This window comes from Simochromis diagramma, unplaced genomic scaffold (assembly GCF_900408965.1).
Source record: "Simochromis diagramma unplaced genomic scaffold, fSimDia1.1 OVJJ01000005.1, whole genome shotgun sequence".
In the NCBI taxonomy this organism is placed as follows: domain Eukaryota; kingdom Metazoa; phylum Chordata; class Actinopteri; order Cichliformes; family Cichlidae; genus Simochromis; species Simochromis diagramma.
In genome coordinates, this window is record NW_024387097.1 from 1501502 (window position 1) to 1789859 (window position 288358).

A 288358-nucleotide genomic window follows, 5' to 3' on the forward strand; every position below is an offset into this window, starting at 1 on the left:
TGTAGAAATATAAACACAAACCCAACAGCAAGGCTGAAGACGTCACAGTGCCTACAGGGATTCATCTGTAGAAATGGGGGCTACAGTGCTACAAGCCTGCAGCTCATCACTGCGTCTGTTACCTGCTGGACAGCTTCGGCTGTTTGGATCAACATAAATTCAGCTCCAGGCTTTTTTCCTGGTAGCTTTATGCCTAGCATGTTGTCTTAACAGGGGTTGTATATAAGCAGCAGTAGATGGTTTGTGGTTTGCACTTTAGCTTCATATAAAAGTTATGCACAAGGACTGAAATCACATCAGATAATCGTTGTCCAAACACTGGGAAAAGGGCATTAATTGGTTTGTTTGTACTCTCTATTTGAGAATAATTTTATTGCAACTGAGTAAGATTCATAAGAATGAGTGGGGAGATGTGCAGGAGTAACATGACAAACAACACCACATAGGCTAAGACAACTGGAAGGTGAATGATCAGCTGTCCTGCTAAAATATCGAAACATTTTTACCCCCAGTACTCAGGTAATACTGTAAGACCAAATAGGTCTTGGGCCACAGTCTATTACAGTCTATACGATTACAGCCATGGCCAAAATGTCAGGTGGTAGAAACTTTGATTGATTTAGATTCTTGGTCAGATTAACATAATCAGGAGTTTTCTGGTGTGGATCTAAAATGTAAATTTCTGCTGCCTTCTTCTAGTCTCAGAAATATCATTTTTAATCTCAGTAACATTTAAGCCAAATAAACATGTGGTTATATAATAGTTATATTACAGGGAATGACAGCAACTCAGCCACAATGTGGTAGGCCACATAAAACCAAAGAGCAGGGTCAGCAGATGCATAGTGCACAGAGCAACTTTCTGCAGAGTCAGTTGCTGCAGACCTCCGAGCTTCATGTGAGTAGAGAGCTTCATGCAATGGGTTCCCATGGCCGAGCAGCTGCATCCAAGCCGTACATCACCAAGCGTAATGCAAAGTGTCGGATGCAGTGGTGTAAAGCACACTGTCACTGGACTCTGGAGCAGTGGAGACAGGTACTTGTCTGGCTGCACTGTGCCAAGTGTAAGGTTTGGTGGATTACGGTTGTTTTCCAAAGTTGGGCTTGGCCCCTTAGTTCCAGTGCAAGGAATTCTTAATGCTTCAGCATACAAAGACATTTGTCACATTTCAATTTGAGTGAACAGTTTGGGGATGGCTACTTCCTGGTCCAGCATGACTGTGCAACAGTGCACAAAGACATAGTTAAGCAAGTTTGGTGTGGATGAGCTTGACTGCCCTGCACAGAGTCCTGACTTCATTTAGAGAGGAGACTGTGAGCCGGGGCTCCTCATCGAGCAGCAGCGTCTCACGAATACGCTTCTCTAAGGCTGGTCAAAATTTCCCATAAACAGCTGCTGTAGCTGATTCATCCAATAGAGATAAGTACACACTCTAATTGTATGTTACCCCACCATTCATAGCTCAACCATTCTATTTCTACAGTAAATATCTGTACCATTGTATTCCATTAAATCTATCGGCTTATAAGCACACTACAGTAATTCTGTGGTTTCTGTAAACCAGAGTAATTTCAGGGACTTTTGTTCTCCTAAATGAAACATCTACATAATCAACAAACTAAAACAATGTAAAACTAACTGTTTTAAGTAGTGTGGCTGAAATGTTTTGTGTGTAAGTGATTGGTTTACTGACTGTTGGTAAATATAAATATAACTCCAGGAGCACAACAATAGTCACTTTCAGATTTCTGCAATGCTGCAAATCTGTGAGGGCTGTTTTTCAAGGCTGGGACAATAATTAACAGAAATGAAGCTGGTTCAGCCTAATTTAAGAACTACAGCAGCTTTTGTTCAACTTGTTTTATGAATAGTTTTTCTGAGCCTCATCTACTAAAGCACATTGTTCATTTTCCTTTTTTATTACCTTGTTCATAGCTGTTTTTCTCATTTCTTCTTATCTTTAGTCAGGTATAAATATTGCTTTGTTTAGAATTGTGCAACATTTGTCTTTGTTATTATTACACAAAGTAGCGTTATTGAAATGTGATGACAGCATCAGTTTCCAACAAGTGGAGCTGGGTGTGAGATTGCTTTGAATCCTTGATGCAATTCTGCACAGTTGATTCCGATGTTTCAGTTTTTCACAAAGCCTGCCATTCATCACTGGCAGGGAGGCTGAGAGACGCTCGGACCAAGTCTGAAGGAAAGACACGAGGGAAGAAAACTAACTGGCAAAGGACAACAGAAGTTACAGAACGATAAACAAACAGGGAAATGTGGCTACAAAAGGAAAACAGGGAGAAACACAGTGAACTAATAAACTCTGATATAAACAGTAAGTGCGACTGACCGTGACGGGCTCAGACTCTGTTACCGTGGGCTCTTTAGTCAGTTTGTTTTAGGAATTGATAAACAAGTGACACTTCATATGAGTTCACAGACGTTTTGTCTCCACCCCGATGAAAAAGGCTGGAAGGTGTCAGGCTGGGTGAGTGGCTGTGTTTTTTCCTTGTTTTCACTCGCAGCCCCGCCTTTGGGCTCTCATCAACACACCTGGTGGGCTCACCTAACAGCAGTCCAGCCATCACCAGCCAGTGTTGAAGGCCAGCAGCTTATCTGCCTTCCAACAGTTTGTCTGCTGACCAGTTAGTACCAGTTAGCTCACTCTGGTTCTTGCATTCTTTGTTTTTTATGTCTCGTCTTGTTTCTGCCTGTGCCTCTAGTGTTGCTACGGAAACATTTCCGGTCTGAACAGTGGTCTCTCTGGATATTTGGATCCTGGACACATGCTCAGCTTCACTCTGCTCACCTGCCTGCCCTCCCGCCTCCCTCGTCTTGGGCTGTTGGACATTCCCAGGTCCATCTCTCAATTCCTGCACAGTCGTCAAGGATGCTCACCCAGCCACCTGCAGCCGTTCCACTCCCGGGACGCTCTCCACCTACTTTTAAAATAAGTCACTTGGTGTTAGGTTATTTAGTTCATCCTCACCCCGGTTTCCCCTTCTCAGCTAATCGTTCTCTCTTTCCATTCCAGAAGCCCTACGCCTGTGTTACATGTTTCCTCCCTCCCGTGAATAGTTTCAGCTCTATAGTTCTGTCCCACACAAACATTTCCCTGTGAGACTTTTTCTAAATAGTTTCTGTGTTTGGCGTCTCAGCCTGTCCGTGTCTCGTTCTGCCTCTTTGGGTCCACGTTCTCGTCATTGGTAAAATCCTACCCTAAGTCTAGGCGGGGTATTAAAATGTATCTTGGGTGTTAAGAGATTAAACTCGAGCTTGAGCTCATTGAACAGATACAAAGAAAACAAATTCTAGAAACCAAGAATGTAAATGTACGCAGTCGGACTAGAAAGATCTGGCACACACATGCCCTGATCTCCAAGAGGCTTTGGCAACATGCTGACTGTACAGCTTGCTTTAATGCACAATAATGAATATGAAGCAAGACATTGCTAAATGTTCACTTTATCTTCTTATTTATGTAATATTACTTCAGTGATTTATTAAAGTCCGGATGCTGCACAGCTCTGTTGTTCCTGATTACTGACAGATGCCTACTCCCCTCACACAACCAACAGATTGGGCTTCTTTCCTTGCCAGAGACGTTTGATAGATTTGGAAAGGGACTCGACAGCTCCGTTTGTTTCTTTTATTTATCTCTGCGTGTGCCAGACTACCTGTTATCTAGTCATCATCCTCACATGCCAAAATCAGTGGGTGTTTCAGAACATCTTTGTCTGTGTTTCTCCTACAAAATGTTGATGCGAGGTCCTGACACAACCTCTCCTCCTCCATAGTTTCCAAAGGCCTTCATTGTGTGTAACACAATGGCCTTCTTTGGTGTGCTTCTCACTGCCTAAACCTCAGGGAAGCCCCCCTTTGCAGAGAACATGGGACATTATTGAGTGTGTGCCAGTTCTCTTAGACGAGCTCAGAGAAGTGCTTCATAATTGGATGGTTACTCAGTATTAAAGAGGATTTCATGAAGCTTGGGGGATAGAAAGAGGACTGATTCATTACACATTTCAGTGCATCTCTAGAAAGGCTGGTGCCACATACTCACTGTCCCCTCTCTGCTCTTACATCCTGTTCCGCTGACCTTTTCTTTCTGCTACAGGAAATAACCCAAAAGGGTTTTAATTGAAGACACATTGCCGTTCTTTACACTTGAGCAGTCGTGAGTCCTATTTCCGTTTACACTTTATTTTGAGCACGAATGTGTTTGCAATATGTTGCATACTTTAACTTTTCTGTCTTCTGCTAATAACTTAAAGCTTAACTTGAAAGATCTGTCACATGGCAGGGATCTACATTTCTTTTTGGAAGAAGACGCAGCCATACTATTGTGTGCAAATCACAAATCCACAGCTCGCCAACCATCCCGTCGTTTATTCTCTCGTCTTCTAATCACCAGCAGAACAAAGCCGGAGTTGGACAGTTTTTATTTCGGTAAAAGCTTTTTGTGTCCCAAACATGAAAATTCAAAAAAATAAAACATGTTTGTTGAATGCACAGGGTGAAGATCCATCTGCTTGGGTTGGACTACATTATCAAACACATCCCTGCTGCTAATGCATTTGGACTGATTCAGTCTGTCATCACGAAGAGTTTTTCTTTATACCTTTGAATTTGAGGGGCGTGCTTAGGGTATGGTGTTATTCTAGGACTAAAGATTAACGCCAGAGTTCATATGTTTGTCTTCTACACTCTCAGGCGTGTTCAGCTGAGTTATGCATGGATGTGTATGCCTTTATGTTTACACAGAGGTCCAGATAAATTGTTGCAGGGCTGGGTGTGTATCTTTAAATGTGCTTGAATCACGCAAAGGAAGTTCCTCTTAGTGAAGAAAGGCCACGGTACAGTGGAGGCCTGTAAGGGGGAGTGCCACCTTAAATGAAATCAATTCCACCCATCCACATTAATGTTATTGCTCAATAGTATAATGTCTGGCTCCACGGTGCAACATAGGAGACCAAAGGTTTTCTAGTAGAGGTACCGTGACGCCACGATGCTACATGATGCTAATAATCGGGAGGCTGACATGAGCAGGAGCAAGTCAAGATTTATCCTGATTTCAAATTGTCAGCATTCATCACTACAGCATGTGTGGACATCATTATTCCATCACAACATGTTCAGATTTGTGACAGAGTTCAGGACTGGACACACTATTAGTGCCGTACTCATCAAAGCTACAGGCTTTTCTTACACCCGTTAATGAACCTCGCTATACGGGCGTAAAAATGAACATCTGAGTTCACCAACAAAATGAGGACCACATGCATGAAAGTACCACACCCATCATTCAGCTCAGTTTATTTCTGTGTCTCCCTCTAGAATTGCATGACGTGGAGCTCGAATTGGAAATGTTTAAATCTGCAGCCAAGATGCAGACAGCAGGCCCTTATTACCATGACCTGGGGCTCCTTATGCTGTATTTTGGGACTTCAGATCAAGTGCAGCATGGTGAACTTTACCCAAGAACTAAACACAGCTCATGAGAGCGATGTTCTCCAGAAATCAGAAGATCTGAGTCACTGGTGGTCATCAGCCTTCAAGAGGAGGTGCAGAGGGAGGGGCGAGTCCTGCCGTGGGGTTTAACTGGTCGCTGTGGAGGGATTTACGAGGTTTACAACAAACGGTTATAATGGGAATTTTATTTCATGGCAAAGACACACACAGCAGGTTGTAAGTGCTATGTTCATGTTGCATAACATATCTGTATAAAGACTTGAACTAATCACTGCAAATGGCATTACAGTTATGACTGAACTTGCAGAGCTCCGAGATGAAGCAAACACGAACGCAATCTTCTATAAAGAGTTACCTCATGGGCTTTAAAGCTTATAATCCTCAGTATATGTTGTCAAAACAAACAAAAGACAAAACATTCATGTTTTAATGAAGACGGCACAGCTAATGGTGACTGATCACACTTATTCCTTTCCACTGTTATAAAAAAATACTCAATAGTGGTCATAGAGTTGTCATTAAAGTGAGTAAAGCTTCATATTTCTTTTATACAGAAATGTAACCAGATCCATGGAAAGAGAAAGCGGTATGCTATTGTCAAACACACTCCTGAAAATATATACAAAAAACTTTGTGTACATTATTTGTTTTATCTTTCATATTTGACACATCCCTCAAAACAACATCAAAGAGACAGGAAGCACCGTGAAGTCGGACCGACAGTCAAAGTGGAGTCACGATCAAAGCGCTCGGTCTCGGGATGGATAAGATGGCAAAGTGAAGAGAAAGTATTTCACAAAAGCAGAACTGTAGAGACAGAAATAATCTCATTGGTTGAGTTAAATGCTAAAGGGGGGAGCCTGACAACCCTTTCATACAAGTGGTGGAATCTTGGATAGCAAACACTTGCTGAGATGTTGGTGGCAGAAGCCGATCTTTCATTGTAAAGTTCATCAGCACATCTGTTGTTGGCTAACTGGTGAATTACCATAGATAGCAAGTTAATACCTAACCAGGTTGGACTTGTGGCACCGATGAAGGCCAAACTATTTTATTCTTTATGCTACAAGTGTTACTGGGCCCTCCTCTCTGTGATGTCCCGCCACAGGTTCCTATCCTGCTTCTAAAACATGCCAAAATGATCTCCGGAATAATATCAGGACATTACTTGGAGTTTTCTAAGAGACACACTGCACTTATGTAACTGACTATATAACACCATAAATACTACGCCTGCTTTTAAGAGCAGGTTATACTAAGATTTATAAAGAAACATTTATGACTAAAGCTAAGCTAATCTATTATGATCCATCATTCTGAACTGTTGAAAAGCACCGGTTAATAGGTTGGCACTGCCTTACAAAAGTTTAGCCAAAGTTAATATGAGTCATGCAAAACAAGAGGAATGTTCTTCCACCTTTGACAGTGTAATCGAGTTAGGAGTGGAGAATTCGGTCAATAAACTGGAGGAATGACTTGCACAGCACATGCACACTGCTGCAAAATGTACTCATTTTGAGTGTCTGTGTGATGAAGAAACAAACAAAGCTGTCTATTTGAAACTTTCTCTGGAGTAAAGCCTGCCAGCCTGCTGACATTTGATAAGTGAACATCTCTGAGCTTCTTGTCAACTTTAACTGAACTAGTGAGATTATTTCCACTGTTCCCTGTCCTTGCTATTAACATATTGTACAGTCATATCCCAATACATGTTGGAGGCAGATGTGCTTCTTGGTACACTTTGAGGTCTGCTGTTTGAATAGCGTGCATCGTACTGGAAGGCTGGTGTAAGTTCGTCCTTTGTCCCGTTGAGTCCAATATGGCTGCTTCTAGGTTGTCGAATACTAAGAATCTTCTTTCCATTTAGGTGGCACGCAGGCGAGTCTACTGTTAGCAAACCTGTAGCGCAAACTAACTACACTCACTCGTCAACAAAGTTCACCCGATATGTGACCTGGTGGCCATTGTCCCAGGCGTACAAAAGCTTTTCCTTTGGGTTGTAGTCAATCTGGGTGGTGAAGGAGTACTCGTTGGTAAAGGGCAGACGTGGGATGGCTTCAGTGTTGGTGTGGGTGTCATAAGCATAGCTCACTTCACCTTCTTTCTGGTTGTACACATTGACAGCATACAAAACGCCACAGATGATGAAGCAGTTTCCATAAGAGTTCCTCTTGAGGCCCGTTGTGTAGGTGGTCTCCTTTTTTAAGGACAGGTCTCCTGGATCGAGTTTACTGATGACGATCACCTCTTGGTCATTGTAGTCATAGTCAACAGAAGGATAGATTACCCACAGTCCACTTTCATCCACTGCAAAATCAATGTCGGAGTGGCCCCTCCACTTCCAGGGGGTGGTGTCCTCATAGACGACATCGTGCAGCTGTGTCCACGCTGCCACGTAGCGCATCCTCAGGTCGTACTTGATGATGTTCTTGGTGAAGGCCCGGTTATAGTAGAAAGCTCCGTTGTAAACCACGTGACCTGTGCCTATCCAGTTGTAAGGCAGTTTGAACAGGTTGCTCCAGCGCCCTGAGGTAAACGGGAAGATTCAAACGTTAGCTTTTGCTTATTTAGTAGGTAACCATAGTCCTAAGTCTCCTTTGCCAATGAGCAGCACTTTTTCCTGCATCGAGTCCAAAAACTCAAAGACTGCTGCACTGCATATATATAAAGAACAGATTATGTTTACTTCTAGTCAACCTCTCAAAATCTACTAGACTGCTAGTAACTCATCAGACAGACACAGGGTCTGGATTAAGTTACTGTCCAGCCCTTTTTATACGACTTTTCCACAGAACATCCAAATAGAAAACTTTTTAACCAAAGCTACAATGAAATATTGAAAGTAAGCGACTTCATTGGGTGGGTTTTTTCAACCCTAACCCTCGATGCACTGGTGGTGAGAAGTTGTACTTTTTTTGGCCTTTTTCAGCTTTGATAGACTCAGTGAAGAAAAGACAGGAAAGCAGGGGCAGACATGCAGCAAAGGGCCGGACCCAAACCCGGGCCGGCTGCTCACGGCTACATGGCGTGTAGTCGTCCGCTCAACGCACTGAGCTAAACCGGCGCCTGAGGTTGTACTTAACACTGGAGCTCGGCTGCATTAGCATATGTCATGTCTATATTTAAAGTAACAACGAGTACATCTAATTTCATGATTTTAAGAGTTTTTGTTGCTCAGTATATAAATTCCAAATTCCTTTTTTACCAATTCAGCTTTGATTCTGTATTTATGAACTTAATAGATACAATAGTATGCTTTATTATCATTTTAATGGTCCAGGACAGGAGATTTTGGAAGACACATTAAATATGTTACAATGTATAGAAAATAGAGATGCAACCGACTGATACATCTTCATGTTGCAATGGAGTGACTAATTAGCTTTCACATCCTCTGCTGTATATATAATTTCCCCAACTGCTATCCTAACCTTTCAACCACATGTCTAATTTTGATAATGATGATAACTGAGGGCCAGTGAAGGACAAAAACAGTGCGTCCCCCACCCCGTTCCCCTTCATACACATGTGCACACACACTAGGCCCATCCCTGAGGCCATACACGTAATCCTCCTCTGCTGTGCCCAGTTCAAAGGAAAGGCCAGAGCACATGTCAAGGAACAGCAGGCATCACCGCCACTCACCAAGATACCTAGTCATCCGCACACAGCTCTGAGCTCACCACGCTGCAGGACGCCTCACATGTAAGTGCGTTTAGAAAGCCCATTGTCCAACCACATCTAGATCAACAAGTCAAATCCTAAAAGGGGAGATCATCTTAACTCTCTTAGAGAGTGTAATCCAATTCCTCTGTTGATTTGGATGTAAAAGGAGTGGATTTTCCCACCCACTGGAGCCATGAAGCAACCAAGCAGCCTACATTCCACAGATCTCATCAATCTCACAGAGCTCATTGGATTATCAGCATGAATCAGTGTCACAAATGTTAGAACAAAAAACAGCTATTAGTTAAAGCAGTTACACAAGTATGTTAATAATAATAATGGATTGCATTTATATAGCGCTTTTCGGGGCCCTCAAAGCGCTTTACAACACCACTATTCATTCACTCTCACATTCATACACTGGTGGAGGCACAGCTGCCCTGGGGCGCACTGACAGAAGTGAGGCTGCCATATCGCGCCATCGGCCCCTCTGGCCATCACCAGTAGGCGGTAGGTGAAGTGTCTTGCCCAAGGACACAACAACCGAGACTGTCCAAGCCGGGGCTCGAACCGGCAACCTTCCGATTACAAGAACACCCAACTCTTGAGCCACAATCGCCTGTTGGGATCACATCATTTAAAAGACGCAGTAAAGGTATCTGTTCGTGAACACTGTAGCACAGACTAAGACATGGCTAACTTTACATTTCTAAAGAATTATTTTCACCCTGATTGTAGTGGCTGCTCAAGCTCATTAAGGCATACATAAAGGTGAGAACACGATTAAAGTAATAATTTATTTGTCTGTTTTTTTATCCAGGCTTTGGGTCTCGGATAGGTGCAGGACAATAAATGTTATTAGCTTAGTCATGGGCTGAGGATGCAGAGGCATAATAGAAGTGATGGCGGTGTTGTACAGAGTACTGTCACCTTGTTTGAAGTTGTCCAGGCTCCGGAACTCCACGAGGTTGTTGCCATAGTAATAGTTAGTGACGTAGATCTTGGAATCCTTGGCCAGGGGATCCTTCATCCAGGCACCCTCATTGCGCCCGTAACTGTGCTGCTTCTCTGGCAGTTCAATCGATGCTAAAGTCCCCTCACAGTTGAGGATCTTTCCTGAAAGTAACATAAGCAGAACATTCACCGTGTACGCCTGGCAGAGAGTGACTTGCATTACCATGGGCTTAAAGCAATTTCACGCACAGACATGTGTTGGCAGAGAGAATGACCCAATTTTCTGCTGCTATAATCGTCTGTGTTACTGGAGTCAAAAGCCTGAAACCCAGAGCATGCTGAGCTCAGTGAGGATTCATGACTCACCTGCTCTGTGGAGACTGGGTCGGCTGTTGTTATTGGAGTTGTCGAGCATTAGCATGATAGTCGGAGCTGGTCTTTCAGATGCTGGTGCACTCTGAGTGGACACGGTAGTGGGTACCGAGGTGGTGGAAGGTGTGCCGCTGGTGGTAGTGGTGGTGGTTGCAGTTGTAGTGGTTGGAGCTGCTGTGGTTTCAGTGGGTTCAGCCACAGTGGACTCGACAGTTTCAAGGACTAGCTCAGCTTCTCTGTCCTCAGACTGGTTTTCTGTGACGTGATGGACTGTGTATGTTTTGGCAGAATGGTCTGAAATGGAGGGCAGAAGCACACGAAGTGACACGATCGAACAGAAACATTCCTTTATAAACTTCTATAGATTACATACTGAGTAATTTACTTTGTATTAATACAACATTTAAGTAGTTGAAGTTATTGGATTAATTTTATTATTGCATTTAACTCTGAGTGAACGTGGTGTTCCCCTCACGCTGCAACCAGCAGTAGACTGAATATGAATATGAGTCACTGAGCAGGTCCCAAAAGTCTAGATCTAAATCTGTACACTCCTGTGATCACAGTTGGAACGAGGCTTGTTTCCAGACTTGTTCTGGTTCAAGCCCGATCCACCCTTCAACCCACAGAACCAAAATATTTTGCTGCTAATATCCCAGTGCCAGACACCACAGGAGATTCTCTCCGCATGTCCAAACTGGTCAGAGCTCAGTCTGCTACTGCATTAATTTGTGTCTAAAGAGTAAAATGTTACTGGATAAAAATATGTAGCTGAAAACACAAACATAAATTTAAGAGTGCTAAACCTGCTCTGCAAGCTAGCTGCTGACAAACTGATTTGAAGTCACACAAGTACAACTATAACTAATATAACTAATATAACTAATATAACTAACTTCCAGTTGAATCATTTGTATATTAAAGAAACAACACTAACACTGTTTGCTCGTCTTTATGTAACTAAATATAGTGACTTCTGTGACGCTGTGAAAAACGTCCAACACTAAAACTCCACAGAGTTAGCTTTCATTGCAAATAAAGACTCCAGTGAGACTGCAAAACAAGGAAAGGCATCCCTCAGGCTGTGTGGTGACAGGAGACGTTAGCTATTTATAGCTGTAAACAAACAGTTTTTTGGGTTGTTTTGGCGATGGTTACTTTTGGGCTAGGTAGGTATATTGAGTTTTACCAAGAGTTTTTAAACCATGGATCGTGGCACATGCACCGTGGATACAGCTCGTTGATAAAGGGACAAATGTAACAGCCTGCAGTGCTCCAGAAGTTCACATCAAAGGCAAATTCTGTATGAATGATTCTGAATAATGCTGTCTGAGACAGGATATGAAATAAACTGTTTACCTGTTTAACCAAAACTACCCATATCCGTTGTTTCAGTCCTCTTTGTTGGGTACGATGGAGTGTTGTGCCTATTCTGAAGTTCTAGAGTAGAGATCATTAAATGCTGTATGAGCGTTAAAATCCTGATGCTTAACTAAAACAAAAACCAAGCATCAAGCATTAAATGACATATGCTTGACTATACTAGCACACTGTTGTCAGTGTGAAGACAAAGAAAGCCCATACTAAAGTAAGGTGCCAATTAAAGATAACTTCTGGGTTATTATATTGTGAAAAATCTTGCAGTTGGCAATGAATGTTTCAAACATCATAGATCCATCGAGGATTATTAAATGTCTTCGTTATTATTATACATTTGACCATAAGGGGGAACCTCAGAGCTTTTAATTAATCCAAAAATCACGGTTTGAAATAAAGTGATTGGTAAAGATCCCTTCAGTTTATGTTATTTCTACCAGAACACCCGGATGAAGCTTTAGAAAGACGGGAAGCCAATAACCATGAAAAATTCTTCTCAATATCCACATTCTCATGGCTAAAGATGAGAACACTGTTCATAAAAGAGAAGTGGAAAAGGAGGGAGAGTTCAGTATTTAAGGTGAGAGCTAGAGAAGAATAGATCAGAATGTCAATTTAATTCAAACTGCAGTAATTCTGTTATAGTTTTTTGTTTGTTTTAAATTCGGATGTTCCCCTGCAAAAACACAGTGACGACATTATGACAGCTGTTTGAAATAATGGCTGGAGTTTGAGAAATGTAGGAAGTAATAAAGTGTGCTCAATAGACCACATGAAATGCCCCCACAACCTGAGGCTTAACTAGGGGATGATTCAGGGTCACCTGATCCAGCCTTACCTGTAATACCACACAGAGTAGATAGCTCGTTAGCCACATGTTTGTGAAAACACCGACGTTTACTTTGAAAGTGTTTCACATTTGCTCTTTGTAACCAGCGCTGTTTCCTGTGCTCATAGTTATAGCATTAACTTATATGGTACATATGGTATTGATACGGTGTGTCTTAGTCTGCCTGCCCATCAATCTGCTTATTGGTTCCACTTGCACTTGTGCTGCAGTCAGGTGATTTTAATTAGGAACAGTGTACAGTGTGGATATGGACATGCTTTTACTTTTATTGCAGAAAAGGATGAGAGGTGGTATGAGAATGAGAATGGTAAAGTGCAAACTGCATCCATGACAGAAACAACACCATTATGCTGCTAACAGCTTTTACAAGCACCTACACAGACAGCATGCTAACACTAAGCTAGCCAAGAGCTAGCCAAGCTGACCCCAGGCCAGCAGTCGAGCAGCCAAAGACCATGCGTGTGTCCTCATTAGGACAGGGGTTTGTGCTGGATTCTGGGACTGTAGCCTATTAGTCAGTGCGCCCCAGGGTGGCTGTGGCTACAATGTAGCTGCCATCACCAGTGTGTGAATGTGTGTGTGAACGGGTGGATGACTGGATATGTAAAGTGCCTTAGGGACTAGTAAAGCACTATATAAATACAGGCCATTTACCATTTTTACCATTTATTAGTTTATATTGTTAAATGGTAATTATGAGAATGACAATGTCTATATTCATGTCATTACATTACATTAAAATGTTCTAAGTAATATGTGTAATGCATAATGCTTTTTTGAATAATGACCCCAACTCCTATAACAACAACAATGGGAAATATCTGTAAAATGCACAAACATTTGACTGCAGTGCATGAAAATTATGTGCAGAAATGTGATGTATTTGATGTGCTGCTTGGTGGTGACTGTCAAAGCAAAGCCAGTGAGAACCCAATCGATGAGAGAATCCATAAGAAATGGAATAAATAAGTGATAAGAGATAAATAAGAATAAAAATAAGTGAGAAATAATGGAATATAAATTGCTGAATTCTTATCAGTTCCCATCCACACTGTATACACACACTCTAGTTCTTCATCAAAAACAACAAATGTTTTGCTTCTTTCCTTATAAATTCAAACTGCTGTTGCCATTAGTAAAATGTACTCAGTCTCCTTCTGGTCCTCACACAGTGACTTTGGTCCTGACAGACAGATGTGGGGAGCAGTGCTACATAAGCAGAGACCTTAACATGCTCTAAGCATATGGAGCCTATGGGCACCAGTGGCAACAATATTCTGAGAACATTACCAGAATCCTTCAGAAAAAATGAATGCTGGGTAAGTGTTCGAGGACGGGGCCTTCATCTGTGTTTGTAAAGCAGATGGGATACACACTGCACTGCATAAAAAGAGCCTGTAAAGTGCTTTGACATGGTGATGAAGATATGCAAGGCCAAGGCACATGACGCCACGCTCTAAAGAAAAAGCATTGCCATACATCAGTCTCAGTCTGGAACTACTACAAGGTTTCAATGTCCCGTGAGGTCAGCTTCATAGTTAATATGCAAATGAGCACTGATTAATGACCGTGAGTACCATCCACAGAGAGTTGGTGAATGGCTGCAATCAGGGATGTAGACTTCACTGAACACCAGTTCCACTGAGAGGAGAAACCTTCATGCAAACAGCTGCGGTTCTCCTGAAGGTCACGAGGCGCTGGTTCCAAAGGCGACGCCGTCTCCACAGACCCCCGTGTTGAAATGGCAAATTTAACAACACTCTGAACGTGTTTACAAAATGGTTTTGACCTTTTTTCGTGACTGGCAGCTTTTGCAATCAGAATTGCGACTCTGAATGCAACGTTGTGCCAAACACAGTTGCTCTTCTGTAAATTCTCTCCGGGCTCGTCTTGTTGGTTTTGACCTTTATGGATAGTTTCCTCCACCATAACAGCTGCAGAGTGGGTGACTCAAGTTATCCACTTGGATAAGAGTGACGTTTAAAGGAAACTGTGATTGACAGGTGTGCTAACACAAACTGCGTGTCACTGTAGCCAAATGTGCCGAGCGCACAAAAAGCATCAAGCTTTCCCGGATGAATAAAGGTCCCTGCATCCGTGCTGCAGATTATGGAAATGTAGCCGAACAGCGATTTGACAAGAGCGGGTGGGCTCTGTCAGATTCTCATACATGGCAGAACACAGAGTGTGACAACCTTATGTGCGTGTGCCCTGTGCAAACGCAGCATACCTATTCACTCAACTAGACTTAAAGAGGATTGGAAGGAGTCAGGAAATGTTTTCTCTGCACTGGTGAGGGTCCCCTCACGTTATTGTGAGAAGTGAAGCAGAGGCATGTCATGGACATGGCAGCATTGCATTGAGACAGCATTCCATCAGCTCCATGTGTTTTGTCATTAATAGGTTTGGATTTCCTGCTGGCTGAGAGTGCACCAGCAATCCAATTGGACACTCGCTGGAACAGCTTTGCTTGAAACAACACCGGAATAAATCTTGCATTATGGGGATCACATGTGCCACACAGTGATGGATTCCCAGTTTTATTAACTCAAGTGTAGAGTTTGCAACACAATTACAGCCTTATCTCACACTTATTTAAAGATTCTCAGGAAGGCTTTCTGCTGAAACCAAATGGAGCTCGTACACGCTCTGGTTCCATGACTCTGGCTGCAGGCTGATCCTGATCCAGGAAAGTATCATGTGGGGTCAGATTAGATTGCTGAGGAAACTAATTTGGATCGTTTTCAACACCCACAGTGGATCACACACAGATGATCGCACACACATGGGAGAGCAAACTCAGCTAAAGTGTGAACACGCTGTTTGTTTTAGCTCGTGGAGGGCGGCGTTCTACGAACACACCGCTACACTCTGAGCGTGTACAGAGAACCAAAACCCTCACCTCCTCTGTGCTCGTCCTCGTCAGCTTTGGAGGCCTTGTAGTACGTGATGCCCCTCACCACGCCAGGCTGGTGGCCGACCACCTTGGTTTTGACTGTGGGATCAGGCTTTACCAGTTTCCCGTGTTTAATGACCTCTTTCTTGGGCTTGACAACCTTTTCTTTGGGAGGTTTGGGAGGAGGTTTAACAGCAGGGCTCTTTTTGTTGGGTATTTTTACAGCCTCCTTGGTTTTTGTAGCCTGGAAAGAAATTCACATTATGTCAGGATATTAGTAATAGTGGCCTGTGTGTTTTATACGTGGCTGATTAGTTCACCCTTCAGGTGTAATGATAGTAAACGTAATATAACTGATGACTAATCTTACTACTACTGCTCTTCTTTCAGAGGTTTACTACATCCTTCTTTTCCTCCATATTAATGTATCTCTATGTTTGTATCTCTCTCTTTCTCTCGTACAGTCAAACGTTTGGACACCATCTCATTTATTGTTTTTTCATCAACACTATGAATGAACACACATGAAATATGAAAAATGTTTTATATTTAAGATTCTTTAAAATAGCCGCCGTTTGATTCCTGCTTTGCTCACTCTTGGCTCTCTTGATGAGCTTCATGAGGTCGTCACCTGAAATGGTTTAACAACAGTCTTGAAGGAGTTCCCAGAGATACATTGGGTTTAGGTCAGGTGACAGTGGAGGTCAGGCCTCCATCGCTCTCCTTCTTGGTCAAATAGCCCTTACACAGCCTGGTGTGTTTGGGGTCGTTGTCCTGTTGAGAAATAAATGATGGTCCAACTAAAAGAAACCAGAGGACGGCGTGTGGCTGCAGGATGCTGTGGTAGCCATGCTGGTTCAGTGTGCGCTCAATTTGGAATAAATCCCCAACGGTGTCACCAGCAAAGCCCCCCACACCATCACTCCTCCACCTCCATGCTTCACAGTGGGAACCGTGCTTGTAGAGACCATCGTTCAGCTTTTCTGTGCCACAGTAAGACACGGCGGGCAGAACCAAAGAGCTCAAATTTGGACTTATAGGCCAAAGCACAGATGTCCACTGGTCTAATGTCCATTTTTGTGTTTCTTGGCCCAAACAGATCTTCTGCTTGTTGCTTTTCCTTAGTCGTGGTTTCTCAGCAGCTATTTGACCATGAAGGCCTGATTCACACAGGCAAACATGGAAACAAGGCAAAGGATGGCTACTTTGAGGAATCTCAACTATAAGACATTTATAGAGTTATATATTATCGATTTATTCTTTGCTACATAATTCCACATATCTTGCTTCATATATTTGATATCTTAAGTTTGTATCTACAATGTAGAAAGTAGTAAAATGATGTCCAAACTTTTGACGGGTACTTCCTGATAACAGTGGTTACATTTTGCAACTCTTTTACATGCAGTATTCACACACGTCCTTCAGCTTCTAGTTAAAGTGTTGTTTCAGCAAACGTCCCCTGAGGAGACCCATAAATTCCTTTAAGAACGATGCACAATATTTTCTCAGCAATGTTTTCTTGAACATGGTTAATCAGAAGCAGTAAAAGTACAATAATACAAATGTGACGCAACAAAGATTCCAAACTGTTTGTTTTGTTTGGATTATGACCGATATTGTAGCTAATCCAAGTTTGTAATGCCAGAGAACTCCGAAGGCTCTGATGACAAGGACATAACTACGGGCATGTGTTGAGTTTAATTTAATTTAATAGTTTTGTGATTTAACTAATAACACACTGTCACATACCCGTGCTGGCAGCAGCACAAAGACACACTGAAAGCTTAGACTGTGTTCCTAACCTGTGCTTTGCTCTCAGCTGAGTCTTTCTGCAGCAGCTGCAGGCTGAGGCTGGAGATCTCCTTCTTGATGCTCATCATAATGTTGGAATAGTTCTCGTATCTCTTAAACTGGTTGGTGAGGCTCAACATGCTGTCCCGGACGAATTCATTCTCACGTGTAAGGTTTGTCTTGATTGTCTACAACACACGATCATTAGTGTCACATTTCTCTGTCCATGAGATTAAAAAAGAAAAAAAAAATCACAAAATCCTCAAAATTCCCAAGCCCGTGCATCCTGACCGAGACTTTGATTATAAATATGTCAGTGTGGGTTTTGCCTACCTCTTCCAGGGTGTTCATCTGAGACACCACCTTATTGATGTAGGAGTGGACTTTTAAAAGATCCATGCTGTAAAGCGTTCCCTCGAGGAGGTCCACCATAGATTGGAGCTGTTCGTTCATACGATAAAAGGAGAAGAAACGTCATTAATCATCGTCTCCTCGTGACACAGCTGACAGCTTTATGTGCTTCTGTTTGACCACAGTAATCGCTGAAGTGCCCTCCAAAGGCATTTACTATCACTCTGCCTGAGTGCTCTCATCCATCTCAGTGCTTTATGTTTGTGCTCTACTCCTAAGTGCAATCATATTAGGTTAATTCATTCTTCCAAGTGGAGCCGGAGACATCAGAGTGGCCTTTAGGTTCATGTGGTACAGTGGGCTTCCTCTGCTTGTCCCATTCTGTGCAGAGATGGTTGTTATTGCTTTGCTTTTAGTTACATTTTGCGAACTAAACAAACTGAAATAACTGAAATAAATGCTATTTTGTTTTCTGCAAAATGACATTGATTACATTTACTTTCTTCATGACTTCATCAAAACTTAACAGGAATTTCAGTGTCTGAATTTCCTGACTCCTAGTGGGGGAAAAACAGGCTAAAGAAAACTGTGTTTTTGCACAAACACATGCTGTGACTCTAATAATCACGGTGACTGTATGCTGCATGATCTCACCTTTAATAACTCCGGGGCCTGTTTCTTCAGCTTCTCCATCTTCCACTCGTTCTCACAGGGGTTGAGGGAAGATGGCGGGGCTGTGCACGAGCACTTACAGTCTGATCCAGAGCTGACCGTCTCCACTGTGTAGAAGTCCTCCACACGTACACTGCCACTCTTCAAGCGCAGACATGCATCCTTGCTCAGAGGGCGCATGATGCACTTACAGCGGCAGTCTGAACCTTCTGACGTCATGCGAACAGGCTCGGTCTCTCCGAAAATCTGAAAGAAACAATGTGATATATGTCCTTTTCAAAGCCAAAGAAAGAGAGTCATTTTCTGTGGCGTTGTGTCATATATGTCATTAGGTACTTTACATACACGAAGTGGAAAACATCTTCGCTCTAATCCTGCCTTGAGCGAGCTGCTTCTGCATTACTGACCTGGATGGTACTGTTATCTACCACCCTTTTTTGGATTCAGGAGACAGACACTATCTCTACTTTCAAGATTAGGCTTCAAACTTTCCTTTTTGCTAAAGCATATAGTTAGGGCTGGACCAGGTGACCCTGGATCCTCCCTTAGTTATGCTGCAATAGACGTAGGCTGCCGGGGATTCCCATGATGCACTGGGTGTTTCTTCCTCACTCACTATGTGTTAACAGACCTCTCTGCATTGAATCATATCTGTTATTAACCTCTGTCTCTCTTCCACAGCATGTCTTTATCCTGTCTTCCTTCTCTCACCCCAACCAATCGCAGCAGATGGCCCCGCCCCTCCCTGAGCCTGGTTCTGCTGGAGGTTTCTTCCTGTTAAAAGGGAGTTTTTCCTTCCCACTGTCGCCAAAGTGCTTGCTCATAGGGGGTCATATGATGTTGTTGTTATGTTGTTGTTGGGATTTCTCTGTGTGTGTTATTGTAGGGTTTGCCTTACAGTATAAAGCGTCTTGAGGCGACTGTTGTTGTGATTTAGTGCTGTGTAAATAAAACTGAATTGAATTTGAAATGTTGCGTGTTACTGTTCCTTCCTCTACCAGGGAATCCACAGCTTTTCCAGTCATCCAGTCTAATCCCTGCTGGATTTTAATGAGTAACAAATGGTTTTTTTAATACAGGGAAACAAAAGGAAGGGAAGGAAACTGATCTTGAAAAATAACAGCGTGTTTCCCTTCTCTGGAGTTTTAACGGCTGTGACTCACAGGAAGCCTTCTGAGACAAACATAAATCATTCGGCTTCATCACCAGCTGGCTTGCTGCTGCCAAGCATGATGCCAATGCCTCTGGCAGGCCTTGGCTTACTTAAAAAACAAGAAGCAAAATACGGCAGCCAGAGCAGACATTTTCAACCTGAGGCTGTGCAAGCTGACACGAGGTGAGAAACCTTTCACACTGGAGTTCACCTTCAGATTTACTGGATATTTGATTAAACATTCAGGTGGTGATGGTGACTTGGCAGTCTGAGCTCTCACACTGAAACATTTACACTCAGTTGTTGCACTAAGAAAGTTCTCCACAGTGTTCAGTCATGCCATTATAGCTGCTTGACATTCTGCTTAATGTCCATTAACACCAGATTGCCTGCAAACACAGAGGGACTGCGAGCTGTCAGAGTACATCAGCCAATTCACTCAGATTTACAGCTTTGTGCTACTGAGTTTAGCCATCGGTAAAACATATAAAAATGACACAAAGTCCAAGACTCCCCACATTTAATTTTAAAGCACATGACAGTAAGCAAAGGCTCATTTTTTTTACCTTATTTAAGTTAGCTAGGTATGTATGTAGCATTGGGTCCTCTTAACTTCTAATTAATCGATGGCACTGTAGCGATACATGTACAGCACACTGCAAGCTGTTAGCTGATGCATGACAACTGTTACGATCTGCGTCTTTATTACTAGCAGAATGAATGAATTGCAGCATTTTCACGTCTAAATTCGAATAATTGTTTTCTCGCTGTGGTTAAAAAAGTGTTTCTCACTCTGCAGAATTGTTTTTTCAGACCATAATTCAAAGTTATTACTGCTGGGACCATGTGTTGGAGGAGGTCCCGCCTGTCATCCCTCCCTAGAGAGATTTAGGGTCTGCGATAAATCACAGGACAGGTGCACATGTGGGATCACTTTGCTGAGATTCTTCATTAATGAGCTGTGGTTCAGCCCTCACATGACTGAGCTTGGAGGGAGGATTTGATCCTCCGACCTCACGAGCCAACATCTTTGAGTTTAGTGTCTCTTTTCTAAGCTTCGATCTTTGAAAAACACATTCACAGAAAGTCTTTAAAGTGTTCAAAGTGTTGCACCTGCACGCTTGGAAAGTTACTCTCTGACCTGATCAGTTTATTGTTGTACACGATGCAACATCCAGCAGCTAGCTGTAAGTCAAAGACTTATACTATGACACATTTACTTTGTCTGTAAATGTGACAAAAGCCACCTCATAACTGTTTATATTGTGTAGGCGTAATGCTGATGTTTTATGGACTACTGGAATTGTCACAACACGGCTTATCTCATGCACCGCCGTCCTCAGATAACATTAGCTAAGACAGCTAAATCAACTCAATGGCAAAACACTAATAAGACTGGACACAATTCAACTGGACCCCAGATGTGAGAAGCTTTATTTTGTTAATGTGACATTTTTTCACAAAGTTGGTAAACGTTCAGTCGAATTCAGCAGAATTTGTTGCATTAAGCGTGAGGTGTCACAGGCCGTGGATCCATATGTGACTGTAACAGCTCGTCATCTCACGGACTGCTGCACACTTGTGAGGGTTAGCATCAGTTGGACGCAGTTAAGCTGGACATCTGTGAAAGGTTTGAATGACAGCGCTGTCTAGAGTCTGTCTGCTTCACGGTCCCAGATTAAAATTAGCTGAAAAAACCCCAGATACTGATGAAATTCACCGTTTGCAGTTTAAAAAAGGCGACACAATATATCACAATGTGTTATTGACATACTCGTCGGCCTGCTGCCTGTACAATCACTTGTGCGGATGGCTCAATATGATGTTCATGTTGTCTGTGTAGATGTGTCTCTCTCTCTAAAGCTAACATGTTTAATGTGAATACAGACGATTACTGGTTTGGTCAGAGGAAAACAGTTCATGTATTCATTTGTCAGCGTTTCCATTATTTGCATCTGACTGGCTGCAGGTCACTGAGAAAGACTCCTGGTTCTACTTTGATGGACTTTCATGTTCGGACTGCAGGAATCAGCAGGCTGACCACATGAAAATAACCTGCACGTTTCCTCATCTTTACATGCAAATGAGACTGTGAGGTATTAGTAAATATTTAACTTTCTCCACTGATTATTCTGGACCTTGCTACAATATAAAACACAGCAAGTCGTCTATTTACATAAAATCTCACGTATTTTTTATGTTTTGGTCGATGGTATATTAATGAATTTGTGACTGTTTGTCCTGGTCGAAGCACAGCTTTTGAAGTCTTTTTGTAGTGCAGCCGCAGGCTTAGTGATGGCAAAGAGGGTTAGTGGTAAAGGTGGTGGTGGGGGGGCTCATTAGTGAAGGAATGCAGGCCGAGTGATGGGAAAGGTGTAGAGGGTGTTTCGTTTTGGGGAGTGGATGATTTCCCCTACTCTACAGTACACATACTGGGAGGGGGTCTTGATATGGGGCAGGACTCCTGTGTGCAGAGCCCAGGTAATCCTGACCCATGTCAAGTGTAAAGGCAGCAGCCTGACAAATCACACACCCACATGAAAATAGAACGGATTAGCAGATTAAACTTCTTTAGCAGGGGCTCTGCCTATGGCCCCGCTGAGCTGCATTGTTCAACCCCAGCTTAACACCAACCGCTGCATAGCAACATCAGCTTTAAGGTGGAGAAATTCCAGCAAGATTGACTTTGGTGCCTGGTTTAAAGTCAAGAAGGACTGAGCCATTATCTTGTGGGCTTTTTTGTGGCACCTATTGTGAACAATTTGAATCCCTCTGCCGGTCAGAGCAGCTGCTTCCTCCATCTGTCAAATCAGATGAGCCTATATGCCTAACTGACCATCCAGCATCCCATGCCAAGCTGACCTATCAGCATGGGAACAGCCAACACAATTAGCAGTGCTAATAATTAAGAGTACAGCGCATTTAACGCATGCTTTGAGCTCTGAGTCTTTGGCCTTGACCTATCAAGTGCAGTCAAGTTTCAGGTCAAAAAGAACACGGCTCAAATGTGAACTCACGTCTGCACGATGGGAGGAAAAGAGCCTGCACACTGCAAGGAGCTCTATTAGATCAACTGCTGCAGCCGTTAACAGCTAACGTGCCCTGACAGTGATGAAGCGAAACCCCAATTGTGCTCAGGATTGTTTAAAACACACAACGTGCTACACAAAAGGCCGCCGCATTCATTAGCCAGTGTTTCGGGAGCACCGGCCTGTTGTATCTGCAGCTGTGCCCGTACAAACAAGGATATCCTCCCCTTTTAGAGATCTGCCAGCTGCTAATCACTGGGACAACTGTGTAGTGAAGAAGGCAGGCATGGCAGGTACAGTATGTTCAGCTGCATCTTTCATCCTCCCGCAAACCCAAACATCAGCACTCTGTCTGTCATTTTCCCACAAATGCCCAGAGAGGGCACCGTGAGTTCTAACCCTTCAAGATTTATAGCAAGAACTACGCCTTTAAAATCCTCATCATCTCCTTTCAAGGGTACTCGAGAGCCAAAGTGTGATCCATGTTCCACTCCGACCTGATTTTTAATCTAATTAGCAGTACTGAAGACACACAGTGCCAATACAAAAATTAACCAGGTATTTTTATTAAAGCCTTCAGTCTGGAGATGAACCTTGAAGTCGCTGGTTCAGACAAAACTACCAGCATTAGCGTGCGGATGTTAATTAGCTCAGCACAAAGTGTATCAAGCACTCGCAGCTTTTAGGGGTACACATCTACATTCCTGCTGGATCTGTGTATCTGAGCAAATAACACTTAAAGCTTTCAGTCTCTACTCAAAGACATATACACCTTCATGAGTTTCATTTCAGCCACAGTCATTTTACAAAAGCTCCGAAAAGTACTAAACACATGTTTTTATGACACATAATTATTTTGTCGGTTTTTAAGGGTGCAAATCCGCTGAAATCTCACAGATGCAAATCAATCTGTCATTGTGGCACTATCGTAATAACTTCAAGTACAAAGACACACTTCCCTAATTATTAGTGTCTGCTTTGTGACTTCAACCATGAGTGGAATGATTGCTGTTGCCAAAGCCTTTTCTCCAGATGATTTCTCACCCCAGATGTTTATTGGAGCCATTAAGAGCTGCAAATTCCTTCAGTGTTCAGTGACACAGATCCTCTACTCCATTTTAAAGCCATTTATTCAACAAACTGATTCAACCGTGAAAAACAAATGCAATGCTTCGGTGGTATCAATGTGAATGCTATTTTTACTTGAACATAATATTCCCACAAATTCTGACCTTTACATGGAAGTAAAGCTATATTGTAACCTGTGCGCTTGGTTTAGCAGCGTTTCCTCACAGTGAACAGGTTTCCACACAGTTCTTCAACAAAGTAAATACGGTCAAGTATGGCTAGCATTAAGGAACTCAACTTTAAATGACAACTTAGAATTAGCCACTAGTTAGCTTAGCTACCTAGCCATGACCGTGCTTCGCTAAAAACCTAGAGACTTGCAGATCTGATATTTAAATGAGATATCAGTCTGATACTGACCCAAGAAGTTTGATTAGATAATGATGAGGACAATGAATCAGTTTTATATTCTTTTGTCTTTATTCTGCAATGCAACAGCAGAGCTAACAGCAGAGCTAATGTAGCATAGAGGAAGCTAACAGTAGTTTACAGGTATTTCACGCTGCAACATCAACATCTTCTGTTTGTGTGTTTGTGAAAGTTTTTGACTTGTCAGCAAACTGTAGTTAAAGTGTGCTAAAATAAAAAGATCCAAGCATAACCACGGATTACTTTTAGCTTATCTAAAAAGTCAGACTATTGATACGGTGCAAAACTTGTTGGTAAGCTTTTAACATACTTACGTAGTTGTCAATGTGATTAAATGTTATTTCACTTTAGCTGAAACAGGAGAAACAGCTGCGACTGTAGCCTGTAACTCTGCTTTGATGTGAAATAAAACCAGTGCAAATGTATTATGAATGATTTATTTTTCCCTTCCTTTATTGTGTGCCTGTTTTCATTTATCTCACTAATAAATTGCAATTCATATATTCAGATATTTGTGTTCATTTCTTACATGTACAGATGATTAAACACTGATATCAGATCAGTACTGGGCATCGACAGCAAAGGTGTCGTTATTGGATCGGAATCGGAGAAAGCTGGATTGGGCCCTTCCTCAACAAAACCAGTACTACTATTTGTTAATACTTGGCATCTCTTCTATAAATAATTTAAGGAAACCTGCACTGACACAACAGTGAAAAGAGCAACACCGAAGTCACATGACTTTAACCCCTGCTGACCTCCTGTGTTCAGTGTCATTAAGTTGAAGGTTCTCAACAACTTTTCTAGTCCTAAAAGTTTCACAGTTTAAACGTGGACTTTATGTTCCAGGTGAGGGAACCAAAAGTGCAAAAAAGTCATCTCCTTCCTGCTGTAGGTGTCCAGACGACTAACTGTAGGATGGATGCAGCTTCTGGGTCTGAAAAGCAAGGAGCCTTTAACTTGGATTGTTTTACCACCAGCAGGTGGTGACTCTCTGGTTTCAGGAAGGGTTCTGCTATTAAAGACGTCTACGGGAAAATGACCATCGGTTATCTTGCTCTCAGTGAGCTCAATCTCTAGTTTCAGGTCTACGGATTAAAATACTGAGATTATTTGGTCAGTATCAGAGTCAGAGTATGCTCACTGGGTGACGACTTCATGAACAACACTTTACTATTTTCTTCAGTAGGAGAATTTGCAGATAGTGAAATAAATCGGAAACATTTTTCTTTGAATCCTCTCAATTACAAATTGAGCTGCACACAGGGTGAAAAGGGTCTAACCCTTGTAATGTTTAAACATATGAAACTATTTAATTTATCTTTAAGAAAAGGGGCAATAATAAGAGAACCATGTGTACCAAGCAAAATCACATCTTAGTCAAATTCCCGTAATGTACAGAGCTGCAGAGGATGAACGAGTCGGGGGGAGAATAGGTTTTCTTCAGCCTCAGTGTGACAGACACACGAATCTCTCATTTCCCACAGCTTTGTTTTAACCACAAACAGAGACTTGACTGTCTGCAGACTGATAATGTTGACTCTTCATCAACCTCCATGTGACACCCCCAATTAAACAAAGTTGTGTTGGCATAAGACAGCATGACAGAAATGTCATTTCAGGCACATTTGAAGACTACAAGGCAAACTGCAGCACCTGCAAGTCCATAAATATTTAATCGTGCCCAGGCTCTGACACTGCCTAAATGGCACAGACTGTCTCGCTGAGGCAGACTCAGCACCCCGCGCTGCTCTTTATTCCTCCCTGCCCCCTAGTTGACCTTGTCCTGATTGTCCTCAGGTTTGTTTACAACCAAAATAAAACGCAGGTGCATATGCCGGTTCCCACGCCACCCTCCGGTGCCCTCGCTGCTCTTACTGAAAGCACCAGTCTGACTACAGTAACAAGGAGTCAGCCATGACACTGCTGCTGCACAATGAACGAGGCATGACTTCATACTGATATAGAGCTAAAATAATAAATAAATGGCATCAAACTGTTTGTGTAGATGTCATAAAAATCTTTATCATTTTCTACTTTTGATGTAGAATTGTTGAGCAGTGGGAGACAGCTGTAGCTCAGGTGGTAGAGCAGGTCATGTACTAATCACAACGTTGCTGGTTCAGTACTTAGCTGCCCAAATGTGCATGCCAAATATCCTTGGGCAAGATACCAAGTTTCTCCCCGATGCATCCATCATAGTGTGAATGTTAGAAAGCACAGAAACAGTGCTTGTAGGAATGGATGCATATTGCTATATAAGAATCAGTGCACTTACAATTTAATAACCTTACTTAGAGGATAAATCATAAAAATAAGTGCTACAAAAATCAAGGCGATGCTAAAAAAACCTGCAATTCCTAAAGTGACCACTTGAGGCAGAGTGCATCCATCCATTCTCTTCCACCTATCAGTTTTTAGGACCGTGCAAACATTGGGTGGACATTCAAGTTCCACACAGAAAGGCACTGGTCAGACCAGCGCAAACTGGGTTTTTGGGGGGGGGAAAGCACAAAAAAAGTTCAGTATTAACAAACAGTGTGCAGTTACAAGAGGAAGAGGTGGGAACTTCTATATATGTGCCTGACCCTGTTGCATATATATTTCCAGGAGTTCCTTTCTCAAGGGGCAAAATATAGAGAGGGGAATATTTAAATCAAGTATGCAGTCTCATTTATTAACATTTGCATCACAGAATTCACTGCTAATTGCACCAAAAAACAGCATGTCTTGCTTGTGCTTGATATTGGAATGAACTGACTGCACCTGTGTTAAGGAAATAGTGCAACGTCTGTAAATCGCCTGTAAAACTAACCCCACCTATTTGGGGGTTGGACTCACACACTATTTTGTGTATTTTAGCACTTATTAGTAGGTATCTGAGCATGTCTGAGGTACTCACACAGTCTATAAATGAATCTTGTTAATTAAGTGTTCTAGTGTTAGCTGATAACAGTAATCCATTCACATTTCTGGCTACAAAGAGCCACGGCCACAAAAACTCCAGGTTTGGAGGAGGTGAAGAAGGAAGTTCAAAAGCCAGTGTAATGTCACAGCACTACAGCGACCAGTTCCACTGTTACATCCAGTCGATCTTATCATAAATGTTTATCATAAGTGGACAACACATTTTAAAGCCTCAACACCAGCATTTTTTTAAAATGTTTTCTGAACAAGCCTCGGGACATTTTTTTCCAAGCCAGAAATTCCAATATTTAGATGCAGGGGACTAATAAAATACCAGAATTTCATTCACTAAACCTGAAGCACAGACTTGTTGGATGGTCAGTTCCATTAAAATGCTCCAAAGCACAAACATACGAGAGAAGACCGGCGGAGTGACTGAAATGATCCAAAGTAAGATTTAGCAGCGTTCACCTACAGATGCCCGTTGACACACCTCTCTATCAAAGTGACAATTTCCCTAACTTTGAGCCTTTGTATTAAAAAAGTGAGAAATGTCCCAGGTGTCAGACGTGTTCATGTGGTCAGTTCTGGTAGTCTATGGGGACTGGCTTACTTTTGGAACTAAACTCAAGTCCATTAGAGGAGCAGCGGGTTTGTGCTCTTCCTTATTGGCTGTTTTTCAGCCCCAGTGATTGCTCATTGGTTACTGACTTTTCACCAAGTACTGTGGGTTGTATCAGCTGTTACCTAATTTATACATTTTGCCACAAGTAAGCAGACACCTGCTTATTCCACCTATATTTACTGTTGAAAGTTCCAAAATGAGTACGCTGCTTTGGAGTTTCCACTCATCGAGTTGCAGGCATTTCTTCAGCTTTAAGGTCAACATGAAAGATTCAGACGTTATGCTTCAAATGTTAGACGAGTTCTTCGGTCAGCTGGGAAGAAAAACATGTTTATGTTCTGGCTTTGTGTATTGAAATGGTGCAAAGTGACACAACGTTGAAAGCACTGATGGCAACATTATCACTCCTCTTCACTGGAACTCAGGAAAGTGTTGCCAGTACTGCTACTCCCAGTGTTACACCCTGAACTGCTGCTATGCATGTACCACTTGTACTAATAATGGGTTTTACTCTTCACTGACCTACACTGGTGCTAAAGGGGCCACCCTGATAGAATCAGCAGCAGACGATTGTTGACAGTCTCTCTCTCACACACACCCAGACAATCGTGCCTCTGGTCCACAGGCATACTGAACATATGCTATATCTTCTGGCAGTGTGTGTGTGTGTGTGTGTGTGTGTAGCTGGATTAAGCTGAGGGAGAGTGAGGGCTTACTGTAGTCCAGCAGCTGTACAAACACGGCAGCCAGATATTACCGTTCCCTCACTGAGTGCCATCTCTCCCACACTCTGCTGCCACAGTCCTGAGCGCACTGGAGGTGTCATTACAGGCACCTATGGTTACTGTTGTCGCACAAAAGCCCTCATTGGGAGGATTACCTCGAGTCACAAACAATGACACAGAACCCGAACCATCTGCAGACCTTAGACAGGAAATTTAAAGCCCCGGCTCGAGGGAGGTGTTCGGAGCCACTTATTTGTCTGTCTGAGAGCCTCCGTGAAATGGATCACAGTCAGAGGTGCGCATGAGCACAGAGTGAGCGCTGTTAGAGTTTGATTTGAAAACGCGCAGAAAAGTCCCACAAAGTAAAGTGGTCTGTTCTTACCTTGCTCTGTGAGGACGCATTTTTACACAGAATCAGCAGACAGGCCAGCAGCTTCGTATAGCTCCACATTTTCTCTCGTGCGTCAGTTTGTGCGCATAAAATTTAGAAATCCAAAGCGGGAGGTGCTGCAGGCATTCCAGAGCGCTGCGCCTATTTCAGCTCCATTTCCACTTTGCACAGAACACGTACAGTATGCGTGAGCCTGTGCGTGTGGATGTATGGATGGCTGGATGTTGGTGCGCACTCTGTGTTCAGCCAGGCGCGTAGTGTGCATCATCCGTCATCCGCTATCTTCCGCGGATGGGAGGGGTTTACACGCTAATACCCATAATGTGTGTGTGTGTGTGGTTGTGTGTGTTCACTGTGTAGAGGACGGAAAGCTTCGGTTTAAAAATATGTGCTTAAAGAAAAAAAGTAGAAAGATTGTTATCCATGGCCACTAAATTAAACTACTTTATAAGTGACTGTGATCTGGATTTGTAGCTTTCCATCCGTGCATTTAACTGTTCTCTGCGTCGCTCTTTGCAAGTTTAAAGGCGGTGATGAAAGTCGCATAGATTTTCACAAGAAGTATACACTTGAATGCCTGTGGCGCCACCGTCTGGACATTGATCCGCCGCATTGTTGAGTACTTCTGTGACTGTCGGGGTGACAGTCCCGACCTACCCGTGGTCTTGTAGCTCACCATCTTCAGAGGATTTTTTGTTAAGCCAATTAAATGAATCGTTCAAGCATACAACACATTTTGTGTGAAAACATATCAGGAAACCTCTGGGATGATTTTGTGCTGCTGACATGAAGCAAAAGACAAAGTTCTCAGACGAGCTTCTGAGGCTGACGGTAGTTCACCTGCCTGATGCTTCAGCCTCCGGTGGAGGAGCAGTCAGCAGAGACATCTGCAGGACATGAGGGAAACAGCATGTTTAACAATAGCTGTAGATAGAGCCAATGCAGACTACTGATCCTTATTTAGGTTTCCTTTGAAAACAGCAGAAATGTCCCACTCTGTTTGAGGGGCAGGAAAACGAACTGTATGCACGTTTTTGTGCGTCTAACACAATTATTACAGCTTGTATTTTCAAATTAGTTGTTAGACTTTTTGTTTTCATGTCAGTTTACTTTCTGTTTCCAGAGCAGGTTTGCTGATTTCAGTGTAGTTTTTAAGTATTTCACTGTTAGCTTTAGTCTTTTTAATTATGATTGTATACGTCAGAGGCAAGATTAAGGACATCAGTGCAAGTAATGCAATGAAAATCATCTCTTTCAAAGCCACTGACTCACACACATCTCAATAAACACCTCCATCAAAGCCTAATCACTAACAGATATCATAACCTCCTTTTTCGTTTTTATTTTTTTATTTTTGTTGCTTTTCCAAGTTCAGAAAAATGTTTGTTTATTTTTTTTTCAAGACTCAAGTTTTTATTTTTATTGCAGTGAAAAAAAAGTGTCCTTCACATCTAGCTTTGGTTAACTATGAGAAACTTGGTGTCTACATTTTCCCCGTCTGAGATCAGGTTGAAAAAACCTTAAAGAAAAACAAGTCTGTTCTCTGTTTAAAAGAACCTTTAAAGCCAGGAAGTATCCTGGGTACACAGATGAGTATGAGTACCAGTGCAGAAAAGGAAATGATAAAAGAAGATAAACAGGACCCACAGAATTCCAATATCCACTCGCCACTGGTTTCCTTGAAACCTTGGAGGAGTGTAATCAATCTTTCCCCCCATTTTAATTCAGTTTTAAGTTAATGTAAATTCTTTTGTGGGTTCTAAAATAATGAATTGTTCCAAAAGTGTTTGTTGAAACATTGTAATAAAGTACTACTGAGCACATCTTATTCCACGCTATTGTTTCATGCTTGTTTTTGACAAACCTTAATCTGTTACCTGGAGGACTCTGATAGAAATCCTGTTTTGTGTGTGTGTGTGTGTGTGTGTGTGTGTGTGTGTGTGTGTGTGTGTGTGTGTGTGTGTGTGTGTCATATAAAACCCCTGATGATCAAAGCGGCTGAAACAATAGGAAACTAACACTGCACGGGGATTATCAAAAACAAGGCACAAAACCTGAATACTACTGTGCATCTAATCACACTCAATTCAGTTCACAACAACAGACTGTGTGTCAGGTGCAGCAATATTAGAGAGAAAACCCAAAGTGATGCGATCCTGTCTGAGCAGCACTTGATGGCGAGTGGAAGGCAAAGCTTTTTTTTTTTTTTTATAAAAGAACCAAAAGTACAGACCAAAGTTACTGACGTGTAGGAGTGGCAGTGGATTTATCACAGCTGTTTCTACATCGTGATATTTTCAATTTAAGGTTAGTGGGACTTATAAAACATTATAAACATTAAAAAAAAAGGGAGCTGGCTCTCAAAAAAAAAACCACATATGAGGAGAATAACTTCCACTGGAAAAAAAAATACAACAACAGCTCTGAGAAAGACAACAAACTTTAAGCTGTTTTTAATCCGTTTTGATTGGTGAAATGTGAAAATGCTCTTTATACATTTATACTTTTGTTGTCCCTCTTCCAACTGTTAAGGACACATTTTTTCTTTCAAACTCTGCAGTGGCTTTGCGCTATTATCACATAAACAGAGACTTTAAATGGTTGGTTGTAATAACATTGTTTTTGAGTCAGGTTAAATACGCCAAGTGACATACGTTTTAACGAGCTGCCAACAAAAACACGTCGGGTAATATTAAATGTTATTAATTAATTATTAAATAAAGCGTAGGTTAATTATTCGCATGAAGAAACGTTTCTCTGGTACGGTGGCTGGGAGCCTTTCAGCTAGCAAACCGCTTTTTCACACACAGAGACTTTGTAGAGAGACCATCAGAGGGCGCTGTAACCCCCAATTTATTCCTCGCCCTACCGTCTCCGCAGGATGGCAGCAGGCCTTTAACTGGTGGGCAGGTCACTTTGCTCCTCCAAACAACAAAAGCGCTAGTGTTTAATTACAACAACGCGGAGTACACTCAGAGAAACGTAGCCAAGGTTAGAAAAGTGCAAACATATCTTTCTTAAATTGCAGATGCAAAGCCGGAGACACATTTGGATCAGTGAACTCACCACACACTAGGACAGTTTATTGTGAGCGCACAGTGTCCTCAACACGTTTTGGTTTTCAATTTTCGTGTAGCTAGCTAGCTAGCAGCAGAAGCTGATTAAAGCCCCGTTTTTAGTGTGAAATAGACCCGAGAGTCCCTACCCGAAGTCTGCTCTGCACAGGCCCGTCCACCCAGCCGCCTCCTCGGTCATGCTGGTTGTCACGGTTGCTACAGAAACGCTAAACTACTGTGAACCGATTACATTAAGCTCGCACTGCAGTGACTCGTGGCCACTATGAATGTTGGTGTTTTTAATTACCAAGCTGTATGATACTGCATTAGTGCACCTTACAGCCGAGGGCACAGTGACTTTATTGGGCGAGCCTGGACCTTCGAGGCCCGCCCGAAACCCGACGCTGACTCAGCGAATGTGAAACATCTGTCTCTGGTTACTAACCGAACAGCTGTCCGGTAACTATGATTAGCATTATCATGCTAGTTTTCGTCTTGTCGTGGTAAACGCTGGCCTTCAATTTTACCAGAGACCAGAACAGGGCGGTTACGAAACTTCATGTCCCACAATTCCTTCAGACCAATAAGGCACGCTTGTTACGTAATATCTGTTGTGTGTTTGTGCTGCTTTCGCGTTATGTCGGAAAAACCACAATGCAAAATATTAAATAAACAAATCAGCAACAATGCTGAACAATCTAACGCTGAATAGTAATGAAAATAAAACGATGTATCTGTTTTCAATTAGATTTAAAATAGATTTAATAATAAAGAGATCTCACCTCATACTGTGCTTTGGTATGTGTGAGAAAACAGTGATGTCTAATGTTTTCATTATGAAATAAACACACTTACATAAGTAATTCATTTTGATTTGTTCAAAGGTCTAACAAAAACTGAGTTTATTTGAATTATTTAATGAGCATAGTGAAGATGATTTATTTCAGTTATTTAATTATTTGCTTAGGAAAGCAACTTTTGGGGCGTATTCTACCAAATCTGTGTCAGGCTTATGTTCTGGATGTTTTTCAAATTAGTAAAATGAGCAGGAAGTATCTAAGTAACTTGACAAAAGCTGGTCAAATTCTCTAAATGCCTGGAAAAGTTGATTTAGTGCTTCCTTTCTTGTGTTATTTTAGCAAGGATACACAGGACAACCCTTTACAAGAGAAGGAGATAATGCACTTGTGGCCTTTTCAGTCATATGTGCTGGGTTTCCTGTCACATAAGAAACAGGATTGTAATCTTGAACAGCCATTTCATTTCACTTTTGTAACTGCTAGCCAATATGTCAGTGTTTTCACAGTTTGAATTTTCATTTTTTTGTAACTCTTTCCAATAAATATTTCTGAAATACTCAGAATGTTTTTGAGACCCTAAATACAAATCGATTACAGAACTGGTTAAAAAAAGATTGAAGTAGCACATAATGTGTTAGTAACTGTGCTTGGGCAACCGGACAGATGGACCTGGAGTAACACGTCAATGTTTAAGTTGAGTCAAGCCTAACTACAGACAATCCAGCAACAGTCAGTTATCAATCACTTGGTTTCTCTGAGAATTATACTTCAAGGAGTTTAATCAGACATTCCTCCTCCTATCAGACACATATTTTGGAAGCTGGTAGGTGAAAAATTCATTTTCTTGTAGTGAAGGTTCTCAGTCATCCAGGTCATCGTAGTCAAAGGAGCTTGCAAAGAAAAGAAGTCCAGACGCTTTTCTTTGCAACCACCTTTGACCATTTTCTTGTAGGTTTTACTTTCTGAAAACTATGACTTGACCTACTCTGCTCAGTTCCAACTCCACTCCTGAACTTTACTAGGATAGCTTAGCTATTTATCTTATACTGGGCCTTAGTACAGCATCCTCTCTTAATCAAGCTGTTTATTTCCTTTCCTCCTTCCTTCTGATTGGCTGGCCCTAAAAATAAAACTTGTGGTAAGTGGGCTTCTGTTTACAGTTGGAGCTGTTTGCCTGCCCATATTAGGGAGACCTGCTATCATCATAAAGTGTCTAAATTAGAAATAAAACTGCCTGAAACTGAGTGTTTAGAGCAGTGTGAAGTCTGAGTTTTTGCTTCTCAGATCTGCACTGACTTCATCACTTGAGCATCTGAAACTACACCACTAATGTAAAGAAATAATCAATCATAGATATGAAAAAATATTGTGTCGTTATTATGTGAAAGGATTTCAGTCATAAATATAAGATGATGTGACGTTTTGCATAGAAGCCTTTGTCCAAGACTCCCATCACCACTAATTGATTTAAGAAGCTGCCGTCCACCACCCTCCTCGAGATCCTCAAACGCACCATCGGTGGGGGGTGTGGATCCAGCTATTCCTTGCTGACTGGAAGCAGGAGGGTCAAAGCATGGGTCCGCGGTTCGAGTACTGAGTCAGTCAAGCTAAACACGGCGACCAAAGCAGCGCCAGCTTCACTTTAGACCGAAGCGCCAGTGCTGTCATCCTGCCCCTTCACCCCCACGCGCGTGGTTCTTTCTCCGCGGCGCGAAGGGGCGACGTCGGACTCGAGCTGACTCGGGTTCAGTCCATGCAGGAGGATGGAGATACAGAAGAGGGCGACTGGGTTCGACTACCCGGAGAGAAACGACGCCAAGCCAGTAAACGGTAGGCAAACCTGACGTGGAACAGCCTCCTTCGCGTCCGCACACGAGCACACGTAGCCCGGCTGCTGCTGTCCAGGGCACCGCTGCTCACCTCAAAACATGAGCGCGTGGCTGTGGCTGTGTGATCAGCGCCTCATCACTGCTGCTGCACGAGCCTTTCACGTGCACCGCAGCCTTTCTGAAGCGGCGCTGATGAAAACGCGCAAGTTTAAAAAAGGAGCAGCGGGACAGCCGCGTGATTTTATTTTTATTAGACTCGGAGACGTTGGTAACGAAGTTAGCAGTGTAGCACGGGTGAGTTTGTTTCACTGGTGGACATGACTTAATCGTGTGTGTGTGTGTGTGAGACACACAGAGAGAGATGGCGCTGGGCTCGCTGGGAACTGAGGTCGGAATGTTTTTATTTGGAGGTGGTCAGTCAGGCTCGGGAAGATCGTAAAAGGTGAACTTTTGAACTTGGAGAATGCCCCGAAGCCTTTAGTCCTTTAAGTCCTCAAAATCCGGCACTTCACAGGATGGCAAGAAGGCCATAACAGAGGATGCAGAGGTCCACCCCCCTACTGCACCGGTCCCGCTGACTTTTGTTTACAGTGGCACGGTGCTGCTGGAAAGGCTTCTTATTCAGTGTGCCTGATACTCGTTTCTAATATTCTGTGATGCTGACCAGCTCCAGGCTCACACTAAGCCCACAATGCCTTGCAGCAGACTGTCCCAGGCGCCAGTCCCATATCGTGCCCCCGTGCGGGTGGCTGAAGATTTATTGACATTTCCAAGATTAAAATTCCTTTAACCCTGCCAGCCCTGAGGACCTCAACGTGACTTATGGATATCGGGGTGGACTTTGTGTTCTGATCCACTTAATAAGTCTCATTATGAAGATTTAAGACTGTTTAAGAAGCACGTTAGATTGAAATGTCCCCCTAAGAATTTCCCTTAGATTTCTTAATTTAATAGTAAAATTAATGCATACATTTTTTAGGCTTAGTTTCATTTTAATACTGAAATTATTTGGTGAATATACCCAAAAGTATTTATTAATTTTGATTAAACATGAATAATTTAATATTTTTTAAAGTATGTTTTGTGGTGGGGACTGCTGCTTGAGTCGTTTCAGGCGCTGTCTTTGTTTCACTGAAACACATCCTCTGTGGGTTCCAGCAATAATCAACAGAATAATCAATAATGACAACAACAGCCTGAGCAGTTCTACAGATTAAATCATTTTAATTTTTCAATTGTAGCATAAAAACACGAGTAAAGAAATACACCCCAAAAAATAAAAAGTATTTCGTAAAACGTTTTGAAATCATTTTAGGCTCGTTGATAATTCTGTAAATAATGTTTTTTCCTGCATATTGTTAGAATATGTCTCGTCAAAATGTTTATTTCTTCATCATGTCTTAATTCATTAATACCTGGTCTTAAAATTCAGGATATGGCAGGAATTTCTAAACGCCACACATGACTGAAGGAAACTAATAAACACTTAAAATGCACAGATAACCGATTATTCCACGTTCCTGTGGTGGTCAAACACAAAAGTTGATGATTAAAAATGAACGTTCAGCCTTCAGCTGTCGTTCACACTGTAACACCAAACTGTGAAACAAACAATACTTAATATTACCCATGAGTCAGTATCTTTAAAAAGACTGATAGCAGCTGATTCAATGGTCAGTGTTATCTTTGCAAACAAAACGGCTTATTTATCATTTCTAATTGTTTGCAGAGTAGAAAACAGTAGGTAAACAGAAATGACAAACAGGAGGAAATACATGAAAATAAAGTAACAGGCTGAGTATTTGTAACAGGATTTTACTTTGAATGGTTTTGGCCTGATGTCACTCAGCATCAGCTCGTATGTCCACACATCCCTACTTTCTCGTTTCATTTGAGATTTGATCTTGAAAGTGACCACTTTGATACTTTTTCATCAAAAGATGTTTAGCAGAGTGAATATTGTTGTTTACTTTAATGTGAGTTTATTTAGTAAAGTAATAGAAACCACTTTGAGATTTTAATCAAGTACTTCCAGCTCTTCACTGCAGTTTGTTGCTTTTCTGTGTCATATGGAACAGTAAACAGCGCATGTGCCCCCCCACTCCCCTGCCCCCAACACACACACACACACACACACACACACACACACACACACACACACACACACGGGAAGATAGGTTTGATGCATGGGTGAAGTAGACTGGCATGAACTGGTTGAAACAAAGTGCTTTGTCAGCCCCTGCTCTGCTGGTACATTTGTTGTGTGTGTTTTTCCCTTGGGGCAGAGTGAAGGGGGTAGCTGGCAGTGGGTGGGACAGGGACAGGATACAAACACCACCCCCACCATCCCACCCCCGATTCTTGAATGAGCCAGGAGTACAGTAGAGGAGTGTGGAGTGGAGTGGAGTGTGGGGGTGACAGGAATGTAGATGTGATCCATCATGTTGTGTTTTTTTTTCTTAAGAACACTTCCTCTGCTGCCACAATATCAGTGTTAGCATCAGCAGACACACACACACACACACACACACACACACACACACACACACACACACACACACACACACACACGTGTTTTCATTCAAGTTAATCAAGAGAAAAAACAAAAATCATTGCAGCGCCTTCAGCATCATAGTGATTCTTGTCTTTCAGTCAAGCCTTTTTTGAACACACTCCCCACCAGGTGGTGTCGCGCTCGTTGTGTTTAAAGAAAGGAAAAAAAGATAAATGTATCAGAGAGTGATAATACAAAACCAATATCATGTATGTTTCCGTTTCTAATGAAAAGCTCATTTCCCTCTGTGGTCTCTGTGGATGACAGACTTCACTGTGCTGTAAACTGAAGCTCGGTTTTCATGAAGCAGGACAATAATTTTCTCTGTGCGACTCGTGAAAAGCCTCGAGTGCACTTTTACTCTGTGGCTGTGAGTATTTTAACATTAGATGGTGAGCGTCCATATGGACGTCTGTTTTGTGACGTGTGGACTCGCCCATATTGACTTAACATCACAGCGCACCGTCTGCATTCCAGGCGGTGGTTTATAAAGTGTAGCAAGAATGACTGCTTGGCTGTGGGTGTCTGCAGTGGAGTGTAACCAAAGCATCAGGTCTCTCACAGCTCGCAGGTTCAACTCTGTAAGTTTTAACAAACGAAGATGTGTTATTAGAAGATCCTGTAAGTGCTGCAATAAATGCACATCGCTGCAGCGAAAAACAAACAAATAAAGCAGGTGGCTTTATAATGTGACGCTGGTATAGATCAGCTTCATCACACAGGCCTGTGGTCAGTGAGTAGACAGATTTCTAAAATGATGGAGTAATACAAAAACCTACAAAAATGTCCTGTTGCAATTACATTACAAGTACATGTTTGGTTTTTAAAGTATATATTTGTTATGAAACATTCAGAATCTGTGTTTATATTTATATATTTTTATTTTCTTTATATATCTGCAGCTGTGATCACCGTGATAGTGCCCTCAGTCGTGTCCAACGTAGAAATATCTCTAGATTTTCAGGTTTTCCTGTCTCGCTGCTGCGTCTCTCCTGATAATATGATAAGACTTTAGTAACAACATCAGGATCTGTTTGCTCTTTCATGATTATCCCACATACTGAGAGGACATCTGGCCTGATTGGTTTAACCTTCTATTTAGATGTCAGAGGTCATTACAGCTAATCTCAATTTGATTCTTGACCCAAGACAGCGTGCGTGGAGTACAATCTGATTACATCTTCTGCAAAATGCTTAGTATAACTCAGATACTTTTTTCACCCTTACAGGGAAACATTCACCTCCCTGATTTCATGTTAAGATGAAAGAAACCTATTAAAGAGAAGTTAGTCGAGTGTGAGCGGTGAAAACTGAGTCCTCATCAGTTCCAGAGGTCTAAATGCTGCAGTTCCTTCATGCTGATGGTGCTGTTTCCAGGCAACACATATTGCGGGTCAGCTGGTGATGGATGGGATGAAAGACAAATAATGGGGAGATTAATTAACACCATTTCAAAGGAACTAAAAGAACATGTTGGATGGATTAATTCAATTTTTAATAATGTTCTGGTTTGTTGTTCCAAAATGTTCCCCTGCAACAAGTGAAATATTTTAGTTTGGTGCTCAATTATTTCCATTTGCTTTCAGGCCCTTAAAAAGATCTTGTCTCATAAAATCTTGATAAATATTTTCCCAGTTCCCTGTGATGGTCTAAGCCTTTTCCACTTCACTATGCTATTTTCAGTTCACAAACACTTCCAGGGTTTTTTCGCCCTGAGCTCTGAATCTTCTCCTGAAGTTCTGCTTGTTGTTTTCTTCTTGTGTGTGCTGTGATGGACATGTTGGGGGAGGTGGCGGATGAGAGCTATGGGAACGGCAACCAGGGATGTTGCTCTTGAAGCATTAATGGCCCTGGTCTCTGCTGACCTCACCGTAACCCAGGAAAGTATTTACAACCTTCACTTGATCCATGAGGTATGGGGCTGGGACTGCTCTCTCACAGAAGTTTGCTGCCTTGATCCTGGCATAGGCTGAGCATCTAACAGCTGCTAATGAGCTGTGGGGGAGGATGACGAGGGAGGACATAGCATGCTGCTGTGAACCATATTTTGAGAGGGAATGTATTACAGTAAGTATAATTGGTCTGAGGCTGTTGGCAGTGCTTTTGCCAAGCTTCTGTTGTTTTTGACACGAAGCCTGGGCCAAAGGCTGTAAATGGCTTCAATTTGAGTTTGAATTTGGGTGGAAGATGAGTTTATAGGCAGCTGTAAAACACTGAACTTGGTATGCAGAGTAGGGATCCTGTAAAGCTGCAGTACTGAAGGATGCAGTTGTCTGGGAAGTTATAAAAGAGCAGCTGAGGAACTGCAATATTTCCATTTTAAAGGGGAAAAATAGGGGCTTCTGTTGCCACTCACTGCAGCTAGGTGTCACTTACTGGGATATCTGAATCAAAGATTCGCCTAAAGCAGCCAGTGACACCCTGGAAGTCTTTAGGGAAATATGGGTATTTCCTAACTGGTTGGCAGGTGTTTGCTGGAGGTTGCAAGCTGTCACTGGGTGAAACTAGTTGCAAACAGTGTGCTGCAAAAACCTTGTGTTCTCATTTCCAGCAGGTTGCTGTTTTCATCCGTAGTTCACATAATAGATCACAACTTGTCTACAAATGCTTGCTAATAAATCAGGGAGCATTAGTGAAAGTTTTTTTTTTTTTTTTAGATTTCTAGAGAGGTCCTCACAAACTGTGGGATAAAGTTTCTGTCCAAACTAAGTAGCAGAGGCATTACAGAATTAATAAGAGGCTTTGGTAAGGTCAGCTATGAGCTATATTTACCTGACAGCAAGAAAAAGAAACATAAGGTTTTCCACATTATCCTGTTACAGGAATTCTAGGTTCCAACGCAACGGTCCATGCAGCAGGTTAGGCAGCACTGTCTTTGTCAGGAGAAGAAGAGGGAGAACAGTTTTCCCCACAAACAAAGCAGAGCTGGGTTTAGTGTCTAACAAGTCTTCAGGCATCCCACCAGAAAAATCTAAGAACCCTTCTTTACAGTTGTTTCAGGAGGAGTCTGGTTTCACAACACAGGTGCAGCACAAAATACACCTGAGGGAAAATGTTCCAGCCTCCAGAAAGTTCTACAGAATTCCAGCTGCAGCTTGGGTAATTGAAACATCAACAAATGGTGAAGCCTAGTTATGCTAGTCCTAAAAAAAGATGGATCAGTGTTCAACTTTTAGCCGTTTTCCACGAGTACCCACTGGGCTTAGCTCCGCTGACTCGACTTGACTTTTAGGTTTTTCCATTAGGTGGTAGTACCTGATACCAGGTACGTTTTTAATACCTACTCTGCCAGAATCCCAAGCCATCTGATTGGCCAGTTAGTGGTGTCACTCTTGAGTCCTGCACAAAAATCAAAACCAGCATTTTTTGAAACCCAGCAAGAAGTGAAATGGCTCTCCAAAACCAACACTGTGGTCCAGCGACGGTGTGCAGTCCTGTACCAACAGCTTAGAAGCAGGTATATCATCGCCTTGATGTCCACCATTGTTGTGTGGTTTGTGTTGCATTGACATTTTGGGACGTTCAGCTGAATCTGATTAGCCGAGTGGGTACTAGTGAAAAAAATTGGAATTAGTCTTCAAGTTTGATCCCTTACCTGATACCTCGCATTGACGAACTCTCGGAAAGGGTGATGAGAAGCTGTGGCCCCAGCACCAGAGACAAGGAAGGTGACAGCCTTCAAACTCCTTTTTGGACTGTTTCAGTTCAAGTTGCAGCAACCTTTCAGCATCTCATGGACCAGGTGTTGATGGATCTGTGTGTTCTCCACCTCAGATTTGCTGGCTTCACGAGCAGTCCTAATGAATGTAATCAGACACAGAGCCAGGTGGAGTACCTTGAATATGAGGTTGGACATGGACAAGTCAAGACTTTAAATGGAGAAAGTGGAAGTCATTCATGCATACCCAGTGCCCACAACAAAGAGGAAGGTGCTGGCTTTTGTAGAACTAGTGGGGTGGAACACCAAGTTTATTCCCTACTTTGCAGAAAGGGCAGCACCTCCCTGGGATCGAACCACCAAGTTTTTGATTAGTACCTGACCTGAGACTCCTAAACTGCAGCCACCCCGTTCTCTTCTTTTCTTTTTTTCTAAACAGCTCAGTAGTCCCCCCCATGCTGGGAGTACTGGTCATAGGTGACTGGCAGTGGAACCATAGTCGTGTGAAGCTCAGCACAGGACACTGATTGTTTCACAGTCAACAGACAAGATACACACAGAGCTCTGTGCACATCGTCAGGAAAATGCTAAACGGTGACTCTTCTCATTACTTCAGCACACATGCGTTGAGTAACTTCAAGCTGGTGGTTATGAACGGACTCAAGAATGCGTACACTGTAGTAATGGAAATATTCTGAATGCAGTAACTTCCTGCTTTGCTTGTGTGAAACATTAAAGCAGTATTCACATGCAGAACGTACATAAAATATGTAAGTTATTTCTTGTTAGATATTATTTTCACTCCTGAAATAGATGAATTTACTGCATTTTTTCTAACTTAAAAGTGAACTAATGAAGAAAAACTTCAGACTCTTTGGCAGGACATTAACTCCGCTGCTACAGAAGTTTTATTTATTCAGCACAAAGTAAGAAAAGGCTGAAAAAGGCCAGTTTCCCAGCTAAAACTTTTTTTTGTCATTTTAACATTAATTACGAGGACACATTATAGCCTGCACCAAATCCTGATTAATCTTGTTCCTGTTTGGTGTAAGGCCTTTCTTGAGAATACTGTAAAATGTTCTTAATGAAGAAGCAAAGTTTTAGCTTTTTCATTCCTGTTTTAAACTCATTTATATTGCTGTTCAGCCTGTTTTTGTACCTGTAAATCAGCTAATGCCGATGGATTGGAATGGGACACATGAGCAAACTTAACAGTTGCAGGTTTTGGTTTTGTTCAGGGGTGGGCGTCGGCGTTACAGCAGTGGTGGTGTTGAAATGTTCTGTCAGTTAACTGACAGACGAACGCTGCAGCCAACTAACATGATGTTTATAGGTTTAGTTTCGTGCTGGTGTAACCGGACTATCGCCTCATTTTTAGTGTAAAAATGTGAAAGTGCGACACATGTGGAGCATCCGTACAGTGCACACTGAACCTTGTGGCTCCATAAGCAGACTCAACTGTTTCTGCTGTTTTGTGAGATGATTATTATCAGATGGCTGCTGCAGGGCTTAGTTCGCACAGTGCTTGTACACTCACCGGCTGTATGAGGCAGTAAAACTCTAACCCCTGGTATGATGAAAGGGAAGTTGCTCCTTTGAGCATGTCAGCCCGCAGTGATGGTGCTCCCCCCCCCCCGCCCTCTGACCCCAGCCTGACCCCCAGCGTGACTGCCGTCGGGATTACCACAGATAAACACAACGTTCACCAGCTTCACGTGGATGAATGCTCTATGAAACATTTATCCCACTGTTTCATGTCTAAAGTGGGTAATCAATTCAGTCTAATTATATATTGATGAATAATAATAAAAATAATATCAAATGATAACATGTATTGAAATAAGTGGAAAAATACTTTTATCAGCCAGTTCTCTTAGAGATGCTTGTGTGGGGAAGATCTGACTATATCCTCTGTTTCTGAGCTCGGACCAGCCCGTGTGGCACCAGTAACCATGCCACCTTTACCGTCACCTTTCTCCCCGATTCTGAAGTTCTTTTTGAATTTCAGCAACCCCGTGTCTGTCTTTATTCTTTAAACTGGGGTCCTCTACCAGAGGCCTGGGAGCTTGAGCGTCCTGCACAGCATCTTTGCTGTTCCTGGACAGAGATCACGGTTGTCCTCTCTGGGATCTGCTGGACCCACTCTCCGAGTTTGGGAGTCACTATCCCAAGAGCTCCTATCCCCCCTTCAGCTTACACATCTTCTCTAGCTCCTCTCTCAGCACTTTGTGTTTCTCCAACTTCTCATGTTCCCTCTTCCCGAAATTGCCATCACTTGGTAAAAGTACGTCTGTTACTACAACCTTCCTCCTCTGCTTGTCTACTAATACTGTGTGGGGTTGATTAGTCATCACCGCTTTGTCCATCTGTACCTGGAGGTACTACAGGACCTTAGCTGGTCACTCTCAACCATCCAAGTGGGCACTTTGACCTCAGGACATCAAGACCTTACTCAGCACAGATGTTCCTCTATGCTATGCCAGCCACTCAGCTACAGCGTTATATGTCTGCCCTGCCTGCCAGCTTCTTGCACCCTGCTGTGATGAGCTGCATTTTCTCAGGGCCATCTTCGGTCTTGCATGGTGTGGTAGACCCCAGCCTCTATCAGTCTTGTGCTTAGAGGTTTTTCCTGTGCCGCCATGATTAGTGCCTCCAGCGTGGCTGGTGCATGCCGTGCAAAGGCCTGTGCTTCTGTGGCGACTGGCGCTCTTCTTTTTCGAGTTTCAGTGGCCCGAGTTATTCACCAAACTGTTGTGGTCATCTTCCTGATGTGCTTCTGGATCTTTGTTGTTTCATTCTGGATCGTGCTTCTGACACTCACTGGTCCTTCCTGGGTTTAGCATAGAGGCTGTTGAGCTCGGAGTGAGACCCTTCATACCTGATAAAGAGCTTTCTTATGTGTTTTAAGGCAATAAGATTACAGATATACAGCAACTATGTATATTAAAAAATCTATGTCAGTACGAAAGAGCTTACATAATATCACACCTACACAAAATGCTATTATGGTCTGCTCTACACATGAAAAGTCAAACATTTGTGGAAACTCCTAAAATATCTGGATCTTAACAGATCTATAGCCTGTGCAGGGCTCTTCTAGCTCTTCTAGCTTTCAAAGCAGAGACCGTGTTACATTAAAATGCTGCTGGTATCTTCAAACTGTGCAGTCAGGCACGGAGGAGAATCTGCTCTCCATCATTTCAGCCAAAGCATGTGCTGAGAAGTTGAGGGGCACTGGGACAGCAGCATCACACGGTCACGGAGAAGCAGCAGAGAGGACAGAGTAGATGCTCCTGTGTGCTGTGTTACACAACAAGGTCAAGGGTCATGTGTAGAGGTCAAAGGGATGACCGCCAAGCAGCCTGTGAAGGCAGCCCTTGAGTTCCTTAACAATCTGTCAAATCTAATGGAGCACTGAGCGCTCAGGCTGTCAGACTGAAAGTCAGATTACTGATTGTTTTTTGAAAGGCTGTGTTTGATTAAGAGTTGTACCTGTGGGGAGAAGTACGAGAGGCTTTAGGATCAGGTTTTTATTTAATAAACTTGGAAAAAACTGTTGAAAGCATCCTATTTATAACTCTGTCTGCCTTCACTCTTTATTTACCCGGAGTTAATAGAGGCCGCCTGGTCTTCTTTGGTAAGTTTAGTTCATTTATTTTATATTTACTGTGGAATGCAACAACGGTTTAAAGTGAAAAACACGATTCTTCAAGATTATAATGAAGTGAAAACTGATATTCAGCATCAACAAAATATCAGTAACAATCTGTGTGAAATATGAACTCTAATAACTGTGTGCAAAGTTTGTGAGCCTTGTGCTGTCAGTTTTCCATATACTGTCACTTTTATACAGAAACTGTCCGGGTGTTTTTGTGTGGTAGATACTAAAGCAGTGCTGTCCACCTGGAGACAGAGACCCCCTTTGCTCCGCTCATACGGCCACAGCGTTTTAATTTTGAACTTCCTTAGGTGGCTGTAGCTGCCTTAGACTGTCCTTCGCTGCTGTTTGTGGGGGAAGTGATTGGTTGAAGCTGGGTGTCGGTGGGCAACCTGATGTCAATGAAGCCCCAAGTAGATGAGCACACGGGTCTTCCTGGAACTCCTGGCGAGCCCGCTGTTTCTGCTGGTGTTTGCCACATGATTCTTGGTGAATTATGAAGCTGTTGGTAACAGAAATGTCCAGGAAATAATGGTAAACTGTAATGTGCCGCCTCCTGGTTTTCCTGTGGACTGAGTGGCTCCTCAGCATCAGGCCTGATGTGTCCACTCCTCCCATGTAGTGATTTGCTCAAGACAAACTTTATCCTTCATCCATGTCACTTTCCTTCTGTCTTTCACTTTTTCTGTCAATTGACAGTAAAAATGGTTCTTCACACCTGCCTCTCGCTGCTCTGTGTGTAGGGCTGCCACCATTAGTCAACTAGTCACGATTACGTCGACTATCAAAATCGTCAACGACTAATTTAAGGTGTTTGTCACATAGATACAAAATAAGCTCAGAGATTAAGCAGGTGTTAAACACAGGGTGCTTAGTTTATGTAAAACATGCAGTTTGTTGCTGTTTTGGTTTACGTGCTGAAAATGGTTTTATTTGTGTATATTCATGTGTTAGACTTGTACATAGTTAAACATGTATGGATCAAATAATGTTGAATTCTGTATTTGTAAGCAATGAAATTTGAAATAAGGGGGTAGGAACAGGACAAGCTCCTGTTCGAGCAGATGCATTCTGTACACATAGACATGAAAACGTGATGATTTTGAAGGTTTGTTTTTTCTCTTGTTGTTTGTTATATTTGCATGCTTGAAATAAGATTCTATCTATCTATATAAATTTTAAATTTCATTATTCTTATTATTTTTTTAATTTCAGTTCCAACAGTGAATAGTTTTGTCACTTGTCATTAAGTGTGATTAAAGTGCCAAAGTAAGTATCCACAGCTGGCCTGTGCAACAACCGATGCAGAGCCCATTAAAGATACTTGAAGCACTATTTTCGTAATTCTACTGTTTCAGTAACCCGGCCTTTTCACTGTCACTTTTGCAAACATTATGATGAACCTGGAGAAGTGTTTACCTTTGCTGGCCGAGGCTAAAACGGCTTCATTTGATCGTACTTTGCTTTCTGCAGGGATAGGTTTGAGGGGTCATGCTTCTTTCTGATGCTGATGTTTATGGACTAGAATTTAATACATACCTACATACTCTGGATGTGTCGGGATGATACTTCAGTCTGAAGCCTGGAACACCTGGGGATCGAACCACAGACCTTCCACACCTCCCATCATGTACATTCTGCTTGTTCATTAGTGCTGCACGGTCGAATGATGCTCTCCTGTCTCCTTTTAGCCAGCAGGCATGTGGATATGAAGTTTATGACTATTCTGAATCTGCCTTATGATTCCTAAAAAGTAGCGTATGTAGACCTGCAAGCTGAATGTTTGTACTCTTAATTTCTTCCATCTTTTTAAGTTCATGATACGTTTGATGAAACGCTCGTTTTAACATGTTTACTACAGGTTTTCTATTAAGTTTACAAACACAGATTCAACAGGCTGTGCACGCACTGGAAGTACCTTTGACCCAGTGAATGTACAGTTAGACTTAATTAGCGGCCAGCTGGATAGGATGATTCCAGTAAGCAGCACGGCTAAAGCCAGGTGGTCGTATAACAGTGACAGCGTCTCCCCTCTCCGCTTGGTTATAACCCATCTGCTCCTTCAAGGCTATCTAAGGCAAGCTGAAACTCCTTACTGTTATGCATGGGTGTCTCTGCTGGAGGTGGGGTGGGAGATCAAGTGGTGCCCATGGGGTAAAGCAATCCTCTCTACTCTGACCTCTCAGCAAGCGCAGGATTCATTATGTCCTGCTGTTGTGGAGTGAAAACAATGGTCTATCTGTGGTCGGCACTTCCTCTCATCCATCTTCTAGTCAGGGTGGGTGATTGATTAAGCAGAGAGCCGACGTCACACAGCCCACAACTGTATTGTTCATGTACATACCAAACGAGACAGTCATAACCTCGTCATAGCAACATGCTCTTATAATCTTTGAGTTTCTGTAAATGTCCTGTAATCTTAGTTGTAGCGTCCTCAGTAAGTAAACCCATCACGCTCAGCCTGCAAGAGATACTGAGAGAAAGCAAGTTTTCATGAAATGGGTAAAATTACTACTGGATACTGTCTGATATCTGTCAGCAGGATAATATGCAAGTAATACAGTTTTAATCTGCTGACAATTTGGAGTCAGTGTTGGAGTTAGGATACCTGTGTATATGGGATTTTCACCTCTTTGGAGTGTCCACGTTCCATAACGTGTAGAAGTACATGTATGTAAGTGCACACTTGATTAAACGGGGAGCATCTTCTCATTTCTGAAACTACATTTGTTTAACATTTGGCTAAAATGGAGCCTAACCCCGAGTGTTCCTCCAGCAGCCTGGTAGATCTTTATGGCGTTATTTCCGTGCCTCTATTCTTAGCGCACGGAAAAAACATTTTGCAAGTACAAATGTTGCATTTTGAGGAGAAAATTATTTAGAGTGAAGAAAAGTTTAATTTGAGCGAACAAAATTCATTGCTGCGTGCAGGAAATGTTCAGTGTTTGCTGTTATCCACACAGTAACAGCCCCTCTCGCTCAGTTGTTGGCATTTGCCCTCAATAGAATAGAATAAGATGAACAGAACAACATTCAAATGGTAAATGGCCTGTATTTATATAGCGTTTTACTAGTCCCTAAGGACCCCAAAGCGCTTTACACATCCAGTCATCCACCCATTCACACACACATTCACACACTGGTGATGGCAGCTACATTGCAGCCACAGCCACCCTGGGGCGCACTGACAGAGGCGAGGCTGCCGGACACTGGCGCCACCGGGCCCTCTGACCACCACCATACAATACAAGTACTAATAAGTAAGTAATTAATAAGTACTAATAAAATACTTTATTACATAGGAAAAAGTCCACTTGGTGCTGTTGCACATGGAGGAGACAATCATCCATTTTTATTTATTTATTTTTTCAAATTGCACAGAAAAACCAAACCAGTAGGACCACACATCATATTTATCAGGATCTCATGATATGTTTAATGGGCCGATGTGGTTGTGTTTGCAATGATGCTAAAGAGCAACACATACTTAAATTCTAGTTCATTACTGCCGTCCCTGACCTAAAGTAACAGTTGTTACCACTGGAAATAATCTTCCTGTTTCGCTGCCTTTGAATGTAAAGTCACACTTGCTGACTTAATCAGGTGTGTTTGTCATCACCTGGCTGTTACTGATCAATCTTAAGGCTGTACTTTGTTTTCATAGGACTGCATAGAGTGATCCTCGATAAGCACGGTGCGTCTAAAATAGCTGTTAGGTAACAGTTGAGGTTTGTTTGAAATACCGACCAATAGAGCAGGGCGATATGGCCAAAAATATTTATCACGATATATATTTGAAAATTTGCGATAACGATATAACCGATGATATAATTGATGCAAGACAAAATACAACTCCACAACATTACTAGCGCAAAAAGACAACCTTCCATTTATTTTCACTTAAACAAGAAGCTGGTTTTTATGTGCATTAAAGCTTTATAAAAATTTAACAGTGCAAATGCAAATTCCTTGCTGAAAGTTTAACCAAAAGGCATTTCCAGTAGAAATGGGCTGACATATCCTGAGCATAACCATGTATAATATCCACTGAAGTTAAAAAGAGGTGCTTTGCAACATTAAACTGCAGTGTGCAGTACGCATTTTTCGGACCATAAGGTGCACGGGATTATAAGGCACATTAAGCGAAACAAAGCAGTCAGATAAATCACACTTTATTAAACTCATTCTTCTTGCTTCCTCCACTTCTGTACCATCGATTCATTAATGCAAATTGATGAGGCGACTTTTGTTGTGATTTGGCACTATATAAATTGAATTGAATTGAATTCTCTGGCAGCTGCTCTATTCCCATGTTGTTGCAGTATATTGATGACTAACCTCGTATTGTAGATGGATTATCTCAGTTGTTCTCCTGACTGAAGTTTGGTCCGTTTACAGCATCCTGCCATGTGACTGCATTTGTCTCTAACTATCAGGAACTTTAACGTTAACTTTTATAAGTGGAAAAGTGTTAGTGTTGGTCCTCCAGCTTCACTGTTTATGTTATGCTAACATAGCTGTGTCGCTAGCGATCACGTAGCACATCATTATATACCAGCTAGCCCAACTTCAGTAACCCTACAAACGTCACTGCTGTTTAGTTTCCTGTCTTCATTTATGTTGGAAGTGATAGCAGAGCTGTACGTTTGATTTTTTTTTTTTCAGAAATCTCTCAGTCAGAACATGCTATATCATGCTTAGGTAACTAGCGAAACTAGCGAGCTAACTTCCGCTAGCTTCCTGCTAACTTCTAACTCCGTAATGTAATAAATTTTGTTTTCATGGATGCCTGGAAGTTAAACTTCATAGTTACACCTGGTAAAGCAGCAATGCTGATCGTTTTATTAAAGATGAAAGAATTTACACAGTTTTTAACTCTCAGTGATGCTGCAGTGTTCGTTTGACCTGAAGAGACGGAGTTTAGGACCCAGATTACTCCCAGACTTAAGAGCATCTTAGTCCGACAAATATGACAATAACGACATTTTTACAAACCAATTCTGGTTCATCTGTTTCACTCAACAATCGGCCATGTGCGTATGAAAACAAAGGCACTGCGCATGCGCGTTTTATTCATTCTATCGCAATATTTGATTTTCCTATGTTGCTAACATTATACCGGTATTACCGTGAACGGTATAATATAGCCCAGCCCTACCGACTAATGCCTGCCAATTAAAGAAAAAATGCCGCCATCTATCCTCCCTTTCTGTGATCACACAAAGAGTTAGGAATGAGCAGGCCATGTGTGCTGATGTAACCTTCCAGTGTTTTGTATGCATATGACAAACCATATATTTCAGTCTCCTGTCAAGTTGAAGGTTAACACTGTTTGCTGGCAAAACACTGAAATATTGACCAAAATCTTCTTTGTGCTCGATGCAGTACCTGCAATAAAAACCCACAACGTTGACTTTAGGGCATCAAAAACTGAAAAAATGAGCCTTTTATGAGAAAATAAGTAGATGACAAGTGTAAAACACATTAAAAGGAAGAATGGAAACACTGGGAACCTAATGCACTTAAAGAAGTGGCAAACAATGTGCTGTGAACTGTGTATTATAGTGGCATGTGGGTCATTCAGAAAGCTGTGGATACTGTTGTTTGCACGTGTCTGATGAGACGTCTTCACACAGGAACTGACTTGGAGTGATGTGATGACATGATAGGAAAAAGTGACAATTAATGACTTGAAGCGATGATGGACAAATAACCGCGAGTGGGTCCCAACTCCAGCCTTTCAGCTCCTAGTGGAGCGACTAAGATGACTGTCAGTGACAACAAAGAATACAACTCATAGAAATATAAGGGTAAGTACTTTGGAAGGTTACCTAGGCAACTGGAGCTTGTAATGTCAACAAGGCTTAAATGTAACTTGACTGACCGTACAGTGGCCAGGAGACGCTGAATGACTTCATATTAGAGATGAGACTTTTTCCACTCAGTCATTCCCCGAAGCCTTTTTACTGCGGTATTCTCATATAACAAAGTGTTTGCCTTTAAATATTAACATTAAAGTTGAACTGCCTGAGCGTCACGACAGACGGCGATCTGATAAAAGTGGTCAGTTTTTGTGTCTTTATTAGCAGGAGGCTGCTGCAGTCAAAAGGGGGCAGGGATTATCCTGTTAATGGGCTTATTCGCGGTATTCAAAGAAACACTTGTGACCTCGCTCATGTGGCCAATGACGGGTTATTCTGACATTATATACTCTCCCACTTTTCTACATCCCTGTCAGTCTTTCCCGTCTTTGCAATGTTCAGTCTTTTAAAGCGGCCGTTCCAGTTTAGCATGATGTCCCAGAATGCTGCTGGGTGGGTTTTTAGCAATGAAATCAGAATGTCGCTAGTCTGGTTGGCATGGCAGGTAGACACTAAACTACTCGGATAACAAACTGGCGTTGCCCTCCGCTGGCCATGTGGAACCCTAGCCCATCTGGGACAGAGGAGCTGGGATGCTGATGGACTGATAGAGTTGCTGCATGAGTGCTGTGAAACCCCGGGCAGTGTAGTGGCTTCAGGTTGAGGATTTCTGTAGGTTTAGGGGACCGGTGTATATTTAATATGGAGGAAATGTAAATCTTTGCGGTGTCATGAACAAACATGCCCAGCCTTCTCAGGATGGAACAGAGCTTATCTTGTATTGTAATAGACGTTTACAGTCCTGGCTTGGAATACTACTTGCTCACTGCAATACATAAGCAGTGAAATCATTACAAAGTGAGGCTTTCTTCTTTGTAACCACACTTTAGATTTTTGAGCCGTTTAGATTACATGCAAGTAAGATGTTGTATGTGACACTCAGTCATTGCTTGTTCTTATTTAGAGGTGTCAGGCTGGTATAACATTCATATATTTTAGCCTGTTGTTGTTTGCAAATGCAGAAAAATACATTTGCTCAATACAGCTCAGAGCTGCCCGTTCTGATAGGCTGATGCAGTATTGAGCCACTTGTTATAAACCTTGCATTGAGCATGTCTCCATCCACAGGGGGACAGGAGGCCGTATGTTACTTTGATAGCGAGCTGATTAGCCCTGAGGTTGCAGAGGTTTTAAAGGTGAAAGGTTAAAGATGCAGCCTTTCATTGTCCGCACACAATGGGCCACGGCGGAGCAGGCTCTGCTGCATTGGCTGCTGCTGGAAGCCTTTCCAGCCTCAGGCTATCACGGTCAATAAGCCGTCATGAGGATTAGCAACAGAGACCACACACTGGAGAGCTCTGCTGCTGGTCTGTTATCGACAGACACGACAACCGAAACACGACTTGATCCCAGTTAGCGCTGGGCCAGATCATACCATTCACAGTAATACCGGTATAATGTTGGGCAACGATAACAAAATGAAATATGGCGATAGAATATGGGTAAAACGTGGCGGAAAAAGCATGGCGCCGATGGCGAATGAGAAGAGCGAAAGTGGATCGTTGAATGAACCAGATGAACCAGAACTGGTTTGTAAAAATGCTGCAGCTTCACTGGTGTGGAACTGGTTTAGCTTTCGTCCGTCAGATACACAACAAAGCACTATTTTTGGTAGCGCATGCTAGCGGGCCGTCGTTATTACCGTGTTGTTTGGAAAATACGGCGCACTTAAAATCAATCCTTTGATTTGTCTGAAAGTCGACAGAGCCCCTTATAATCCCGTGTGTCCTTATGTATGAACTCTGGTTGTGTTTACTGACCTCGAAACGATTTTATGTACACGGCGCTCGAAAATCTGTCAGATGTTTCAGTACGACTTTGCTGAGCTACGAAGCCGCACCGCTTGATGGATTGTCGGAGCATTACGGCTATCGTAGGCGGAGCCTCGCGGAGTGATACGTACTGTGCTTCAACATAATATTACCGTATTGTGTGTGTGTATAAGCTCTTTTTAAGTTTTGTGGATATTACACATGGTTATGCTGAGGATGTGTCGGCCAGTTTCCACTGGAAATGCCTTTTGGTTAAACTGTCAGCGAGGAATTTGCACTGTTACATTTTTATATAACTTTAATGCAGATAAAAAAACAGCTGCTTGTTTAAGTGAAAATACATTGATGGGATTTTTGCACTAGTAAAGTTGTGGAGTTGTAAAGTATTTTGTCTCGTGTCAATTATATCGTCAGTTATATCGTTATCACAAATTTTCAAATGTATATGGTGATAAATATTTTTGCTCTACTCCCAGTCACATAAACGTTGTTGTTAAGAGCTGACGAGAGAGCAGAAAGAAAATTGGAAAATGATGTGTGGCAGGACCGCTGTGCTCTCAGCGTGGCCTTTTACACACACACTGGCCGGATATTGAAAGAAGACTTTCCTGCAGCACATGATAGTGTTTTAGATTTTAAATGTGTTGTTCTTGCTTCCAAACACCCACCATCTCCAATAATCTCATTCAAATCTGTAGTGACTTATACTCAGACCTCTCGTACGAGAGGTCTGAGTATAAGACAAATGCAAACAGAGTAGTAGTCAGCTATGCTTAGGGTTCCAGAAACAATGGTTATTCAGAAAGCAGTGAATACTGTGAATGCTGTGCCCTAAGACACGTCTTCACACAGGAATGGACTTGCAGCGATGTGCTGAGCGGACACCATAGAGGAGAAAAATCTAATTAAAAAAATGAACGACTTCACGGTGGTGCTGGGTCCCAGGTTAATCTTTTCAGCTTCAAGGTGAGCGCCTAAACTGACTGTCAGTGACAATGAAGAATACACTGCTGTGTATGTAAAGAGGGATGAGTACTTTAAAAGGTTGCCTAGGCAACAGGAGCTCGGATTGTCAACAGTGGTTGTAGTGATGAACGATAGTCTGTGGACCACGCCGGCGCTCCAATCAGTGTTAGTTTTGCTCATCCCCCATTATTCATCATTATAATGATAATATGTTGATACGACACTCAAATCTTGCTTGTTATAGTTTTCATGTTGAATCTCCACACGTGACAGATGTGAGTGTGGCTGCATCTGCAGAGACTCACTGGGTGATTTTGTGGCCGTGTGTGATGAGGGCACGATGAAGAGTGCAGGAGACACAGGTGGGAATCTTTTGGAAGAAACAAACAAAAAAGCGACAAACCCTTTACTGTGGTATTCTCATATAACAGAGGGGGTGTTTTTAACCCTTTAAAGCCGGTCGGAGCGGGCACGCTCCGTTTTGCTAACTATTTTTAAATCCCGGTAGCACTGCAACCACATAAGCTAGCGCAATAATTTTTTTTGCATATGAAACCGGAGGAGTTGTACTTACATCTTATGCCATCAGCTTGCCCTCGGTCACAGTTTCCTTCCACATATGGCTTTGAAAAACTGCATAAAAAGCGCTTGCAGGAACAAAAACATAATATTCCAGAAACACGCTTTGCCGATCCGATCAGCTGTTTGTAACACTTCCTACGTCCATCAGCACGAACTCTCGCATGTCCGCCATGACCTGCCCGAAACCGGACGTGACGTCATTTTGCGGAAATGTAGTTTTTTGCCTTCAGGGCCTCATGGGCCTATACTGGTGTTTTTAAAAGTTATGTTTGACTTTATGACTTCCTGTGTCGTTTCTGGGATGCTGAGGACTCATATTGCACTGCTGGAAATAGTTTATTTTGATGCACATGCTGTTATTTTGCAAATTTGCATCATATTTATTTTCGTTTTTCCTGCAGTATATAAAAATTGGTGTATTTCAAAAATAAAACTATAAAGACACTCAAAATAAATTTCCTGTGGTGGGAAACTATTTTGTGCAACTTTTTTGTATTTACAGTTTTGAGGGATAAGCCTCTTAAATTTCTCTAACTAGAAATATATGTTAAAAAAAACAAAAACGATTTTAAATGTTTTTGTAGTTTATTGCACGTTTTTGAAATTTATGTAATTACTATGCACTTAATGCAGACATATCATTAAAATTTGGGCTGTAATGGTTGTATTGATGTATAGCAACTTGAAATGCTCCCAAAAATGACACTACAGCCTGTAAAAATATAACATAAGCTCTGGTGGACTATGGCAGGTCTTAAAGGGTTAATTATTAACGTTGGTTTCTAACTGTAATAGATCTCCTGCTTTTGTTACAATCTTATGGGCGACACCAGTGGACGTGGAAACATTTGGCACTGACGCTGTGTCTGGATACAGCTTCACAGAGCTATAGTCGTGTTAATTGCTGTGAGCCTCACAAATGGAATCCCACTGATGCCCATTGTTGTGTGTGGGGGTGTGTGAGGAGTTAACACAAAGCACTTTTAACCAGGCTACTGTTAACCATCTTTAATAGATAGATGGTTTTTATTACTCATGTATGTTTTTGAAGTTTTGGATGCCAAAAGACATTTTGTGTCAACAAAACTGTAAATGATAAATATATTTGTCCACAGTTCCATTCTCTGATTCGTGCTGATGTGGAGACAACGTTTCAAAGCCTGAACCCTAAAGAGCAGTAATAAAAAAAAAAAAAAACAAATAAATAAAAAACCCTCTCAAGTGAAAAAACGTGACTTTTTTTTTTTTTTTTTAACAGGTTATCAGCGACTCGTTAATGATGAGGCTTATCTTAGGTACATCTGCCACACCTACACATGCCTCTTATAACTAAACTGTAATTGTAAGAGATGTAAGATAAAGACAGTTGGTGCAGTCACATAAAAGTATGTTGTGGTCCTTCAGTCGACAAGTTCCAAATGCTTTGAGTCACATGGCAGAGATATAATGGCTGGAGGTGAACTTCTCTGCAGTTTGAGGTGACATCCAAACTTCTTGTCTCACTTCAAAGCTGCAGCTCCTCAGAACTGTGTGGAGGTGGGGAACTTGTTACATGGATGTTACATATGTAACGTATGTTTGTTCGGCTGACTGAGGCACGCGTGTGTTCGTGTGTGTGCTTCAGGGAGAACATATGCCCTGGTGTTGGAGGGGGGTTGGGAAGGAGGGGTCAGGTGCAGGCAGCTGGCGTGTGTCGGGTCAAGGGTCTACAGCTGTTGATAGCAGGGTGGTACACTGACACAGATGGGGGGGGGGATGCACCAACATTCTGCACCAGTCTGGATGTGACTGATGGAGCTCGCTCGGTGCTATGTAAGTGAGAACCAGTCACTTGGTGGTTGCACAGATGGCCAGGCTGCTGCAGGAGGTGAGACGGGGGAAAAAATGTGGGTCTAATAAAGCTGAGACAGCAAGTGGGTAACTAATATGAAGCAAACAGACTGTCGTGGGGTTAGGGGAGCCCGATGATGTGTCAGGCTGTGCATAAAAGATCCATAAAAAATGTTTTCCCACTGTGTGGTCCAGCGCTGTCAGCTTTTACTGTTGCTACTAGTTTGGTGGAGACTTCGAGTCTTTGCGTACAACAGTTCTTCATACATGGACGCGGTGACACGTGAAGGAAACGTGCTGTAAAGTGCTTCCTACAGAAGCAGCATCAGATAGGAAGGTAGGGAGTATTCCCTGATCAGGGTTAGGGTTTGTTTCATAACTAATGACTGAAGCCTGGTCTCACAATAACCAAGTTAGCAAGTCAAAATGAATGATAGTGAAAACAAACGTGCACGAATGAACACACATAAGATAAGAAGGTAAGCTGTATTAAAACTACTCATGTTGTGTTAAGTGTTGGGGAGTTGATCAGAGTTATAATAATAATATTTTGGTTTATTTTTACTTTTTATAATGAAACTTTTTTAGCTTTAATGTTCTTAATGATATGAATGTTAGAGGTGAATGTGCGTGGCATTAAAGTTCAGATGTTGCAGCGCTCTGTGATGGCAGGTGACTCACAGGAAAGCACACAAACTTCATCAGGTTGCTTGTGAAAACTAAATTGACCAAACTGAGATCAAACCAGAGAAATTTCCTCCACATTTTCATGCTAACACATTCCCCACATCACTACAGCTCCACCACCAGTCTGTAGTGCTGATACAAAGCAGGATGGATCCCCGCTTGGAGGATGTTTATGACCAATTCTGATGGTAACTGTCGGATTTTTTTTTCCAGTAGAAATTGAGATGTCAGACTGGGCAACATGTTTCCAGTCTTCTATTGTCCAGCTTTGGTGAGCTTGTGCGAACTGTAGCCTGAGTGTGAACAATGATGGTGAGGTGGCTGTGGTCTGCTCTTAGGTCCACTCGGTCGCTGTTGTGTCACACCTCTTTGACACCACACACACACAGTGTAAGGTCTGAGTGGGTCTGCCCTTTATTACTCCATGTAACTGAGAGTGGATCAGTCTTTGGAGAACAGGCCGTTCATTCTGTTGGTCTCTGCTTCCTTGGTGCTCTTTCTGTTTCAGATTTGTGAGTACTCTGTACTGCCTCAGTTACTTTGTTTTGTTGATTTTTATTTTGGTTCACTATTTTTTGACGCCTAGTTTTAGTTGACTTGGTCGCCTTGTTGGTGATCATCGACTGCATGTAGCTTTCCAGTCTTACAGTGGGAGCCCCTTAAAACTGCATTCATCTTAAAGGCCAGCAGGGGGAGACTCCTCGAGCTGCCAGATGTATTAAAGAAGGCCCCTGCTTTTCTCCTGCCGGATGACCTCACGTAACACTTTCCTGAGGAGTGCACGATCTTCATCATTAGTTTAAATGCAACATTATGCTTATATTGTAAAGTCTCAGTGGAGCCAACAGGTTGAATAAAACAGTATATGCATTACTATATGATACTGCAACCTGTGCTGCTCCTCACATGCTACTTAGTTTACAATCACCAAGAGGATCACAAAGAGTTTCCTTAGAGGCTTCACGCTGAGTCTTTTATAATACAGCCTGTTGTGGTGGGATTTGTCACAGGGGTGAGCATGAGTCACGAACCAGAAGGAAATAAGAGATCATCTCAATCTATTTACACAAAAAACAACACAAAATGAAGGAGATCGATGCTGAGTTTGCTAAAGTAAGACATGAATTTTAGTGATGAGGTTACAGGTGAAAAGATGTTTAAGACACTGGACTGAAACATTCACACATCCATGATGCAAGTCTCCTTTTCCACTGTGAGATCTAGGATCAGAAGATGGATAAGCTATCTTTATAAAAGCATAATAGTCTTAGGCTGTGGTGTTTAAGCAATATTCTGTTGGTACTCAAAGGTGTGTGAAACCTGTACCACTGATATCAAACAGGATGGATCCACACTTTTATGTTGTTCGTGTGAAATTATGTCTGATTGTTGCAGTATCAGACCTGGCAACATTTTGTGGTGAGCTTGTGCGACAGTTTCTTATGCTTAGCTGCCTGGTGTGTTCTTCTGATGTTGGGGGGGTTTCTCTGCATGCATCCTCATCAAGCCGTGTTCATATCTGCAAGGACACACTGTGATGGGACTTTGTCTGTAAGCCAGGGGAGTGTGGCCACAATCTAGTTCAGGTAGACTACTCTCTCCTCTGGGCTCAGCTCAGCATGTCTGCTCTGCTCACTGTTGTTCCCACTGTGCTGTAGCCTCCAGACTTCCAGCTTAAATGAATGGACTGGCCTTAAATGGCCTTTGTGCTCTACCTGAGCACTCAAAGGGCTTTATGTAATTTGCCTCATTCGCCCATTCGCACAAGCTTTCTGTCTAACATTCACGCACATTGGACATGTCCAGTACACCAGAGAGCAACGTGGGGTTGGTATATTTGGCGTGCAAACCAGAGCAGCTGTTAATAGACGACCTGCTCAGCTACCCTGAGCGGTAGCGTTGGTCAGTGTGGATGTGTGGGCTACAGGCACAACACAACTGCCAAACTAAAAGAAGCCAAACTTTGTGCTATAACTTTTGTGTCTTACAGCAGTTAATCGCACGTTGGAGTTTGAATCCTTTTTGTTAATATTATCATAATTGCCAGTACTCTGTAACAATTGGAGCACTAACCTCGCACCTCTTTTCTGCAGGTTTTTACAGCGATCATCAGCTTGAAACTGAGCACAACAACATGGGTAAGTTCATAAACCTGCACTTACCTCAGATTTCAATCTTACTTATCTTCCCTTACTTTTCTGTTTAAGTACTAATGAAAAATATTTAGTTACATTTGCCCCCAGTATCTGTTTACTCCAAAATACATGAACTTTTCTCTGGTCCAACAACGCTGAACCTCACTTTTAGTTTCTGATCTTGAAAATGATCTTTGGACAAAGATCTCCCTCTAGTGGTAAAGTGAAATGTGAAATTAATAAATGGGTTCTAGTTTCCAATCAAAACCACAAGAGGGGGGTATAAACCCAACGACAGCCGCTTCCATCCACACGAGCATGGAGAGAGAAATCCAACAAGTGGAAATGAAATGTCTAAACACATTTACACGTTTCATAAAACAACGAGTCTTGATGGTCTGCTTCAGCGATGCGATCTCAGAGAACTTCAGTAAATGAAAGTAATCGACGTCTTTGTTGTCTTCAACATCTCTGCGCGGTGGACGCAGTGCAGAGATGCAACACGAGCTGCAGAAATGTGTCGGGAAGACGTGACTCCTGGTTTCAGGGGAAGCTGGATGCAGGGGGACAGGGTGAGGCAGTGGTCCAATGTTAAGGTCCAGGTTCAGATGAAGTTCACTCAGGACTCCCCTGGCTGCCATTGCAGCGCCAGGTGGCACCATGGAGAGGGTCATAGGTCATGCACAGTTCAAAAAGCGCTGACCTCACCGTGACTCCACGCTGACCTGTTTGTGTGCAGCTCTGCTCTCATAGTTCCTCCATAAACCTGCAAGAGGAAAAAGGGGTGTGTGTGTGTGTGTGTGTGTGTGTGTGTGTGTGTGTGTGTGTGTGTGTGTGTGTGTGTGTGTGTGTGTGTGTGTGTGTGTGTGTGTGTGTGTGTGTGTGTGGGGTCACTAAGAAGTAGAAGGAAGCCGAGAGGAACTATTAAACCTGCGCACACACTGAATGGTGGGCATTGTCAGCGTGCTGCAGGAGAAGGCGTGGATTTATGAGACCAGGCATGATTGGGTTGTAAACTTGACGAGGTGGGTTCGCTCTGTTAGCTCTATTCTCATCCCAGGATGCTGCAGTGCACGCACTGGGCAAGGGTGACGCAGAGGTCAAGGGGGGCTGCAGAAAGCCTCCTCCGGCTTGTAAATGCTGTGACAGGGCTGGGAATTCACAGACCTCCATTCAGTGACCAAAAAAAGCCAGGTCAGGGACCGAATAGCTGCGCTAGCAGCAGCTGTTTCCAACACGAGGCCAGTACATGAAGTCCTAATATCAACTCTGTTATCTCAGAAATGTTTTTTCTTCACTAGAATCTTAATCTCTGAAGGTGAATCGTGTTGTGGTCATGAAGCAGCAGATGGTCATTTATTGGAGATGGATTTGTGCACCATGGGGCTGTAAACCTACGACAGTGTGCTGTCCTGGCCACAGATGTTCAGAGCTCTTTGGGGAAGCGTAAAGAGATGAAGTCCATTTAAAAAAAGAAAGAGCTGCACACTTCATCACTCACACGTTCATCTCCATCAGTTGGAAGTTAACTGTTTAAAAGCCAAATTCATGCAGATCTCTTGAATTCGTGCGGCAGTGACATTTGATTTGATTCTGGGAATAACTGAGCGTGTCAGAGATGAACCTCGGGCCAAAAACACCGAGTGTGTTTGGATTAATAGAAGGTCATTCTGTCTTGAACAGGGAGCCAAGTATTACTGGGAATAATATTTTCATGTGTAAGGATCCCGGCTGCTGCATTTGAATGTCCTGAACTAGTTCTACTGAAAGTCCAGTGCAGTGTTACAGTAATCTCACCTGCTTGTCATGAATGCCAGGTCAGAGTCAGGTTTTTTAACTTGATATATTTTTCAAGTAATAGAAAGGAGGTCTGGTGGCCTTATTAATACGATCATCAAAACTTGAATCACAGAAATGGAAGTTAAATCTGATCAAATTTAGACAAAGAGAAAGTCTCGTCTCCAAGTTTTGACACATGTGCAGTTAATGTGAGTGCAGCTCATTGTGAACAGAGGTTAGAAGATCAGAGTAGAATGTAGCTCTGTAGCAGCAGGACACATTATGACTCTTCATATTATTACCAAAATACTACATCAAGGTTAAAGAGTAGTAGACCAAGGACAGACCCTTGAGGAACCCCTGACTGAAGCCTGTGCAGATCTAAAGTCATCGATCGAAATATTAAAAGTTCGACCCTTTAGCTGTGATGTAATCCAACCAGGAAGCTGACCTGTTAAAGCAACTCATGAAGTCTTTGAATTAAAATGAAAGGGATCAAATAAAACCACGACTGTGAGTCACTGCTGGTCCTCGGTGACTTTAGTAAGAGCTGTTACTGAAACCTTATTGGTCCTTATCATTACAGACTGTGAGAAGTTCTTCATACAGCTGTTTGTAAATGTGTTTTTTTTCCAAATATTGAGCTGAGAAAGACGGTTTAGAAATATCTGTAAATACTCATGGCTCTGGAGTAGTGGAGTGATTACAGCACATTTGAGAGAAACAGAGCTGGGTGGATGGGATCTAGATTTGTAGGTTAGCAGGTAGTAGGGGTGGGGAAAAAATCGATACTGTGTAGTATCGTGATATTTTGTTTGCTAATAATGTATCGATACAGGGACAGCAGAAATCGATATTTTGTTACAAAAAAAGTTTTTGTGGACTGGAACACGCTCTGACTTCAGAGCATGTTGATCCTTTTTCTGAGCAAGAATCCTGACATTCCTTCACTGTCCAAATGTGGTTAACTTGGTTTTTTTTTTTTGGCAGCGATAAACTAAATTTAAGACATGTTTTATTTTAATTAAGTTTAAAACTTTTTTATTTAATGTAAAATTATATTTTGTTTTAATTTACTTTCAAATTCTTCAGCTGCTGAAGGGGCTGCATAGTTTTCATATTGCATAGTTCAGAATAGCTGTAATTGTACCAGATGGTTGCGTTCAGTTAAGTTGGACTAGACTGTAATACAAACCGTTCAGTTTGTCAACAATAAAACTGAAATGAGAGAAAGACTGAGTGTGAGACTTTGATATTAGATAAAATGAATATTCATAAAGTTTACCTTTATGTACAGAATCTGAATATCGCAAAATATTTAAAAAAAATTGCAATAATATCGTATCGTGGGATGTATGGTGATTCCCACCTCTAGCAGGTATGTGGACTCACAGCAGTAGTTTGATAAGAATGTGAAGCAGTGCTGGATAAACTAGAACAGCACACATGACCTCTAACACTACAACATTTGTTGTGGAAGAAAGAAGCGAATTCATGACATTTATTTATTTGAAGAATTTTGGTGAATGTGGTTTTGGAGCCATTAAGTCGTTTAAAGATGGATAAAAATAAACGACTGAATTAGACTCGTTATTGTTAATCAGCTGGAAGCTGATTGGGTGATGGGCCATTTCTATAGGTTTCAAAATGAATTTGTAGTTTATGTATATTTTCGATTTTAAACATAGTTAATTTCGTGTTTTGAGCTCCACCTCCAGTCGCCCTGTGCTGACCCGGTCCTCATTCTTCCCTGACCCCCTCCCCTTCAGTGACCAATGGCTTATCAGTGTCCTTTGGTGATGGTCTGTGGTTTCGTGGTTAATCATTACCAGGTGGGGACGGGACTTTCTCTTCTCAACTTTGTCCCTGAGCAGTTGGACTGACTGGATCTGTGCACACAGTTTCCCACTCAGTCCTGTAACTGTTCTACTCAAACTAGAAACAAAGCAAAATAATGTAATAGTTTAAAAGTCACTCTGTGTTTACTCATATGGAACATTTTTACCTCACGTTTGTTAATGAATCAGTGACCTCTGCAGTGGTGCACATTACAAATGATGAAGGTAAAACGTCGACATGTAGGGCGGTTTCATGATATTTATAATATTCCAATAGTTGTTGCTTTGGCTCAGCTGTTGGAGGACAGTCCTGCGTGCAGTCCTTTCACTTCGTTGTTCTCATTGTTCGCTCTGATGTGCTAAAATATTTGCAAACAGTTACAGTGTGACAGTGAAATGAACGGTCATAGAATAGCAGAATACTGTGTGTTTACATTTGCTGCGGCCTTTATCTTCCTGGTGCTGCTGCCCATGCACGGGCAGTGTGGGAGCTGATCATCAGTAGTCTGGTATCAAGGACTGTTAGCAAATGAGAAGACGTGGAATACATTTCTGGAGTTGTCATCTGACAAAATAAACTCTTTACACACCGTCAAAGCTGCTTTTCATCTTTCTGTTTTACTAATAGTCACTACACAAAAAGTGTCACGAGTTAAAGGCTCTGAGGGAGCTGCAGACCAGCGCTGTGTTGCTGTTTCGGACGATGAGATGTGAGAACTTCAAAGCCGATGCAAGAGATGTGCCAAAGCAGCTGACCTGTAATGTAAACGTGCCTCGTGAATGCGACACTGCACAGCACACACCATAAGGGGGCAGTAGATCCCTGCTGGACCCCCACGTGACGTATGATCCCACGTGCCACCTGGACCCAGTGAACTCAGCACCCATATGGAAGTACTTGGCCTGTGCCCAGCACATGCTTCTCCTTTGTCCTCACATAACTGGGCTAACTTCATATGGCTGTGTCCAGAAGTCATTCAGGATCACCAGGTTTTGATTTTCCTGCGTGCTACAGAGCAGAGCAGCCAAACACTTGCCCTGCTTCAGATGCCTCCTCTTTATTCCCTTCAGCTCACATAAAGTGGATTTCACCGTTGGCGGGGCTCTGCTGCTGCCCTCTGTGCTTTCTCATCGTTTTAGCCTTTAATAATTTACGTTGAGCCTAGATTTCGTTCGCTGTGCCTTTTTTCTTCCTTCGCTTGATGCGAGCTGCGTTGGCGTTGGACTGCAGGTCAGCCTGCGGAGTGTTTCCAGGTCAGGGAGAAGTGGGTCACGCAGTTCCCAGTGTCAGTGCCTGTAACTTCACAGTGTATGATGACAAAGCCCGACACCACAGGGATAAACAAGCACAGTTTGTGTGGCCCTGATATAAGTAGCAAACGTCCGCCGCGTGCAGGCCTCTGTAGATAGTCCTCTTTACTCACAGTTGCAGAGAACCTGCGCTGACATTTCATTTACTCATTTATTTGTACATGAATCCCTCATTGAATGCCAGCACAGTTTACCTGGAGCTTTAGAATTGCAGCAGGCTTATAGTGGCTCCAGTTTATAGAAGACGAGTGTTTTCTGCTGCAGCCGAATCCCAGATAAGAGGATTTCTTTAAAAAGGTCGGCATTTAGATTTATCCTCTCTACGCTCATCTTCAGTTGTTTTTGTGCTCAGGTCAAAGTATTTAACTTTTCAGCTCTTTCTTTCATAACATATCGTAATATTTTAAACATGGATATGTGCAGAGTTTATGCTGCCTTAGTAATAATACACAGATATGTACGCAAAATGGATCTGTGGCCCTCTGCTGTTTAGTAAACCAGTAAAGACCCAGGCTGCTCCTCAATGCCCCCCCCAACACTTTCCCACTGTAAATGTAAAACACACACACACACACACACACACACACACACACACACACACACACACACACACACACACACACACACACACACTTTGGGGTCTACTCTGGCTGGAAAAACATCAGTGTGTTTGAAATTTCCCAGCATGTTAACATAACCTTACAGGGCAGTTACAGCATTCCCACATGTCTGCGTCTCCTCCAGTGACATATGGAAATAAGGCTCAACCCTTAAAAAAGTGTATATATTTAATCATATTTAAGGTGATTATAAACTGAAGTCATAATATATTTGGGTGCTGGTTGTGTAATTACAAAAGCCCCCCACAGCAGCCATGTCCGTTCTGTCCCTGACAGGCTCGCTTCCAGCCTTGGAATTCCTGGAATGTCGTGAAGTATGACTGACTTTGTAGCTCGTTGTATTTCCAGCCTGGCTAAAGGAAACGAGGCGACATTAACAAACAGGAGCAGAAGTATCGCTGAGGCTTTCAGTTAGTAAAGGAAAACTCGGGTTGTGGAATTCAGCGTCTGGATCGTGGTGGGAGGACCGCTTTAGGCGACACTCCGAGCCCCCTGCCTACGCTGTGACTGCCCGCACCGAGGGAACAGTCGCCACAACATAACAGTAATGCTAAATAAATGCAAAGCGGCGTCCTCGATGTTCACACAGAGCCAGGATTCAGGGAATCACCAAACAATCAGATGAAGCCTGGAAAAAAGAAAAACATGCTGTTAGTCATTGTCAGTGATGCATCAGTCACACGATACAGTGACACCAATAATAAACCAATGATACGATCGTACAGGGAGTGGCTATAATTCTTCCTTTCAATGACATGCTGTATTCTACGATATATTAATGTTCTTAGATTATCCCATGTCCGAGTCTTTGCTCGCGTCACTCTGCTCATGTATGGAAAACCAAGTTTCAGTAAAATTCCTTCTTCCTGACTTTTCTGAGCATTTATTCTCTGATGTTAAGAATTCTCCCCTCACATGTGAGCACGATTAAAACCCAGTGTTTGTACTCGCAGGTGCTGGGACTGTGACAGGCCCACTGTGGGGAAAACAGTCTTAAAATCTTGTCTGTTTGTGGGGTTTTTTGTTATGCGTCTTTTCAGACTGTGATCCATTTGTAGAATGAAAGCATTGCTCAGAGGCCTGGAACAAACCTTCGCTTGCTCCCTGTGATCAACTTACATTTTGAATTTAATTGCCATAAAAAAGACAAAAAAGTAGTTTTGTAGATGCTTTTGACTTTGATTTTCCCTTAAACCCCCCATCAAACCTCTGTTCATATCAGAACTTTTCTGCTTCAGTGAGACACCCTGATATGTATGCATAAATATACATGTATGATATGTATGCATAAATATACATGTATGATATGTATGCATAAAAATACATGTATGATATGTATGCATAAAAATACATGTATGATATGTATGCATAAATATACATGTATGATATGTATGCATAAAAAAGAATCTAGTAATGTTAAGAAGTTATTATAGTGATAATAACGGATTCATTACTGCAGTAAGTCTAATAGCAGATGTTGTAACAACACACGGTGGATTTTTATGACCAGAATTACTGTGATAAAAGTCAAAATGTGATATTGTGACAGTCCTTTTGTTAGAGATGTGCTGTTGTGTGGTGACAGTAATTGTACACTAACGGCTGCACAACAACAGTGGATAACAACGCATACAAACAGCCATGTGACGTGCTCGTTGTGCAGACGGTGCAGTATACATGCGGACATTCTTAATCCTGGCTTGGTATGCTTTCAGAATTGCGCAACAATTTAAACTAAGTGATGCACTACGCATGTAATATGTGCATGAAGTTCTAGAACAAAGGTGTATGTGTTGTGTATACCGACTTCATCTGCCAAGGCAGCATTTGAAGAACTTGCTGCTGGGATCCAGCCACACAGAGAGTTTCAGGATTTATTAGTCCGGCTAATAAAAGGTTCTGAAATCGCATGTTTAAAATGACCGTACTCATCATTAGAGTCCTTGTTGCTCTGAATAGTTCTTATGAACAGAGGGCTGCTGGGTAATCAGCAGCTCAGGGTGTGTCGTGTCTCCGTTTAGCCAAAGAGCTCGTTCCTGTCATTACTGTGGAAGCGTCACAGCTGGATGTTATTTAAACCTGGGTGAAAATCATGACAAATCGTGGCTCTACACACCGCCAGCTGTTAACAATAAACTGGTATATGTTTGAAAAGGTGTTCACAGGGCAGGGTCAGTGATGGCTATTTAAAATAAATCTTATGTACAGATGCACGCAGGGCTTCTGTGTGTGCATTCCAGTACATCCATTACTCCCATGTTACTGGGACTTAAAGTAGCATCTGCTGCTGCTTTGGCAATCTCAGACTTCATGTGTGTCACAATTACTTCTATGAACAATTATATTGCACAACATGAGCTCCCCTCCACAGGAGCCCTGCCCCGGTCACATTCATGGCTTTATTAACTGATCCGTTCCTTCGTTTGATGAACCCACCTTCTCTTCTGTCTTTTTCTTGGAGGCCTTCTACAAAAAAGCTTCTTCTTTAAACCCAGTCGTGGTGTTTGGGTAACGGGGTGTTTGAACCGCAGTCTGCATTCATTGATCAGTGAGTTATTCTGCTGCAAACCCACCGACAGCAATGAATGTTTATTGCAGCCTTAAGAGTGAGCTCCTCCAGGGGTGCAGCTCCTCTGAGGTCTGTGCAGGAGACTCGATGGTGATCGGCTTGATCCAGAGTCCGTGTGCAGATGTGCAGACTGTTGTTTTGTTTCTTAAATGTTGCAGTTAATAAGAGCAGAACTAAAATGCATCATGGTAGAAAATCCAGAGTCATTTGTGCTGTGGTGTCCCTCAAGGTACAGTCAACGGTCGATGGTTTTCAGTCAGAGCTCAAACTCACCGACAGCGTTGAATGTTCCCCACGGGCACCAGAGAGTGACGACATTTGAATATGTGTTGAGTTGTAAAGTTGTACGAACCTGCAAATAGGACTGTCACGATACTTCGAACTTGATACTAATATTCAGTAAATACTTGATACGTGATGACATTTTTATTATCACAGACGGGGAAATGACAAACTTAAGAGATCATTTTCAAAATATAGATTAGAGTAACACTTGTCTGTCCAGATCTATTGAGCCACAGCTTTGTCATCATATTTTCATCCTGATCAAATACAGTCGCTCGCTGTTTCTGTCTGGTCCTCCGTAGCATTTTCTCTCTTTCAGTCGAGGACTTGAAGAGATGAATAACATTTTTAGATATGAATAGTTGTGAATTAACGCCGCCTTCAACTGAATAAGCTGAATTTATCTGAATCAATGTTGCTTTTTTGACTGTTAATGTTACAGAGTGTCAGTCTTTCAGTTTGTTTTGCTAATAGTCAGCAGAATACTTGAGAAGCTAGTTGCAATGTGTCAGCAAAATTAGCGTGTGTGCCGTTTCTTTGGTTAACTCTATCAATAAACATTGAGTTTATTAGCATTGATTTCTTTTAAATGTTACTATATGCTAGCATTGCAGAAACGATAGCCATGAAGTTAGCTACTGTACTGTACTTCATTAGCCTGTGGTTGCTAGCTGAGTAGGTAAAATCATTGATAACAGATCTTCTGGGGAAACATTGTTTACCTGGCGTGATATCGTTAGCTCATCAGACGGTGTATGTTGGGTCGTAGCTACTGCTAGCTCTGTAGATAATATTAGCTAATGAGTGAACAATTTCTAGCTAAATAAAAAGGCTGGAGTATCTGGTTATTACAAAGCTTATAGCTAACATAATTAGAATATGCGGCTTATCTAATCCGATTTAGGTCTTTGACAGACCTGACCTCACTGTAGTAGTTTCTTACAGTGGGCAGTTCTGCATTTATCTGATATTTATTTGTTTCAGCCTCGGATGATCCTGGAGACATTGTGTGGTTTATCTTCGTGCTATTTTGTCTGTGCTAAATGACTATAACTCGTATTTGCCAGGTAGAAACAGACCAGCTAGAGTCCAACCCTGACTCAGTGACAGGATGGACTTCTCCATCTCCATGTTTTGGTCTCGCACTGAGACTGCAACGCCCTGCGATGTCCCAGCAGCCAGAGGTTTGATCCTGGGACGTACACCTCCTGCCACAGCTCTGCACTGCTGCTGATGCATGAAATCCTGCAGCAAACTGTGGCCATGACAAACCTGCACGGGACTCACTCAGTGGGTTATGTGGACACAGAGTAACTGCGTTTGTGTTAACAGGTCAAAAAATGAATCCGTTTAAATCTGCAGGGTGCTGCTGCGAGCCCCTCTCATCAGCGGTGTTACTTTTGCACGGACAGAAAGAGCAGAGCTGGCAGCAGCGCCGGAAGCTTCCATGCAAAGACCAGCCTGTGCGTTTGCTCCACCTCAGCTGGAGTCCCTCTTTAAAGGGTTAATATTGTAATAATATATGAAATGTTGCTGCCAACTGACCTATCTCAGGAATCTTATACTACTTATTGAAATTATTTTAGTTTTAATAATAAACATCAGCAGCTGTACGGGTGTGCAAACATGCTGTTCTTTAAAGGGTTAAAATCCCAAAAGTATCATTAAATACGAGTCGTTTTTAAAAAACTGATATTTTCACAGCTTTTTTGGGGAAGTTGCCGTTTTGTGGTCACGAGTGTCAGATGTCTTTTTTATTTTGACGTTAGATTATTTGCTGCGAACATACAGCAGTTTAAGGGAAGGTGTCTGTCGAAGAGCTCGAATTAAACTACCTCAAACTCTGAGCAGCTGGATAGTTACTGTCTGCTTATTGCAGCTCTTTAATGAGACATGCAGTACATGTTAAATTATTACCTGTCGGGTAGTAAAGAGCTTTTGAAAAATCCATATTTGTCTCACACAGACACACGTCTTCCCTAAAACTGCTCTAACGTCAGGTGTGCCAGTCGTTTCTGTGTTATGTGGTTATAAAGGTGAGAAATATTAACTTTGAAGGTAATTTCCCACAAAAACGACAAGCTGTGCTGTTTCACAAGCCTCGGTGTCTGTCAGTGTGCGCTGCTGTGTTTGTCTTGGCCTGCGTGGAGCGCCTCCATGCCAAAGCACGTTACCACCCTTGTTGGCGTGCAACCTCGAGTGACGGTGACGAGAAGCCGGCAGGAGCGAGCGAGGAGAGGCGGTGATGCAAAGGTTGTGGTTTCCTTTAATAGCCCCGCAGACACGATGAGCGCCATCGTCTTCGTTTTCACTAAACTACCGAGAAAACTGGAGTGTCTGCGCTGAGCCGGCGCTGCTGTCACGTTCAGCCTGAAGCAGAAAAGAACAAAAAAGGAAGCCGGGGTAAAAAATCAGACAAGTTGCAACTGAAAAGACAAAAGATAAGAGTCAGTCAGGCTGGTGGAAGGAGGCGAATGAGCGTGATCAGAGAATGCTGCCGTGCCCCACAGCTGAAACTAGTGCACTGCAGTGTTGAGCTAGTTAGAAATTACTGTTCCCTTTACCCTGCGCTGAACCTCAGCTACTGGGAGTGCGCCTTCCTGTGTTCGCCTCTTTGAGGTTGGAAAATCATGCAGTCATGTTTTATTAATGCTCTCTGTGTGTCTGTCTCGCGCTCCGTCTTTCTCTCCCGTTTTGACTGCTTCCCCACAAAAGTGAAGAAGAGATTTGGAACAGCGTGTTTTATTTGTTCTGCATCCTCTTTTCACGTTGAATCGAGCCGCTTTATGTAGGTTGAGGTTTTGATTTGGAGGGGAACTGAAACCGGTTAGCGAGGTCGGGAATATATGATGCAACTCATTGTGCAGAGATTTGTTGCAGTTGTGCAGGATTAGTGTTGAGATGGTGGATGTGCACATTCTCCTGCTTTCTGCATAATGAATGATCACTTTGGGAAGAGAGGCACGATTCACTCTCTGCCACTTTGACACAGTTCACTGACCGTGGACGAGACATCACTGGAATTGAGAGTTGTCGCCCAAAATCATCGGAAACCTGGAATTCTGAAGATTATTTGTCCGTAAGAATTAAATAAAAGGACCAACACGGCGTCACTCTGATAAATAGGTAAATACTTGTCTTTATTGGACCGTAGCTTGTGAGTCACTTGGTATTCCCACGTGAATTTATGAGCCGTGGTCAGGCAGACGAAACGGTTTCTTTTCACTGAATAAATTCTCCCTCGTCTACCTAATTTCCTGCAGTGTGTTTGCTCTCAGACGAGGTGGGAAGTAATAATTTTTCAGGCCCCTTGGCTCTGGCTTCAATGGCTTCCCCTCCTTGGCATTTGGACTTTTTGGCTGCGAGCCCGAGATGCACAAAAGCTTTCCCCCACTCGACTCCCACTTCCTGTGTGTTAAGGGGCTACGCATCCACGCCATCACCTCAAACCGATGACTTATTGAACAGTTTTAGGTGTGGTTGCACTTCCTTTTTTTCCTTTGAATAACACTCCTACTGGCGTGGGTATTATCATAACTGAAAAAGTTTGCATAACTGACAAACTTTAAAAAGGTTTAGGGTGTAAAAATAGCCGAGGGCGAGCATGAGAGGCTGACGGGGCCAGAGGGAAGAGTGCAACAGTGTGACTGAACCAGTGTGAACCCTGCGTCGTCAGCACATTCCTGGGGTTGGACAATGAGAAGCACACTGTGTACTGAGTGGCGCTGCCTGCATAGCTGGCTGCTGTGCAGCCAGGAGTACGTGCTGCCTGAAGGGAGGCCAATGCAACACAGATGCACAAAATTCTGCAAAATGCTCGATGAGCTGGGGAAAAGTGACCAGGGTGACTGTGGCACTGTCCCTTTGGTACCGTTAACCCTGCTGAAAAAGCCCGATGACCTAAACACTCGCTTAAATTGAAAAACGTGGTCTGTGTGGAAATCTGTTCTTAGAGTAGAACAACAGGCCGTGATTTTTATTGGACTGGGATTCGTTCGATTTAAGGTAACTGATCCTGGATTAGAGGCTGAATGATTCCAAACTCCTGGAAACTCACAGTATAAAATCTTCTTGTGCCCTTTTCACAAATGCAAGGACCCATAAAACCGAACGTATTTAGGAAACGTGTAGTATCGGTTCCTGCCGCTGACCATCCAAAACTGTCCTAACATGTGCGCGTTTCCTCTGACAGTACAAATGTTATGCACCTAGTGTAACTGTAGCCACAGTTAACCCAACACTCCCAGCACAGCTCCAGTGCTTGTTCAAAAATAGGCTACTCAGGCTGGGAGCCTGCCAGCATATGCTCTCACACACTTTCCCATTCCATCAAGCCTCTTGACAATGATCATTATACAGTCCACCGGCGCTGGGAGACATCTCCTAATGGAAGAGCACGAGGAGATTAAATCGCTAAAATCACTTGGGCTGCGAATGATCCTCTTGGTGGGCAAACTCAATCAAACCCAACAAATATGCCTTAATTGCTGTGTCAGTCGCAAAATAGGCTTAAAGTCAGATTGGACGTTTTAATATCTGCTCGATTAAGAAGTTTTATAATGAGATGCTGCAGTGCAGCGGGGTCACTCTGTATCACATTTAGCTGTCACGCGTTTCCAAAAAGAGCCGTAATGCTGGCTTCATGCCGTGCATTCGGGATGATGTCACTGGATTGCTCTTATATTGAAAACTGACGGTTCAAGTTGCTTTGATTGGTAAGAAAAATGAGCAAATGACATTTTAAACATTATTTTTGGTATTAATTTGTCTGCTGGCAGCATCGCATTCAAAACACAGGTGCACAAACGATGCCAGAGAATCTGTGTACAGCGTCTTATTAATGCATTTGGTTTTCGAATATTACGTTTAACACGTTTGGGACGTCACAGTGAAGTTCAGTTTGAGTTGAGTCGGTCAGATCATAGTCGTCTCTGCACTACAGTATACCAACATCTACAAGCATTAATCTGATTCATCTAAACTTTGTTATGTTGTTTTGGAAAAATGCAAACGTGTCGAGGTGGTGAGACACTCTGCAGCCTCGACTCTAGAAAAGCACACAAAGATGTCGTCATTTTGCATAATATTTAAACATTGTGATCGTCTGTGACAAAGGTTGGTGCTGCGTCTCAAAGCTCTGGGCTCGGCCGATTTCATGGTTCAGTGTTTGTCTACAAGTACAGGTTCTCAAAATATTTTCTGTGCATATTTCTGAGGATCTAGCAGACGTTTACAGTCGTTCAAAAGCATACTTGCTGAACTTGCAGCGTCCATGCCAGGCCCGCTCCAGTGCAGGGACTTCCTCAGGCGGAGTGCCAAGCCTTTCCAGAAACTCCCTGCCTCCACGTGCCATGGATCATCTCGTCATGGCTCCAGGGGTTTCAGCGCCTATTCCTGCTGCCAGTCCCTTCCTCGGCATTAACCCGTGACTCTTTCTTACCTCTCCCCTCCATCTCCTTGTCAGTTCCTCGTCGCAGCAGGCTTGCATCCTCCCCTTTTCCCTGCTGATTGGCGTGCTTCTGTTTTCCCTCTCTCTGCCTCTGCACCTTTGAACCCGGCGTCGATGCACTTGATCGCGTCACGTCAGTCTGGCTGCGGCTGACTTATCCACTTCTGCAGCACGCCTGAGAGAACTGCACTGTATGTCACACTGCTCTCTCTTCTCCAAAGCTGTGTCGGCTCATTTCGGTCGTGAGCACCGAGGCTGATGAATATGTATCTGCGGCTCCTTCTCGCAGCAGTTTTGAGGATCTCTAACAAAGCGGGATGAGAGAGCCCTTTGTGGCTGTCTGCTGGATTTAACCGTGACATTTCTCTGTTGCCTGCTGCCACTTTTTATCTTCGACAGACTCTATTCCCAGGTCGCGCTCGCGCCCCCCTTTGAACGCTGCATTGTCAAAACTCAGACCCGCAATCCGCATTTCAGCTATGATGTATATCGTTATTAGCGTCTCTTTGAGCCTTAGTTGAGTCAGAAATGTTTCACTAACAACACTGAAAGAAACCCAAAAAGCTCACTTATGGTACATAATCCATGTTTTTTAATATGTGGAGTCGCCGCAGTGCAGTGGCGGGAACTCGAGGATCAGCGTTTCCTCTGCACTCCAATTCGCTGCAGTAAATCGCAGCGAGCGGTGAACCAGGCCGTCGCCATCTTCGTCATTGTCGTCGTCGTCGTCGTCTTAAACCACCTTCTGCACCCACCCCACCCACAAACAGCGGCTCAGAGCGAGGCGAGCGAAAATTGTGATTTCATATTTGTGTTATCAGTGGGAGGCAGCAGGGGAATGACCTGGATACTGCCCAACCTTTACTCCCGCCCGTGCCGCCTTACAGCCAGGCGCTGGATGGAGCTCGCCCCGTGAGCAGAGCTGCTGTGGGACGCAGTGAAACACCTCGTTGTCACACCAGTGATGAGGGCGTCTTTACTCTGCCGTCCCTCTTTCCTGCACCACCCCGTCCTCCATGTTTAGCGCCGTTCTTCCTAAGCTAAACCGAGCCACCGCGCTCCGTCTGTATTTTGTCTTCATTTTATTTCTATGAAGCCACGTTACCCGAACATCACAAAGCATTGCGCCCCTTCCCAGCAGGGGATTGTGGGGACACTGTGCCCTCAATGCGCTGCTCTGCGCTTTGTGCTCTGTTGACCCGATCAGCTCCGCCTAAGCCTGAGTTAAGCTCATCTTTTTTGTCCTACTGTATTTATGAAAGACGGGCGAGCGTCGAGCAGATATCGACGTTCGTCGGACGCTGCGGTATAACTCGGGGACGTCTGAGTTGGAACGCCGCAGAGGTCGGAGTCGGCTGATCCTCTGCGGTTTGACGGCAGAGTTGCCGAGGCCGCTGCTTTTCGGATAGTCGCTCGGGGACTTAACCCTCCTCCTTTGGCACCTTCCCCCTCTCCCTGTGTCTCGCTCTCTCTAGCAGAGGAAAATCTCTGCTGAATTTGTGTCTCCTTTCAGATTTCTAAGAGGCGTTAAACCTTTCTGGATTAAAGAAGCTAATCTGACAGGCAGAAGATTGTATTAGTCTGAGTGTTGGCAGAGCTTTTAATTTCTCCTCTCCTTTCATCCCCCCCATCCCGACTGCCTCTCCTGCTGACCTGCTCGATGGTATTATTGTGTTTTTCCTTTTGAATTACAGCAAAAACATCCACATCTTCCCGCTAGTCACGCTCCTCTTTCCGTCTCGCACGCTCTCTATCCCACTCCTTCCATATCTCGCCTTCCTACCTCTCTTTCTCTCCGGCTCTTCCAGCAGTGACAGCATACTTGCGTGAACCCATGATTTATCATTTGCTAATCCGTGCTGATTATGGAGCTTTCCACGCGGCCCTTATCTGTTGCTGAGCTCGCTTTTCACTCCGTAGCTGCCAATTATCTTTGAGGCAGCCTGCAAACAGACCTGTCTCTGTCAGCCAGCTGCACAAGCGCCACCGAGGCCTCTTACTCTGTATACACAAGTGTGCGTGCACCGGAGCGCTGCCGACAGCCTCCCTGGGCACATGTATTTTTGGTGCTTATTGAAATGTCAGCACTGAAAAAGCTCAATAAGGTCTCGCCGAGCCCCACTGCAGAGGGGAGGGACGGGAAGATTGGAAAAGTAACCTCCATCATGCACACTCAAAGCTGGAGTCTGAGACAAAGCCACTGCACCCTGAAGTTTGCGTGTTAGTGTATCAGCATCAAGGTCAGGAGGGATTCGTGCGAGCTGCCACCTACGCAGTCAGGATGGGAGAGCTGGGACGGCGATGCCTCGTCGTGACTCGCCCAACACTTCCTCTAGTTGAGCGGCGGCACGGCCAGCGTTGGCATTTGACAGCACGAGGTCATCGAGGGGAGCGAGGCCTTGCCCGCGGGGAGGGTATGCAGATCACGGCGGTGCTCAGCTGACGCGGCGTCCAACCGTCAGCGTAATGGGAAGTGACATGCACATCAGAGCAATGTGGGTCAGAGCTCCAGACGACCAGCCCACGGCCTGTATCTGCTCTGCCTGTCTAATCTGCTGCAGCTCGACCAGACGAGGCTCCCTAATCGACCTTGATATTCAGTGAGCACACATTACCATCTCCCCTTGTGCTTCAAACACACTCACGCACACACGAAGGGACCATCTGAGACTTTTAAAAGAGTCAAATGTAGCGGGGTGCCGCGGTACGACGATAATTAATTGTCAGGGAGGAAGGAAACAAGCGCGGCACGCTTGGCCTCGGGCTCTGCAGCCGTACGCGACAGAGTCTGTTTGGACTCCACGATGTTCACGAACTCACCGAACGTGCGTTTATCCCACCGTCTCTGCTGCTGTTCCTTTGATGTGTTTAATCTCCATTTTTTAAATATTTATCTGAGAGGCGGGATTCAAATGCCGGGCCTGCAGTTTTTCTGCAGTGCGATGTGGACTGAGCTGTGTGTTTTCCTCCAGTGGCTGAAAATGGGTCGAATGGACACACAGCTTAACAGGATTCCCATGACATGGTTGGCGTCTGAAGGGAGGAAGAGGAAGGGAAAGGAAAGGCCAGGGAGGGGGCGTCAGTAGGAAGCAGCGGTGTGGGGAGGGGAAAATAGCAAACTTTTTTGTGAGTGTTTGCTGAGCACCTGTGTACAGAAAACAACTCCATCCTAGCTGGAGGGTAATGACACATGTGTTGAGAGGGGGGGGGGCTTGAAGTGTTTTGACATTTTCAGCTCAAACAGGATTTTTTTAAGCAGAGGGAAAAGGCCCAGAGGAGTTCAGCCTGCGCAAATCTGCCTCTGCCTCATCAAAGGCTGTAATTTCCTGTTCATTTCGGGCCCCCTTCCCCCAACCCCGAGCTCTCGTCTGCTAATCCCACCTCTGCAAAATGCCCCCACTGTCCCCCCCAATCCCGGGGCCCTCCTGCTGGTGTCCTGCCTGCCTACGCTTCAGCCTGCTCCGCTCCGGGCTGGGGTCTGGGGAGGCGATACGCTTTGTGTCAGCAGGCTTGTGGCAGAGCGTCAACAAATCCTCATTGTCCCGCGCGGGAGTGGTGACAGAGGAGGTGGATGGGAGGGGTGGAGGAGGCATCGCTGTCTGGTTTCTATTCAAAGCCACACATACACACATGTGTGTATGTATATCGCACACACGGGCCTGCGAGGGCACAGAGGGGTTTACACAGCTCCAAGCTTGGGACCAAAGTCCATCCAGAGCACAGGTCGCACTTACACAACCGCTGCCTTCCTGAACTGATCAGCCAATCAACAAGTGATAACCGGACCCGAAGCACCAAGAATCCTAAAAAACACAAAGAATCCCTCGAGTTCACGTTATCAGTCTGTCAGCACAGGACTCTGTAACATGCGATCCTGTAACAGTCAACAAAGTCCTCGCATGCAGACAAAACCCTTGTGTTAGCAGCTGCATGTGGGCCGAAGAGTGTAGTTTCCACTCAAAGCTCGTGTTGATTGGAGGCTACAGAGTGTACAACATCAGCTGCCGGTGGTGAGGGCTGAGATGTGTATCTGGCTAACAAGACTCTACATGTAGAGGCATTTCACAGAGCGACTCTGTGCTCGTCCACTTCTGTATTTGAAATTAATCTTTTCCAGACCGCGACTGTTTTGTTGTCACCGTCGGTTTTAGCCCTAAAGCGATTACACTCGTCTGTAACAGCTGCTTTTTCTTTGTCATCACCAGCCCAGACTTTATTTTAGCGTCTGTATGTGCGAGCTGGTGTTAAGCCCGTGTGAGGGCTGTGGATGTGTTTTCCTGCAGCAGCCATGATGCACATCTGTGATCCGGGGAGATGTTTTTGTCAGTTGTTGCTACCCCTCACGCACGTAGCTTTTTTTTTTTTTTTTTTTTGCAGTGGATTAAAAGCTTTGGACAAAAGCAGACCGGGACAAAAAAAAACTGGGACGGCCTGCATTTCCTGTTACCAAATGCATTCCAAAACCAGCGACCCCCACGCGAGCCGGCGGGGGAACCAACGAAAAAGGGAATAGAAAAAACCAGCCTGTGTGAAATTGCAGTTTCTCTTATCCTTCCTCTTTTGTCAGCATCTATATTAAACCACCTCCTACATTTACTCTTCCTTTGCTGCCTTTCTTAACTTATTGACATTTTGAATTGGACAGCGTCAGTATTTCTTCTACACAAAGAGAACATTTAACTGTGACGGCAAATTATTTTTAGCTCATTCAACTGATGCATCCTCTGCCTGCTGAATGAGCAAAGCATTCTGGGGGTTTCTCAAAGCGGGAGAATTGCAAGGTGAGCACACCGAGAGGCGGTCATGAAGCAAAGCGTGGACACCCCCTTAACCCCGACCACTCTAACCCTCGTGCTAAAGCCGGGGTGTCACCTCCCTTCCCCTCACGGAGCAGCAGCAGCAGCTGGCTGACCCGTCCCTCCACTGCAGCCTCTAATGGCTGACCTGCCCTGTCTGGCCGGCCTCTGCTTGCTTTTGTGCGCCGTCTGCCTCAGTTCCTCCCCACTCAAACACTGCTGACGAGCCCCGTATTCCCACAGAGCAAGCTGAGGTGAAGAAAAAGGAATATCCAGACACGCAGACACGCAGACGCTTCACAATTTGCACACTTTGTCCCGCACACACAATCCCTCTGCCCCCCCTAACACACACACACACACACACACACACACACACACACACACACACACACACACACACACACACACAGCCTCTGTCTGCTTTCACAGTTTTGGACGAACCGTACCAAGCACCAGGTAAAGAGTGCTGCTTTAGCTGGAAATGAAAACATTTCTTTGTCTTGTTTTTACTAGTTTAACAATTGTTTAAATAAAATAGCAGCTGTTAGTTTGAGTGAGATTTTGAATGGACTCGTGCTCCAATTTGAAAGTACAGCAGAAAGAGTGAAAACATGCTTGAATCCGTCACGCTGGAATTGAAAAAGACAGACGAACAGTTCAAATACTTACGTCAAGTGCGACCAAAAGTTCAGCGGCAGCGTGAAACTGTGGCGACGTTAGGAGGGAAAAAATCAAACGCGAGAGCAAAAAGCTTCCATATGTGAGGAGAAAGCTCATTTAGACGGGCTGAGAATTCACTGCTGAAATGAGTTGAACGGGTTCCTCTCGCTCACTGTCTGCATGTCTCTCCCACACACACACACACACACACACTCCTGACACGCAGTCTTTCAGCGTGATCTCTCTGCCTCTAGTGGGAACTCAGCCAGTAGTTTGCAAATACAAGTGCCTTACAAATCTCTCCCCCTCTCTCGCCCTCCCTACCTCCCGTTCCTTCCGTGCTTTTACACAGATAAACAAGCACATGCATTCCCACATGCATGCACCCCCCACTTCCTTCACACACACACACGCGCACACACAAGTCTGGCGACGACACAAGTTATTGAACTGCTCCACATTTTCTTGCATGCACTATATATGAGGCGGTTGACGGACAGCAGCACATAGTCATGTGTGCAGCCAGGGCTGCTGCGATTGGCTGGAGGCCTGGGAGCCGAGGGGGGGAGGCGGAGGATGGCTGCGATTGGTCCGAGCTCAAACCATTGAAAGCAGAAGATTTTCTCTGTTGAATGGCTGCTGCTCTGGGTGGAGCCTGAGTGACACTGCTTGGGGAAAAAACCTGCATCCGGAGAGTTTTGTGCCTTTACTGGAGTGTTAACAGCTGTGGATGAATGCTGTGGAAGTGCCACAGCTGGGACACTCAAACAAGGTGGTTTTGGACAGAAAAGACACGTCTGAAATGATTAATCAAACATTAGATAGCGCTCAGTTTAATTCACATGTTTTCTTTTGCATTAGTAAGCTTTCTAAACATGCATCATTCATTTTACCATATTTGAAAATGTGCTTTTACTTATTTGTTTTTACTGATCAAAGAAGGAAACAAAGCTGCCACATTAACGATTGGCTTTGGTCAACGCAATGTTAAGAATACATCGTTGATCGATAATGCTGGGGCTGCACCGGTATGTCTAATATCAGAAACGGTCAGTATCGACTTGGGTTTTATTGATATGGTTTTTACACGGCTCGAGGTTCTGTGCTGAAGAGCTGAAAGTCATCACATTAAAGAGGGTTTGTTTCTTTAAGTGGGTTCAAATAGAACAAAAGCAAATACAGGAAGAAGATGAGCATCAACACTTTTGTTATTGTTATTCCAGGTCAATGCACATCAAAGTAATAATATTTATCTGGCTGTCTTTCATTTACAGATGCAATGCTGCTGTATTTTTGAACCCTGACAAAAACAACAGAAGGAGGTCATGACGTATGATATTAATGAGCCCGATAATCCAGTGGCTCCCACATAAACAAGAAGATTAGGAGTTGTAAAGCCACCAGTCTCAAATGTGTGTGGTTATGTTGTAGTGTAGGTAGCTGTAGTGAGCGATCATGTGGAATGGCGCTGTGCTCTGGTGCGGCATTTATCAAACTGTGGCGGCTGCAGACTTATCAACATATGCGTCCTGCTGCCTTCAGATGGCTGCAGGGATTTTCTGAGCTGCAGAAGTTTTTAATGCACCATAACCAGCTGTGGTCATCACATACTCCAGAAATCACTGGCTGATGAATTCATACTGATTTACTATCATTCCTGCTTGGAGAACATTGAAAGTTTTGATGGCAGAGGCATATTTTCTAGCATTAGGTCATTTACAGATTAAGCTTTATTCTGTTATTTCTGCTCCAACTGTTCAACTGAGATCATCAGAGTGGAAGCAAAGTCACGTTGTCCCAGAGCCACAATATCTGTTTTCTCACAAGCACCAATTAAGATGACCTTCATTTGAATTACTTTGCACCTGTTTGTGCCTCTTCCCTCACCTGCACGCCGAGCTTGGAGCATCAGAGCGTCACACACGTGGCTGCATCCAGTTTCAGGAATATCCTAAACTGTTACAGTGCTGCGTGTCCATTCCACGTATCCGTATCAGAGTCTCCACAGTAGGAATTTAAAACGCAATGTAGGTAACAAAGTCAAAGGTGTAAAACTATGTAGTGTTTCAGAATTGCATTCAAACTCTTTAGAACACTGAATGTAAATGGACGAGTTCTTATATCGACCTTTTCTACTATATCCGAGCACTCAAAGCGCTTTACATCACTGCATGTGTTTTGTAACATCTGTCATTGTTAGTGGAAAAACTTACCCCATGACTTACCCCAAGCAGACATATTGAAACTGTTTGTATCCTATGTGTGATTTTTGATCATACGTAACGAAGGAAAAATCTCTCGTAAAACCTTGTCATCCTGTGGATGAACTCCAGTTCTACTATTTATATATGTATATATTAGGGGTGCAACGATACACAAAATTCACGGTTCGGTTCGGTTCGATACTTTGGTGTCACGGTTCGATATTTTTTCGATTAAAAAAAAAAAAAAACGTTCATGCCTTTTTAATTTGTCATTTATTAAATTTTCACGGCACATTCTGCACCACATCTCTGTGCGTTCATCATTTGTTTGAAGCCAGCTCACCTCCTGCAACTACTTTTCCGAGAATACGTGCTTCTTTTGTGGTTCGGACTCCTTCTGACATTTCTTTGGAGGTGGAGGAACATCACAGTAATTGCTTAAAGGAGCTTCTTCAACATCTTTAAGAGTTCTAAACAAATGTCTGTCCTCCTCCTGAAAATCTTATGTACGCAAACACGCGTTGCAACTTCTTATCTTGTGCCCGTTTTTTATTTTGACAGCGAATGCGGACCACTTATGTGCAGCCCTGGTTATTTAGCTCGTCATATTGCAGCCACAGAAATTCTTTTGTCCATGAATCCATAAAGCTGCACTTTCTTTTTGCCTTATAGTCTGATTTGTCATAACTTGGATGGATGGATGGACTTGGAGGATGTGGAGGGTGAAGGTGACGGTGGTCCCCGTGGTAATCGGAGCACTAGGTGCGGTGACTCCCAAGCTAGGCGAGTGGCTCCAGCAGATCCCGGGAACAACAGCGGAGATCTCTGTCCAGAAGAGCGCAGTCCTGGGAACAGCTAAGATACTGCAGGACCCTCAAGCTCCCAGGCCTCTGGTAGAGGACCCGAGCTTGAATTATAGAGCACCCGCAGGGGCGAGATGGGAATTTTCTTTTTGAATTTATATAATGTGTGTGTGTATAAATATAGTTGCTTTAGTAAACCAGCCTTATAAACACTGAAGCACGCAGCATGAAAGACAACGGGCCTTTCTTAAACTCTTTCTGAAGCTGGATGTTGTGTGTTTGTGGCTGTTTTGACTTTTTAAATCAGGAATGATTTCGCTCGAACAAACGTGCCGGATACACAAACTCTTATCAAGGTTTTGCTGTTACTCAGAATGAGAAGGACATTTGTTTGAGTGGCAGATTCATTTGTTGTTGTAATGAACTCAGTTCTTTCATTGTTTTCACCATTTCTTTCTTTCTTTTCTTTTTTTTGGCTGACTACATTTTTACAGCTGGAGCAGAGTTTTTGAAGTTGTTCTTTTTTGTGGATGTTTGCGTAAATTAAAATTTCACCAGACATTTAAAACCATGCTATGCACTTATTATGGTTTGAAAAGGATTGGGATGAGTTCATTGCCAAAATGCTCGCTGTAGTGGAGGTGGTTAAGGAAGATCTGGAGTTTATTTAGCCTGAGCTGGTTTTTGCCCATACAGCACTTGGTATCCTGAGGTTTTTGAGAAAATGTGAGTTTTTGCAAGAAGGAACAGAGCTCGGTTTGTTACGGAGCTGGATTTCCTGAAAGCAGTTTCTTTGAAGGACATGACACAGATTTCTCCGTTTGTCTCTCCTGGTGACTCTGTGGTTTCGGTCTTTGGCACATTTGTGTGGCTGTGTTTCACCATCTGATGGATGTTGTTCTGTGACGTGAAGCTTGGTGATTGGTGTGTTTTCTGGATCTCGCTTTGGCCACACAGAAGGGAGAAGACAAGAGGAGAGTGTTTGACTGTCTAAGTTTGGGTTTGGGCAGGCTGTAGTGATGTTGGGAAAGGTCAGATCCTTATTTAGGCACAGGTGGGTCGTATTGGGGTCTTCAATGTTCCAGCTAGCTGAAGTAAGTTTGCCACTATCCATCCATCCATCCATCCATCCATCCATCTATTCGCTTCCGCTTATCCTTTTCAGGGTCGCAGGGGGGCGCTGGAGCCTATCCCAGCTGTCATAGGGCGAGAGGCGGGGTACACCCTGGGCAGGTCGCCAGTCTGTCGCAGGGCCAACACACAGGGACAGACAACCATTCGCTCTCACATTCACACCTAGTGGCAATTTGAATTATCCAATTAACCTATCCCCACAAGCTGCATGTCTTTGGACGGTGGGAGGAAGCCGGAGTACCCGGAGTGAACCCACACAAACACGGGGAGAACATGCAAACTCCACACAGAAAGCCCCCGGCCTGATGGTGGAATTGAACTCAGGACCTTCTTGCGGTGCGGCAACAGTGCTAACCACCGTGCCCAAGTTTGCCACTATTTCACCCAAAGCAAAGAAACCATCTCTGAGGTAGCCGTCACATTAACTTGTCCAAACTCTTCTTTTAGCGTCTGCTCTGTGTGTTTGTGGCTCATTTTGATTTCTCTTATATTTTTAAATCTTAGCTGGTAGATCTGTTTGCATTATTTCTTCCACTTTATTTTTGGTTCATTTAGTTGACGTTTGAGTTTATGTTTAGAGTGAGGACACCACATCCCTCAGCCTTGTCGCTGGATTCAGTTCCCCTCCTTTCGTTTACTTTGGTAAACGGCCCTGCTGACGTGTTTGTTCGTGGTTATTTATTCATTTTTTCCATTTAGCAGACTCTATAGGTATATTTATGAAATGCATTTTTGCATCGATGTGTCCTCGCTCTCGTAGCAAAGCAAGTGTGCGTGTGTGTACGTGTGTTTTCGCCTTCCCCCTGAGTGATGACGGCATAGCGCGGCCTGGAGCGCAGCCAAGTGCTTTCATTCACACATGATTAGATCACTCTGACCTGGATAACACGCAGAGCTCCACACTCGGCAACACGCTGCTGCATAAGCCTTTTGTTTGGCTTTAACAAAATACCTCCCCGGCTTCACTCGCCTCCCAGTCACACCCGAGTGATATTAAAGCGTCAGGACGACAGAGTCGATCCACCGATCCACTTCCCTGTCATCTAAATAACGTGCGTGCCGTTTCCTCACCTGAGCTGCGTCCTTACCCGGCCGTACGTAGACCCCAGAGATTCTGTTTTTACTTGGGTCATGTTACGTTTGAGTCACAAAACACAGCTTTGTTGTCATTCTTGTGTCTTGTTGTTGTGTTGTTGGCTTGATGCTGTCTGGAGATGTTAGGATGCGTCACTGTCCTAGAAGTTTTTGAAGACAACTCCGTCGGAAAAATGAAAGCGTCTCGAATAGGGCTGCCACAAACCATTATTGTGATAGTCGACTAGTCAGATCATCATGCATTGGACGTAAAACGTACAGCTTATTGCACCAGCAGCATCTGCTCTCATATAACTATCATTAGCTTACAGCTTTAAGTGTTTAAGGTGCTAACTAAAAATAAAGACAAGATGATAGTTTGTTAAATTTTAATGAAATTTGCAGATGTTCGTGAAGTTTAATAAACTCCTTGCTATCTAAAATATAACAGGACACCGGAGTAAATTCTGGAGCATCTCACACTTCTGATAATCAGCTGTCTGCTTGACGTTTATTCAGCTGTGTAAAAACTATAATCTCAGCCAAACCGATTTACTTATAAACAAATAAAATACTGAAAAAAGACAAACAACATTTTAAGTTATCTAAGTGACTCATATATCATGTTTAACCTGAGTAGCGAAAGACGGCGGTGGGTTTGAAAACGATTTGCCGGGAGTCCGGTGTTCTCACGGCTCTAGTGACCCTTGACCTCCCGGCTAGCTATCGAGCTAGTGGGTAACAGACGTCTCCGAAAACGTCGGAGCGCTTTTGAAAATATGTGGTGTCTTGATAAACTGAGCAGATATTTGAGGTTTGCACAGCTACATTCTCGCCTGAAAATATGTTAAACGTTTATTTTGTGACCCAGAAAGAATAATAAGAGTAATATTAAAACTAACTAGCTGCCGCCATTGTTGGAACGTCCATGATCTGACTAGTCGACTTTCACATAATGGTTTGTGGCAGCCCTAATAGACAGATATAGATATAGACAGATATTGTTGTGATTGATAAGTTGTTAGTCGTTAGTCCTCGAGTGTGCAGTTTCACAGCATCAAGGTAGTGCTGGTGAAAACTCATCCTGAGACTTCATGATGGGACTTCAGTGAGTGATGGTGGCTGGTTCACGTGTTCTGTGCTGTCCATGGCTCTAAGATACAAAGTTTCTTCCATTCAGACCAAAGTGTGCTGCTCTCTTCACTGAGTAGGAGGCAGAGGACAGTTAGTGTAGGTTTGTGAATGGACTAATACACTCTTTTCTATGAAATTAACAACTTTCTGGTAATTTCAGAGTTGGAATAGCCTTGAATTCAAAAACACGTGCATGGCTTTAAGAGGAAAGCTTTTATTCAGAGCATCAGTACGAGCCAGAATATCCTTCAGCTGTGCTAACAGGCTGGATAAGCCTTTAACACGAACACGTCAGGTTGGGTTAAAAGATGTGCTGCTAGAATACAGTCGAGACCTGCTGAAAATGTATTCAAAAAATACTTTAATCTTTAAGTTGTATGAGTGTTTGTTTTCATTAATAGCTGATATTTACATTTGTGATAAACTTGATGTTTAATAGAAATGTTTCTTTCTTCAAAAGTGATTGCAAAGTGATTTTAAAGCTTTGAGTGGTGTGGATATTCAAACTGTTGTCCTGCACTCACACGTAGAGAGTCGGGAAGCTACAGCGTACCACGAGAACAGACACGTGGATGCTTTAAAAAATATTTTCTTCTGCTTATCTTTCAGAATTTAACATATGATAGTAATGATCATTTAATACATTATAATAGTTGCTCTGGTCATTTTGGTAAATGCCATTTAACACAGTAGAGACACAACAGAGAGACATGCGGCGCTTTGCGGACGAGCTATTTCAGCCGCTCCTTTGATCGTCACCTTCAGTCTGAAACGGTGGAAGTGTGTCGTCATGACAGCGTCTCTTATCTTTTCCATTCTTTCTTCGCTTCAGTTTCCAGTGTTTGTGCTAAGCTAGCTTAAAAACATCCTGCTGAAAGTTTTAAAGTTATGCTAATGGTATGAAAACTGCAATTTCACAGTGACGTTTTCCTTTTTTATACGTGACAACGGCTCAGTTTGCATCTCCTCCTTTAGCAGTCGACACTACGCCTTCACATTAGCATGTTTTTCTGTATCGAACACGGCATCTTTTTAAGGGATCAGTTAATTACCCTGCCGGGCCTGTCTCTGAAACACCTCTTTGTTGTGCTAATACGCTCTCTATGATAGCATCGCCATCCTTAACCTTCTCCATGTGTACAGATAACCCAGAGGGGGTGGAGTGGTATATGTAGGGTGCTGGGAGTTGGGTAGTGGGGGTCGGAGGGGCGTCGTTGCAGCATGTCCTCCAGCTGTGCCTGTGCGATGACAAGCCCGTCCTCTGCCAGACTAAACAGAACACGCAGCTTCACCTGCGGGGCTTCCTCGATGCCTTTTCCTTTCCTTTTTGTGCTTCCTCTTGTCTTGTGACTTTGGTGAGGATTTGGGGCGATGCGGGATCACAGGCACATGTCTGCATTGCAAGCTGTAGTTAAAGCAGCTGCTGTTCCCTGCTGCAGTGCGATTGGTAGGTTGGTCTCTCACCAATGTGCACTGGCCTGGCTGAATGCACTGAACCAGGTTTTTTGTGCCCATAGCAGTTTCAAGGGAGTCATGCTTGATCTTTCTGGGCCACATGGAAACTAGGTCAGTGTGCTGCGCTGTCAGTCATGTCTCACTCGTGTAGGTGTGTGTGTGTGTGTGTGTGTGTGTGTGTGTGTGTGTGTGCAGAATAAAACTGTAAAATAGGGCTTTTACATAAGGATGGGATGGCTTCCACAGATATGCAGTGTTGCTATTATGGAGATTCTCTCAAACTGCAGCACAACTTCCTCAGCCCCCTCCGTACGCTGCCACATAGGGAGTGAGCAAGATAGAAAGAAACAGAGGGTGGGGGGGGGGGATGAAATTCTCATGCTTGGTTCAGATCCCTAAGAATGCTTGGGAAAGCAGGATCTTATTATCACAGCAAATTTGCAATGTGCAGAGTGGAGGAGATTAGATGCGTCTTGCCTTTGAAGTGTATTTTCCAACCATTGTGTGATGGCAAATTCCATCAAGTGTTGGAGGCAGCCATGATAAGAGGCACGGGTTATGAATGCTGCGCCATTAAAAGCTGTCATTTGAGCAATAAGATGAAACACTCCCAAACTCCTGCTAAATGGAAAAAAATCTCGCCTCATTTGGGCTCTGTCATTCATAACTGTCTCGGATACTAAAATAACAAGGTGCCTCGATGGCCTGGATGAATGTGTCAGAGTGTGTGGACTGTGGATTATAGTGTATATAAATGAGTGGGTATTGGCTTGTGAATAGGGGATATTTTCCTCTCAATCAACTCTGTTTATTTATTTATTTGTTTACAAAGGACTGACTGAGGGCTTATGTTTCCAGAGATCCTACTGGACTTTGATCAGGCTGCCTTGGTATGACCTCAACTCTTTGACCTTCACTTTGAGCACTGCGGCGTCCGGGAGTTTGGTGTCAGGACATGCCCAGTGTCACCAAAATAAGTTCCTTCCTCCCAGACGCACTCCTTTGCTCCTCAGGGGCTGCAGAGTGAAACGCTGCCTGAAGGAACCTGCCTTAGGAGTGATATCAGCCCGGGCCTCAGATACTGTTGCAGCCTCAGACCAAACACAAACAGCACAGAGCTGCAGGAGGTGTCTGAACATGCACGTGTACATACTTCCAGCACAGTTGGTCTACTTTGTCTTTGACATCAAAATTGTGGCGTTCTGAGTTTGCAAAGTGCAGAATAATAATTGATTAAATCCTTTTATTTTTCATTCTTTCAGCTTTTAGCGCTCGCTGGTGGTGATCCTTTAGCTTATTAGTGGCTGTGAACGATGGATAACTTCTGATTCCCCTGGAAACAAATCTTTTGTATGATTGAAATATTTGATCCAAACTGAAATCTCACAGGAACTGAATGATCAAGTTTTTACAGTTAAGTCTAAGATTTGTTGGGCAAAAATATATATTTTAAAAAATGTTCCTCTGTGTACAACCCCAGTAGGTTTTAAAACAAAGAATTTTAAAACAAAAGAAGTTTTAAAACAAAAGTTTAGCATCAACATTTTAGGAATTACAGCTGTTTTCGTGAGGCTCAAAAATTAGACAACGTGGCCAAGTGAGGCCTGTCTCCTGATTATTCCAGGACACTTTGGGCAGATGACACATCTGGAGCTGATGCCATGATCCAACTCACGTTCATTATGTTGCCACTGACATCACTGACAATATGATGCCCAAAGAGATGTTGGGGCAACTGGAGGAGGCTGTTATTTAGCTTAAAACCCAAATCAACCTCAGAGAGGCGGAGACAAATCCAAAATCTGCTACCTTCTTTAAAAAGAGGTTTGGAGTGGATAACTGTGCAGCACTGAAAGCTCGGGAAGACCACAGGAAAAATTAAGAAAAACCCCTTTACAACATTTAGCCAAGTCAAGTACAACAACTGCATCTGCTGTGCAACCAGCTCCCAGTTTGGACTCGTTAGACTACTTTCCTTTATGATAAAGCATATAATGGATCAGGTGGCTCATCGTCCTTCCTTAGTTACGCTGCTGGATGCCTAGTAGGGGTGGGGGAAAAAATCGATACTGTGTAGTATCGTGATATTTTGTTTGCTAATAATGTATCGATACAGGGACAGCAGAAATCGATATTTTGTTACAAAAAAGGTTTTTTTGCTCTGACTTCAGAGCATGTTGATCCTTTTTCTGAGCAAGAACCCTGACATTCCTTCACTGTCCAAATGTGTTTAACTTGTTTTTTGGCAGCAATAAACACGACAGTTTACTTATTTTAATTTAAGACATGTTTTATTTTAATTACGTTTAAAACTTTTTTATTTAATGTAAAATTATATTTTGTTTTAATTTACTTTCAAATTCTTCAGTTGCTGAAGGGGCTGCATAGTTTTCATAAATTGCATAGTTTTCATAAATTGCATAGTTCAGAATAGCTGTAATTGTACCAGATGGTTGCGTTCAGTTAAGTTGGACTAGACTGTAATACAAACAGTTCAGTTTGTCAACAATAAAACTGACTGAAATGAGAGAAAGACTGAGTGTGAGACTTTGATATTAGATAAAATCAATATTGATAAAGTTTACCTTTATGTACAGAATCTGAATATCGCAAAATATTAAAAAAAAATTGCAATAATATCGTATCGTGCGTTAAGTATTGTGATAATATCGTATCGTGGGATGTATGGTGATTCTCACCTCTAATGCCTAGCCTGCTGGATGCCTAGCCTGCTGGATGCCTAGCCTGCTGGATGCCTAGCCTGCTGGATGCTTCCCATGAAGCATTCAAAAAGTGCTTTGAGGGCTCAGGTAGAGTAGAAGAGCACAATACTCACCATCTTCAAGTCTGATGTGAACAATTCAGCGTCACGTGTGATGTCAGAGGACTTCACACACACTCAAATAACAACGTTTAAAAATCAGTGGTGGATGAAAACTAGGATTGAGAATTCATAAGAATTTAGCAATTCCATTATCGATATCACTTCCTTATCAGTTAGGTTCCTTATCGATTCTCATTGGCTCTTCTATGAGCATCACCAAGTATCATGTCAATTCATTGCCTGCTGTATGGCCAAAGCTTTGTTCATGTTGAGGTCATTACTCAAAGAAGTCAGAATTACACATGTTACACAGAACACTTTTCCTAAAAGTAATGCAGTATGCTACTTAATTACTTCCAAGAGAAAGTAATTGATTATATCACTCGTTATTTTACTGTCATGTTTCTCTTCATAGAACATAAAGCCGACAGCTTGAAAACCAGCACAGACTTTACAACGACCCCCACAGCGCTGTTCTACTCTGAGCGCTCAAAGCTTTAGACAACTTTATACAGTCACACAAGCACTTTTTCTGAGCTGTTAAGTGCTTAACTATCTAACATTCATACACATGGGTTAGTGCCTTGCCCAAGGATATTTGGCATGCAGACTGGAGCAGCCTGCGATCGACCCACCAACCTTCCACTTAGTAGCTGACCTGCTCTGCCTCTGAGCTACAATCACTCCATGATTCTACTTTAGAATCATGAACAGGTAGAAACACATGATGTTTTCATACCTGTTGAAGTTCAGGATCTGGCTGCCTGGCTGAGGTCGGGGTTCACTCTGGGTTCTTGTTTAGCTTAGCGTTAGCATGCTCTCTGTGCAGGTGCTTGCAAAGAGCCAAAGTTGTGTTAGCAACATATTGCAGTTTATTGTCTCGGATGCTTGGATTCTGTTTTTTATGTAACAAAAATAAAAGTAACGTGCACGTGCATGCTTTACACCGCGTTCCAAATTATTATGCAAATTATATTTTTCTCAGATTTTCCTAAATAGTCGATTCAAATGACAGTCGGCATAGTTTTGCAGTCATCAGCCATTAGAGTAGAATTCATATGTTACTCATCAAAGCTGCCAATGAAAACAGTATGTTTGTCAAAAATAAAAAACTTAAAACGCTCTGTTCCAAATTATTACACACACAGTTTCAAAACATTTTATAGGTTGTAGAGAATTGAAAATGGTCATTTGTTAAATTTGCAGCATTAGGGGAACATATTCACTGAAATCAAAAACATCTAAACAGGTCAACTTGCATATTAACACAGGACCCCTTTTACAATTCTTGCATCCATGGAACTTGTGAGTCTTTGGAAAGTTTCTGCTTGAATGTCTTTGCAGGATGTCAGAATAGCCTCCCGGAGCTGCTGTTTGGATGTGAACGGCCTCCCACCCTCTTATTTGTTTGCTTGAGGATGCTCCAAAGGTTCCCAATAGGATTGAGGTCAGGGAAGAATGGGGACCACACCATGAGTTCCTCTCCTTTTATGCCAATAGCAGCCAATGATGCAGAGGTGTTCCTTGTAGCATGAGATGGTGCACTGTCTTGCATGAAGATTGTTGTGTTGCAGAAGGCACAGTTCTTCTCTTTCTACCATGGAAGAAAGTGGTCAGTCAGAAACTCCACATACCTTGCAGAGGTCATTTTTACACCTTCAGGGACCCTAAAGAGGCCAATGAGCTCTCTCCCCGTGATTCTGGCTCAAACATGACTCCACCACCTCACTGCTGATGTTGCAGCCTTGTTGGGACATCCACCACTGCATCCATCTGGACCATCCAGGGCTGCGCTGCACTCATCAGTGAACAACACTGTTTGAAAATGAGTCTTCTTGTAGTTCTGGGCCCACTGCAGCCGTTTCTGCTTGTGAGCATTGGTTAGAGGTGGTTTATGCACAACTGCAGGTCTCTGGAGGATCCTACAGCTTGATGTTTGCAGCAGCTTCAAATATGTGTTTGCTGCTTTGTGATGGCCTTTTAGCAGCTGCTCTCTTAATCGGATGTATTTGTCTGAAACCTTCATCATTGTGCCTTTACCTGCACGAACCCGTGTGTGCTCTGACTCAGCCACAAATCTCTTACATTATGGTGATCACGCTTAAGTTTTCGTGAAATATCTGAGGTTTTCATTACGTGTCCAAGGCATTCAACTATTTCATGCTTTTCAGCAGCAGAGATCATTTTTCATCCCTATATTGCTTGAAAACGGTGACCTGCTTAATAATGTGGAACATCCTTCTTTAGTAGTTTGTCCTTTAATTGGGCTCACCTGGCAAACTAATGCTACAGGTGTCCGAGATTGTTTTCAGTGATACAAAGAGTCCCGAGACACAATTTCATCCATGGGTTTAATTGAAAAACAACTTATTTCATCTGTATGACACTTAAACACAATAATAATTAGGAACGCGGTGTAGACTGTGACGCTGTTCCTGCAACACACAACTGAAATCAGCCGATTGTAGCGCAGCTGCAAGAACTGATAAGCAGGCTCAATAGACAGGTTGACTAACAATTGTAAGGAATTGGACTCCCACTTAATTCCCATTCCTAATGAAAGCCAGTGTTGAAATCTTTTATTTAAATTGTCGTATCTGTGGAGGAGGTCAGGAGAGAGGTGCAGCAGGGAGTGTCTGCAGCTCTGTCACAGTGTGGAGATCCTCTGTCACTAAGTTGCAAAGATTGTTTAACATTTGCTTTAAAAAATCTATTTTTTGCACATCAAAATCCATGTTTGTGCTGTTTCTTCACATACTGTGTGTATGTATAATGTGTGCTGCAGCAACAGTCTAGGGTCCTCTCCCTACTCTGGCTGTGAGCTGCACATGTGTGACACACTGTGTCTCTTCATTGAAAGTTCAAATTGACTTGATCAAAGTAACCCGATACTATGAAGACTACGTATGTTGGTGTGGCCTCAACCGAAGCCTCAGAAAAGAGTACTCCCCCACATACTTGTGCTAAAATATTGAGGTGGTTTTTGGGGAAACCTTCCCACCGAGCTCAGCTTCGGTATTTTTAGACTAAGCAGAGGTCTGAGAAACAACACTCGCGATCCCCCACCCTTCTCCTTTTTCCCGTTTCTCGTCTCTGGAGGGACTCGTCTGTTCCCTGCTGGATGTTTTTCTTTCTAAGCGGATGAATATGAGGATGATGTATAGAGTTTCCTCAACCATGTGGTGTAAATACGGTGTCTGCATCATTAAAGGCTTTATGAACTGTTTTCTGTTTTAATGTCTCCACACTGACAGCTAACTGATTTGTCCCAGGTGTCTCCATCGCTGCTCCCATATGTGTGCGTATGGAAAAATGGCCCGTTCCTTCTGTTTTCTTGTTGAAGTGGAACTATCGCAGTGCTGTATGCACATCCGAGGGCCCGCATGCACAGAATAATTCATTTGATGCTTTGATACGCGATAATGGACCCAGTAAGGTATTATTCATACGCCCCAGATCTCTTTGGAGAGTATGGCTTCTACAAAGTGTCCCGCTATCTTCCTGAGTGCCCCCCTCCCCTCTTTTAAGACTCTCTCGTCATTTATTATTTAAATCCCTCCATAATTCATCCAGCGCCCGCCAATACCCCCTTCTTTGCTCATTCTTCATTTAGTGCAAATTAGCACGAGCTCTGAATGTGCATTTGTGGAAAAGCAAACTGAAAGAAATGGCAGCGGGTCGGTCCGGTGGATACAACTCGATGCTTATTTCCTCAGTCCTGCCTGTGATGTGATGCCATGTGACATATTGAGTCTAATTTGTAGCCTAAAGAAGCAAACAGCTGTGGCCTATTTTGTTTAGCTGTTGTTCGGGTGATGTCACCGTTTGTGCCTCGTAAGGCTGCCTTGCTTTTGGCAGTTGGTGTGAAGATGTCAGGAGAATTTTGTTAAGCTGCTGATGAAGAGGACAGGGGTTGTGTAGCCTTTAGATAAATCGGATAAGTCAACCAAGGCGGTTGTGTGCAGTTTGGAAGACATCTATTAACCAGTGTCACAGATTCACACACACATTGTTGCTATATTTTCCTATGTTGGACCGTTGGGACGTTCATAGAAGCCACAACAGTTTTAGCCCAGGAGGTTGCTGCCGGCATATAAACGTGGACGACCACGAAACTGAAGCTAACCCGAGCCAGCCGTCACATCTGTGACCCCGATGCTGTTGTCGTTTACTTTCACTAAACAAACGAATCACTCAAAACTCCTGCAGCTGTTTAGCACCCACAATACTTCCTGTTTAGAAAGTTCAAGGTAGCGTGTATAATGAGCTCATCAGCAAAACTAGAAACACTTTTGGACACTGCTGTCATTTTGCAGTTAATTTCTGGTGGAGCGACATCAGAGACTGCGCTGCATGCAGTGGTGAACTCACGATATACTGTATATTTTTGGTCTCCACCTAACCGGTTGCAGCAGATGGTTGCCCCTCTCTGTTGAGGAGAGCTCTTCCTGTTAAAACGGAGTTCTTCCTCCCCACAGTGCCCGAGTGCTCCTCATTAAGGAGCGTCTGATTGTTGGGTCTTTGCTCTGTTGCGGGTGAGGTGACTGTAGGGCTGTTCGATGTAACGATATATATCGTGTGTCGATATAAAAACATCTGTCGTTTCATTTTACGCTATCGTTTGTTTCGTGGTGTCACAAAATAAACTGTTTACGACAATATTTTTTCATGGTTCTGATGTCACTGTAGTGGCTTTATTACTTTCTTGAAGTTCTCTCTTTGTCTTATTTTTTAATATAACCACACTACGGACAGAGACGCGCCTGTTTTTATGCGTTGTCGTTAGCAACAACGACGGCAAAACCATTGCGTGTCCGCTGGTTTAGTTTCCACATTAACCTTTCACAATAAAGTTCAAGATCCTGTTGAGACTTTTCAAAATAAACTGAATCACGTGAAAGAGGCAGAGTATTTACGGATGAGAAGTAAAAAAGAGCCGCCAGGTGCTAAAAAAGAAACCTTAGACTCAAACGTTAGAACGGGCTTTTCCCCGCAGCACGCCGTGTAAGAAATGCTCACAAAGAAAACGGCGCCGTTACAACTTATGTCTAAAAATGTATCGTTTCATGCATCGTTAAAACAGCGGTCCCCAAGCCCCGGGCCTCGGACCGGTACCGGTCCATGAGTCGTTTGGTACCGGGCCGCGAGAGTTGAGGCTCAGGTGTGAAATGTATAGTTTTCAGGGTTTTTATCGGTTTTCAGCGTTATTTTGTTATCGTTTTTATCGTTTACTCGGTTTTCCTGGGTCTTTCACGTGTGTTATGAATAAATTTTCTTTTTTTTCGGTACCGGTACTAGTTTTATTTTGTTGTATTTATCCGCGACACCTTAAAGGCCGGTCCGTGAAAATATTGTCGGGCATAAACCGGTCCGTGGCGCAAAAAAGGTTGGAGACCGCTGTGTTAAAACCCTCGACTCCAGGTACGCGACGCCCAGCTGGAAACACTTCACCAAGTCGAGCTGCCCGAGAATCACAGAATTTACAGAAAATGTTACATTCTTGTGATTTATATCGTTATCGGACGATAGATGTGTTAATATCAGGATATGAGATTTTGGTCATATCGCACAGCCCTAGGTGACTGTTGCTGTAAATTATAAAATTGTATTTAAAAGTTGAAATGAACACTGAGCAGTATCAGAGCCAGGGCTGCACATCGGTTGATTATTGAAGAATGTGAATAATAGTTTAAGGGGATCTTAAACGTGGTATTACAGCGTTTAACTGACTGCGTTTCATTTGCTCGCAGAGAAATGAAGAGTCTGTTTTGTTGTGGTAGTTTCATTTTAATGGAAAGAGACATAATATCGATCAAAAATCCAGAATTTAAAAAAACTTCTGGGCAAACTTTAAATCATTATTTCCGTCTCTGCACTGAAGCACATGCGTGACTTAACTGCACAGCAGCGAACTGCTGAACTGGGTTCAATATTCATACCTGCTCCTTCCTCCTGTGCAGGTCTCAGCACGTCAGCCTGCGTCCCTGCTTAGACATAACATTACTGCTGAAAAAGCCGACAGTCTCACTGCCTAAATATGCACTGACGGTCTATATCTGTTGATCATGCATATTGATAAGAGTTTTGTTTTCTGTGTCCACAGATGCAGTCGGGGAAAATAACCTGGGTAAGTGGAACATTTTGGGAGAATTCAGATACGCTGTACTGAAAGTTACTGTAAAGATAACACGTCAAATATCAAACGACTGAAATACTGTGGTTGGTTTTTCCACTCCTACTGCCAGTGTTATTACTACAGCCAGCATTAATGCTGGTACTAGTATTGATACGTGGCATTAATTCACCTTATACAGCACACATCGTGTTGGACCGTGTAGCTGCCTTAAATAATAATTTTCAATAAAGTCGTCCAGTTACGCTCTTTTCTAGCCTTTGGCGTCACGTCTGCCCGGTGACACATTCACCGGCTCACACTCTTCTGTTAGTATTATTGGACATTAACTCAGCTCAGACTCAGGTACCTGGTCCATGCTTGATGGGGGCTCACTTTGCTGAGATGTCCAACACTGATCAGCATAGTCAGTGTAGAGCTCTGTCGCGTTCTCTCTTTGGTTATTTATTTGAGAAAAGATCACATTTTATTTTGAAGTGAACATTTCCTTAATGAGAGATGTGAGTTTGCTGTTTTTGAACGACGTCACGTTGGACTACAAAAAGAGAGACTGATGCAGAATGTAGAGTTTTTAACAACACATGGATTTCTAAATATGTGTTTATTTAAATCAGAGGTAAATGTGCTCAGTTATGGGAGAGCAGCCATGTTTAAAAATGATAATTTGAATGGTCATTATGTGACTATGAGACATGCACAGAAACGTTGACTGATGCAGAACAGGAAGAGACGTCTGAGCTTTTGACCGAGCGTTACATCCAAGAATGGAGCAGCCACAAAAACAATAAAACATTTTGTAAATGGGAGTTAATCAAAGAGTCGGCCACGCTTATATAGCCTGTACAAAATAAACATTTGAGAATATGCCATGCAAACTGTAATACGACGTAGACGGGACACTGTGGGAAATGTGGAGCTTAGTCGAAAAACAATGTGGACAAATTGGACTTGTTCTCCTTGACTGTGGACGAGAGCTGAGATGCTGGTGACGCAGCCCAGGTCACCTCTGCATGTCAGATATCGAAGAGTTTAACGTTACAGAAGAGCTAGCAGCAATGCTCCGAAAGGAGGATGACAAGGAGTGATTTGGGAATAAAGGAAAACTGCAGATGAAGAATTTGGACTGCAAGCAAACTAGCATAGCGCTTTGTATAAAAATAGGATTCATTTTTGTTTAAATGTTAAATAATGATAGCGTGATGGCCTGTTTCACATTTTCATCGCCTAATTGTAACGTCTACTCTTCTGCTTCTACTAAGCAGTTTATAAAGAGATAAACAGAATGGAGTCCAGCTGATTGGTGCCACAGTTGTGGCACCAATCAGGTCCAAACTGATCCAAAGCAAAGGCCAGCATAGGCGGGGTGGGGGGCGGAGACCAGTGTCAGGGGTGAATTGTGACAGAAGGATGGCAGCAAGAGTGAAGGAGAAACCTGCTGTGATAGATGGTCCTAACAAAGACACGGAGCTGCCCGGGAGGAGGTCCATGCTCAAGGATTGGTGTGGTACAAGAGGAGGCTGGAGATGACGTAAGAGGACGTACCGTATTTTCCGGACCATAAGGCGCGCTGTCGATGAACGGGTCTGTTCATACATAAGGCACCCTGGATTAAAAGGCGCATTAAGTGAAACCAAACAGTCAGATAAATCAAACGTTGCTCAACTCATTCCTCTTGCTTCCTCCACTTCCGTACCATCGATTCATTAATGTTGAGCTAGCGAGCTAACTTCCTGCTAACTTCTAACTCCGTTGAATTTAATAAATCCTGTTTTCATGGATGCCTGGATGTTAAACTTCATTGTTACACCTGGTAAAGCAGCAACACTGATCATTTTATTACAGATGGAAGACTTTAGACAGTTTGTAACTCTCAGTGATGCTGCAGCGTTCGTTTGACTTTAGGACCTGAAGTAGACGGAGTTTAGGACCCAGACTCCTGACTACAGCAGCCGTAATGCTCCGACTATCCAGCATGCGGTGCGGCTTCCTAGCTTAGCAAAGTCGTACCAAAATGGTTTTTGACAGATTTCTGAGCGCCGTGTAGCACATAAAATCAGCTCAGTGAGCACAACCAGAATTCATACATACGGAGCACCGGATTATAAGGTACACAAGCTCATACGTATAAGGTACACTGTCGATTTGTGAGAGAATTAAAGGCTTTCAAGTTCACCTTATAGCGCGGAAAATACAGTACATAGAAAATAAACAAATAAAAAAGAAATAAATATAGAAAATGAATCAAAGACAATAAAAACACACATAATGTAAAATACATATACATACTCCCATTAAGCTGTCTAAAAATGCATAAAATAAAAAAGCAAAATTCAATTGTAGTAATAATGTGAAGTACAGTTTTATGTGAAATGCAGATGTTTATTGACAGCTATAGTGTAAAGTACCAGGAAATAGACCTGCTCAAAGCTCAGTTACCTGAGTGGTTACTCTCCTCTGTGGGTCACATATGCTGTGGGTTTGGCCATTACTTCATTTAACTAACTCAGACTTTTAAAACCATCTTTGCACGAGAGGATTCACATTCATCAGCACTCAGTGGTGACACGTACAACATGGGACGTCTGTGATCGTAAATCCACAGAAGGTTATGCACATTATATAATGTGTGGTGTGTCAGAGCTGCAGGTACAGCTATTTAAATATTAAAAGCGTCACTTCAGACCTCTTCTGTGCAAGTAGGCAGCAAAGTGGAGCTAACTTTGGCATCTGGAGGAGCAGCATTAGCACAAAGCAGCTGAATATTCAGTTAGTTGGGTAGATGAGTTCAGCTTTCCATATGTAAGAGCACAGTCTTGGTACTGATCAGCCGTCCATGTGCTCATGAACAGCTGATTATATCCCTGAACTAAGAAGCATGCTGATGATGACATGTGTCCAGTGTCTAAAGGACTTTAGAGTTGGTCACTGCTATACTTGTGTGTAGTTTGCTAGTAACAGCACCTACTTCCAGCACGCTGTGTCCACACTGCTGCTGTTTAGGAAACATCCACTGGTTTGTAGTTGCAGGTTAGCTTTGGTTAGGTTTCTCAGATTAGATCATGGTTCTAGCTCAAATCCAGCCTTTCAATTACATTATCAATTTCTTAGAAAGCATGTCTGCCAAAAAAAGCACACGAACAACAATGTTTACTGCCGGTACCAGTTCCCATCACGTCCCCTGGGAGCTGCATGCAGGGCTCCTAAAGGCCGAGGTGAGGCGCAGCCAGCCCGTTGCCTCTTTGTCTCCACGCTGAATCCAGCGAGACCGGCGTCTCCTGGTGTCTCTGCCTTTCTGATTAGAGATCTCCTTGGGGAGTAATGACAGAATTGTGCTCCTGTCAGTTCCTGCTGCTCAGAGTGGGCTAATAGTCATGTTAGCGCATGCAGCATGTCATTAGCTCTGCGCTAGTAGCCCAACGAGGGGCGAGTCTGTCATTTTGAGGCTAAATCACAGGGCGGGTAGGCCGGAGATCACAGTCACAGCGGTTCTCTGTAGCTCCAGTGTTTCCGCCCACCCTCCTCTGCCTCGCTTAATATGCACCGACTTACACATACTGTATTAACTCTGAGGAATTACTGCGACGTGGGCTGGAGAAGGCAAATGGAAGTCAAAGAGAGCCACTCTGATGGCTGCTGATACAGCGATCATTCAATCAAAATCCTAATTTGAAACACACTGCTTATTTCTGACTGTGATTGGATGATTCATGGTTATCACTCGGATGATTAGCAGGCTTGCGTAGCATCTATCAGAGCATGGGCTAATCTGCTTTGATTATTAGCCTCTAAGCCTTCCTTCCACGCTGGGCTTGTCGGGTACGGAGTGATGAGAAATTGCGCTCTCCTCGTGTTTGTATTAATCTATCTGCGCTCACTCGCCAAACTGATAATTGCACGGCCCAGGCTTCAGATCAGCCCCTCCCCCGAGGAATGTTTTCCTGTAGCCTTAAACATGCAAACATTCCTTTGCACTCGTGTGTAACGTTCCAGCGTATCAATCAGTTTTTACAGAGTAGATAAAACTTGCACATTCTTACCGTGACAAACAAAATCTCCACCCCTGTTGGGTTACATTAGTTTCAGGTGTTTGGGTTTGTTCTGCCCGAGGGATGCTAGTCTGGTTTGGCTCTTCCCCTCTGCGGTTTCTACTGACCGTCAGTGGACGTGTGCACCGTCAAACCTGAAGAAAGTCTGCTGACGCTTCAGCGTGCAAATCAGCCGTCTGCATGGAGCGTCTGTTACATGTATGTATGCCATGGCAGAATGCTTCTGTGCACAATAAAAACTTCTGCACATTTTCCAGCTCATTGGTCACAGTGGGCTTTTAATGCTAAGCACAACTTGCCCCGCAGCTGAAACTTTATGGGGAATAAGCTGAGCATGATATATTTAAAAAAACGTTGAAGCCCGTGGCTCCATAAGAAGATAAGAAGTGGATCTGTTTTTTGATCCACGTGAGGCAGATCTTAGCAAAGCCGTGGGTTGATCCGTGAGTCTGTGGGACGAGCTGATAATTGCGAGCGAGCGTGACCGTGTTATACAACACGCGCGCATCTTCACTCGGCGCCGTGACCTTCTCCGCTGAGATTTGCGTCCGCCTAACTGCCCTTTTGCTGGGGCATGTTGTGTAAGTGAAGGGGCCACGACGTGAATAACATTGGTATTTGTGCAACATCCTGTGTGCTGAGTGGAGAACTAACTGGAGCAGGAGAATGGCGCTGTTCGGCGAGGTTCACGGCTGTTATTCCTACAGGCCATGAGCGTGAAAGCAGCTAATGACATCTGACAGTTCTGGAGCAAGAAGAGGAGGGCTGGACAGAAGGGGGTGGGGGGAGGTTGGGGGGGTTAAGAGATAGAGGGGGTGGCTGTGGGAGAGTATGGGGGGGTGAGAGAAATAAGGGATGAGCTCGGTGTGGACAAAGCAGGGATGAGGGATACGGGAGGGGAAGGGCTAAAGAGGCGAAACTGTTGGGACCTATTGTTAGCCACTGTAGAGGACGGCCTCCCAGTGCCGCCACTGTGGACCTTTACCTCTATCAGCATGAGATGTCCAAATATTCTACCCAGATGTCGTCCAGACCTCAGAGCTGAAGGTTGCCAGTCTTTAAATCTTCGATGTCCACATCCAGACTCCCCCCTGAGTTCATGCAATGGCTGCCATTTTGAAATGTGCCTTTGAGGGAATTCCAGAAACGCTCTCAAAACATCCAACACGCTTACGTCCTCGCAGATATGTTTAGCCCCCCGCCTCCTCCAAAAATACCCCCCAAAAATCACCAAAGTGAGTTACCAAACCCCCAAAACAGACAAAAGATTGGGTGTAGAGGTGGGGGGTGAGGATCGGGGCGTGACAGATGGAGGGAAGAGGGAGACGAGTTGGGATCCCACTGTAACGTGACAGACCCCCATCCCACCCGAGCTTCAGCACCACTGCTTTTGAAGAAGGCGTAGCAGGCGTCCTGCTGCCAGACTCACCTGTGAACTCGACATCTTATTGTCTCGTCCTCCTTCAAAATAAAGGCGTGAGGTTTACGTCTGCTCGCCGCTTCGTGGCATTCAGACAGACACGTGTCTGCGTTCGAGTTGCATGGCGGGTGTTGGGTGCCCCCAGCTGTTTTGTACAGGCTGCGTGTCAGTGAAGTCTGGGGTGGGGTCTCCACTCGAAACCCCGACTGTAGGTTGTACGTTTGGGCTTGTCTGCATTGGTTTGAGCTGTGTGAGTATTTTTATTTTGCTATACTTTCACAAAGCTGCTACAGAGAACTGTGAAAATCATTTTCAGTCTCCAAAGCAAACGAATTATGTAAACGGGCTTTTGACAGCCTCGTACAAATATCTGCACTTTGATCCAAAGCAGTCGTCCACCAGTGGAAAAGAAAGCGCTTCTGGTAAGAGAAAGCAAACATCAAAGGTGGCGCTGGCTGTTTGGCTGTGGATGAGACGAGCAGCAGGCGAAGCAGCCCTCGGCACCCTCAAAGCTGCTGGCCCACATCTATACATTGTGATGGCTGCGGTCACACGCTGCTCTGCAGATTGTTGATATCTGTGAGTGAACAAGTCACCTCATGCTGCTGACTTATCGGGCTCTTTGTCTTCTGAGCTCAGAGGGGCTCTGGGTCTGTGTGTGACCACCCTCTGCTGGGCGATTGTGGTACAGCACCTGCATCACCACTATAGCCTGACGATGGTGTGATGGTGCGACAGAATGTTTTGTTTTAACGAGGTAACATCTTTCAGTGCTTTGGTGAAATGATACACACGTGTGCTTTGTTTCCCACTGGGCTTAAAGGCAGCATGAAACCAAAGTTTGGCACTAAGCTGGGATTGAACACTTCATGCAGCTGCTTGCATGAACGCTGTCATTCAAAATATTCCACAGTGTATTAACAGGATGTATTAACAACGGGAACAAGTGACTGTGTGGTTACCAAGGTTACTGCTGTAATGCAAAACAACATTATTCAACATCGTTGGCATCGTCACTGCTTGTGTCTTAAGGCAAGTGATCACATTAGTTACTCCTGATGTATATGTATGTAAACATAACTGCTCACAGCATGGTGATATCACATGTGCTTTACAGCAGAACACACAGCAGCTGAGTTTCACACCGGGAAGGATTAACATGTAATTTTAATGACTTTGCTATTAAATTATTGCCAACTCATCAATACAGAGAGAGAGAGGGCGTCAGTCAAACAGGGGTGTGTTGTCACTTCTGGGAAACTCACTGTGGAAAAAATCAACAGGGCATGGGGGGAGGAGTCCCTCCTCCTCCTGTCCTTAAGCTTGTGAGGAAGGCATGATTTCACCTTTGACCTTTTGTCATGCTGACTTGGCCCACTGTTCCCACAGCTTGAGCATGAAAACTGGTCAATATTCATTGTTTCAAAAGCTAAATGAAGGAAGAGCAGACTGGTGATTAGGTTTTTGGTTTCACGTGAAATAAAAAGACTGAGTGAGCACTCGCTGTGAGTGCCTTTGATTTTTTTAATTTAAACTTTACAGAGTTAAAAATGTTACAGAAACTCTAAGTGTCCCGTGAGAAACACTTAAAGTCACCTGAAGGAACAGAAACGGATGCAGCACTCGTGTTTGCTTCAAAATATAAGCTAATAAATATAAAGAGTCACATGTCGTGTTAACAGGCTTGTTCAAAGGGCAGGCAGTTTAGAAAGCAGTTTCATTTCATGGTGTACTTTTGTTTTAATTATATAAAAAATTAAAACATCAAAGATGAAGCAGCTTGAATCAGTCTGCAGAAATGCTGAGTGCCTTGCCTGATTACATGCAGTCTGCTGTTCATCTGCACGTCTGTCTTTAGCCACGTGCAGCTGTCCTGTCAATATGTTAACATCTGCAGTCCCACCTGACAGCCGTGCCGACACAGTGATGGCACCAAAGGAAACCACGAAGCTTCATATTTATGAGTCATCCTGGGTAATGATTAAGATCAGCCTCCATCAACATGACTGCCTCTTTTTGAAAGCCTGGGTTACTTTGTTCTAGTAAGCTGACTTTTAGCAGAAAGTAGAATTACATGAATGAACAGCTTCTCGTATAAAGTAGCTGTTAGACATTGAACTTTGATGTTTTAACCTTCCATGTGTTTAATGACAGGTTGGCATAATGATGGAAATGCCTACTTTGACTTCCCGGTGCAAGAATATCTGAATATGTGTGTGAAACAGAGGTGTTGCACTCCACCTTGCTTGAATGTTAAAGGCTCCTCCTGTGTGTAACGGGCACATTGCAGCTCTGAGTTTGAGACCATTAAATGCCAACATCAGGGTTTTGTCTCTGACAGTTCAACAGCTTGTTGTGCAGTTGCTGGTGCATCCATCCAGCAGTCCTACAGAGAGATTTCTATTAAAGCAGAGCTACAGAGACCACAGGCCAGTGTTAGTGGGGTATTTTAATCGGGATCAAAGGAATTCTGGGAAACTGGTCACAGATGAGGTAGCGGATGAGGAGAGTATTAAAACACTCGATCTTCAGGTGGGCAGGAAGAAGATCTGCACTGAAGGTTACGCTGTTGTTTGACATGCAGCCTCATTTGTACTTGTTAGAGTGAGTGTTAGTGTTACAGCCAGTAATATTACTGTTAGATGGATGTGTGAAAGGCTGTGAGATACTGAGCTCAAATCACACTGGGATTCTTTGTTTTCCTCCTGGCTGCAGGCAGATGTTACGCAACCTGCTGGTTTTTTCTTTCATTGTCTTATTGTTTCTTTTGCCACATTTTTGATTCATTATTTGCTTTGTTTTTATATGATTTTACTTAATTTATATTTAATTTACTACTAAAAACTGACCCGTGGTTTAGACGTTTTAATGCAAGGAAGCAAACTAAAGCTAAGCAGAGCGTGGTGACTGCACAGGAATGGACACACAGCGATGTGGCAACCAGAGCTCGAGGAATGTCAGCAACCTGGAGCAACGACTGGAAAAACACCGAGTTACTCAGAGTGGGAAAGGCCCAAGTTAATGTTATGTGGAAATGTAAAAAATAAGCGAGAGAAAGTGGCTGCTAAACATTTATCGCAGGCAGAGCTGACCTGAAGATGGTCTTTAAGCGAATAGTCTGGACGTCATCATCTGTCACTTTCCTGTGATTTGAAGTCAAATATTTAAAATGTGACTTTCAGCTTTCATTCACAGTGTTAACAAGAATATTCCCGTTTATGAATGACAGCTATTTTTATACATCGTCAGTCGTTTTCAGAAGCCCAAACATAACTGGGAGAACTGGTTGCAGCTCTGGGGCTGGCCCTGCTTTGTTGTTTAATGCTTTACATTATGGGACTTGATTTTCTTCCCCACGTTGCTTCCATAAACAGATCCCATGAGATGGTTTATATTAGCATCAACATACACTGATCGATGCAAACAACATAAAATTAGCATGTTTCGTATTTTGCGAGCTGCATTCTGCGCTTTAGTCAAATTGAATGTGATGAGCCCCACGCTGTCCAAACCCCGGACTACACTCTGACCAGCAGATGATTCGACCTGTTTTTATATGGCTGAAATATTTAGAAATGGATGTAAAATAAATTGCAAACATAACTCAATTCATGACGACTGGCTTGTGTGATTGGCTGTTTTTGGGCTCGCTCAGTGAAATCTGGAGACCAGGTCACCTCAGCTTTACCGTTTCTGCCTTTGGAGCGCCCAGCGAGAGAGCAGCCGCATGGATCCACTCATCACCCAGTGATTACCCCCCACACTGGTATTAATCATGAATATAAGCGTCTATTCCACTGGCTTCCAAGGTTTTTCAGCCTCCTATAGAAAATGAACTCCTTGTTATCACATGGAGATCTGACTGACCGAAGGTTACACTGAGACTGATTCATATTTAATAAGAAAGCCAACAAACCATCAGCAGTTCGGCTCGTCTGTCAGTACAATATTACAGTATTAGTAGTGTTAGAAACCCAGATGTTGATGATCTGAACATCAGGAAACGTTGGCTGTAATCTGACACTGTCCTTATAGAACAGTAAACCTGAGGTGACCTGTTTTTAAACGTTATTATTGAATACATCGAGACGAAGCGCTGTTATTCAGCCTTTTGTGTTAGGTGTGTGGGTCCAAAATAAAATTGTGTGTAACTCATGAAAATCCCACCCTTGATGTGGTCTCATTCATGTGCGACCAAAAGACGCATGGATTTACCAAAACACAAGAGAAGGCTTTTATTTGGTCCTCTGAACATTCATCATTGAGAACAACTTTGCTCTCAGGAGGAGTTTGTGAGGGTTTCTGTGCTGGCCTTTGGCTGGGTGAGGCGGCTCGTTCCAGGTTTCAGTCCGTAGATCAGCACCTCAAAGCTCTGAAGGTAAAAGAATGAAAGCTAAGTGTTAGCAACAGTCAGAAATAAAGAGCTGTGGGTTTACCCGTCTGTGTTTCAGTGTAGAGCTCAAATGCTAGAATGGATGGATGCTGCCGATTGCTTAGGGAAATGGTGTGTATGTTTGCAGGAGAGCGAGAGCCGTGCCGCCTGTTTTTCTTGAAGCTCTTTGTCTGAAGAGTGGAGAGGTTTGTGACAGTGTGGAGAGGGGGAAGGGAGCTCAACCAGAGCAATGCCCTTTGTTACCCAAATGTTCAGGGAAACAAGCCACAAAACGGCTCTTTCCAGCTGACTTTGTAGCACATCAGCGTTTAGGAACAGAACTTTGATTTGTTTTCAAAATGTTATGCAAACATACAGCATTTTAGCCTCTCATGAAACATGCAGTTGTGATACTAAGAACTTGTCTTTTTCATCATGTGAAAATCATGCATAAACTATGCATAGTGTTTGATGATTTGATTGTTTCCCCTGGTCTCAGAGCTGTGAGAGGAAGCCTGATATCGACATCCTTTGACCCTACACTGCAAGCTTCCACACATTCACTGGCTGCTGACTGCATTGACCTGACATGAAGTCAAAGTTAAAGGGATTTCATACAGTGACAGCATAGCCAACAGCCCAGGGCCAGGATAGAGAACAGGCCTCCCATCTTCTCACATACATCTTATATACATACTCTGTCTTTAGCTGTAGTCAATTGAAGCGTGAGTCTATTACATGTGACATCGTTTTATAGTAAGTATTTATGGCACAGTGTGTGATGACAACACTTTGTGTCCTAATGCCGCAGACAAAAGCAGGAAGATCTTTGATTTTAGCTATGCTGTTATGCAGCCGTAGCCAAGGTAACTGCCTCCTCTGAGTTAGGTGTGTAACCTGGCAACAGCTCTGACATGTAACAGTAAGTGTACTGTGATAATGAAGCACCATTATGACAGCGCTGTGATCCTGTGAACACATTTATTGAAGTGTTGCTGAAGATGATAGTTTTCCTTCATCCAGCTGCTGCCCAACCTGTGCATTGTTGCCTTTGCAACCGTGGCTGCTCGTTCACGTCGTATATCGCTTCAGTTTTATCTTCATAGTGCACATAAGCAGCTGACTTGGCAACAGTGGGAACGAAAAACTCCAAAACAGACTCATTAAAGGAAGTGTTTGAGGCTGCTGAACAAAAGAGTACAGGCAGTGCAGGACTTAACAACGTGAGACTTAAACTGTATTTGCAACAACACAAATACTAAATACTCTGTAATAGTGGATTCACAAAAGCTCTTTAAGAGCACGTCTGTGTAAAGACTCAGATTGTTATCAAAGAAAGTTGATAACACTAAATAAATCACTAAACTCTTCCTCAGATCACCTGTTCAAGTTTGTAGCTGCACCCATGCACTGTCAGTTTAACACAGGCTCAAAGGTAAAGTTAAATAAGTGCACATGCAGACAAACCCTTCTTACTACACTTATTTAGTACCGCAACTTTAACCTCGACTCAGATCCAGACATGGGAGACAGGGGCGTGTTTGCTATTTGCCCTATGAGCAACAGACATGTTGCGTTTGTGTCTCAGCAGTGAGCCTGTGAGGTGTTCAGTAGGCAAAGAGTGAAACTGCATCACGGCTGCATCACAAAAGCTACACAACTGTCAGAGATGCACATGTGATACAGGCACTTCTAATGTTTTGCATGTCTGTGTTCGTTCAGTCAGTCTGTGCTCGGTTCCACTCAGTGTGATTTGAGTTATATATTTAATAAAAATGTGAGCGTGGCGCACGTTCAGTGCCAAGCAGCATAGATATGTGTGGTCTGTGTCAGAGACAGGCTGGACCTCTGAGGGGCAGAAAAACCAGAAACTGTTAAATAAAAAATGAATAAATAAGATCTAAAAGCACATTTTTGCTGATTATTATTTATCTGTTTAAGAAAAGAGATTTTATAGAAGAATGATCATCAGCTGTACACACACACACACACACACACACACACACACACACACACACACACACACACACACACACACACACACAGTCTCCCAGCCCCATCCCAGGTAGCGCCTCCCTCCCCGTGACCACAGATAGGGCGCTCGGCGCTGTTTTGTCTCCCATTGACTTCAAGGTTAAAGGCAACAGGGGTCATTATGCTGTGGGAGGATAACTGCTAAGGTCAAGGGTGACGCGTGGTACATCCCTCCCCCACTGCACGGCGCAGGTTTGATTTGTCATCAGTATCGAGCTGATTCCACTTGGAGTAAAAATATTGTGTACCAACAAAGCCCGTGTCTGTTAGCATTCAAGTTCTTCTTCCTGCCGAGGAGACGCTGTGTGCTGCTGTGTTTCCTGTGCGTAACCTTTGAAAATGTCTCTTAAGCAGGACTATAAAAGTAAATAAAGGGTTGCTATGAGAACAAAGGTTTTATCTTGTCAGCTCCACAAAATCTGCAGCAAAAATCTGCACGTGTAAAATTTGCAGGTTAAGGATGGTTTTCTCTACGTTTGTCCCCTGGTGAAGAATTTTAATCCTCGAACGTGCATGTACAAATATACTGGTCAGGTGCACAGCTGTGTTTGATATCCAGCAGACGACACACTTTTAGGTTTTCTCTCTCTCTTCTTGACAGATTCAGTTAGATTTTGGGTTTGTTGCCCAACCACTGTTACTGTAACACACAGATATTCTTACACATTATCAAACTGTGTAGTGATTCAGTTGATGGAACCATGAATTCTGCTCTCTGAAGGGAGAAGTTTGGGCGTCAGTTCGTCATCCGCTCGCTCACCTCTGACTAACTGTAGCGTTTGGAGCGCTCGTATCAGTGTCTGGACTTGAATCAGACTGAGATGCTTTGCGATGAATTTTACAGGCCGTTCATGCCTGAAAACCCTCCAGCTGGATCAGTCAACGTTACTTTTTCACACCTTAGAGTAACTTAAAATAAAAACTGCATTTTGTTTTTACTCTGGTTATTTCTAACGTTACAGTTTGTTTGATGATCTGAAACATTTAGGTTCAACAAATATGCAGAGAAATAAATCATCATGAGGCAAATGCTCCTTTTTGGTTCTCAGCCGATCAGCAGATTCTGAAATACTCAGAGCAACAATTAAGTAACACGTTGTGATGCTTGAACTTCAGCAGGTCATCCAGAGAAGAAGAGCTCAGCCCACAGTGGATTTTGGGGCTGATAACAGGAAAGGATGCGTTAGGGCTCCTGTGATATTGGGCGTTTACTTCATGAGAGCAGTGGTCCTATTATTAGGATATCTATAGAAGATTTGGAGAGGAAAATGCAAGAATGATCATTTAAAAACATCTGTAAATGTTTTACTTTTTCCCAAATGAATTAAATTCTAAAAGTAAATTTTAAATGATCGATTACTGTCGCCCATGCTTTCTCTTTGGACAGCTCCAGTTAATCTAACTGGTTTTCAGTGCTGCTAACATGGTTTGGTTGATTTCTAATGGTAAGGAAGGCCAACATGGAGCTGGGATGTTGCAGCTCTCACCAGGGTGTTTGTTTAAACTCCTGCTGACCCTGCTAAATGACTCATAATCAGATAATAAATATTTCCACCGTGTTGTGAAATCAGTAAGCAGAACCTGGCTCCTGGTTACCATCCTTACTCTAATCCACGCAGCATTAGTGAGGTTTAGAGGTCGGACGGGCAGCTTCAGCACGAAAACATGTGGAAGGTGGGAACGTGCAGGAGCACAAAGTGTCTCCGTGCGCTGCTGTTTGGCTTCCTGCTGTGCTCACTTTGTAACCAAGCAAGGTGTGAATCTTTAACCTGCTCCCCCTGTTTCGCTGAGCGCTTCAGTTAGTTAATGTCATTGTGTTTTGCCAGCTTGAACCTGTGTTTATGCTAGGGCATGCACGTCCTCCTCCCAAGTGCCAGAGGCGCAGTTAAAGGGGAGGCTAATTTGGGTGTGAGGGCTGGGAAGAAAGGGCGGGGGCAGCATTGTTGAACGCCAGTGAAAATAGGACTATCATTTCCACTCAGATAACCCCTGGCTGTCATTGGACCACAAGCCAAGCGGTGACCCCGGGGGCTTGAACTCTTGCCGGTCATGTGACCAGGCAGTAAAGTGACCAGTGCTGATCTCTCTGCGGTCAGAGAGGGGCAGGCTGTCGAGGAAAGAGGTTGGTGGGGGAGAGAACAGAGGAGCCGGGCAGAGAAAGAAACCGAGAGCAATGTGGAGAGCAGGCCCAGTGGCTTTTTCCTTTAGCAGAGTCCATGCTTGAATGGGGTCCAGGCAGACTGGGAGAAGCATGAAATGGATACATGGGAAGGTAAGCAAGGATCACTTTCTTTCCTGAATGCGTCCCACGTACAGGTAGTGCAACTACATCTGAGTGGAACTGAGAATATATTTGAAATGTATGCATGAAACTCAAACTGCAGCACTGTTGATCGTCACTGTTGGTTTCTGTCTAATATTTCGAGTCTGAGTAAACAGTGTGATGCGTACTGCTCGTGTGCAGGTTGGCAGGATAAGGCCTTTATGCTGTAATTAGTTAATGATTTTCAGGCCGGGCTAATGAGCAGAGAAAGCCCAGCTTGTCAGAGCCTCGCTGGCTCCCAGCACTTTGTTTATGTGCTGCTTGTGACGTAGCTGCAGCTGCACGGTGCACCTCCATATGTGCTGCTCACTTGATATGTTTTTCTTCCTTTTGGCTGTTTTATGCAAATGGTGTTGTGTGCTGGGACAAGAGGAAATGTCAAAAACAACAAACTGGTTTTTGGCACTTTCCACACTTTAATTCCGCCCACCACACCACCGCTGCTCCTCCCTTCCTCCTTCCCTTCCTTGTATCACAGGAATTTGGAATGGGGTCCTTTCTCACTCTTAATATCAGCCCCACGTGAGAGGGTGTCTTTTTGGGCTTCGGTCACACAAGGTTTCAGCTCAGCTTGGGACAAATTGGACGGAGGTCCACAGACACAGCGCTTTCTGGCCCTTCGATCGATGTTTTCCTTTAAGGACTTTGGTTTGGCATGTGGAGGGAGCATGCTACTGTACTGATCCCCTCCCCCTCCTTTAATCCTCTCAGCCTGGTTGGTTTGTGCTCAAGCTGAATTAGGGTTAAATAGCACTGCTGCACCTCAACACCAACACCTTCTGTTTGGCAGTAGTTCTGTGTGTGAGGAGGATTGTATTAAGCCCAAACTAATCATGAAGGAGAAAGCAAGCATAAGAGGTTGTTTATGTGGATGAAGGGGGCAGAGGCTGTGTGAAGATCAATAGTAACAGTGGGGGGAGGTCAGGGACTGCTGTGACTCTGTAATGCTCATCTATAACACGGCTAAAGACGCTTCTCAATGCAACCGCTGCTTTTCCCCTAATTTCACTGTGAGATATCCGCCGTCTCTCCCCGGCCACGTGAAGCCAAACGCCAGCTCCATCACGCTGTGCATCTTTGCTTTCTTGTTGTTTTGCAAGGGTGTGTTATTTCAACTGCCCCTGCACCCTTCCCCCAGGACAAACACAGACACACACTCAAACAGGATAAAACTTATCTGATGATTTGCAAATGCAGTTTTTGCCTCTGGGATTATTTACAGAGAGCGATGTGTTTACTTCAAATGAGGCAAAACTGGCAACTGATTTTTAATGCAGGCAAATTTACAATGTTTTGGCCCCTTTTCTGTGTTATATGGGAGCGGGAGGTCATCCTACTGTGTTTAGGAGGTCCCGTATTTTAATACAGAGCAGATTTAGCACTTTTATGCAATTGTGTATCGCAGGGCATGGGCTGTGAAACTTCCCACATGGTTTGCATCAGCATGAACTGGCAAGTTAGACCTGTCATTAAAAAAAAGAAGCTCAGGGCCAAACAAGCTGAGCTTCAATGCTCTGCAACACAAATGAGAGAGGAACAAGGTGCAGATGAGCACACACACACATCTGAGACTCCAACAAATCATTCCTCCGGTGCATTTCTGGATACTTTTCCACAAAACCTTTTAGAAAAATGTATCAAATTATCACAAGTGTTAGCAAATTCCTGAGATGGCACAAACTGTCCGGACACGAGGGAATATAGGAAGAAGTGGGAAAAGCACGAGGAATAAATGTGTTTTTAAATAACAAGTCTTAGCAGTTTATGGACTCACATGTAGAACAGGTCACCAGGTTATCAACATCATCACGTCTAAACGCTGGGCTCAGTCTGCGTGGCTCAGCGGTCACATGGTGGATGTTTCCATGTACTTAGCAGCAACATTTGAACATCGGTCGCACATTTAATGGCAACAAAGATAACAATGTTTGTTTTCAACACACAGCTCCTTTTACATAAAAAAAGAAAATAAGAGCGGCTGAGGGAAATATTCAGTCGGACACGAGTTTCCTGGTTATTCTGTGCGGTTCATGACTGTAATAACTGGGAGCTTGTAAGGCTTCCAACGATTCCTCCTTCTGTGAGAAAGCAGCCCGTCAGTGTTGTTTTTGTGCAGCATTAAGCAGCTGCATAATAAAGGACCTGCTAGTGAAACACTGTTGATATTTACCTGATGTTTCATTAATACAGAGATAAAATAAGACGTCTGTATTCCTGGCGTTACAGTTTTTCTGTTAGAATCTTTCAAACAGGTCAAACTTTCCTAATATTCACCATATTACAGGGTCAGGATTGTTTGTGAATATCTAATTAAAAACAATTTTTCTGTTAAGTTAAATTCTTAAAGCTCGTTAAACCATAGAAGGCTTATCAGTAGTTCAGTTGGTAAGCTTAAGTAGAGTATTGCCAGCCTTTTACTAACATGCATATATGTTTTAAAAAACATAACACCAGCACACTTTACACGGAGACACAAGACCTTATGTGGAATTAACATTTGCCAAATAAACATTTCAAATCTCTTTCAGATGAAAACAAAGCCGAGACAATGAGTCAGACTCCTGTGGTCTCTTCCCCACAGAGTGTAACAGAGTGGCATTACATGCTCCTGACATTAGCATTACATTAATATGGAGCCTAACTTTGGTGTGGTATTACTCAATGCTAATGATGTAACCTCTGAGTGTGGGTGTATATTATCAAGACAGCAATGTCAACAGGTCAGTATTGTTCTCGCTGATGAGCTCAATCTGCAACTGCATGCACATCGCTTTCAAGATTAGCATCACAGTGTCGGCCGCCAGGAATGTCAGATCAGAGTCCCAAAGGGTCTTGGCATGCCTTTAACCTCTGTGAATGTGGTCATGTACATTCCTGTCATAGTCGCGGGACACATCCTCCCCTCCTTCGAGCCCCAGGTAGGAGAGATAAGCTCGAGAAGAAAAAGAGATACGAAGAGGAAAATGAGAGGCTGAGGGACGGGAGAGAGGGAGGGCGGCGGAAAAGTACAGCAGATTCCTGCAACCCCCGATCCCTGTCTCAGCTGGGCATGATTGTGATGGAAAGCCTGAGACAAAAACCTGAAGAGAAAACCCTTCATTGGCAGGCACTGCTCTGTCAGCCTCTCAAAAGGCTGCTTTACACTATACATCAGCCTTTGTGTCTGTGGGATGTGGACAAAAGGGAGATTTGGCCACGATACATCTCTGTTCCCAGCATGATGCAGCTCAAAGAGGGTCAAACCTGGGGACCTTCCTGCAGGAATCCACCATTCTTACTGAAAAAGCCCTGTTCGTGCACATTCAGCTCATTCGCTCAGACTCTTTATATTTATTACAGTGGACGTTTCCTGGAACTCACGGGGAGCAGTGAGGAGATGCAGGTGATGCTTGTTTAACACTGAACAGGGCTACAATGTTTGACTTGCATCTCCTGGTTTGCGTTAAAGTTTGGAATGAAACCCAGGCTGACCCCTGGGAAACAATGCAGCCTTTAATGAGCCCTGGGGGGTTGGGGGTGACTGTGTTTGACACAGAGCATTGGGGGTTCTTGTAACCAAGAAGAGAGAGGGTGGAGTTCAAGATGAAGCAGTGCTTTTATGACTCCTTATCGTCACCTCGGGGGGAAATTTATCGTCACCTCGCCTTTTATGACCTTGTGATAACCTGAACATTTCTGAAAAGAGCCTTTGAGAGGATGAGAAATATTGCACTTCAACTGCAGAAGGCTTTAATCTCATGCAAAACCTCACTGTTACACCAATACGTCTCTGCTGTGTCACTTTTCTCCACAACGGTTTGTCTAATCAAGCCTCGAACACAAAATGGTTATCAAGCTGTCGTTGTGTACATGTGTGGAGATGATGGCAGTTTCTCTTGGAGTTAAAGTCCAGCGTGATGTTTGCTAGCGTGCCGGCATTAGTGTCAAACTCAAAAGTACGTTCTACACACTGCGTTTCCCACACTGCAACCGCAAGCCACAGCTTTTCCCTGCCCCTCCCTCTGCTGGCCCAGTCTCTTAACATGCACCAGGAGCACTTAACAGTAGGATCGTGTTGCATTATAAGCAAAAGATAAAAAAGCACATTTTCACAAACACGTGTATACATTTTTTGTCAGCTTATTATTGTAGGTTTTCAATTTAGTCGTGCTAAATAAATCATAAAGATAAAAAGTCCATCCACCCGTTATAAATGACTTTGGCCCATCTGCGGCTCGTGGACACACTTGTTGAATCGCTGTCACTTCACACTTATATCATTCCTCCGTAGAGCACCTACACCTTTACCCAAAATCTTAAAATGACTTCTGAGAACTATGAAAATATTCCTACAGGACAAAAGCACTTTTAGTTTGATTGTTTATCAGAACGAGATTAAAAGCTGAGGTCAGATTATCTAAGCACTGTCTGATCTTCTGAAACGCTCTTGTTAAGAATTTTTAGTAGATCTGGACTAAAACTAGGGCTGCCACAAACCATTATTGTGATAGTCGACTAGTCAGATCATCATGCATTGGACGTTAAACATACAGCAGCATCTGCTCTCATATAACTATCATTAGCTTACAGCTTTAAGTGTTTACGGTGCTAACTAAAAATAAAGACAAGATGATAGTTTATTAAATTTTAATGAAGTTTGCAGATTGTTTCGGTGGAGTTTAATAAACTCCTTGCTATCTAAAATATAACAGGACACCGGAGTAAATTCTGAGCATCTCACACTTCTGATGATCAGCTGTCTGCTTGACGTTTATTCAGCTGTATAAAAACTATAACTTTAATCTCAACCAAACCGATTTACTCAGGAACAAATAAAACACTGAAAAAAGCCAAACAACAACATTTTTAAGTTATCTAAGTGACTTATATATCATGTTTAACCTGAGTAGCGAAAGACGGCGGTGGGTTTGAAAACGATTTGCCGGGAGTCCGGTGTTCTCACGGCTCTAGTGACCCTTGACCTCCCGGCTAGCTATCGAGCTAGTGGGTAACAGACGTCTCCGAAAACGTCGGAGCGCTTTTGAAAATATGCGGTGTCTTGATAAACTGAGCAGATATTTGAGGTTTACACAGCTACATTCCCACCTGAAAATATGTTAAACGTTTATTTTGTGACCCAGAAAGAATAATAAGAGTAATATTAAAACTAACTAGCTGCCGCCATTGTTGGAAACTGAGCTGGGCTGCGCTATGAATTCTGGGATAGGTTGGGCCACGAAGCAACCCATCCTTCAAATCTGGGGAAATAAAGGACGCATTTGTCGGAGTCTTCGAATGTGGACAGTCTTCGTCGTGTAGCTGTAACGTAATCGGCCTACAAAAGTGGGCACAGGAGGATGCGGTTCCTGAATTTGGACACAGCTACGATACCGGACACAGCTGCTTCTTCTTCGGGTTTAACGGCAGCTGGCATCCTTGTATATGCAGTGCTGCCATCTTCTGTTTCAGTCCGTTATTACACTCTTAAATCCTGCTACTTATTCCTGCGTCTTTTGTGATCTTACAAAGCTTCAAACGAAGCTTCGACTATTTAATCAGTCGTCGATGATTTTGATAGTTGACGTAATCGTGACTAGTCGACTAATCGTGGCAGCCCTAAATAAAAACCAAATAAACAGACAGCGAGCCACCAAGATAAAAAAAGCTAACATCAGTTTCTCTTGAGCCGAACATGGATAATCCACATAAATGAAAGTTCATCAACCAAAGTAACATTTTGCTTGCTGAAAAATTCCTTGTCACAGTCAAAAGATATGAAATCCCTAATAAAGTTCAAAAATGGTCCTCAGACATTCAAAAACTTTTTGTTTGTCCTTCACTCTATCTTCTAATAAAACACGTGGCATAATACTCAACGATATTATCTTTTTAGTTTATCTTTTTCTTTTTTCTTATTTTTACTTGAATGGTTTTTTCCTGGAAAGCAATCGGAAACTGTAAGAAACTTTTTTTTTTTTTTTGCGTCTATAAAGAAACACTGAACATATTTGGTTGGTAATGTGAGCGAGCTTTATGATAGAAGACGTCAGTTTTACTGTTATGTGCATGCACTTAAAGGCATTTTTGGTTTTACATGCTTTTACTTTGAAAGGCGGATTTTTTTTCAGTACCTGTTGCTTTTATGTCTGTTTTCGCTTTCAGTTGAGACCTGAGCCATGAGGGAAGAGTTCAGTCGCATGTCAGAAATGTCAGGGTCAACTATTATATTTAGAAAGTCATGAATATTTAACTTCAGTCATCTGCTGGCAGAAGGAGGAGGAGCCATACGATGTGACATGCGAGATCAAGTGTGTGAAGGTGTGAATCGCTCTGTTTTATATGGCAGCCATGCACTTGAAAGAGGGTGAGAGATTTGGCAAATAAGCCTGAATGAAGGCAGCTAATAGCTATTGTGTTTTTAGCTCAGTGAAGGAAGTTGGGTGTTTCACGTGGGGTGGCCAGTGAAATATGTGGTTTCAATGTGTTCTCTTAACGGGCGCTCGGGCTGACAAATGGCTGGCCGAGGAGGTGACGACACATACGTTACACTGTGACGTATTTGATCTGCCACATTTTATGGCGCCACAGTACAGTAGAAGGATTTATTTTCTTTTTCTTTGGGCTGAATTTGTGCTGCTGCTGTTAGAAGAACAACAGTTCGTTAGGTCTTTATTCTTCACGAAGGTGTCGCTCTGCGGCGCTCATCAGCTGTGAAGCTCTTTCTATTCAGACTGAAGTTTGCCTGAACCGCCCATCACTTCACACCTGAGTCATCTCAGCAAAGTTTATTCAGTTTTTCTATGCAGACGCTTCAAACACCGTAGTAAGATTTCATATAGTCGTTCAGTAATCCAAGTTTCAGTGTGGAACACACACTTGTTTTTTGTGTGTGTCGATACCGAGCAGCAGAATAAATTCACTGTGAGAGACTAGAGTCATCGTTTTATGTGTAACATCACACCAAAAAACTAACTAACAAATAGATTTAGCCAACAATTTTTATATATATATATATATATATATATATATATATATATATATATATATATATATATATATATATATATATATTAGGGGTGCAACGATACACAAAATTCACGGTTCGGTTCGATACTTTGGTGTCACGGTTCGTTCGATATTTTTTTCGATACAAAAACAATGTTCATGCCTTTTTAATTTGTCATTTATTAAAATTATAAATATATATTTTAACTCAAAAGTACAGTTTTTAAATTTAATGTTGCTGAGACAAAAGTAATTTAAAAAAAATAAATATATCTCAGGGCTCTCAAAATGTCAAAATCCCTGGTAGCCCTTCAGGCAGGGACTCTTCAGTTTTTGGTAGCCCAAAATAAATTTAAGTAGCCCGAATAAAAAAGAGAGCAATTTTTTGATTGATGTTTTGTTTCCTTTACAATATTATACTTTAGGAAACAAAACATTAATCAAAAAATTGTTGAAACACAAATTACAACATTGTATAAAAATTACAATCATCAACTCAAATACTTGGTTCTGATTGAACAGAAATTTCTATGAACTTGTAAGAACTGTGTAGGACATGAATCAGTCTGTGTCAGATCCTGAATTTGAAATTTGCACTGAAGTCACAGGTAAGAGACAAGTGGAACCAAGATCGAGGCCATTTGCTTTTTGAAGTTTGCAAAGACTGCTGAATTGTGCCAGTGGTAGTTCACTCTTTGCAACATAGTAGCTGTTCTAAACAGATTTTTCAGGTTTATTTTTAGTATGTTATTTGCAATTGGTGTTTGTTCTGGGAAAGATATTGCAGACTGAGCAATAATGCGTTTCTTGCATTTCTCATGGGTTCTAATGGGGGCCTTTCTTAAAATGACTGGTCCCAGTAACAAAGGCGCTTGTCGACTCAGAAATCGAGAGAAAACCAACAACACACCCGGCAGAACATTATGTTATTTACACGGGTGCACATAAGTGGTCCGCATGTGCGCATTCGCTGTCAAAATAAAAGACGCGCACCAGATAAGAAGTTGCAGCGCGCGTTTGCGTCCATATAAAAAGCACTGTTTTTGTCCGCTAGAGTGGGATTTTCACGGCACATTCCGCACCACATCTCTGTGCGTTCATCATTTGCAACCACTTTTCCGAGAATACGTGCTTCTTTTGTGGTTCGGACTCCTTCTGACATTTGTTTAGAGGTGGAGGAACATCACAGTAATTGCTTAAAGGAGCTTCTTCGACATCTTTAAGAGTTCTAAACAAATGTCTGTCCTCCTCCAGAAAATCTTATGTATGCAAACACGCGTTGCAACTTCATATCTTGTGCACGTTTTTTTATTTTATTTTGACAGCGAATGCGCACCTGCGGACCACTTATGTGCAGCCCTGGTTATTTAGCTCGTCATATTGTAGCCACAGAAATTCTTTTGTCCATGAAACCATAAAGCTGCACTTTCTTTTTGCCTTATAGTCTGATTTGTCATAACTTCTCCGTTTTGTGGTAAGCTTTTCTTTGGCTGTCACTTCTTCACCCTGACCTGTCTTATTTGGCTCAGCAGAACTGAAATATAAATCCTGCTGCTTTTACACACACACACACATAACGCTCAGCGATTCTCTGCGCGATCAACCTCTCACATGTTTAAGCTGCGGGAGATTTCACTTGTCATGTTTGCATAGTAAGCTAACGATTAATAAGACGATGTCAGAGGAATTGGTGCACAAATTATCATCACTCACAGATCAGTGCTGTCGCTCTCTATACACAGTTCGCGCGATTGCAAAGTGAAAGCAAAAAACGAGCGCAAATTCAAACGCGATTTCAATATGTCACATATTGACAGTGGCTCACTGATGCCAATGACATAATTACCCAGCTACATTTCTGAAAGAATGCAAAAGCATTGACATATTGTAGCGGGTCAGGGCTGTTCAGGGTTCTGCTTGTACAGTTATGTTTTGTGTATGTTGCCATGGTGACGGGTGACGCCCTCTCGCTGCGACAGTGTGTCCTTCCGGGGTCAGAGGGCGCCCTGTGTGTTGTTGTTGCTGTGCGGTTGCCGCGCTGAGCAGTTAGCTAGCGGCAGTGTTCTTCTGCAGATGTCAATAAACGGCTGTGCTCCCTGGCTAGCTCACGGGAAGCAAGACCAAACGATACCTCCGTCTCCTCCTTGTCTGAGCTCGCCACAATATATTTTTCCTTCCTACAATAGCCCGATGGGCAGGGCAGAGATAGATTTTGGTAGCCCGACTGGAAAAATCGCTAGCCCCGGGACGTCGGGCTAGCGATTTTGCAAGCCCTGTATCTGATTGAGGAATCACTCATCTTTGGAAAAGAGAGTTTATTACAGAGAAATGTCTCTTTCCAAAATAAAAGCTATACTATACGCTTCTTCTGGGCTATATTCTCAGCAGCATATTAAACATATCAGGTCCCCATAAGGAGAATCATGTGCTAACGGCTGTCTAAATGACTCGGGTAAAGTTTGTAGCATGCATGCTTGTTGTTTTTGTCTGCTTCCACTTGTCTTTGCACTAGGATGATGTCGGCGTAAATGTGCAGTCATATTCGTTGTGTTCCCACTAGTGCTGTCAGCGTTAATCTCGTTGAAATGACGTTAACGCCACAACACGGCAAATCTCCGTTAACGAGCTACCGCGGATGGCCTCATGCGTGGGGCTAGACGGCCAACACGTTAACGAGCTAACTGCGCTAACACACTAGTTCCCACCCATGTAATTGAGCATTGCATGGCACATCCAACATACTGTTTTACTTTAGTCCATGACGCGCTTACCTTCAGGGTCATACGTCACATGAAAACCAAAATAATTCCAAACGCCAGATCTGAATGAGGGTGGGGGAGGTTCAATTTGCCATGTTGCAAGGAGAGCTTAACTTCTGTCTCGCTAGCTTGCCCTGCGCTCTTCCTTCTGATGATGCTGTCTGTGTTGAACGCTCAGTGGATCTGCGCTCGACAGTGCAGCCTAGGCGGAGTAGTCGAACACAGATTCACTGAGCGCTCAACACAGGCAGCATTGTCAGAAGGAAAGTTGATAAAATAAATTACAAATTTTGTATTGTTCGATACATATGCGTACCGAACCGAAAGCACTGTATCGAACGGTTCAATATCGATACGAGTATCGTTGCACCCCTAATATATATGTATATGTATATGTATATATGTGTATGTGTATATATGTGTATATGTATGTGTATATATGTGTATGTATATATATGTGTGTGTGTGTGTGTGTGTGTGTGTGTGTGTGTGTGTGTGTATATATATATATATATATATATATATATGAGTCTTTGTTGTGGTGATTCTGGCCCCCGTGCCTTATGTTAGACACCTTTAGTGTAAGCTTTTACCCTTTAATTTGTATATTTGCCAGTATTTTTATCTATCCGTCATCGATATTCATCCGAGTCTAACTTCCTGGTAGTACCTGGGAGAATGGTTGGTTGCAGTGAGTTTGTGTTCCCGGCTCACACTGTGCTCACTGTCCTGGAAACACTTTGGAACGCTGTGGGCTTCCGACTCGGACAGCAGTGTTTTGGTTACTTCTGTCACATTTTCTGCTGCTTTCCTGCCTCCATGTTTCCGCCCTCCACAACATGTTTCCTTACAGAAGTAATGTAAAGCCCTTTGTTTAGATCCTGATCTGCTAACATCGTCATGGTGATACAAACAGGATAGGCAGGTACGCACGTTTAATGAATCCAGTGTTCATTTTATGTACGCACTCGATTTTTTTGCACTTATAATAGTGAGTAAGACTGTTTGAGATTAAGAGTAAGGAGATGTTAGGACAGCATGTTTGCTCTGAGTGTGTCCATATAGAGATTGAAAATGTGACGTCATTCAGGGGTAAAACTGCAAAGAATTCTGGGAACTCGTGGCAAGACGTACTAGCGCATGCAGGCTTTCAATTGAAATCAGTTATACAGCGATAAAAAGAAACACAAAAAATGGCAAGAAGCTGTTGTATTATTACAGCCACGGAAAGCCGACGGGTGAAGAGATCGGTTGTTATCGGATTACGTCGTTGAAGAGAAATTGTTCGAGCCGTGTTTCCGAAGTAACAAAGAGCCGACTGGATTGCAGCCATTCAAAGACCAAATATAACGTCCCAGAACACTCCAGCTCACAGGTTAGTCTGCTCCAAGCATTTACACACAGGTCAGTCTGCTGTTGTAGTTAATGCGTCATTTTTCTTAACATAATTGGTGATATAGGTTACAAGCAAGTCTGGCGCTGAACAGAAATTGTCGCGCTATGCTCCTTTGTTTATTGTGCATAAATAGTGAATTGTCCTGACACAATATTGTGTTTCGCTTCTGTTATTACCATGGTACATTGACAAAAACATATACTTTTATTCACAGGATAAAACAGTTGTTTTGTATCACTAATTGCCCAGTGCGATTACAGCATACAGTATTATTGTCACTGCTACATTTCTGTGATGGGTACCAGAAATTATTTCCACTACTAATTAATTACCGTTGAGCTCAAAGGTTATATTAATAAACGGTTAACGAATGTGTATTTATGACGACGATTTGTGAGACTGGTAAACTTACCTTTGTTCGTACGATGGTCTTTCGTTCTACACGGTGCATTTCAAGGTCCTGTACCCATCCGTCGGTAAACTGGGGCTTGTTGCAGTGACCTGAAGTTACTAAACTTCACGAGTGTATGCACTCACTCCAAGAAGCGTATAATTATAAATATGAGCGTGGTGAAAGTTGGGCAGCACGCTGACGTCTCTGTCCCTCTGTGTGCTCGTAAGGGTCTGACCCTTTCACTGGTTTGATTTTTTTCCTCGTATCTTTTCTTTGACTTTTCATCAAGTCTGTCTTTGTACGGACCGGCATTGTTCTCCTTCGTTTTGTACATACCTTTTTGGGGGGCAAAGAAAAAGCAAGAATTTATTGGAACCGAAGAATGAACGTTTTGCGGTGCTGCAAATGCTTGCATTTGATGCGGTACTTGGATTGTTTTGCCACGAGTTCCCGGCATGCAATGCGCGAAAGTCACGTGGTCTGTCAATCTCTATTGTGTTAGCTTGTCACCTTGCAACAGGTGCACTGCTGCTGACAACATAGAACTGAAGTGAAAAGAGCCGCCCTGTGTCACAGCACATGTACGTTTGGTGCATCACTCTTGAACATCCACTTACTTAACAGCCAGTTTGTGCCTGACTGCTTTAAATGAACCTCTTTATAAACCAGTGCTCCATCCAGTAACACTCAGCAGCTCACCCAGTCACCGTGCTCGTCTCCCCATAAAGAGAGTTAATGAAACTGAGGAGCGGCTACATTCACTTGGAGTAATAGTAGTCGTTTTGATTTGAGCTGTTAGGAAAAGAAGAAATTTATAATCAGTTTTTTGAAGATTATCAAGTTTTAATGAATTAGCAGTTAAAAGTTGTTTTATTCTGTTTTTGCACTGATTATCTGAAAGTATGAACATTTTGCAGTTCATTCAGGTTCACTGGCACTTATGTGTTAATGCTTTAATATGTTGAACGTCAGTGAAAGGTCACAGTGTCTGTTATGAACCTGAATTGCAGGACTTTTCATGTAAAGCCTATAACAGGATGAAGACCGCTCTTATTGTTTGTTAATGTTAATATTTCAGAGCCAGTGTTTCTGTTGCTGTGCTGTTTCTTCCTCTTTATCTTTGAGGTCAGTTATGATCATATCATAGCTTCCCATTTCAAAACTTTTCAACCAATCAGATCCAGATGTGTTGGTCTGCAAAAGCAACTAAAAGTACAGCAAAACTATAGTAGTAAGTCAAAATGTATGCTCCAGATTCTGAGTGTTATTATTATTAAATCATCTCTGCACTTCTATCAGTTTCACAGTGAAACCAGCACAGAAGCGTGAAGCCCTGAGACGTGTCCGTTTTGGATCGCACCAGCAGGCAAACTGATCTTCGTCATATTTAAGTGCATCGAGCGGGCATCATGTGACACATGCTGCCTGCTCTAAGCTACAGGGAGTGTTTTTGTTTGTACATGCATGTGTGACTTCCTGCTTTGTGCTACCTGCAAGGAAGCAACTGTGCAAACTATCCTGATTTCAACTCTGTGTATGAAAGAAAATGATGTGTTATACAGTGTGTTTGAACATTTTTCATTTTTAATGGTTTGGAAACGTAAAAATGCTCAAAATAAAGTTTTAAAGGTCAGATCTGAATCGGTAATATTAGGAAGGACAATGATGAAGATTATCATTGATGAAGATTATCGTTTTATACTCAGGAACATAACCTCAAAAACTGAATCGAATAAAACATTAGCATTGCATTAATCATGTTTCACTTACATTGCTCTTAAGAAAATGATCAAACGAGGCAGCGCCAGGCGATGCTTCTCTAACTGCTGGGCTTCCTCTCAGACTCGACTTAACCTGTGTACCGTAGAGAGTTAATCAGCAGAAGAGTTCAATTCTAATCCCAGGACGGGCTCGCCATGTGACGGCCCATTGTCTCGTACAGTATAGCTGCCCCTGCAGTCTTCAGCAGGCAGCAAACTTAAACCTCACACCATTTAAATGGTAATCTGTCTCTGGGCTTTAGAAGTCCTCTATTCACCATCCTGGGAGAGGCTTTATGCCACACACCCCCACCCCCCTCTGCCTCCTTCTAATTACTTTTAGTACATGAGCCCGGCAGCCTGCTTATCCAGGCCCCTCCCCTCTCTGGGAGGCTTAGCTCTCACCTCAGTCACATATCTCTTTCTGATGAGCTGCCCCTTCAAATTATACACGCACAAAAGTTTAATCCCGCTCATTTGAATAATAAAGATTATGTTACTGTGGTCTGTTTGTTGTCAAAACACTGAGCCTTCTAATCAGGAAGGCATGACTGGGTCAACCATTTACAACAGCCACAGTATCAGGTTTCCCCAAGCCAGCAGTGTGTGTGTGTGTGTGTGTGTGTGTGTGTGTGTGTGTGTGTGTGTGTGTGTGTGTGGGATTCTTCTGCTGATTTAGCCACACACACACACAACAGGTTCAAAAGTCATGTTCTTCAGTGTGTGATTTTTGTCCAGCGCACAGGTGGGTCTAATGTTCAGACTCACCAGGTGAACCTTCCCAGGATGAAGTAGAAACTTTATTAAATCACTACCAGCTCATTTTGTCGTTATTCCAAAGTCGGTTGATTCTTTTGCTTAAATGCAGGCTGATTCTGGCAAACTGTTTATTTAAAGACAGGATGTGAAACTGTGTTCGAGGCAGCGTATCACAATAATAGCTTCATTTAAAAATGCTTGAATGACTTCAGTTAAGAAATACTGAGGGTTTAACTTTAACTGCACTATTTTATAGTTAGAAGGATTCAGATGGTGAGTACAGGACATAACGGTACATCAACAAGCTCTAGAAGCCTTCATGCAGTCAGTCTCAGGAAACATGTCTGTCACCATTGTTGGCTTTCCCGCCACAGAGTCCCACCTGTGTGCAGTGCATTAGACATTAGTTATGTGCATTAGACACGAGTCTTACATTAATAAGATCTACAGGTTCATCTTCACGCTCAGCAGGCAGCGTTAACCTACCGAGCAGCAGCCTCCTTCTGACTTGTTGGTAATGGCTGTAGCCCTTTGTCATCACAGCCACTGGTACCAGCAGAACAAACAGACAAGAAAAAAGAAAACCTAAAAACTGTTCCCTCAACTCATTTTTAAAACACAGCATACAAACAAACATTAGAAGGTTGTATCACAACTCAGAATACTCTAAACCTGCAGATTGGCTGGCAGGCAGCGCCTTCGTTCTTAATAGGACTGGTGTTACACGAAGTCTATGACAAAATGACCCTGCACTAGAGCTGGGCGATACAAGATGTTTTCATATCACGATATGTTTTTTTCATTTCAGGCGATAACGATATCTATCACGATATAAGCCAAATAACTATATTTGTGAGATTTAAATGTGCCGTTGCTCACAAGTAAAATGTGAAATAATCAGCAGCTTGTTTTGATTTAAATATTTATTTCCCATAATAAGTTCAACAGGGTAGATGTACTTAAGGAACGTGAGACTTTTTCAGATAAATAAAGGCAAATATTGCAAACTACACAAAAGGCAGCCGCTAAAGCGTTTAAGTTTCAAAACAGAACAAACAAAACAGACTAAATTCCACTTAGAAACAAAATATTAATTCTAAAAATAAATCTTAGTTTGTTTTACAGAAGAACAGACAAAACTGACTAACTTTTGTCAATATCAAATAAACTGAGAACTAAAAGGAAATTCTCAATCTCTCCTTGTTGTATAGCTGAGCTTTTCAAACAGTTTTAACGGTTACGTTAGTCTGACAAAAGCCGAATGACGAATCAGCGCTTCCAGTCAGAGATTGAGCATGCACCGCTTTATTGTATATCCAGACCTGCTTTACAGTGCGCGCTACTCTGTTTTTTGTCAGACTTGAAATAGCCGAAATACCTTCACACTACGGAGCTTCTGTGGCTCTTCCGTTCGACAATCTCTCCGGCGTTGGAACCATCATCGGTTTTCTCTTCAGTAACCTTCGGTCACGCTCTCGGTGGATTTTTCTCTAGTCGGCACACTCATTTCCTCCATTACCCGGGCGGCACGGCGTCTGGCTGCTTCCCAAATACACATGTGCGGCTTGGCACTTGTGCTGTACGTAACAAGTCACGTGACATGATGCTCCGGCTGTGATTGGTTCGGCTCTGCGCTACTTAATTTGGATTGGCTGTTCTTCTTCTTCTTCTTTTTTTTTTAAGAGGACAAGAGAGATGAGGTCTATCGCAATATTTAACTTTTCTATTGAGAAAAAGTTATTTCGCAATACGTATCGTTATCGTTCTATCGCCCAGCTCTACCCTGCACCCATTTAATGGATGATGTTAGTTAACATTCTTACTGATAAGTTTATGGTTTCAGTCGCTAATTTAAAGTCTTATTAAATATCAGACAGTGGTTTGAAAATCTCTGCACACCCGAATGAATGACGGGCGCATCGGACCAAGATCTGTTCTTATCTAATAGTTAGAATCTGTTTTTATTGAGTCACAACATTTCGGCCCAAATAACCCTCCAGTATCATCCATCCCTCTTCCGCTTATCCCGAACGTGTTTGTGGGGGCAGCAGCCTAAGCAGAGAGCCCAGATCTCCCTCTCCCAGCCACCTCCTCCAGCGTGTCCTGGGTCTGTCCCGCCCAGGACGCATCCTTGTCAGCTCACCTCAGCTGGTTCCTTTCGATGTGGAGAAGCAGCGGCTCTACTCTGAGCCCCTCCCGGAAGGCTGAACTCCTCACCCTATCTCTAAGGGAGAGGCCAGCCGGCCTTCGGAGGAAGCTTCCGCCGCTGTTATCTTCAATATCGTTGTTTTGGTCACTACCCAAAGCTCATGATAGGTGAGGGTAGAGACTGCAGCTGCAGCACCACTCCGTCTGTCGGTCTCCCGCTCCTCTCTCTCCTCACTTGTGAACAACCACGAGATACTTAAACTCCTCAACTTGGGCCGGAACTCGTCCATGACCCAGACTGGGTACCCCTCCTGTTTCTGGGTGAGGACCACGGCTCAGGTGCCAGAGGTCACCTACTAATCAGAAGGTTGATGGTTCGATCCCTGTCTGTTCCTGTGTATGTGATAAATATCCTTGGGCAAGATGAAAACCTCCTTTAGAAAATATTTGCAAAATTAGAATTAAAGATGATATTTTCCAAATCTGTGTTCAGACTGTAAATGCTCAGCACAGACACTGAGCACTGCAGTGGAGAAACGGAGGCCCGACCCTGCACCTGTGGACGAACAGAGCGAGATAAAACAGACAAAACAATAAATACCCAAACCTCAGGTGGATGATCAATGATGGGAGTTTCCATCCCCGTCCTGCAGAACTGATCCTGCAAATTCCTGAAACAGAACCAACTTGGAGTAAGACGGGTGGCATTTTGTGACGTTTGATCTGTCAGAGGGTGACCAACTTCCTGGTACAACATCACAACGAGAACTTTTTCAAAATGACTTTCTGTTCAAAGTTGATGCTAAATTTTTATACTTGTCAGATCCAAATAATCCCAAAGATGAAAGAGAAAAATAAATGAATAAGAAATCAAATTCGGTTTTTCCTGTTATGAAAAACAGGTTGATTATCTGGATTTTTAGCAGGTGTAGCTCCTGTGGGTGCAGCGATTGTTCGACTGTTCGAGAAGCCCTGACGTCAAACTGCATTATGTTAAAAACTAAACTTCACACACGGTGCTTGATGCTGGTCTGTTTTCAGCTCAGAATAAACGTGTGCGCTTGTTAAGCTAGAAATGAAGTCAAATGATTAGTCTTTGCCTTGAGACGTGGCAGTTAGTACAAGGGATGAACTGACAGCTGTTACTTTACAAGAATCTGTTTCAAAAGTTATTAATTATTAAATTAGTAACATTATTCCTAATTCATTTTTAGAAATCCATTTACTTCTCTTTTTTTGTTGCATTTTTAAAAGATTGTCAAAATCATTTTTTTAATTCTGAGAATTTAAAAACATTTTCCACTAAGTTTTCAAATTTAGAATAATGTTATTGTTAAAATACAAAAAGTATTTGTCGCACAATTAACAGTAAGTAACAAAATGACTCGTATTTCGATGTGCGTGGCTCTCCTGGTCCTTCATGGAGGAGGGTGGAGAACAGCTTTTTTTTGTGTGTGTGTGTGTGTGTGTGTGTGTGTGTGTGTGTGTGTGTGTGTGTGTGTGTGTGCGCATGTGTGTCTGTGTGCGCATGTGTGTCTGTGTGCGCATGTGTGTCTGTGTGCGCGCGTGTGTGTCTGTGTGTGCATGTGTGTCTGTGTGCGCGTGTGTGTGTGTGTGTGTGTGTGTGTGTGTGTGTGTGTGGTTGTGTGTTGTGTGCGTGTGTGTGTGCGTGTGTGTGTGTGTGTTCGGTGTGTGCGTGTGTGTCTGTGTGTGCGCGTGTCTGGTGTTGCGTGTTGTGGTGTGTGTGTGTGCTGTGTGTGTGCGTGGGGTGTGCGCGTGGGTGTCTGTTGTGTGTGCGTGTGTGTCTGTGTGTGCGTGTGGGGTGTGCTGTGTGCGTGTGTGTGTGTGTGTGTGTGTGGTGGTGTGTGCGTGCATGTGTGTGCTGATGTGTGTTGTGTGTGTGTGTGTGTGTGTGCGTGTGGTGGCATGTGTGTGTGTGCGTGGTGTGTGTGTTGTGTGTGTGTGCGTGGTGTGTGTGGTGTGTGGCGTGGTGTGTGTGTGTGTGTGTGTGTGTGCGTGTGTGTGTGTGTGTGTGTGTGTGTGTGTGTGCATGTGTGTGTGCGTGTGTGCGTGTGTGCGTGTGTGATGAGGCTTAACTCTGCGAGCAGCCGAGAACACGCGCTGTAACTTAAGCTTCATTATGTGCGTTCTGTGGCCTGGAGGTAGATGGAGGATTAAGGAAAGATTTTCAGCAGCTTCCTCAAATTGCTGTCTTTCCAGTTTGAGAGTAGCTCTGTGATTAACAAAGTGTAGCTTCACAGGGATGGTCCTGTGTTGGCTCTTTCATCCTCTTCCCCTCCTTCATGCTGTATTCCTCGTTTCCCTCACTCGTGGTCAGCCAGCTGCCACACCAGGCTTACAAACACTCACTGGTATCATTTTAACTTTGATTTTACATCATTTTATCCAGAACATCAAATACGTGTGAGCCCTTTCCCCACGGGTTCCTACCACCTCCCTTCCTAACTGCTTTTCATTGTTTGAAGCAATCAGCTGAAACTGCGCTCTTTAAGGAAACAGAATGCAGGTTAATGATTGAGGGGCCGCCTGTGTGGAACATCTGTGCTAACACTAAGGATGCAACAGGTGCTGGGTACAGTAATACTGTCACATATAGTTACCTGAAGCAGGTTTTGTGAAATGTGTTATTTTAGCGTCAGGTGTCTTGTAAGAGAAGCGTTTTTATCAGACACTGCTGTGGGGAAGAGGAGAGAAAGGACGCGCTGCAAACAAACCAGCTGTGTCCTCATTCAGACCTGCAGACGTTTCTCTCATCGTACTGCCTGTTATACCTCCACTTTCACTAAATGAGAGTTGGAGCTTAAGAATCCTTTGGATTATCCAGTGCCTGGCTAGCACTTAAGCCCCAGCCGCCCTCGTGATTTCAATTAAAAATGTGTGCCTTCAGCAAGGTCTTTGCTCCCACTCCCTTTTTTAAGCTTTAGATGAATTACTGTAAAGACGCTGATGGAAATGGCTCTAAACCCTCTCCTGTGCCCACTCTCCTTCCATCTGCAGATGATCCAACTGACCAGCGTACTTGCCTTATCTGTGGAGATCGCGCCACAGGCCTGCACTATGGCATCATCTCCTGCGAGGGCTGCAAGGGCTTCTTCAAGCGCAGCATCTGCAACAAGCGCGTGTACCGCTGCAGCCGGGACAAAAACTGCGAGATGTCACGCAAGCAGCGCAACCGCTGCCAGTACTGCCGCCTGCTTAAGTGCCTTCAGATGGGAATGAACCGTAAAGGTAAAGTAGATGTTTCAAGCCACCAGAAACAGACGTTTGTTTGGTAATAAATGTCTGACTCATCGAGTTGCGGTAACAATGAAGCATCAATGACAAAAGAATCAGTACCCAGACCAGAAAAGAGTCAGAGGTACTACAGTTGAAGGTCGTGTCTGGAGAGTGACTGGCCTCTTAAATGAAACGTCTTCACAAACTTTCAGTGACCTTGTTTTTCTGCTTTTAACAGTTTTTCAGCACAGTGCACTGTCAGTATGACTCTGAAACCAACGGTAGGTGAACTGATCATCTTGTTACAGGGTAAACGGTTCTTGTATAACGCTTTTCTGCTCAGAGGACTCAAAGCAATTTTGCCTCATTCACACGAGTTTTTTCTATCCTCTGTTTCATACTCTGATGCATCCATCGGAGTGTCTTGACCAACGATATTTGGCATGCAGACTTTGGCGAGCACGCGGGGATCGAACCACCAAACTTCCAATTAGTAGGTGACCGGCTGTACTTCCTGAGCTGCAGGCAACCTTTGATTTAAGCATTCATGTGGACTTCACTGTGCCACTTAAACACTGTTGAAGACGCAGCACTTCCCCTGAATGTCCACAGCAAGCCTGAGTCAATGAGGCCACACGTTTAAACCATCCACACCTAAAGGATGGACGGACAGATGCTGTTCCCTGGCTCGAGCCTATCCCAACCATCATGGGGGAGTTTGGGATTGGCCACATGAATGCTTAAATGAAAGGTTTCCTGTAAGTAGAGCCGGTCACCTATTAACTGGAAATTTGGTAGTTCGATCCCACCGCTCTGTCACAGCGCTGACAGACCGGTGGGACTGTGGTGGCGTGGGTGAAGGTGTGTTATTAACCCTCTGGGGTCGATGGACACGCCGGTGCCTGCAAGTCATGTGACCGGTTTAAGATGACATAGTAACAAGATGCGACTCTGCTGAGTCTCTGTTTAACTTATGGTTAAAGTTAAACTACTATGGCAGTTTTTACATGTTGCTGATAGGCCAGGTTACACCAGAGTTATGATAAAACGTCCACACACTGCTTTTTTCTAAATACTATATGTTTAGTGCAGGAAGGAACAGTGAACATGGCCGCGCTAACAACAACAACACACCAAGGAAAAATGCCTCCCCTTTCCTATTGGTGGAAAAATGCACCAATCCAAAAACGATATGGCTGAATGTGACCTTTGTTGTTTAGGAAGAGGTCAAAGTTGTGGGAGAGAGTCGGGATATCGATGGGAGAGATTTGAGATGTTTAGCGTGTCTGGAGTGTGTAGTTAGTGTGTAGTTGTTTTGTTCTGTGTGTCAAAACAATAAGTCCACCGCTGAGTGTCACAGTCAAAGGCTGCAGTGTAAACGCTGCGTCCAGGTGGAAGACGCCTCCTGCTGTCTCGTGGTGGACACAAACTATTTTTTGGAGTTGCACAATCATTTGTGTGGCGTCTTACTGTGACACCTAACACTTCCTAATTGTTCAACTTCAAGTTATGTTTCTTGACTGATTTTTAGATCATTGTGTGAATGCAGTAAGTCACCATGAATAAAGAACTTTATTTATTCAAGACGAGCTAAACGGTTTTTAAAGGTGAAATACAAAGTAGTCAAAAACAGCCTGAAAGATGAGGTTTAAGTTTTTGGTATAACTGTGTGCACAGTGCAGATTTGTGTAAATGTAAGCACGTAACAGAACCTCACGTGGAGTAGCTTCTAGAGCCACCTGCTTATTTATGAAAAGGTTCTACAGTACAAAGTATATGGGTAAATGAGGAGGTTACAGACTGTGTGTATATGAGCCGTGTATAGATCCGCCCCTGTAATTTAGATGTGTCAAAATCAGGTTTTTAAGATGCTGAGTGGCCAGAGCTGCTTCTGTCGGGACTTTGCTCCGTTTATCTGTGAGCCAAACAAACAGCTGCTCGCAAAGTCTCTGAAAACCTGGAAACGCTTGAATGTGTCAATTCTACCAATAAATCTGTTTCTCCCTCCTGGACTTTGCTTAGTGACACACACACACACACACACACACACACACACACACACACACACACACACACACACACACACACACACACACACACACAATCTAAGCTGCAGTTTTCCTTCCACAGACATGTGCTGCCCCCATGTGGCTAAAACTTGTAAGTGACTGTCCTCATGGCCTTATTCTTCAAGTGCCTGTCTTAGAATGGAGATGAGACTGGGACTCACCCAGTCAGACACTAATCACAGCGATTTTATCTACACTGCAGAAACACTCACACGCACTAAGACTATGAGATGAAATGTACTTGGCTTGTAAGTGTACCAAAACAATATGACTGCCCGCCAGCAGCAGCTGTATTTGGAGCTGGATGGTGGGACAGTTTTGCCTGATGTGCTTTAGCCACTAGGGAGAGCTGTGACACCGATCATGTTTGGTTAACGGAACAAATGACTTTTTCCTGTTTTTTGACATGTAGCAATCAGAGAGGACGGCATGCCTGGAGGGAGGAACAAAAGCATTGGACCTGTGCAGGTAAATGGACTGAAGGATTGTGTTGTTTGTGGTGCGCGCTGACCTTTCCCCACCTCCCAGTCAGCCTGAGCATCATCGCTGTGGCTCAGCCTCTGAGGAATTGTGCTTACAGTAAACCCACTCAGATCACAAGCCATTAAATAACACAGAGCTGGAGTGCTGCAGTGCTACTCTTCGGGATGCTCATAATGAGAGCGAGCCCTGACCTTGTTATATCATCTGTATAATTGTGTAGCAGCTGATTAGTCCCCATTCAGCGGTGCCTTTATTATTAACGTGAAGCGAGGGAACAAATGGTCAGAAAAATGTGTGACATGAGGATAAGTACCACTGAGCCGCTATTCACGGGGAGGGAGGCGCTCGATTCATTCGGGATCAATTGAACGAGTCAAAACAGAGAAACACGGCTTCCATTAAGAACCAGCGCCCTTAATGAAAGCAGGACCTTTCTGTCATGAATATGGAATGAAAACGCCTGTTACAGTATTTGGGATGAACTGATAGAAATGAAAGTGACTTGACCTCCCTCAGACACGAGACGTGGTATGTGCAGGCGTGCTGAAGCCTTTCAGAATGGCTTTTGTCTGCGTTTTCTGCTCGTGCTGACCTGCACAGATCTTATTATTTTAAGTGTGTGAATCATCCAATCAAACGCGCACACACACACGCGCCTCTTTTCTTTCTGTGTCATTATGTGATTGTGTCCTTGCTCCTCAGCATTTTAATGAAAAGCCGTGTGCTGTTAGTTGGTGCTAATCAATTGAACTGATGCACATGCATGGATGTGCTGTAAGCTCCAAACCTCCCTGTGTGTGTGTGTGTGTGTGTGTGTGTGTGTGTGTGTGTGTGTGTGTTCTAGATAACAGAGGAGGAGATCGAGCGGATCATGTCGGGCCAGGAGTTCAAGGAGGACGCCCCGGAGCACACCTGGGGCAACAACGGCGACAGCGACCACAGCTCGCCAAGCAACGGCGCCTCGGAGGGCAACCAGCCGTCGCCTGCCTCCACTCTGTCGTCCAAGTGAGTCGTCGATCTCATCCGCTCAGCTACGCGCCTCTGGCACTCGCCCCATCTTTGAGATAATGAGCCGGCCCTGACAGTCTAACACCTCGTTCCCATCTCACCCAGACTTTAGTTAAAGTATTCATCGGCCAAAGAATGCCTGAATATGCAGCTCCTCAGGCTCGCTGATCACAACCAAACACAAAGAGCTCACCGCACTATCTGCTGTTCTTGCTTGGAGACGAGCATATTGTCTATCTGCACTCATCAAGGACAAATATTGTCTAGGTACTTGCATGATGGCATTTATTTTAGTCTCATTTTGTGTAAACATCAGGTTTTATCTCAGCAGCCTGAAAACTATTCAGGGGATGGCTTTTCTTTTTTTTTATGCGATGGAATTAAACCTTGCCAGAAATGAACAGCAAACAGAAAGCCTGCGTCGCATGCGCTCGTGCACATGCCCAGAATGCAAAGTTTAGTCTGCAAGTTTGTGAAAAAATGCAAAGAGTTTGATTGGGGATGAAGCTCAGCACATCAGGGTGAGGTTAAAGGAGGGTTTGCCTGAGAAATGCAAACCCCGACGTGTGAGCCAGCGTGTTTTTGTCCCCGCAATACTAACAAAATCTGCATTACTGTAACCTTTGACCTTTGTGTGCTTCCAGTCGCTCCGCTGAAATGAACGGCTACACGGCAGCCCTGCGGGACCAGTACATTAACACCTCCATGCCCACGCATTACCAGCTCTTGCCTCACCTGTTCAGCTACGCCGCCCAGTCTGGCCTGCTGGCCTCTCAGCCCCGCAACCTCTACCCACAGCCCCACCCTCTGGTGCAGCAGCTGGTGGCTGCTGAAGAGCTGGCCCCCCTGACCACTCCAATGCTTATAGAAGAAGAGTGAGTTCATACTCAGCGTCGTGCGTTGTGTAGAGGCGCGGCCAAATGAAAGGAGTGCAGCTGGTTTCAGAAAGCAAAATTCTCAATTAGATACTCATTTTGTGGCAAACAGTCCTTCCCAGTAAACCAAACTTGTTAGTCTTTTTCTAATTGTATGTCGTGAACGTTGCCATTTACCTCGGTAAGTGAGATGCAGGTGTGTTGGAATAGGAATTAGGCTCTTGAACCTCTATGTTAATATTTTGAGAGCCTGGCGCTCTCACAAGCGCTCCAACAGGAGGATATTCTCTGAATATCAAGTTCATCATATGTTTTTGGTCGTTGATGCTGACTGTGTGAGGTTTCTTCATCATTTCTTCCACTTCCACATACACTGAAGCATCCCCACAGCATTCATTCCCACCATCAGTGTTCTTAGGGTTGCCTTTTCTTCCTGTGTACAAACACTAGCAGTGTCGCGGTGACCAAACAACTCTGGTTTAGTGTTATTTGACCAAAGGACAAAGGATTGTCCTCAGCATTCTTGCCTTGAAGGAGTCTCTTCTGCTAACGTGGAGCTACTCCTGTGAGCTCGTTGCTTCATTAGTTTCTCCCCTCCAAGTCTAAAGTGATTTGTTTTTGGCTTGATGCATTTTCATGTGGCAGCTCAAACTGCTGCCAACGTTTCTATACTGCGTGTAAACTGGAAGATAAAACACGGCAGCATTTGTGCTGTGGCTCAATGAAAAGCTCTGTTGCTCGGTGGGATAATAATACTGACCATGATCAGCGTTTTATCCCAAACTAATTCTAGTATGAAAGTTAGAAATGCTCTGTTGACATTTCTTTGTCAAAATTAGAAAGGTTTGTGATTTTGAAAGTGCAGGAACTTTCTGATCACATCTTGATTTTTCAGCATTACATTATTTTAAAGATTCTTTTAAATACATTTTGTGTGATTGTTTATTTTTTCCTCATTATTTTACATTTATTCCTCAGATAAATTCAGGGAAATGCTTTAGGAAATGGCCTGAAGTCAGCTGCTGTCTGTTGGTAACAGAGGTTAGAATTAGCTGAAGGCTAAGCAGATCTGCTCTGTGAAATGAGGAGAATATAGAGGGACAGGAAGTCAGACGGTGAGGGACGTGAAGGCTGCTGAAAACAGGAATAAGTGAACTACAGCTGTGTTGTGGAGTGGGATGCTGATTTGAGCCACGTCAGGCCCATTTTGACATGATGAGAGTTTTCCTGCCCACCACACATCTGTCTCGTTGTTGTTTGCTCACTAGGTACAAGGTAACACAAGTGGAGCTGTTTGCTCTGCTGTGCCGTCTGGCAGACGAGCTGCTCTTCCGCCAGATCTCCTGGATCAAGAAGCTGCCCTTCTTCTGTGAGCTCTCCATAGAGGACTACACCTGCCTGCTCAGCTCCACCTGGCAGGAGCTCATCCTGCTCTCCTGCCTCACTATCTACAGTGGCCAGATCTTTGGAGAGCTGGCCGACATCACAGCAAAGTACACGCCATCTGACGACGAGCTTCAGGGGTGAGTGGCGAGTGCTTAAAGAGCAAAAGGAGAGAACAATTGGGGTGTTTTGTTTATGAGCTTTAGAATAACTTGAATTATTGAGGAGCCAAAAAACACCCACATTTACTCCATTTAGTTTATAACTATTACATACCTCCCCTGAGTTTCTTAGAGGTGCACAGAAGAAACGATATGATAGATGGACACTGTGACGTCGTCCACTGGTTTCTGAGCTCTAGTTTGTTTTACCATCATCGCCGTGGTTTAAAAAACAAACAGACAACAATAACTTGTCACGAGGACGGGCAGGTCTGCTTGCTCATTGGCTAATCAGTGTCATTAGCCAATGAGCAAGCAGAACCAAGTTGAACCCTCCTTGTTGAAGCATAGAATTACTTATATTTCCAAAAGAGACATTATTTTTGTATTCAATAAAGGCCAAAAACACTCATCAGGAAAGTGTTTACAGAGGTCAAGTCTTTTTGCAGCTACAGCTATCGCCATCTGGTGGCCGTTATGGCATTTCTGCATTGACGTCCTTTTACCAAACTAGAACCTGCAGTCAGCTGTGCTTCACTTACTGCTCTCAGAAACCTCGTTTCAGCCACAGCTGTTTTCTGCTTTTAGGGAAAGAGCTATACGTTTACCCACTAGCTGACAACTGATAGAGTTAGCAACTAGCTAACTTCTAAAGCAGATCTTTAAGCAAAGTCAAAGGCAAGACAATAGGGCTCCGAATGATGGCTTACATTGCTATTTGTGTGCTGGTATTATAACAAGACAGCTGTTTGTAACTTTGTAACTGTAATTCAAATCATTTATTCATATATCACCAAATCACAACAGCAGCTGTAAAAACTCTACAATAATCGTTTTTCGTAAAACCTTCTGCGAATGTTACAGTTACACTTTACTGGGTTAGCAACATAAATCAGTTATTACTATTACCATTACTATTGAATATTGAACTGGCATATTTTGTACATATTATGTTAGCTAGGCAGCTGGCACAGACAATGACCTTTAGATTGTTTTCATATTGTTTTCTGTCATCAATAATCAAAATATTATCCAGCAGTTAAGGAGTTGTTAAGGAGGCTAACCGTTTAGGCGACAGTGCAGAAACAGCCAAGGCTAGCTTCTATGCTAACTTCTATGCTAGCTTTTAGCAGTAGAGAACTTCTGAATTACTATATTGTAATTTTGTAACAGAGACTACTTTAAAAGTAACCTTTCCAGACACTAAAGTTAAGTAGCTCAAGCAAGAACAACAACAAGTGATCTGATTCTATAGTCTTGATATTGATACGTAGCAGAAAGAAACTGCCTTCATTCGTTCTGTTTTGGTAATTCAGCCTCACCCACAGCAGTCACAGTGGGGCTGTTTCACTATAAGGTATTAAATGTTTCTTTTTAGTCTCTGGGAGCTGTGCTAATTCAGTATTTCAGTAGAAATGAGAACAGCAATCAGGAATTCAACATTCCCTCTGCACAGCCAAGCTGTTTCACTTTGTGAGCTCATCATCTCTAAAAGGGCTTAATATTTTTCTCCAAGTGTTATTGCTGGGTGAGGCCCAGTGAAGTGGTCCGTGAACAGGAGGCCTCCTCAGAGCTGAGCTGTGGCTAGCACTGTCTGGCATGTGTACTATAGACGCTTGTTTCACTTGAAGTAGAAAAGGATGCGTGGGGGAAGAGGGGGAGTGTTCCTGTGTAAATCAAACATGTATAATTTGACCTTCTGACACATTCTCCTAATATAACTCTGCTGCTTCAGTCAATTTGCCCACAGTTTAGTGGTTTTAGACGTGGACGTTTGATTTACAGTGGCATTGTTGAAGTTTGTGAAAGAGATTAGAAGTGCAAGGCAGAAAATTGATGTTTAAAACGTGGAATGAACTTATGAATCTTCTCTTCAAAAAGCTGTGGAATCAGCAGGGCGCTTTAAGCACTTTTAATAGATCTGACATATTTCCTCCCTCATTTTCTTTGCCTTGTCCATTGAAGCATGGAAGCTTAAGATAGCGGTGCTGAGGGGATTTTTGTCTTCTTTTTTTATGTGGATTGTAGTGAGGACAGCAAACCCACAAAAGTCTATATCATGGTTTGAGTTGGAGCCTTAAAGGCACCGTCTGGCTTCATAGATCTGCAGTTTTCAGCTTAACTGACGGGTCTGTGTGTGATTCCTCAGATTCAGCGAGGATGGGATGGAAGTAATGGAGAGGTTGATCATTCTGTTTCGCAAACTCCACCAGTTAAAGATCAGCAATGAGGAGTACGCCTGTATGAAAACCATCAACTTCCTCAATCAAGGTAACAACAAAGTCTCCAGCGTGTTGACTTTTTGCCATCGCGACCTTCCCCGCTTGACTGTGATAGTTTCTGCTCCACAGATATCAGAGGACTGTCCAGCATCTCCCAGCTTGAGCAGCTGAATAAACGCTACTGGTGTGTGTGTCAGGACTACATTGAGTCCAAGTACCCACTGCAGCCTAAACGCTTCCCTGAGATCATGATGTGCCTGCCGGACATCCGCTGCATCTCAAGTAAGGCCTCAAAGAACTGTTTAGGCTGTTGTTGAAGACTGACTTTAGAAATGCACTCAGATACTCATACGTTAGTTTGTTTGAGCTACAAAAATGTGATACTACCCAGTGTATTGTGCCACAGCGATTTATGTTCAGCCATGAAAGTTTCAGTTTGTGCCCTTACGACCTGTGTTGTTCCCCGCCCTCTACAGTGCCTTGTCTTTGGGGAAAAACACTGAAAATACAAAAACCGTTGCAAAATTTTATGTTTAATGAATTATTTGGTTAAATTATTTGAGCTAATGGGATAAAAGAAAGCAGGGCTTTTGTCATTAAGACAAACTATAATAAGTGCATTAACCCTGTAAGACCCAACCCATCAAAAAATAGCCAGAAAATTCAGATGTTTTGGAGCTGAGATGTTTAATAACCCTTAATAATACACAAATTTTATTTTGCTATATCATGTTGTTTATGATTTATTTTTTGTATTCCATTTGATACATTTGGCTTTTTCTTTTTAACACCAATGTTAATTTTAAAAAGCTGTCCATAACATTTTGAAATTGAAGTATTGATCATGTTGATGGGTTAAAGCTTGAATCACAATCTAGTTACTTTTGTGGTTTTAGCTCATCAATTAAATCAAACACAATCAACTGTTCATTTTTCTGGTAATAAATAAAATCATGGCCAAACCTTTGGATAAATAGAGACACTTTGCATACATTTCTTTTATTTACCAACTCTTTGAAACTTATGAATGATTGGTCGAAACAAGTAATCTAAATAAAAACTGTGAAATAAATGCTACTGCCAGTAATTTTGACTAACTAGACGTAACTGAACCGAAATCAGCTTCATAAGTTCTAAAAAAGTAAATGGCCTCAGTGAAAATTGTGTCAAAGAAAGGTCGTTAGATTTTGTACACGTAACCTGTCCAAATTAGACCGTTTAACACGAGCTGGGCACACTGCTGGAGCCAGCCTCTAGTGGCCGCCAGAGGAACTGCAGCATTCGGCACTTGGGTTGGCTTCATTTGTCTCGCAGGTTGCCTCCTGGACACGACTGTGACCAATGAAAATGTCGGCTGTACAGAAGCTAAGCTAATCATGAACTAAAGTGCCGTGTGTCTCGGGTTTCTTCTCAGCAAAGCTGGTGAACGTCCCTCTGGAGCAGCTCCCCCTGCTGTTCAAAGCAGTCTTGCACTCCTGCAAATCCAGCCTGACCAGCTACAGGACCGGCCCGTCGCCCTGCGTGACCGCCTCCACCGGAAACTAAACCCTCCCCGACACCCGAGTCGAGGACTGGTCTCCCCTCTCGTGAATGTGACAAGCAGCTAGTTTGTTTTTTGTAACTTTTTTCTTTATATATTTATTACACGACAGAGCTGAATGTATGCTGATTTACACTGTGCACATGCTTCTGTACAAAACAAATGCTCGTAGATGCATTGGTCTTTGGAGTTTACAAGCGTGTATCCATTTTGCTCCATGTGTCAGTGTTGCCATTGTTAGAGCTAGACTTTAAAAGAGTTTATTTTATACAGATGGGGCGCCTTGGCACGCGCGACGAGTGTTTTGAGACTACCTCAGGAAGATGTTGTTGCTATTTTCAGGTACCTTTTCTTACTGTTAAATGAAGAGTTGCCCAGTCTAAACCAAAACCCTGTGGATGCTTTGGTACCTCAATCAGAGATGAATGTTCAAAGAAGCTGCATAAATCAGTCTGAAAAACAGTTTTTTGTTACACTGAAAATGCAAAATGAATTAGCAAAAGTACTCAGACATCCTGCTTTTAGGAGGCGGTCTTGTCAATTTAACATTCCATGAGTTAAGGTGGCTGTTGTTGGATCTGTGGGATCATCGAATAGGAGCATACGGGTATTTTTTAACAATCATAGACTAGGGATGTATGGCTTTATTGCAGGGGAAGGGGCGGATAGCTAGGTTTGCTGTTTTTCTTTTTATTATGTTTCTCTCTTGACCAAAGTGTTATGCAAAGATTATATCAAGCGCCCGCTGATGGGTAGGGAGCTGACAGCTCAACAAAACCCTTTTCTTATCCATGAAGGACGAGGATAAGAAATGAATCAGTCTGTTTCAGAGGCAAGACGCTCTGCAGGGCAGAAAAGTTCCACGTTTCATTGCAAACATGCGCGTTTTCTCGCGTGCACACATATGCACAGAGCAGACACGATGGCTCTCATTTTGTGCTCTTCATTGCCAAGGAAGATGGTGCATTTTCGCCTGCTCTCGACACAGCTGGGTATATGCGATTAAAAATGTGCGAGCTTCACGGGTGACACACACCGATCAGCCACAACGTTGAAATATCGGGGAGGTTTCTGATGTGTTGGCACATTTGGGTCTGTCAGCTCGTCTGTGCTCTCTGGCGGTGGGTCGCGTCACGGATAACGCTTCCTGCAGGTTGAATTTTGAGCTTGATTCAATTTGAGGACTTTGGAGAGCAGGTGAACAAACCACGCTTTCCCCTAGTCCTGAGGGAGACCGCTGGTACTGGGGCACGCCATCATTTTTAACAAACACCACATTACTGATTACCCAAGGTTAGGGTTGGATTTTTGCTTTACTCACAATGGAAACGGGCCCATAAATTTTCATTTGAATACATTTTAGCCTTGGGGAAGGATTTTTATTTGGGTGGTTGGATGTTATTGTAACCCTAACGCTATATGTGTTGGCCCCAGCACGCTCAAGCTCTCCCAGCAGAGCTTTGCATAGTAACAAGGTAACGATTACTGGTCACTTCACCTGTCCGGGGTTTTGATGTTGTGGCTGCTTGGTGTTGCCCATCTTAGTGGAACCCACTGAAACCAACCATTTAAAAGAATCAGTGTTTATTGATCCATCCGTTTTGCTTAAGAGTTCATTTCGATTTTTCAAAACAGTTGTTGAATTTCAAAGTTCTATCGGCCAGTTTTGAAGGGCAATCAAACGTTTTTAGATGTAGAATGTAAATCAGACCACACTTGGTTTCCACGGGCATCAGGCCGCGTGGACATCCAGGTACGGTCCGACTGTTTTTAAATGAGATGAAAGTGAAAATATCATTTATGCAGAACTGGCTTAAAGTTGAACGTCTAATCGCTTTAATCCAGCCGTAAGTGGACTCGGTGTGATCGGCTAGGGCTTTACCTCAATCAGTTTAGGCCAGGTTTGGAGAATTTTAGGGGATATACCCCTGGCTTGCATACCCACAGATATGCACGTCGTTTTAAAAAGTGTAGCCACAGAGAAATGGTCTTTATTTTTAAAGTGTGAGATTATCATTTCTGACCACTTGAAGTGTCTTTTCTGGCCATTTCACCATTTGCGTCATTTGAAATGCAGACAAAGTGCAGTCCCCGCAACCACTCCCTTTTTTGCACACGACAGTGAGGTTTGGAGACCTTAACCCTTGTTCTTGGCCACTGCCCACCCAATGTGTTCCTCTCTCAGGTCCCTGCTGACCTGGATATATACAGGGTAAAGTGAGTGTTATGTATTGCATTCAGGAGTTCGTCAGTGACCACACTGATGTACTTGTAGTATTAGTAGATGTAGCTTCCAGGACATTGTAGGTCCTGTTGTAGAAAGGTGTTTTTGTTTTTTGTTGTTTCAACTTTATTTCCCTCACAGTCCCCACCCCACCCACACTCCCCTTCAGTGAAAGTGGAATTAGTTTGCAGGGCAGGTTTTCTAAAGCTCTCGGCATTGATGACGGACGAAGCAAAAGGCAGCGGCATCTTTCCGATGTCACGGCTTCCCTCCCGTCGTGCGCAGCCTAACGAAACCACAGCCCAATCCAGCGTTCCTTGTAATGCTTCAGTTAGCCTCTTTTGATTTTTTTGAATGCTTTAATGTACCTTTTGTAGTTTATAATTAAGAATGTCTTTTTAGCTTTTTTGGGTTTGATTTGGAGTGAAGACAACACCTATCATTTTCTAAACTGATTTCTTCATTGTTGTTGTTGACGTTCACTTGTTCACTGTGTTCATTAAAGAAAGTGTTACTCAGGCTTTGTCAGCAATGCTTTACGTGCACGCTGCTGACATTTTGGATCTGTTTGCGTAATCTTGGAATAAGTTTAAACCTCAAATGTTGTGCTGTGGCGCCGTCTCTGGAGACAAAAGCCTCGTGTTCATCCATCAGGTGACCAGCACACCACACGGGGGCAGGGTTACGTTTGAGCCACGTGCCAGATGAGCACAGTTTGATAAACTCTTAGGTTTCAAAGTTAATCTTTGGGTGGAATAGATGTGAACCTCACCGTTACCATGGTAACCAGGTTACCATGCACCCGATCACCAGTGGGTCCACATTTTCAGAAAGTCTAAGATGTTTAAATTCTTCAGTTTTGTTTCAGGTTGTATAAAAACAGCTCGACCGAACCCTGATCCTCCTCGCGTCGCTGGCTAACTGCTGGATGTTCAGATTTTGCAGAGATGAACAAAACCATTTAATGTTGCCTTTAGCAGCGCTGAAAGGTTTGGCTTTTAGCTTGAGATAGCTGCCTCCCTCCCAAACAACTGATAGTGTTATGTTTTTAAAAAACATACATGTAGAGGCAGCATTCCTCCACATGTATTAACTGAAAACATTAAACCAAACTATCTGACAAGATTACATTATCATGTCGTTTTGGTGAACCGACCCTTTAGATCACAGTATCTCAGGACACTTCTGTGTACCGAAGGTCTCACTGTGATGAAACGGTTCAAATCCGCTCAAACGCTGCTCGGAGACCCTGTCAGGCTGTCCCGTGTCTGTGCAGCACTGCCAGAAAAACAGCAAAATGACTGGAGGAATGCACTGAACATCACACTGAGATCTGACAGCGCAGCAGGATCTGAGGGGTTTCTCCTTTAATGTGATGCCAAACTGTCTGCTTATCAGCGGTGAATCCCACCTTTGCTGGCAGCACTCGCACTTGTTCAACGTTACAGTTTGATACACACACGCTGTTGTCTTTTTTTCACTTCCTGTTTGTATTGGTTGTGTGCAGACAAAGGGATGTGTCATTTCTAAACTACCTCTGTATTTTACACACCGTTACTAATGTTCATTACACCAATGTTTTTTATGAGTTGACCTTACATGTGAACCACCAACACTTGTTTTCTTCTTCGTAGCCTTGTATTCCTCTCTACCTCAGGTACTTTTAGGGACCCTCTTCCTCCTTTGTTTCCTTAATGTGCTGTTTCATGTTAAATTAGCATCATCTTATATTTCACTCCTACCCTGTTATCAAAAATCACATACCAAAGATGAACGAATGTCAATGACAATGTCAGTGCACTGATTAAGCATTCATGTGTTATGTTCTGGCTGAAGTTAACCAGTGTTGCATTTTTCCATGTTGACCTTATCCAAATATGCCTCATTATCTGTTGAATTTGCTGTATTCGCCATACCATGATAATCCTGTGTGTGTGCGCGCATGCACGTGCGTGTTTGTTGTTCGTTGGTGAAGCAGAGAACACACTCAGTATTATCCCACAGCAGCCGGTGCTGCATGTGATCAGTTGTCAATCGCAGGATGTAACTGTGCTCAGGCTGACTCTTCCTCCGGTTTGCTCACTCGTGTAACCGTAACACTGTGACCACAGATGGACAGACGGCTGTGGTGTGAGCGCTGGGGCTGGACACACACCCAGGCTCAGCCTTTAAAGTCGCTGTCCTGCTGTTAAACCTTTAACGCCATCAACTTAATTTGTAAGTGAGATGTTCAAAAGACTCATGTTCCTACAGAAACAGCTTGTATTCACCACACTTTCTATATAATGCTCGTCCACTCCCTTTAGTTTTCATCTGAGAACAGCCAGTGGGTGTGGCTTCTAAACCAGAGCCAGAGATGACCATATTAGGGATTCCTGTTCAAACTGACTTCATACATGTTGGTGGGCCTGGAGCATTGTGTTTTTATGCAGACGCACACACAAATAGACATTTAGGCCCATATTGCTTGTCCTGGATGGAGCTCCATCCCCTAATTCCCTGTAACTGACAACCCTATAGACAGAACAGCAGGTGTCCAGCTGTCAGAGCTTTGTTACAGGCACACGAGGAGCACACCGGCAACATATCTCAGGGAACAAAGATTCATACACGGTCATCAGAAACTGAAACGCCATTTCTGTCTTTTCTCTTCAGAAATCTCTTGTCTGCTCTTGTTACTTTAACTACCTGTGAAGAATGTGATCCATTATGTGTTAAAAGCATGTTTAGAATGTGTTAGGACTTGAAACAAAATAAATGTGAACATTATGCAAGTGCACTCGGCTAACTTCCAGTTTCTCGCTGTCCAACTCTTGGCTTTTCTACGGGGAAGATGATAGAAACTAATGAGACCGTGTTCCTTTCAGTCACTGATAGGCAGAAGGTCTGCCGTTAAAAGCTGAGGGACCGGAATTTGGATGCGTTTGTCCCTGACCTTCTGCTTCGTGTACTCCAGTGTGTTGTTCACAGCGAGATAGTATTATTAGGATAAACACAAAATGTGTTTCAGCCTGGAAAGGAAACATGCCAGGTCTGCTCATTTACTGCAAGTCATGGCAACAAATAAACTTATCTTTTAAACAATCTTCAAATATAATGTGCTGATGACAATAATTTGCCTGCCGTTGTTTCATAAATGCAGCTTTAAAATATTTCTTATCCATCCGGGTGCTCTAAACAGCTGGAAATTTAAAAAAGCGTTCTGGATAATAACTGACCCCCCTAACTTTAGGGGGGTGCACACTGAGACTCACCTGAAGCCTGCACATATAGAAACAGACTCGGTGCAGTTTTCATCCCACATTCACCATCCAGCTGCTGTTTGAGTAACAACTGCTAAAACTGCAGTACCCAGGTCAGTGGTGCGTCATCATTCCAGATGAGTTTATGGTCTCAGTCACTAGTTTCATGTGTTACTGAAGAAAATATTAGATCTTTGAAATGAGGTGACTTTTGTTGTGATTTGGCACTATATAAATGAAATTCAATTGAAATGAATTGAATGTTCCCCACCGGAGTCAGTAATATTTAGTGATTGTGTACTACAGTGTCACAGTCAGAGCCGCGCCATTCATGAAGTGTGGTTTCAGATGGTGATGACCAAAGCTCATAGTTTGAGCCTGAGCGTGCTGATCGTGCTCCGTTTCACTAAAGTTCGACTCTCATTACCACACAGCACTGGAGTGTTAAAAGAAATGATTTTAAATACTAATCTGTCACAACATCAGTGCTGAACCATCGTGGCAAAAACATGGCGATGTGGATTTTCACAGACTGTCCTGGGTTACAGCAAAGGTCCCCAACCACCGGGCCGAGGACCGGCATCGGGCTGCGGGTCATTTTGTACCGAGCTGCAAAGAAATAATACGTTTGTTTCAAAAAGGGTTTTATTTTCATTAGTCTTTGGGGTTCTTTAGTTTACACACACACACACACACACACACACACACACACACACACACACACACACACACACACACACACACACTCAGGGCCTCTCAGCCAGGCTTGTTCCTCACATTTGAGTTTGTGGTTCCTGAGCTGTTGGTTTACACAGTATGTTAGACAAAGAGTGTCGTACAAAACATAAATTATGGTCCAACTAAAAGCTTCATACAGTACAGATATAAAATATAAACTGCTGTTGACTGGTATATACATTGTAACAAACGGGCCTCAGTGGAAGAAGCATACACAGCCACAAATTTTGATACAGGCACAATCTGGGTTACCAGAAGATCACAACAGCTGGCAAGTTTTTCATCCTTACAAATGTAGCAACAGGCTTTCCAGCTGTACAGGATTTATTGTTGCAACAATGATCAAACCCAAATGTTCTTACTTTCTTTGCTAGGCTTAGTAGACGTCTACAATCTTATACCAGATTATATTAGACTGGAAAAAATAGCTCACAGGATACCAGCATTAATGTTTCTATTTAAAATGTATCATCACTTATAGTGACATTTGCAACACTTTATGGAATCAAAGTAATGAAAAATAAAGCAGTTTATTATATTCACCTTCATCACTCAGAAATCACATTTTTAAAAGTATAATATTACAACAGGTTTGTTGGGCAAATTTCTCTGTAAATTGATGGGTTACAAACAAACCTCAATAACTCCTGCAGTATTTTACTTGATCTTATTTGATCGTACTGTTCCTTCATGATTGTCTAATGATGGGAAATAAATACCCAGTGTTGGCTCATAATAAATCCCTCGTATCGTGACTTGGGCTACATCTTATGTAAACTGTACAGCAGATGCAACCACGTGGTCAGATGTGGTTTGATTACAGTTTATGGTGTAGTTTTCATCTAGGCCAACAGATGATCCTGTAATTACCTGCATCATCCTCTAAGCTCAGTGGCACTATCTAAAGAGCTGTGGTGATGTCATTTGGTATATCACAACACTGCATTGCCAAAATTGTTCACTCATCCATCCAAATAATGAAATTCGGGTATTCCAATCATTTCCATGGCCACAGGTGTATAAAATCAAGCACACAGGCGTGCAGACTGCATGAATGAGTCGCTCTCAGGAGCTCAGTGAATTCCAGTGTGGTACCGTGACAGGATGCCACCTGTGCAACAAGTCCAGAAATTTCCTCGCTACTAAATATTCCACAGTCATACTGCAGTTATAACAAAGTGGGAATGTTTGGGAATGTTCTCTGGGTACCTCAGCTTTGTGCCACTGCTCACAGACATGCATGTTACACTAATCGCCATCTCTCTATGGTGACCTGTGAGAGACTGGCAACCCATCCAGGATGTACCTTGCTTCTTGTCCCATATTAGCTGTAACAGGCTCTAGTCACCATTCTTACCCTGAAATGACAAAGGGTCAAATAATTCAGCAAGGAAAGTGTGCAGAATCCATCCATACACATCCAGTGCAGCAAGATGCGGGTGCTTCTCAGCATGTATGAAAGAATAAAAGATTTAAAAGAAGAGGGCCTCGTCCAGCAGATGGACACAGGGTTTGGTATATTATCTACCACCCAGCCCTCCTCTGTAAACTGACTGGTGCTTGTACCTTTGTACTCAGCTGATCATTCAAAGGACTTGCTACTAAGTCTCATTCACACATTCACACAGTGCCCAAGCAGTTTGTAATTCTTCTCTGGGGTTCATTACGCTGCCCAAGAAGTTAGGGATCGATTCACCGACCTAACACTTTACATTCAACCTACTTTCAAAATATTCTTACTGTTTTGTTCCTGAATCGGGCACATGTTAAAGTGCACACAGGTCATCCTGTCAGTGAGTGATGGTGCTAAGTGGGGCAGCTGATTGCATCATGAGCGCAGAGCAGGCTGGAGGTCCAGGAGACATCGCTTTATCTCCTCAAGGCTGATGAAGTGGCTTTTAACAGGTTGTCCTAACCCTCCTGCCCCCAACCGCCCGCCACCCCAACTAGCCTCTAATCAGATCACAGCTAGTCAAGGCTGCTGATTCCTTTGGGCACAACACCACCACTGACAGCTGGAGGGCTAGGGTGGTGGGGGTGTGACAGGATGGATTTCAGACACGATTATGTAAGAGCGCAGAACCTGAGGCTTACTATCTGCAGGAGATAACCATCTTGCTGCGAAGGCGTGTTTATTTGCCTCGTGTGTTGGTGTTTCTGGTCTCACCTTGGCACACAGCATCACACGCTGCCCTTCACAAATGCTAGCCACTGAGATTGTGTTATCTCTACCACAGTCCAACATCCTCTCTCTTTGATAAAACACATAGATGTTTTACACGGTGATAAGATTCCTGGCCTGGACCCCTCAGTTGTACAGGACAACCAATGCTTCACAACTTCAGGATGGAATCTAAACAGTCAGGATTTTTCTCTTTCCGTTCTTTATCTCATTTAAGCTTCACAAGTTCTCTAAAGAAGCACTTTTTTCATCTAATGAGTCTTAAATCTACAAAATGGAATAATTTATTCAGTAAAAAGACCCAAACCAGTCAAAGTCAGGTGAAGTAAGTTAATAGTGATCAGTAGTAGTTTTTATGGCTACCTCACGACAAGACTCTCAGGTTCTGTTTCCAACCACACACCATGTATTCAGACTGATTTTCTCACCTGAAATAAAGCTTACACCCGAAAGGGAATCCACCCATCCAAGGTTTGTTGTCATTATCCATCCTCTTTCATTGTAGTGGAAACAAAACTCCACGGCAGATGGTGATTTCTCTCTGTGATATTGTGAAGTCGTGACTTTTCTTTCTTAAGTGCCACGAGATGTCTTATGATTTGGTAAATATATAAGTCAGATGAATGTTACATTTATAATGTGGCAACTCCAAACACAACATGAATCAAAATCAACTGTGTATGCGCTCAAGGTCATGTGATGTATTGAATGTAGGCTGTATGTAAAGGATGGACATGGTCACCTGGTCTGAACAATGAAGCCCATGATGCACATTTAAGTTGAATGTTCACACACCTGCGAGGTTTTAATGCATGTTTAGTGTGATACCCACAACATGCTCAGTGAACACTAAAGCTAAGTATTTTGGCGATAACTTTAAAAGCATTTGAAATATATTCGAGCACTGCAATTCAGATTTTAAATGTTTAGCATCAATCCTTCATGTTTAAGGAAGAGTTAAAAAGAGGTGATGATGTCCAGGCAGGTAGCTGAGAGACTTTCAGCAGGCTGTGTGTGTTTGGTGCTTACTGACGTAACACCTGATCTATTTTTCTTTTACAACAACTTTGTCAGAAAAAATTCCAACTGACCAGCCTAGAGGAACAGTTTCTTAGTTTCTTAGTATCACAGGACATTTTTAGGTTTGGCCACAGATGGAAAAACGTGGTCTGACATGTCCTGGTCAAAAATGACTCCAGAACTAGTCCTGGAAGCCACGATGACGCCATCCACTGACGTACCTGGTTAGACGCCATGTTTCTGAGGGTTTTAGCTTCAGATCCAAGAACTTCAGACATTTATGTTAGACAAGAAATTCATTTTGAGTATAGTTTGGTTAAATGTATTTCATCCCACTAAACTATGATGTCATTGTTTCACGTGCTGCTTTAACCAAAATATTTTCTGCTTATATTCCAAGAAGCGCTTTGTCAGCATTCAGAGATTCTCCTCAGGTGTGTTTCACTGATAACACAGCTCTCAAGTCTGTGAACTGCACAAAAGCACAAAGCATTGATTCAGTCAGTGAAGTTGTTACTTTGTACTTTGTGCACAGATATCAGATGTGCTGCTGCATAAATCTTTCAAGCATGCGTCCCAGGTAAGGTGAAGGACTTCCTGAGGACATATTTATTTTGACTAATGATGGTACAATAAACACAAAATTCTCAAATGCAGATTCAGGTTCGACCAAAAGTTTCGCCATATTATTTGTATGTGTAGTAGAAGTCACTACCAGAACTATAGCATGCTGTGTAAAAGTCTCAAGCCCAATAGCAAGCATACATGGGAATAAAACCTATGGGATAGTCGGTATGACCGTCTTTATCATGTAATAAAACCTGAGCTGGAAACAGCTGCACTACTCTGCTAACCCAACAGTCATATGACCCCCTGTGAACAAGCGCTTTGGTGACAGAGGGAAGGAAAAACTCCCTTTCAACAGGAAGAAAGGTCCAGGAGGATTCAGGGTCACCTGATCCGGCCCCAGCTGCATGCTAAATCAGAAAGGAAAGTTTCAAGCCTTTGGATGTTGTCACTTCTATTTCTGAGCACCATTAAACGAAAGGTGTCGCCACTCAGACTAGACAACTGCATAAGCACCGATAAAGAAGGAAAAGCTGAGACAGAGGAAGTTTCCTAATTGTGTAAGAATGATCATAGTGAAAGCAAATCTCATCATCCTGTAATTAGTGTCATTTAACCAAACTGTAGTTTTGTGGGAAAATTTAGAATAAATAAAGAAAAAGCAACAGCAGAACTTTGAAATTATTGTGTGTAAAGACAGACATAATGCTGTATTAGAGCTGTATTATATTAATTAGAGGGAGCCTCCTCAGTGAGTTTGATAAAATGCAGGTTTCATGCTAACGAAGAGCGTTTCCTCTCAGACGTACATGTTCAGTGGTGCCTTACAGCTGTGTGTGCTGAACATGACAAAAGGCCATCGACACTTGGAGGAGATTAAACGGTTCATTTTTGCTGTGTAAGGAACAAAGAATGAGAATAAATAAAATACTGTTTTAAGATGTTCGTGTACGTTCTCTCTTTGTATCCTATTCTCTACATCCACCTACACATTAATTTAGTTTTGGTCGACTTTATTTGCGTCACTTGAGAGATGTGTCAAGGTTAGAACTGCTTTACTAAACTCCGCCTGTTTTAGCGTCTTCTGGCGCGCACACTCCACCACGCTCCCGAAGCGTGCCTTCACCTGGTGTGGTCCTCCTCTGGCCCTCCTTCGTACGCTGTTCCTCTCATCTTGTTCCCCTTGACCCTGACATGCTGTGACCTGAGGCTGATAACGGGACAGCAGACCGCCATTCCTCACCCTTTGCCAGCTGACATGCTTCCAGCAGGAAGGAATAACCTTGTTCCCTCACATTTTTCTCTGTGCTCCTGAATCTAATCCCTGGTTGTCTCTCTTTTTGCTTTCATTCACTTTTAGTGATGCAGCTGCTTTAAAGCCATACAAATAAAACTAGTTATGAACACTGAAAAGCTTGTTTCAGATTCTGGGTTTTTCACGTGTCTTTAACTGGGACAGAATTATATTCCAATGATATGGAGGGAAAAAGAAATGACGTTCTTTATGTCGGTGCATTTGTCTTCATGGGCATAAAGACTTTTTCTGTTAAAATGTTATTTATCCAAACTGGCAAATATCATACAAAGAGAGTTGGTTTAATGGGAGCCTACACACGACCTGAACCCCGAACCTGCTCGCTGGTTACTCGGGGACCGTGGCATTTATGGAGGACCGCACACATCGAAATAAAGATTTCTGTGGTTAAATCATGAACTGTACAATAAATTATGCATCTGTAAATTCATTCACAAACTCATTTTGTATTATTTTATTAGTAATTTATTATTTAATAATTACATTTTAAACAAAAACTATTTTTAAATCTATTTGTTCCACGTGAATTATTAATTGATAATGAATTATAAATCCAAAATGAGTTTCACAACAAAAGAGTTCAATTCTCAATCAAAACTTCCTTTTAAAAGCATTTTACAATTCCAAATTAGAAAACAGATTTTTCAAAATCGTTTTTAAAACACAATAAAAAAGAGAAATAATTGTTTTCAAAAATCAAAGATTTATTTCTCATATTTAAAACGGTGATTCTACTCCTCATTTCAAAATCTCATTTCTGAAATCCTGACGCAGAGCGAATCAGCCCCACGGTGCGATGCTTGTGCACTACATTGTTATAAACTGTATGTTCCACTCAGTCATGGATGTCAGTGATAAATCAGCAGTGATTCACCTGCAAGTAGGTAACACCATCGCATGTCCGCTTGTTTATTTTCCACTTAAACCTTTCACAATAAAGCTCAAGATCCTGTTGAGACTTTTCAAAATAAACTGAATCACGTGAAAGGATATGCAGAGTGTTTACGGATGAGAAGCAAAAAAGAGCCGTCAGGTGCTAAAAAATCAACCTTAGGCTCAAACGTTAGAACAGGCTTTTCCCCGCAGCACGCCGTGTAATAAATACTCACAAAGAAAATGGCGGCTGTTACAACTTCTGTCTAAAAATGTATCGTTTCATATACTTCACGCAAGTCGAGCTGCCCGAGATTCACAGAATTTACAGAAAATGTTACATTTTTGTGATTTATATCGTTATTGAACGATAGATGTCTTATACTGGGATATGAGATTTTGGTCATATCCCACAGCCCTACTTGAACCTGTTCCAAACAGGTTCACCACCAATCTTAGAAATATGGTATCTAACCAGATTCTTACTCTGGATGGCATTACCTTGGCCTCCAGTAACACTGTGAGGAACCTTGGAGTCATTTTTGACCAGGACATGTCCTTCAACGCACATATTAAACAAATATGTAAGACTGCGTTCTTCCATTTGTGCAACATCTCTAAAGTTAGAAATATCCTGTCTCAGAGTGACGCTGAAAAACTAGTTCATGCATTTATTACTTCCAGGCTGGACGACTGTAATTCATTATTATCAGGAAGTCCTAAAAACTCACTGAAAAGCCTTCAGCTAATCCAAAATGCTGCAGCAAGAGTCCTGACAGGGACTAGAAAGAGAGAGCAGATTTCTCCTTGCTCATAGGCGGTCATATGATTGTTGGGTTTTTCTCTGTATCTATTATTGTACTACTGTGCAATATAAAGCACCTTGAGGCGAGGTGAGGTTGTGATTTGGTGCTGTACATCTTGACCATGTTTGGCTCCACATACAGCTGTGAGGCAGCTTTCTCCACAATGAACATAATAAAAACTAAATATTGTTCCAGGCTCACCAATGCGCACCTACACATGTGTATGAGAATGGCCCTGACACCATTCCAGCCCAGATTTACAATCCTGGTAGGGAAACGTAAAGCTCAATTCTCTCACTGAACAACAGAAAGTAGGAAGTGGAATATAAGAGGGAAGAAAGAGAAACTGTAAAATTGATACAGGGCAGTGATACAAGGAATGAGAGAACGGAAGAGCGCAGCAGCTTACAAAACACGTAGCCATGTTAGCACGTTACCTTCAACAGGTGGTCAGGCTGAGTCCCCAGGTGCACGCTGGGAAGTCCAGCTCTACCTTTCAGTGCAGAGCCTCTTCAGTCGTCACATATCCGTGTCGAGTGTAAATCCCGAGGATGAACGGCCTTTGTGCAAGCAAACATACAATTCTTAGCAGTGCAAAACTACGACCACAAACAGTGTAGCAAAACCCAGGCAGCCAGCAGCCTGTGTCTGTCCAACCAATCAGAGGGGTCCATGCACCGCATTGCTTCGGGATTTCAGAAATCCTGTTAGCTTATGGATTACCTATTATATTAACTTTTCCCCAAAACCTTTATTTAAACATCAGTACAATACAAAGTAGAATTAAACAGTACTACATTAAAGGTGTTGTACTTACAAAAATTGTAAACCATAAACAAACAAATAAACATTATTCAGAACCTACAATATACATATGCTAGGGGGAGAAGTTTAGCTGATTAAGCCAAAGAGTAAAGTGATTGAAGGATCTTCTGTTTTTCACATACAACCATAGTTTTTATAGCTTTTGGGTTAGTACTATTCTGAAATAAAGATCTGATAGATTTATTGTTGCTTTTAGAATTCTTAGAAAAGCAAATCTTATCAACGAAAGTGTGTACTGGAGATGCCAACGACCTTTGGTATGAAGCGATATTAGGTACATTCTTAAAAAGCATACAAACCCCTAACGGTATTGAGCCAAATACTTTAGCATAATCATTATAATTTATAGCTAAATTGAAATGTAGACAAAATTCTTCCATCCATCCATCTTTATCCGAGGCCGGGTCGCGGGGGCAGCAGCCTAAGCAGAGAAGCCCAGACCTCCCTCTCCCCAGCCACCTCCTCCAGCTTATCCGGGGGAACACCAAGGCGTTCCCAGCTAGCCGAGAGATATAATCTGTCCAGCGTGTCCTGGGTCTGCCCCGGGGCCTCCTCCCGGTGGGACATGCCTGGAACACCTCACCCAGGAGGCGCCCAGGAGGCATCCTTGTCAGATGCCCGAACCACCTCAGCTGGCTCCTTTCGATGTGGAGGAGCAGAGGCTCTACTCTGAGCCCCTCCTGGATGGCTGAACTTCTCACCCTATCTCTAAGGGAGAGGCCAGCCACCCTTCGGAGGAAGCTCATTTCGGCCGCTTGTATCCGCGATCTCGTTCTTTCGGTCACTACCCACAGCTCGTGGCCATAGGTGAGGGTAGGGACGTAGATCAACCCGCTGCTTCACACTCGGCTGCGAACGGTTCCAAGGTGAGCTGGAGGCCATCACCGGATGAAGCCAACAGAACCACATCATCCGCGAAAAGCAGAGATGAGATTCTGAGGCCACCGAAGTGAAAGCCCTCCACCACTTGGCTGCACCTAGAAATCCTGTCCATAAAAATTATGAACAGAATCGGTGACAAAGGGCAGCCCTGGCGGAGCCCATCACCCACCGGGAACGAGTCCGGCTATGCGAACCAAGCTCTTGCAACGGTTGTATAAGGATCGAATGGCCTGTAGCAATGGGCCAGACACCCCATACTCCCGCAACACCTCCCACAGGACACCCCGAGGGACACGGTCGAATGCCTTCTCCAAGTCCACAAAACACATGTAGACTGGTTGGGCAAACTCCCATGCACCCTCAAGTATCCTTGAGAGGGTAAAGAGCTGGTCCAGTGTTCCGCGACCAGGACGAAAACTGCATTGTTCCTCCTGTATCTGAGGTTCAACTAGCGGACGAACTCTCCTTTCCAGCACCCTGGCATAGACTTTCCCAAAATTCTTCATAGGAGAAAAGCGTACCATTTGAATCGAATAACTGGTTGGCTAAAACAATGTTATTCCTAAACCAACTACCTAAGAAGAGAGATTTTCTTTTAAATAGGATATCGCTGTTATTCCAGATACTGTGTGGACTAAAGTTATGTTTGTAAACAAGAGTCCATGCTAAAAAAGCTGGACGATGAAAAGCAGAGATGTTTATAGGGATTTTATCAATATCAAAATTACAAGGAAAAATTCAGTGCCACCTAACTTAGAAAACATGATCACAGGTGTAGTATCCAAATGGAAGTAGGATTATTAATTACATTTTTTAACCAATTTATTTTGAATGTGTTATTTAGAGTGTTCAAATCTAACACATTAAGTCCTCCATTGACATAGGAGTTCATAAGAACTGTTTTTTTATTTAGTGTGTCCTATTTTTCCAGATAAAGTTGAAAAGTAACTTATCAGCCTCTTTTATGAGTTTATTATCAAGGTGCAATGCCAATGCTGCGTATGTAAGACGAGAGATGCCTTCTGCTTTAGTTATTAATACTCTGCCTTTTAACGACAAATCTCTTAAGAGCCACTGAGTAAATCTGTGTTTGAGTTTCTCTAGAATAGGATAGAAATGTTGTGTGATTCTTCTTTCCTGGTTTTTGGTTATTGTGATACCTAAATAAGGAACTTCTTGTTTTATTGGAATGTTACACAAAGCTGTTTTCAAACATTCTTTTATCGCCATAAGTTCACATTTAGGAACAATCAAGTACAATCCAGAAGCTTTGGAAAATGTGGAGATTGTTTCAATAGCAATAGAGATTTGATATTCATGTTTTAGGAATAATGTAGTGTCATCCGCTAACTGTGTTATGATTAAATCTTTGCCAATTAGCGATATACCTTTTACATTGCTTGACTTCATATGGTGAGACAATAGTTGGGCAATTAATAACAATTAACTTGTCTTATCCCTCTTTGTGTAGCGGGAGACTACTGTACCCATACGGCTGTGGGGGGGAGCTTCTGGTAACGAAGTAAAGTTGGGAAACTTCACCCGAACGTGCTGAGTCCAGTGTCCTCATTATAGATGGTGTCAGAAGTGCGAACGGCGGGTCTCCACGGTATTTTCGAGTACAGTACAGTTAACTTGCGAGAGAAGTTTTTGCATGGGTGACCCGAAAAAGACCGGCATGCAGGTGAAGTGTGGCCGAGGCAGTTAACAGTGCTAGCAACAAGACGCACGTGCTCGGTCGAGCACGAGCCTCACATGTCGGAGGAAGGAGACGGGGTCGGCGCACCGGAAAGCTTGGATTCTGAACGCGAAGAAGCCAGGGATCCACACATCACGATGGCGACCACGGTATAAATAACTCCCCCAGAAACTTTTGAGTTTTCTCGTCCTGCCGACTGGCCAAAGTGGAACAGAAGGTTTGAAAGATTTCGCATTGCAACCGCTCTCGACAATAAATCAGATGAGTATCAGGTTAACTCACTCCTGTACGCTATGGGAGATGCTGCTGATGACGTTTTGACAGTGTTACCACTGTGCGATGCAGACAAATAGAAATATGCAACTCTCAAAGAGGCATTTGACAAACATTACGTAGGAAAACACAATGTAATTTTTGAAAGAGCACAGTTTAACTCCAGACGGCAACAGGAAGGGGAAAGTACAGAGTTGTTCATCACTGCTGTGCACAAACTTGCAGAAAATTGTGCATTTGGAGCACTCAAAGACGAACTCATAAGGGACAGAATTGTGGTTGGCATAAAAGACAAAAGACTGTCCGAGCTGCTGCAAATGGACTCAGAGTTGACTCTTGCTAAAGCCATTGAGAAAGTTAGGCGGAGCGAAACGGTAAAGACACAACAATCAATACTTCACAGCAGCGCGGCAGTGGAGAAAACACTGAACATGGACACAATACGGACAAATACAAAACGTGGGAAAACGCAGACGTGGCAGAAGAAAGAACAAAAGCCAATCAAGCAAAGTGAAAATGTGGCCGCTGTGGTCGCAAGAACAAACACTCATGGAAAGAATGTCCAGCCAAAGAGGTACAGTGTCGAAAATGTCAGAAGAAAGGACACTTTGCTGCGGTCTGTCGCAGTAGTGAAGCTGCAGTAGTGAAGCTGCAGTAGTGAAGCTGCAGCGCTACACGAAGTGACAGAAAATCAGAAAGATGCAGACAGCGAGGATTGTGTGTTCTTGGGTGAAGTAGGGACTGAGAGGTCACAGCCCTGGGTGCAAAAGGTCAAGTTAAATGGGGAAAATGTATATTTTAAACTCGACACAGGGCGGATGTTACGTCTATTCCAGAGGGTTTGTACAGTCCAGACAGGGATGGTAAGCTGCAGAGACCCAGAAAGAAGTTACTCGGGCCGGGCAGTTGCCCACTCAATGTTAAAGGCTGCTTCGAGGCACAGCTAGCAGTGAAAGGGCGCGGTGTTTCTCAAGACGTCTACCTTGTGTCAGGTTTAGTACAGCCACTGCTAAGCAGGCCAGCGTGTGAGGCTCTGGGTCTTGTGTGCAGAGTAACGAAATTGGTGACAGATTTCAGGGCAGCATACCCCGATGTTTTTAAAGGTTTGGGCATGCTGAAGGAGCCTTACCACATCGAGCTAGAACAAGGAGCTGTAGCCCTATCCGCCCCAAGACGTGTTCCTCTTCCCCTCAGAGATGCCGTGAGAAACGCGCTGCAAGAAATGGGAGTTATCTCCAAAGTCACTGAGCCTACAGAGTGGTGTTCAGGCGTGGTATAACATCGGTGCCGGAACATTTCCAAAGGAGAATGTCACAGATGCTGGAAGATTTTGAAGGGGTGATTTGTCACGCCGATGATGTGCTTGTATACGGCAGAGACAGGCAGGAGCACGACCAGAGGTTGCACTGTGTGCTCCAAATGTTTCAGAAGGAGGGTCTCACTCTGAATGAGAAGTGTGAGTTTGCTAAATGTCAAATAATCTTTGTGGGAAACAGAGTGTCAGCAAACGGCATTGAGGCTGATCCCAACAAGGTAACAGCAATCCAGCAGCTGCCGCAGCCTCAGAGTGTGGGAGATGTGCGCCGTCTCATGGGCATGGCCAACTATCTTGCCAAGTTTATGCCACAACTAGCCACATTCACCACACCATTAAAGAAACTGGGGCGACCGTGGCTCAGGGGGTTGGGAATCGCATCTGTAACCGGAAAGTCGCCGGTTCGATCCCTGGGCTCTCTGTCCTAGTCGTTGTGTCCTTGGGCAAGACACTTTACCCTACTTGCCTACTGGTGTTGGCCAGAGGGGCCGATGGTGCGATATGGCAGCCTCGCTTCTGTCAGTCTGCCCCAGGGCAGCTGTGGCTACAACTGTAGCTGCCTCCACCAGTGTGTGAATGTGAGAGTGAATGAATAGTGGTATTGTAAAGCGCTTTGGGTGCCTTGAAAAGCGCTATATAAATCCAATCCATTATTATTGTTATTAACTGCTGAAAGACAGAAACGAGTGGATATGGGCGGAGCCACAGGAAACAGCGTTTCAGAGACCAAAGGGGATATTAAGCTCTCCAGAAGTGCTTGCTCAGTACTCCAACTCAGCAGATACACGAGTCGCTGCAGATGCATCGCCATACGGTATTGGAGCTGTTCTCACTCAGAAACAGTCTGACAACTCCTGGTGACCGGTCACATACATCTCAAGAGGTCTCACAGACACGGAGAGACGCTACGCGCAGATAGAAAAGGAGGCGCTCGCTGTAACGTGGGCGTGTGAAAGACTGTCATCTTACCTCATGGGCCTACAGTTCACTCTAATCACGGATCACAAGCCCCTCGTCCCTCTTCTGAGCACAAGAGGCCTGGACGACCTGCCTCCACGCATCCTGAGATTCCTCCTCAGGCTGCTGCGCTTTTCTTTCACCATTGTCCGTGTTCCAGGGAAGAAGCTCGTCACCGCTGATGTCCTCTCACGAGCACCGCTGGCGGGGCCTCCTTCTGCTGAGGAAAAGCTGGAAAAAGAGGTGGAGGTTTTCATGGACTGTGCAGTTTCCCATCTCCCAGCCACAGATAAAAGGCTGGAGGAGATTAAGTTGGTTGATTCAATGCAGAGAGGTCTATTAACACATAGTGAGTGAGAAACGTGACTAAAGAGGAAGTACTCAATGCATCATGGGAATCCCCCGGCAGCCTACACCTATTGCAGCATAACTAAGGGAGGATTCAGGGTCACCTGGTCCAGCCCTAACTACATGCTTTAGCAAAAAGGAAAGTTTGAAGCCTGATCTTAAAAGTAGAGATAGTGTCTGTCTCCTGAATCCAAACTGGAAGCTAAAATTAAAGCAAATACTTTACAATCGTTATCTAATAAGCCAATTGGTCTCCAATTATCAATCATTAATAGTTAATTAATATCAATCAACGTGGTCAAACTTTGACTCATTGAACTGGGAAGTTGTTGGTTTCCTATGCTTTCTGCAAAAACCTCAAGAAGAAAGGGAGACAACTCTTCAGAAAAAGTTTGATATAATTCTGCAGTAAGACCATCGGTGCCTGGAGATTTATTATTTTTTAATAGCCCAATTGCATCTTTGACTTCGTCTAATGAGATGGGTTGATCAAATAATACAGAATCTTCTTTAACATTACAATCACTTTTAACATTCAGTGATTCTAAGAGGTGATCTGAAGCTTCCTGAAAAAAATGTAGAGCTATAAAGTTCCTTATAAAAACAGTGTTTAGAGATTAATCTGTAATCCTCTGTTATAACCCCATTTATCTTTAATTTGCTAGTATTATTTATGCTTGAGTGTTTATTTTCTAAGCTGACGAAATAATGAGAATTACGCTCACCTTCTTCAAGTCATTTAGACCTGGATCTGATAAAAGCTCCTTTTGCTTTGTCTGAGTAAAGGCGATCTAATTTATCTTGTAATTTAGCAAAGTTCAATATATCCTCTTCAGTTAAAGTGTCAATTTGTTTATTAGATAACTGTGTAATTTGAGAGATTGTATTTTCTTCCTCTAATCTTTTTGATTTCGCATTAAGGCTGCCAGCCTTCCTTAAATATTTGCCAATTTCAAATTTTAGTAATTCCCAGTTATTTCCATACTTTAAATCTTCTTGAGCTATAGACCAATCGTTTGAGATCAGTTCTTTAAGATCCTTTTTCACGTCGTCTTTCTGTAATAATGAGCTGTTGAGTTTCCAATATGTAGATTTAACAACAGAAGATTTAGGGAAGGAAGTTACATTTATTTTCATATATATGGCTTTATGATCTGTTGCTGGAGAAGGCCATGCACCTACATCTATGCTGTCGCTATCAAAACATTCTGAATCTAACCAAAAGTCTGTCCTTGAATGTCTTGAGTTGGAATTGTTGCACCAAGTAAACATTTTGGTATGAGCATATTTAAATCTCCTGTCTATGAGCTTAAGGCGTAGCATAACAGCTTTCAATGTAGTATTAATTCTGTTCGAATGTCCTGGAGGAAACGTATAATATAATAATATATAAATAAATATATAATATAAAATAATTTGGCATTTGGAAATTTATTTAACCAGCTAGATTTTTCTTTTCAATCTTCAAAAATAAATGATCATTTTCTAGCTTCGTGTTAAACCCATATATGTTAGTTACAACTAAAACTAAATCGTTATATTTTATGACTTGACATATGTAATGACCTGCAGAATCACATTCTGTATGTAAAACATCCCCATTATATCTGTTTTTCAGGACTGATACCCCTGCTGATCGTTCCGTTCCATGAGAAAACCATATCGAATTTCCCCATTGAGAAAAACTAACATCATTGAGAATAGAGTGAGATTCTCATAAAGAACACGTTGTAAACAAACCTAAGAACTGAGATTCAGGGAACATTTTATTTTGCTTTCTTTATAATGGGCCACAGCTTCAGTCTATTTTCTTTGTCCTCTCTCGTCAGGTCTTCAGTGAACCGCAGATGATTATTCTGAAGGAAAGGATTGTTCTTGGCAGCTCTCCACACCGCATCATGAATTCTCCTTGAGATGAACCGGATGATGATCCCTCTGGGTCTCGGGTCATTTTGTTTAGGTTTCCCCACTCGATGAGCGACGTCTAAGATCCCTGCAAGCTTTTCCCTTTCTGCTGGCAGAATCATTTGGCATATGTCAATCGCCTTCTTCTTTCTCCAGCTCTGGTACAGTCTCAGGTTCCAACGGCGGTTGTAGCGTTCAACTTTAGAAATGCGTTCGTCACATTTCTGTGTAAGCGTTTCGTTCTTCTCAACCCTCTTCTCAATGTCCATAATCTTATCACTTATATCCTTTAGCTCCGTACGAACTGTTCCTACCATTTCTTCTATGGTGTCGCTTCTGGTGTTGATCAGATTGATCAGGGAGTTGACAGCATTAGCTTTCAGGGAGTCACCATCAGAGTGACTGGTAGATAATGTTGGTTTTTTAGCCACTGGTGGCTTGGAAGGTGTTACTGGTAGTGGTGGAAATTCTTCCTCGACCAACTGCTGACAATCCATTTCTTTCAGGTAGTTATGGTCGCTAGCTAGCATGCTAGTTGCATGTGGTTTGCTAGAGTTGCTCAACCTTTTCTGAGCAGATTTCGACATGTTGTTGTTATTAAATTTGGTTTCAGATTTATCAGGTTTAATACGCTGATCTTCAAAAAAGTCTTGGAAGCTAGAAAGACGTCAAATAGGTGCTAAAAATCTGCTTTATTATATTCTAGTGCTGAGCGCTCGAAAAAATCCTCCTCTTCATGCCGCCATCTTGCCCGCCCCTATTATATTAACTACTGGATTAACTAGTTAATAGCTGATCTGTGAGCTAACAGGAAAGGGAAATGAATTTCGAAATGAGGAGTAGAATCACCATTTTAAATGTCAGAAATAAATCTTTGATTTTTTTGAAAACATTTACTTATTTCTTTTTTTCTTTTATTATGTTTTTAAAAAATTTTCTAAATCTGTTTTTTTAATTTGGAATTGGAAAATTACAGAGCCCCGCAAGGGAGATTGGAGAAAAAAATAAAGAACTTTTGCGAGATCTCGCAAAAGTTTTGCGAGATAGGAGATAGAAGTTTTGCGCAACATAGGGCGCATGCTTCGCAGGTCGCATTTGAAGGCCGTGTCACTACCTGATCCGTGCCATGCATGTGTGAAAGGCGTCTACTTCCGCTCAAAGCATTTTACGATAGTTACGGGTCAGAGTATCTGTTAAGATGTTAACAATAATAAGGATCTCTTATAATGTTTGCAGCAATGAAACATTTCAGTATAATGTACACAAAAACGAAAAAAAAAGAACGAGTTCCGCCCCGGCGACAGAAAGGAGGAGAGAGCGAGTGGAAGTGAGAGAGAAAGATAGAAACCTCCTCCTGGCCGTGACAGATGATGATGTCCGCTATCACTGTCAATTGTCAGTAAACACTTCATCTGGCTGACGAATCTTCACGTGACACATTACTAAGTCTATATTATTAAGTCTGTAATTAGGCGCCATTCTTCTTATTTTACAGCGCTGTTGTTCAATCGGGGGAAGATCTCCATTGAGGAGAAAAGCATGAATTTGTTTGTATACGGAGGTCGAAAAAGAGGCAGAGCTGTCGAGAAATGCTAGGAGCTAACTGGGCGCTAAACATGTCATTCAAATATATTAACTGTCGCAATGTTGGCAAGCAAAGAGAAGAAGTGACGTAATATTTGCGCATGCGCGGTGCGGATCGGGTTTCCGGTAGGGATCGGGTAGTGACAGGCCGAGTCGATCCTTCGTGGCCCAACCTTTCAAAGCGCGGCACGGTATCCAAGAATGGAGGCAGCTACTTAGTTTTAATATTAGTCTTTATGGGTCGCAAAATTAACTTTTAATATATTTTCAGGTGTGAATGTAGCTGTGTAAATTTAAAATATCTGCTCGGTTTATCAAGACTAGGGATGGGTATCGTTTAGGTTTTATCCAATACCGGTGCCAAACCGGTACTTTTGAAACGGTGCCGGTGCTTAAAGAATGGAGAACACACACTTTGTCCAAAAACCTCCTATGTTTTTATTTTTAGCAGTCTCTTTCTTTTTCTGCAACGCGTGACATGTAACACATGTAACTACGACGGTGTTTGCTAGTTCACCTTACCTGCATTAATGTAATAACGTGGTTAGCCTGCTCAACGTAAATTACACACGAACAACATTAAGCTACTCGCCCAGAGAAGCTGCTGCTGCTGCATCATCATCCTCATCATTTCTGCTACACTGGCAGGGCTAGGGGCCAGGACTCTCCTCTTCGGGTTCTTGGGGGATGTTGCAAACTCCGGGTCTGATAACAGGCACCACACCCGCAGTAGATGTGCTCGGTGTGAGGTCTCGCAGCAAGCTATCAAATACGGAGCATTTCTCGGCTTTAAAAAAAACGCCATGCGTCGCCAGGTGTTTCATCAGATTCGAGGTGTTACCTCCTTTGACAGTATCACAGTATCAGCTTAAAGCACTTGTTGCTGCTGAGTTTGCATATTTTGCTGTGAAGTACAGCCAGACTTTGACCGCTTCACCTTGGGCATTTTTAATCTGTAGCTCTGCTCTAAAAGAACGTACGTACCTGGACCCGCCTACTATCCTCGGAAACGTAAAATGATTGGCTAGAATCCAAAGTGTATCACAGCTCAGGAAAAAAAAAGCACCGAAACGTGCGCTGCTTTTCAGTCCGGTTACTACCGTTTATGTCAGAACCGGTGCCATTACCGGTACCCATCCCTAATCAAGACATCACATATTTGTAAAAGTTCGGAGACGTCTGTTACCCATCAGCTTGAAGCTGACCTGGAGGTTGAGGCCCACTAGAGCCGGGGGGAACACCGCATCATGGCTCGACCTCCCGGTCAGCTTCGTGGCGGCCTGCGAAGGATGCGGCCTATTTTGCGAGATCTCGCAAAAGTTCATCTTCAATTTTTTTTTCCCTAATGTCTCTTGCGGGGCTCCGTATGTTTCAATCTACTTTATATTGTGTAAAACTTATTAGTTTTAGTTGGTTTTGTCCTACTAAACACTGGACATTGGATAGACGTGGCCAATTCTTGACATCTATAGAAAGTCTCCATTTTTCTGACCATTGCACCATTTCCCTCTGTGTAATATATGAATGTCTGAGCCTCTGTATTGATATTTCATTAACATGTCTGTAAAAACTGACATGATCAAGCACTAGTGTTGTCAATCTAGCGGCGGTGGCAACAACACAACGTGCATCGGCACCGAAACATCGGCCTGCACCAGAACTTGTGACTTCAATTTCATCACATGGCTCAGGCTGACAGGAGATGAATGGTAAGCGTAAAAGTGCCAGACTTAAGAGGGTTCATGTAAATGTCTTTTCACACTTAGTTTTATCTTTGCTATAATAGACTCAATTCCTATATGGCTAAACTGCTTTCTCAGTTTCAAAGAAAACTGATTTTTCTCTCCCACATCTGCTGAGGCGGTTCTTAAATAGTATTGTTGTTATTCAGCGATAACACACAGACTCACAATGAAGACTCTATTTGGAGGAAAGCCGGTTAAAGTTTTAGAGTTCTTCATCTTTTTAGTGAAGTTGTGAAAATTCTTCAGATGTATTCATTAGTATTTTTCCTTTTTATTGTCACATGCTGCACTCCATGTGCCATCTTCCACCTCAGTGAAGTATGCTGTCAAATACAAGGACATTTCCAAGAAAGTTCAACATAGTTTTGCTCTAATCAGAAAGAAATCGTAGAATGTTTATATTAGCATACCGTTTTTCATATTCAATTTGTGAAGAAAAAATGCAATAATGTGTAGTGAAGTGGAAAAAAAGCTTAAAATGTGGTTTCTACAATGCATTCACCACTGGGAAAATATATATAACATGGAGGCAAATGTAATTTAAACACACACACAGACAGTCTGAGTCTGCAGGACTGTGGGGTAAAGACTGCAAAGGGAGCTGGTATGATGGAGAAAAGCAAAGTAAATATACTGAAGAGTTGCTGTGATAAAAAAAAGGAAAAGGTTTACAGTGAGTTGTATGTGAGGCTGCCACTGAGGAAGAAGACTTTCACTGTACTGACTGGCTCCACCCTCTCTCTATTTTTAAGGCTGGGCTGCAGTTTTTCCTTTTTGCTAACCCTGATCGTTAGTGTTGGATCAGGTGAGCCTGAGTCCTCCCTCAGTCACGCTGCAATCAGGCTGATGGAGAGTGTTTTTTCTTCGCTTACCTCTTTTGACTCTTGATGTTTTACACACCATTTAGCATTTAATTATTAGTTATTAATATTACCTGGCTCTCTTCCACAGTGTGTCTTTAGTCCCGTCTCCCTCCTCTCACCTACAGATGGTCGCGCCCGATGGTCGCCCCTCCCTGACCCTATTTCTGCTGGAGGTTTGTTCATCACAACAATGCGATTGCTCTCAGGGGCTCATTTAACTGTTAGGGTCTCTGTATTATTGTTGGGTCTTCACCTTACTTAAAGCGCTTAGAGGTGAGTGTTGCTGTGGTTTGTTGCTATATAAATAAAACTGAATTAACTTAAATTGAAATTAAACTGAGTTGGAAAGGAGTTGCAGCACTTTAGGCTCATTGTCTGTTGTCAAGCTCTGTTTTGCATTTTATGTATTTTATGACTATTGTTCCTTTTATTAATTTTGTTCTTTGTAAGGTGACCTTGGGTTTCTGAAAGGCGCCCTCAAATAAAATGCATCATCATCATTATTATTATTATTATTATTATTATTATTATTATTATTATAAGGGTGGTACAAGACATGTATGAGGACAGCAAGACAGTGGTGACATGTGCAGTAGGAGTGATTGGCTGATTCAAGGTGGGAATGGGATTACATTAGAGATCTGCTCTGAGCCCCTTCTTGATTGTGGTGGTGATCACAGGCTGACAGATGAGGCAGGCAGGAGTCTCAGTGCAACTATGATGTTTGGGGATCACATTGTGATCTGTAGTGAGAGTAGGGAGCAGGTGGAAGAGAGCCTGGAGAGGTGGTTATGCACTGGAGAGAAGAGGAATGCCAAGACAGACAGAATACATGTGCAAGAGAGGCAACTGTGAGATGATCTGGAGATGGCAGAGGAAGGATAGTTGAGATATTGGACAAACAATGTTGAGTATGGAGTTGCCAGGCATGGAGAAATGAGGATGGCCTCAAAGAAGCTTCGTGGATGCAGTGAGGAACGATATGCAGAGGGTTGGTGGAGAAAGGATGATGCACCAGAAAGGTAGGATGGGGTGCACGCAGAGGATCTGCTGTGAGAACACATTTAAAGAGAGAATGATTTCAAGTATCATACTGTTACTATTATATACACCTTACTGCATAAATGTTCTCAATTAAACACAAAGAGTTTTCTTTATTTGCAAATTTGAAATGTCTAATTTGATCTTGATGCATGCATTACACAAATGCATTGTCAGTCATGCATTGATCCATGCACTTATGTAAACTGCAGTTTGCAACATGACATGACACTCTCATGTGTCCATTTAGACAAATTCAATTATAGAAAAAAGCAGAACAACAAAAACTAACACACGAACCAAAAACTAACTTGTGAACAATGCACGGGCATGCAGGATTAAATGCAATGTGAGGGTCACAGTGTTCTAAGACACTGAGACGAGCCTTTGCAAACCTGGCCTCTGCTGTTCACCACAGGAGAAGTTTCCTCCACGGTTAGCCTCGGACCCTCACCTTTCACCCGACCGTGTTAACTGTCATTAAAAACCATATGCAACACTGTGAAACCATATCAATCAGCCAAATAGATATACAAGTGTACTAATATCAATGTGTTCCACACAGTAACACATGAGCCTGCCCTGTTTGAAAGGAACACACGGTTACTGTGCTGTCAAAGATTTGTAGGCATTCACAGAAACAGTATGTGTACCTTTGAATGTAGCATAATTACTCAGGGGCATCTGGACCATCACATGCCCCTGAGCGGCATTGGAACTAACAACGAAAGCGACTCCATTGATTTTAATTGAGTTCACATTTTGCCACTCTGTTTTGTAAGTAAGTGCATTCAGAACTGCCTTTCTCGCTTCAGTGTTTTGCTTGTTCTTGAGTCTGATGTCCATGGTTTTGCAGAAGCATCTTTTATGGCGGCTAATTACCAACCACCCTGTCACGGCCTTGAAAATGAATGTAATTCTGGATAAATCTACACTTGAACATCTGGTGTCCAGATAATAACGTTTCTCTGCACTGCTCTCATACTGCAATAAAAAAATAATGTTTAGCATTAGCGATGCTGGAAATGGTGATTGTGTGGTGAGGAGGACGGATTTTAAAGGAATCAAACCCAATAGGCATCATCTTCAATTTGCAGTTGATTATATCCATAAATATATATGAAAAAACAACAAACAAAAACACTCTCGCTGCAGAAAGGGAGCACGAGGCATTTTAAAAATGTTAGGAATGGTTCACAGAGAACGGCTGTAAACATTCTCATAGAGAGGAGCTGAAGAAGCTCCTGCACACGTTCAGCAGTTTGGCGTACTTGGTGGATCCCTCCCTTTGAGCCATACGTGCTCCAAGGATCAACATGGTTAAGTAGTTTTGTTGTCCAAATAAAAAGTCTTTTATCCTGTAAAGCTCTTTAACATTTCAGATAATGTCAGAAAATGTTAACAAATGTTAAAAAAACTGCAGTGAGTGGCTACGTTTGCTTTTCTTTACATATGCATGTGGAGTGTTGATAAATGGCAGGTTGTGTGAACTCCTGTGATGCATGTTTTGTATTTGATCTCACTTATTGTACTTTAATGCAAAGCAGCAACATGAAGGTTGGTTAATTGGTGAATGTAAGTTGGTCATAATTGTGTATTTGAGTTTAAATGATTATTAGCTCTATGATGAGAGGATCGTGGGTACTTCTCTTCCCTCCCTCCAGGACATCTACTACACCCTCCCTCTGCATTACAGGTGACTCCACTCATCCATCCAACAGCTTCTTCAGTTGCTGCCATCAGGAAGGAGACTGAAGAGTCTTTGTCCATCAGGCTGTCAGGATGCTGAAGTCTCTCCGTGCTCTGTCCCTCTTGACTCTCACAAACACCACCTCTTCCCTCTGGACACCCCCTCTGAACCTCCACCATCGCCCTTTCACTGACTCCCCCCACCTTACTTGCCCACAAGCACTCAGATTGTGTTAGACACTCTTGTTTATATAAGATTGTACTGTGTTGTGCCATTTAGTCAAAACCACTGGAATACCGGAGATGCAAGGTGTCCTTTAGTGGTGTTTCTGTGATGCACTTCATGTAACTGGTCTCACTGTTTCTGTTCCTGAACCAAACCAAAGCAACATGCTGGTGAAAAACTAAACACGAAACTATGAGTGAAACAAACCAAACTGAGATCCTCAATCAGTCTTAACAGTAAATAACTATTAGCTCTTGTCTAATTCACTATCACATTGCCTTTTAACTATTTATTAAAATTATAAATTACTATTTATAAATGATGATAAATTACTATTATTACAAAATGCCTCTTTTTGTCTGTCTTTCTGTGTTAGCCATGCGTCACACTGGTGACACAGTGTTCCCCTGGACCATAGTTGCTGGGATAGACTCCAAGACCCCGAAACGGGAGGTTGAGTCAAATCACACAAACAAAATATCTTGTTGTGAGAATGAGTGAAGAAAAGCAAGAAACTGATCAAATCAGTCCCGCTGCCTGCCTTTTGTTGATGGCCAAAGATGGCCAAACAGAGCAGAAAGACAAGGCCGGATGCTGGAAAGTACTCGGAGATATGCACAATTTGGAATTTCATGTAATTTGTTGCCAGCAGTCATAACAGACGAGAACACCGGGCTCATCAAGGTGTGCAGCTTTTCTGGTACTACACAAGCATCGATGTCGTTGATAGTCGTGTTTATAATGCTCAATAGATACATAGATAGATTAAAATCAACATTTTCACATTTGATGCAACCCATTATCATACTGAGTGAGTAGTTTGGTGCTTAAACCCAGTAAAAACAGCACAAACTGAAAGTCAAAGGAGTGATCTCTCCTTTTGTTTGTGAGGTGCCTTTCTTTCCCATCTGCCTTAATGATATATTCATGTATCGTATGTTGATCACACAACATACACACAACACCACAGACGGACAGATAATGATGAGAAATGCTTTATTTACCCCACACCTGTGCAGTTCTGTGAGCCTCAGTAAGTGATGGTCAGGATTATTAATGATTAACAGTTTATTCATTATGTCTTCTACACTGTAGCTTCCAGAGCATCAGTTTACTGCGACTGCATTCAAATCAAATCTGTTCGGTGTTTGGGTTACAATATTTGAATGTGTGTGAAAAGTGATATTAAAGCAGTGCAGTGATGAGATGCTTGTTTGACTGAACATCAAGTTGACTCATAAATCATTGATTCAGTTTGTAGAATTATTAATAAATGAACGTTATCATTAATATGACTTCTCATTCATTTTCTGAAGTGTTTTGTAAGTAAAAGGTAAATAAGGTGAAGAGCCACGTGGTCAGGATGTGAAAGGATGGTGATTTACTGTTTTTGTGTCCGTTTGTCTTATTGTGCGTTTTCTATTGAGCCACAGCAGCTTATATAAATAAATAAATCCTTTGAAAGTTATGATTTGATTCGGTATTATTATATAAACTGTTTTCTCCCCAATAGTCGATTTACCCTCAAACAAAGTAAAATGCCTGGGTAACAGTAATATTACTAGATTATTAGTAATCACATTTGCTTCATAGGTAAATGTTTCTTTCCTCATTATTTCTCTTTGTTAATGAGACGTGCTGCAGATTCCAGTGGAAATAGAGGCAAGCAGCGATGGTGACACAGTGATTTAAAGGGCTGATGCAGACACTGCACGAGCTTAATTACAGCTTTATGCTGTTTGAGATGAAAAACAACATTTTCATTGGGGTTTATTTTTAGTTTTCCCTTGACAACGACAGCTTTCCTTGCTTGCCTGTTGTATTAAAGAAAGTCATTTCTTACACACCTGTTAGTATGATGGGTTTAGCTTTATTGCTAAATTGTCTGTTGGTAACATGGCCACCATCTGTAGTTTATTCGATGCCGAACAATTCTTATATATATCTTATAGAGCTTTTCTATTTTATACAACAATCCTCATTCAAACAGGACTTTTTTCTACAGCTAAGTGCTTTCTGTCTAACGTTTCATGCACATTCACACTCCAACGAACACATCAGGAGCAGCTCAGGGTTCAATGACTCGCCCAAGAATACTTTGGCACACAGACTGAAGCAACCAAGGATCGAACAACTCACCTTCCAGTTAGCAGAGGTCTGGTTCTGTGTCCTAACAAAACTATTGTGTATTCATTTAAATTTTATTGATAACTATTTGTATAACATATGACCATGTTCCATAAAGCCTAACAATGCACTGGCAACGTATCCAGAGTGTTATCCAATAGGCTCCTGTATTAGTTGGTTAAGAATTCGGATGAATGGATGTTTTACATAAATCCCCCCATTAGTGGGTTCATTTTAAATAACACCATTTCCAACTGCTTCACATGGGAATTCAAGGAAGTGGTTCATTACACAGTTTCTGCCAGCTGTGATGGATTACTATACAGGAGATATATTTAAGTGCAATCAAGGTTGCAGTTCAGCCTTAGCTAACAATGTTTTTCTATTGTTAACAGAACACAAAAGCCAACTTCACAGAGAAGCGCGGCTAAGAATAGGACCGTTTCAAAATCACGAACATTATCAAGGGCAGAAAGTGGTGATTTACTATCCCCCCACCCCGTCCACAAGCCCACAGACACATGCAGAGAAACCTCAGTCTTTGTACTGTGTGCCAAACGTGGAACGTACAACACTGAGATGATGTTATTGGGCTGTGGAAAAAAGTGAGTTAGAATTTTACCTTTCAAAGACATTTAAACAATTCTTCATAGAATAATTTATGGCAATGAAATTACAGTCAAAGTTTTGCCACAGTAAAAATGATTTCACGTATAAATTCTTGCTTATGTGTCTATAAACCCCGCTGACGTATCTAGTTTTTGAAAGATAACTAAAGTCATACATTTGAAACAGTGATTTCTGGATGCTTGATCATCATGTGATGAAGCGCTCGGCTGCAAATTATTACAAGTTGACACAAAGAGAAAAAACTTTTTGGTAGTTAGTGGTGAAACACATCACATTTTAAACATTAAAATCACAAAATCAAGTTCAGCGTACTTGCTGCCATCGGGAAGGAGACGGTAGAGCCTGCAGACCAGAGCCAGCAGACTGAGAGACAGCTTGGTCCATCAGGCTGTCGGCTAACAAGGTCAACACAAACAAGGACATCGGGGTCAAGCGCATGATTGCTTCAGGTGTGTGGAGGCAGAAGACAAGCCCCTTTTCTACCAGAACACACACCTGTACACACCTGTACACACACACACCGATATTAGAAAGACAGAGGAGAGGGAAAGGTTCGTACGAGAGAGACATTTTATGCTCAAATATACGCATACTGCATTATTTATCTAGAAACCATCAGTACTGACTTAATGCCAGCTTCTTCCCGCAGGCGATACGGTCTCTCAATCACACCACCACACAGTACTGACCCACACATACAGTTCTTACACACACTGGACATTCTGGACATTGTTTTCACTTCATTACTTAAATCACGCTGCTGTTATTGTGTATATATTTATTTATATTTCTTCATACATTCTTATATAGTTCTATATTGTGTATTTTGTTGTACAGTTATTTTATTTTCAACTTTAATTTATATATTTTATCTTATTCTTCCCAGTTAAATTTACCCTTCATTCTAATTTGTGTTGTACAGTTATTTCATTTTTAACCTTAATTTATATTTTATTCCTTCCTAGTTAAATTTACCCTTTTTAATTTTTCATATTTATTTCCTATCTTATTCATAGCCTTTTCCTTTTTTTGTTTTCTTTAGGTCACGAGCAGTTGTCCAAGCATTTCACTGCATATCGTACTGTGTATGACTGTGTACGTGACAAATAAAATGTGAATTTGAATTTGAATTTTTGTTAAACGGTTTTTCTAGCTCATACACGTTTTGCATGTGGTCCCCCACATGATTTGTGCAATACCCAAGTCTATCTTTGTAACCTGTAGTTTTCCTGAGCCAGGTGAAGAGTACCCCATTAAGAAAAAAGGAACAAAGGCCAAAAACTTTCAAATGCTCTGTTCTCTCAGGCATCAGGCCTATGTCAGGGGTGTAGCTCAGGAGGCAGAGCAGGTCATCGACTGATCGGAAGGCTGGTGGCTCAATCCCTGGCTCCCCCAGTCTGCATGCCAAATATCTTTAGGCAAGATATTAACCTCAAGTTGGTCTCCGATGCATCCATCAAGCCCCACTAGAGTGTGGATGGTAGTTAGTGAGCACTTAAAAAAGCAGAGAAGATAGTGAATGTGGCATGTTGTATAGAGCGCTTTGAGTACTCTGGGAGCGAAGCTTCATATAAGAATCAGACATTTTACACAAAAGCAGTGTAACAACAATGTGAACACTGAGTTGGACTGCACTGAGGAGTCCACTCGTGTTTATTTTTGGGTGGAAGTATACACCTAGTATTGTGGCTTCAGGCTGTTTGTAACTCTGGATACATGCGTTATTAACTGATAGATGCGTTATTAACTGATAGATGCATTATTAACTGATAGATGCATTATTTGGGGTCCCTTTAAATCAACCAGAATTCAATTATTAGGTTCTTAAAATTATGCTTATGTAATATGCTGTATGTTGTGAAAGATGTCAGGCAGTGGTTAAAATAAACCAACAGGGGGCACACGTCAGCCAGACAAGTCAGCAACTATTAGCAAGCAATCACTATTTTCCTTTTTAATGAACAAACCATTTAATGCAACATTTGTGCAGGTGAATCTGGAGTAAATGTAAAGAAGCGCTGTGGTTCATTGTATGGAGCACAGAGATATATTAGGGCTTTTTGTTTTGACCTTGTAGGGCGGAAAAACCCTGCCAAGTTTGCTTGCTTTCCTTGCTATTGTAGTCATTCTATTTAATTTCCCTTTTCTAAGTGGCTTGTTGTGGTTGTGCCCCGACTTGGTCAAGGACAAACACGAGGACACTGAATGTGGGCTGTTTAGCACAAAATCCCACTCCTCGTCTTTTCTTATCGTGCAACACGAAGCCCTGATGCTCTCACCTGTTCACAAAGCTGTCAACTCAGCTATAGATTACCCAATTTACTTATATGAACTTGATTATATGAAAAGGCTGTGCGTCACCAGAGACCTCCCGCTGAGGATTTCAGTATTTCTAATTCCAGTGATCAGATTAATGGTATTTGGTAATGTGCTCTGTAAGACCAGGTCACTTGTATGGAAGAGGAATATTGTCAAAAAAAATCTGTGAAAACTTGAGGGATAAATTTGTATCAGAAGCCAATTTTTGAAGCTAACTCAGTGCCTAACTATCACAGTTTTATACACAGTGTGTGGTTTCAGCTGAAGCGCCTTTTACTGTCGATCAGTCTATGCAGGCAGATTTAGTCACTTCATAGAAAATAGCCCTGATTTACAGCATGGATGAATGCATGGTAATAAGATTTCTTATGAATACTGAGCAGTTAAATTAACAGTCACAAGGAATTTTGAGTCCATGTGTGCTTTAAAAGCAAAGCTCATGGATTCCTAAGAGATGAGGACCTGGCCTCTCATGACCTTTGGACAAATCCAGTGAACAGTTGAAACTTTCACTGTAAAAGCGTCACATAGAAACAGAACGTCTGCTCTTGTGTTTATACAAAGTGAAGGACAGTCTGAAGACTGTGCCGCTGTTGACACTCCTGGGCTTCTCTGACTTTGATAAAATGTTTGATTTTCTTGTGGTAATGGGCCATTAGCAAAGAAAAGTACTGTCTGGTAAATTGTATATACTTTCAAATATCATCCTTCCAGTCTAACAGAAAAAATCAAATACACAGAAGTCGAGCTGCACTGGTGCAGTAGCTGATCATCTAAGCACACCCTGATGCTTAAAGCAACATTTGTGAGTGCAGATGATAAATATAGATGATAGGCAAATAAATAAATAACCAATACTGATGCAAACAAACTACAACTGAGGCAAAATGATGCAACAGAATATATAAACAATACTTTGTTGAATTATCTCCACCAAGGAGTTTCTGTTGTTTTGTTGTGTTTGCATGTGTGAGTCTGTGAACACAACAGCATGAATTCTCATGAAAATCTGTAGAGGTCTAGAGTGGGGTCCTATTAACAATACAATAACTCAGTCTGGCTCATATCCACCAAGGTCTCGAAGCCTCACACCTTAGAAACTGTGAGTCTTATGAGTGTGGTGCTCAGCGTTTAGAAAGAGCATCGTCACATTTGACCTCTGATCTTAATTTTACACTTCAGACCGATACTTCAAGTTGACCCAAAAACACATTATTTTTTCTTCAGTATGTTTAAAAACAAAACAACTTTAATACAAACAAAATTCAGTTCCCATAAAAGTAAATACTGCTGAGAGAGTACGGCATTGCATGGACGTATTGAAGTGCTGTACTGCACTGATGCAGGTCTGCACTCTCACAGTGCTTTCTTGTTGTTCATATATTCTACATACCCCATGCATGTGATATTCCTGAGTTTGTGCAGCATGTTGGAGACTGTAGTGTCTGTAAATGACGTGCAAAACTTTCCATATTTCCAAAAAGAAAAGACGTTTACGGGTCAAACTGCAACAGTCAATAATTGTAAACGCTGTCACGTCGTGTCCATGACAGGAAACAAATTCAGTGGTTCCCCTCAAATCTTTTTTATTTTTCAGTACTTGTGAATATTTTACATGTTACAGTATATTTCATAAAATGATGAAGTTGCAGAAATGAAAATGAAACCGATCACACACCAGATCCAGTTTTCTGCCAGTCATACAAAGCTTTGGCTGCAGCTGACCTGATGATGGTGCGGTGTGAGCTTTTAGCCCAGGGACGCTTCTTAACCTAAGTCATCATCAGTAATGACCTTCACACGTATGCTAACCCTGTGAATTTGTCATTTTTGCTTAAAGATTACTCTTCAAAATCTTGGAAATAAGAGGACAAAGAAAAGGACATGATTCTAAGATATACACATCAAAAGTCTTTTACATTTTTTCCCATGACTGCCTGCTGTTTGCTGTCCTGATTTATTTTGCCGTGTATGTTACCGTGCACAGAGATAAAAGCAGAAGAGAGGCAGATGAAGAGAAGAAAACATTAGGCTGCTTCATTTAAAGACAACTTTTTAAAAAAAATATTGAAGTAAGTGCAGTAAAAACTTTCCATCTAACTCCAAGGTGGTACACAAAAACACCAAATACTGCAAAACGTTTTTCAAACTGCACATTGATGTTGATGCTGGACGCTCTTTCATTTCAGGGGCTCTTTCTGCCCCCGAAGGGCGAGAGCTGGACTAAACTGTTGATGCTTTGTGCTGATGTCAGCAGTGGTACTATAGCGTAGTATAGTAATCTTTTTGTTGTCACTGTGATGTCATATAATGTTGTGTAGAGAAAATAATGAGCTCCAACAAAGAAAGTGCCAACGTCCACTAAAATGAAATCTGTCATTGGTTTCACACACAATTTAAAAATGAAATGTTGAAAACTGTGCAACAAACTTCAGTTCAGTTTGATTTATGCAGCGCTTCATCACAACAACAGTCACCTGAAGGCAGTAGTTTGTTTTTCCTCATGTGGACAAAGAACGTAAAAAGATCCCAACATCCACTAAGATCCATCGTGTCCCTGGCAAATTGTCCAGCGTTAGACACACGATGCTTAAAATGCACAAAAAATAAGAAGAATGACCTTTTCAATAAAGTTATCCACATTCTGGCTTTATAGTGTTTCCATTAAGAGCTTTCCTATTTGGGTCGTACAAACAGGAGATAGTCCTACAACCTATGACCTCCTGACCCAGTATGAACCTTCCAGATCCCTCAGGTCATCTGGATCCGGTCTTTTATCAGTTCCCAGAGTCAGAACCAGACACGGAGAAGCTGCATTCAGCTTTTATGCTCCTTATATCTGGAACAAACTCCCAGAAAGCCTCAGATCAGCTGAAACACTCAGTTTATTTAAATCCAGGTTGAAGACTCACCTGTTCTGCATTTGAATAAAGCACCAAATCCACACTTTTAAGCTTAAATTTCAAAACTTACATTTTAACTACTGATTTTATCTGTTTTGATTTTTGATTTTATATACTGTTTTGTTTGTTTGTTTGTTTGTTTGTTTGTTAGTTTGCTTGTTTTAATCAATTTTAAATCATGCTTTTTATTTGTTTTTGTTTCTAATGTCTCTGTAAAGCACTTTGAATCACCTTGTTGTTGAATTGTGCTATACAAATAAACCTCCCTTGCCTATAAAAGAGGTGGATGTTAACCCAAACAGGTCTCAGCTGACTCTGTGAAAGTTAAAAAGATTAAGTTTGTTATTTAACACATCAAACTGACTGCATATCTACTTACAGTGTGTTTTTGCCTGCCGTCAGTGTTGAGCTTGCTGTGCATCATAATGAGGAGGGTCCATGTCCCAGCTCATGTTTGCAGCACACACGGATGCCTCATTAAAACAACCAAAGTTAGGTTGCAGTGAAATGTGTTTGATCTGCAGAGTTAATTAATACAAACATCTTTTCCTCCACGTTAATGGAGGAAGTCAATGACTGACATGTCTTAATGAGTTGAGTAGTACTGAATTACACAGTAATATGTAGAAAACAGAGTCCACCACCTGCTGCCCGCACTGTGGCAGCATGTTGAAAGTAAAATGTCTTTCCAATATAGAAGCTGCAGAATGAAACTGAGTCAGTCCATTTAACCAGCCCTTTGAGCTCCTTCCAAATGGTCTGTGGACTGCTGGTTATGGGAACGTAACATTTCTCGTGACGATGATACAGAATGAATCAGAGCAACTGAGCTGTTCATCGTCACAGTAATAGTTTCACTTCTGGGGATCATAGCCAACACAACTCTCAGCACTCAAGTACTGTTTATATTGCTAATCTGAAAACCTTGAAGCTATTCTGACATAGTGATTACAACCTCTTCAGCTCACTGTTTTATCACGTAGTGATGCAGGGAAAACAAAATCCCCTCACTGGTATTTACATAAACCCAATCTTACTCATTCTGTTTCCAACTTTCCAGATCCCACTAACACAGATACGTATTTGGACACACTTGTTGTCCTGACAGAGCAAAACGAATGTTTCCTGATCAGCAGTTTAACTTCTTCATTGAGTAGCCTCTAAATTTGGAAGCTGTGCTTCGGTTTGTGTCTTTATAACGTGTTTACAGTCCCTCCCCCAATGACGAAGAAAAATGTTAGCTTAAACAAAATGAACCAACCGCAGTCGTAACCCTGGGCAACCAGAATATGTCGTTTAAAAAAGAAAAAAAACTTTTGTTTTGTCAGTCAGTGAAACAAAGAAATAATTGTTATAACTAATAAACATCAAAAATATTTTTAAATATAAAATTGGCCAAAGTTTCCCCAAAGGACAGGTTGAGGGAAGAGTTAAAATGATCTATACCTGTAATGTTTGAGACTCTAAGCATTATTTTGACATGTTGGTAGAAGGAAGTCAGGCTCAGACCACCAACACTTACAGAAAGTTCAAGCCAAGCTTAGCATTTGTTCAGAAATAAGGAGATTTGTAATCTGCCTGCTTTTCTGCATCTTTATCTTGATCACAGATGGGCCTGAGTCCTGCCAGCGATGGGATTTCATTCTGCTTTGATGGCTCATTGGAGTCTAATCATCACATTGAATATCTCAATAAAACATGTTCAAGTCATTCGAAAGTGCTGTCCTTGCTGAAATAGATATATATAGGATAGGAAAGTTTTGTCAAAGTATCAAAAAAGTTTCTTTTCTTTTCTTTTCTTTTCTTTTGGGTGGAAACACACAGACCACACCAGCACAGAGAGCCAGTCTTTCACCTTTTAAAATCTACTGGTGACTCCTCTGATTCAGGGTTGTGTTTCCTTTCCTTAGAACTTTTGGAAATAATTTTACCAGAAAAACTGTTCTTCATGCTAACATGTGCGAGCCTTCATTTCAGATGTGTCATTTCCTCTAATTTCTGAAAATGTATGTAACTAAAACTAAAACCAACCCCAGACCAGTCGACAGTGGACGATAGCAGACTAACTCTCCAGGATTTCTTCTTAAACAATCACAGTCAGACCCACAGTCTGATTTTCTTTCGCACTTGCAGCAAAGTTGCATTAAATTCTTCAAATACATGATGGTAGAGTAAAACTACAAATATGAGATGGAGGGTAGCCTTGAAAGCACGGCAGCTGAGAAATCTTTCCAAGAATTGAACCCATTTCAGTTTTTCATATTGTTGTGTAATGTATACTTGTGAGTGACATACAAAGAGACCCATTCATTATAGTTCAGATGATTTTGCTTTAATTATTTTTTAACAACCAAGTCCTGTAAAAGAGAATCAATAAGCTGACAATCTGAAATCTTACAAACTATCTTTAAATTTTCCAAACAAAGAAAAACTTCCTGCTGCCACTTTCACCCAGTGATTGCAAAGCAATCTGCTTTTATCCACAAAGATCCTGCAACTGTAGCACAAAACAGCTGTGTGTGTGTGTGTGTGTGTGTGTGTGTGTGTGTGTGTGTGTGTGTGTGTGTGTGTGTGTGTGTGTGTGTGTGTGTGTGAATGTGGGAAGTGGGGGTGGGGGGTAGATGAACAAATAAAAGGGTGAAGTCAAAACACCAGCCAGGCCGTAGCTCTTCTCATTTATTTGTTGTACAAATATATCTGGGAGACAGAGACAGAGTTGTCGGATGCTTAGCTCACTGACCTGTAGCCACAGCACACTTGCAAAACAAAATCATGCCAGAGACAAACAGGAGATAGGCCATATTTCTTGGTCCCTGTGACAGAAGGGTGAGGTGAGGTGCTGGGATGGGGGTCTCCTCCTGCCAGCTTGTCTGGGTAGGTGCCCTGTGCTCCCTAATAATCGGAGCTGCAGATATAGGCCAAGGCAGGACCTTGTTGTGAGGTCAGAAGGGAAGCACAGTGATCGATAGAAGCGGTCTCCCTGAGCAAACACTTCAGTGGTAGATATGTGCTGTGGTTAGCTTAATGGTCTTTGCATTAAGCAGTTAGACATAACTCATCAATGTCCACCAACAAACTAGGGAAAGGGCAGCAATGATTAATGGTCTATATGTTTAAATGTATCCCGACATCCTGAGCACACTGAAAAGTCAGAAACTCATTTTTCCCAAACCCAAAATTAAATTGGAGACACTACAGTTACCGAAAGATCTGGGCGGGTGGGGAGTGCCAAACATAGAAAATTATGTTCTCTCAATGCAAGCGAGGATTCATGAACATTCTGGGCTGCCACGGCTAAATATTGAGGAAGTATTATGTAAACCATCCTCACCTGTTAGCTTTCTAGGGAAACGCCTAAATGACTTACCTCACGTAACAAAGCACAACCCACTGATATATAATGCTATGTGGACGTGGGGAAAACTGAGGAAACTTTTTAACAGTAGTCATCCGTTTAATATTTTGTCAACACTTATAAATAATCCAGACCTTCTGACAGTGTCGAGCTTTGTAGGATGGCATAAAGTAGGTGTAAAGAGGTTTTATGACCTCTTTAAACATGGTGAGTTTAAATCATTTGAATCCCTGAAGTCCCAGTATTCAATGTCAAAGACTGAGTTTTATAAGTATTTGCAATTGAGACATTATGTGTTAAAAAAATGCTAAATCATTACAAATCTCAACAGCCTCTTCTCGGTTGGAGAAGTTTCTTCTGGATAAAAGGGAGCATAAACATTTTGTATCAAAGTTTGATTCAGAGATTTATGCCCTAATCGTGGATAAACTGGCATGGTTGAGAAAATCTTGGGGGACGTTGCTTAAATGTGAAATAGATATACAAGCATGGGACAAAATCCTGCTCCTTCCATCTAAAATCTCTGTTTGTAACCGATTTAAAGAACTGCAGCACAAAATTTTGCATAATGTGTATATTTCTCTGTATATTTATAGTAAGTATAATATGGGAACATCTCCAAATTGTCTCCAGTGTAAGGCTGGAGTGGGCACTCGATTCCACTGCTTGTGGGAATGTGCTATTATCCAGTCACTTTGGAAAGAGGTCTGCGCCAATGTTAGTACAGCCATTGGTCAGCAGGTGACAGAAAACCCATTAATGTGTTTACTGGGATATATTCCTGTCTCACTGGTACAACATGAGCATGTAATTCAGTCACTGTTAATGTTGGCCAGGAAAAGCATTATGTTGAGATGGGAGGGGGCTGAGCCTCCCTCCATTCCTCTATGGAAGTCGCTCATCAGTGATGTTATGACTCTGATCAGGCCGGGACATTATATTGATGGGAGCTCCCGAATTTTTGTGGACAAATGGAAGAAACCACTGGAAACACTGGGAGCAACCTGTAAACTGGATTCTAATGGACAACAATTATGGACATAATTTATCACAAGTTCTCTGTGGACTCTGGAGAATGTGTAATATTCTAGTGCTGTGCAGTGTTACTGTCTTGGATGTGAAGCAGTCTTGTATTTGTTGGGGGAAAAAAGTTAAATAAAAGTTTAAAAAAAAGAAGAAAAAAAAGAGAAACTCACTTTTTCTTTTTTCATTGTACCGATAAAGGGAAAACAAAAAGTGGACCCTAGTGTGTATGTTACCATGACGCTTATAAAATATCCATTTATTCTGATGCCAGGTGAAGGCCAGCCACAGACACAACGTGCTGCTGCAGTGTGCCTCACAGAGGAAAACTAAACATTACAAAAACATTTTAAACGTATAAAATTCAATATGTGAAATCAGATTTATGATGCAGTTTTTCTTGTTCCCATGCTACCACTAGGGGGTGCCAAATTTAAAGGACTCCAAATCAATACACTGCCTTTGAAATCTCATCAAGCTGTGTTTTATTGTCATCAGGTTTCATGTCCTGGGTCGGTGACCCAGCGCTTTGTGTTTACTGTTATTATGTTCTAGTTTATTCTGTTTTGTATTTGTTCGTAGGGTTTGAGTCGTGTGTTTACTGCTCCGATCATCCCTACCTGTGTCTTTCCTCTGTGTTCTGTCCTCGAGTTGGTATTGTAAAACAGTCTGTGAGTTTCCCGTTCTAGGTCTGTCTCGTTATGCCCAGTAGTTCCAGCTGCGTCCCCTCCTGTGTGCCATTTCCTGATTACCTGGTGTGTATTTATAGGGTGTGTCTGCCTGAGCTCCTCGTCGCGTCGTTAACGTCAGTTCACCCTCATGCTGTGTGGATCTCCCTGTGTTTCCCAGTTTAGTTTATGTTGTTTCCCAGTTTAGTTTGTTTTCCCGTGCCAGCAAATAAAGCTGAGTATTTTGAGTTCATCCCTCGAGTCTGAGTCCTGCATTTTGGGTCCACCACAGAAAACCAGAGTTTTTGTTTTTGTCTGGATATCCTAAACTGCTGCAACACACATACTGTGGAAAAAACAAGGCCAGGAGCACTGAAGGTGCAATCAAGCTCTTTAACTATGGTGTAGACACGAAAAGAAGTGGAGCAGTAGTATGTAAAAGTATGTGAACAGCACTGTGGAGAGAAACAGAGTGCCAGACAGGATTCTCCAATGCTGGAGAATGGAGAAGTGCACTGGTACTGAATTTCAAGAACAAGGGTGATGTGAGGAACAACTAGAAGGTCAGTAAGAATGTCACTGCATCCAAGAGAAGAACTGTGGTGCTGTAGGAGAAAGTGACAGAGAAGTACTGACAGTGGTGCATGAAATGCATTCGGACAGCAAGACAGTTGTGAGATGGGTTCAAGGTGGAGATGGGATAACATCAGGCAGCTCTGAGCCTTTTCTTGTTTGCAGTGCGGATAGACAGATGATAGACAGATGCTTAGGAGTTTTCCTAAGCAAGATGTTTGCACACATTACTGTGAGTGAGAGTGGGCAGGTGGAAGAGAGCCGGGATAGCTGAAGGTATACGCTGGAGAGAAGACGAATGAAAAACAGAATATATGTGTGTGAATGAGAAGGAGACAGGTGGAAACAAACATGTGCAGAGGAGGGTTAGAGGATAGACTGGACAAAGTATGGAGCCTCCAGGCAGAAGGAAACAAAGAAGAGCTCAGTGGAGGTTCATGAAGGTGGATGTTCAAAGGGTGGCAGAGGAGGATCCCAGGGATGAAACTGTAACTGTGTGTAACTGTATTGTTGCAGTTTTATTGTGGAACAGGTGTCTTATGTAAATGAGACCTTGAGTCTCAGTGGGCTGAAGGTAATGAAGGTTAGATAAATAAATAAAATGGAAACAGATGATCTGCTGTGGCGGCAAATAAAACAAGAACCCAGAAGAAGCGTGATAAGCAGCAGACACTCAAATTTCATTTCACCAAATCTGAAGTAAAAAGTCCTTGTAGGTCATAACATAATATACTTTTACTCTGACAGTCCATTAGAAATGTTAGTAAAGGCACCAAAAGCAAAGCATGGCAGAAATGCTGCACCAGGGAAACTGTCCAAAGAGGTCAAAAGTGTCTTTCATCCCACGCTGTAAATGCTGCAGTTTGTGGGACTTCATTTTTCCGCTCTGGATTTTGTCCTCTGGTAATACTGTCTTTATTACATCACTGGACCTGTTTTCTTGTAAACTGAAGAAACACAAAACAAACAGGCCCACCTCCTCAAGGACAGTCAGCGGTCTATGAAACTGTTCTGATATGAATGAATGTGAGCGTTTTGCAGCACAACTGCAGTTACCATTGTGTTCATCCGGTCTTTAAAATCACACTGGGGGCCTAACAGTTGAGGACTCTCAGCTTTGTCCGTCTCACAGTGACCCTCAGCGCCCTGACGGATCTTCAGGAGCCACCCACGGCTTCCTGCATCAGCTAACAATAGGCAGTTGGACTTTTTCTTTGCGCTTACCAAGCGAAATGACTTGTCAGAGTCAATTATTATTAATGGCGATGTGTATCGTTTTGCTGAAACACCCTCTTATGTGCTGGCACCACTCTGTAGTATGTAATCAATCAGCAAGTGCAGATAAATATAGCAATCTGCCTCATGAAGTAGCAAACATGGTCTCAATAGCCAGTGTAACAATAAGCTGATAGACTTACTAAGCAATATCTATATGCAGGCCTATAAGGCGTTAGCCTGTAGCATAACTAGGTTTAGGGTTTTTAGGCTTATACGATTAAACATAAACTCAATTTTAAAATCTCTTCTGATTACATGAAATGTGCAACACACTCACATAAAAACTAACAAAACTACAGTAACAATATCTTTTAGAGTAATCGTACAGAAATACGCGAAAACACTAAAACAGCCTGTTTCGTTTTTCCCAGTTCTTATTATTATTAACGTTAAATTGTTTTAGGCCTACCAGAGTTGAAACATTTCTTTTTCTACTGTAATGCAACCATGTGGATCATTCAAATGATGAAAGAAGAAAACAAAGATCGAAAGAAAACACGCGTGTTTTATTCTCTAAACGTCGAAAGCTGAGCGCTTTTCTAATCTTCTCTGACAATTTATTCATTCACTTGCACGTTTAGTGCGTCTCCTCCATCGGCTCGGCTCTTCTGTCCAGGCATTTTTCTGTGGCTGCGGAGAGCATCTGTCACGTGACTCGGCATCCACCAATAGCAGCGTGGCAGCCTAACTTTGGCGATAAGGGAATCGCAGTAAAGAGCGAGCGAAGGAAAGGAGTTTCACTCTGAGCTCGTGAATGGTCATCATCGTACTACACTTTCTATTGGCCCTTCTGGCTCCTAAAGCATCCCGATATAGACAGCACTCACCCGGGATTCTGTTGGCCTTTCTTTCTTTCTTTCTTTCTTTTTTATTTTGCTCTCCTCTGCAGCTCATGCAAGGCTGCTGCAACACCTACATCCAGGTTTTAATCATCAGACAATCATCACTGCCTGCTGTCTGCTGCTCAAATGTTGGGAGACAAGGCTCACGGTAAGTGCCTCCGTTTTCCTACATGGCCTCCTACACTCCAGCTTCTGTCACCTTCACAGCTGTGACTTTTTATTTTAACCAAATGCTTGTCAAGAAACAAAAATCAGCGACATGCAGTCAGAAAAATATTAAAAGAAACACACAAGCTCCAAAGAGCCACAACGCGTCGTTTAATTATTAAGTTAATTCAGACTGTTTGAAAATTAGACGGCAGCATTTTTTCCTCAATGCAAATTTCAATTAACTGAAACAATCATCAGTCCAGGAAAACATCTGTCATTTTTTTTTACATTGTTTTAAAATCTTGAAATATTGCTGCTCTGTGAAAAATAAAGAAAAAAATATGATATTGGTTATGATCTAATAATAATACTACCCGTCAAACTGCGAGTCCTCCACACTTCACTGTTCAGCGGCCTTCATTTCGTTTCACCGCCGATTCCCTTCAGTGTGTGCGGACAGTTTCTACAGAAACGTCAGAAACAAACAAACAAAAACGGCAAAAATAAAAAACTAAAAGTAAACATTTGGCCGGATAATCAGTCACCGCCGCGTGTGTCTGTAGGTTCATGAACGACGTCAGCTTAGTGACTGAACCACGAGACTCAGCAGCGGAGTCAGATCAGGTGAAAGCAACAAAACCACAACAACAAACTGCAGACACATTTCGTTGTTAAGAATAGTCTGTCAGTTATTTCATAATGCAACAGAGAGAGTCTCATTGATGCCGATAGTGGCCGTATGTAGATTCATTTTTATTTGACTTTTCTTAATTTAAAATAAAAAAAATAAAACACAGGTAGATATACGAGATGAGCTTCTCTAACAACACACAAAATTAAAGCTTAAATTTACTTAAATAACCTTTCGGGCAAAAGTCTTCACTTTGGATAAATACATCCGCTCTTGTGTTTTTCATCTAATTTGTTTTTATTTATTTTTTATTTTTATGTATTTAAAAAATATAATTTATTCATTTAAAATCTTACATAACCCAATAATTCCACTCCTACATAACATTTATTTAACTGTATGATGTAAACACATTTCATAATTTACATCTAGAAATGCCTGTAAAATAATTAAATGATTTATTGCAATTTATGTATTTAAACTTCTATTAGAAAAAAAACATATTATCTTTATTTCATATCACATTCACATGAAAACAAACTGTCAAAGGTTGAGATGAAACTACAATAAATTGTAGGAAAATGATTAAGTGCCGAAAAGTAAAAAGTCATGTTTGTTGGAATAATGCACAATATTACGCGAATCTGTATTTTTTTTTAAATTCGTTTTTTATAATTGATAATTCTTTTAAAAAACACGGCAGAAATAATTATCAGAGTAGACTCACTGTGCGTGTGTGTGGCAGGTGTGACTTTAAAGGTGATGGAGTACACATACGACGAGGACCTGGAAGAGCTGTGTCCTGTGTGCGGAGACAAAGTGTCTGGATATCACTACGGCCTGCTCACCTGTGAGAGCTGCAAGGTACGCAAACGGTAGCCATGCGCGAGGACATGCGCGAGGACATGGTTTTTTTTATTTATTTGAAAATGACCGCTAACCACAAACCTGCTGCTAATTATTGCTTCTCCAGCTGTTAGAAATAACTGTTGAACTTGTCTGAATTTAATTTCCGTGAAACATAAATGCAGCGAAAAATGGACACTTACGTTATCCCAATTTAGCTAACGTGTGGAGGCTTTAATGTTAATGAAATGTGCTTCGAAATAATTAAATCTAAATACAAAAACGGCAGTCGCTCTCCACCTTTTATTTTGAAATCTAAACCCAGTCGTTTGATACCAGTGTGTCGCTCGTTTTCAGGGCTTCTTCAAGAGGACAGTGCAGAACAACAAGAGGTACACGTGTGCGGAAAACCAGGAGTGTAAAATAGACAAGACCCAGAGGAAAAGATGTCCCTTCTGTCGGTTCCAGAAATGCCTCAGTGTTGGGATGCGGCTGGAAGGTAAACTACAATAATAATAATAATAATAATAATAATAATAATAATAATAATAATAATAATAATAACAACAACAATAATAATAATAATAATAATAATAATAATAATAATAATAATAATAATAATAATAATGAAACAGGGACATTTTGCCTGTGATTTGCCACCATTTATTTTAATATGATAAAATAAATCTAATAAATAATATTAAAGTCTATCTGAGGCCACTTCTTTATGCGATGGTGCTGGCTATCATGCAGTGTTTCCTGCACACATGGGATGGGATTGATTCCCAGACAGCAATGCAAAGGAAAGCACCTGCTTCCGTAGCAGAAAAACGACACATTCTTGTCTCGCTGATAAAATTCTGGAGACTCCCCGGGGAAGAAGGAGTAAAGCTGCACAGACTCCTCGGGGATTCTTCTCAGCCCTAAAAAGGGAAGCAAAAAAAAAAAAAAAGACCGACAAGGCTGTTAATTACTTTGTAGGAATACTGTGAACAAGAGTTTAGTGCTCATAAAGCTCAGCACGTCTGCACAGTGTAAGAGGCAGTCGATGGTTTTTGGGTCTGTAAACCTGTTTTCTCCTTTTGTCTCATGTGTGACAGCGGTGCGTGCAGACCGCATGCGTGGGGGTAGGAATAAATTTGGCCCCATGTACAAGAGAGACAGGGCCTTGAAACAGCAGAAGAAAGCTTTGATACGATCCAACGGTTTCAAGTTGGAGAGCGCGGCTCCTCCGCCAGCCTCTCCTCTGCAGGCAGACTACAGCTTCACTGGCACCTTGCACACCCTTCCCACCATCTCTAAAAGCCTGCTCCCCTCCACCCCGAGCTCCATCACTCCCACAGACTACGAGGCTAATCTCTACGGACCCCCGTCTTTGGGTATGGCCATGCAGTCACACGTGCCCCTCACCACCCAGTACCAGTACACAGCCTTTCCCGGAAGGGCGATTAAAGCCGAGTGTCCCGACTACACCAGCTCCCCTGAGACTCTTACAGGATACCCTTACCCAGACATGTACCCCTCAGCCTCGCCGCAACCCCCCAGCCTGCCGCCACTGGTTCTGGAGCTGCTGCGCTGTGACCCGGACGAGCTGGTCGTCCAGAACAAGATTGTGACTCACCTGCAACAGGAGCAAAACGGCCGGGGTCGGCTGGAAAAGCCCAGCACCTTCAGCCTGATGTGTCGGATGGCAGACCAGACTCTGTTCTCCATAGTGGAGTGGGCTCGGAGCTGCATCTTCTTTAAGGAGCTGAGGGTGAGTAGCAAACTCTTTACCGTGTTGAGTGTTTGAAATGAACCGTACATGGTTTCACTTGCAAAACATGTGACAAAGACACAATACATGTACATACAGGCTCCATGCAGTATTTTAGTAAACCTGAGATCTACCAGAAAATGCTTCATAACCCAAAATTAGAATTTTCATGTGGCGCATTCACCCAAAAAGAATCTGTCGGTTTAGATTTGAGGGATGTTTTCTCAGACTCAGCCGCTTGAGTCCCACATTTGGTTTTCCAAGAATTCACAAATAAAAACTGAAATAAAAGATACGAAAGAAAACACATATTGATCCAGTGACAATCAAGCAGTAAAAGCCGAACATTTCTGAAGATCTTTTATGGTTATGTCTAAAATATGCAGAAGTGAAAAAATAAAAGTTCATCACGCTCACAAAAGCTTTTTACAAGGACGGCTGAATCCATTCTTCCTTTGTTTCTGTTTGCTGTTTGTCAGAAAAAGGGAGCACGGTGCCGCGATGTTACCGTTTCTGAAAAGGATTAAGACGACGGCTTGTTTTAAGTCTGTATTAATAAGTTCACAGGCTTTCAGACCCAACAAACACATGAATGCAATTCAAATGTGATGAAGCTGGCGCCCACGGCTGACTCACAATCCACTCGCAGTCCATTCAGAAAGTGTTCCCAGCACGACTGCTGCTGCTATCACGTTCTCATAGAGGCTCTCACTTGCTTGAATTCATGTGAATGCTATTTCTGATTTCACATTTCTCAAATGTCCCGTTAATTCTTACTGCAGAGGAGAATTTCTTTTTCATAACTCTTAAAATATGTTTTTTTCCTCTAAACGAACAGAAAGAAGTGCTCTATTAAACTTCAATAATTATGATGTATGACAGTAATGACAGATTAAAGCGAAAACAAGGGTCTTTCTAAGGTGTTGAGCAACCAGAACAGCTTTAATTCTTCAAATCTCTCTAAATCTGCTGAAGGGAGAAACACCATTCTGCCAAAAAAATCTTCTCTTATTTGGTCGAGTATGCTGGTGACACGTCATACAGGTGTTTGGTTGGGCTGAGATCTGGTGTGTGAAGGCCAGTGCATAAACCTGATGATTGTGGCCCGTAGATGGGGATAAGCAAACCTAAACCATGGCAGCAAAAGGCCTCACCAAGCATAACAGAGTCAACCTTTTCCTTTAATTTGTCACCAGTCCCCATTATTACATTATATGATGTCCTGTTACAGTCAGTGCCTTCAATAAGTTTTTCTTGAAAAATCAGTGTTCCTGATATTGAACTGTTATTTCCAACAGTGCGCAGCTCTAAAAAGCTGCAGTTGGAGTAACTGGACTAGTTGGTCTGATGTCGTTTAGCTGTGTAACAGAGCACTTTCAGCCTCTTATTTCCTCCTGGTAGGTGATAATATCACACACACCTCAGAGAATGATGATCAAACATCTGTCTGTGTGCCGACCCGTCTGTGTGCGCTGTAAGCTTTAGCAGCGCAGTCAGAACGAAGTCAGAACTCACTGCGCTGCTGCTGATGGCACTGCTGCACGCACACCTCGTATTCTGAGCGAAAATGGAGAATTATTATTCTTTCCTGACAAATCAGACAGGTAACACAACAGAGACGAAAATATCACCTTCTTCAATAAGTCATGATATGATGTGTCTGTGCTGACGAACAATCATCTGTCAGCCAGCCATGGCCAAAGGGATTCTACCAATTAAACAGTTTAACTAGCAACAAAAGGTTGATGCTGTCCTTGGTGTGATTTGGTCCTTGGTGTCTTTTCATCAGATGCAGTTTATTTACTGAGGTACAGTCAGAGCAGTTCTGCTCCTTTCCTGCTTCACACGCAGTCACGTCTAGATATTTACTCCTGGGTCTTGGATGTGAGGAGCCAGTGGTTCATATTCTTGCATGTGAAAAGCATTGAGTGGTTTCCTTATGACTGGATTTACTGCGTGCAGCAAAAAGATCATGCATACAGCAATTTATGCAGTCAAGTCAAAAACTAATCATGCAAAATCACCAAAAAAAGAAAACACAAGAAAACCTACAGTGATCGTCAGATAAACCTTTCTGTGAGTCCAACCTGCATGCAGGGAGATGGAATTTGAATTGTAACAGTTCTTCCCATTGAGCTCAGTTTTTCTTTCTCCAGTGACAAACACTAACCCCCACCCCTCTCTCCCCCACCCCTCTCTCCCCCACCCCTCTCTCCCCCACCCCTCTCTCCCCCATTGTCAGAGGCCGAACAGTTTTTTAAAATGTTAAATATAAGAATGTTTTTCCAAAATCCTTCATGGGTTTTGCTCTGGTCTACAGATCCGATGAATTTTAACATCTAATAAGACTAATAAGACGTAACATCTTATTAGTTTCAAACATTAAACACAGTATTAGGCCCTCTGATGTTTTTGTACGATTTTGTAAGCTCTTTGTGTGTGTGTGTGTGTGTGTGTGTGTGTGTGTGTGTGTGTGTGTGTGTTTGGAAAGCTTTATTGAGTAAGTGTAGCTCACAGCTTCCAGATTTTATAACATTTTATTCGAGCTCACTGTCCTGCTCAAATAGCAACTCAAAGTATGAACTGAATGGACTAAAAATGATTATTTGTTTCTGAGAACATCGATGCATGCTGATTAATTTATTTTATTGTTACTTATTTATTGTTATTTTATTGTTACTTTGTCTGTATTTTATCGCAGAGACAAAGCTCCCATTGTGGGGATGATGGTTTTTTTGGTTGCATCTTCTCACACTAACACAGCGAGGTATCTTTATACTGCGTCTGTGCCTGTGTGAGGGGATACTTGGCCAAACTGCTGCTCAGTCTCAGCAGCACAGGAGGAACACACAGCAGCTCATCATATTTTGTTATCAACAAATATCATCAGAATATACAGTAAATTTGAATATCTGATCATTTTAATCCAGCTGCAGACATTTAATTCTTTCTACTGATAATGTACAAAATGTGTGTTGGTATACAGTCGACACAAGCACAGTACAAAGTTTTGGGATAAATGGGATAAATATCCTCTCAGTTTTAGTTAAAAAGATGTTCTAGTGTTTGGTCCTGACAGCTCCTCTAAGGAGGTCAGGACCTTGGCCTCCTCACCAGTAACATCAAATCATCTGCTTGGGATCATCTTTGACCAACATCTAAATATTGACTCTGACTAAGCTCGCTAAGCTCATCCAGTCTCGTTTCCTTCATCGAAGATATATCCCCCCGAAATCAAATCTTTACTGTCATTCAATCCTCTGGAACTTTAACTGCTGCTCCTGCTTAGCCAGTTTCCTGTTGGTGCAGAATACAGCAGCCAGTCAACAGCTACTCAGGACTCACATATCATACCTATTTGTGCTTTCCAGTTTGGCTGAATCTGTGGTTTGTTTTATACAACTGCTGAAAAGTCATTTTTAAAAATCTTTCCCTCTATATTGCATCTATTTGTAGGTATAGAAGTGTGTTGGAATTAATGTTGGACAATGGTTGACAATGTGTCTGCATGTTGGAACATGCATGCTTATACATTTGAGCTGAGGAGCACTTTTAACTCTGTGATACACAAATACATTTATATTAATTATAATTATTATTACTACTTCACTTTATGTGACGCAACAGTAGAGCATTATGCTCGGCCTATGCCTTCAGTGATTGTCAGAAACCCACTGCACTCATGGTGTCACAGAGTCACAAAACCAAAATGTCAATTTTGTGGAAGAAACACAAAAAACAACACATTATGACAAAATATGCACACGCTGGAACATTCCACAACATGCCCATTCCCAGTTATTAATTTACAGCTAGAAACATAATAATGGTCATTTATTCTCACCAATTATCAGTGATATTTAAAATAATGTAAATGGAGAAGGTATTACTGGGGGGGTATACACCTCTGAAGATTAGCATGGGTTACACAAATACTTCATGTTAGTCTTCAAATAATGCAAACTAATTAAAAACTGAATATAAGATACAAAGGTGATTTTCTTTTTGCTAATATCAAATTATTTACTCGTACATATATATAACCCGGCAGCAGGAAATCAATGAGAGCTAACCTTAGCCTTCTGTAACCTTAGGCTTTGTTATTTAATATAAAACATTTTAATCAGACTTAGAAATAGTTGTAATTACAGCATATAATTTGTAGCTTTCATTTAAAAGAGCACATTATTATAATTAGTAGTAGTCATAGTACTAGTAGCAGGACTGCTAGTACATGCTGCACAATTATTTTTCCTGCTTGGACAAACAGACATAATCAATCACGACAGAACAATAAAAAACAATAATAAATAAGAGTGCTTCTTTTTTTAACCCATTGCTTGGTAGTTGGAAGGCGACGTGATGGTGTTATAATATCTGATATATATAACAGTCTTAATAAGATATGTTGTAAATGCATTTTCAAGCAAGTATTGCTGCTATAGAGAAACCTAAATCTGACAAACAACAGATTTACTTTGGACTGGTTTGGTTCTCACGGACTTCATGAAATGTCTAATTCTAGATGTCAGACTAAACAACAGCTTTCAAAACATAATTATATCGCTTCAGATTTGAAATATGTTCTAATTTGCATTAATGTCTAATTCCCCATTCATAAACGTTTTGTCAGGCCATGAACCAAAATACGGAAAAAGATGAATAATTCTGGTTTTCCTCTTATATCCTTATTTTGAAGTGACAGCTTTTCTCACAAGTTTCATTTCCCTGCCAGGAGTCTCCTTTTATACACATCCAATGTACTCGTGTTGACATTTACACCATTTTTATGCACAGTGGACAGCCAACATGGACAGTGAGAACAAAGCTGTGCATATTTTGCCAAGAAAGCCTCCCGCTGAAAGAGCCGTTTCCCTGGGCTGGATAATTACATTCCATGCAGACGATAACGGGGGAATGTCAGCTCTCCATCGCAGCTCTTCTCTGCGCTTGCCTACATTGTTACTAAATTATTTGCAGAATGAAAGCTATCGATTGCTGCAATTTCCCCAGAGGTGGCCTTTGTCTGTCATATGTTTGACCTTCTGCTCACCTGGTGATGATGGAAAACGTGGCTGAGATGCACACAATGAACACAAACGCTACTAAAGGCTGGAAATTTTACTTAAAATACACGTTATTCATGAAAATATGGACAGAAGGCAAAAACTGCATTTTGGAATGACTGCAGGGTCAAACTTATTAAAGATCACATCTAAATATTAAATCAAAAACTTTGGATTAGTTGAACGTTGCTTTCTGGTCTTGAATTATTGCTTGTTTTCTTTGCTCCCCAGAGTGTGTGATATATTAGTGAACGTGCACTCAGAGTGTTACCGCAGTACTCCAAGTGTTTCGCTAGTTACTAAACACAGGTGCACAGAAAGCAAACAACCCCCAGGTTTGTTTGAAAAACTGTCATATCACTTCTCTATCAAAGCTCAGAAGATAAATAACTGACTGATTGGCATGCAAGAAGCTCTGCTGCTATATTCCCATGCTTGCACTGGTGCTGCATGCACGTTTCTGTTCCCAAGTTGCCACTTTGACCAGAACTGTCAAAACTAATATATTTTCTTAAAAGTCACTAACACCATATTTGTTAGCTGGCAGGGCCAAGTCCAGCCTCTGCAACTCAAAATGTAATAGCTGTCTTTGGAAGATCAAGGCTGGAAACAGACCTAGAAGGAATGGTGAAGTACATTCATCATTCTCTACCTCGAGAACAAAGCTGTGTTCATATCAGATCATTCTGCCTTGCAGTACTTGGGCCAGTATAGTTGCTGGAACGCTTTTGGAACCCTGAACAGTTAAAACAAGGGTTCAGCTGATAGCTGGAATCAAGTTAAAGTGTTTTGAGATATAATCAATAAGTCCTCTGATTTAGATGTTTTTGTAGCCCTGCTCTTTTGTTCTGTTGTCATTACAAAAAAGCAAACTTCAATCATATAGCTGCGGCTGTCCAATAAGAAGAAAGTAGCAAGAAGCCCAAATTATTACACCAAAGTGTTTCTGCTTAATATGAACAGTTTAACCAGACTTTATTTTATCAATGTGAAAACCAACTGATGACCAAATGAAGCCATCTGTGAGGTTACTGCTGACACAACAAAGCATAGAAATAGAATTAGGGGTTGTTTTTGCTACATTCAGAATCTAGAAAATGTTTGTTTCTAACTTTGCTTACAGCTTTTTTAACCAAATAGGTGATGATTTGTAAAAATTCCTGAACTGCCAACCCGCCCCATCGGTGACCTTTTCCACATGCAACACAGATATCGCTTGGGAAATATCATCACGGTTGGCTGCTCTGCAGAGGAATGGATACAGTGTGCGGTTGCGATGTCAGTAAAGGCAGTAGACTATGACAGACAACATTTACAGTTTCCTGTCATTTCATAAAATATGGCCCTCACAGGTAATATGACACTTAACACGTATATACCTGACATATCAGTTTCAACCCAGCAGAGACACAAACATTAAGAATCCATGTGGCAAATGAAAGAAATGCCTTCCTTCTACACTCAGCCTGCTATTTCTGAGCTTTTTTTTGTGGGCCGCAGCTGAGTGTCCAACTTCTCTTGGAGAGGAAGCAAAGGAGGTCGCCGAGACCTCTTGCTTCCTTAACCCCTTCCTTTATCACTGCACGCCCAGACCCCCACCGCTGCACCGGTGCAGATGAGTGTTGTGGCAAGATTGCAACCTCTGTGACTGATATATAGCTTCATTCAGATGGACTGTAATTCTGTCAGCTCCATGTCAGATGAATGGGGTCTGGGCCTATTAGCAGCTGCGACCGCAAAATTACTGACTGCTGTGTCCTTCACTTTACAGACAATATTGTGGCAGCAGGATTATGGGTGTGATACAGTCGGGTGGGGGGAAACACATATGCACCCATCCCCCAGAGCAGAGCAGAAAAGGGAAAGGTGGGGGTGCTGGGGAGAGGTGAGGAGGCTGGAGAGGTCCTAGGTGTTGCTGGGCCAGTATGAAAGGAGAGCGCACACACACACACACACACACACACACACACACACACACACACACACACACACACACACACACACACACACACAGATGTTTTGCTATTAAAAGCCTAATTTTCCCCCCATATTCCTTTTATTTTTAAACTAATTGGTGACAGTGGTGTAAATATTTTTCGTCTTTCTGGTCAGAAACGAGCTCAATGTGAGAGCGAGCTTATCAAACAATATGAGATGTCTTTTGCTTTCCACTGAGTTCATCTTTGTTCTTTGTCTGCTTTTCTTGCGTCTGTCTGTCTGCGTTTCCTGAAGGTGGGAGATCAAATGAAGCTGCTTCATAACTGCTGGTCTGAACTGCTCGTCCTGGATCACATTTTCAGACAAGTGCAACACGCAAAGGAAGACAGCATTCTGCTGGTGACCGGCCAGGAGGTAACAACTCCCTCGCACAACTTCCCATCAGCACACCACCCAGTGTGCTCCACGCATTGCACCCAATCCAGAGGAGTTTTGTTTTTACTGTTTTCGTATAAAAATATATATTCACTATGTTTAGCAGCATTCATTTATATTTCACTGGCTGTTGATATCTGTACTAACATATTCTGATCCTAACAGTAGTTCAAATTCTAATGCAAAATCTCCATGCTCTAAACTAAATATAGAGAGACATATGTGTCTCATCAAAAAAAAAACCATATAGTTTTTTTTATTTGCCAACAATTATTAGTGAAATAAACTTAACAGACATATAGAAAAAAAAGGGAAACTCTGGAAAGGCCGTTTATCCAATAAATCTCTCAAAGTCCAGTTTAGTGTTAAAGTTAAGGCTATTTATGTTTCTTTGTCTTTATTTAATCCATCTTACTCGTACATCAGTGTTTGCAAGCATATATAATTCTGGTGGTTAGACTGTCATCGCTGTGAGGTGCAGGGACTCTGGAATTTCCCCGGGATCGATATTCTCTACAAAATGGGTGCAGTTAACCTCGGGGAACAAGTAAGCTTTAGTGTTTGGAAAGTCAAATACTTAACATGACACTGTGGAAAAAAATAAAATGTCACACTTATGTACTCAGAGGTGATCCAAGCCTTTGGGTTTTGAATGTAATCGTGTCCCCCGCTCACTGCTGCTCCGTCCAGGGGGAGTGGATTTGTTAGCCACGTGCTAAACAGGCAAAATATCCTCCAACGCACTAACCCAGGATATTTGTCTTTGCTAAAGTCTCATGAATATAAGGGGCAAAGGAAATAACCAGTAGCCCGTGTTGCAGGTGGAGCTGTCATCCATCCTGTCTCAGGCTGAGGGGACACTCTCCAGTCTGGTCCAAAGAGGTCAGGAGCTGGCAGCGAGGCTGCGGGTGCTGCAGGTCGACCGCAGAGAGATCGCCTGTCTGAAATTCCTCCTCCTTTTCAACCCAAGTGAGTCATCTTGTTTGTGCATCATTGCTGCAATACAATGAGGGGATGCATTATGACGGCAAATAACTAGCATCCGGCACCGTTACCGTTGCTTCCATCCAACTTACTACGATGTTTTTACAAACTGCTGATAAGTTTCTCAGCTTAGAGGCTGAAGGAGGAGACACAATACAGACATTTCAGATAGAAAGTCTCTTCTTCTAAAAATGATTATTTAAGTACAGTAAGAGGGAACCTTTTGACCTTTTTTGCAAATAAAACTGTTTTGAAAAGTGTGGACTTATGTGTGTGGTCTGTAAATCACGCATTTTTCAAAGGCTAGCAGATGCAAAAATCAATCAACTTCATGGAGCTGCACGGCCATACTGGTGCTGTCTTTTCTCAGATTGTGAATAGCAACACTGACATCCTAATGAAAAAAATGTCACAATTGCAGATAATCTGCAGGAGCCTTTTTATCTATGAGGTTACAAGTGTTTTCCAAACTGGCCTTTTTCCCTCCAATAAATTCACTTAATTAAATTTCTAGGCTTGACAAAAGCTGATATTAACAAAGACATCCTCCTCCATTGTCCACTAATGGCATTCAAAAGAAGCGTAATGGATGGGTCTATCATTTGATAGCAGGGCCGGCATTCATGTAGCGGCTTGTGCAGATGGAGAGAGCATAAATGTGGCTCGAACAGATTCCCTGAAGTGTTTGCTGTTTAGCGCTGGCAAAGCAGGGAACAAAGAGCTTTTTGAATGAGGAGAGCACTTGTCATAGGCAGAAAATATTTGCTGCCTTTGGCAGTGGCTCCTTTGCTTGCTCTGTTGCTTTCCCTCATCTTCAGAGTCAGGTTTGTCAGGGGTAATTTAATTGCCCTTAAGCAGTTTGAAAAGATGATTCAGAACATTGATTCAAAACATTTAATTACTGCGTGAATGGATTCTCAACGATGAGCTCAGCTGATGCTGAATGCCAGTCCACCAGAGGGCTCGGCTATTGTCTCACATGCACCGCGCACGCATAAAAACACACACGCAGCCACCCACACGCGTTCACCTTACTAAATACATAAAGTATAGGTACATCATACACATAAAGCTAGTACTGAAAAAAGGCCATGTGGACATTGGTTGCACACAACTGTTTTTCTTTGGCAGAAACTTAAACAACTGCGTTAAACCAACACAACGTATTCATATTCAGTAAGCCTGTGCATGTTGTGTTGATAAAACGCGACTGAAACATGTTCAGATGAAGTAAGTTGAGCTCTTGGAATATTTTAATTCTTCGCAATTTTGTCATTTTATTTGAACATTACTCAATAACCTTTACCCCAATACTACTTGGTCACTTAAATACTACATGTTGACTTCATATTACATAATGTTCAACAACGTCTAGAGTCTGGTTAACATAAAAGCTGAATGGATCTACAATGACTACCATCCTCTTTATCCGGGTTGCAGGAGTATAACCCTGAAGTGACAGCTCTATCACATAGAGACAAACAACCATTTGCACTCACATTCACGGTAATTAAGAATCACAAATTAACTTAACTCTAATAACTGCACGACTTTTAACTGTGGGAAGAAATCAGAGCACCCAGAGAGAAACCACTGCAAACTAGGCAGATTGTGGATTTGAACCCAGAACCTTCTTGCTGTGAGGCAACGGCACCAAGCCACCAATCCAGAATTAACAAAAGCAGGAAAGCTGTGATTTCAAGGCTTGATGCAGGATCTTCTGTACGTTTTTGTCTTTGACAAGTTAAACCACAATAAATAGCGATAGCATGCACGGTGTGTGTGCAGTTGTCTGCCTCCTATAACTCCACTGATTTTACTGCAGCTTGAAATCTCGTGTGATCTTGTGAATTTCATGAGTCCAGCAACTAACCACTCCCACTAGATTGTATCAGGTCATCTCAACAAGAACAAATTAAACAGATCCTGCATGATTTAATTACATTCAAGAAAGAAACATGAACTTTTTGTGTTCAAATTACAAGGAAGCCTTTTTTAATGTAACAACCACCCAATTTACTGTTTTCGGTAAACTGAAAAAAGTAGAGGCGGCTGCTCGACTTGCCTGAGATGGATGCCTTCCTCAAACCACGATCCAAAGCGTGCGAGACTGGAATCCCGTGCAGTGTCGCGAGATTTAACGTTGTTATATTATTGACTTACTTCAATCAAACATGATATGAACAATTTAATCTACCCTCTCTGCATATCATGTAGTTTCTACACTATGTAGTTACACTTAACTTTAAAGCATGAGGCACTTGTGTTAAATACACGCAAGATGCTTACATAAATCCAAGAGACGGCCAATCCCTTTTTTTCAGTGTATTTATCCCTCAAATGAATGATTTATGAGCGCTTTTAAACCGATTTTGAAATAAAGCCTTGAGTCCTGCTGCACCTTTTGCTCTGAGAGGGAAAAATGTTCTTTTCTTGGCCAGTTCTGGTTGGTCAGTAATGGTAACCTTTACGTCCAAATTTGGCTAAAAAGTGAAGCCGACTTTTCATAATTAAAAAAAAAAATGTTAAAATTGAACATAGATCAGACCAGGTCATTGTGTGTTGCACGTTGCACTTGTATGGCCCTCAAATCACTTGCAACACACGTCTTTGTATGCTACATTTTTGCCAGCCCTTCCCAACCTCCACCCATCCATGGCCCATAATGGCCCCCACCTGTGCCTGGCTCTGCTGGAGGTCTCTTCCCGTTAAAAGGGCTTTATTTCTCCACCACTATTTAAAGTGTTGGCTTGAATCGCTGCTATATAAGTAAACTGTTATACTTGGTAGTGGAGTGGTTCGCACTGATATGGAGAAAGGTCTGGATTCAAATCTGCTGTGTTTGAGGAATGCACACGTGTTCAGCGCTCTTCCTTTGAACCTGAGGTGACGTTCGTTGTTGTCAAAAGCGTCTTTTTAACTTATTTTTGCTGGGTGGGAACAGATTACAAACACCAACCACAAAGCCTGTAGAACCTTCATACCGGTGGCTTAACGAGCTGTTCATGTTACTGATAACGCAGCCTTCAAACTGGGCTGAAATGAACCTTCAGCATCATCAAACAGCTAATAATATTGTTCATTCATCGTTTTGTGCTCATCACAACCAGGCCCCGCCCTTCGAGTTAACAGGATTGTTTTGTTTGGGTCTGCACGATATGACTCTGCCTCAGTTTGTGTTTCTGATGCTGTTGGTACAACTGCAATTCCAAGGTGAAAATGTGCAGCTGTGGTGAAGATGAAAAGACCCTGTATATATATGTATATACATGTAAAGCCAAGGTTAACTGACATAACAGAACAATAGTTAGATACTTAGAAATGTTTCTAAATGAAAATGGTCTTTACACAGAGCGCTGCCGGCTATGATCAGTGTGAATCGCTCCATACGCCTTTACAGAGGTAACTAATTTTCACATTGGTGTGAAAAACATACATACAAATCTTTTCTGAAGCAGCTCCCAGTCCTCTCTGGTCCATAGTTAACTTTTGATAATAAAACTTTAGTCTCAAGAAGACAGAAATGTGCAGAACAAATTATAACAAGTTATTTTACTTCAAATGGCTAAATGGTGCTGAGTCAGCGCTCATCACTGTGGTGACCCGTGCAGGGTTCAGTCTGGGGCGTGGTTGTTTGTTAAGCCACCGACATAAAAAGACGAGTTTGTTAACTTGGAAAAAGGAAACATCTGATGTCTTGTTCCAGCTCCACACTGTGCTGATGTACTTCATCCCCAAGTTCACAAAACATTTAAACAGCTTTGATGTTTGTTGGCTTGAATTCCTATTTTTTGACTTTGGAGATGTGCATTTTATACACAACATCCTCCATGTGTGACATTCGTGGTGATGGGTAGGGTTTAACATTCTTTATAGAATTTGTTCCGTAGTCTGAACAGGCTGCCAATGTCAAATTTTATATATGAGACAGACTTTGCACAACATCTGCTAGAAAAGCCACATTTCTACTGCAAAAATGTGTCTGTTTACATATGACTTCAAACCCAGCATTAACCAAACCGACCTTGGTCTCCACCTTGGACAGCTCACCGGTGATGTGGCGCATATTAATAAATGAATGATTTCTTTCTCCACTCTCCAGTCAGCCAGTTTGTAATTGCTCACACATTAACCTGAACTAACTTTGCTCTTTTTAGATGTAAAATTGCTGGAGAACCAGGCGTTTGTGGAGGGCGTCCAGGAGCAGGTGAACGCTGCTCTGCTGGAGTACACCCTGTCTGCCTACCCTCAGTTCCAAGAGAAGTTCAGCCAGCTGCTGGTACGGTTGCCGGAGCTGCGCTCCCTCAGCACGCAGGCCGAGGACTACCTATGCTACATGCACGTGAGTGGAGAGGTGCCCTGCAACAACCTGCTGATCGAGATGCTGCACGCTAAGAGGGCGTGTGTGTGAGGAGCGTGAGCAGGACGCTCCGCCACCATATATTATTTGTCTAGGTGAGAGTGTGTGTGGACGGAAAAGAGCGAGTGACGAAAAGGTTGAATGACACTAGACAGGTTCCCCCGGGTCACCTTTGTGGCACTTTTTATGTTTTGAGTTGGATGGAAAAAAAGTTCCTTAAAGTTTGGAATTATAAAGCTGCGTGTGTGCTCACCGGTAGTTTGGAGATTTTGAATATTAATGTTTTCATGTCCTGCAGAGCTACATTAACGTGACCTTATACCTATAAACTGGATTTTCTAACTTGTTTTCAAGCATCTAAAGTTCGACCTGCGTATAGAGTTACATTCTATCTATTTTGAGCAAATATAACATGAATTCCACAGAGCTGCCCATCAAACAGTTACTCTTTAGATACATGTCATTCATTGCCACCTTTTTCAATCTGTAACATTCACACCCAAAATATCTTTGTCATATCGCTACCAAATTTTGACAAGGCCTTCAGCGTGAAATTTGCAGTCACATCACTGGATGGAGGTATTTGCTGGATGAGCAAATGTTTAGCTTTTACAGCAAATATTTGTTTTCTCTTTCCAAAGTAATATTTTAATATCTGAATGAGACGTTTTTGATCCCAGTATCTGATGCTACATCCGAGATGCTTATCCTAGATTATCTTTATTATTTTGATGATGTCATGTCGTCAGACTAGAGTAGCACTGCTAAAGAAGCCCAACAGACATAAATAAAGTTTAGTTTAAATCTATCTAGATGTTAATATATAAATGCCAAGGCAGTCTTGAGAAAAACACATTAAGTGTTTTATCAAACAACAAGAAGAGAAAGTGAGAGAGAGGCAGAGAAGAGAGAGACAAACAAAGCAGGAGATAAAAGAGAGAAACTGTACACAGCGAAGCTTTGGAGCCGACAGGAGCTACAATAGACGCATCAATGTGCACTTGGTAATGACAATGACAGCAAACACGTGAGAAGCACGTCTGTAATGTTTGTCCTTCGGCTCAGTCCGTAAAGATGCAGGGAAGTAAAAGGTGCATCTGGTCACATTTGGTTCATCCATGCGAGTCACGTGCTCATTCACACTGGTGTCACTTTTCAACACATCGGGCTGCACGCCATCCAGGAGCGATGCGTCTCACGCGGATTTTGATCAGATGATCCAAACTTGTTGCTTTCAGTAAGTTCCTTTGTTTTCAGAAAATTACAAAAGGAGGTGAAAACCCACATCTCAGTAGCCCTCGACTGCTTTGTGCTTCTGAACTGAGGTTTAGAGAGTTTCAGTTTTCCTTGAAAAAACATGATTTGAGCAAACACACAAAACAAATTTGTGAGGACTATTTTCAGCCACCATTGTCCATGTGGTGGACGGTAGCAGGACAGGGGACTGTTATGTGACATGTTAAAAGGAATGTTTGTGTCCTGTGTCACGCTTAAAGGGGACCTGTTCTGTTCACTTAGAGAGTAACTTTAATTACAGTTACAAGTTAATATACATTACCCTACTGGATACACTCAAGCTCGTTTAGCCCCGCCCCTTTAAATGGTGGGTGGAGCTTCTGTGGTCACAGCCAGGTGACCATGTTTGGGATGCACACGTTCAAACGTATTAATAACTGAATCATTGGCAGCTTCTAAAAACAAAACACTGAAAAGTATAATATTGTATTATTGTTGTACCTTGATTTGGTGCTACATAAATAAAACTGAAGTGAAACATAAGAGAAGGATATTAATGAATCTGGTTAAGCTCATTTCAGCTTCACTTAACATGCTTGAATAAATAATTACAGACGTATACGTGTGTGTGATGTGTCCTGTAACAGCGTCCAGTCAGAGGGAAAACATTCAGGCTCACAGGGATTTCTCTTTATTTGACTTCATTATTTGAATGTTTAATATGAACATCCACCTCTGTAACAGGACACAAGACTAAATATAAAATTGGAAACTCCACTATAGATTCCCTTTAAGTGACGGCAATATTTAGAGATATCTGATGACTTTGCTGATGCATTTACTTGTTTGTTTGTTTTTAAAATTATGTACATAAACAAAAATCAGGTGTTATTCTCATTTGTTGAAATTTGACCTCCAATTTTCAGGATAAATAGTTCATTTCTTTATTCAGCCTTAAGAATGTTAGAAGTTATTTATCTTCATTTTCCGCCCACTGCTCCATTCTGATGACATCATCACGGATGTTGGTGACAGTGCTCAACGAGAGCGGCGAGACAAAGCTAGCTTACAACAAGCTGTACAGCTGACCTGTGGTTGTTGACGTGTTGCTTAGTGGGCATTTCTCTTCAGATTTAGCGAGCACTACGTGAAAGAGCAACGTGTGCAACGACTCGCGGAGCCATCAGAGAAACTTTGTACCACAAAGAATAATGATAGCGTGCTTTAAACCGAGGCAGTCGAGCATCCACTGCATCGCAGCCCTGAAGTCTGTGTTTGCAGCATCATCTGTGGCACTTCCTTTGTTCTGTCCCACGCTGGGTTAGGGTCTCACACAGTCAGAGTGACAGTGAGAGTTAAAAACAGTCAAATGTTTTAATGTTGTGCAGCTGTTTAAGATCATTTGTTATTGGTCCACTGATGTGGGCGTCGACAATCACTCCTCCAGCCTTACCTTTACGTCTGTCACACCACCTGCACACACGCACACACACACACACACACGCACACACACACACACACTTAGTGTTCCAATTGAGATAGTTATGTGTAATCACTCTGTATAGTATATTTATGTTGTGAAGTGAATATCTGCTGCAAGATAAAGATACATTTCAGCACAAAAACGTTCTCTGCTTTATGTTGAGGTCAAATTGCTACTACTGTGGAGCTGATTCTCTTGTTTTCACTTTCTTTGTTCTGGTCTTGGTTCACTCTTCTTTCCTGTGAGTTGAGCGTCTGTCCTGTCTTAAACTGAAGTGCTTTTCTCCTCAAAGAGAGAGTGACCAAAATCTGTTTTTGTTTTTTAAATATATTTTATTGTAACAGCATCAAACCAATAAAAAAAAATCAATGAAGTAAAGCTCGATTGGTGTGTTGGCTGTTTTTACACAACATTCATCAGCTTTGCACCAAAGGCACAGAGCGTTGTCTCACTGTGGAAATATTCCCGTCAGTTATGTTATGTTGTAAAACACGAGTGACATCCTGACAGGAATGTCGGTGGTTTGAAATATACAACAGTTATACTGACAGTTCTTCCAAAGGGTAGCATGTCTTTTAAAGATGTTTTTATTTATGCATTTAAAAAATATTTTTAACCTCCCAACATCTACCAGCTGATCAGTGACCTGTCTAGGGTTCGTTTGTTAGCCACATGCTAAACAGGCAGACTAGACAAACAACATGTTTCTGTCTAAAGCTTCTGTTGGCGTTTCAAATAAAATTCTATTTAAAGGTGTAGATGTTAATTTAATCACAGACAGGTCGCCAATGATCTGGTGGATATTAAGTGATTAAGGATGCCAGAACAGAAACTGTCTTCCTCTGCTGTCCAACTACATAATCTCTAAATATGCACGATTTATAAAAACATGTCAAATTCTTACTTTGATATCTGAACAGTATTTTGATCATTTCCCCTCCACATACTGAGACCGTTGTTGCTGTAGAACAAAATACACGAGCACACAGTTACTGTGGCAAATAACACGAGCCAGATAACACGAGCCTACATACATCCGATTTCAGACACAAACATACTCATTGCTCCACTTGTTTGTTGAGATCTGGTCAGTACAAATCTGTGTTTTACACTCCACATGTCGAACTGTACGTCTACAGTCTTACTTTATGAACATTAAACCCACATTAATAATCTGAGTGGTACGCTGAATCTGTTCCTTTTTCTCATCTTTAATGCTAAGCCTGATTCGGAGCTATTTCCACTGAACGTGTGGGCAGGAGGAAGCAGAATGAAGCCTGGCATTTACTGTGCATGAGATTTAAATGAATGAGAGAGCAACATGTCTAAATGTGTCTAAATGGGAAATATGATTAGATAACCATCCCATATACAAAGACACTTGCACATGGTTGTATTAGAAATTCATTATGGCAGCAGCTTCCAGTTGTTCCTGTTGTTTCCTGAATATGATGCAGAATTCCCTGGAACAGTTTTCAGGGAGGTACTTTAGATCTGCAATCACAGAAACCTGGAAAAAGCTCTAACTGACTGACAACAGGAGCACCGCGAAACACCTCCGAGCTGATGTTATTTGGGTGAAGTGAGGGTGAAGGTTACTGTGACAAAATATTTCTACAGACATTTGAACAAGTGGCCACAAACTCAAAGGTCTCCCGAGACAAAAACGAAACATCACTAATTTGTGTCTGATTATATGCACCTGTATATAAAAGATGGACACGCTTCCTCGTGTTTTCTGGACTCGGTATTTTGCAGCCTGAATGTTTCGGGTGGGATCGTGCTGGTGTTCTGTGCAGGCCCGATCCACAGATATGTGCTAATTAGTGCTTAGCTGAAGACAGACTAATAAATGCGACCAAAATGGAGCACACTGCCCCACGCAGTATTTGTCAGATAACGCTGATGGGGGAGGAGTTAGCACACACCTGTTGGTTACAGGTGCCTGTCAGGAAAAGCAGCATCAGGCTGTAAACATGCTTTTTAATGCTGTCGAGTTTACGGGGACTGATTTGGATTTGGAGCCTGCCTCGAGTGTCACGTGGAGAGACTGCAGTCTTAGGCACTTTGGTGTTGGCTCTATTCTGCTTGGATTTTTTTAAATTAAAATGTTCAATTACCTTGATAAAAATCCCTGGCATCGCACTTGTGCCCTTTTCTCTAATTAACAAAAGATGGGATGATAGAATCTATCGCTGCGCTGCGGGTCACCTGTGGGACATTGGATTTGCTCACAGTTAAGTGTGAGGTCGTAAAACCTGCTTCTGATTTTGCACTTTGAACTGAAAAACATGGGCACATTGTTCTGGAGCAACAACAGTGAACAGAGCACATTTTTGTGTGTGGACTGCGTGTCCTGGGATTTAAAAGCCTCTTCAGTCCAACATTTGCCAGACATCAAATGAGTAAACTATCAGACGGATTCTGATGAGATCTGAGAAGAGGACAGTGACGGCATCGGGGTTTCATCTTCATCCATTTTTCAGCGTCATGACGATGATGAAGATGCGTGTGCAGATAGTGAGTATAGGTTCCACTCCATTTGTAGTTCAACAACCTGCGTTGAAATAGCAAAGTGAAAGGCATTAGCTATGACTCCCGGCTCCGTCTGACATTTAATGTTGTCTGTGTTACGGGAGTGAGAGCATGTTTGTGTACAAAAGAGAAGCGAGGGACCGAGAGGAATGAAAGGCTGAGCGAGAGAGAGCAGGTGCTGGAGTGGTTAATGGCTGACAGCATGAATGGCCAGCGCTGAATTTTTCTGATTAAGGGAATGAACTTCTGCTTTGTCTCTGCTGTCAACAATGAACGCCCGCAGCACTCCAAACCGTCCTCCTAGGCGCCTAAACATTTAATGAATCTATTCCAAACTTCCTTCTCTCTACCGGCGGCCAATTTGGAGCCATTGAAGACAACCTAGCCCTCTGGAAATATGGGGACCATCTGTTGTGTGTGTCTGCACATTCATCTTTATGAAAGACAGCTATGCGGCCTAATGCTACACGCTAAGCAGGAAATAGAGACAATGGGAGAAAAGGTAACCTGCCCCTCCTTAATTTTTGCACCCCAGCTCTCTATTAAATGTGGATTTTCTTCACACCATTGGAAGGAATCTCATCATCCTAAGTGAAAAATTACAGCTACTATGTTTTCTTCTGCTCTTTGTGCAACAAGCATTGAAATTACTCTAAAAACAGCATTCCACATTCTAACAGCATTATAGAGCTCTTATACTATTAAAAGATAATATCAACAAAAGCCCACTGAAGTATATGAGTCACTTCATTCAGCCAACTCAAATGTCAAATGAGGAATTTGAATGAGCATAATTGCAGATGCTTATTTCTATTTTGTTCTCAAGGCTTTTTTGAATACGCCATGTAGTGTAGTTTGAAGGCAGATAAAGAAGAAACAGGTAGGACTCGAAGCACTCCTAACACTGGAATCTGTGAAGGCACAGAGGCCACAGATGGATATTAAAACGGTAGAGGCAGCCAACAGCACGCAGTCATTTTCAGAAACCTATAGGTGATGGCATTGACCAAACTCATCTCACAAAGAGTGAATAAACGCAGCTCTGCCATCAGAGGTTCTCTGATCAGAAAGATCACAGAAGTATGGAGCGCCCACCATCAGGCCAGGGTTAAGGTTTCATGTGCACATAGAAACAAAGGTTTAATTACACACTCTTTCTACACGTCCGGTCAGTGTAATGGTCGGCAGACTTGTACCGACCGCTCAAGCTGCTTTAACTTTACACACCAATTACAGTTCGGGCTTCAGTATCTTGCCCAAGGACACTTAAAACTGCACACTGGAGGAACAAGGGGCAGGTTGTCCCCACATCAGGTAGTGCAGGGACAACCTGAACCAACTGATGAGCCACAGCTGTCCATAATTCTAAGCCACAAGGACAGTTGTTGGCTACTATACAACAACTGGATATTAAGTGGTCAACAATGCGATTCACTTCTCTGGTACTGAGAATGATGAGCTGACAGGATTTCACAGATTTCATTTATTTTATGACCCCCTGAAATCCTGTGATTGTCTGACTTTTGCACACTGTGATACATCCAGTTTGCCCGCCTGAAATGGAAAGCACCAAGTAAGGCTTGTGAGCGATTCCAGCAACAGACTTCAAATCAATTCAACGCAAAAATATTCATATTTTCAACAACTGCTGTTTGTTGTTTTTTTCAGAGAGGGTGTCTCTGTGTGAAGAAGAGCTCCTGCTGCTGTTTACTGTGCAGTTCAGTCACTGCTGCTCACATCAGACCAAAACAACTCGTGGCCTTTAATTCAGTCGTTCCACTTCACTGTTCACCGGCTGCCCTGCATTGCTGTGTTTGCTGTCAGTTTGTAATTATTTATTGCTGCTTCTCCTTAATTCTGACTTTCAGCTCGGTGCCACTATTTCAGCTCATCATGTTGGATACTTTCTTCTTTTCCTCACAAGTTCTCTTTACATCAGTTTCTCTGTTCTGCTGTTGAACTTTGGTGTGAACGTAAAGCAACAAATTCCCAACCAACTCAAACACAGTATCGGGGGATTTTAGCTCTGTACCTGATGGCTTGAACCCCGTCAGCTGTACCACCTGTTAACGACAAAAACACGATACATTCTTAGTCAGCAGATGTAATAGAAAACATTATGTATTGATAACGCATACACATGACTTACTTGGTTTCCGGATCCTGGGTTCAAAAAGAAACTCACAAAGCTCTCCTTTCTGAAACTCTCTGCAAGCACAAAATACACCTAATTGTATTTAAACTTTGCATTTGTCTTTGAGGACACACACAGTTGCTTATGCAAGGCCAAAGTAGTCTTATAAGCACATCACAGTACAAAGGAAGCTTTATAAAATACAGAGAGAATGAAAAATGCAAACAATTTGAATGACAAAAGAGCATTATGAGAATTTTCATGGAGAACTTTTTTCTTTTGTTTCTGCCTCTGTTTATTAACAATGAAGCGTTTAATCACTGCTTATGTCAGCAGGACAGATGGGATCAACTCATCTATGAAAAGAGCCGAGTCTGAAGCACACTATTATAACGTATCATTCATTCAATCATCATGGCCAGGGGTCGGCAACCTTTCTGATGATGAGCGCATCTAAAATTCCCCCAGAAGTCAGTGTGCCATATGATTGCATTAGCAATAAATTTAATAACGCTCTATACTAACAGTTACACACTATATAGAACCACTTTATAGAATTATATATGTTCGCAGATGTTGGCAGCTGTCAGCGAATAGTTATCAGCTATTTTGAAACAAAAAAAGACTTTTTATCCATAACAGCAAATGAACTGAACAACAGAAAATACAAATGCTATTTATGGTCTCCTCACAACAATGATAAGAAAAATAAACTGGGCCAATATGGCATGTTTGTTAATACAGAGACACACATGTTAATGTGATCTCTGGTCTCCGAGTGTCCAGCATTCAGACGGATACCTGAGGACTCATGTGAGAGAAAATCTGCTCACACAGACATGTAGAGCCAAACACTGTCAATAAGGCCTCTGCAATGTTCTGAAGACAGTTAAACCTGTCAGGTAGTGATGTCCAGCAGGTGAACATGCAGCTCCATGAACACGCACAGCTGTGGATTCCAGCTGTGCTCGTAGTTCTGCAAACTTTGACCCCACAGAGTCGAGCTTTTCAGTTCATTCAGCTGCATTTCGATGTCCTCTGTGTCCAACCAGTTAATGTGAGACAAATCCAGCTGCTCATTAAAGCTTTCTGGTTTGAATGGTTTGAGTCTGGTAGTTGGGGTTGTTAGCTAACATACTGTCATTAAGAAGCAGCACAACTAATGTGTCTATGCGAGCTAATTTGCGATGTGCAAAGTGACAAACAAACAAGAGAGTAAAGCTGATCAGCTGATCATTGATCAGTTTCATGATTGAAGTAGCAACAGTAGAGGGAGGGGATATGGAGGACCACAAGAGCCACGCACATCGAAATAAAGAATTCTGTGCTTAAATAATGAATTGTACAATTCTGCATTTGTAAATTCATTTTTGAATTCCAATTTAATAAACTTCATTTCAAAAACCATTTTCGAATTGCACTTTAATATTAAGTGAATTTCAAAATGCTTCAATTTCCCTTTCCTGTTTGCTCAGGGATTAACTTTTGGATTAGCAGTTGGATTAACAACTTCATTTTAAAAATCCTGCTGCTATTCAAATTAGCCACACCGTGGGATGTAAGGAGCTCTCTGATTGGTTGGTCAGACACAGGCTGTCTGCCTGGACTTTTCTAGCTCATAGCTTCGTCCTGCTAAGAAGCGTGTGTGCTCGTGCAAAGGCCGTCCAGCCTCGGGATTTACACTCGGCTCGACACGGATAAATGAAGAATGAAGGGACCCTGCAGCGAAACGGAGAGCCCAACCTCTGACTGAGTGCCTGTTTATGCAGTCTGACCACCTGTGAAGGTAACGTGCTAACGTGGCTAACGCTAGCATCACCGCACGTAGCCCCGTTATTTTAAGGTCATCTTAGTTTATGAAAATTTTACGTCGCAGCTGTACGAGCTGGCTACGTGTTTTGGAAGCTGCTGTGCTCTTCACAAATAAAGCTGGAAGCAGCTCAGACTGTTAGAACCAGCACTGAGGCCTGTTACATTTATACAGTGTTAGAGCGACGGCTGCAGCCTACAGCCTTTTAACTAGCGAATAAAATGCTGACAGTAAACCCGTCAGTCCAGATGTTACCACATTACTTTGTGATACTTAGAGTTAAAACAACTGAGACAGGCTGATTAAAACTGGAGATCACACTACTGGTTTCAGTTCATTTAATATGTGAGTGCACTGATTCATTCAACTGGACATAAACAATGATCAAAGGTTGTATATATGATGAATTCATCCAATCCCAGCCTCTAACACAGTGCGCTGAATCTTAGCTTTGAATGTCCAGTATATTCTAATCAGTGCAATGTAAGCATTCACTGAACCCACAGTATCTACACCTACAAATGTGTGGTAAAGACACAGATAATGAAATTTAATTATTAACCTTCTAGTTTGCTTAATGTGTGCATTAAAGTACATATCTTGGTTATAAATCAGACTCCATGGTTCTCACTATTCTAGAGGTGAAAAATAACTCGTGCAAGACTTTTTGTCTTCAAAACATGCCTTTAGTTTAACTGAAGGATTTGCAGATAAATATAACTGCACCACAATAAAACTTCATTCAATGTTTTCTTATGATAATATTCACAATGGCCAAAAGTCAGTTGATGATGGACGCATCACATCCACAGCATCTGATAAGTCTGAAGGATGGCTGATTTATTATAGTTCCCACAATAACAGTTTTTGTAACTCACAAAGACTCATAACACTGAAGCTGGATCAAGGTGATGTTTTCTTGCTGTCTCCAGAGGAGGCAGCCGCTGTGTAGTGTTCACAGAAACATCATTCAGCTACACTGCAGTGGGATTGCTTCATCAGATAGGGTCATAATCAGATTCATTTTGTGTTTTGCATTGGGTGATAAACCTGTTGAGTCATAAATGTATAAAGTGTGATAAAAAAGTTATCTAACTTTTTAATCAGCCAAAGCCCAACAATAAGACGATTATGGTGATTGTGAGGCAAATATACAGGCGGGTCTATACGCATTTAGATAACCAGGGCTACAGAACCTGAAAACAGTAGATGCTAATAATCACTGTCTGTTTCACGGAGTTTGCAAAAAGTTTTTTTGAGATTGCTCCGCCCACCTCACCCACCTCTTTATTCAGTTTTGTTCTCAGTATCTGAAACTGTGTTGGGGTGAGAGCAGGCTGGGCAGTTTGCTCTGGGTCATTACTTATTGCACTGTACATCTGACCAGTGCTGCAGCGTTTGGCTGAATCTGAGCCTTCTTCTAACAGCAGACACATGATCAATAAACTCCAATCAGTGTTCTTTCCAAATTTCCCAGAGGAACCCACCCGAGGGATTAATAAAGTTCTATCTTATCTTATCTTATCTTATCTTATCTTAACAAAATGTGTGATATTTGAGTGAGGAGCACATCACGTCAGCTCACCGTTCTTGATGACCATGGATGTGGAAGTAGTGCCAGCAGGTACAGACGTCTCACTGGTCTCAGGGCTGGAGGTCGTCGGTAGGCTGTGGCCCCAGGAAGTGATCGGGGTCCTCTGAGAAGGTAGGAAGCTGGTTGGCTGGGAGCAGTTCTGCCAAAACATCACAATCCAGTCCATATTTCAGTCCACTTTTCTGAAGAGGGAATTTATTTTCTGTCCCGATGGATCCTTCTGCCCACTCACCGTGAAAGATAAGGCCTTTCTCTTTTCTTTGATCCTCTTTATGGCATTCCTCACCTAAATGAGAAGCAGTCTTTACACCCACTGATTTGTCCAAAAGGCTTGCAGCCTCACATAATGCACAAGGATGTGCTCTGATTTTGCAGGACAAAAGCGGGACTGAATGCATTTACCTCACTGTTGTAAACAGCATAGACTAAGAAGATGTACAGACCCTGTGGAGAGAAGAGAGGTGCACTAAGAAGCACGTATGAAGACAGAAAAGAATCATCTCCATTCATACTGACTATATGGATTTCACTGCTCTGTTTTGTAACCTCGCTCAAACAAAGCTTTCATACTGTGGTACCGTCATTCGATGTGGTTTTCTACTCCTGACAAGAGCTGCAGTTAGAGTCAGCAAATTTCAGCTTCAGCTCAACTGAACGCAATACTACAAATTTTAGAGCTGCATTTCATGGCTCCCCAAAAAGCTGATTCTGTTCATGTGGACGTAGAAACGATTCATCACTCATCCAAGTGACGTCTTCAGTCTCAGCTGCAGGTTTCCTCAACCTGATAATCAGAGCACTGTTCATTGATCAGTGCCCATGAGTACCATTCACAGAGGGTTGGAAAGTAATCAGATGTTGTGCTAATAATGTAACAATAGGGTAAAATATAATAATTACATGTAAAATACTTAAGGCTGTATAGAAATACTTACTGAGATGTGTGACCACTAACCATGTCATATATTAACTTGTCCAAGTGACCCCAGTCACATAGCCCTAGATTGTCAGTGACAGCTGGTCACCACCTGTGTATTACCCAGCTGGCACAACCCTTTTTGTGATTGCTTTGGTTGCTCCAATAGTGCTGCAATTGTAGTTTGAATGGAAGTGATGGACTCTACAAACACTGTCCAGGTTCTCTCAGTCGTAGTGAAACTTTGAAAAATGTGACACAAACTGGAAATGGAGATTAATCGCCTTCAAAGTAAAAGCTGTATCTTCTGAAAAATGCCTGCAAAGGCAAAGCTTCTCCATCTCCGGTCTGTGTCACACTTTTTCAGTTGCATTGCTGCTCAGCTAGTGTTTGCAGACAAACGTGCATCTATGGGGAATGAGCCAGCAATCAGAACAATACCTATGAAGGTTTTTACTGCAGCAGCTTGCACCGGCTTTCACCCAGCAAAGACTCCAGAAACCACTGCCAAGCAGTAACCAGTATTAGTATCACATCCACTATGGCAGACAACTACTGATGATGTGATGTGAGAACTGAACAGGCTGGATTCACAGATTTTGAATTCTGTCAGAATGAGGCTGTCAGACGCCCAAATCAGAAATAAAATAAAATCCTCAGCAAAGAATTCCTCTTCTTCATAATAACTCCACTTTATAAGCATTTTGAATGTAAGCATTCATCCTGTGTGCAACACACCCACCACCCCTCCTCTTCAAATATCCAGCCTTGCGTGTCTCTTACTTTGTCTGAGCTCACAGCCTCATTTCTAATTGCGTCCCTTATTACTCCCAAAGACAATGTTAGCATCTCCCATCTTTTTGTTGTGCAACTCTGTCTAAACCAGACGTTGACTGATCTCACTAGCATGTTGTGACGCTCTCCTTGCACTCTTCCTCCACCTTCATTACCTCTGCTTCTTGCATCTTCACCGTTACACCTGTTGCCTTCCCATTCACACATATATATCCTGTCTTCTGCTCCCGACATACATTCCCCTTCTCTACAGAGCATACCTCCACATTTCCAGGTTTTCCCCACCTGCTCCCCACTCTCACTGCAGATCAGTGTTGTCTAATAACATCATTATCACAAAGAGTCTCCTGCCTGACCTCATCTGTCAGCTTGTCCAGCAACATTTAATCTTTGCCCTCACTTGCTGCTTCTTCTTTAATCCTAAAGGTACGCTAACGACTGTGCTGATAGCACCTTGCAGGCTCCTGCACCTTCTTCAGGATGTAGTACACCTGTGGGCACCTTCCTCCTCTCTTATATTTCACTCTGTGAGTTCAGCACAGCCCTTTCAATCCTTGTCAGGAAGTCCACTACCATCTATCCTTCCACATTCCTTTTCCTAATGCCAAACCTACTCAACACCTTGTCATCACCTTCGCTCTGTTCACCTTTATACCAACTGAAGTGTGCTCCAATTACAACTCCAATTAGACAGCAGTAACACAGTATCAGCTGGCAACGTGTTAGCCAAACCACTGCAGGTGTTCGTTGCTAACCTGGGCCCGATGGATCCTGTTTGATTTGCCCTTTCTGATGCAAACCTCCCAGTTTCTCCAGGCCTGGGACCAGCATTGACAGTACACTGGTTTGTGGTTCCCCATGGCTGGCTTCTGTTATGCTAGGTCTTTATTATTGTTAATAAAAAATTTTGTTTCTTGTTAAATTATTGCCTTTGTGTGTATAAATAAGCATGTTCTGTGTGAAATAGCTCTTACTAAAGCCTCTGTGTTCTTACTAGTATTTTAAGTACATATGTCCAACATGTCTTTAGTTCTTAATTCTTTTGATTATGAAAACAAATGTAATTTTACTAAAAATTAAAAATATATTTTTTTTCATTATTAAGTTACTTTTGTTCTCGGGTCATAGTTAAAAACTACAGTGTGTAAAATGAATGATAAATGTAAACTGAGATGTCGTGAAACATTTAAATACTGCAGTCAGTTCATTGTATGATCAATAGGTAACTGGCTTGAATGGTTCAACTACTGAACTGGACAGTGTGTGAACATTTATTAATTCATCAGCGTTATTTGTTTTCCAACACATGTTGTGTCTTTTCCTGGAGTAACACTTTTAATTTCAGACTTTGCTGAAGGTGCAGAAGACATGCAGTCTCATAAATGCTCGTGTAAATACAAAGAGATGGGACTATAGTAGCTATGCTGTACTATAGCTACTGTACCCCCCTCCACCATAACCTGCAGTGTGTCTAACCTCAAATGATATGTTATTATTCTTTCTCTCTACACTCTTGTTTTTTCTTTTTGTGGAAAGAAGAAGAAGACAGGCTGGCCCAGCATCCTCCTCCTACCTACATGAGGAAAAACTCCTACTGTAGTGTTATCTGCCCTCAGCTGGACACTGGCAGTAAATCTAAATTAACTAGCAGCTCTCTGAGGGTCACCCAGGGGCTAGCTCATTTTGATTAATTAAAGACCTGGGAAGGGCAAAGAGGGGTGGGAGGTTTAGGAAAGGACAAGAGAAGAAGGAAGGAGGCAGAGAGGGAGAGATGCACAGAAAGCTACAAGAATAACAGAGCCAGTGTGTGGAAAGAGGGACGTAAGGATGAATGTGAGAGAGGAACTGAGTCCTGTGTTATCAGGAGAGCTCGAAGTAGATGTGGTATGACCTGTGGTTCAAAGTACTGACTGCCACCTCCCACACACACACACACACACACACACACACACACACACACACGCACATAAACAGAACACAAAGACATATTAAAGTATTTTGTGGTGAACTGCTGCAGCTTGGCGGTGGTGCACTTTTAGAGCTCAAGTCAGTGATGTCACTTCCTGCATCGTCATGATTCTATCAGATAAACAAAACTTGTCTTCTGTCAGCACTCAGATATATGAACATCTGCCAAAAGTTCTTCAAACCAACTACTTGTTGAAGTTCAGTGATATAGGAGGTTTCTCCAGCATCACACACACACACACACACACACACACACACACACACACACACACACACACACACACACACACACACACACACACACACACTAAAAACAACAGCAGATATCACAGCAAAAAATAAAAAATCATATTACTACTAAAATACTGATACTAATGACTGCTGAGAGAAAGTTGTTCATTGTGACCTGGTGAATGTTGAAAGATTAAAATATGCCCATATGGAAAATATATTTATAAGTCTTCTGAAGTTTGTATCTGTCTTGTGTGAAACTTGTATGAAAAGCATACAAGGGTGAAAACAGATATAAGATCCCTTGAAAAATGATATAAATGAAACTTGTATGTTTTGGATATTTACTAAAACAATATATGAAAGTGGCCACTTTCATGAGTGAATCATATCAGCCTTATATGATTCACTATATGAAGAAGGCCACATCTGATGCAAGTCTTTTATAAGTTTATTCTATTTCTTTTCCATATGGGGAGCAACTCAGTGGCACCATGATCCTGTATGCACTGTTTTTATGTATTTATTTTTTCCATGCATCTCGAAACTACTCTGTTAAACGACGCTGCAGATGCTTTACATTCTGTAAAGGCCTGTGCTGGAGATGTGTCTGTGGCTGCATTCTCTTATGAAAGCTGGTATTTGAGATATAACTGGGGTTAATCTTATTAGATATAAGTCCCTGTAGCAGTAATGAAGAAATGGAGCCTGCAATGCTATTTTTTCTTCTTTCTCCCGTAGTGTGGATGTTTTCTGTCTCCTTACAACCTTCTTCTCTTTTCCCTTCTCTTCCCTTTACTCCTAATGGCTGCTCCACCATTAGCCTGGTTCTGCCGGATGTTTTTTCCTGGTGCTTGCTCATAGGTAATTATCTGATTGTTGGTGTTTCTCTCTAATTTTGTTGAGTCATGAATTGGCTTGAACTGAAAGGCAGCCTGATTGCTCATCTCTGTTGCAGGTACTTGTTGGCTTTGGTTGGCATACAGTCAGTTTTAATGCCGTACTGCTTTTTATTGCTACAAACTGTGTGTTAGGTTATACGTCTGTTGTCTAAATGACTGAAGAATGTACGTATAAGGACATCACTGCATCAATAATGTGATTGTAATGTGATTTCACATTACACAATACTTCTGACATTACATACGTATGCTGTCTTTGGGAGTAGTGTTAAAAAGATGGCATACATTGTCATTGCTATGCAGATCATATCCAGCTTTATTTATTCAGACATGTCTGCAGTAATCATGTTATCGCCTGGATTTCAGTCCCGCCTTCAGTAGAAGGTTATTCTCATTTAAGCCCCGCCTGCTTATGAGTCTGCATGTGGCGTTCTCATTTATCATCAAACCTGACAATCGCCCTAAAACTCCTTCACTTCATGCAGAACACTGCAGGCTTACATGTGCTTCCTACAGTTTCCTAAAGTACAATGAGAGGCTTCAGCTATCAGGCCCCTCTACTATGGAACCAGCCCCCAGTTTGGATTATAGTCGTATTATTGTTCATGAATACAAGTGAATTGAATTGAGACTTCTGAGAGGCTTCCCATGATGCACTGAGCATTTCTTCTTCACTCATCACTTTTCAGGCTCTGTGTGTTTATACACCACTACTGTACTGAATTTTAATAGAGGTGGTATTCTCCGCTGTTGTGCTGGTTACACTAACATGTATAGTCACAACATCACAGCACTGGATACACTTCACTATGCAGCTGCTAACCAAGAAGGTGGAGGAAGACTGAACCACTGGAAGAGGCTGGGGTTCTTTGTTTCCCTCTTTACAACAAAAGAAACAAAAAAAATGCTTTAAACCTTTTTTAATACATTTAATCATTTTAACAATAAACCTTTTTGACAAAAGTAACCAAGTAATTGATTGCTTGAATACCTAATTCAACCCATTCAAGTGAAAAGGCTGCCCGAATGAGCCAATGGGAGATTCTTAAACATTTATTGGGTGTTCAAAGACTTTCCACGCTACACAACACATTCACCAATTCACGAACACATCCATATTGCACTTTATTCTATGCACTTTTTAAATTTTTTGAATCACACCCACTCACTGACTGATGCACCTGGAGCTACTCTCAGTATAGAATTGTTCCCTTGAAAAGCCGAGGTTCAAAGCACTGACATTCCAGTTGGTAGATAACCCCCAATACATAAGCAACTGTAATGTTGCATTAATTATGATTAATAAAACACAAATGTTACTTTTCACAAGACAGTCTACAGTTACACCTCTGCTTTCTAACCATACAAAACAACCAACACTTGTTATTGTCTCTTTGTTGTATCATTTGAAGTATGCGGTTATCTGAGAGCTTCTCATTGGGCAGTTACCTTCAGGGAGTCCTCAGTGCTGTTTGGTCCAAACACCTCTGTGGTGTGTTTTATTAATGTTTCATCACGCTGAGCTTGTGTATTATATGTTTCTGTATGCCATTTACTCATTTAAGAGCCTCTCCTGTAGATGACATGTGCACGTCATAAAGCCAGAAGTGTGGCTTTTGGCATCAAAAGTCTAAATGAATGATGTAATTTGAATTCTCCTCTCTGAGTAAATGAAGAAGAAAGATTATATATCACATCGACACATTGTCTAAATGAACACAATTCAGCTGCTGTTTTGTTTCCCTTTGCAAGTAACCACTAATATTACAGCAATATGCAAAGAGCTGGGGCTTTGCTTACCTGGAAGGAGTTGAGAGCAATGAAAATATAGGCAACTACCACAGACAGATGGACAAGCACGCCACACAGCCAGGTCAGACCCAGGACAGGCAGCAGGATCAGAACTGGACGGGTCACAGCCCTGCAAGCACACATGTACATGAAACATCCATGAACACCGGGTGTGTGCAAAGATGAGCTCGAGGTCTCACACCTATGAAAGAAAACTTCACCTTGTGTTGATTCCTGAGTACTTTTCTTTCTCTTTGTTAACCCTGTTATAAAACTTGAGGACAGACAGAAGGAACGAGCGGAGCGGAGTTTTCAAGTTATTTTGATGACATTTTCTTCTCAGATATTTCCTCCTTGAATTCTCATCAAAGATCTCTCCATAGCTAAAGATTTTACCGCCTACCACAGTCGTGCTCCTGTTCCTTTGCAATCTTTCTTTCAATGATCCCGGTGCTTATACGGCCAATAACCATTTCATGGGGCAAGGCAGAAGAGGTTGCCTTTGTTCAAACCACTATTGTTGTCACACTGCTGCACCTGGGTAGAGAGATTGAGTTTTCAGACTACACTGTGTCTGCAAGGACAAAGCCAACACTCTCTTCCCTTTTATTTTTGAAAGTCGTTTTCCCTCTAATCTCCTCAATTGACGTAACACTGGCACAGACTTTCAGTCTGTTTGTGAGGGAACGAAGAGACAGCGAGAGCGAGAGGGGGAAACAGCTTTGGGCTGAGATAAAAAGGAAGAGAGCTGCTTGATGCCGGGTTGAAGCATTTTGTTTACCTGAATCTGAAATTATCAGGTAAAATATGTGAGATCCCAGTTTCTCCTTCAGACAGCAAGACTTTCTCATTTTAATATTTTGACCTGTGCATTACCCTCTGACAAGCACATTACTGAAGATGCCACATTCACATAAACAATCGGGCCTGCACCTCTTTGACCACAGGGTGGCTACTAAGGAGCTCAAGGTTCCAACTGAAAAGCAGGTCCTGGGTGACTGGTGAACATTCATTTAGCAGACGGACATGGTGTGATTCCAAAGACATGTTCCAGACATTTAGGTCAGTTATATTTCCAAAGAAAGGCTCTGTAAAATTCCCGCCAAAAGAGTCTTGGTCCTGCCCCAGGATCAGAATCCCATCACCGTAGATATCCCTGGAAGTGTCTGTGTCTGAGCCTGTGTCTTTCCTGTCTCCGTCCACATAGGTAGCCCAGTGGCCACCACTCTGCTGCCATGTGACACAGATTTGATGCCACGCACCATCATTTGGGAAGGATGCCTTGTATGGTAGGTGCTTCCCATGGATGATGAGCGCCAGCAAAATGCGACCCTGCATGTCTGCTTGGCCTCGCAGCTGGAACTCATTGGTAAAGACAGGTGCAGCGTAGGAAAATATGGTCGACACCTCACTCCACCATGGGTCCCACTGAACTCGAACACAAACACTGACAGATGAGAGGGCTGGGAAGGACTTGTTGACGTGTGCAAAGCCCTCACGCGACTCCTTTGGAAACTTTAGAGCTGAGAACTGCAAATCTGAAAGATGAGACCAAAAAGGTGTTTCACGTAAAACAAAACAAAACAAAAATCTGCAGCTTAAAACTGTGTTTTCACTCACACTGCTGGGAGAGCGCCACAGGCTTGGAAGCTACTCTGCTGGAATCCCTGACCCAGACGGAGGAATGAAGTCCAGCCTGCCGAAGCAGCTCCAGAACTTCCTTCTGGTCTGAGGTGATGAGAGAGCTAAACCGCCCTCTGCAGAAGCTGTCGGCTCTAGAGAAGGACAGCGAGTCATTGACCAGCTGGAAAGCCCAATGTGGTGTCAGATACACCAGTGTTTCTCCTAGAAAGTCAGACATATACATGAAGTTTCATTAAACATGGATAATATAGAGATTTTATTTAGCCTTTAGTGGAGAAGCCAGAATTCTCACCATTTGAGCCAGGTACATGTAGATGTGCATTAAATAATAATTTCTTCCCTATCTGTAATGATTTTAACATCTTAACCACTTTTTAAAGAATATCTGCTTAATTGGAAGCAGAAAACTAACATTTATAGGATGTAATGGGAAATATATTTGCACGGTTTAAAAAAGTAACGTTTATTTGGGCCTAAAAAAAAAGACACACCTTAAACCGGTCGATGATGAAAGAGTGGATATTAAGGGGGTAAACATCAAATGGTTTGGATTCATTTTGTCCAGAAAATGAAAACCCGACTGTGTCTGAAATAATATTTATGTAAAAAACAACAAAAACTCACCACAGATCTGCATTTTAACAGGAAAAGAAAAAAGCATATCGTAGCAGAGCTACTAAGTTTAACTGTAGCACTGCAACAGAACTGGGTGGAATTCGTGTTTGCTGCTCAGCATTTGGAAGACTAATACATTTTTACATGTATGTAATTAACAGTTAGTGTAGCAGGACAACAACACTTGTGACTGTTACATAAAACGAACAAACACCGTACTGTACGACATCTACAGAGAGCGTTTGGCTGTCCTCTTCCTCTGTGCCTCTTCCAATCCTGGTGGGGAACTCATTTTTTCAGGTATCCTAATTTTAAGAGGACTTGATAGGAACAGAAATGCTAAATAGGAGAAGGGAACAATCCGGTCCTTTAATGTGAGGAGAAATTCTAAAGAAAAGTGCTTTAAAGAATAACAGTTGTAGCAAAGTTGTAGCAACCGCACGCACGCACACACACACACACACACACACACACACACACACACACACACACACACACACACAGAAACAATTGTGCAGGGCCCAGGTGTTAAGCTGATAAGCACTTACAACTCCCACAGTAAACTCCCCGTCTCTCACACTGTCTCTATTCATCATGGGTTGCTCAACCAAAAAGAAAATAGCAAGCTTGTGTGTATCTGTGTGAAGAGAGAGAGAGGCAGAGCGAGTTTGGCCAGACAACAGAAGAAAAAAAATCGTAGGAGAGCACAGAAAAAGCAGGAGGAGAGGGAGTGACAGAGAGTGCTACAAACTTTATTGTATCTCACCAGGTAAGGTCATAGGTCTGCATCTTTGATGCTGAGCTTGGACTGAGCATCTTAGCACGGCGACGAGCGCTGGAAACAGTCACCATGACAACCCGACACAGCACAACCGCATTGACCTGCAGGCAGAGGACAACAGCATCAACACGGCCTCCGGCAAACACAAGACGTGCCACTGCAGAACCACTTGGCCTCCAGCTCACATGAGGAGGAGGGAGATGTTCCCCTTCTGCTCAGGCTGCAGGAAATCAAATCGCAGCAAACAGCATTCAGTGAATGCAGTGTACGTGATTTCAGTTTGCACAGCTCCTCGCCTCTGTCAGGTGGAGGGAACAGAATATACAAATAAAGGAAACACTCACTGTTATGATCCTGCAACAAATCCAGAATGACCTGATACTCTCATTAAGACATCCAGGTATTTGTTTATATATTTGTATTTCTATTAGTAAAATTTACCGTATTGGTATTTGTCTACTCTCCAGTTTGTGTTTGGTTTGGTGACTCTGTGTTTCCCTCCCTGAGCCTGGATCTGTTGAAGTCTTCCCGTTAAAAGCGGGTTCTTCCTTCCCACTGTCTCATAGGGAATCATTTGATCTTTTGGATGATAATATTCTCCTCTAATATTGTGGTGTTTTAACCTTATAATATGAAGTGATTGAAAAGAATGGGAACTGCTATGTAACACATTTAAATGTTCTTAAAAAACATAAAAAAACACCACAAAAACAGACACATAAGACAAAGTGTAAAGTCTCTTCATCAGGATATAAGTGGCTATGAATAAAAATTATTTTTTGTAAACTTTCTTTTCAATGTCACATTTTTCACACATCACTCGAACCTTCTACTGTTAAAAACGACTGTTAGTAACAATAGATGATCTCTAATTTTTTAGTATAAGGATAGTTACTTATGTGGTTACTGTTGGCTTAATTATGGCAACAGCATTCTGTCAGATTATGTCTAAGATTTATTACATCATGGTGATGGTGGTGGTCAGAGGGCCCGGTGGCGCCAGTGTCCGGCAGCCTCGCCTCTGTCAGTGCGCCCCAGGGCAGCTGTGGCTACAATGTAGCTGCCATCACCAGTGTGTGAATGTGTGTGTGAATGGGTGGATGACTGGATGTAGTGTGAAGCGCTTTGGGGTCCATAGGGACTAAGTAAAGCGCTATACAAATGCAGGCCATTTACCATCTATAAACTTTCATGAAATTTGGAACAAAATGTGCGACATGAAATTTTGTTTGCTTGGCCAATAAAGATACTGACTAGAATGAAAATCAGGGACAGATACAGCAAAAATAAGATTACATACTGTCAAGACAAATATCACAGGTCCCACAAAGGCCCAGATGGTATCGGTCTTCACATTGAGCCAGCAATGATCGTCTGCTTTGTATTTGTCCATGGATATCACCAGGGTTACCCCAACAACCAGAACAGGCACACCTGAAAACAGTTTAATAACAGAACAACTGCATATCAAATAATACTATGAGTTATATTATCATATTATTATAGTTCTATATTTTTACTTCATTTTGGTGTGGTATATTATATTATTAGTATGTTAGTGTTCGGTTTTTAAATACATCATTTTTATTACGTGTGCATTTTTCAAGGAAATTTTATAAGAATTTATAAAAGACACAACAGATGTCACGTCTCATCCTCAATGTGCGCCAACGCTCTCTCACGCCAGTTCTTCAAACAAAGACCAAATCCAAAGATATTTCCTCTAATTTTAAATTATTTACTTTTGTAATTCCATAATATGAAAGTTCTGTTTCTAAAGTTCTGTTTTTATTTGTAGTTTTTAGTTTATCGTGCTGAACTATACCAGCCTTGCTGTGCTGGTGTCACAGAGGCGACACGTTTAAAGACGTTGCTTCAACAGAGGAGCGCTATGAAGCCTGTCCCACTGAATGTCTCCTCTGAAGGGTAACTCTGCACCTCCAAAGGTAACAACAATGAAAAAAATCACACATCAAATAATTTGTATCAATTTAAATCATTATGGAAAAATGAGAAGGTTATTACCTCAAACAGGAAGAGTATGAGTCCAGCAAGCAGGGTTCCCATCATCTCTAAGCCAGTGTAGCGTTCTGCTGTAATACACCATTCAGGTCACCAGTGCAATTATGAATTATATTTCTGCTAAATCTAGATAAACGCCACTGATTATGAGCATTTAAGCCATAAACATTTCAGGTGCTGCTGTGAGCAGTGCATGACAGTGCTGATGGCAAGCATGTGTCACTCTTCCACAGCTGGTTCGCAAATATTCAGTTTTTTCCCAGTTTATGGGAGATGTTAAATCCCTTCTTTCCTCCAACCAATACAAAAAGTAGTGTGAGGTAATATGGGAACAAGATCCAGCTACACCGGATAATGGAACCCAAATCCAGACGAGTACCGCTAATACCTCAACCACAGCGTTCGATACACCCTGCAGTGCAGTCTGATCTCCTGACTGGGAGAGAGCTGGCGATCCCAGTGCATCTGTCCAACAATCCCAGTCTGTCCTGCCTCCTCTTTGCGACAGACTCAAACTCCTCCCTCTCCTTCTGCCCCCCACCCTGAAACCATCGGGCTTTGTCATGCAAATAGAGCCATTTTTAAAAGAAGCCTATTTACGTAAGCAGTGTCAAGCATTTGCCAGAGAGAGTTCATCAGCAGCAGCAGGGTGGCAGACATTTTTACTGTATGGGCCTTATTTATGTTTACTACAGAACACTTTGTGTTAAGTGGGGCATCTGTTTCATTATTGTACTTCAAAGTTAGTAAAACATTAGTGCTACTCATGTAATCCACCCACACAGTTTGTCTTTGACAGATTTCATCAGGTGGCTTCGTGCATCATGTCAGCGAGCTTTTACAAGCATCAAGCATCTCCTCACCTTCACAGTACACTTCCTGCATCAAACAGGCATCTTCTGCTCTGAGGTTTATCCAGTGGCATTGCACTGACTATGTGACAACAGCAAAAAGGAAGGGCAAGAAACATACACTGCATTTTACAGGTTGTAAGCAAACCACTGGTTAAACTGGAACTTATATAGCACTTTTCTAGTCTTCTTGGCTGCTCAAAGCATATTACAAGTCACATTCACCCATTCACATTGTGTACTCTTCAAACACTACATTTACTGTACCTGTACAATTAACCTGACACACATGGACTGTTGGAGGCAGCCAGAAGAAAACCAAATGAGTTATTTCTATTGTGTCATCCTGCGAGGTGTTGCTTGTGTAACAAAGGCTGCTAAAATCACTAACCAACAACAAGAAATCCAGCCAGCAGTCGTACATTACAACGACTTTATGTCTGACAGTTCTAGGTACATGGCGTAGTAAAAGTATTTTCCAAAAACTGCGATTATTGTCTTATTCTGCAGTAGTACTGATACTGCAGTAGTACTGTGCTAAAGCTATTTCCTCCAGTCAGATGCACAGTTGAGGTGAGGTTCTCAAAGATGCAGAAAGTCTGGTTACTCCTGTGTTCATGTGCCTTCCCCTCACAAGAACCTGTAATTCAGTTTGCTAATGCCAAAATATCATTTCATCTAATAGAGTCAACAGCAAGTTCAGTCAGAACACACTTCATAATTGTTTTTAACTGATTTACATGACACTGAGTGAAATAAGTATTTTATCCCTGAGCCAGAATTGTCGGGTAGGGCAGTCGTCTACAGCAACTGGTTGGGCTGAGGCGAGGAAGACCAGTGTTGGTCAAGTTACTTGAAAAAAGTAATCAGTAACTAATTACAGATTACTTCCCCAAAAAAGTAATCCCATTACTTTACTGATTACTTATTTTCAAAAGTAATTAGTTACTTAGTTACTTTTTAAAAACACGATTTACAACCTGAAGAGGTGATAAAGCGATAGATCTTTCAGCCCAATTCTACTTTTTCTGCATAATCCATCATACAAAATGTAATCAAATGGAAAAGTCTCTTTTTAAAACTTGTTTTATTAGTTTTAATCTTTTAACTTTATGCATCAAGCAAAAATGTAATTATCTGCAACATTCTCTGACTGGAAGAAATTTGTTTAATATTTAAACCTATTTTCTGCACATTCCAGCACATAAAATAAAATATTTTTTGTGTTTACACTCAGTCTTTCAAATAGATGCAAGTAAAACACAGCAGAAAATAAATAAAGTCAAAGACTCAGCGGTCCTGTTGCTCTATTTTCACCTGTAAAGCAGGAGCAGGGTAGGCGGAGGTTTACCCTGGTGCAGGTGTGTTGCAGCGGTCAGTGGAAGAATCTGCGAGTTTCTCTGTGAGTTTCCCATTACGTCGTAGCTACTCGGTGCTTGCTTGGAAGTTTAGGGTTTTTTTTCGCTGTAAAAAGAAGTTTTCTTCCCACGCACAGCGGACACTAATGTTTTTGTCACTTTTTATGGAATCAAACTCAAAGTAAGGTCAGTACTTCCACGCTTTAAACGCTGCACGCTCATACTCTCTCCCGCACTCGATATATGATCCATTGTTGATCTGCACACAGCTGTTGTCACGAACGTCGCACTCGCTTACGTCACTGTCATGAGACATTCTTGCAAAAAAATCACGGTTTTAGTAACGCAGTAACACAGCGTTCCTACGGGAAAGTAACGGTAATCTAATTACCGTTTTTGCAATAGTAATCCCTTACTTTACTCGTTACCTGTAACGCGTTACTGCCCATCTCTGAGGAAGACAGAAAAAAAGACAGGCTGTGGAAGACAGCCAGAGATTACTAACAGCTAATGATTAAATGCAGAAAGCACATAGAGAAATGAAAAAGGTGTCGAAGAATTTTACTATTCTAGGCAAGACTGTAGATCTGCACAAGGCTGGAATGATCCGACTTTGAGAAGCTTGGTGAGAAAGTGACAACTCTTGGTATATAAAATGACCATAATTTGCCATTGGTCTGGAGCACCATACAAGATCTTACCTCATGGGGTGAGGATGACCATGAGAAAGATGATGGATCAGCCCAAAAGGAGAAGCTGGTTAATGTCTGGGCAGGTAAAGGCAGTTGTGACCACAGTCGCCTAGGACACCATTGGTAACACACTATGCTGTCATTGATGGAAATCTCTCACCACTCTCAAGGTCCCCCAGGTCAGGGTGACTCATGTACAAGCTTGTTTTAAGTTGGCCAATGGATATCTTAATGATCCAGAGACGGCTTGTAAAGGACGTTCTGTGGTCAGATGAAACCAAAAGTGAGCTATTTGGGTCAACTCAACCCGTTGTAATTGTATTGCTCAGTAGAAGAAGAACACCGCCCCCACAGTCAGGGCTGGACTAGGATAAAAATCGCACCTGGAATTTTTTGTTCCAGGTGGCCAACTGTGATTTGCTGCATCTATTACTACTTTGTTTTTCTCTCTTAGCTTGTCAGCTCTACCTTTTCTTCAACACTAAACTCTTTTCTACAAGGTGTGTGAGTGTACAGTGAAATTAGGCAAGGGGCCAGTTGCATTAAGAGACTTGACTGGGAAATACAATGTCAGTAATGAAAATAAATGACTGGACTGCTGTCAACGCTTATAGGGCTGATGCACAATGGCCCTTCAATTGACTTATTAACCCAAAATCCTGTCAGCTCACCAGGCTAATGCCCAGTATGATTCAGTAAAAGGACTAGCTGTTATAGTCCCTGATGATGCATTGCTTTAAATGGAGAGAATCTTGAGGGATGGCTGTTATGAGGAAAGGCAGCCCAGAAACTTTACCAGCAGCACATACCGACAACAAAGGAGCAGCTAAAGTCCGGTCAAAAATTTGTGGAGGGAGCTGAAGTTTCGAGATGCCAAGTGGCAGCCAAGAAACCGAAATGATGTAGACGGTGTTTGTAAAGAGGAATCGGCTGGAATACCTCCTGAGACAAATCAAATTCACATTTTATTTGTCACGTACACAGTCATACACAGTACGATATGCAGTGAAATGCTTAGACAACTGCTCGTGACCTAAAGAAAAAAGGAAAAGGCTATGAATAAGATAGGAAATAAATATGAAAAATTAAAAAGGGTAAATTTAACTAGGAAGGAATAAAATAAAATATAAAAATTAAAGTTAAAAAGGAAATAACTGTACAACACAAATTAGAATGAAGGGTAAATTTAACTGGGAAAGAATAAAATAAAATATATAAATTAAAGTTGAAAAATGAAATAACTGTACAACAAAATACACAATATAGAACTATATAAGAATGTATGAAGAAATATAAATAAATATATACACAATAACAGCAGCTGTACAAGTATTAACTGGAAATGAAGAATATAATGTCCAGTGTTGTGCGATCCACATTATGTCTTGTGCAGTGCAAATATGCTTAAAGTGATTTAAGTAATGAAGTGAAAACAATGTCCAGAATGTCCAGTGTGTGTAAGAACTGTATGTGTGGGTCAGTACTGTGTGGTGGTGTGATTGAGAGACCGTATCGCCTGCGGGAAGAAGCTCCTCCTCAGTCTCTCTGTGTTGGTCTTCAGGGAGCGGAATCGCTTTCCTGACCTCAGCAGAGAGAACAGTCTGTTGTTGGGATGGCTGAGGTCCTTCACCGATCTTCCTGGCCTTGGTCCAGCACCGCCTGCTGTAGATCGAGTGCAGGTCAGGGAGCTCGGAGCGGATGGTGCGCTCAGCTGACCGCACAACCCTCTGTAGAGCTCGTCTGTCCTGCATGGTGCTGTTCCCGAACCAGGTTAAGATGTTTCCCGTCAGGATGCTCTCTATGGTGCAGGAGTAAAAGTTCCTGAGCACCTTGGAGGGCAGTTGGAAGTCTCTCAAGCGTCTGAGGTGGTAGAGACGCTGACGGGCCTTTTTCACCACGGTGTTGATGTGACAGGACCATGACAGGTCCTGCGTGATGTGAACTCCGAGGTATTTGAAGCTGTCCACTCTCTCCACTGGGCACTCGTTGATGACGGGGGTCTGGTAGTTCCTCTCCTGCTTAGTGCTGAAGTCCACTATCAGCTCCTTTGTCTTACTGACGTTTAGAAGGAGGTTGTTCCTCTGGCACCAGTTCTCCAGATTCCTAATCTCCTTCAGGTAGGCCGTCTCGTTGTTATCAGAGATCAGGCCCACCACGACGGTGTCGTCAGCAAACTTGATGATGGTGGTGGAGCTGGTAGTGGCCACACAGTCATATGTGTACAAAGAGTACAGCAGGGGGCTCAGAACACACCCCTGGGGGGCTCCAGTGCTGAGAGTGGTGGAGGCTGAGACATGTCCGCCCATCCTTACTGCCTGTGGTCTGCCAGTTAGGAAGTTGGAGATCCACAGACACATAGATGAGCTGAGTCCCAGATGCTCCAGCTTGGTGGTGAGGGTGGAGGGAATTATGGTGTTAAATGCAGAGCTGTAGTCTATGAAGAGCATTTTAACATAATTCCCCCTTCTAGTGTCCAAGTGAGTGAGTGATGTGTGGAGGAGATGAGAGATGGCATCGTCTGTGGAACGATTTGGACGGTAAGCGAACTGTAGTGGGTCCAGTGTGTCTGGTAGTGAAGAAATGATGAAGTCTCTGACCAGGCGTTCAAAGCACTTCATCACTACTGAGGTGAGGGCTACAGGGCGATAGTCATTGAGAGAAGCAGGGTGGGGTTTCTTCGGGACAGGAACAATGATGGACTCCTTGAAGCATGTGGGGATCACCGACTGAGATAAAGAGATGTTGAATATCTCAGTGAACACAGGAGCTAGCTGGTATGCGCAGTCTCTGAGGATACGACCTGGGATGCCGTCTGGTCCTGCTGCTTTCCTGGTGTTCACTCTTTTGAAGGCTCTCCTTACTTCATGCTCGGAGATGACGAGCACGTTTCCGGTGCTGGCAGTATCTTCCTGTCTGCAGCTGTTAGCGCCGCTAGCACTAGCATTGTTGGAGACCTTAGCTGCAGCCTCGAAGCGAGCATAGAAAGTGTTCAGCTCGTCTGCCAGAGTCACAGCCGCGTTCATCATACCGCGTGTCTAAATCTGGTGACCAACCACAAGTGCCTTACTGCTATATTTGCTAAGAAGTGTTTCTCCACCAAGTACTAACTCATATAATTTTCTTGGGGATCAAATACTCATTTCACTTACTGACATGCAAATCAGTGCATAACTTTTATGTCATGTGTTTTTGGTTTTGGCTGATATTCTCTCTCTCAGTGAAAATGAAACTACCATAAAAGAGACGTCTCATTTCTTTGTAAGTGAAAAACATACAGATTCAGCAGAGGATCAAATCATTATTTCCTCCACTTGTCACGGTTCTGGGTCAGTTTCTACCCAGTATTTTGAGTTTATTATGTTTTGCTTTAATTTTGCATCAGGGATTGTTTTCTTGTTCTCTTGTTGTGTTAATGATGATGATGATGATGATTATGATGTTTATTATTAGAGTTTCATGTTTCTGTTTATTTGTGTTTAGGATTTGTTCTTCGGTTGTGTCTGCTTAGTATATGTCTAGTTCCATGTGTCGTTTTCTGTCTCTCTGTGTTGGGTCCGTGTCTCTGAGTTGTGATTCATGTTTCCTGTTTTGTTGTGGAGGTCTTTGTCTTGTGTTGGTGTGTGCAGCTTTGTTCCCCCTGTCTCGTTGGCCCTGGTCTCTCCCAGCTGTGTCTCCCTCCTGTTGCCGATTCCCCCGTTGTTGCCCTGTGTGTGTGGGCCCTGTGTTTTCCCATGCTCGGTGTCGCGTCGTATCCTCAGATTATGCCTGTGTGTTTTCGTGTCAGTGTTTCACGTTCATTGCCATTGCTCAGTTTATGTTTTGTTTTATGCCAGCAATAAAGCTGAGGTTTTGAGTTACAGTTCAGATTTCCGTCACTGTTTTAATGCAGTACTGCCTGAGGGCCTGAAGATCACACGCATCTAATATTGATTTTAAGCCCTGTCCCTTATGCAGAGAGATTTCTCCAGATTCTCACAATCATTTGATGGTGTTATGTACAGTACATAACGAGATATTCATAATATGTTTGTAGATGTTTATTTTATTTATGCATTGCACATTGGTGAACCTCTGTCTAACCTTACTTCTGAGGAACTCCCTCTCTCTTTTTGTACCCAATCATGTTGGAAACTGACCAAATTAATTAAAAAAAGTTTTACATCTTTTATTTTTTTTTATTTTTCTCCCTTAAATATGAGGATCACTCTGTCAGATTATGCTATTGTACATTGCACACTTTACTTTAATCTACTGGAATTACAGAGCGGCCAAGAAAGCTAAAAAAAAAAAGTTTACTGATGTACTGCATGGCCTTAAATAATTACAGAATAACTGAAAATCTGCGGCATCGAAAGTGTGCTCCAACTACAAGGGGATCACACTTATCAGCTTCTGTGGGATGATCTATGCCAGGGTGCTGGAGAGGATGTCCACTAGTTTACCTTTGATTAAACTGGGGTCCTGGTTGTGAAACACTGGATCAGCTCTTTATCTTCTCAAGCATAATTGAGTGTGCATGGAAGTTTGCATAGCCAGTCTACATGTGCTTTGTGGACTTGAAAAAGCATTCATGTCCCTCAGGGGACTCTGTGGGAGGTGCTTTGGGACTATGGCGTGTCTGACTTGTTGCAACGACCCGGCAACAGCTTGGTTCGGATGACTGGCAATAAATCAGAATCACTATCAGCTGATGTTGGACTTTGACAGGGCTCCCCCGTGTCACCGATTATGTTGATAATTTGTCTCAGTTTCAGTCAACTCAGTTCAGTTTTATATATACAGAGCCAAATTACAACAACAGTCAGGTTTTATATTGTAAGATAGACCCTACAATAATACATATGTATAATTTTTAAGGACAACCGTATAAAGGGGAAACAGCAGGTAAAAACCTCAGAATCTCATCTCGGATTTTTGTCGATGACTTGGTTCTTGTAGCTTCATCAGTTGGTGGTCTCAAGTTCTTACTGGAGCAGTTCACATGTGGGCTCAAATTGTGGTCATAAATATTTTGTACTTGTAAATCAGGATTTGTATGTGTAAAAAGAATTTGTGTGTGTGTAAAAAGAATTTGTGTGTGGACTTAGCCAAAAAATACGTGTGAAACTCTGCACTCAAGTTTCAAGTTACAAGTACGAATTTTGACCCTGTTTTTATCCCTTTCATCTGATTGGCCAATGTCATGTCAATCACAAATTTAACTATCCAATCAGAGAACAGGTGGGTTTGGCTATTGGAGGGGTGCTTTATGGAGCTTCAGGTCCTTGAAGGGAATAAATGCCCTTTTAGATGCCAGCCCAGCGTTTTCCTTCATCACCACGAAGGAGAACAGTCTGTGGTCGTCCGAGTTTTGTGGGGGGGTGGGCAGTGTTGTTGAAATGACAGTCTTCACTAGTGGGGATACTTACAAAGCTTTCTCCGTTAACATGTTTTTATTGAATATTTGAAGAACCAGCAAAAAACCCCAGAAACTCTTGTAGAGAACATAAAGTCGGAGATAGAAACAACAAGGAGCAGGTGCATCTAGTACAGGTAGAGCTGCTGCAAAAACCCACAGAGCCCAGCAGCCAGCGTAGCAAATTCTGGATCCTTGGCTTTTAGTTAGCAGTTAGCATTAGCAGCACATGCTGCGTCCGATGTGAAAGGACCTTTATGCTGCACACTGTGACTCACAGCAATGGTCCCGGGTCAGCCCTGACTTTGTGTTAAACTAATCCTAAAGTAATAATGGTATTTCTAACCACTGATATACCACAACTTTATCCTTTCAACAGCTGCTGAAAGTTAGGGGACCTAGCTGCTATCGGATATTTACACAGAGATCTTCCAGCTTCAAACTGTATTACCCTTCCAGGACCTGCAGTTCAAAAAAGCGCCCCTCTGACAGCCAAACCCATCTGTTCTCTGATTGGATAGTTAAATTTGTGATTGACATGACATTGGCCAATCAGATGAAAGAAAAAGAAAAACAGGGTCAAAATTCGTACTTGTAACTTGAAACTTGAGTGCAGAGTTTCACACGTATTTTTTGGCTAAGTCCACACACAAATTCTTTTTGCACATACAAATCCTGATTTACAAGAACAAAACTGATTTACAAGTACAAAATATTTATGACCACAATTTGAGCCCATATTCACAGGCATGTGTAAAACTGTGGGAATAAGAATTGGCACCTCCAAGTCTGAGGCCATGATTTTCAGGAGGAAAGGATGGAATTCCCACTCTAGGTCAAGGACGAGTAGATATCTTTAAGTATCTCAGAGTTTGTTGTGGTAAAGAGAGATAAGCAAAGCTGATGATTCACTGGTTCCTACCTTTACCTGTGGTAATTAGATCACAGATACGTGCTTTCTCCAAAGGTTGGTTAGAGATAGGAGGAGGAATTCAGTCATTCGAGAAGGAGCTCCTGGTCGTCCTCATTGAAGGGTCCCAGCTGAGGTGGTTATGGCATGTCCTACTGGGAGGAGGCTCCAGAGCAGATCAAGGCCCAGGATAGACCCTGGTAAAGATCAAGAAAGAATTAGACTGTAAAGGCACTCTCTCAGAAAGACTTTGTACTAATTTTCAGTGACTATTGCCCAGATTTAAACCATGATAGGAAAACACTGACCATAAAACAATAGAGCCACCTGATCCCCTCAATGTAGGGGTCAAATATTGCACTGGTTCATGTGTAGCTACTAATTGCTTCGTGATGTAATTTAACTGAACATTTATTAATGATATTAAAAAACTCTGAGTCAAGTTCTGAAGCTTATGTTTGAAATCTAAGTAGAGTTTGACATGTTTATTTGCATATATTTTCCTGCTGAATGTCTCTTTCAGACCACATCTTATAGTGCAATTTCACAAGGTTAAAAAAGTAAAAAATAAAACTCATTACACAACCTCCCACTTCCAGTAGGCCTTTAAACTAAGATTTAGCTCTATGTTTAGCTGCCAAGACCACAACTTTAAATCAAATCAAATCAAATCACTTTTATTGTCACATCACATGTGCAGGTACATTGGTACAGCACATGTGAGTGAAATTCTTGTGTGCGAGCTTCACAAGCAACAGAGTTGTGCAAAATACAATAATGTAAACAAGCAAAATACAAGAATGGCTACATCTGAAACTAATAAATATATGTACAATATATAATAGTATAGTATATTTATTGTTTTCATTCACTGTCACAGTTCTTTTTAGGTTGTATGCTTTTGGTTTGCTATAGCTCACAGAAAAAACTACTAGAGTCTGAATGTTATCAAAGAACAAAATACATTATTTGACCACTGAAAGTCTAAGACAGTAGAATACCCAAGCTTTACAAAAAGGCAGGAAAGAAGCAAACTTATATTCCTCTAGTTATAGTGTAGCAAATTCCTAGTAAACTGGCAGCTGGCGAAAACAGAGAGTGGGTCAGCTGCAACCCAGCAAACTGGGTCATAAAACCAGTGGCAGTCTACAGAAATGCAGAGCAAGAGATACTAAGGCATATCTTTGTGCATCCCAGAGCAATACCACATGATAAAAGCAACCCTGACCTACTTTACAACAATAAAAGATTATTTTTAACAAAAAGACAAAATCACACTTAACCTTTCAAATATATATTCTCCTACCATATGTGCAGACATAATTGCAACCTATCTGGAGGCTGGAGTGAGAGCACTTAGTGTGTTTGTGCATACAGAGTGTTTTCTTTACACTATGAGCTCAGTGTGTAAATAGTTGTTCACAGCTTGTTTTACCAGAGCCAAATCAACACAATAGTGCAAGAAATTGCACTTCAAAAGAGAAGCATTCAGGAAAGGGCTATTTGGGTTCTGCTTTAGTAAAGCCACATAAATCTAACGTCATACCACGTGACTGTCTCTAAGAGTTGAACCCCAGTTTTTGGGTTTTTCCAAGTTACTTTTTCCTGAAGCCAACAACATCTCTAGTCAGAGCGCTCTTCATCAACAGGCCGGCAGAGGCTCACAAAAGAGGCCCGGACTAATTGACCTCCTCCCACTGCTCACTCTTTCCTCCACTGTAACTTTGCTGCTGCTGCCCCCAGTGCATTTCCATGACAACCCACAGAATGTAAGAGAGGTATGGAAACGCCAAACACTTGGTGGGCGCACAACGTCACACACAAAAGGCCAACGACCTACATATGGAGCGAAGATGAAGGCTGTTCCCAGAAGAACAGGCCCAGCAGAGGAAGGACAGAAATGCTGTGACAACCCCCTCAAGCTCCTTCTGTTTTAATCTCATCCACCTGCTCTGGGATGAAGATGACTCCAGACTGTAAACCTGCACCTCGTAAGAGAAATGAGTGAAAATAGAGCAGGCTGTGAAGGGAAGATCCTTTTACGAATAAACAAAAGAGAGCTCTGTTTGTACTTTATGGTGCTTCTATTCAAATGAAACAGCAGAAACTTAGTGTGAAACAGCACAAGCCCACGTGTAAGGCTCAGGCGACACATATTCGTAAATCTGCAGACTGAAGATGGCGGAATTTTCCATAGTAAACACTTCTGGCTGGTTAGTAGCCATGTTTGTCTGGGCTAATCTGGCAACGGCAGATAGCCTTTATGGCCACCTACTGGCTATCAATCAGACACACTACTGATGAGCAGCAGCAGGGGTCACGCCGTCGCCACGGAGACTGTCTTTAAAAGCAGCCATATAAATGATAGAGGGTGTTGGCAAGATACAAAAAGAATGACAGAGGCAGAGAGGAATGAGCGACTCTGGAGTTAGTTGTGTTGTCTTTGGACTGAAATGGACTTCAGCTCACAGGGGACAGTGCTGAGCTGTACCAACCTCTATCCACCCAGAACAAGAAAGTGAGCTGCACACTGGTAACATCAGTTTGCCAAAATGAAACATTAGTATTTACTTTCATCTTGCATCTGAGAAATAGTGTTAGAACATGACTGTTCTGAGCAATCGCAACTTAGAACAGTTGTGATTGCTTAGAATTACAACTGTTTGGAAGTTGGCTTTGTAGGCCAACTTCCAAAAGTAGGAACCAAATACACACTAACATAAACCTAAAAATAAATTGAAAATCATTCCGAATCAAAACTTTGCATTTAACCTTCTCAATAAAGTTGCAGTGAATGAACAATTACCAGTTAATCTAACCCCACATCTTTGGGCTCTGAGATGAATCACCCAGAAAGAATCCACAGAGACACGGGCAGAACATGCAGTGTCCGCACAGAAAGAACCAGAGCTAATTATTGCACCACCACCACCACAGTTTTCTGTCATTTCATAAAGTCTAGCAGATAATAACATGAAGCTTTCGTATATAAATGTTGTCACTTTGTGACTCAGACCAGAACAGACTGTTACCACCCTGGACGTTAGATTTTGGGGAAATAGATGTGACACTGGTCATTCTGGGGGACATAACCTAACCATTACTGCCCTGGCTTATGAAGCTATTTCCATCAGCTACACAATTTGTAGATTATGGAAGTTGTTGACAAGTTGCTGTGTACCACATAACTTTTTGTGAGACTCACAATCAACAGTTTGCTGAGAGGGACGAGAAATAGGCTGAGGAAGCTGATGAAGGCAACAACTATGAACATTTATAACACACTGGAGAAATCATGTATACTCTTCAAGGATATGACCTCATAATCATTGCAAAAACAAATAAAAATAATAAAAATAAATAAATGCTTCTGAAAAAAAACCTTAACCCCTTTATGTGTTGCCAAGACACCACATTTATTTTACTAATGTTATATTATATGTGTTACCACATACCATATTTTTCGGACCAGAAGGCACATTAAGCAAAAAACCAGTCAGTAGTCAAACTTTATTTACTCAAACAATTTTATATATGGTCAAAAGTTAAGGTTCAAAACAGAGAAAACCCACAATATACGACCCCCTATGCACTTTTGGCAACAGCAGAAGGAAAAACTCCACAGAAGCAAACAAACCACAGTGCGGGCCATCTGTGTATGGTTGGGCACTCTTTACTCAGCTCATTCTTCTTGCTTCCGTGCTCTATACCATTGATTCATTAATGTTTGAATTCTTGTGCCGCTGCTCTTATTCCCCAGGTTGTTGCAGTATATTAATGACTAACCTCGTATTCAATGTTCCCTCTAAGCTGCGTGTGCAATCGCGCACTGCTGGCACGGTCTCTGCACACAGAAAATCTGCGTTGTGCACAAAAAAAAATCTCACCTGAATTGAAATTAAGATTAAAACTTTAACAATTCTGTTCTGCAGTGTTAGTCAGTGACTGGCTGCTCCAGTATGGGATCAGAACGATGCCACCTTATCCCATAGTCCAGCCAATCATGCGATTCACATTCATATATACGTCGTTGACAGGCTATGACAGCGTCCTTATGTGCCGACACCGGTGTTTTAGCGAGCAAAGCGGCTGATGAGGAGTGAAGCCACGTTAATGACAACGTGTACAACCACTGGAGATGTGAGCAGGACAGACGGAACAACTGACGGGAAAAGTGTGGACTTTATACCAGTTTGTAAATTGTGTTGATCGGCCACGTAAAACCAGAGTTATGATAAAAATATCTGCAATGTTTGTTTTTCTTCCTGAATACTGTCATTGTTTATATTTACTGCAGGAAGAAACAGTAAAAACGGCGTTTTAAGATAAGATAAGATAAGAAGAGCTTTATTTATCTCGAGGGAAATTCTTTTGTAATACACATGCTCAATGCAGCAAGAGAGGCAGAGGAGCAGAGGAATAAGATATACAATATGTACAATAGAATACAAGTATACAGTAATATACAGTAGGATAGTGCAAATTATAAGATCAAATAACTGTAACGAGTAACAATATAACTGTATCCTGAGAAATAATAAATAGCTTAGCTTAGCTATCAGTGCAGGTGATTCTAAAGTGACATAGTATTGTCCAAATGGATAAAAGAGTAGCAGCATATGATGGGGAGATGAAACAAACATTCAATGAAAAACTGTTGGTGCACGGTCTGAATGACAGAATAGCTTTGTTATTAATCCTCAGGAAAATCACCTACAGAGTGAGGAGGAGTTGTACAGTTTTATTGCCACCGGCACAAAGGATTTCCTGTGGCGGTCAGTTCTGCATTTCGGGGCAATGAGTCTTTTGCTGCGTGTGCTCTCTGATGGTTCATCATGGAGGCGTGCATGTGGTGGGCGGGGTTGTCCATGATACAAAGAAGCTTTTTTAGCATTCTCCTCTCAGACACCTCCTCTAGGTCCAGTCTGACACCCAGGACAGAACCAGCCTTTTTAATCGGTTTGTTCAGCCTGTTGGCATCGGCTGTCTTCACCCCACTGCCCCAGCACACAGCTGCAAACAACACAACACTCTTTACCACAGAGTGATAAACATGGTCAGCATTTTCCTACAAACATTAAAGGACCTGAGCGACTCTGCCCTTTTTTAAAGACAGCGTTGGTGTTCTTGGTCCAGTCCAGTTTACAGTCCAAGTGTACCCCCAGGTACCGGTAGTCCTCCAGGATCTCTACATCAGCCCCTCTGATGGTGACAGAGGGAGGAGGAGGAGCCTGCTTCCTAAAGTCTATGATCAGTTCCTTTGTCTTTGTGATGTTAAGTTGTAGATGGTTTAGCTCACACCACTCAACAAAGCTGTCCACCACACTCCTGCACTCCTCCTCCTCCTGTCCGTCTGATACAGCCCACAATGGCAGAGTCATCAGAGAGTTTCTGCAGATGGCATGACTGAAACTTGGACCTGAAGTCAGACGTGTAGAGGGTGAAGAGGAAGGGTGATAGGACCGTCCCCTGCGGCGCCCCCGTGCTGCTCAGGATGTTGTCCGAGCGGCAGCCCTTCAGCCGAACATACTGTGGTCGACTTGTTAAGTAGTCTGTGATGCAAACTACCAGTGGGGCGTCCACCTGCATTTCTGTGAGCTTATTCCCCAGCAGTGATGGTCTGATTGTGTTAAAAGCACTAGAGAAGTCAAAGAACATGACCCTCACAGTGCTCCCAACAATGTCCAGGTGAGAATAAGCCTGGTCCAGCAGGTAGATGATGGCATCCTCCACACCGATACAGGGTTGATAAGCAAACTGTAGGGGGTCCAGCCAAGGCTCCACCAGCAGACGCAGGTGTCTCAGGATGAGTCTCTCCAGCATCTTCATGGCATGTGAAGTCAGAGCCACTGGCCTGCAGTCACTGGGGGTCGACGGGTTAATCTTTTTAGGGACAGGAACCAGGCAGGATGTCTTCCAGAGTGATGGGACCCTCTGCAGTTTCAGACTCATGTTGAAGATCCGATGCAGAACTCCAGACAGCTGGGAAGCACAGCACCTGAGGGCCCTGGGACTGACACCATCCGGCCCAGCAGCTTTACTGGAGTGGAGTCTGCCCAATTCTTGATGTCATCTTCTGAGAAGGACAGGGTGAGACAGGCTGAGGGGGCAGGAGAGGGGGGAGGAGAATGGAGTAGATGGAGAAGATGAGAAGAGCTGGGTGTGGAGACAGGAGACGCAGGGCAGTCGAACCTATTGAAGTGTAGATTTAGGTTGTTTGCACTTTCGATGTCCCCATCCATCCCAACAGCTCTCTTTTGTTTCAGGCCAGTAATGGCCAACATTCCATTCCACACCTCCCTGGTGTTGTTTTCCAGCCTCCTCCTGTAGGACTCTTTTCCCCCTGCAATCATGGCTTTCAGCTCCTTCTGCACCGTTTTCAACTGATCTCTGTCACCGTTCCTGAAAGCTCTTTTTTTCTTGTTCAGAGTCGCTTTGATGTTCTTGGTTACCCATGGTTTATTATTGGGGAAGCAAAGAATGTTCTTTTGGGAACCACAGTGTCCACACAGAAGCTGATGTAGTCTGTAAGTCTGTTTTTCTATTAGGAAAACGCTCAAAAGCACTCTCCGCCTGTGAGCAAAAACAGCCCCCCTCCCAACCCCCCCAGCCTTTCCTATTGGTGGAAAAATGTACCATGTCGACCAATCAAAACTGATATGGCAACATGGCATTTAGTTGTTCAGGAAGGGGGGAAGTTTTAGGAGTGACGGCGGTGTTTTGAGATGTGAGAGATTTGCGACGTTTAGCGCAAATATTGTGTAGTTAGTGTGTAGTTAGTGTGTAGTTAGTGTGTAGTGTAGTTAATAGTTTTGTTGTGTGAGGCGACTGCTGAATGTTACAGGTGTTACAGCAGTGATACATCTCCTGTTGTCAGGTCTGCAGGTATCAGGCTGTTGTTCTCCTTCATCTCATAGTGGACAGAAATTAATTTTTGGAGCGGCACAAATATTTTTGTGTGGCATCAAATTTGATGCAGAACAGCTGATTGTTCTGTAAATAGTTTGAAATGTTTATTTTAAAAAACGCCTTGGCTGCATTTTTAGGTAAACAGCTGCAAAAAACTTTGTTGTTTGCAAAACTCAGTTACTTTTTTGAAGAAGTAACTATATAATTAATTGCCCAACATTGGTCATTATTTACTGTATTTTGCAGACAGAGAGTTACAGACTCTCTCCCAGACCACAGACTCATAATACAAGTCAGAGCTTTATAAAAAAAAAAGAGAGATGTGTTTTCAAAATTGGAGTTCAAGTTATTTTTACTTCCAATAGTGTTAACATACTACACAGGTCATGAACAAGATTTTTTAAATTTTCATTGTAAGTAAGCTAAAGCAGTTAATTAAATGTAGTCTAACATAAATGTAAATGCTGTAATTTGATTATTTTAATAAACCATGTAACTTGGATGGATTCGATGCTGGCGTGACCACAGTGCACACACCTGCTGTTGCTCACAGTGGTCCAAGTGTCCGCTCAGGGAGTTTGTGTGTTCGCTCAGACACATGAAAAATTAGAGGGAACATTGTTCGTATTGTGGATGGATTATCTCAGTTGTTCTCCTGGCTGAAGTTTGGTCCGTTTACAGCATCCTGCCATGCGATTGCATTTGTCCCTAACCATCAGGAACCCTCAGCACATCATTATATACCAGCTAGCCCATCTTCAGTAACCCTACAAACGTCACTGCTGTTTAGTTTTCTGTCTTCATTTATGTTGGAAGTGATAACAGAGCTGTACGTTTGAATTTGGTTCAGAAATCTCTCAGTCAGAACATGCTATATCATGTTTAGCTAACTAGCGAGCTAACTTCCTGCTAACTTCTACCTCCGTTAAATTTAATAAATTCTGTTTTCATGGATGCCTGGATGTTAAACTTCATTGTTACACCTGGTAAAGCAGCAACACTGATCATTTTATTAAAGATGAAAGAATTTAGACAGTTTTTAACTCTGTGATGCTGCAGAGTTTGTGTGACTTTGGGACCTGAAGCAGACGGAGTTTTGGACCCAGATTACTCTGCGAGGCTCCTGACTACGGCAGCCATAACGCTACGACAATCCATCAAGTGTTGCAACTTTGTAGTTTACCAAAGTCGTACTAAAACATTTTTTGAGAGATTTTTGAGCGCCGTGTACCACATAAAATCGGTTCGAGGTCAGTAAACACAACCAGAATTCATACATAAGGTGCACCGGATTATAAGGTTCACTGTCGATTTTTGAGAAAATCACAGGATTTTAAGTGCGCCTTATAGTGCGGAAAATACGGTACTTGAGATGTAACTGAGTCCTAAAAAGTAAATAAGTTAGACACTTCCAGGAAAACTGTAACAAAATTTAAAATCTTACGTCACCTTGTTTTGAAATAGACTATAGGGGTGTCCAAATTCATGGGCTGCATCCTCTGCTGAGGACCCGTCCTTCGCAGTCTAGGTGGCGGCGGGGTCCTCAGAAGGTCGGGTAGGCCGGAAGTAAACGGTTGTGAAATTGGACGGTCTAGCCTTCCGATTTGCGTCACCGCTGTCTCGGTGGAGTTTAATAAACTTGCTCCTTGCTATCTAAAATATAACAAGACACTGGAGTAAATTCTAGACCGTCTCACACTTCTGTTTAATCAGTTTTCTGTTTGACGTTTATTCAGCTGTGCGAAAAACACCCAAGAGATTAATAAAGTTTTATTTTATCTAATCTAATCTAATAACTTTAATCTCAGCCAAACTGATTTACTCATGAACAAAAAAAACACTGAAAAAGCCAAACAATAACATTTTAGGTTGTCTAAGTGACTCATATATTACGTTTAACCTGAGTAGCGAAAGTCCGCGGTGATCTGAAAATGATGTGCCGGGAGTTGTGCCGTTCTCACCAGTTCTAGTGACCCTTGAGCTCCCGGCTAGCTATCGAGCTGGTGGGTAACAGATGTCTCCGAAAACGTCAGAGCACTTTTGCAAATATGCGATATCTTGATTGACTGAGCAGATATTTGAGGTTTACACATTCTCGCCTGAAAATATCTTAAATGTGACCCACAAAGAGTAATAAAAGTAATATTAAATCTTAGTAGCGGGCCCAATTGTTGAAAACTGGAATTGGCTGGTCCGTGCTATGAATTCTGGGATATGGTGGGCCACGAAGGACACACCCGACCCATCCTTCAAATTCGGAGAAAAGGAGGACGCATTTGCCGGCTGCATTCGGAGAAGTCTACGAATTTGGACAGCCTTCGTGGCATCGCTGTGACGTAATCGGTCTACAAATGCGGCCTCAGGAGGATACAGCCCATGAATTTAGACACCCCCTATGTGCACCTTAGCATATGCTACTTCCGGTGGGGAAACTCCTGTAGATCGCTTTGTTTCCGGTGTGATATTCGTACCTTGTTTACGGTCGGGTTTTCCAAAACAAGTCAACCAAATGGATGAATCAAGTGGTGATTTACATTTCTCAAGATGTCCTGGGCATTTACCAAATATATCTGTAGATGATGTTCATCGTCTTGTCGATATTTTTCCCCCGCCTCAGAGCAAAAGAGAGAAAGGATTTAAATTTTATATTTCTCAGTATTTGTATACAGTGGTCCCTTGTTTATCGTCAGTGTTATGATCTAAAAATAACCAGCGTATAGCACTTCAGAGTCACACTGCTAGCGATCGATGTAGCGATTCTGTACTGTACAGGAGAGAGGGCATGGAGGAGATCGACATTGACCTACAGCTGATCAGGACGCAGGACACAATGCGCTGAAAAACTGCGAGGCCGCGAAAAGTGAACCGCGTCATAGCGAAGGACCGCTGTAATTTTGAAGGTACGTCACAACATACCAGTTGTAAATACTAATATATAGAGACTCTTACCAGCAATCATTCATTAATTTTTTTCTGTGGCTTTTTTTCACGGCTTGTTGACATGCTGTGTAGGTGTGTACTTGACTAGCCGATATCAACATAACAGGGGAAACATCTGGCCTTGACTACTGTTCACTTGTAGTTTGAATGCTGAACATTTGCCTGTTTAAATCATAAGACCAGTCACTATACAGAGATGTGCTTCTGAATGTGGACGATGTGTCTTCTGCTGCAGTGATGCAGTTCTGCTTGTGTTAAGTGATGTAAACAACTGATCGATCTACACTCTTCAAACGTCAAAATTGATCATTTGATTTGTTTATGAAACAGTAATGGTGAGTGTTCCCAGCTTCAGCTCTTTGTAACTTAATGTGATCTTTCCGTTTTCGTGTTTTGGACTTTTTTGAGTCCACCTTCGCAGTAGCGATTGACAGCAAAATAAAGCTAAATGTACAACCCTACATCCGGTCTTAAAACAGGAAGTTAGCATTTTCTTGTGCACAGGGTCTATTATTGCAGTCACACGATTTTCAAAAAAACACTGACCTTTGGGTCGAGGTCACTGCAATTACAAGCTGCCTGAGATTTTGAGTAGATGCACCTGTGGTATCCATTTGAAGCTACGCTGCCTCGTTCTCGATTCATTGCCTTTATTGTAAATGTCGACAAAGCCCTCCCGCTGATCTGGTGGGGTGACGACAACACCCCATCACAACATGTTTATTGATAAGGTAACAATACCTTCATTTCACAATGCATCTCAAACACAAATGTTACATTAACAGATAATCAAGATTTCTTTGTTTTTACAATATTTTTTACAATATTTGTTTTAGTGCAGTTAAAGTGCAAAGTAAAAAATATACCACATTTGTTAAAGTAAAAAAAAAAAGTCTGAATTATCCAGGGACGTTTGCTTCACCGGGGAAACTGCTGTAAAATCATCACGTTTCATTTCACAAAATGTTTTTAAGAACACATCAAAACATGTGTGACAAAATGTTAACAAAGGCTTTTTTTTTTAACAAGTGAAAGTTGTTTCAAACTATCATCGGTGCTTTGAATCCGCTCTGTGTGAAATATAACCAGAGGTGGCAAAAGTACAGACATTCTTTATTCATGCTGAAGTAGTGATTCAACTTTTTTACTCAAGTAAAAGCAAAAAAGTGCTTTTAAATGTACTTAAAGTTAGAAAGAAAGGACAGTTTACCAGCTATTTCTGTGCAAACTGAACCTTGTAATAATGATTGTAATACATGGGGTTACAAACCTCTTTTGTCGTTTTCCTCCTCACCTAAACAGAACAGTGAGTACAGTTGGGGGTTGTAGTGGCTCAGGGTGGGAAATTACCACAATAATTTCTATTGTCAGCTTCTGTAGATTTTCTGTGGTCACTCACTTTGCTCAGCTGACCTGTGCTGGTGCTATTCTGACTTTAACTGGTCTCAGTTTTTACTGAGTTTTTGTGGATTTACACAACTGCATTTGTGTGTTGTGTCCTTGGGCAAGACACTTCACCTACCGCCTGCTGGTGATGGCCAGAGGGGCCGATGGTGCGATATGGCAGCCTCGCTTCTGTCAGTCTGCCCCAGGGCAGCTGTGGCTACAACTGTAGCTGCCTCCACCAGTGTGTGAATGTGAGAGTGAATGAATACTGGAATTGTAAAGCGCTTTGAGGGTCTCGAAAAGCGCTATATAAATGCAATCCATTATTATTATTATCTAAAATTTCCTCAGAAGTCAATGTGCCATATGACTGCATTAGCAATAAATTTAATAACGCTCTATACTAACAGTTACACACTATATAGAACCACTTTATAGAATTATATATGTTCGCAGATGTTGGCAGCTGTCAGCGAATAGTTATCAGCTATTTTGAAACAAAAAAAAGACTTTTTATCCATAACAGCAAATGAACTGAACAACAGAAAATACAAATGCTATTTATGGTCTCCTCACAACAATGATAAGAGAAATAAACTGGGCCAATATGGCCAGTTATTTGCTGTTGTTAATACAGAGACACACATGTTAATGTGATCTCTGGTCTCTGAGTGTCCAGCGTTCAGACAGATACCTGAGGACTCGTGTGAGAGAAAATCTGCTCACACAGACATGTAGAGCCAAACACTGTCAATAAGGCCTCTGCAATGTTCTGAAGACAGTTAAACCTGTCAGGTAGTGATGTCCAGCAGGTGAACATGCAGCTCCATGAACACGCACAGCTGTGGATTCCAGCTGTGCTCGTAGTTCTGCGAACTTTGACCCCACAGAGTCGAGCTTTTCAGTTCAATCAGCTGCATTTCGATGTCCTCTGTGACCAACCAGTCAATGCGAGACAAATCCAGCTGCTCATTAAAGCTTTCTGGTTTGATCAGAAAGAAAACATTGGTCCAAACACCTGAAAGTCCCAAAAACACATTGTGAATTCTGTCTCGAGTCTACGGATGTATCCGTGTATTTCCGCGGTGCTGATGCTGCGCTGAGCGAACAGCTGCTGAAGCATTTGAAGTGTTGGAATGTGGAAATTTCAACATCGCTTGAAAAAACTGCCAGCTAGCAACGTCCCTCTCACCGGTAGGCGAAGTTATTTTTAGCCAATTACAAGTTGAATCTGGTAGTTGGGGTTGTTAGCTAAGATACCGTCATTAAGAAGCGGCACAACTAATGTGTCTATGCGAGCTGATTTGCGATGTGCAGCGCTGGCCCGGCCATTTATTTTTGAATGCACCTTCTCAGATTAACTCACTGCGTGTTGTGCGCAGGGCTGGACTGGGACAGAACATTGGCCTAGAGACCGGCCCACCAGGTATTACAGCCATAAAGCCTTTGAATTAGGGATGCAACGATACCAATTTTTTCAAACCGATACGATACCGATACTTGGATCTGAGTACTTGCCGATACAGAGTACAAAAACCGATACTTCTACCACACACAAATGCAATGAATTGGAAGACAGGTTTTATTTTATTCTCTGCCGATAATAAATAATATCTTAATAAAAAAGACCACAAAAAAACTTCCAAGTGAAAAATAAGCACTTCTGTTAAATTATTGCAGAGTCTCCACATTGTAATTTAACAAAATATCACTGAACTATTGGCACTGTCTCGAGCTTTCGGAATAATAAATAAACACTTCTGTTTGGAATAAAATAAATACAAATTAGGTTTGAGAATAAAATAAACTTTTAAATTGTTGCAGAGTGTCCATATTGTAAACAAACAAACAAAATAACGAAAGCATTTGGCATTGACGAACGAACTCCCCATCTGCCCGTGGATCATCAGTCCACTGTGCCGTTAAACCAAGGACTGACATCGCGCACACACTGCTTGTCTTTACCTCTTTAGAGAGTTTTGGCACCATTATCTCCCTGATGTGTGGGCGGCTGGGAATTTCATATCGCAGCTCGAGTGTGCTGAGAAGAATCCTATGTTTTCCACGACCTGGCATTGGCTGGTCATCCAGAGCGATAAAATGAGTCAGAGCCTCTGTTGTTTTAACTGCCCGTGGATTTTCTCTTGACATTTTTCATCGCTTTTCCAAAACCTGAGTTAAAGTTGTTCCGGTCCACACTGCTGACATTTTGTTTAGCCTAGCTACAGCAGCCTCCAGTTTTTTTTATCTGGAGCTGCCAGTCTGACTCGTCTAACCCTGTGCCTGTTTAGCGCGGGATGTTCCCCTAGTGGCCAATCTAAAAAACTACAACAAAAATGACAAGCCACCCTCTGATTAATGAAATAAGTTAGTATCGGTTCATGGTATCGGTTAACTTTTACGAGCATGAGTACACACACATTTTACAGTATCGGCCCGAATACCCGATACCAGTATCGGTATCGGTGCATCCCTACTTTGAATGAAAACAGACGCTGTGGTGACAGTGATGTACAGTTTTGTTGGTATATGTATGATTTCTATACATGTTACATCAAATAAAAACTTTGGTTGTAAGATTCAGATAATTATTTAATAAAAGCAAGAAATTTTAAATTAAAAGTATTTCTTTGTGCCCCCCTCTCCCTGTTAATGCCCTACCTGCCCCCCTGGCAAAGCTTTGCTAGACCCGCCCCTGCACAGTTACCAGCTGTGAGCTACTTAGAAAAGGATCCTGGTGTTATTTTTCTCTCAGAAACAGTTCATAACTTCAACTCATCCATGTCACCTAAAAGGTAAACCTGTTTCTCCATCACCTGTTCAGCTCTGATGGTTCAGTAAGGACATCTCCTGGTTTCATCTTCATGTTTCCCTCTCACCACATATCCAAACCGACATCATGACCAGCAGCTTTACAGCTGTGGCTCCAGCAAACATCAGCTGATACTAGAAGTTAATATTAAATAAATTCTAACAACAGCTGATCAATCTTAAACGTGCTGCTGTTGTTTAGTGCGACTTCTGCTGGTTTCCTCTTTCTGGCACAAAGTGGGAGATAAATAAACAAGAGAGAAAAGCCGATCAGCTGATCATTGATCAGTTTCATGATTGAAGTAGCAACAGGAGAGGGAGGGAGAGAAGAGGCAGCTGTGCAGCAAAGACACAGAATAACTCCAGCTTTGTGCCTTTTTTCATTCTAGCTGAAGAATGTTGAGCTGAAAAGGAACTGTGTTCCTTTTCAGCTCAACATGAAACGCATAATATTTTCTCTGAATACGAGACGATTCCGTTTTTACGGGACGGTTGGAAACTCTAATAACTAACCTTATGAATAAAATAAAGTTCACTATCAGTAACATCATAGCACCCACCCAGCTGTATAGAAACTCCGTCATGCTAGCTAGAACGCAGTATGAGTTATTGTAACTGACTGTAAAAAGTCAGCACAAGGAAAATAAACTACACCTAAACTTGGTTTATATCTGACCCAGACAGACTGCAGGTCATAACTTCTTACCTGAAGTTCAGTTCACCGCCTCGGGTCTCTCCTCCTCCTGCCTCCCCTTCCCTCATCCACCTGCTGGCCTCTGTGGAAGCTCCGCCACAGCCACCACCAAACAACTGACTTACTTTTACATATCTGCCAGCATCCACCACCTTTCATTGTTTATACTGTTACAAAAAAAATAAAAAATAAAAATTATCGGCCCATCCAACTATGGTCGTGCCATCACGCATGCCCAGGGTTGCCGACCCCTGATGTAGCCTAACTCTGACCATGAACACATGATTTACTGTAAAGTCACCACAGTACAGTGAGCTAAAATGGTTATGCTGCACTAAACTGTTGTGTATCTTAATGGCAACTTTGAATAACACAAACCTTTTATATTTTTTCACAATATGAAAAAAACACAACTATTAAAAAAACACAACTTACACATCATACACAGACACAATATCTGATTAAAAATGAACAGATTACATGTGAGCTTTAAATTTCCAGTTTATCACATGCCACTGAGCAGTCTTTACCTTTAAATGTAACCTCTCTGCTTCCTCTCCTTTCCTGCCTTTTCTTACATTTTTCTCCATCTCTGAGTGAAATACAGCAGCTGTACCTTTACGTCTCTTTTTATGTGATCAGGATGCATTTTTATGAATCATTGTTCCCTTCATTTAGGTTCACATCGGTCTGACGTCTCTCTGATCACACTTGCAGACTGAGGTTCAGTCATTTACACATTGCTGTATCATGAAAGACACAGCAATGAATATCCAAAGGTGTTATTATTTATTGTCTCACATCCACATGTATGCCTCCACTGACTCAAACCATTATTAATTCATTTTGTTTCACAGCCAACTTAAAATGTGAATTTAATCAAATTAGTTGTCATATATCAAATTAAAAGTAAAATAAATATAAGTTTAATACATTTGTCTAAGCAATTTTTGAAAATAGTGTTATGCATAAAGTGGACACTGATCAACTTGTCAAACTGTGTGTGTGTGTGTGTGTGTGTGTGTGTGTGTGTGTGTGTGTGTGTGTGTGTGTGTGTGCCACAGTGCCACCATGTGGTAAACCATGGTAAAAACGTGTATTTGCATGTCTAATGAAATATCTGTATCTCTCGCTCTAATGCTTTTTTTTGCATTTCATAATTGAAGCAGTTATACACAGTTTTGTGCAAATACCTACACATATCTTTGTAACTGTATTTGTGTTGTTTATGGTTTTTTAAAAATATCTGGACATTTTCAGTGTACTGTGCATGTGAGTGAAGACCGTTTTCCAAAAATATGCTTTTGATGGCCCTTGTTACATGTAACTGTTTACATTTTTAATTTTTTGTAATAGAACTTTTAAAACAACAACTAAAAGAAAGTCATTCAGATCATAACAAGATGTTCAGCAGTAGTTCATAAAATGCTATACAACATTATGACTGCAGTTCTGAACAGCTCTGGCAGCCTAGCCAGAGTTTACCCACCTCTCCCCCAGTGAGGGCAGGAACTGGATGGATAAAAATACATTCATGAAGAGAAGTGTTCTTAGTGGTTCACTGGCTCTGTCAATGTTGCTTTAGTACAGAAAATATAAGCCAGAAATTAGTTAATGAGACAAAGGAGAGGAGGAAAGGTGAGTATGTGTGTCAGAAAGAGGGCAAGAGGGATAGAGGGAAAGCCATCAGCCACTAGGTGGTGCTCTGGTGTAAGACTTGAGCATCTCCAGCCACACTCAGTGTGTGTGTCTGTTTCTGTGTATGTGTGTCTGTGCCCAGGAGAAGCTGTCAAAACATCCATCCCAGTTTTCCCTGCCTGTCTCTGCTGATGAGAGAGCAGACAGGTTTCCTGGTCTCGTTTCACCCGCAGTCACCTGCAGCCGGCCTCTGCAGAGATGACTGAGGAGGAGGCAATTACGGGAGCAAGCAACGGAAAACAGATGTGCAATTATGAGAACAGAGGTTTGCACTTAGCCTGCTCATTGCCCCAGCGTCATCGCTGCAATTCACAATGCAATCTGTGGCAGCCAGATCCACAAACAGCTAATTAAGTCCTCATCATACCTAGAGAGCTACAAGCACTGATCATCACAAACACAACTCAGAGTCAAATCTGCTGTTCGTCACGGCGTGCTCAAGCAAAATAAGCATCACCTTTCATTACCCTGATAAATTCTGAGGCCTGGAAACGGAATTAAAATATGCTTTCAGCACACTCCCGAGGTAGTAATGGGTCAGTCAGCTGCTGTGAATTAAATCAAGCACTCACAGTTTTATATATATATATATATATATATGTGTGTGTGTGTGTGTGTGTGTTACTTACACGTTTCCTTGCATTTGAAAAGCATTTCTGATGTGTGATGATTCTGATTTGTGGATGTCACACTTGTCTGATGTACATCTGAGGCACCATGAAGTAGGATTTTGGGTTTACTTCAGGTTTTCCCCCCAGTTTCAGGTGGTTCATATCCTACCTGGATACATCACAGTGGCATTAACCTACTCTGGAGTAAGTCATATTTATAGTGTAACACAATGCAAAATCCAGCACAGGTCAGGCATTGCTGGTTGCTGAAAGTCACAAGTTGAAGTGTGTCTGTCCCTCTGCTGCAATAAAGCATGAGAGTATTATGCACTACATCACAACTGCTGACAGTTCATTTAGTCTTTGAGCACTCAGCACCCAAAACACTTTTCATTACTTTATTGAGTTGAGCACACCTGGTTTTTTTGGTTGTTTTTTTTGACATTTTCATATCCATGTGGCAAAAAAGCCTTTGGAATATTTTGCACTATTACACGGGCACTCTCTTCTTAAATGTGTTTATTCGTTTGTTACACACGTGAACTGTAAAAAGAGACCAGCTTTCTGATTTCAGTTGCTGGACATGATCTCTGGTTCCATTAATGCTTAACTGTTCTACACCTCTACAGCCGTGCTGCATGAAGCCAGTACGGGAATGTTTAAAAGTTCCTGTGGTAGTAGTACGGTGTAAAACTGTGTTTTGGGTGCTTTTTAAAATAACGAAACCATTTGAACTTTAGGCAGGAGCTTACCTAATTTGACTGACGTGTTTGGTGACATATCTGTTTGCTATGCTGAACTCCTCAAATGTGTTTGTGTGTCGATGATATGTTTTACTTTTGTTACTCCGCCCTAAGTAGCTTGTAAACATGTCTGTATGATGCACTCGTACAGTACTGATGTAGCTCTTGTTAAGTGGACTTCCAGCACTTCTCTACTCTACATGAGCACTCACAGCGCTTTACACAACTTGCCTCATTCGCCCATTTGCAAAAAGCCCTTTTTTCTATGTAAGTGCTTCTATCTAACATTCATATGAGAGCAACTTGGAGTTATTATCTTGCCCAACGTTATTTAATGTGCACACTGGAGCAGACGGGGCTCAAACCACCAACCTTCCCAGTAGCAGGAGAGCCGCACCACCTCCTGAGCTACAGCCACCCGCTGATAGTTACCAGTGTTACCCGTGTTAGCAGGCTTTACAAAAAACCCCAAAACAAAATATGGCAGCAGCCAAAGCTGCTAAATTCACCGTGTCGTAAAAGGAAAATAAGATAGACTATTTTTAAAAATCTAACACAGAAAACACATAAAGAGGACACAGCTTTCACTTTGACCATTTCCCTGGAAAGTCTTTCCTCGCTAGGAAACGTGATCTCATTGGTGATTTCAGTGAGTCTGTATGTTGGATTGATATGCTGACAGACTTGCTTTAATGAATATCAGAGTGGAAGTTGCACGACTTACATAAGGAACCACTGCACTGTTTTTCTTGGCCTTCATGCATTAATTACACTGCAGTCTGTGAGGCCTTTTCAAGGTGCTGAAAAAGTCAGGAGTGTTGGTTTGTGGTGATGACACGCAGCACTCTGTATATTATTTTTGTTGTTTCTGGTAACGTCACTTACACTAAAGTATTTACAACCAACAGATAATGAACAAAGACAAATGCACCGCCTCACCTTTGGCTATGCCAGATAATAATATTTCTCTCATGTGGCAGCACGGTGGATGCCTCACAGCAAGAAGGTCCTGAGTTCAGTTCCACCATCAGGCCCGGGTCGAGTTGGCGTGTTCGCTCTGGGTACTCTGGCTTCCTCCCACAGTCCAAAGACATGTAGTTAGTGGGGATAGGTTAATTTGAAACTCTAAAATTGCCCATAGGTGTGAATGGTTGTGTTAGCCCTGCGACAGACTGGTAACCTGTCCAGGGTGTACCCTCTCACCCTCACTAAGACAGCTGGGATAGGCCCCCTATGACCCTGAAAAGGGGGCCTATAAGTGAATGGATGGATGTCTGATTTACTCGTTCATACCAGTTCAGGAAACTTCAAGTGTGGTGCTGGGAAGAGCTGTGATTGGCTCATATTTGGTCAGGTGCACACTTTGAGAGTGCTTGATTTGTTTTTGATTGCATTTTAAATATCACGCTCATTTAATTGTCAGAAGCCCAAATGAACATTTGATGAACTTTGCAGCTTTACTATGTGACATATTTTAAAATGACTAGTAGATAAAACTGTGCTTTTTTAAGTGGAAGTGTGAAGCACGAATCCACTTGCTTTACTTCTCTGTCACGCCTAGTGTGCTGTCTCTTATTAATAAAAGTGCTGACAGAGAATGAAGTAGAAAAAAAAAGGTTTAGCACACTGAAAAGGACAGCTTAGCTGTGACCCAGCTCTCGTTGCCAGAATGAGGAAGCATTCCTGATTTTATTCTTGCTTATTATTGTTAGAGAATCATCACGTGCATCCATGTGCTGTAAAAGGAGGCAAAATAATCTCTCTGTACACCTGTGACACCACAACGTCTGAATGGCAACAGATCAGATGGAAGCAACAACCTGAGGAAATCTTGACACCCAAATTATTGGTACAGCCCAAACAGAATAGCTTTCATCATTATTAATCATTTTCACTGATAGCTTTCTCTTGTTGTCTGTTACACGAAGCTGTGAGGAGGGCAGGACTCCTGAGAAGACAAACAAAATGTCATCATAAGAAATATATTTCCATTAAGGTAGTAGCAGTTCAGAAAACACACGAAATGCTGATGCTCAGTAGCTTCTTAATGTTAATGTTTCTTTACAAAGAAAAAGAAAAACCTGTCCAGAGTAGGATTAATGAGACTCTAGATTTACATGTACTGTACTTTTCCAATACATACACTTAATGTGGTGGAGAGTGCAATACATTTAAATTCAATTACTGTATTAGTGATTAAAAAAAAACAACTATATATAGTCTGACAGCAAATACTGAAACGTGTCTTCATTTATCTAATTTCCTGTAACATAAATGGTTTACTGGGCTTCACATGATGCTTCTGAGCTCGCACCAATGAGAAACGTTACTGTAGCCAAAGGATTTATCAACCAGTGCATTGATGGTTCCATAAATATGACAAATTAAATAAATAAGTATATAAAACACTAATTAATTAAATAAACAAATAAATAAATGAACAGTGGCGATTCAGGAATATGAGCATGACATCATCCTCTGTTGTGCTTTGATGTTATTTTACACAGAACATCATTTCTCAGGAGAAACACCACTTGAGCCCAGAAGTCTCTCTGGGAAGCTTCACGAGCTCTGGTGACATCAACATGGCAGTGTGTGAAATATATAACGTTAGTGCAGCTGGCTAAGCTGACAGGTTAGTCAAGGTCATACTAACATGTGACCTGCGGAGCGCTTCAAATTTATCGCTTCAATGTTCAAACCGGGAATTTCTGAATGGAACGTTGCACAAAGTGTCAGCCTCGGCGTTCCTGCGTCCACTGTCTCTTTGATCTCCCTGCAAGAGCCGCTTTTCTTCGGCACTGCACAGCTCCAGAAAGTCACTCCCTTCAAGCATTCATGGCGTTGCATTCAAATGAATTAAAAATGGAGAGCTCCTAGTGTTGCACATCGTGGGACGCACACTGAAGCCTTTTCCAGTCAGTTCCATGGAGCTCTCTGTATGTTTGAATTAATGGCTAATTTCTTTGATAGTGTTTGTGACTGCGTTCCTGACTGTACAAAACTCAAGACTTCCACATGAGGCAGCATTCGAAGACTTCCTATCAACAGTGTGACTGCCAGTCCTGTCGGCTATTTATACGCTGACACACCTGAACTTTCCCCTCTCCTTTTGACTTATGTATGCCCCTGCTGACTGATGAAAACACAGAGGCCATGCGGAATGAGCTGCGCCTCTGCTGATGAGGGAAAGATTGAAGGACCCAAATGCGTTTCCTGTGTCTCTCCGGGCTTCTGAGGAGATCTGCTGCTTACTCAGGAGTGAAAGCCTCAAATTAAAGTGTGTGTGCTGACAAAGGACAAATGGGATTTTTCCTTTGCGCAAACGGTGCAGGATTGTGTTGGCTTGCTCAAAGTGCCAGGGAAAAATGTCTCCTGGTCGACACCTCTAATGAAACATGCGCATGAAATTAAGGTCTGCATATTGCTGCTGATGTTTTGGTTGTACATGTATAAAGAGGTAGAGGAAAAAAGGGGAATATATAGAGGAAGGGAACAAACAGAGAATGAGAGATGCCGCTCTTCTCTCCTGTGTATAGACGTCTCTTTCGTACCCTTGAAGCAGGAGTAAACTGAATATTCATGAGTGAGCGTGAATAAGTGCGCTGTCATCCGGCAATGTCACTGATAAATGAGAGGTGGATCTGCATGGCGCTCCAACGGCCATCCGCGATCCATGGAAAACCACAGAGGCAAGGGTGCATCAGGTACAAGGAAGGCTTGCCCTGGAAGCAAGCGAGATGAAAGGGTTAACTCCAATCTGTGCATACATTAAACTTTAGAAGGCCATACCACAGGCAGGCGGGGTCGGGTTGAGTCTTCCTCCACACAGTCTCAGAGCAGTTTGCAAGAAACTCATGAGTGGTACTCGTCTAAAATCACCTCTCTTTCATTACATTTTGCCTGGAAGATGGGAAACAGGTGCAATGATTTATTAAAACACATGCAAACATACATGGAAATACTCTATAAAAGGCAAAGTCAGAGTTTAATTCCATGGAGCTTGAAAGTCAATATTTGGTATGACCTGCTTTTTTCAAAACAACTTGAACCCTCTAAAGAAAGCTTTGGAATAACTCTTCTTTGGATGCTGGCTGCCTTTGGTTCTGTCTTCTGTGAGGATGATCCCACATTGTTTCAGTAATGTTAAGGTCAAACCTCTGAGACAGCCACTGTGTGTTTTTCTATTCAGGTATGCATCCAGTGGGATCTTTGGAAACTGAAGATGATGCCAGTTGAATGCTTTGCACACAGTATTGGATGGTGGAAAAATACTCTGAGCACTTTTCTCTGCTCCTAATTTTGAATTAATTTTGAAAAGAGCCCTGAAATGGGCCCCATTCCATTATAGAGCTTCTACTGTATTTCTAATATGGCTGTAGACACTGTTATACTGTTGTACCTGTCTCTTGACAGCACTCCAGTCCTGAAGTCTGACATCATTAGCCGTTTCTGGGTCCAAACTCCGCTTCAGGTCCTAAGGTCAAATGAACACTGCGGCATCACTGAAAGTTAAAAACTGTCTAAAGTCTTTCATCTTTAATAAAATGATCAGTGTTGCTGCTTTACCAGGTGTAACAATTAAGTTAAACATCCAGGCATCCATGAAAACAGAATTTATGAAGTTTTAACAGAGATAGAAGTTAGCAGGAAGTTAGCTCGCTAGCTTCCACCTAAACATGTTCTGACTGAGAGATTTCTGACAAAATTCAAACGTACAGCTCTGCTATCACTTCCAACATAAATAAAGACAGAAAACTAAACAGCAGTGACATTTGTAGGGTTACTGAGGTCGGCTAGCTGGTATATAATGATGTGCTACGTGATCGCTAGCAACACAGCTATGTTAGCATAATATAAACAGTGAAGCTGGAGGATGAATGCTAACTTTTTTCCACTCGACAAAAGTTAACATGAGGGCAGTGATGCCAACTCCTCAGTAAGGAAAATCGCTATTGGCTGTCCTAAAAGTGCTAGAAGTCGCTAAATGACGTCATCGCCTAATTTGCATAATAGGTCATGCTAATGTAATTGTAACCTATGTTGTTGGAGAGAGAAATAACATCGTGGAAGAGACATAAAGTCATTAAAAATCGTCGTAAATGCATTTAGTGTTTATTTAGAACTACAAATTAAATTTCTTTTAGCAATTATTGTTTTTTTTTAATGTCACAATTCCAACCCTGCTCCTTTATCCGTGCTTGGACTGGCAAAAGTGACCCGAAGGCACTCTGGTGGAGTTACTTTGTGTGTGTGTGTGTGTGTGTTTATAAGTAGTTTTCCACGCTAACCTGTGACTGTGGCACTACAAATGATGAATACATTATATGGTTTAGCCTCTTTTATTCCATTGTATGCAGTAACCTGGTGACTAATACACCTTTACGACATTAATGTGTTGCTGTTTAGACTCAAATCAGTTTGAAGATCTGCGGCGACCTGAAATTATTATGCTCGTCACGTATTTCAAATCAAAAGTAACGAGCCTGGTTTGAGTGGAAAAAACAGACATTTGTGTTAAAATGTAGGGTGTAAGAATAAAATGCTTTCATAAAAATAAATACCAAAGTTTCTCAGACATCCAAATACCACAAATCCAAGTACAGGCTAAGGAAACCTTCCCTTTTTACAATTTACCCAGTGAACAAGGAAAGAAATGAATAAAAACGAGTATAAAGAGTAGTATTCATACTATTCACAGACTGTAACCAGTCTATGAAATTCAAAGTAAAGTTATTATTTTTTGATGTAATGTTAACTAGATAGTGAAAGTTGCTCATTTATGAAACATCAAAGATTTATAAGACCTAATGTCAAGAGCATTAAATTATTGCAGGGTTCTTAAAAGCAGTAACTCGCAGGTTGACCAAATCAACCCTAAACCAGGCTACTATATTAAACCTCAAATAAAAATTAATTCATTAAATTAAAAATATAATGATACCGTTTTTTCAACATGCAGCTTTACTCCTGGAAAGGTTTAACACATACCTTTAAATTCCACCAAATTGGATCAGACTATCCTTAGAATTCTGGAAAGTTTGGGTTGTATCTTTAAGGTAGATGTTACTTTGATGTGCAACACCTGCTAGATCCCTTTTATTTTGTCTTATTCATGAGGTTCAACTCAAAGTCTTTTTTATGGGTGCCTTAAAAAGACACAAAAATAACTTCATAAAAAAGGGCAAAAGAGATTCTTTTCCTTTCACACATGGTTTGACGAAAGTCTGGGGGTCTCTTCTCTGATTCCTGTTTTACAGTCAGTGAGTCCACGGTCCAGAAAGCCCCTCTCATTTCCACTGACAAGTTCTTGCAGTTGCTTCTCAATCCCCTGTGTCTATCTCCTCCTCCTCTTCTTCTTCCTCCTCCTCCCCCTCCACGAGAGAAGGAGGCCGACAAAAATGGATAATTTCACCACTGATATTTTGATATGATAATTTTATTCATGATGCCACTCCTCAGGCCGCCGTGCAGCTCGTCTGTACAAGTGTAAATGAGGAGTGTTCCAAATGTAAAATGTTCTGCTGAGGGTGATCAACTAGGCTCTGTGGCCAAAACAAGGCAATATACAGAGCGAGTTGTGTTCCAGTCATAGACTTGTCTGGCCCACACCATCTCCAGTCGGCTTGCCTGGCTCCACCAACATAGACCAGATGGCCTCATCCTCAGGCGGGGAGAAAGACAGAGAGAGAAATAAACACAAAGTGAGACTGAGTGAGAGAAAGCACTGGTGCTTGACATGTCCCAGAGGTGCCAGGCTCAGTTATATCCAACACTGGGTCTAGATGCTACTGGAGCTCATCTAATGTTAAGTCTAACTAACTGGAAAAGCCTAAATCCCACAAAACTGTCATAGTAGGTCACTATTTTCCCCTATTGCTATCTCATCCTGTCTTATTACACATGAGGGCCTCCTGTGCAGAATCAGCCAAACAAAGCGAACCCTTAAAGCAACTTTTAGTAAATTTCACTATTCACGGAAATGTGTTTCAACTCTTATTCTTCAGTGTGCTTTTAAGAATGTAGATGTGAAGGCTGTATTTAATGTTTTAAGGGAATATTTTAGTATTACACTTCCACAGTGTTTGGGGGAGTATATTCTTATATATATATTATATATATATATATTATATACTTATATATTCTTTGTGTGGAATGCTTTAACCTGAATGTGATAGGGGTATGCACAGGTCGAGGGCCGGTTGGTCAAAAACAGGCTTGAACACAAAAATAACTCAACCACAAAGAAGAAGAAGCAAGAAAAAACATAAAAGATTAAAAAAACACCTTAGAAGCACAACACTTCGTTTCCGCTGAAATAAAAATGTTTGTTGTTCACGGTGTTGCGGATGAACACAACAAAATAAAATGATACGACCAAGACAACAACTGTGGTATTTTGTGAATATAATAATAAACGTGGATTCACTGTGTAATTGTGTAACTTTATTAGCAGCGTCCTCCTGAAATGACAACACTGAGAGTAACATCCTCCTCTCTGCCCCTTAATGCTCTCTGGTCGCTATGGTAACGCGTGAATATTTCTTTCAAAATAAGACGCACAACTACAACACGGGAAAAGACCCAGGAAAATTGAGTTAACGATAAAAACTCTGAAAACCATAATTTTCACACCCGAGCCTCAGCTCTCGGTCTGTGGCCTGGGGCTTGGGGACCGCTGCCCCTGAACTCTAAGGTACAAAGCTACTCTTTGACATGTATCCACCAGATCATCATGGCTAGTTTCCAACCCTTAGCCATGTGGAATTTGGTAAGTATTTGGCATTTACAGTTGTGGTTATAAGTTTACATACACTCATCTTGGGTGTGAATATCTTAATGATTTATTTTGATCTTTTTCAGGATGGAAGGATTATAAAGCATACACCTTTAATGATTTGAGGAAAACAAGAGTTTGGCACACATATTTTGGACCTTGACTTAACGACAGAGCATCGCAATTTTATATACAGGCTCAAAAATATACACACAGCTCCACTTATAGTTGATAAATGTCTCTCAGCAATTTCTGCCTGGACCACACTGTAGCCATGAAAAAGCTTCTGAGATAATTCTTACTTGACCAGTCGTCTTAGCAGAATTGGTTCATTTAAGTTGATCCCAGCATGGACCTGACTTATAAGCACAGCCTTTATGTTGGTCTGCTCTATCCATCCACAAACTTTTGATGTGTGTTTGGAGTCATTGTCATGTTGGAACACTCAGTTATGTCAAATTTGGCGATGCGCTGATGTAAATCTCTTTTTTGTGAGGTGGAGGAGACAGGACAAAAGACACACTGTGGAAGAGAGCACGAGTTTAATAACTAAGGATTAAATGCAAATGTAACCCTGTTCCTAAAATCATCTTAAACAAAAAAGAAGAAAAAGTAAAAGATTTTATGTTCATTGTTTCTGTTCTTACTGTCCTTGTTTAATGAAAGTGAAACGAGATCAAAATATTTATTAAAAAAAAAAGGGGGGACACAGATTTATATATTTGTTCTGGTTAAACAAGGGTTAAGTTTCTCCAAGGATTGATGAGCTCTGATGAGATGAGCCTATTGTTTTACTCCTCCTCGCGTGTCAAGCAATCGGTGAAGCTCTAGGCAGCTCTTGTCCCTCCTCAGTACCAGCTCCAGTTTTCAGTCTCTTGCTTCTACAGCCGAACAGAGCAGGCAGGCTAAAACTTTGTTATCGGTAAGCTGGAGAAATGAATCTCTAACAAGTTTAAAAAAAAACTTTAAACTGATATTGTTCTTAAAGTATGGTTTTGCACTTGTTGTCATAGAGGGCAGAGCGAAACCGGAAGGTTTACTGAGCTGTGGCTTCACGAGCTGTGGCTTACCTTGGTTATTATCCATTGGTACTGTATATAACTCCACGTAAGTGCTACACAAAGCTGCATATAAACACATAAAGTGTCATAGAGCAGCTGTGTGGAAGGCAGAATACATTTAAAAATCAGCTTTAATGCCACGTAAAATACAACAGATACAGGGCAGGGCCAGAGAAAGTGAAAACCAGGAGCACGGAGCAGGGAGACATACAATCATGTGGTATAATGCAACATTGATGCTGCTGGTGGTATGGCCGGAGATCAATGTGATGGAAAACCTTAGGTAAGCTTGGCTGAAGATGGTCACATGTGGAAACCACAAAAACGATTTTATCAGTTGGAAAAACAAAATATAGACTCTCACTGGCTCAGAAACACAAAATACAGTCTTTACGTTGGCAAGCTCATGAACAAAAAACACAGAAACTAAAGCTCAGGAATAAAAACGATCACTTCCCAGTTCAAAATCAGAATACTGAATTTACTTATACGCAGACTTGAGTCAGACTTATTCAGGCCTTAAACCCACAAACTGATTGAGGCTGATGTAGATTCCAAGGGAATAAGACAGTTTTACTCACTGTGGCACTAATGTCAGGTGGCCCGGTGTCAGGAGATGTGGCCTGACATGCAGGTTTGAATGAGGGCTGCGTAGGCTACCCAGCGTTGGCAGACTGGGGCTGCTGAGTCTGCAGTTGGGGGCCACACTTTTTATTGTGGGGACATGGACGTGGCCCCATCAATGAGCTGTAAGGCTGCAGTGGCAATGGGGGATGTTGGGATGCAGCAGTCACAATGTGGCAGTGGATTAAAAGAGTGGGGAGGAAGCTCACGCCTGAACTACTCATGTTGAAGCTGGGTGAAGGCATGTCAAGAAACACGAGGACCCAAGGCTTGGATGGCATGAAGCCCTCAAACATAATCAGGTGCACCACTCTCTTATATACATTTTTGACACTGAGAATCTTCCTTAACCTCTAATTGCTCAAACATATTAGGAACAGACCTTCAGTCCATGCTTGTTCTGGTATATAACAGCTGTGTGTATTCAAGACTTTATATGTGAGGAGAAGCATTTAAAATTTGGTTCCAGATTTAACTGGGGGCCAATAATAAAAAGCTATTATAGGAGAAATATGGTCTCTCGTTCCCTGTCAGTACTCCTGCTGCAGCATTCTGGATCGACTGAGGGCTTTGAGGGAGCTTTTAGAGCAACTTGATAGTAATGACTTACAACAGTCTACTTGTTCAGCATTACTCTGAAAAAGTTTGTTTCTAAAAATATCTGTAATTTTAGAGATATTGCAAGAAAACTGTCAGTTTGTTTAATGTACACAGTGAAGGACATAGTCTGGTCAAATCAGAGTCTGTTAGACAGATGTTATTCAAACCACTGCATCAGAATACCTGTAATCCCTATAGCATGTTATAACCTTTGTAGTAGACTATTGTGGTCAACAGTATTAAATACAGAACAAGCACAGAGATGAGTCCACTGTCCAAGATCATAAGAAGATCATTCGTAGCTTTCACTAGTGCTCTTTCTGTACTGCGATGAGTTCTGAATCCTGAAAGTCTTCAGATAAACCAGTTAGCTCTTTTACAACAACTCTTTCAAGAATTTTAGAGAAAGGAAGTTTGTACATTGGTCTCTAATTAGGTAAGATAGCTGGGTCAAGTGATGGCTTGTTAAGTAAAAGTAAAAGAAACAGTGGAAAAATGTAACAAGATCTATAGGTCGTATCATAAATTAGCATAATGGAAACACAGTACTTCGATAAACAAAAAGATGGAACATTATTGTGAAAGAGATTAAGTAAAGCTTGACATGCATTAGACATACTATATCCAAGCACCTGATACAACTGATAAAAGGCGAATTTTGAGGAAAAAAATAAATGGACCATTTGGCACATTTGTTACCACCCATATGGAAACGAAATAGTAAAAACTTACATGATTTACTCATGAAAGTGGCCACTTTCTCTTTACTTTCATATATCGTTTTAGTAAGTATCCAAAACATCCAAGTTTCATTAAGTAATTTTTCAGGGGATCTTATATCTGTTTTCACTCTTGTATGCTTTTCATACAAGTTTCACACAAGACAGATACAAACTTTATAAGATTTATAAATATCTTTTCCATATGGGCAGTGTAAATGTCATTCTCAGATATGTAAACTTTAATTGCAAGTTGCATTTATTTGGCATAGTATTGTGATTCTGTTGTCCATGATATGAAGTCTAAGATTCACACTGAGCACTTTGGGAAAAGCAAAATGTGCAGATATCCTTTAAAATGTGCAAAACTGCCAAAAGAATGTGAGCGTATTCAAAACATGCAAACCAAGTGTCATTTTCCGTCTCGGTAAGACGGTTCAGGACCATCATACAGATGGCCCAATGGCTCCTGCTCAACTCCCACTGCTCTTTGTTTTCATTCCTCTCTTTTGGTGATAATGTATTGTCTGCAGGGTGTCTAATGATCCCTGAGAGCAACCATATTCCACTAACAGGCACTTCTGTCAAACACATCACCAACGCTGTGCCCATTGATTTGTGTTGCCTTTAAAATGGGCTGTTTCCTCCACATTGGGCACAGCTGTAATTGCATCTTGCTTAAATGATTCAAATAAGGCCTTCTATTGCTCGTATCTCCGCTTCCCCTCCCGCTCGTGTCACTGTCACCCTCACTTATTTCATTACAGATTCAGCAGACTTGATAAAACAGCAGGGGTGCCCCATTCCACAGCGCTTAGGCAGCCCGGCTGAGACAAAGAAGTGGTCAAGCGGGGCAACAAATCACACCAAATGGAGCGTTTGCTCTTTGTGCAGCCTAGTTATGGAAAACTGATTGCAGCATCCCGAATACTGAATAGGTGTAATAAATGCTGAAGAAGGAGGAATCTTCTACTAATTGGATCGAGGGGGTGAAAGTACTGGTATTCCCCTTTTTCTATCTAGAAATTAGCTCTCTAAAGAAGCCCCCAGCACCACCTTTTACCTGTTTCAGCCCCCCTCTCAGGTCCTCATGGCCTCCCCCCTCAGACCACCTTCATCCTGGTTATTGGGAACTCTGCGGTTCACAGGGCCAGCCTGGATTCCAAAGGTGAAAAATAAAGAAGTTTTGTTGAAGCTGCTGCTGTGTCTCCTTCATGAAGATGTCTTTATGCAGCGACGCCTGCTTTTATGAAGGCTTACCAGTGTTTCAACAGTGGAATTAAATCTTTACTAAAACTTAACCAAGTATAATTTTTTCAGTGTCTAAACATGAATTGTGGTTTGAATTGAAAGACACTTAAAAGAAAATGAAATCGTGATGGAAAAAAAAGCAAAACCGAATAAAAAATATGACAGCCTGCAAAAGATTTTCTCCTGAAAGATAAACCTGAAACCTCCGTAACTTCTTTCTAGGGTTAGAAAAAGTATTCAAAGTAATTCAAGTTTGACAGCTGTAACTCATTCTCTCTAGTATACATGAAACTGTATTTGTCTCCAACTAGGCAAGAAGCCAGGATGCCTTTTTTTTAGCAAATCACATCACAACAATTTTCTGATCACTTTGAAACCATTTCTGTGTTTTCCTTCAAGCTAAATAACAGAAAAGCTCACCCAGTATGAGCCTCAGCCTCTTAGGTGGGGATCCGTGCACTTACGTCCGTGCACCTCCCCTCAGCAGCACCAAGCTTTGGAACAACCTTTCTGAAGAGACCAAGTAGAAGTGATGAGTTTTTTTGAGGTATTTTTATGTGAAGTAGTCCTTTCAATTTATTACTTTCATTTTTATATTTGCACTCATTTATACTGACAGTTTGCATCATTTACTGAAGCTTAACTTTATATATTACTTAAGCTGGTCCAGTAGCCTGAGTAGAGTTAAAAGGACCTGAGCATCCGCTCTCCTCAGAGCCTTCCTATCTTGTCTTTGGGCTGACTAATAAACATATTGTCAGCTGGCTAACTGCACTACGCTGACAGGCTAGTTGTCTCTACCTGAAGCTTCAGATCTCCTGATGCTGGGGTAACGCACAAAATATAACAGCCACAATGAGGCTGAGCAACTTCTGAGAGGGAACATGGATTCTGTTCCTTGAACAGCGTTAATTTTCCAAACGAGTTAGCTGCAAAAAGAGATAGTGGTCGCGCAGGTGCCGATGGATGGATTAGCTAATGTGACAAGTGTGCTGGGAAATATGACAGCATCTGTCTCATAATAGCACTGCCACGTAGGGAGAAGACAAGACAGACCATTTAAAGGTAACCCGAGAAATTCACATGTTATCATAGCAAAGCGTCTCCTTTTCACAATGAAATAAAGATGTTCAAAACCAATATGCAGCCACATACTGTACATCAATATACATGTGCTGTGGGTCTCAAAAGTATTCTATGGAAGTACCTTTGTCTGAATGGAGTGCAAGTGGTCATGAAAGATGCAGGCCCTCAGCTGGACACTGACTCCCTCCAGTCAGATGAATAATAGTACAAAGGGCTGCTAAATCATTGAGACAGCTTCTCTGCTCTGTCCAGACTGCACCGGTCCAGCACAACACTGCTAACAGATCAATGTGGAGGACATAAGAGGCGTCGAGGCCCACGATCCTCCAGACGAAGCCTCGGCTTGCTTTCAGCGCGAGCGCTCAGAACTCAGGAGGACTTTCAACTCGGGCGTTTGTGGTGGGGAAAAAGGGGCTGATTAGTTGGAAGCATCAAAACCTATTTTGCATAATAAAAATGGGAGGCTGTTTCGATGAATCTGAAACGGTGGAATTCTTAGAAGTTAAACGCAAAGAGTCTGATCTGTCCTTTTACAGATGACAGAGGAGACTAGTGGACAAACTGTCCTCGTTTCCATGAGCTATAGCGATGATCTTGGGGGGGTGGGGTGTCTGATTGTCTTGCACTGTTGAGGAAGTGACCCAAATACGGGGCAAGGTCATTGCAAACCAATTTCATTTGTGTGTTAGCTAAGTGAGTTGGCTGTGGCTGGGAGACAGAGAAGGAGAGAAAGCATGTTGTTTAAGTAAAACCCTCAAGAACATTATGATTTATTTAAGTGAGGAGAAAATATGAATAATGTATTGGCTATACGGAGCATGAATCTCTTTTGTACTAATTGTCAGGAAGGCTTGCATCCAGTGTGTGAGGGGTGGAGGGGCTGGAGGACCCAGAGATCACAGGGGCGCTGTGGCTCAAAGCTGCTGGTCCTAGAGCCACAGCCATTGACTTGCAAATGAGCTCAAGGAGGCTAATTAATGGAGGGGCTAATGAAAGCAGTGGTTGGGCTCCAGTGAAGAAATAAGCTGGGACCCCTATTTCACTTTCCCCCTCTTTTCTGACTTTCTCGCTCTCTCTCTCCCCCATTCCCTCGCTTGATCAACCTCTCTCTTCCCACAAGATGGCTCGTGCCATTGAAGTTGATTGCAGTGCGCATCAATATGTGAACAAAGTTGTTGGTGGTGGGGTGCGGGGATGGTGGGTGTGAATAGAATTAGCATTCATTTGAAGAGAGCCCCCTCCTCCTTACAGCTCTGTTATTTATTCTGTAGCTTTTGGCACATTTTCTGGTTCTCCACTCCCAGGAGGAGAGTTAGAGGGAGATCGAGCAGGGTGTTTAAGATGTGTGACGTGCTATAATGGTAACTTTTGCACTTTTTCTTTCTTGTTTGCACTGCAGAGTGTTAGGCAGCAGCGAGAAGCCAAGTCGCCCTCTCCTCTTTGCTTGTCGCGGTGATCGAAGGGTGGAAGTGCGTACAAGGATCAGATGCTCTGGCCTGCAAAAGGCTCTTTTTACTTTGAAGCAGTGTGACTGCAGTGGAACTCCTTGTGACTGGTAACACTGCTGCTGCTGCTGTGGATACTACATAAAAAACCCTTTAAAACTGGCTTTTGCCACATTGTGCAGAAAAAGACCACAACTTCTATGATTCAGGCAAATCTCTTTGTAGTAGTGTCCAGTCCTATTAGTAATGATTCCTGATGACATAATGAATGAAAATATAGCATAATATAGCGTATAGCTTTGCCCTTGCCTATTTTTGTGATTTTGCCACATATATATATTATTTTAGCTTTTCTCATTGATTTTGTACCTTGTAGCATCACGTAGAAGGCCCATGGCATGAAATTTAAAAGATGCACGAAAAGTACAATATGTGAAGACATTTCATGCAGTTAATGTAATGAAATCACATCAACAACAATAACTTACAACTTAGAGCTGATGTGTCATATACACCTCTATGTCTACATTAATCCAGAGAAATTTGAAACGCTCCGTGTCCACACTATCGTTGTCAGTCGTTTTCATCCACACTGAAAACACTACGTTCCTGTACTGCACATCCATGAAAAGTAAGACGATTCGATCTGCCTGATTTCCATCTGACGTTTGTTTACTTTCCGGCTCTTTGAAACGTTGTGGCGAAATGTCGAGGAAAAGTGCCGAGTTTTATCTGGAGCCAACTGCAGCATGTACAAACTGGTATTAATCTTTATTAATAAGGCTGTCACAATTGAGAGCAAACAAAAGAACTGCTGTACAATGAAGTTTTGCCATCTTAGTTGAATTGGTCACATGACTGCATCATAGGACTAAAATGCGTAATATTTTTCCAAGGCCTCCATTTTTGCAGTCCACACTGCAACACGAAAAACCGCGCTTTCAAATTTATCCGCTTTGGAGAGCATTTTCAAAAAGCTCAGTTTTCCTTCACCAAAAACAGCGTCTCACTGTGGACAGAAGGACAAAACGGAGAGAAAAAGATCTGTTTTCTAACAAAAACACGGTCTCAGTGTGGACACGGCCAAAGACGTCTCTTCTGTCAGTTACAGTGTTACAGCATTTGCATCGTTCTCATTTAAGGAGTTCACGCGCTTCATTCTCCATGAATCTTGTGACAGTTGCTGTTGTTGGAGGATCTACAAAGCGTTGCTTTTCCTCTCTACATATTTGTGTTGTCATTCTATCCGGTCGTTAAGTGATGACGTGACGAATCCTACTTCCGGGCCTAAAGTAGTCTGCGTTTACCTAACCCTAACCCTTGAATGACTAACCTCGTATTGTGGATGGATTATCTCAGTTGTTCTCCTGGCTGAAGTTTGGTCCTTTTACAGCATCCTGCCATGCGATTACATTTGTTCCTGACCACCGAAAATCCTCACGTTAACTTTTATCGAGTGGAAAAAAGTTAGCTTGTTTATATTATGCTAACATAGCTGTGTCGCTAGCGGTCACGTAGCACATCATTATATACCAGCTAGCCAAACTTCAGTAACCCTACAAACGTCACTGCTGTTTAGTTTTCTGTCTTCATTTATGTTGGAAGTGATAGCAGAGCTGTACGTTTGAATTTGTTTCCAAAACCCGGCAGTCAGGACATGCTATATTGTATTTAGATAGAATCTAGCGAGCTAACTCCCTGCTAACTTCTAACTCCGTTAAATGTCATAAATTCCGTTTTCATGGATGCCTGGATGTTAAACTCAATTGTTACACCTGGTAGAGCAGAACGCTGATCATTTTATTAAAGATGAAAGACTTTAGACAGTTTTTCAACTCTCAGTAATGCCATAGTGATCGTTTGATATATGGACCTGCAGCGGAGTTTAGGCCCAGACACGGCTAGTGACGTCAGGCTTAACGACCGGATAAATGGCATCAACCTGTCAGGGACTAGAGAAAAACTAGATGGCTAAATCCACCATGTTCACATACTGATAGCTGGAAATAGCCCCGTAGTCCTTGGATGACCGTCAGTGTTTCTACTGCTTTAGCTTCCAGTGCTATTGCTGTTTGATGATCACCTTTATTACAATCACTCATAACACTCTTATTTGTAACCTCTGCTATAGACCATTCCAAACTCGGCTAGAACTACTGTTACCAGGACTACTGCTTCAAATACCACTGCTTTGAAGATTTAAAGTGGTCACGTCACAATGTGAACTTTTTCATGCCGTGTGAACACTTCTTCTTCTTTTTTAATGTATCTTTTCTAGTTTATTCTGTAGCTTTTGGCAAATTTTCTGCTGCTCCACTCCCAGGAGGAGAGATTGAGAGAGATGGAGCAGGGTGTTTAAGCTGCATGACAGGCTGTAATTGTAGCCTCTTCACTCCTTCTCTCTTGTTTGCACTGGAGAGAGAGTAAGGCAGCAGTGAATAGAGAAGTCACCCCACCACCCTTACCCCTACCATCCTTGCTGTGGTTGGTTGGAGGGTGAAGGCGCGTGCTTGGATCGGATGCTCTGCCCTGCAGTTGTATCTTGTTTCTTTGAAGCGGTGTGACTCCTCTCAGCCACCCCGGCAGCCCCCGGCACTGCCACCGTCTACAGGGTCCTGCTGTACAGAACCGTGCCGCTGTTTGAAGATATGGAGTGAAAGGCTTCTCGCCTCGACCCCTGCTACTGCCACAGGCACACACACACATACATTGATACGTAGACATGAATGCTTTTCTCTCTGTTTCTTTCACACACACACACACACACACACACACACACACACACACACACACACACACACACATTCCCACTCATACAATCAAAATCAGTCTCAGCTTCTTCTTGTTACCCTTTGATATGCGCCCATGGTCTGACTCCCACCCTCTCAGACCCCAGTAACAAGCAGCAACAGTGGTCTTAGAGTTGTAACATAACATTTTATTTAGTTGTGTTTTTATCATTTATTCAGGGTAAGCATTGGTTGCTGCAGCTTGGCACAGATTTAGGTTCAAAACAACAATCTGGCTTAACTGGAGAGATTTTTACAAATGCTAATAAACTGTTGGTTAACTATAGCTTCCTTATGTACAAATACATACTGTGCAGATGTGTCAGATGCTGATGTGTGATGGCCCTGTTTGTTGCGAGGTAGAAGTTCTTCGGCAGCCTGTTCTGGAGCATCCTGCTGGTGTTCGACCACATCGAGATTCACTGAGTTTGCTTTCATCCTTTGTCTTTTTGCTCAAAGCCGATCCTGAGTAATCTTTGCAGTGCGGCAGTGAAACAGCTCTCACTACAAAGTTCTTTTTCAGGCTAATGATAGATTTCTTCGGACCTCATATTTAAAATGACAGTGAAAAGTAATAAGATACAGATTCAACAATCTGAATCAGCTTCAGATATTATGTCTGCTTCATTTGTCACAAAACAACTAGGGAACAGCCATTCACCGTGACCATGACACAGTGTGTCACTGCTAGATGTCCCATTAATTTTGAGCCTCTAAAAATCGGGGAGTTTGTAAAACAAGGGCTGTAATTTCTAAACCGTCGGTGCAAAATTTCTGCAAAACTCCTCAAATGAAAGCTGAAATTCTGCACCTCAAACACAGTTTACGGTTTGACCTAAAATCCACCGTCATCATGTAGAGGCAACATTCATTTTGTATTTGTCTAAGAAATTATGCACATAACTGTATTCAGTGGCATTCACATCAGTGCCAAGATCCAGGATTTCCCAGTAGAACAAAGATTCAATGAATGGTATTAACTTTTAATCTTGTGGCTAGTTAGTGCATGTAGTAAGTGACTATCATTCATCTGTAGCACGTTTTTAAGCTTTTAAGATCCGATGGCCTCAGCATTCAGGACACCAAATATTTGAACACTTCAGAGGCTGATTAGGACTTCAGCGTGCACGTTAAGCTTAGGATCAGGACTTGTTGACTGTAAGTGCTCCCAACCATGTGACACATTAATAACTAACCTTGTGTGTGCTTTCTCTTTTCATCATGTGACAGGTCTGCTTCCTCCCAAATGATGGCGTTGCAGATGTCTCTGCCCATCTGAGGTTTAACGCTGGTAAAGCTTGTAAATCCTCCTTTTAATTAATGCTCGAAGTTAAACTTTTAATAACTGGGAGAACAGCCACACTGTTCATATTATTGGTTACCTCATGAGGGTTATACGTTTTATAATGGGAACCGAAGGATCTAGAATTGGCTAATGGGATCAGCCAGACAGTTATTTATATGCAGACTGAGCTGTCAGTGTGCATCACAAACAAACACCCGCTGTCGGACACTCTCCAGGGAACATCAAGGAAGGTTTGGTTTTGTATGTTCGCCACTTAAAAAAACTTTTCAGGTGATTGGACAAGTCATATAGCTTAAAACAATGAGAGATTTAATGTAGTCGTGATTATCATTTATTAAAGGGATGAATAAAACAGGCTCTACTACCACTGGCAACGATTACTATGAATAAATGTGGTTCAGTCCTTAGCTTAACTAACTTACATGTTTAAATTTAATGTCTGGCCTAACTAGAGTTCAGTTAGTGTGGCTGGTAGTTATAGATTTATTAATTAGCTGTTGTTTTATTATCACAGATCTCACCAGTTTTATTGCTGATTGGAACAATGGCCAAAAGATGGAGCGATCCTTTAATATCTGATGCACGGTACATACGCAGTGTTTCAGTCCACTACTTGCTCTTGACTCTTGGTGTGGCCTTTCCTCTGGTTGTTTTTTTCACACTGTCTCCTGCCTGCTAGGTTACTGGTTCATTGGGTTGGTAGAGACCCCTGCCCTGCCTCCCTGTAGCTACTCCTACATTTCCCCAGGTATGTGAACCCCATATACCCTCTGCCTTGCAACCCCTCTTGCCCCATTTTCCCCAGTGGGGACCAGGGGCTGAGATGGATGGTGAGGCAGAACACAGCCCCCCAGATGGGCTGATTTATGGTGTCTCCTTTCGATGCAGGCAGTACAGAGACCCTTGGGGATGAGTCTGAAGAGCGCTGGGGACAGCCGCCGTCTCAGACCTGACGGCCCCGGGCTCCCAGTCCACCTTGATGCCAAGTACCAAACGGCCACTCCAGAATGGTCGCAATCCGTCATGTAGGCAGCGGAGGATCTTCCTTAAGAGCAAAAATATAGAGAGCAGGAACAATGAGACTTGCTCCCTTCCTCCCTCACCTCTTCCCACAGACATTGATCTACACTGCAACAATTTATTATATCACATATGGCTGCTGTCGGGGGGATGCTTGGAGACACTTCCACGTTTTTTTCAAGCAGTATAAATATAGCTACATTACAGGCAGCTGAGAGAAACCATTTTTGTACTGTAGTGACAGCATATGGATACTCAGATCTCAACCCTGAGCTATGCAGCACTGAGACTGTTCTGCAATAATAAAGCCATTAAAGCTGGTACAGCCAAGGATTTAACAAACAATAATCATTAACTAAAATCCTGAATAATCAGAATGTAAAACGACATTTTTGAATCACATCTGACATTTTTCCTCTTCTTGAAACTTGTTGAGAGGGTAGAGTGCCAAGTAATGATTTTATTCTAGAAAGTTTGATTAGCAACCTGCACCCATCATCTCTATATGCACAGATACAGACACCTGTTATAGTGACATGCAAATAAAATACAAGAATGTCATTGACCAGAACTGAAGGATAGAATTTTTGGACTGTCTATGCGTCATAGTTGGGTATATTAATTGTGAAATAATTTCATAAAAATTATGCTGAAGTGGTCCAGTTACGTGACGTGGAGGCGCTAGCAGCCCTGCTTTGTCCCCACACTGTCGATTAAGGCAGCCATGGCTGTAATTTCAGATCTTAACACTATCCTTTGTTATTTCTTATAGCTGATGAGCATATTAATATAGAAGTCTGTCGTGCTGACTTACCTCTGTGATTGCTGCATTTTTCCTACAAATAATTGGAAGCAAATAGTCTCAAAGTGGCCCACACCACAATATACGTCTCAGCTACAGGAACTGCTCCAGTAGGACATAACTGTTCTTTAGATTAAAATACTTATATACTCCTGAGAGCTTTGGAAAAGATGCAGTTTTTTTTAAAACCCAAGAAACCAACCAGAAGCAGACAGAGATGAGCAGATTGCTGCTCACACACACACAAAAAAGAATATTTGGCATAGAAATGAACACAAACCTGGTTTCCTCTGGTCCTGTTGTTTTTGTTCTGTTGGTTTTTTTCACTATGATCCATAGTTATTCATGAAATTTAGTTACATTAGACACACATGTTGCAAAACTAATGAATCACCTCATCAGTCTTTCAAAGGCTAATATGACTGATTAAGACCATTCAAATTTACCTTGTTCAGCTCGTGTTGCTGTAGTGCAGGGGTGTCAAACTCAAACACACAGTGGGCCAAAATTCAAAACTGGAACAAAGTCGCGGGCTAACGTTAATATTTACTGAAATATATTTATTGCTCCAGAATGAATAAGAATGAATCTTTTCTTATGGACTCAAACACGTTTTGCTGAAAAACTGAATATGGAACAAGCAAAGCTTAATACTAAACAATATATATATATTAGCTGTATAATACCAGTAGGCCAGCTCTAATAGTCATTTGGTATGGCTTCGCGGGCCAAATGTAAGTAGGCTGCGGGCCAAATTTGGCCCGCGGGCCAGAGTTTGACACCTATGCTGTAGTGGAAGGGAGGCAACTTTGAATTCTGTTTTAGAGTTGCAGACACCAAAGCTAATAAAATAATTTAGGAAATATATAAAAACATACTTAAAGGGAAGCTGTTTCTGAATGCCCACAGCTCTACTCTATCTGTGAGAGTTCACTCGTTTTCATATAGCAGCATAATTCTTTCTATGGCATCTTGCAAACAGCATTAGCATGCTACATGCTACAAGGTTGTAAGCCAAGCGCGTATGACAGAAGCTCATGGCCTCAGGCATCACTAAGCAAAATGCAAACTATGCTTTATGGATTATATAATCCACTATTATTCGACTGTTGCTATTTAACTGAAGAGCATTAGGATGAAAAATCAACAAACGGCCCACCAAACAACACAACAGTGGAAAAAAAAATCGAAACATCAGAGGAAATCTCCATGGAACGCTGTTTTGTCTGCACAGTGAAGATATTTCTGTCTTTATTAGCTTTTTTCTGATTCCCAACACTGTTATTTCCCTTGAATCTCAACGGACCGTTCGTGAATACACAGATGAAAATTGACAATAGGCGAAAGACAATATGAGGAGGATCAGTGGTGCTGTGTTATCTGTGTTTTTTGAAAGTGTTATTTCAATTAAAAAGCGGATAAACTGCTGATTAATTCAGCACACTTCCCAATTACAGATCAAACAGGCCTCCTGGGGGCTGCAAAGCCCCAAAGATGGCAGATGCCGAGCACATATTCAGGCATATTTCATAGGGCTATGAAATATTGAACTGGTGTGTGGCATTGTGGTACCGCTGGGTGTCTGTGTTGTTGGGGCTGTATGTAAATCTGGCTGTGACACCCCTGTCTGCAGCAGGAGACTGATATCTGGGACATGTTGGGAGCTACTACAGGGAAAATGATGCAATGTGAAGCTAAGACGCTCCAGACGAGTGCAGTATCACATTCTGCTTGCTACAGTGGAGCAATGTTGGTGCAACTTTGGAGGCAAATTAATGTAAGATGTGCAATGATGTTGGTAAAAGTTCAAGTAAGAGAGCATGTAAAGCGTGGATATGAAGACAAACAGAAAAGAAGGATTTTGTTCGTTCAGTGTTCATCTCACACCGAATCTTAAAGAATCAACTAGAATAATCTTTAAGAGTTTGGCCTTTATTATAATTTGATATTATTATACTGAGCAAATTTTAAACTGAAAACTTTCTACAGATTTTATGACATGTAACGCTTGCAGACCCTGCTGTATCACACGGTGACCATATACCACATTTACTTACAGGCAGTTGTTAACATAATACACAAATCGTTAGATTTACAATTTAACCTCCTAAGACCCTGAACTCTTCCGCAGCAGCATTTTTAATTTCTCTTTGATATTTGGGCATATTGGGGCCCGATGAATTTAAAAACAAAGAATTACCAGATTTATTTTTTTTTTTACCTTATTTTTGCTTTTAAGAAAAATAAGAGCCACATATGAGGATATTCGTTTAAGATTTTGATAGAACAGTAGCAGCATAATGTCCTCGTAAGTGGATATCAGGCCCTTGTAGAGCAAAATGGAGTATTTTGGTCTAAATAACCCAAAATGTGACGTCCACATATGTGGACGCAGGTCCTAGGAGGTTAAAGTTAAAAATTTGGACATGCATTTTAAAAGTGAATAAAAACTTTTTTCAATGTAAAAGTATATGGTCAAGTTTACAAACATTGTTTACCATTGACAGTTTTTATTATTTTTTATGCTGCTTGTTTATTATTAGCTTTCTGCGTCTTTCCATTTACAACAAGCAGCCTGGGTAGCAAAACCTTTTTATTATAAAATAGGTACATATGACTTCTTTCTACTTTTAGTTGTCAGAATTTATGTTCACTAATTACAGCAGGTGAAATTATTCCATTGAGGGGGTTAACAGTTATTCAGTACATAGCACTGACAGTGCTCACTAAGAAGTGCAGGTCTGCTGGTATAAATCAGTGACATGATTTATCCAAAACACATTTTCAATGCTTCAGAACAGAACATTTAATTTTAATTTTAATGACATTTTTTATTCCTCCCTTACAATAAGACACAAATCTACATCCAAGCCTGTTGTTTTACTTGTTTTATGTCAGGTCAGGTTTATAGCGGCAGAGAACACATCAAGCACACTTCGTTTTGTAATTTGACGTATGAACACGGGTGAAACATTCAGCGAAAACAAATTCCAAAATAAAAACAAGATTTTGAAACAGAACAAAGACAAAATAATGACTGTTCAATCTGAAAACTGCGACTCTTCCTCCAGACATGTTTACTCATTCAGAGCTTGATGCCAGTAACACATTTTAAAAAAAGTTGACAGGAGTATGTTTATCACTATGTTTCATCATCTTTTAACAACACGCACTAAGTGTATGTTACCTGAGTAAACTAATGGTTTTCTGTTGCGTTTTGTTGTTCCCCTGTTCTCCCAGTCATATCGTTTGAAATGAGGGCAGTGTAGTTGTATGAAGCCACGCTGTTGGAAAAACTTTACCTGACATTGTCCGGCTGAAGTGTGCAGCTTTCACTAAAAAGACCATTTATATGTTATTTCAAACCCACATTCAGTGAATCATGAAGGGTTTTAGAACTTGTCCTGAACCCATGCAATCATTTTACAACAGAATTGTGCCCATTTTTAAAAAATAGTTTAAATCAGTATCAACTTTAATCTTTGTTACTTGAGTACAGTAACAATTGTCATGTCAGATGTTACTCCTCATGAATCTTTTCCTGTGTTACTTCTGAAACATGTTTTATACCCATTAATTAACCCCATTAGCTGAGACATCACACGGCGATGCCTTGTTTTATCTTTTCCTAAGCAGTAGTGAGGATCTTAGGTGGTGTCAACCTATCCTGACGATAGCTTCTTACACTACAAGATTCATGGAGAGCATTGCCAGCCTTCCCTCCCTTAGTGTGTCCATAACTCATTTGAGTGTAAGCGCAAACAAACTGCTGTAACAGCTCTCTGGACAGGAGTTTGTATGGTCCAGTTATATGATGCTGCTCTTCTCTCACTGTGCCGCCTCCCAAACAAGCCTGCGGCACTTTGTAACCACCGCTTTATGTCCCAAAAGACGGCAGACCAATAGTTGCCGAAATCCGATGTGACCATAACACATAAATCATCTTTTAAGCACTGAGAAGAGCAGGTGCAGGCATAAACAGTGTCGACGCTGCTTTCTCATTGATGTAAATAATTTATCAAACCTACACACACACACACACACGCACGCACACAAGGCTGTTTATTCCTTCCCAGTCATTGTGTAATCCTCAGACGCCATTTTAGTGGAGGGTCTGTCAAGACACACACACTGGCACGCGTGCACAAACACACGCACACACTCGGTCAGATTTTTAGAGGCGGCCCTGTCTGTCGCCATAATGAATCCCACTGTGATCACTCTGGCAGTTGTGGTCATCACTCTCTGACCAACACACACACATGCAGACTCCCCCTTTCTCTCTCTCACACACACACACACACACACACACACACACACACACACACACACACACACAGAGGTCCTGCTGACTGTCTGCTCATTCATCATGCGACCCCTCATGGAGTTGCTTGTGGGAGTCTGGGGATGCAATGGAGATGGAAGAGGAGGAGGGGAGAGTTGGTGTTGGAGGTGTGCGGTGGTGGTGGTGGTGGTGGAAGGCTAGTAAGGGTGTCGGAGCACAGGATGTGGGGGAGCCTGGGTGAGAGAGAGGGATGTGTCTGTACACGCGAAGGATGGAAGAGGAAGAAGTCCTCATGGCTCTGTGCCTGGGGACTCACAGGCAGAACTGGAGGGGGTGGGGGTGCAGGGGCACTCTTGGATTAAAACCACCCTTTATTCTTCTCGCCGCTCTTGTGCAAAAAACCCCAGCCACCTCAGTATAGTTTTGCTTTGTTTTGGCCTTGCATTGTCCACCAAAGAACTCCTCTTTTCTCATCCCCTGGCCATTATTTTGACAAGTGTTTCCTCTCCCTCTGCCCGCCAGCAGCTCGATGTTAGCTTCCCCAGGAGCGTTAAGTGCATACCTAAATAGTTGATGAGCACTAAGCTGGAAGGGGAAAGTGTCGCCGGTGGCGCCTCATTGAAAGCTGCCTCAGAGACACCCAGTGGGATTGCTTTAAACAACCAGGCGTCCCACTGCTCTGCAACCTGGGAAAGGAGATGGTTCCGAGCCCAGCGGGTCCCTCACCTCTCCAGTCTTTTAAGATAATTATCAGAAGACACAACGGTGTTTTTACTCCAATCAAACGATGGAGGTAAAAATGCAGACGGAGCGGATGTATGCAGGGAGATTCACAGATTTAACAAAGACTTTCTCTTGATGCTGTTATTCTTCATCAGTGTGTTACAGTACATGAAAACGTGCTCCTTTATTTTGGGGGGATCACGTTTCCTGTCAACCTGTTTTGACAGTGACTGTTTGTGATTTCTTACATTTCCAAGCCTTCAAAAGAAGAAGTGAGAGAGGTTTGCTCTCAGTTCAAGTCACTTTACATGTGTGAGCATACATGAACTTTGACAGTGTCTTTTGTCAAATCGGGAACAAAAAAGTCAGCATTTATGTTTTAGTGACAGGGTAATATCTTCTTCTAATGCAGTTTCCATTATGTAGCTATAATTTATTTTATGTGCTAAAAACATGAATAACAGATCTACACCTTAAATACACCTTAAATCTTTCCATTTATAGGAAGAGTTTAATGAAACAGCACAAACCAGAATCACACTGCACATACAATAACGTAAAATAAAACACGTGAATGTTGAGGAGCTTTAATATGAAACATCCACCAGCTCAGAGCTGTTTGGTGTTACGGCCCATTTACCACCTACACACCTGCCTGATGCAGACAAATCTTACAACAGAAAAACTGTCAAAATGCATAAACTTGGTTTTGACAAACACTACAGTGAACAAGCTAATCGTCACATGGAGCATCACAATTACCAGATTAGCCTTAGCATCTAAATCTCACATTGCTTATTAATATACCATTTAGTGAACTCAACTATAATGTGCATTTAGCAGCGGACCAAGTGCATAGTTTTCATAAGTATGCAAACACTACATGGGCAAAATCATAACCCAGTGCAATGCAGTATTAACATTGAGCGAATAGAGCGAAGTGCTCTAATAGGGTCACATGGTATTATGAGGTCATTAAGATGAGATGGGGCCTGATTATTTAAGACCTTAAATTCTTGGTTTAACAGGAAGCCAACGAAGGGAAGCCAGTATAGGAGAAATATGCCATATTATCACCATACTAGTACCATATCACCCCAACAGAGCACTTTGCTCTCAGACTGCAGTCTTGTGGTTTCTAGGATATTTAAAAGTAGAATGGGAGCTGCAGCTCCCATTCTACTTTTAAATATCCTAGCCTTCAGCTTTCAGGCCCCTCTAATGTGGAACCAACTCCCAGTTTGGATTCGGGAGACAGACACCCTCTCTATTTTTACGATTGAACTTAAAACTTTCCTTTTTAATAAAGCATATAGTTATGGCTGAATTAGGTGAGCCTGAATCCTCCCTTAGATACACTGCAATAGGTCTTGGCTGCTGGGGGATTCACCTGATGCACTGAGTGTGTTTGAGTGTTTCTTCTATCAGCTGTTTCACTCACCCATGTGTTTATACGCCACTTTGCATTTAATTATTAGTTATTATTAATCTCTGGTTCTTTTCCACAGCGTGTCTCTGTCCTGTCTTCCTCTCCTCACCCACAACTAGTCGCTGCAGATCACATGGCGGCTCCTCCCCAAGTCTGGTTCTGCTGGAAGTTTCTAAAGAGAGTTTTTCTTTTCTTTTCTCACTCGGGAAGTACGCGCCTCAACACACCAACAACATCACCAACAACATACTTCATCCACGTGGAAGAGATATGCTGGTATGTTATAAAAAATCTATGATATATTATATATATCTATATAAAAAAAAATCACTCAACTCAGAATTGATCTGACAGGGGAAACTATCTTTAAAGGGCAGAGCAGTTCTTTGTGCCAGGCTATAAATGTTTCTTTTAAAGCTCTTAATATGTATGAACATGGGAGATTATGTGGCCCCAAGAGGAACCATCTTTTGTGGCACTCGTGCACTGCCTTCATTTTTCAGGTTGCTCCATTGTTACCTAAAATAATGTGTCTCTAATAATATGTATAATTGAAGGTAATTCAGTAGTAGGTGAAGTGACATGTTAAGCATATAATATCAGCTTTGGGATGTGACAAAGAAAGTGCTGTCTTTACTGATGTAGATATAATCATAGGCAGTGTTTTATATTTAAAAATCTTTTTTTTTTTAAGTAAGCAAGAAATGCTTGTGAAATATATAGGTTCCCTCAGTTGTGCAAGCTGTTCATTCTCGTTAACGTGCCCCACCCTCCCTCTTTGTTCTCAGTTCTTTAACTTCTTCACTCCTATTAAGTGCACGGGGATCTGCCAGGCCCGGGAGCCGTCGCCAGTCCCCTTCGAGGCCTTCCCCAAACCGCAGCTCAATTCATGTCCAAGCATCACCTTTACCTACTAAAACGCTGCCAAACCTAAAATGAGGTCGTGGGCCCAGCGAGTGAAATGCAAATATCATCATGGCTAAAGCATGTGCTAATTAAACAATGCATTGTTTGGTTTTAAAACTGGCCTCCACATAACTCAGGGGAAATATCTCCAAATTATTTTGGTGTTTTTCCAACAGCATGTGAAGGAAACACTAAGGTAGTTCAAATAATTTGGTTTACAAATTACTGTCAAAGCCAAACACGGCACTCGTGATGGAGGATTCTTGAACCACCCAAAACAACAGCATGAAGTTGAAATGGTTTATCGCCAGGTTCACACAGAGATTAGTAAAGAGGAATTAGGTGGGGGACAGAGGAGCACCACCAGAGGCCACTTCTGCCAGACAGGAGAAAGGAGTTAGTGTGTGTGACTTAATGAAAGGAAAACTTAATGTGCAGAGTGAACTGGATTCTTATTTGGATATTCCAGGAGCTGAGTGGATTCTGACTGGAATCAACTGGTTATGATTGCACAGTGCAGGGTGGACAGGCACGCGACTGTAACTATAAGTATTTATCAAAGCTTTTCCAAAACCTTTCCTCTGGGCTGGAGAATGCAGACCAGAGGAAACCGTCTCAGTCTGGCAATATGAGCCCTTCAGCCGATGAGAGATGTCATCTGAGCAAGGATGCTAGCACCAGGGACCACAAGACTCGTGAAAGAGCCTGATTATTGTAGCCAATATATGACAGTTTGGCAGAGAGTAGAAGCTTGAGTTGGTCCTTTAATACTGGTCGCTTCAGGTGTGAAGGGCGGGACACCAGAAGGCTCCACAAGCAGGCAGAGCCTAGGGCCTGCCCACCTTCAACTGAGGGTAAAACAAGAACTCCAGATCACGACATTAATGAAATCAATGACATAATGACGTAACTGAGAAACAGTCAAGTGCTAAGCGGCCATGCACGGCCAAATAGTCTCCGTGACTGCTTTGCACAGTGAGAAAAAGACAACAAAACAATCACTTTTGAACCTGTAAACATCTACTGGGTCACTGGCAGCCAGTCTGGGTTCATGTAGGTTTTCATTGCAGTAATGTTTGCTTATCTAGCAAGTGTCTAAAACAAGATGGAAGCCTAACCCTAACCAAGGATGGATAAGAAGTGGACTGGCTTCCTTTTTCCTTTCCTCCGGCTTTGAGCAGATTTCTTTTCCTTTACCTGTCTGCCATCAAGCTGGTTTAGTGTGTCACATGGAGTAGCGCTGCTCTGAGTCTACACATTCCAGCTGTTGTTGCCGTGCACGTGTTTCTCAGCGTACGTGCACTTCCCTCTCCTCCTGAGAGCTGGGAGTTGATGCCCACACTGTGGCAGTGCAGAGATGGAGGATCTGGCTTGTCCAGAATTGATGTCTCTTGAAGGCGTTTTGTTGTTGCTCACCCCTACACCCCAGGGACCATTAAGCTGAAAATAATTGGCTCTGAATCTCCTCCCTTCATCGATCCTTTAGAGTCAGTGAACTCTCCGAGACACAAGCGCCAGTGTATTCAGAGAAATGTACACACTCTCTCTCACATGTACATGCGTGCACACACACAAACGGGAAAAGTAGGAGAGGGCTGTGAGTTAGAGAAGAGAAACGGGAAAGAAAGGCACATAAAGAAGCATAAAGGTTTAAACATGAGCAGTCAACAGCTCAATGTAAGGAAGCACCGGACTCAGAGCAGCAGACACTCATTCTCAGCAACGGCTAATTCAAGTGAATTTCTTCAGTTTTTGTTTCCCTTTATGAGATGAAACAGGAGCAGTGGCCCAAACACTCCTGAACCTCCTTTTATCTCCGGTGACAGTCACACTGGCCCCACATCACCTCTATCAAAGCTAGAGAACAAGCCGGCAACTGGCCAACAGAGGGAGCCCATGCTATTCCATAGACAGGCCATGCTGAGGAGCACTACATAAAAGTCACCTTATACTGCACAATATTTAAATCGTCTTCATACTGAGCAAAAATAAATTAAAAAGAGGACTATATGGAGTTTATTTATTATATCGTATGTCTTAGTTTCACCTATTTTCTATAATATTTTATATTGAAGCATCTATACTGGCACTGTATGTTTGTAACGTCTTCAGTCATTGTGTAAGGTCAGGCGTAGAGTTTGGATTAACTTCATTTGAACCCTTTTAATAGATTAATAGAAAACCCAGAGGCTTTGTGTAAAGTTACATCTTTTAGTTTCTAAAAAAATAGCTTATCCGTCAAAGCCTTAGTCCTAACTCCACATGGTGACTGTGTTATTTCTTTTGTCAACTTCAAGGCAACGGAACGAGCTGGAAACACGCGGCATGTCCTCACCTTAAAATCTGTGAGCAACCAGCAGACATGCAGACACGTTCATTTTAAATCCTACTTCTTGATGATAGCAGTGTTCAGAAATGTGTAACCTGTGTAATCTAAGCTGGTAAACGCGTCTCCTACAGTTAAACAGTGTTAAAGTAAACGAGACGACTGAACCAACCACCAGAACTGATTTGAAGAGGAATTATGTGTTTAATATAAAGAAGAAAAAGCAAACATTACATGCCGTTACAGGCTCAGCTGTTGTAACGCATCTGTGCGAAATGCTTAAAAGTGGGATTTAGATGATAAGAAGCTGGATTGGTAAACATAGCGTGCCTTTGTCTTCAATTACCTCCTTCAATCTTCATGTAGTCAGGTCCAGATTTAATGAAATCTATATCCATCCGTCTTCATCATTTGTGTGGTTGCTGGAGGACTCCGTGGTGCCGGCACTCCTATCATCAATACAGGCGGACGAAGGCCGCTCTCGGTGAAGAATTGATGGCCACCGAGGACACAACAGGGGGTGTTCATCTCCAGTATCACTCACTCCCTTTCTGGCCTTTACAAAACAGAGAGGTTCATCACCATGAATACGGAATATATTTACATACCCTGTCCATCCATAATGTGACACCAAGGTAATTAGACCTCTTCATATTCATACGTCAGAGATGACATGAATAATAATCTCATGTCCCCACCACTGGAAATAGGTCAGGGATAATTGAATTTGTTTATCGTATTTTCTCCCATTAAGAGTAATCAGATAAGTAGTGGGGTACATCCCCGTGACAGAGTCCTTCACCGCTGATGAACCATCACATTAATTGAAGTTAATGGGCAGAGCAAAGAGCGAGAGAAAGTGAAGGAGGGAGCTTGTATGGATGAGTGCATCAAATGAGTGGCAAACGGTGGGTCGAGTTTGTCCTCCCCGTGCTCCCAGGGCTGCACTACACATCAGCAAGCTGGGTAATCAAACACAAAAATGGCCTACATAAAATATTTACTCGGATCAACTTTTCAGAAGCTCCCCACAAAGTTTTAAGGCTATCCAGTGTGCAGCGGGAACAGGGCAGCCAAACATGCGCTTCCCAGTTAGTCGGTGTGACTGCCGTGAACGTGTTCAGGAAAACATGGGAAGGAAAAGTCGGCTGTCGGCACCCTGAAGGCTTTCCAGTCACTCTTTGGTTCGCTCATATACTGTCACTCAATAAGCTGCTCTATCACAAGCAGATATCTCGCTTTGCATAGTCTTTATTATGTTTAGATACAGCGTCACATTCATTTGCTTTGTGGGAAGTTTTCCCTTCCCACTGTCGCTCAGGGGGCCTTCTGACTGTTGGGGTTTTCTTTCTGTTATTGTCGTGTTGTTGAGGTGATGGTTGTTGTGATTTGGTGCTACATGTATATAAAAAGAACGGACTTTTTGGTCAGCAGTGGTTTTCACCGGCTGTGGACTTTAACTGGGACAAGTGAGAGCTGCAGTTCTTTAAATGTTGTTTGGGGTTTTGTTCCCTCCTGGATGAGTTGTTGATGTGCTCTTGGAGTAATTTTGGGAAAGACTCCTGGGAAAGTTTACCACTACTCCAGGTTTTCTCCATTGGCTCCCAGCTTTCGACATGACTTTGTGATATTTTTGTAACTCATAGATGTGAAAACGTTTGTTTCCCAGCTTTTTCTGTTGATTGGTTGATGTTTTTGAGATATTTTAGCCAACTACACTGATTTCTCGATTCAGCGGGTCTGGCAGTAATCACGTATTGATGATCAGCTTGTGAAACTCTACTCAGTTTTCCAGGGAGACAGTTACTTTTCACATAGGGCCAGGTAGGTTTGGATAACTCATTTCCCTTAATAAATAAAAATCATGTAAAAACTGTGTTTACTCAGTCTTTAATATTAAAGGTGCTTGCTGAAATTTGCTCTATCCATGCTTCGATTCTGGCGATTAAAGACATTCACTAAGCTTTATTTTGGGAATTCGAGAGCGCCTTAGTAGCAGAGGAAACACCGTGAAAACCAGCACCTACAGAAATTAAAATTTTGTTGACAGAAATTAAGAAGAAATTTAGTTTTACATTTTAATTGGCAAGCAGTGTGTCAAAACTACAAAGTAATGCCCATTCAGGACCAAATGTAATGAAGACTAATACTGAGAAAAAAGCCTGAACGTGTCAGATGAAGCTCAGGAACTGTTAAAATCCGAGACTGCACTGCTGTAGTTACCTGCCAAAGGGAGGCAAAGGAACGCTGCTGGTATAACAAGGCTTGACGGGGATCTCAGGAAGCAGCAACGCACACAACAATCAATAGACCAGCCTCAGAGGAAGAGCATGGGGGGAACCAGACTTCACAACCAACCTCCTCTGAATGCATTAGAGCGCCGTTCCTCCACCCTCACTCTAACACGGCTTCATCTAAGAGAGAAAAGCACTAAAGAGGAAGAACGTGGTGACAAGTCGTATGAAGAGAAGTAAACCACTGACAGAGAGATCCCTTTGTGGGGCTGATCTGTGGAGAGAGCTCCACTCCTCTACTCACAGCAGGCTCTGCAGCGCTTCCAGGTGGCTCTGTCACTTCCCCTCAGGCTTTGTCTGTGAGTGTGTGTTTTTGTGTGTTCTCGTGCTTCTGTGCTTGTGAGCATCAGTTTGAAGCTTTTAGAGGGTAGATTTTTAGTCCTCGTGTGTTTTTTAACATATTCAAGGACAGTTTAGAAACTGTATCAGTGCGTGCAGGGTGGACTCAACGTGGTAATTTTATATGACTGAGCAACAACAAAACATGCTCCTCAAACTGAACTGAAGCAATCATTTGTCCCTGTCAGCAAAAAGCCTTTTATTATGTAACAGCCCATCAGAGGGGTGACATCGACTGATAGTGAAACAGTCGAATTGTTATTAGTGATACTATGGTAGGGGCTGACAAGGGTCAGGACAATATTTTGGTTTGAGCTAAACTCACAACTTTAAGATTCTGTGTGCGTTACTCAAGCACTTTTCATGCATTTGGGTTTTTCTGTTTTTTTTGTTTACTGTTCTAACAGAACTTAAAAAAATAGAACTTCTTTAACTTTTGCACTTCCTCATGGCTGGGATTTAATTTCTAGATAAAGGACTTGAGGAGGGTTTATGCTTGCTCCAAAGCGCCTTACCTCAATGCCGTTCTTTCCCACATAGCACCAGGAATGTGCACAACCTGCTAACGTTAGCTTAAAAATGCAGTCCACAAATATGAACGAATCAGTAGCTTTAAGCATGAGACAGTGTCCAACATCAGGACAAAAATCTGTACTTTTCAGTTGCTCACCTGTTGCTCAAGAAATAAATTAATAAGCTTAGGTCCCGCCATCCAGGGCTGGAGTCTACCCCTGCTGCCACTGGGCGAGAGGCAGGGTACACCCCGGACAGGTCACAGTCATTAGCTGAACACTACAGACTCAAAATATGCAAATCAAGCAGACTAGAAATGTCCTGATGGAAAAAGGACAGAATGTGTTCAAGAATAACAAATGTAATGGTCATTAAGTGGACTGTAAGAGTTTGGAGGTGGGCAAAGTCAGATTTACATGCATGTAAAGCTCAGCGCTTACTATTGTTAGTAAAGCGTACGTACAGCGACCTCTCTGTAACGGGGCTGTGCAAAGTTCAGTAGGTGGCTGTTAGTGACACAGGGGGCCGGCGGGTCCCTAGCAGTGCCGTCTCACCCCCTATCACCCCAGGGTGACCTCTCCTAAGTAATTACTCCTGTCACTCAGTCACCTCACTCTGTCCCCACCCAAACAACATCATCTCCATGACGATGGATACATTGATGCTACTAATCACTGTCTGCCCTCTGGACGACCCGCCTCCTCACTTTTCCTTCAGATCACCTCCCCATCTCTGTGTTGTGCATCCTTACAGCAGCTCCCCTGTTTTATATTTGCATAATTTTACTCGCTAATTGTAGTGGAGGATGACTGCATGTTGGACAGTCACTGCTGTTGGAAGTGATTTTAATGGGGGAGACATGGGATAATGGCGCTGCCCTCTTGCCCTGCTTCATGCCCAGGCCTCATTAGGGTGATCAGGGAGAGCCAGTCAGAGAGGGCTGCAGTAGGGGTGAGAGGGCACAATACAGCACACTTTTTTATTTAAACATAAGTGTCATGGAAATATTTCATTACGGTTTGGCAGTCTTGCTAAACTTTTACATTTTTTTAAAAACAGTAATGATTTTGAGAAATTGTTGCCCAGGGATTTTATTTATACAAACACTGGGTGACTTGGTGCGAGCTCTGCTTTTGTCTGGTCATTAATGGAAGTGCCACAGAAAACTATCGGCCTCCGAGTTGATTTCTTATTCTAGACAGTGGCGACACTCAAAAGTTTCAGATCCTCAAACAAATGTTATTATTTTATTGTATTGTATTAGACATAAACAAGTAAATGCAAAATGCTGTTTTTAAATGTGGATTTAATTTATTAAGGGAAGAAAGTCATCCAGACCTGCCAGGCTTCATCACTGTGGAGAAATGTTCTTCATTCAGCCATATTGGACCGTTTTTGAGTTTAAGGTCCTTTCAAAGCATCTCTCTCTGATTTATGTACAGACTCTGATTTGGCCACTCCAGAATATTCATATTGTTTTTCTGTTTTACTTTTGTTGAGCCATTCATAGGTGGAGATTGTGCTTCAGGATTTATCTGGAAGAGAGCGGGTTTCATGGTTCCCTCATCCATCACCTCCTGTTTGACTGCTGCTGTGATGTTATTTTTCTAAAATGCTGTGTTTTATGCCAGATATAATTTGACTCAAGCTTTCCAAAAAGATCAATTCTTTTGAGTCCATAGAATATTTTTTCAAGGCTTGGGGATATTAAGATGTGAGACAAGAGTTCTTGTTCTTTTTTCATCAACAGTGATTTTTGCTTTGCCACTGCTGCCACTTTAGCCCAGTCTCTTTATTAATTTTTAATAATATAATAATTGTTGTTCTGAGCTTAACATCACATTTCTTTAAGATCATGGCAGGATGTGTTGCTTTTTTTAACCTACTTCACTTTGTCAGCTTCTTTTTCAGTGATTTCTTGACTCAACAGGTCTGATAGTGATCGGCCTTTGGTGTGGCTCACAAAACTGACCTCAGCGTCCTAAAAATGATTAAAGGATTAATCCTCTATAATCTAAAGAGCGCAACTACCTTTTGACACAGGTATCGAAAGCCTATTTACACAGGTGTGAGTAATATTGAAATGTTAATAAATTAGGAAGGGGAAATTGTTTTTAACAGACTATATTATCATCATGTCTGTGTGCTGCATTCACCCACACTTGTATGAAAGTAAATATTATTTTGTAATATTAATATTGTATTTTTGTGTAGTGAATGAAATCAGCAGCTTCAAAATGTGATTTCTTGTTTTAAATGTCATGTCTGTTTTTCGAGTCTGCTGAATTTACTCTTTTATTCAAGTTGAACTATGTTATCTTCAGCACTGTTCATAGATGCAGCTAAAGAAATGGGGACAAATGTGCTGTTGGTTGGTTGTCATCTGCAAACACAACACTGGTTCTTTTCTTGGTCTAAATGGTAAATGGCCTGTATTTATATAGCATCTTACTAGTCCCTAAGGACCCCAAAGCGCTTTACATATCCAGTCATCCACAGATACATTCACACACTGGTGATGGCAGCTACATTGTAGCCACAGCCGCCCTGACAGAGGCGAGGCTGCCGGACACTGGCGCCACTGACCACCACCAGTAGGCAACGGGTGAAGTGTCTTGCCCAAGGACACAACGACCGAGACTATCCAAGCCGGGGCTCGAACCGGCAACCTTCCGATTACAAGGCGAACTCCCAACTCTTGAGCCACGCTCACCGCTAGTTCCATTTTTATGCTTACATGATTCAAAGGTTCCTCTGAAAATGCTCATGCACAAGGACCGAACTGGAAAAAAGCAATCAGTGTATGAGGACAAGGTTTGAGAGACCTTCACAAAGCCTGGAGAAGAACCGCTCAAGACCACTAAATCATTACGAGGAAAAAAAGTAAAACACAACAAATTGAGGAGTGGCTCATTTTGCTCATTGACTTTTGTCCATTACTGTACTTTAGCAGCCAGGCCGATTCGTTTTTTCTTTTGTTTTACACAACATCTAAAACTAGATGCCCATTTGTTGAGACATTTTGGTAACAGCTCCACGGACATAAAATGTTTTTTCTCACAGGACTAATTGTTGTGCTGTTGGTGACCCTTACTTGTCTGGCACTGTCAAATTTGAGATTTTCCCAGTACTAAACAAAAGTCTTTTTTTCTATCAATCTCAGCTGTACTCACTGTACATCATTACATATTATTAATTCATTTTTCTTAAACCTTTTCACTTGCTTTTGATGGATGTTTACAGATTTCGTTTTAAGCAAATATTAAAGCATTATTCCACCTGTGATTTGAATACGTTAAATGAAACGACAAGTTGTAAAATATTTATTTATTCAAGACTGAAACTGTAACCTGTGATCCTTTCAGTTAGTGGTACTAGACATGGCAACAAATCCCTGTATATAAAAGCCTTGTATTTACCTTTAAGTCTACAAATGTAAGTTTTATCCCCATACTAAAGATTTTATTAAAAGCAACATAGCACCACACCTTCTCCTGGAACACCTCAAAAAAGCAGCAAATACTCTAAAGTTTAATATGACAGGGAAAGGCGTACATTTAAATAGGCTGCTCGACAGACAACTTGGGCCTTTCCATAAACACCACATACATTTGACGGTGTGACATATTCATGATGGCATCATGTTGTTTCTTTGAGCAAAATGTACAGAGTCACTATATGTTCTTTTCTTTTATTCATTATAAGTTATTTTTATAGTAAAGCGTAGGGGTTACTTAAATCTTAAAGAGTTTAATGTGATGGAAAATGCTGGAACATCTGTGAAGCTTTGTGAAAGCCTGTAAGAGAGCTCTCCTATCAACCTCTCCTGGAGTAATTGTCTGTTTCCTGGAATCTTTTCCGTGTTTTTGAGTCTGTGCTGGAAGACACAACAAAACTCCTGGAAATGGCACATAATGATGTGGCATCCTGGAGTTGGAGTACCTGTGCAACCTTGGTCTAAGCATGGCCAATGCATCTGTGCATCTGTTGTTAATTCCAATATGCAGCTGAAACAGATTCGCAACATCGTCTGCTACTGAACCGACCAGATCAATACACCAGAAGTTTGAAGGACTTGACTTGATGACTTGATGAAGTTCCTTTAATTTTTTGAAAAGTATATTAAAAGTTTATGTGAGTCTTAAAAGGTGTGTTACCCTCACTTACATACTCACATCTCAGTCTTTGACAGAAAAAGAAACTAAAGTATACCACACACACACACACACACACACACACACACACACACACACGCACACACACCAAACTGACTTATTAAAAGACAGAAAGGAAGGTGATGGGGCTGGGGTTGCAGTGGGGCAAAATCGATGGCCGTTCCCCCAACCTCAGTCAGCGGAGAGTTAAAACGCTGTTAAACTCAAGCCGAGCGGACGCTCTCCCTAACCAACCAGCTTCACTCTCATTGATTTTTTATTTAGCTTCCAGCAGTGATCTGTCTTCCAGTGCACACAGAACACTGAGCCTCCATAGCCTGTCAGCACATAAATCAGGCCCCATTGAGCCTGGCTTGCCCCAGTGTGCAGGGAGCAGTCTGTTAACAGAATTAAACTCTTACTTAGTCTTGCTTCCAGAGTGGTAAGTGCAGACCCACGAAATAAGACCAGACAGAGTCCCTGAAATGACTTTGTGTTTGCATCTTTATTTGTAGACAACACAATTAAGAGCATCTGGAAACTTATTAATCCTCATTTTAGCATTTTGATGGTATAGAATGGGCACAAATACAAAACAAGAACTTTGTATTAAAATAAAGGTCAAAATTTCTCCATCCTCTTGTTTTACACTAAAGAAAAAAGACTCTTCTCTGACAGATGCCAAGCAGTCACTGATCCTCTTCTATAGTTTTCTCTTGACCAACCTACAGTAGGACATGAACATCCTGATTACAAGAGGAATTGCCAAAGATTAGTACACACAAGTTCAAGGAAATTGTGCTGGTGGGCTAAACCTCCGCTGAAAGAATGTTTAATATCCAGGAATTACAAAACTGGAAATCTTACAAGGCATTAAAAAACCTCTACATTACTTTGATGTTTAAAATGTCAAATTCCTCCATGCAGTAACAGTTCGTCAAGCAACCAAAACAACCCTGAACTGCCCTTGATGCTATGTACATTTCTCATTTTTACTTCCACCTTTTGAAAAATGCTATTAAAAGCATTGATAACAGTCTCATCCACAAAGTGTATAGACCCTGTAATTGGGGTCCAGTCCTGTCCTGCAGGCTGAGGTGACTACACTGCTGTGTCCATTGTTTTTTGATGAGACTCTATGGAAGACTTCCAGGTGACCTGACTGACTGACCTGTACTATGCACAGTTTTTTAGAGCAACCTTACCCCCGCATCTTCTCAAATACAACACTGTATTTGAGAATTTATTTCCTACATTGACTTCTCTTCATTGGCTCCTTGTAAATCCACAATCAGATTCAGTATGTCTGGTAAACCAGCAGGTCTGTCTCGAACCTGAAGTCTCGCAGGATCCTAGACCTGCTCTTCTCAACCAGCTTTGACTTTGTCTCCTACGGGGACTTTGAAACTATAGTCCATGTAAATCACATATATTTCTTTACACTATCCCAGTCATTTGGTTCTGTCTCTCAGTGTATCCTGTCCCAGCCTGTATTTTTTATTCTGGTATTATCTGGTATTATTATTCTGGTATTATCTGTTGGTTAGTCTCTTGCACAGTAAATGGACTGATGCTTATACAGCGCTGTTCTACTCTCAGGAGCACTCAAAACATTTTATACAAGATGAATCATTCACCCATTTATACAAGTGCTTTTTCCCTGTAAGTGCTTTCTATCTTCTATCTTCCTATCGCCTCTGTCAGTGCGCCCCAGGGCAGCTGTGGCTACAATGTAGCTGCCATCACCAGTGTGTGTGAATGTGTGTGTGAATGGGTGAATGATTGAATGTAGTGTATAGCGCTTTGGGGTCCTTAGGGACTGAGTAAAGCGCTATACAAATACAGGCCATTTACCATTTATCTACCATTTACACGCATTTGTACTCTGATGGATGGATTGGAGAGTAACTTGAGGTAACAGGAATATTTGGCATGCAGATTGGAGCAGCCAGTCAAAATACCAACCTTCCGATCAGTAGATGACCTGCTCTGGTTACTGAGCTACAGCCACCCACAGTCTGAACCTGGGTCCTGTCAGCTGTGGTACACGCCTGCTCCTATGGATCTTGTGCTTAGGGCCTATTCTTGTGCTGCCGTGTGCTTTCAGGCAGCCTTTTCTAGCCACTGGTAGGATTTCTTGTTGTCAACCACTTTATCTTTTTGTCAATGTAACATTCCATGTAGGGGCTTGGTCATCCATGATATTTCCTCTTCCTGTTCTGTTCCTCATCACCATCTGTCTTCAGCTGCCTGCCATTCTTGGAGCAACTCATCCCGGGGAGCCATCTTCTTCACAGATGCTGTGTGTTTAATCCTGGATTGAGGAACTGAAACTCACTGATCCTCTTTCCATTGCTCGTAGACTTCGAGTGAAGACCTCCATCCATTATGAGGAGTTTTAGTATATTGTCATCTTGCCTCTATCTCTTCCTGTGGCCACCTTATTATTCCAGTTGGGTATCTGATGACCAGTAGAGTTTATGAATTCATGGTTTAGATCGCGTTCCTATTGGTCAGCTGGCTTTCAACAGCTGTCTTACCCTCTGGATACTCTGAAAGTACTGTAGATGACCTTTGGGCATCTTTAGCATAGTTCACAGGTACTTGCACCTGTCCTATAAATCTGGTATTCTACCTTCTGGCAACTCCACAGCTTCATTCTGGAAAAGTTTAAGTCTCAACTTCCCTCACTTTGCATCCATCCTGCCACACTCATCCAGTCTGAGTGGTGAAGTGGATCAGTAAGTCTATCTCTCGTTTGCTCTTTACATTACAGTTTATAAATACTGTATAAATTATATATATATATATATATATATATATATATATATATATATATATATATATTGTTTGTGTGTGTGTGTGTGTGTGTGTGTGTGTGGTCTTCATCCAAGTTACAGCAAGAAGCTAGGAGAGAAACAAACCAATGAACAAAACTAATGGAGGGAAGCATGACTATCAGACCTCATGATAAAAAGCTTGTAATGTACATGGAACCAAGCTTCTTTGCTATCTGCCAGTAGCTCCATCCTTTCTGTTACTTGCTGTATTATGGGACAGCACTGTCCATCAACCACACATTTAAAAAGTGGGGAATTTGACCAAAAGCGGGTTAAAGCACTTACCGGCCACCCGAGAGACCAATTTACAGTTCATTCCCTGCAGCTGTGCTCCTGGCTTGGCAAGGCACTCCATCCATCTTAATGAACAGTATTTGTGGGTGGGAACAAAGTGAGGGCTCGTGTCACTGTTACCTCACTAGTGACTCCTACAGGCTGGCCCTGTGGATTGTGTTTACCAAGTTCTTGACTTTTTGTAATAGTAGATGCATACTTTGTAAAGTCAGTGCTCTGGGGCTATCTGACAAATTACCTGGACCTTAGCGCTTAGATCTATAGTTCTCAAAGTGAGACCCCTGGGCTAATCATTAGTAACGTTTTGTGCATCCTCTCAGCATGAAAGGAATAAATGACATCGTTCTTTCACAATTCGTGTAACACTATGATATATAATAGATTAAGGCCAAGGTAGCATTTTCATTCAGTTGCAGTTGTTGTTGTTTTTTTCACAAAAACTAAAGCAAGCTAAGTCAAATTGAAAACAAACCAGCTAGTGTCAAGATATTAG

The 288358-nt window shown here is 42.2% G+C and overlaps 4 protein-coding genes and 1 long non-coding RNA gene across 9 annotated transcripts; 2 read left to right on the forward strand and 3 right to left on the reverse strand.

The window, feature by feature from the left end:
* Positions 1-5638: 5638 nt before the first annotated feature.
* On the reverse strand, positions 5639-29008 carry olfml2a (olfactomedin-like 2A). The gene is made up of 8 exons (XM_040046488.1): positions 28724-29008; positions 18388-18651; positions 17716-17823; positions 17394-17570; positions 15595-15832; positions 10460-10759; positions 10070-10255; positions 5639-7999 (listed from the first exon to the last, which is right to left on the reverse strand). The coding sequence occupies exons 1-8, from the start codon at positions 28790-28792 to the stop codon at positions 7395-7397; spliced, it is 1947 nt and encodes a 648-aa protein (XP_039902422.1). The 5' UTR covers positions 28793-29008; the 3' UTR covers positions 5639-7394.
* A 5060-nt stretch (positions 29009-34068) lies between these two features.
* On the forward strand, positions 34069-142627 carry LOC120742960 (nuclear receptor subfamily 6 group A member 1-A-like). 3 transcript variants are annotated; one of them, XM_040046489.1, is made up of 11 exons: positions 34069-34418; positions 58139-58183; positions 94222-94245; positions 127665-127895; positions 130365-130420; positions 131280-131440; positions 132088-132318; positions 133587-133841; positions 136012-136133; positions 136214-136366; positions 137499-142627. In XM_040046489.1, exons 1-11 carry the CDS (start codon positions 34352-34354, stop codon positions 137627-137629), a joined length of 1476 nt encoding a protein of 491 aa, XP_039902423.1. In that variant the 5' UTR covers positions 34069-34351; the 3' UTR covers positions 137630-142627. The 3 variants fall into 3 exon arrangements, with proteins under 3 accessions (XP_039902423.1, XP_039902424.1, XP_039902426.1); XM_040046490.1 differs by lacking the exon at positions 94222-94245; XM_040046492.1 differs by lacking the exons at positions 34069-34418; positions 58139-58183; positions 94222-94245 and adding an exon at positions 106106-108395.
* Positions 66709-77906, reverse strand: LOC120742961. Its single transcript, XR_005698001.1, has 2 exons — positions 77500-77906; positions 66709-68952 (listed from the first exon to the last, which is right to left on the reverse strand). It is a non-coding gene; the product is annotated as an uncharacterized LOC120742961 (long non-coding RNA).
* Positions 142628-181541: 38914 nt separating the features above from the next.
* On the forward strand, positions 181542-200902 carry LOC120742985 (nuclear receptor subfamily 5 group A member 2-like). The gene is made up of 7 exons (XM_040046524.1): positions 181542-181809; positions 183188-183306; positions 183646-183787; positions 184389-185044; positions 192343-192462; positions 193305-193452; positions 197625-200902. Exons 1-7 carry the CDS (start codon positions 181788-181790, stop codon positions 197876-197878), a joined length of 1461 nt encoding a protein of 486 aa, XP_039902458.1. The 5' UTR covers positions 181542-181787; the 3' UTR covers positions 197879-200902.
* A 365-nt stretch (positions 200903-201267) lies between these two features.
* Positions 201268-220194, reverse strand: LOC120742986 (adhesion G-protein coupled receptor D2-like). 3 transcript variants are annotated; one of them, XM_040046526.1, is made up of 9 exons: positions 219563-220194; positions 218248-218363; positions 215232-215352; positions 209022-209063; positions 208852-208905; positions 208611-208758; positions 205231-205289; positions 205114-205144; positions 201268-203103 (listed from the first exon to the last, which is right to left on the reverse strand). In XM_040046526.1, the coding sequence occupies exons 1-9, from the start codon at positions 219653-219655 to the stop codon at positions 203096-203098; spliced, it is 672 nt and encodes a 223-aa protein (XP_039902460.1). In that variant the 5' UTR covers positions 219656-220194; the 3' UTR covers positions 201268-203095. The 3 variants fall into 3 exon arrangements, 2 of the variants coding, with proteins under 2 accessions (XP_039902460.1, XP_039902459.1); XR_005698011.1 differs by having other exon boundaries at positions 205114-205289; XM_040046525.1 differs by lacking the exon at positions 201268-203103 and having other exon boundaries at positions 204820-205144.
* Positions 220195-288358: the final 68164 nt, after the last annotated feature.

Coding starts and splice junctions, on each gene's coding strand:
- LOC120742986 (XM_040046525.1), bottom strand. CDS start 219,655: ATGGACAAATACAAAGCAGACGATCATTGCTGGCTCAATGTGAAGACC. Junction 208,906..209,021: donor ATGCTGTTTACAACAGTGAG/GTAAATGCATTC, acceptor CTTCTCATTTAG/GTGAGGAATGCCATAAAGAG. Junction 208,759..208,851: donor GAAAGGCCTTATCTTTCACG/GTGAGTGGGCAG, acceptor ATGTTTTGGCAG/AACTGCTCCCAGCCAACCAG.
- LOC120742960 (XM_040046489.1), top strand. CDS start 34,352: ATGGAGATACAGAAGAGGGCGACTGGGTTCGACTACCCGGAGAGAAAC. Junction 58,184..94,221: donor AACTGAGCACAACAACATGG/GTAAGTTCATAA, acceptor CTGTGTCCACAG/ATGCAGTCGGGGAAAATAAC. Junction 130,421..131,279: donor AAAGCATTGGACCTGTGCAG/GTAAATGGACTG, acceptor TGTGTGTTCTAG/ATAACAGAGGAGGAGATCGA.
- LOC120742985 (XM_040046524.1), top strand. CDS start 181,788: ATGTTGGGAGACAAGGCTCACG. Junction 185,045..192,342: donor TCTTCTTTAAGGAGCTGAGG/GTGAGTAGCAAA, acceptor CGTTTCCTGAAG/GTGGGAGATCAAATGAAGCT. Junction 192,463..193,304: donor TGCTGGTGACCGGCCAGGAG/GTAACAACTCCC, acceptor CCCGTGTTGCAG/GTGGAGCTGTCATCCATCCT.
- olfml2a (XM_040046488.1), bottom strand. CDS start 28,792: ATGTGGAGCTATACGAAGCTGCTGGCCTGTCTGCTGATTCTGTGTAAA. Junction 17,824..18,387: donor AGGCCCCGGAGTTATTAAAG/GTGAGATCATGC, acceptor ATGAACGAACAG/CTCCAATCTATGGTGGACCT. Junction 15,833..17,393: donor CAGCTGAGAGCAAAGCACAG/GTTAGGAACACA, acceptor ATTTCTTTCCAG/GCTACAAAAACCAAGGAGGC.